The sequence below is a fragment of the Limanda limanda genome, chromosome 2, assembly GCF_963576545.1.
Source record: "Limanda limanda chromosome 2, fLimLim1.1, whole genome shotgun sequence".
Lineage (NCBI taxonomy): Eukaryota > Metazoa > Chordata > Actinopteri > Pleuronectiformes > Pleuronectidae > Limanda > Limanda limanda.
This window is the reverse complement of record NC_083637.1, coordinates 8,716,440-8,959,870: the sequence shown is the minus strand read 5'-3', so window position 1 is coordinate 8,959,870 and position 243,431 is coordinate 8,716,440. Positions and strand designations below refer to the sequence as shown.

The 243,431-nt window shown below is 42.7% G+C and overlaps 3 protein-coding genes across 3 annotated transcripts; all 3 read right to left on the bottom strand.

The window, feature by feature from the left end:
- Positions 1–26,009: 26,009 nt before the first annotated feature.
- LOC133027690 (tripartite motif-containing protein 16-like) lies at positions 26,010–27,680 on the bottom strand. Its single transcript, XM_061094767.1, has one exon. The coding sequence runs from the start codon at positions 27,678–27,680 to the stop codon at positions 26,010–26,012; it is 1,671 nt and encodes a 556-aa protein (XP_060950750.1).
- Positions 27,681–77,577: 49,897 nt separating this feature from the next.
- Positions 77,578–108,791, bottom strand: mtnr1aa (melatonin receptor 1A a). The gene is made up of 2 exons (XM_061090129.1): positions 108,480–108,791; positions 77,578–79,081 (listed from the first exon to the last, which is right to left on the bottom strand). The coding sequence occupies exons 1-2, from the start codon at positions 108,652–108,654 to the stop codon at positions 78,213–78,215; spliced, it is 1,044 nt and encodes a 347-aa protein (XP_060946112.1). The 5' UTR covers positions 108,655–108,791; the 3' UTR covers positions 77,578–78,212.
- A 10,876-nt stretch (positions 108,792–119,667) lies between these two features.
- fat1a (FAT atypical cadherin 1a) lies at positions 119,668–195,173 on the bottom strand. Its single transcript, XM_061094540.1, has 28 exons — positions 195,057–195,173; positions 190,212–193,501; positions 178,005–178,319; positions 166,737–166,798; positions 161,519–161,848; positions 160,268–160,484; positions 158,504–158,643; positions 151,015–151,290; positions 150,547–150,757; positions 145,913–149,983; positions 145,074–145,270; positions 144,783–144,936; positions 143,239–143,472; positions 139,170–139,556; positions 138,087–138,301; positions 136,746–136,883; positions 136,391–136,534; positions 134,637–134,834; positions 133,380–133,982; positions 131,442–131,664; positions 131,222–131,353; positions 130,958–131,115; positions 128,676–129,144; positions 127,834–127,987; positions 126,608–126,718; positions 125,860–126,500; positions 125,054–125,191; positions 119,668–121,245 (listed from the first exon to the last, which is right to left on the bottom strand). Exons 2-28 carry the CDS (start codon positions 193,495–193,497, stop codon positions 120,572–120,574), a joined length of 13,878 nt encoding a protein of 4,625 aa, XP_060950523.1. The 5' UTR covers positions 193,498–193,501; positions 195,057–195,173; the 3' UTR covers positions 119,668–120,571.
- Between the last annotated feature and the right edge of the window lie 48,258 nt (positions 195,174–243,431).

Genomic DNA, 243,431 nt, shown 5'->3' with positions numbered 1-243,431 from the left:
GAAATGCCCATATTTGTCCACAAAAGTTTTATGTTGTGTTTCTGTGAAATTTGCCTTTCACTCAACTCTCGTCCATTTTCCACACATAGTGCAGACCAAAAAAAATGGGCTTTGATTTAGCCTCATTTCCCCAAGTCACACATTTAAATTCCTCTCATTCAAGTCGGTGCACAACAGTGTGATTTGCATCTTTTCCACAGGAAATACTCTGTGTAAACTGTCAGCCCTCCTCGGCTGTTATAACACCACAGAGGTTCAGGTTCAGCACTTTAAGTTTCTGCATGACAACACAGAGAGGATCTGCAAACAACCTCATTTGGCAATATATTTAAAAACATGTCCCATCCCATGTGGGTGACTTGCTCTCATGCACAGATTTTTGTCGGGTTCATAGTTTATTGAAATTAAACTTGATTCGCTGCTGGGAAAAAGCCTCTCCCCTTCACCCACTGCATCTGGCACGGCCTCCTTTCTCCACATTAGTCAGCACTTTAATTAGTAAGAGCTGAAGGGCAGATAATTGGATACTGCATTTTGTATACAAAGGAGCAGTTACTTTTATCAATGCAAATTAAGTGATAGTAGTGACTGAGTGATTTGGTTTAAACTGGCCGAGACCTATAATGAAAGAAAGATTGGCAGTGATTATTATCTAACACATTATAAAAGAGGTGAGGTGTGTGTCTGTGTGATTTAGATTTGTGTTGTGGGGACCTACATTCATTTGAACATAGTATAGGGACTTGTTTTCTTTATGGGGACAAACAGCAAGTCCCCTGAACCTCAATCATTGAAGTTTAGGTTATAGACCGACTTTAAAGTAAGGGTAAGGTTAAGTTAAGCAGTTAGCAATGGTGGTTAAGGATAGAGTAAGTTGTTTGTGTGTGTGTGTGTGTGTGTTGTCTTTGTATTGCTAATGTTTGGAGAACCTTAAATTTAAGTCACATTTAGGGACTGGTATAACGTATGGGGTCTACGGAACAACTAAATTCATGATGCAAGTTTTAAATCACAAAAAAACACTGAAGTTACAAATGGAGAAAGAGACTGTCAACAGTTTTGATTTAGAAAGTTCATGGAGTTGGCTGACGCAGCGATAGAACTTGATTTAATCTGTGAATTGACATCTTTACTGTACCTTCTGCACACAGAGGTGTGTGGATGTAAATTATATTCTGGTGCAGTACATAAAAGCATGTCTGGGCAGGTCATATCTGAGAGGGGGAACAGAACACAGCAGAGACCACAGTAATTGCAGCATAGCAGCAGACTGCATGGGCGAGGTAGAGACCCAGCACGTGCACGGTGAGATTGTGTGATTGGCAGATTGCAGTCAATTACATTATGTTGCTCATTAGTGTATTTACTACATTACTTTCACAGTCACACGCTGATTAATCTGTAATTACAGTTTTCCACTTGCAACAAGATTATTTAGTTTGTTGAAGCAGGAAAACACAATTATCCTCATAACCATATCTAATATTAGAACCCAGCAGATAAAGCAATGAAAATGTGCTCTCGTGAACATCTGTGTTTATATTCACATCACACAAATATTAACGCTACCGCTGAATGTCAGAGAGGAAATAATGTGTTGTGAGTCTTTTACAAAACTGTACAATCGTGGAAATTATGTTTACATGACAATAAATAGAAACTGACATGCTCAGGAAAAAACCTCTCTAAATAAAAAAGGCATGAGAGGTGAGAAAAAGAAAAAAAAGGAAAATATGAAAGGATAAGCAGCCTCCAATGTGTTTAACAAACCATAGAATAACAACAGAAGCTGTTGGTGTGACTGTGCTTTGGCACGTGATCGCCAAATAAAAATACATGTGGTGTTCTGCCACAAGACCAACGAATCCACTCCGTCAAACACAAGGCTGCTGGAACCGGATCAACAACCTGTTTGAATGTTCAATGCCAATTACTTTGAATTGTTATTTTCCATATATTAAGACATGCCACTGTGGTTAAAGTAACAGATCAACATTTTAGATGGTTATTTAGTTGGTCCTCTTTATCCATTAGGCGTAAATGAGCTACTTCCACCTGGGCCTGTGCCGGGCTACGTGTCAGACCCATCTGTCCCAGCTTGGCCATCACATTTTGCTGCCATGTTTTTTTGGGCTGACTTCTCTGTGTTTTCCAGGTGGCATCCATTTTATGCTTAGGCTGACCACTTGCAATCTGGCGCTTAGTCTTCTTTTAAAGTTCTTGATTTCAGATTTCAGGGGACGTATGAGGAATTGCTCTTATTTGCAGGTGGCACGGTGATGCAGGGGTTAGCAGTGTTGACTCACAACAAGAAGTTTCTGGGTTCGTCCCCAACAGGCCTTTCTGTGTGAAGTTTACATGTTCTTCATGTGCTCGGGGTTCTTCCAAAAGCCCAAAGACATTGTGAATGATAATCAGGCTGTGTTATGTTATAAACTTGATACATGGTATGTGTCTTTAATCCGGGAAACTGAATGTCTGTCAGATTTGGGTCGAGCTTGGTTAGTTTTTTTCTGAGATGGATGGGTACGGACAGGTAATTGCACCCTGAGCCGCATTCCAGCTTAGATTAGCTGGAGACTCTAAATTGCCGAATGCGAGTCTGAATAGTTTTTTTTCTCTTTTGCATGTCAGCCCTCCCGTAGTGCTGGCAGGTTGTCCAGGGTGTACCCCTCCTCCAGCCCGGTTTCAGCTGCAGTTTGTTCAGCTCCTGCAGCCATCGAAGGACAAGCAGTTTACTTAATGGTTGAATAGAAACTTGCTCGTTTTAGAGATGGATGAGAAGATTGACACTTGGCAAATAAACGCACTCAGTTCATTTATCTTTGCACAAAGCCTGGAAATGGCTTGTCAGTCCAGACAGTTGAATATTCCACCTGCCAGTTTCCCTGAGGCTCTCTACTTCACACGTTATATATTGTTTGTCGAATTCATTGCAAAAAGCAAAAGGTGCTAAAACAAAAGCACATTAGTCTTATTGCCAGGAAAAGTTGTCAGGTAACCAATGAGACATTACTGATCCTGGCCAAGAAATAGTCAGACTAAAACTGTAAATCAAATGAAATGACAATTACGATCAAGCCAACCTGGCACATCCTTTTTCCAGGCTTCATTCTCAAGCTTAAATATCTGGCAGCCTTGTAGCACCTTCAAACTCTCAGCAGCAAAAGAAATTAACACATTTTCCACAATACCAGGCTATTCATTTAAGGTTATGGAGCTAAAAGGGTAAAACAAATAAAAAGTATTAAATATGTAATTGTATGTATAACCAGATTGAAACACTCTCAAATTGTGTGTGAAGGCGCCACCAATCTGAATTCCTGGGAAATTGGTGAAGATGTTAAAAAATCGGATTTGTTCATTTGTACAGTAGGTTATGCATAATTTTAATTTTGTTGAAAAACCATCAAACATACAATCAACTTGCACCTGCTTGGTGAAGGCCATGTTAAACATGATGTATTTGTATCCGCAGCCACTTGGGAAGTCCCAGTTAAAGCACACAGTGGCAGAACAGCAATATAAAGAAGAAATACAAATTCACACTCATAGATCCGTCTCAACACTCACACACTCGTATCGCTAAAGGTCTCAAGTGTTGGTTTGTGATTGGATACAATTTCCATCGACTGGCGCCACAGTTGGACGCTCAACTCTTTGACAGTTGGACGTTCTACTCCTTCTTCCCGCACCCGGTTCTCTACACCATCACTTTCCGCCCCGCTGCATGAAGGTGCTTCCTGCACTGGCACTGACTGCTGGCACTGGACAAAAATTGTGTGTTGCTGAATCATCCAATGTGAACGTATAATTCCTGGGGATACCTGGCTCGCTTCACTGTCTGCGTCACACAACACTATCATCCTCTATTTGTCCAGTTTGCATCCATGGACAAACACCCAGGTTATTTTAGGCGGTGCAGAGTGTTGAAAAAACAAATTTGTTCATGTTGACGTGTGTTTGTGTGGGTAAATTCATCCTCTGTTGACGTCAGTGGATCCTGTTATTTTATTCTTTCGGCAGGATGAAGGGACGAGGAGTAGTTCCACTTTCCGTTTCAATTTCAACGCAATCAACTGACCATGTTTCCAAGTGTCCTGTCCTGAAGTATAACAGCTGCAGCAGTTACTTTAAACTTCCAATTTGTATGGCTGATGACTCGAGGAAGTGCAGAGTCGACTGTGAAGTTTTTACAAAAGTTGTTTTCAGAAAAGACCCGTGGGTAAAATCCGGAGAATTGGCTGCAGAGTTTACCCAGAGTTCGCTTTTCACACATGCACAACAGAGGTGTTCTTCACAGGCACGTTCACAACAAGTCAGGGGCATAAAGGTACGTATTAACTCAGCTGCGTAGATTTAATTAGCAACAGCCAGACACCAGCATTAACTTTTATAAACACAATCTCTTTAACACCATTTTAAGTGTCTTCTTCTTCTATGGCGCTGCTTTTTTCACTAGTAAATATTTGTTTAGAAGCGCGTCCAACCGCTTCAAGTTTGTGTAGAAAATTTTGTCATTTGCTGTCGATTCACCTGGTTTTGTTAGAAATTGGCCAGACTAGCCGCTAGGTGTGCATTATGCAAACGTGTGGCTTCGTTACATCACAATTTTGCTTTAGAACCGGCCAGACCACTGAGTTCACACACCTCAGGAATCAGGAGCTCCCTTTACAACGAACTTTGCAGATCTTTTACATTACAAGAAACTCATACAACACGCTACAGGCAAAGAAAAAGCTTTATGTGTCTCCTTTAACTAAAATATCCAGTAAACAGAATGTATTTTTCCATTGAAAGATGACTTATACATTTCACACCGAAACCAGCAGCTCTAATCTTTAAGATGCAGTGCGCTTATGAACGCCTTCTCATCCAAAACGCAACCTTGATGGTGCCAGTCACCTCCTCCATCATTTTCAGTTCATCCTTTGTCGAGCTGTAGCCACTGTGACATCTCTCCTGCCTATTTATGGGCGTTAAAAGTGAATGTCAACTTACTGCTGTACTTTTAGTGTTACATATGTCAAAGAAGACTTTATGTTCAAGGCTTTTTATTCCGATGCTGTAACCAAGTTACACAAATGTGTGTGTGTGTGTGTGTGTGTGTTAGGATTGAAAAATGTAACAATTTCAACACCACAACATTAAATCGATGATATGCCCCACAGGCATATCATTAGGCAGGTGTCGGACGAAATTGGAAAATCTAACTGGGAGTTCTCAGCCTGAGTAAATGATTAATGACTAAAATTCTGAGGTGATGCCTCGTCGTAATTCCTGCATGACGCTGCCCCAGTCCGGTTGATGGGTGGATTTTAAGAGGACTTGCCTCATGCCACATCACTTCTGCAGCTTCCCAGAAGGGACCACGCAGACATGAACCTGCACTGGCCTGAGAAATCACCTGTGCTGTTAAATCGCCCTCTCGACAGCTCGGACCGCAATCATTTCACACCTGGGTGTAAAAGTCTCAGAAGTATTAATCATATTAGAGCTGAGGCTGAAGATTCCTGAAAGTAAGATGGTGGCTTTTTACAATTTGAGCTGACTGCCTCTCATCATGATCGCATTTAGAGATGGTTATAGCCCTTTTATGAGAATGATTTGGCATTTTCCATCATTGGTGTTCTGTTTGCTTCAGTTATCCTCTTTCCACCAAAGAGTTTATGTTTTCACCCTGTCCATTTATTTGTTCGTGATTTCAAAGAGAATAATGCATAGATCTTGATAAAACTTGTTATGGGGACTGATATCTATGAGTGTGTGCAATTTAGTGTGGTTCCATAAGGGACTTAGCATAGGTGTGTACTCTGCTGTGTTCAGTTGTACTTTGTTGGTCTGCTTTCGAAAAACTACCGAGTGTATTTCCTCAACACTTGGTGGAAGGAAGGCATAATGGGCCAAGAGAGAAGCCATTAAAGTTTGACACAGGCAGATCCAGGCATTCTTTGACATTATCAGCTATTCCCCAGGGAATAATTCATGGATCATGATGAAAAAGAATCAGGGATATTAAGGGGAACTGGTATTGCTGCAGCTTGATTGAATTTAACGGGAAGGTTGGACCTTGGCAGAGGTTCATAGAGTTTGTCGATTTATGTGAGCATACGTATGAGCCGGTGGGGATTAGAATATGCTGCAGGATTTGAACTACCAGCTTTTTATCAGCTGCTTTCCTAGCTTACAGGACTAAAGGGCTTCATTTCGAATACTGAAGTTTTCTTTTGATGGCTACGTTTCATGCATCTGGAACAAGTTTACTCTTCCCTATCATCCAGCAGCCTTTAGTCACGCACAAAATAAAGATAACAACTCGACTTCATTCGATTAATATCATTACTTAATATTTTCCTTTTATTCTTCACACATTCGTTATACTGTGCCACGTACGATTGCACATGATGATATTGTCTTACCTCCGAGTGTGGAGACAGCTCGGCTGAAAATGAACGCTGGCAGTGTTTTTTATGTTTCCATTAGTGTGCATATCAGCTCCTCCTTTGCTGTGAAGCACTTTGTGAAGTATTATAAGGACACTTGCGATTCTACTGTCGGAAATGCATATAGGCCTATAAATAAACAGCCTTGCTTAATAGTTTCTGGTAATGAAATGCACTTTGGCCACTTTATTGAGAACCTCACCACTTTGGTAAAATTGGCAAATTGCACATCTACATGGCTTTTTTTATGGCATTTAATTAGCCTTTGGGTCCAATAACATTAAAACATGCAGTTGATGAATTGAACAATAGAATTAAGTTGTTCAGCTTAAGATGCAATTATTTTTCCTACAATAAATATACAAAAAAAAATGCTTCATTTAGGATGGTTTTCAAACCTTAGTCCAAACCATATTAAGAGCAGTGAAAGGGGCCTCAGACCAAACTTCAACCAAAAGATGCATCAGTCTCATTTCGGGTCAATGAATGAATAATGGGAGAAATACAACTGTGTTTCTCTGCACGCTACCCAAAAATGTTGGTGAATACAATCAACAAATCGACAACCTGATGCACGTCCGTCTATCCAATATCAAGAAGAGGTAGAAGCAGCCAACAGAAGTGATGACGACTGGACCTATGCATGTCGTACAATAGTCTTTAGTATAAGCTCCATAAATTGCAAAGTAAGAACCAAAACTAGCCAATCATATGTGACAAAGACATAAACCTTGGTTGGAACTTTCAGGAAAAAGGATTTTAACGAGATTTCAATTTTATTGTACTTTTAGTTGGTCAAACACCTATTGCCTTTCAAGTAAGGACAACTTCTCCACATTAGTCTTCGGTGTAAAAGCCACATGAGATTTTGCAACAGTCATCCAATAAATGTTGAAAACTAGATGGTATTTCTTTACAAGTGTCCCTGGCAGCTTGGAAAACTATAGCTCGATCACGCTTTGATCTACTGAGATAAAAGCTCTTGGAAGACCTTGGAGTCCAGCACACCAGGGCACAAAACTGAAGCCAAGTTTCTTTCTGTCCTGGGCTTCACTCTGGCCCGCTGTATGCACATGCATGCCCACACACACACACACATTCACACACACTCCAACACAAGGGCATCCCGTCAGAAGTAGATCCATACCGAGTCCCGTGCCAGATCCCTGGAGCAATGAGATATCTTGTGCCCAGAATTTGTTTGAATATATTAGCAAGTTTATTTGGCTCAGCTGAATGTGAAACACAGCTCTGACACAATTGCAAATTATTCATTAATGTGATAAATCGTGTGGCTCTATCTTCAACAGAAACAATAAATGATGGAAACAATGCCCAATTCTGCAGAGAGAGATGAGCTCAACATATTGTCCTGTTGGTGAATTCATTGGAACTGCAGGTATTCTTCTTATACACTGATATGACCCTGTTGTATGTGAGATTTATGCACTGTGCGACAAACGCAGCAAATTTGAGACCTGTGAGTTTCATTGATAATGATGTCACGCTATGCCGACAGCACGGTCGCATATATAAAGGATGCAAAACGCTCATTGTCAGCATTGGCCAAACACGGACTTGCACACGTGACCACTATTGACATGCTTACCTTACAGTTTCCTGCCCCTGCAGGTGCCCTTGTATAGATCCTCATGCTTAAATAACAGCTAGCATGCTCTGGTCGCGTACAATATTTCCCTGACAGAGTCATCGCTCTGCTAATTCATAGCATCCCTGACTTTGGGAAGGAGAAGAGGTTGTTACGACTGTGACAGCGTGAAGTGAAATATGGACCGGGGGGGTGGGTAGATAATTCAGGGGCTACATTACATGTAAAGTACAGATGTTGCTGACTGTGATGGACAGGACGGGTGAGCAGCTGCAATGCGATCATGAGTTGACCTTGTCTTACAGAAGGTATGACATGTCAGAGCGCGTAGCCGTCTCGTTTCCTCGGCTCAGCGAACAGGGGCCAAAGCCAAGGCTCCATTCTTTTGGGCCTTAAATTGTACAGTTCAGTTAGACAGACTGAAACACCCTTCAACGGGCAATAGGAGTGGAGACAGTACTACATCTATATTGCTCCAAATCACACGTGGAAGTGCCCTTGAGGAACCTCCTGTGGTGATGATGGAAAGAGTGTTTGACTAGTGGGGCACTTTCCTATATGTGCAGGTATGAGTATGAGGTGTATTTACTCTCAAGGTGGAGCTGAGAGAGTGAAACTGTAACTGAACAGAACAACTTGATTGACTCCGCCACGGAGGTCGTTTTCAACTCTGTCCGTTGGTTTGTTCTTCACAGAATAACGCAAAAACTACTGGAAGGATTCCCATGAAACTTTGTGGTCAGATGTGACTTGTCAAGACAAAACCCCCATTAAATTTGAACTGGATTTGGTCTTTTATTCTTTATCCTATCTTATTATGCGATAGGGCAATTTTAATGATATTTTCACGGATTCTCCGGGAAATAATTCACAGATCTTGATGAATAAATCATGCAGATGACCATGAGTCTATGAGTGTGTGAAATAAGGTTGAATTTCAGGGGATTATTGGGCCTTAGAGGATGTGTGAGCTCTGTTGAGTGCCATTCTAAGGTTTTACTGTATTTTACCATTCTGAGACAATTAGCTTTGGGGTGACTGTGGCTCAGGAGGAAACCGGACCAGAAAGTTGATAGTTTGATCCCCATCTCCCAAATACCGCATGCCAAAGTGTCCTTAGGAAATATACTGAACTCCAAATTGCCCCTGACAGCTTTGCCGGAGGTGTATAAGTGGTCTCTGATGGAGAAAGACATAGATGCACTGTATGAATGGGTAAATGGCTTTGAGTTGTCATAAAGAAAAGCTGCCATATAAATACAGAGCCTTTCAATTTTTCGGTTGAACACTGACTGACAGCGAATGCAGGGTAGAATACAGATTTTTATAATTTAAAGATATCAATACACTGTAAGGGTTACAGCGACGATTTTACCAGTAAAATGTGTGTAAAATGAACAGTAACATTTGTATCAATCAAAGCAAACTCATAATTTGGAGTCTTACTCAAATGCCTACATTGCACATACCAACATAAATTCAATTTTACTCATCAAGCACCAGAGGACTAACGGTATGCCTCTGCCGTTCAGTGCTCCTGCAGTGAAGTTAGAGAATGACCTCTCTGTCAGAATTAAACTATTTCATTCCTTAAGTGACGTTACTGCACATAATTGCCCAAGCAACATTTCAACATTTCACAGTTTATGAGCTCATTATATTTTTGTCTTTTATCTTCATCTACGGGAGCCGGCTGCTGGTGCACACCGAGCAGGCAACTGCTGAAGGTAACACATCACTGCCTGGGTGCACCACAGCCTGAGAGAATAAATAAGTAGATAAACAAATCATTCAAAAACTGAACATGAATAAAATTACAAAGTTTCTTGGGACTGCAAAACTTTAATTTGTACTTGTCTGTACAGAATCAAAAAAGGTAATTATTTATGTTCAGGTATTTTACTTATTTATGTTTCTTTGAAGCCAATTGTTACATAGCAACTGCAAAAGGAATGGACGTGCACGATCCTCCAGATCATTAAAAAGCATAATTGGGACAAAATACACAGGAAAATATTATATATCTTACAAAGTAAATGCAACTAGTTAATTGTTGTGTTAATTACAGTTGCTACATTCTTTCAATTATTTTTGTGAACTATTATTTAACCCCAATCAGTCTGTGACTGAACGGTGACTTTTTGTTCCAAAACCCTCTGATACGCCCACCTGCCCTGTCTCTGGTATCAGTTAAAGTGCCATTGTGTGAATGTGACTCTGAACGCTGCTCTACACCTATCACTCTTAATTCAAACAGAGAAATTCATACTTTTTATGAAGCAGTTCTCATCATGACACAGAGACCATCAAGTTACTATTTTAACTTGCCAATTAATGAACCTGTCAAACGCACATTGACGGCAAACCCCCCGGGAGGTGAGGGAGATGAGGGCATGCTCCTAATTTTGAATATTAACAATTGTGATTCACGTGGATCCAAAGCTGAGCAATGTGAAAGTACACGGGGGCTTTCTGCTGCTGGGAGCATCAGCAAAAGTTTCTTACGACTTTGACAAGTTGCATTATGAGATCTTGTGTGTCGTGTCTCGCACAGAATGGAGAGAAGACATGGGAGGTTTGATGAAAGAGGTGTGGAACCTAACAGGTTTTGCAGAAGCACCACCGAAGGGTCTTCAGTGAGCAGACAGCTGCGAGCTTCAAAGACAGTTTTTGCATCCACCACCTCACGGCTGAGGAAGCACTTTGCTTCAGCAGACTTGTGAAACTAGTGTTGAGGAGTACTCATTAAACGTTTGCATAATTTGACTCCACATGGAGGCACCGCAGTCGTCTCCTTTTTGTGGTTAATAAAGTGGTTTAATGACTAAGTACTGCTCTTTCAGTTTCCACTCAACCTCCTGTCAAATGCAGCAGACCAGATTTTTTTACATTTGTAATTATTTGACGATCGGCCCCAATCTGCATTCTGTGAAGGAATGTTTCCCTCTGCAGGTAGTTGAGCTGAAGAGTTTCCACATGTCACACAAACCCTAAAGGTGTTAGTTCACCATCTGTATGTTAGATGGACAGTTTTAAAAACATTGATGTGCTCAAGCTGGCCCGGTACCCAAGTGCTGTTGCCATAGCAACCAAGGTTGTAAGAATATGATAACTGAGCCCCCGGTCGAGGGAGCGAACAAGCATAATGCTGGTGCCCTTCAGGGTGCGGAGGTTTACACAAACTTCCATTAGGTATAGCATACATTTTTAAATGTGACTTAGGTGAATGGTACGGTATTTGACACCAATGTATGGATAGGTGTTGTTGTCTAATGAATAATAAGGGTAAGGTGTTTATATATTTTTTAAGGAAACTCACCCTGCAACATTTTCAGACAGGCCATCGGCACCAGTCGCTCTGTGTGCTGCTTGGGGGTCCTCTTCTCTTCTTGCTTGAGGGTCCCACGGATTCATCGTCAGCCGCCTCGATAGTGAACCAGCTCACAATACAACGTACAGTGACTCAGGGCCTCTCACTCTGGGCTGATGTCATGCGAAAGCGAAACGGGATTGTGGCGGCGTTGCTTAACTTTTCTTCAGGAGAAAACCCCACAGAACCAGTGTTATCTTGTACTGCTCATCTCTTTTCTCCTCCATGCATCAAACTTCATCAAACTGCATCAAATCCTTCTGTGCAAGACATCTGGTCTCCTGAAACTTTGTCCATTTCAAGTAAACCAGATTTCCATCACACACACATCTGAGCACAAAGGCCTCAGAGTTGTTGTCAGGGCCCTTGAGGTGCCACCACACATTATTTCAGCCGCACTGGAGTTAAAAAGTTGGCTGCTCGTATCACTGGGCTCTGGGCTCGAACATGGCACAGCAGGCGCAGCCTTCATCAGAAGCCGATGGCTGATAGCTTGTGTTTGGCCTCTGTTCTGTTTGAGCAGCGACTCAGGTGTGTGTGTGAGCCCGGAGCTGTTGTTTCAAACCAGAGGGAGGGAAAATCTCAAATCTGTAGAGAGGATAACTTGAAATTGGATATCCTGCATTTGGTTTCGGCTTTAGCATGATTATTTTGTGTGTTACGCTTCATCTTTGCTGATGTTAAGTTGGCAAGCTTGAAAAGTTATATAGTTAAAAGTGCATATTTGTCTATTTAAACTTTAGTCAATAAAGTGAGTGTCTCTTTTAATTTCTCAACCTCTGTTGAAGTGAAATGTTTAACTTCTAACAAAATGAAATCGCATATTGGGCCAAATATTGATGTAAATGTTGTCCAGTCCATGCATCCATCCTACACAGCAGCCAGATGCCCTTTTCCTATTGCTTTGATCTCGAGCTCCTCCTGGGGGACCCTCCCTGAGACGTCCCCCGATCAGATGGGGTGTATGATCCCTCCATTGTGCTCTGCCTCTGTCCTGGATTCTCCTCCCAGTTGGACGTGCTTGGAATACCCTGCCTCGAGGATATGTCGGGACAATCCTAATCACACACTGAAACTGCCTAAACTTCTTTCAGCACAGAGCTCTAGCTCCTTTCATAAATCCAAACTTCAAATTTAATTCAGGATCAGAGCTCATGGCCATATGCGAGGGCTGGAATTGAAATCTACTAGTAATTTGTTCACACAAAGGTTTGGGTTAATATTCAGGAGGTCCGCGTCTCTCCCTGCCATTATCTAACTCCCTCTAATCGAGGCAATCATCACACGTATCCTCTTAGTCGATGCAAATTGATGTGAGTTCGTTGCACAGAGATTCGCTCCAGACGATCTGCAGCTGCTCTGGATCGACTTTGTGTCATCTCCAGCCAATGGGAAATACAAATGACTGAGCTGACAGTGGAAACAGCCCAGTTGGGAGAGTTTGAACCCCAAACGACACAATCCTCCAAATTTGGAGAATCTGTTCTAAACAAATTATCAGTGAATCAGTAAAGATTACCAACTTGAATAATTCGTTCATAAAGATGTCATGAGTGATGTAAGAGTTTATTTTTAAGTAAATCGTTTACTTTATTTTTTGGATCAGTGTACTTTAAACAGTTTAGTTTTATACTAACTTCTAAATGACCTATGACATAACTTCATACTATATATTTATTTATGTAAGTGTCATCAAACAAAATCACGAGGTAGGTTTTAAATAAATGAGATTCATTATAGAGCCTGTGTCTCTGGAAAATATTTATATTCCATTTAGTTGTAGCTTAGTTACATATCAAGTCAAATTGGAGAAAGTGTTTTTCTCAGTTTTCTGGGGGCGTGTTATTCTTTGCACCTGTTTCCAAACTGTCTTCATTCCCTTTAAACTTCACTCTACGTGGAGCCCAGGTTACAGTGACAGTGCTGACTCAGGTTATTATGCATCATATGCAATGATGACTCTGCACCTGATTGTTTAATAAGCATTTTCTGAGTTCAGACAGCACTTTGCTAATTAGTTTTTTTTTTGTTTTTATCACAATGGCAATTAGTGACACTACTCCATTACCTCTGAGGAGTTTGCATATAAAGATAATGATGAGTCGCACTTTTTACATAGATCTTATGTCTCCCATTGGCTGACATGCAAACTTTTATTAGGCTTTCTCATTTAGTCTCGCATTCTGTAAATCTGGGTTTCTCCATAAAAGCCAATGAGCGGGAGACGCTGCGCCCACACGGAGGCGTTCAGCCGCCGCTCGCTGACAGCAAAACAGATTGATTTGATGTGAATTCTTCTCAGATCACGATGAAACAGATGTGTTTTTTGATCTCAGCATGATGTCGTGAAAACAGCGTTTCTGTAACGCGACATATTTGGTCGACATCAGCGCCACATGAGTGTAGAACAATTCGTCTCTTGTCAAAGTCGTGAAAAATTACATCTGGTGTATGGATCATGTCATGAATATTCCCATCCGGTTTTCTGCTGCCACATCTCCGGGGCCGTCACCTTTTCATTTTCCTCTCTTTAATGACAGATATGTCAGGGTGGTAAACCTACCGCTTCCCTGCAGCTGCACATTGCTTAACCAGGAGAAAATGGAGTTCTGCCTATGGTAATTCTTCAATTAAATTGCATAACAGTAATACCGGTTGCATCCGTGCGGCAGCAGCTTCCAGTAAAGTCAGTCTGACTTTTAATTAAAAAACTGCCTGCAACTATTACCTGATACCTGTACAGTATGTAGTCATTTGCCCCTGTGCCATTACAATTATGGCTTCCTAATGGAAACCCTATTTAATAACATACACAAGTAACCTCCCAGACTCCATTTAGTGCTTTTTTTTAATAGCATGCTGAACTCCCAGAGGAGCCGAGGAACCGCGGCAGGAATAGAATTCGAGAATGTAATCTATGGCATCCGTGGTTGTGAGAACGCTCAGTTGTAAGAGCACATCTTACAAAAAACAAATGGCAAGGAGAGATTTAAGTCAGTTTGAGGTTTTGAAGAATAAGAAGCTTCCTCTTCTTCCTAAAGCGCCCCCCCCCCTTTGAAATGCTGCTTGGGTCAGTCGGCAGCGTGGCCGCGTTGTTTTGCTGACACAGGTCCTCATTAGAACCAGCTGCTGATTGAAAACAAGCCCGTCTCACCTCGCCCTCCTCTTCCCCTCCCTCGCTCCCTGTCTTTTCTTCCTCGCTCTGTCCTTCCCTGTGCTGTCGGCTCAACATCAAAGGGCCCAATTTGCATAGAGCGAGAAGGGCGTAGCGAGTGCCAACCCTGTTTAGCTCGTCGGTGTTCTGGTCGTGCCTAATGGCTGCTGACAGATGAAGGGGAAACCGTTCCAACACCCAAACCTCTTCTTTTCAAACTGGCATGAAAAGAGATAATTCTCTGAGTGAGAGTGAACATCTTCACAACAAATCTACAAGTATGCACATAATAATCATGCGTCGAATGGGAACAATAACACTTCACTCGCAGTTTAGGATTCGGGACGAGCTCCCTTCCGTATAATTTACACATGTATTATTACCGCTTTCATTATCTCGCCGTTGCTATTATGTAAAATCTTCCACTTGGATCAGGAGCGCGATGACTCAGCACGGATCCTTGTGATGATAACAAGTTAATATTAACTGACATCACGAGGACCTGACTGTGTTCATGTGTTTGTGTCTACATGTCTGAGCCTGTATCCCAGCATGTGTTTACAAGGTTGATGTATGCATGTTTGTTATGCATCATTGCTGTAGCTCACCTGTAATGAGATTACAGGATCCATTTCCACGGCAGCGCCAAGACTGGCAGCGGCGGTGACCTTGAAACGTCAGGTGTCGTTAGGTTATTCCGTTCAGCGCGCAGGGTGCAAAGACGAGAGGGAAGATGTGCAAACGGACGGGTGTTACATTTAAAAGAACTTACGTGTTAAATACAGAATACGTGGTTTGTTCGTGAGGAGGCTTTGAATATCTTTAACTGCAGCTAAGAAGGAGTTTTTTGACACTCTGCTAACCTGGAGGCTCGGTGGTTCAATCCCCATTTCCTCTACGGCGAGCCCCTGTGTGCCAAATAGTAAATTTGAGAAAGTATGAATGACAGAGAGATGCTGTATTGATTTGGCTCATAATCTTAAATGTCTGGAGCGTCCACCGGTTACCTGCCGCCTCATATAAGAAAAAAAAATACGCCCAGGGTCCCAAGGTCACAGTCTCCTCTGATGCATTTATCCTAAGACCTTCTGCTCCTATGGATCGACTGTTAATGGTATTTGCAGCATCTCAATAAGTGAGTTCATCAATGATGTTGTTTTAGATCCATCTCGGCTATCTGAAAGATCAAAATGTAATTTATAAACAGCAAGTTGTGCATCTAACGTTTTCCTTTTTCCTGCTGTAGGCTTCAGCTTCTGTCAGGCTGAACCTTGGACCTTTTTTTTTTTTTTCTATTACAGAAAAACCCATTTACCGCCTGTAAATGAAATGGTTGTGAAACACATTCTGTCATCATCTGCCGGCCTGACCCACAAAAGCGACCATGTCCCGACACGGTGTTTCCTCGTGTGATGATGAAACCCGCTGCCTACCAAGGACTGACCAGGTTGAGCCGCCAAGCTGCTTTTACCGGCTGCTCTTCCCCGTGAGTTCTGACCGTACGGTTCCACTTTACCGTCTCCGCCGTGTGACCTCCATCACTATCCAGCTCACCCTAATAGAGAATCACATCACCTCGCAGGGGCCGGTTGTCAGGCCACAGTGAACGTTATTTAACAGGAAGAGGGGAGCCGTGCTGGAGCGGCCACACAGGATTCAGTATTTCAAGAGCATTGCGGCCGGTGACAGTTAACAATCGTGTTAATCTGTCCTGAGAGATTACAGGCAGTGATATCCTCGACCAGGGACCCCCTCATGGGAACTGCCCTTTAACAGTTAAGGCAGCCAGGGAGCAGCTAGGGCGTGAAATGGTGATGAAATGGACATTAAAGGTGTGTGTGTGTGTGTGTGTGTGTGTGTGTGTGTGTGTGTGCTTGTGTCTTTCTTTGTGTGTGTGTACCTCAACAGATGACCTACCGCGTGGCACTATTGGTTCTGCTCGCAGCCGAGATTGATTTCCATTTCTTAAATCCTCTCATCTGATGGATACATCTAATATAATCTCCGACAAGGCAATGAATGTAAATGCCGTCCCCGGTTTCACTTCTATTCAACGAGCTAACATTGACTTTCCTCTTTATTCTTTAAACTACTTTTACAGTTTATTCAGTTAAACTTTCGAGAAACTTCATTCACAAAATCGACTGTTTGCTCAGCGGAGACACATTCAGGACGAACCTTACAGGCGCGAACTGACAGATTTATTCACAACAGCAGCAAGTGTTGGAAGATGATTGAACTCTGGGTTTTTCTGCTCTCACAGAAGCTGCAAATATTAGGATGTGTGTTTGTTAATTACCCTCTAGACGACCTCATCCTCCAGTTTCATTATCATCCTTCAAACACATTTGTGTTTCCTCATCCTTAAACTTCCTCAAGTGTCCATTGGAACTTTGTAGTAGAAACAGAGAGGCCAAAAACGGCCTAAATACAACAGATTTACTTTCTTTATGGAGCTGATTCCTGCTCAGTGCTGGGATCTGTTTAAGCCACATGCACTTAAGAAAGTAGATATTAACAATCTACCTCCAGCCTATATAAAACTGTGCCTTGTGACAGTCATTTACGAGGTGCAATCAGGGTAAACAGCCATGTCTGATACAGGGTAACAAAAATGGGTCACTGCTCCTTCCAATCCCATAATAACGTCTGGTTTAAATGGACTTTCAGTTTCCAGGAGGAACCTGAGACACTGTTAGTAATCTGCAGACTTCAGAATGAGACATCACCATGGACGTTTTTATATTTATGGTACAACTAAAGCCTTTATTCTTTATCATCTCATATGATCATCTCAAATGCTAATGCATTTATTCATGAATACGACCTTGTCTGCTCTTGATGAGGGAAAATACCTTTTAAAGTGATTTAAAGTCTAAAAAAGTAAAGTATGGTTTTGTTTAGCACCATAGAACTCTGCCTCTTTGGTTTTGGTCGAGGTGACGTGTCAGTGACCCTGGCTGCATCTCAAATAAATGTCTGTTTTCCCCCCAAATCTAAAGAATAAACTTGTTATCATCATCATCACAGAGCTGACATAACGACTGCTGATGAGAAAAAAAAGAGCGAGTGGGGTAAAAGGCCAGTCATGCATTTAATCACAACCACATGACGCAGGCTGGAAGAGGACCGGTGCGTTCAAGAACACCGTGGTTGGTACGCCAGCGAGCGGCTCGTTATCAGAATTCCCCATAATCCCTTGAGAGAAATTACTGTAGATGTGAACTGAACCCCTTTGATTTTGGTTTGCTCTGTTGATTTCACTTCTCTTTGTTTTCTTTGTGGCCTTCAGTTTCCCTCCAGCGGGACTGTAGTGCCTTTGATTTGGATTTAACTTGCTTCTTGTAGTATTTAGTACTTTCCCTGAGAGGCAAAAAACAACATCTAGGTCTCGGTCCAAACCTCTTTCACCTTCTTGTCACAGGCCGGTGAAATGATAGAACTTGACCTTTCACCTTATCAGTTCAGTACATCATTATATAGCCGTTTCCTGCTGATAGATTTATTCTTTATCTCTCATGGTTTTAGGTTTGTATACTTGGTGTGCATGGGAATGATGTTGAACTTCTTATTTAACTTGAGCGCAAATAAGTGTTTCCCCCAAAATGCTTCACAATTCATTATATTTCTAAATTGTCCTTGTTAATACCTGCATGAAAAGGACACACTGATACCAGCATAGCCGTTTCTTCCTTTTCCTGCTGCTGTGTTTTCTGGTCTGTGGCTTCAGTCTTGAGCTGGTGAGACAGACGCCCACTTGAGGTCAGATGATGGACTTGACCAGTCAAGAGCTGTTTGGCCTCTAAATGCCCTCAACCTTAAAGTATCCTAAAATACCCTCACAGGATCTGACCCATCTGTTCACCCGCTCGGCTTGGCCTCTGTAGTAGCTCACAGGATGTTTCAGAAAATGGCTTCTTCTCTGTCGCCTGCTGCCTGACAATCGAAGCTCTCGATGGCTTCTGGCCGAGCTCGGACCAGACAATGGTTGGATTTCTTCCACAAAGAAGCAAGACAGAGAAATCTAATCTGGACAAATCTAAAGCAGCAGAGTGATTGTGCGTCTGAAGTCATTGTGAATTCTCTGCTCCTTCTTCCATTAGAGTACGACAAGATTTTTTAATTTTGTCAGGATATATATTACTTTTTGAGGAGTACGCTTGTTTTCTGTGACTTTTTCTGGCGATGTGGAAATATTTCTTAAATCTAGTTCTTAACCACAATTATCTTGAAAGCGATTATCTGGGTTAATTTATGTATTTTAAGAAATTCCTGTTTCAAGCAAATTGATGATACTGCCAAACAAGAGTTGTCTGCTTATTTATTTGCTTGTTTTTCATGAAACTTGGTGGAAGGATGGGACCTCTAAGTGTCATTCTAGTTCAATCTAAGTAGTTGAAAGATTTTAAAGATAAAATAGCTTAAGTAACCTGGTTATTGTTGGTTTCATGTCTCATATTATTTTCTTGCTGCACCGCACTTAAGGTGATCATCTAGTGGATTATTCATCCATCCATCCTCTGTACAATCTGTCCTCTAATACAATCTAATACAAGCATTAAATGCATTAAAATATTTAAATTGGATTCATTATAAAACAAATTATTATGAAATACTGATGCTGGAAGTCCATTTACGGTAAATCACGGTTTAAATTTGCTGCGGAAATTGATAGGAAATACATAACTATAATTTCAACTATCAAAGGTGCAAAAATAAATATTGATCAAAGAAACCAAGACAGAAGAGAAAGAGAAAAACCTAATAAGTAAGAAATAAACTAAAACTGAATGCAGGTAGTCATTTGATTTGCTGTTTTATGATCACAGAAATATAAAGCTAGTACGACATTCACTCAGCGCATTATTTAATATTTTAGTCACACCCTCAGCTGTTATTTCTTTGGGGTTGTTGGATGAGGAAATTAACTTCCATACAAGGTGCGTTCTAATTTTCCTTCCAGTATTGTAATCACATTGCTGTCAAATAACCCCATAAGCTGTTGGAGAATGTAATTGCAAAACCTTGAATAAACCTGGTTACTGTTGACTTTCCTTCTCATATTATTCCTTGTTTTTACTCATCGTCTAACGAGACAGAATTGATACCACCACACCTGGTTATTGTAACATGGCACCATATATTGTTTTACAATGTTGTCCAATACATTTGTAATTTTCTGATAAGTCAGTTTTTCGGCAGTGTGTTTATTTGTCCTTTAGTTTAGTTTTTTTGTTGGATTCACTGAAAAATCTCATAAAACATATAGCAGGTTGCTTCTTTAATCCAAGAGTAGCTTGACCATTGTCTGTGTTTTCATTCTGTTGGACGTCACCAAACGCCGCATGTTTTTCTTGAACCTGTTTCAGTCTGGGGAGATCTGCGTTCTCATCTGTGTCCCTGCGAACAAAGCCGGGTCGAGCTAGTGCACCAGTAGCACAAATGACTCCTATCAGACATGAACTGTTTTTTGGTCGTCGTCTTTTGAAGCTATACTACCAAAATCTGATGGAAAAGTTTGTCTTTACTTTTTGTCTGATTGTGATAAAAGTAAATCTTCTTTATAGGACAGGAGTTACAAAGTGGTCTCCAGCCGTCCTTGAAATTAAATTTCACCCAAAAACATTATTGATAATAGACGCAGAAGACCGCCGACCTGAGCCAAGGCCACTTGATTCCATCAAGTTGCACCAAATTTTCATAGAAATCAGTCCCCCAAACATGCCTGATTTCTTCCATCTAGATCTGTGGATTATTCCTTGGTTAAAAAGTGAAAATGTTGATAAACACCTCACATCCCACATTGTTTTCCCTGATCCACCCAGTCAACCTGGTTTTCGCACCTCTACAAAATTAAATAGAAATCTAAAAGCAGCAGTGCATAAGTGCAAAGCAAAGCCAGTGCCAGTAAATATATAGATATTAAATAGTAGAGTGAAGAGATGTTTTTAGCTCTTTTTAAAAAATCTTAAAAAAGCAAGCTGTCCATATAAATCTATACGTAGTGTGTTGGCATAATTGACGAAAGATTTTCTTTCAGCTGCAAAACGTCCGATAAAATGGCGACAGATTATCTCGAAGGGAAATATTGATCAAGGGAGTTCGTAAGGTAGCGTTGTGCGAATCTGTGAAGGGCTTTGCACAAATTGTAAATGTTACAGGGAGACAGCACAGATCAGAATAATGTGTGATCACTTATATATAAAATTAATATATTAATATAAATTTATAAAAAATTCCAAGGCAAGCTCTTTGGTTAATGGATAAACGGATATATGGATAACTCAATAATGATTTTCAGTAAACCTGACGTTTACCCAGTGTTAAACATCCCAGGCCCTTAATCATTTAGTTCACTTATAAAACCATCTTCACATGCAGTGAATTTTAACTCCAATTTTGTATAATTTTCGCCTCCTGATTTTTGTGGGTCATTGCCATTTATTTAAGTAAACTTTGAATACTTCTCAGGAGGCTTATCAGACACGCAACATCAAACAACTGGGGCACATAAATCATAAAAACACTAATTTGCTCTCCAATATAAGATGATCAGCCAGTAGGTCTAGAATCACATTTCCTCCATCGTGCATCCCTGCACTTCATCTCATTATCAGGCACTAATGAGTTGGAGGAGGAGAGAAAAAAAATGGAACATTGAATAATAGATTGTGGCGCTTGGACAAAAAGGGTCAGAACCCAAGGTTGTTATTTTTGCTTTTAACAGAGAGAGGATTAACCTGAGTAGTGTGGCTCTAAGTGAACAGAATGCTAATGAGCGTATTAACACCCTAAGAGTCTCATGGGTGTCTCCCACTGCTGCAAATGACCCGGAAATTCAATTGTAACTCATACTTAAATGGGAAACAGTCACAGACCAGAAGAATAAGCATGACCAATATTGAAGTTTATCTTTTTTAAATCACATGAATTAGTCAACGATAGATCACAGGTAATTAGGTTAGAAGTTATCACCTCGAAAAATCAGCAGATCATTGGTTTTTAATACGGCCTGGGAGTCAGAGAATCCTCCTTTCGATGCTGTGCTAATGTCTTAACCCGACAGCCTGAAGGTTCACTCAATCCCAATAAAACAGCAAATCAAATGACTACCTGCATCCAGCAGATACTGGATTGCACAGCCTGCAACATTAAGCAGGGCACGAATGCACCGTGCAAAATCATCTGTGATGTAAATCCAAAGCTCACAATTTGGATGCTCACACTGTGTCATTATAAATAAAGAGGTGGTATATCCGTGGTAAATGTCCAGTTTATGCCATGTCCTTGTTTCACTTTGTTTAACGGTATCGTGCAGGCGCAGTGAGAAAAAAATTAGGATGTCGATGCAGGAACTCGTGTGATGAGGCAAAGTACGCAGAGTAATTTCAGTTATAAGAGTTTGATCACTAAATGATTGCTTAGTTTAGTTGTCTAAGATAATTAGCTGCAGAATCGGGTGTTGATTCTAAGTGGGCTTGGTTGAATTAGCTCTGCGTTCGCTGGGTCACTTAGTGTTTACATCAAAAATATCACAGAGTAAAATGTTATTTTTAAAACTTTATTCAAACAATCATGGTTAAATGTCATCATCCTCTAATGCTAGTGGATGACTGTTATAATACACAGAGACAACAACCAGTCAGTGATATCTGGCTAAAATGTGATGAAGCTCTTAGTTTGTAATATTTAAACTCTTGAGCAGCAAACATCTCAAATCTTTTTTCTAGAATGACATACTGGAAACAGTGAGTATCTGAGATGACAGACAGCCAAGATCAGGAAATGCAAGTTAAAGCTGTTCTCTGGCTGTGTTCATTGATTGGCTGAGTTCTTGCTGAGTGATATCAATTTCTCCATGCCATGTATTGGTGAGAGATGTGATGCTATTTGAGTTTACAGAACTCAGCTGTGTCTCCATCCTTACAAACCCTAACTCCAGCATAGAGAGGCTGAGTGAATGTGGTCTGGACTCTGTGGAGGAGAGTCATGGTGTCAGAGACGCTGTAGAAGGACAGAACACCTGCACTGTGATCCAGGTACACTCCGACTCTGGAGGACTCAGGACAATACACTGGAGTGCCGATGCTGTTGTGATAAAAGTCATAACTGTTTCCATTACAATTTAACATCCAAGATTTATCATTGAATCCAAATACACATTCAAGTGAGTTTCCTGCTCTGCTGATATTCTTGTATGCAACGGCTACACTAACTCCTCCTCTCAACCCCAACTGCATCTCCCAGTAACAACGTCCAGTCAGACTCTCTCTACTCAGGACCTGAAAACAACCAGTGAATGTGTCTGGGTGATTAGTAGAATAAGACTGTTCTCTCATTACTGTTACTTTTCTGTTTCCCTCGGATAATAACAGACGTCCGTTTGCTGTGTTTTGATCCAGTTTGATATCCTGTGAATACTTTAAAAGTCAGCTCTGGTTTTGGGCTCTGGTTGTGGCAGTAAAACATCCACTTGAGACACAATCTGTAAAATCTTTGTCTTTGTATCACTCAGAATGTACTGTAGTCGACCTCTGACCTGTGACACAGCTGCTATCACGTCCTCAAAGTGCCTCAGAGGACGGATCCTGATGCTGGATGAGTGTGTAGATCCACTGAGTGGTGACAGTGAGGGGTAGTTGTGAAAAAACTGGTTGTGATCCTCTGTGTCTGAGAGCTGCTTCAGTGCATGGTCTTTTCTCTTCAGCTCAGTGATCTCCTGCTCCAGTCTCTCCTGAAGCTCTCTGACTCGACTCACTGCTGTTTGCTGCTGGGATCTGATCTGCTGCTTCACATCAGAGCTTCTTTTCTTCAGCAGACGGATCAGCTCAGTGAAGATCTTCTCACTGCCGTTCACTGCTTTATCAGCAGAGCTATTGACGGCCTTCTCCTCCTGTTGAAGCAGCTTCACATCTTTCTCTGTGTCCTGGACTCTCTGCTGGATTGTTTGTCTCCTCAGCCCGAGCTCTCTCTGCCTCTCAGTCCTTTCTGCTGCAGCTGACACTGTGTCGTGGTCTTTATGTTCCTCCACAGAGCAGAGATAACAGATACACTGCTGATCAGTGCGGCAGAACATCTTCATCACCTCATTGTGACGAGAGCAGATGTTCTCCTGGAGCTTGTCCAAGGGCTCCACCAGCTGGTGCTTCTTAAATGGAGGTGACTGAAGATGAGGCTGGAGGTGTTTTTCACAATAAGAGACCAAACAAACCAAACAGGACTTGAGAGCTTTCAGTTTTCTCCCCGTGCAGAAATCACAGGCCACATCTCCAGGTCCAGCATAGCAGTGATCAGCAGGAGCAGCTTGGAGTCCAGTCTTCTTCAGCTCCTCCACTAAATCAGCTAACATGGTGTTTTTCAGCAGGACAGGCCTCGGTGTAAAGGTCTGTCTACACTGAGGGCAGTTGTAGCTTCCTCTCTCATCCCCATTGTCCCAGTGGGTGTTAATACAGCTCAGACAGTAGCTGTGTCCACAGCCAGTAGTCACCGGATCCTTCAGTGGATCGAGACAGATCGGACAGCAGAATCTTTCTCTGTTCAGTTGATTTTCTTGCTGCGCCATTTCAGCTGGTGCCAGTGACTATAGAATAGATTCACATCCTAAGAACAGAAACAGATCTCTGCTCCTCCCTCTCTCGTTCACTACCTGCAGTGACTCATCTCCCACAGTCCACACCTTGTTGTTCATTGGTTCTTACTGTGACACACCTGTGAAAGGAGGAGATACAGACAAAGCCTGACTGGGAGGAGCTGGTTGTGTTTGAGGAAGAAATTTTTGGTTTTTCAGGACTTACTGCATTTCACAGCGGCTTGTTCTCACCTGGTGTTTAGAGGAGATTCAGTGAGAGGGAAAGTGTGTTATCCTCATTCACAACATACAGTAACAATTAAAGTCAGATCAAATAGATGCATTTAATAATAATAAATCACATCATTATTTATAAAGCACAACTCAAAACTAATAAAGATAAACTCGTAAAAATAACAAATACAGACTCACTCATAGAATAAAAAATTTAAAAAGTAGAATAAAGGTTAAGTTAAGGTTAAGGTCCTATTTACTGTCCGCGAGGGGACATTTGGGGTTTCTGGGGGATGCACTGGAAGGACTCATGTTCCCATTGACTCGTGACTGCTTCAACTGTGCCATCGACAGCCAAAACTTTCTGACACATCAGAAATTCCTTTGATCGCTCCTCCCCACCACCGGTTCACTGCTCGACAAACGTCTGATGAAGGTGAAATTCGGTCAGTGTATGGTTTCTGTCAAATGATAATGTCGATGCAGGAATTAGTGAGATGTGGCTTTTAAATGTAGCAAAGTACGAAGAGTAACTTCAGGTTAAAAGAGTTCGATCACTAAATGATTGCTTGTGTTTTTAATGTAACTGTTAATTCCCTCCAATTTTACATTAGTGGTTTAGTTGTCTAAGATAATTAGCTGCAGAATCGGGTGTTGATTCTCAATGGGCTTGGTTGAATTAGCTCTGCGTTAGCTGGGTCACTTAGTGTTTACATCAAAAATATCACAGAGTAAAATGTTCTTTTTAAAGCTTTATTCAAACAATCATGGTTAAATGTCATCATCCTCTAATGCTAGTGGATGACTGGTATTATATACACAGACAACTACCATTCATTGATTTCAGGCTGAAATGTGATGAAGCTCTTAGTTTTATAACATTTAAACTCTTGAGTAGCAAACAGCTCAGATGTAGTTTTTTTCCAGAATAACATACTGGAAACAGTGAGAGTATGAGATGACAGACAGAAAAGATCAGGAAATTCACAGTAATGTCAGGGGTGAGGTGGAGCAGTAGGACCCAGACGCAGAGTATAATCAAGGATTGAATTAATTAACAAAGTCTTTAAGGGACAAAACAAAACACTAAATGGAGAAACTGGATAAACACTAATGGGGAAAACTGGAGAAACAAATTCACAAGGAAGAAAACACAGGAAGCTTACACATGGGATGCAGAGGTGCAGAGGCTCAGGATACCGAGACACGGGAGATCAGGACAAGACATCACCATGGTACAACAAACGATTTGACGAGACAAAGAGAAGCACAGAGGCTTATATACACACACAGGGAAGGCAGTGGCAATCAAACACAGGTGTAACACATGAGGACTGGTGCAGACAATCACAGACAGGAAGTGAAGACAAAAAAACACTCAAGGAATAGAGACTACAAAATAAAACAAGAAACAGAAACACCAAGTGTGAAATCATGAAAGCAACTCGAACATACACAACAGAGATTTACTAAATAAACAGAAAACACTTTTACAATTAGGCTGAAAAATATATACTAAGATGCCAGACTGTGACAGGTAAAGCTGATCTCTGGCTGTGCTCATTGATTGTCTGAGTTCTTGCTGAGTGATATCCATTTCTCCTTGCCGTGTATTAGTGAGAGATGTGACGCTATTTGAGTTTACAGAACTCAGCTGTGGCTCCATTATAAACCCCAACTCCAGCATAGAGAGGCTGAGTGAATGTGGTCTTGACTCTGTGGAGGAGAGTCATGGTGTCAGAGACGCTGTAGAAGGACAGAACACCTGCAGTGTGATCCAGGTACACTCCTACTCTGGAGGGCAGAGGACCTGACACTTGAGTGTCGATGCTGTTGTAACAAAAGCTATAACTGTTTCCATCATAATAAACCATCCAAGATTTATCATTGTTTCCAAATACACATATACGTGAGTCTCCTGCTCTGCTGATATTCTTGTATGAAACTGCTACACTAACTCCTCCTATCAACCCCACCTCCACCTCCCAGTAACAACGTCCAGTCAGACTCTCTCTACTCAGGACCTGAGGCCAACCAGTGAATCTGTTTGGGTGATCAGAATAAGATTGTACTTTACTCATACATCTTACTTTTCTGTTTCCCTTAGGTGATAACAGATGTTTGTTTAGTGTGTTTGGATCCAGTGTGATATCCTGTGAATATTTTAAGAAGTCAGCTCTGGTCTCTGGCTCTGGTTGTCGCAGTAAAACATCCACTTGAGACACAATCTGTAAAATCTCTGTCTCTGTTTCACTCAGAATGTCCTGTAGTCGACCTCTGACCTGTAACACAGCTGCTGTCACGTCCTCAAAGTACCTCAGAGGACGAATCCTGATGCTGGAGTGTGTAGATTCACTTTGTGGTGGCAGTGAGGTGTAGTTGTGTAGAAACTGGTTGTGATCCTGTGTGTCTGAGAGCTGCTTCAGTTTATGGTCTTTCCTCTTCAGCTCAGTGATCTCCTGCTCCACTCTCTTCTGAAGCTCTCTGACTCGACTCACTTCAGTTTCCTGCTGGGATCTGATCTGCTGCTTCACATCAGAGCTTCTTTTCCTCAGCAGACGGATCAGCTTACGGAAGATCTTCTCACTTTCCTTCACTGCTTTATCAGCAGAGCCATTGACGGCCTTCTCCTCCTGTTGAAGAAGCTTCACATCCTTCTCTCTGTCCTGGAGTCTCTGCTGGATTGTGTGTCTCCTCGGCCCGAGCTCTCTCTGCCTCTCAGTCCTTTCTGCTGCAGCTGTAACTGTGTCGTGGTCTTTATGTTCATCCACAGAGCAGAGATAACAGATACACTGCTGATCAGTGCGGCAGAACATCTTCATCACCTCGTCGTGACGAGAGCAGATGTTCTCCTGGAGCTTCTCCGAGGGCTCCACCAGCTTGTGCTTCTTAAATGGAGGTGACTGAAAATGAGGCTGGAGGTGTTTTTCACAATAAGAGACCAAACAAACCAAACAGGACTTGAGAGCTTTCCGTTTTCTCCCAGTGCAGAAATCACAGGCCACATCTTCAGGTCCAGCATAGCAGTGACCAGCAGGAGCAGCTTGGAGTCCAGTCTTCTTCAGCTCTTCCACTAAATCAGTTAACATGGTGTTTTTCAACAGCACAGGCCTCTGTGTGAAGGTCTGTCTACACTGTGGGCAGCTGTAGCTTCCTCTCTCCTCCCCATTGTCCCAGTGGGTGTTAATACAGCTCAAACAGTAGCTGTGTCCACAGCCAGTAGTCACCGGATCCTTTAGCAGTTCCAGACAGATCGAACAGCAGAATCTTTCTCTGTCCAGTTGATTTTTTTGCTGCGCCATTTCAGCTGGTGCCAGTGACTGTAGAATAGATTCACATCCTACGAACAGGAACAGATCTCTGCTCGTCCCTCTCTCGTTCACTCCCTGCAGTGACTCATGTCCCACGGTCCACACCTTGCTGTTCACTGGTTCTTACACATACATACCTGTGAAAGGAGGAGACACAGACAAAGCCTGACTGGCAGGAGCTGTTTGTGTTTGAGGAAGACATTGATGGTTTTTCAGGACTTACTGCATTTCACAGCGGCCTGTTCACACTTGTTAAGAGGAGCTTTCAGCGAGAGGCTGAGTGTGTTAACCTACATTCACAACATACAGTAACAATTAAAGTCAAATCTAATAGATGCATTTAATAATAATAAATCACAACTTTATTAATACATCTCAAAACTAATGAAGAAAAACTCATAAAAACAAATACAATCTCACTCATAGAATGAAAAATTAAAAAAGTTGAATAAATGTAAAGTTAAGGTTAAGGTCCTCTTTACTGTCCCCGAGGGGACATTTGGGGTTTCTGGGGGATGAACTGGCAGGACTCATGTTCCCATTGACTCGTGACTACGCTTCAACTGTGCCATTGACAGCCAAATTTTCTGACATAACAGAAATTCATCTGATCACTCCCCCCCACCACCGGTTCACTGCTCGACAAACGTGTGATGAAGGTGAAATTCGGTCAGTGCATGATTTCTGTCAAATGATAATGTCGATGCAGGAATTAGTGTGATGTGGCTTTTAAATGTAGCAAAGTACGAAGAGTAACTTCAGGTTAAAAGAGTTTGATCACTAAATGATTGCTTGTGTTTTTAATGTAACTGTTATTTCCCTCCAACTTTACATTAGTGGTTTAGTTGTCTAAGATAATTAGCTGCAGAATCAGGTGTTGATTCTCAGTGGACTTGGTTAAATTAGCACTGCATTCGCTGGGTCACTTAGTGTTTATATCAAAAATATCACAGATGTGAAAGAAAATGTTATGTCTGTAGAATAGATTCACTTCTTAAGAACAGAAACAGATCTCTGCTCCTCCCCCTCTCCTTCACTCCCTGCAGTGACTCATGTCCCAAAGTCCACACCTTGTTGTTCACTGGTTCTTACACTGACACACCTGTGAAAGGACACAGACATATCCTGACTGGGAGGAGCTGGTTGTGTTTGAGGAAGAAGTTCTGTTCACTCTTGTTAAGAGGAGATTCAGGGAGAGTGTGTTAACCTACATGCACAACATACAGTAACAATTAAAGTCAAATCAAATAGATGCATTTAACAATAATAAATCAAATCTTTATTTATAAAGCACTAACTTGTAAAAATAACAAATACAAACTCACTCATAGAAGAATGAAAAACTAAAGGAAGTAGAATAAAAGTTAGGTTAAGGGTAAGGTTGTCTTTACTGTCCCCGAGGGGCCATCAGGGGTTACTGGGGGATGCACTTGCAGAGCCAGAAACAACCCTCCTTACTTTGATTAGCCAGAGAGCGTTTGTCTAGTGAATGTTGTACAGTCCAGTGCCTAATGACATCCAGCAGCACCAAAGAGCCTCCTAGAGTTCTGTGTGGGAATAAGGTGGAGCCCATAAGCACCTTGAACATCCAAAGAGACTCTATGTGCTCTGAGATCAACATGTTTAGTTCAACTAACTTGGTGCCACCTGACAGGAACAACAAAGAGCTGTGCTGATCTGATGTGAGTCCTCTTCATGGTATAAACTTAAAGTGGATTTGACAAAGTCGATTAATATATAAAGTAATCCAGAGATGGACATCCGTAAATATTCATACTTCACATACTCTATCAGATATATTTGATCAGATAGAGAAACAGACAGACAGATAGAGAAACAGACAGACAGACAGACAGACAGACAGACAGACAGACAGACAGACAGACAGACAGACAGACAGACAGACAGACAGACAGACAGACAGACAGACAGACAGACAGACAGACAGACAGACAGACAGACAGACAGACAGACAGACAGACAGACAGACAGACAGACAGACAGACAGACAGACAGACAGACAGACAGACAGACAGACAGACAGACAGACAGACAGACAGACAGACAGACAGATAGACAGATAGACAGATAGACAGATAGATAGATAGATAGATAGATAGATAGATAGATAGATAGATAGATAGATAGATAGATAGATAGATAGATAGATTATGAGCAGAACCAGAATGTAAAACACATCAGCTTCCATTTTCTGCTCATGCAATCCCATCATTCCCATCATTCCCAAGACCTAATTTCATCTCATGGGCATCAGCCTCACCGTGACACAGACTTTCCATTAGATCTGCACTAACACTCAGGATTTTACATTGCTACTTAGCTGCCGGTGGCAAACATGTCCTGGCACACTCACGGTCGGTCACAGGGCACAGACAACAACTTGTCTTTCCTCTGCAGCCTTCACTTCCGACTGCTCTGAAGCTATAACTCAGGGGAAATGAGATGAGGGAAATGTTTTACTGGACAGGAACAGAATTCACTTGAAGTGATCTTATCACCACCGTTATTTATGTGAACTACTGATTAATGATATATGATGTGCTGCATCATGTGTCCTGTATAGAGCATTTGTCTTTCTTTTAGTATGAACACACATATTTAATGTAACATTTTGACTTGATATGAAAAACTAGATTGCATAAATTTGTATCTTCAGAAATCCTCATGTTGGTTTTTAGTGCAAATGGTTTTGTATTGTTATGTCGTAGATCAGTGACAAGAGAAAGGAATGAAGTGACCTTGAATAGGAGTCACAACGTTCTTCTTCTTCATTGTTGGTTTCCCTTTTTTCTGACAAGAAGAGCAATGGTTTATTTATCATTGGGTGTTAAAGCTTTAGCATCGCAGACTGTAAACATTTTAGCTCCCCAAAAGTGCAGCCAAAGTATATTGATATACTTACTTATATATTGTTTGAGCTTGAGAGAAAAATCAGCTGACCCGCACCCGACAAGTGTTCTGGTTTTTGGGTTGGAACCAGACCCGAGCCTGACGTTTTTAAGTACTACAGGCACCTGCAGAGTAAAAACTGAAGTAGGTAGCCGAGAAAACATGAAAGAACCCAACCAAGACCCGGCCCGTTAGGTCCCCACAGACACAGGCAGGGTATAGTTGGAGATAGAGACAGTTTTATAATAGGGGTAAACCCTAAATTCTAGTTGAGTCATGTACTTTCTCACATGAACAGTATATTCCGAGAGTAATCAGTTGAGTGCAGCTCTTTCCTTATTGGACTCATGCATTCAAGGGGATCATACAAACACAGAGAAGATACGGCAGGAAGATGGGAAGACAGGAAGTTTGGCTGAGTGTGCACTCAGCTCATTTGCCGGATTTATTCAGGTTCATGCAATTTATCAGGGTCAGTTTTGCATGGGGGGAAAAAAATACGTAGGTCTGAAAAGTGGCTGCCAATTAGCATATATATATTAAAGAATGGTTGTGGTGGGAAAGAGAAAATTTAATTAACTGCCTCAATAGAAATCACCATGACAGCAGAAAAAAACGTATGACAAAAGAAATTATGCTGGTGATATCCCTGTAAAAAAATATTAAATATCTTCCAAGGCAGGAGATATGAGCAGCAGTAATAACTCAGGACCAAAAAGTGATTTTTTCACAGCACCAAACAAGGAGCGTGTTGGGAACAGAGGTCCTTCGGTCTTTAAGTTTGAGCTTAACGTTCACTGAGCTGCTGGTAATGTGCTGTGGTCACTGCGCTTTAGTGGCTCTGGATTTCCTTTTAAATACGCAACCCATTGTACGTCTTTATATTTCTTTTTCATTTCTTTACATGTTAATTTTCATGACTGCATTGGTTTAACAAACCTTTTTATATATACAGACATCCCCACTTAAGTGAAGAAGTCATTGAGAAGTATGGATGACAGATGTTAAGTATTTCTCAGTTTGCTACAGTGAGAAATAACCACAAGGACAATACTTGACAATTTTGTACTGGGCAACGTTATTATATATTCTATCTTCTAAGTATCTTCTACTTTTATATATGATATCCTGAAATATTGGTTTCCAGATACTGTCAAACCAAGGCAACCCTGCATAGTGAGTTTTTCGCTTTACTGATGTTTTTCTGACACATGTTAATTAGATTTGTCTTAAAAATGTTCTCTCTCAATTCAGGAAGTTCTCCTCACTCTGTTTGAAAAGTTCTGTTTTAATTAGTTATTTGACATGATTGACACCTGAGACTGACTCTTGATAGGACTTTGATCCAGCGGCAACATCCCCTTAATGCACCTGCGCAGACTCTGGCCCCAAATGTTCAAGATGGCAGTATTCATATCTGGGACATTTTAGCTTTATCTCTTGATAGAGAGGTTGTTTATATCCTTGGTCTTTGCTTGAATCCAAGTCCTTTGAAGACCCAACTACCATCACAACCATGTAACTGACATCCATGTGGAACATAAAGAATATGTTTTGACTGAGTAAAATTTAGGTGGAAATTGTGTTTCCTTCAAAGCAAGTTCAAATATTTTTACTTTAACTTGAGTCTTCCTGCTTTAATCTCACAATCAAACCTCTGATGTATTTTAGCCAAAGGGGAAACTGCTCGATTTGTGAATCTGGGACGTAAATAGCAATTAACAAATGGTGAATTGAATAGATTTGATTTATGTCCATGTGTATGTGTGGTATCTGGCTGCAAGAGAGTGGATGGTGCATGTGAGGAGCGGAGAGAGGGAGGGAGGGTTAGAGACTGAGGGAAATAATTCTGGAACGTGCCTGGGAAACACCTCTATTTATAGCCCATCTCCCCTGAGAGCAGAGCAGAAGCATGAGCTGAATGATTTTGGGCGGAGAGAGTGGGAGTGCAGGCAGGGGGGGGGGGGTGGGGGGGGAATATAAAAATAAATAAAAGTGCTGTTATTTTTAGCCGCGCCGCATTCATTCATTTATGAAGGTATGAATTGAATGAACTGAATTGTGCCGTTTATTGCCTTCAGCATAATCCCGCTCCTTGCTCTGCTTGGCTGGTTTGCAAATGGTAAACAAGACATCTCGGTGTGGTAAACCATATCAGCTGGGGCAGGTTAAGATTCGTATGTAAATTTAAAGAAAAGACGAATCAGGATTGTGTGTGTGTGTGTGGGTGTTTGGGTGTCTGTGTTTTTGTGTGTTTTTGTGCCGGCATGTTGCGCCCATGTCTCTGAGAGTGACAGAGTTGGTGTGTTGCTTTGCTGTAGAATATCCTGGCATGACTTGCCTTTCGGGGGTTTGTGGAAGTATGAAGCAAAACGTGACTGAGTAGTCAGTGCTTCACGACTGAATGGAGAGGAGGAGGGGGAGAGGAGGACAGATGAGAAGAGATATGGAATGATATGAATGAGGGAGCAGGTAGAGGAAGAACGGAGAGAGAGGGAGAGAAAATTAGATATAACGTCGGGGAGGGAGAAAGAGGGAAAAAAACAAAACACCAACTCTTCAACAAGACGGCGGGAGACAGAGCGAAGAGCGATGCTCGCGTGGGAGAGGAGGGAGAGAACTGTGGAGGCTGGGTCTGTCACGTGTGGCGCTTTTCAATTTGTCAAATCCCGTGGCACCATTGTGGCTTAAAATAAACCAGCCTATAAATAGAGACTAGTGTGTTTTTACCGTCTGAAGGACAAAACATTGCCGGTGTTGTTTAATCTCATATCTATTTCTTATCCCGTAAAATAATCTGCCTCAATCAAAATGATTCAAAAATACCTGTCCGCATGAGGAGATCTCTGGCTTTCACTCTGTATTTTTTCGTTTGGGCTCCTGCCACCCACATCACCGACACCGGGTATCTGAAGATGTGTTACCCAAGGGTGAAAGATATTATGTTGACAGTTTAAAATTGCTTTTCCATTTTGACATTTGACTTCAACTTCCCAAGTTTCACTCTGTGCAGGAGCAGCAGCACAGCCCAGGGTACTAAATTCAAAACTAAATATATTGTATTTGTATATATGCAAAATTCAGCAGAGCAAATACAGAGGAGGTTGTTATTTGTCTTTGATGTTCAAAGCCTGAAAGACCCTAAATTGTTCTAGGAATTTCAAGACGCATTATTTGTTTAATTTTCTATTTACTTTACCGACAAACAAAGAAGCCATCACTGTGAAATATGGCATGAAAACTGCAGATTTCAGATTTCCTCTGCATCCTGATCCATCTGTCCGGTGCCCGTTCACTTCCTCCATCTGTTCCTAGGAATAAAATTAAAATTGGGTGTGAAGATATGATATTTTGATTAAGAATAGCTTGTTTTTATAAGGAAGTTATGCGAACCATATCTTAACGTAGCTTCAACGAACACAACAGAGCTCCACTACGTCTCACAGATGGTCTATGACACATGAAACTAATTGCCCAGAGTCCCCCCCAAGCTTAACAAAAATAGGTTGGAGTTGTTGTGGTCGTGCAAATGGACGGCAGCTGATACCACAGGTGTTGTTCTTATTATACTTCTTTCCAGTCTGCCTGAAGAAGCTCATGTGCATTAGTTGCCCTTGCGGACACAACAGGCTGGAGGGAAATGGATATCCGAACATTACCCTGAACATAGTGGACCCTCAGATACTCAACACTGAATAGAGTCCATGCTGGACATTGATAAGAGCTCATCATAAATGACAGTTATATTTCAGATTGGTGTTTCATACAATTTATATTCAAATCCCACGGGGGTTTAAATGAGGAGTTCAATTTCTACTGGATTATATTAGCTGATAATCACAGTTTTTAGAGGTAATTTAAAAAAAAGTGGTATATTCTATTTGTTGTGGTTTTCTCTAAACATTAACAGGTGGAGATTGGAGTGTAGACAACTGAGAAATTACCTTAAAAAATGAAGATTGACAGAACACAGAATTAGTTGATTTTGCCATTTTTGCGGCGTGGCTTTGTACTGTTGAAAGTAGCTCAGTCTTGCCAGGAGAAAGCGACATCTCTTAAAATTACTTCAACAGCAGTTTGGTCTTTAGCAACCAATACGCCGGCGGTAACAGGTAAACAACCATATCACACCGATTCATCATCTCAGAATATTCATCACTTTGGCATTGTGTGTTTGACAAGGGGATAGAAAACTTAATTACAGCTTCTGCAGACATGTTTCTTCAATTTACATATGAAGAGGCAACATATAACAGAATTCTCAAGCTTTTTATATCAGATGTTTAGTCATTACTTTGGGGTGAAGAATTTCATTGTGCAAGATCTGCTGCAAATTGACAGATTCAGCCCCCCCCACCTCCTCGTAAGGCCGACCTCTCCCCCTCTTCCCACTGCATCACGTGACTTCCTTCTTTATTCATGTCATAATTATAACGGTTGCTCAACAATAAAACATAACTGTGGGTCGTAATAAACTGCAGCACAGACCCATTCGCTAGTTTAATTCCAAGACGTGTCTCCATTAAAGATGTGACAACAGGAAGTGGATTCCAATTCAACCCATCCCTGATCAACTTTAATCTTAAAGAGCAAACGGTTTAATGGTAAGAGCTAAATTTAGATACGTGTACAGTCTCAGAGGACGTCTGAGATGCTTGGTTTGAAATGCAAAGACCTGAAATCTTGGCTGCAAAGACCCATCCTGTGCAAAGTGAAAATCGTGACTTTATGGTGATGCACGAGTAGCAAAGGGGAACATAAAACCTTAGATAAATACTGCATGTTACTTTTTGTGGAATTATGTTTTTAGTTGCTAAGAAACTATGTCTTATTAAAAATAACAACCTGTCCACAACCAAACAACCAGATCTGGGAAAAAGTTACCAACTCAGAAATATAAAAGAAAAGGCAGTCAAATGTAAGTATATCTTATTCAAACATGAGTGATATTAAAAAGTGATCTAACACTGATGTTATTTCCCTCCAGATATATCTTTGAATTGTCGAGACTGTACTACTGCTTAATTTCCAGACATTTCCCTCTAAGAGCCGTGAGAGGTATTAATGTATTATTACAGGAATGCAAAAAAAGACAAGATTATCAATCCCATTCTGGTTCACATTTTGTGGATTATTTGCCTTACGGCGGATTTGGGGGCTTATTTAACAGATGAGCGCTGAACCCTTTAATGTGAAAAAAATATCTTGTCTGTCCAAAATAAGTGGTGCACTTCTCCTTGTATGGAATTCCCAAAGCAATACTGCAGCTGTTCAGCCAGTTTCTGGAATCATACGTCCACTAAAGTTTGTACAGCTCGAACAGATTTCTTCCTCAATGACTTCTTATCAGTTTGGATTTTGAGGGTTTTTCATAGCAGCATTTTTAAAACATATATAACACTATGTTTATGCAATATTTAGATAATTTGACCCTGGTAGAAGCAGAATCAATAAAATGAATCATATTTAATTGAATATAATCACCTCCTAGCATATGTCACAGTTTTAATGAGCCAAAAACTTATAGCCATCGATTTGTTCTTCCAAAATAGGAAAATAAATGTGCAAAAGTGTTATCGGCTCCGTTATCTTATTTAATTATACCATCTGGCATGACCTGCTTTTTGTGTGCGACACTGCAGGCACTAATTTCATGAGTCAAGGTGCAGGGTGTGAAGCTCTGTGGAACGCAGTGCGCTCAGAGGGAGCAGAGGTGCTTTTGGTGTTTTTATGGCTAGAGGCACCGGAGGGGGTGCAGATGATTCCCAGGTCTGCCCTTATGTGGAATTTGCGACCTGTGTGTTATGGTTTATGTATTTCCTCCATGCAAGGAGTACGTACAGTGATGCATTATGACATAAGTGGAATATAGAATAACAAATGTGCCTTGATTTGCCTTAATGTGTTTCCAGATTCAGATTCAAAAAAATCCAGGCTCTGATCATTTCTACAACAAAGAAAGAAAGAAAATGCATGCACGTATTTGCGCATTTCTTTGTGTGCATGCTTCATTGAAGGGAGGGAAACTGTTAAAAAAGAACTTAAGTTTATATGAGTAATAATAACAATTTCACGCCCGGGGCAGACTGAGCCTGAGACACACAACTCCGAACCCCACTGTGCAGCCTACTGTGGAACAGAAGCAATCATCTCCCCGGTGACTGTGTGCCTGTGGACGTGAGCACCATTATGAATGAATATGAACATGGCACGGCAGAGACATGCAAGAGTGTGTGCACTGAGGCAAAGTACGAACCGGAGCCACAATGAATTAAGCTTTGAAGTGCTTCATGAGGCTTGTGCATGCTCGTTTGTATCCTGTTTCATTTCATACAATGTGACCGATGGATTTGTTAAGGATAGTAATTGTCCAAAACACACATAAAAGAGAGGGATGTTCCTTAAGTTTAAAGGAATAGTTCAAAAAAATTTGAAATATGCACATAGAGTGTAAACAAGGATGCTACATTTCCATTTCGTACCATTCGAACACGAATATTGCAATCTTGCGCTTTTGACGTCATTCTAGCAGTGACTGTTGTGTATCAAGGTTCCGCCGATACACAACCAATCACAACACAATCCCAGTCCTCAATCATAGCATCTATTGAATAGACATAAGTGTATTAAGAGCTATTGAAACTGACAGAAACCATCTTTACGAATTATTTTGACGTGTTCTGTTTTGACCATGTCCCATCCACTAACATTGAGTTGGAAGGGTTAATGTTCTGTACTGCAATGAGCCACCAGGGGTCGATCAGATTGATTTGGTTTCACATTTGGGAAGCTGTCCTGTCATCCGTCCTTATCTACAGTCTATGATCATATCCACAGTCAGACAGGAGGCTGCATTCAAGTGTCTGTTTAATCTAAAGCTAGCCAGTAGCATTTAGTAACTATGGCTCATGGCTCTCTCTTAAAGTAAAGCCCCTCCTCCTGCCAGCCCCGGAATTAACACGTAACAACTAAATTGTTTAGATTCAAAAAGAGAAGAAGACGATTTTAAGCTTTAACTTCTTACTTCCGCGCAGCCAGCACTAAGTGGATCGGCTCATATGCAGCGGGGGGACAGAGATGAATAGTTTCCCAAATGTGTATTCAATTTTGTAACACATTGTATTTTCATGCTCAAATGAAGTTTTTGGAAAGAACGCACTCGTCTGATACTTTCCTAATTTAAAATCAAACGCAATCGCGCACACACACACACTCTGATAAATTCCAAACAAAAGTCAACTTCTTTATTGAATCAGTATTCTATAATAACAGTGCAAACTCAACCTTCCAATGTGTCCTTATAAAACAGTTTAGAGCTTAATAAGAACCAAATGTAATGTGTTGCAATGCAGCTGGGATCTAGACTGAGCAAAATGAGTAGGTCAGTAAAAATGTCCTGTTTGAGCTCTGAGGAATTTGATGTTTGGAACCATGTGATGTCACCGCATCCGCTTCCTATCCCCGGGCCCTATGGCCAGGTCTGCTGTTCAATGCTGGTCATTCCCTCCCCCCGGGCTTACCCCCGAGCCTGTGGCATATGAAATGGTTTGGAGGTGTGCCCTTGTCTTTCTTGGTTTACACTGGGACACATGCATTTTTCACAAGTGCAGCCAGGTGTTTGCTGGCTTGATTCCCTCGTTTTGTGCTGACAGTAATGGCTCGGAGTGCGACTGTCTGTGACCCACAAGGAACAAGTCATCCCGGAAATACCATGGGAACGGCAGGCAGTGACTCTATTGGCTGTGTGGAGTCCATTAGTGGCCATGCTGCTAGTGTGAAACAGAAAGGTTACACAGTATAACCCTAACACATAGAGTGCAGTACTGCAGATTGATGCAGAGCCAATATTGAAAAGTAACACGTACAAATCTACTGCACTCTGTGCGTAAGTTCCACAGTTGAGGCTGATGACAAACGAGTTTTGCTTTGGACCAGATTCCCTTAAACCCGCAATGACAGATTTTTGAATTCTTATGGAAACAATAAAGGACAAGGCCAAAATATTATCCCTTTTAAAACTAATACGGAAAACCTGTTGGCAAATTGTTGCATGAAACAATGAGCAGAAAGAAACAACAGGCCCCTGTAGTTGAAGGCTGATTTTAGTGATCATTTCTCAGTTTTCATAGGAAATAGTCACCATTTTCACCTTTGTCACCACATGACCATCTTCAAACCAACACAGCAGCCACAAAAGTGAATTGTTTTCTTCATATATCTGAGAAGTTCTCTAGGTTTCTTGGATTTTGAGCATCAGTACTATCACTGATGGCTGTCACTGTCTGTTGGCATGACCTAGGCCTCTTGTCCTAGGCAGTCTGCCACATTACTCTCATCAGGAACAGCCTCCAGTGGATCAGCATAATTTATTGGATGTGGTTGTTTGTGTGGATTTAGTCCAATACTTGAAGTATCCTCTGTCTGAGGTGACCTGCTGTTGTCCTGCTTGTCTTCTCTTCATCCCATTTTAATAAAAGCGATTCTCCTCAAGTTGTAGAGGAGGGAACTCTTGCAGAACATATCTCCAGATCTGTGTGTGTTCATTTGTGCCTGATGTGAGTCAGCTAAGACAATTAATTAATCTTTGTTTTATTAATGAAAAAATGTGATGACACCTATGTAGTTTATTGTAGGAGATACAATATCAGTCACTGGAAAAGAACATGACAGCAGCAAATCAGGTTGATACTTGGACCCAATTCAAATTTACATGTGCCAAGAGAAAAAGTGACTATGAAGCATTTTAGGCAAAAAATCTGGTAGATAAAATATTTCTGGGATGGAATTCTGACAAGACACCTTGAGGCACATCACAGAAAATGAAGTAACCGAAATTTTAACCTGTCAAATAACATTATTACATTATTTGTAAAGACAAATGAGGCCAACTACTAAAATAAGTAGTGAAATAACATATGTAACCATTTAACAACAACCATACATCCATCATCTTTACTGCCTATCCTTTAAGGGTCATTGGGTCACTGAGGCCTTTCCCAGCTGACATAGAGCAAGAGGTGAGGTCCACCTTGGGCAAGTCACCAGTGTATTGCAGGTCTCACAAATGTAGGAAGCCTTAGCAGCTGTAACAAATGTTATACACCTGAGCTATTAGCTAAGTTACCTGAGCAGTTATAGCTTGTTATTGTCACTCTTTTAACATCCCGTGTTTTCACTGCATTCAACAAGGCTCAACAAATCACAACTAGTAGATCGTGTCCAGATCTGGCTCTGACAGTCGATTAATAATTTACTGTTGAATAATTAAGTTAACATGTTCTCATAGAGCATATTACTGTTTAACCAGGGATGTTTCATGTCTTGAGAGGGTTCAGCATGTGTCTCATCACGAAACATGAGAACAGAAGCTCTGTGCCTCGCAAGCTACAGAGGAAGCAGCAGAGTACAAATTGGCTGCTGACAAGTGAAAAGGAAACAGTGGTGTGTCATCGTCACTGTCAAAACCACACACTGTGCTTTACCCTTTTCCTTTGAGTCTCAATGGACCAGAGGAAATGTTTAGAATCTGTAAACAACACAAAGCACTCGTAGGCGTCAAAAGGAACTTTACCCGTTCCCATCTGCTTCTTTCCTTTGAAGCAGGCTTTTCTTTTTTGAGTGTTTACTTTATTATTGTAGGTGGGAAGTGGAGGATGAGAAGGTGCTCGGCTGGTTTGGTCGTTTTGTCACGTAGGATAATAAGAGATACGGTAATGCACGTTGATGCTGGTTGCCACCCTCAGATAAACCGATCTTAAATAATAAGATTATAGGTGCAGCTGAGTCTGTTAACTGTCTGCACACCTGTCCATGGGGCTACGGGGGTGGAGGTGTGATGTTGAAGCATCTTGGTTTTAGCTTGGCGAATCTGTCAATGACCCTCCTCATGGTCTACCTCATCCAATATCTCCCTCTCAAGTCACATAATAGCAGAATTACTTGACCCATTTTTATCCTCAGCCATGCATGCAGTCGGTGCAGGACACTGAAAGATCCTTCAGAACTGCGATGGTCAAAGAAGGACAAGGAAGCTTGAAAGATGGATTAAGAGAGGGGAAAATATCATTCTCCAAAAGGGAAAAGAGACTTTGAATGCTGGAACCTTCTCCTTCATTCTTCTGCCAAGGAAATGTTTTGCAACGCTAATCTCTTTGGGCTGTAATATTCAGCAAGATGTTCCAGTGGGGCTTCATTCAGGAACTGCTCTGAGGCCGGATGACATGCCTGCTTGTCCATCAACATTCTTTCCACAACTCCAGAAAAAACCTGTTGCCAAGCTCTTCCAGCATTCTATCGTAAACCGGAAAAAATACTTGCCTTCGCATGTGATCCCTAGTACTGATGCCTCAACAACAAAGGTCCACGTTTTTCCTCTTCCTCTGTGTCTAAGCTTCACGAATAATCAAGACCTTCACACATGGTCTTAGTTTTCTCGTAGACTTCATCTGCTTCTCATCCTGACAATAATTTTTGAGAGTATCCTGAACTGCAGTTTTATATTCTATTGCCTTCACCGAATCGGCTGTTTCTTTCTGCAGGTATTTGTGCAGGTCCTGAGGTGCTGAGAGCAGTGTCTGGAACATGACAAGCATTTAGATGGTGCTGAATCTACACAGTGCACTTTCCAGTCCCTTAACCAGAGGTGTTGAAATACTCCCTTAGGTCTGGATCAAAGCAGGTTTTTTTTGTGAATAGTACTCACAGACTCGATCTGGCATGCCCAGTGAGTCTTACAGAGCTGGACAAGTTCTTTGTCCCCTACTCCAAGTTTCCTTTTAAAGGCTTGTTATTTGTGATGGTTGTCGAGAGATGTGGAAAAAAAAAGAATGGAGACATCAAAGAAGTCACTGGGATGGTTTTGCAAGTGGAGCAAAGGACGAGATTGAGTTCTTGGGCACAGCAATGGACCTATAGTGCCTCTGGATGATTTTCTCTTAATTGAACTTGTGCACCTCTCACTGCTCCACTCATAACTGAAGCACCATCATCGGACCGAGCGACACATGTAAGACGTCTTAGTCCGTGTTTTTCAAGTTGCTTCTCATAAGTAGGGAAAATCCAAGGTATCTCTCTTTCAAAGAGCCAAGTGTGGAAATAATTTAGTGAACATACCTGAAAGCTGCTCCCAGACAAGCAATATAATAAAGAGGTTGTGTAGTGTCTGTCAGTAGCAGTACCTCATATTGATACTCAGCCCATCTTCCTACAAACCATCTTGAAACCATCCGTCGCTGGTACCTAACACACTGAGCCACAGATTATAGTAACTTGCATTAGACCTGGTTTGTTAAAGCATGCATGTTGGCTTTTAAATATGTTGTCGAATTATTCATTGTTTTCAGACATGGTGCTATGTTTAAAAAGTATGTCAAAGTTTAGTTGTGTGCAACTCCAGTGGTTCAATAATTTACTGTTTATGCAAAGTATATTTCATCTTTCCTCCACAGACAGACAAACGGTACGATGTCACACAACTCATTCAAGGATCACAAAGTTCCCCCTTTTGGCTTTGAAGGTTGTGTTTTATAAACCTTTGCTCTTTTCTGTGCTCCCAGTAGCAAATAGATGAACAGATAAGCAGCCAGTCACAAAACAACATCTGCATGTCAAGATTATTATACCCGATTTAGTGTTTGTGCAATACTTTAACAGTTAAGATACAAAATGACCTTCCTACTCCACGATATACAAGATGACACAGTGTAAAAAAACATTATGCCAAAAGCATTTGGCATCTAGCGCTGTCTGAAGCACTGCTGTGGAACATGTCACTCATGGGATCTGCCATGTTTTGTTGACGGACAGCTCTGAGACATCAAAAAGAAGAGATGACATGATCGTCCACTTGTGTGCGTGCACGACCAAGAATGAACAACTCCGTCTCGTGCTCATAGATCATTCGGTGTTAACGCTCAGGTAGTCTTCATGGCAACGGGCAAACAGAGACAGGCAACTGTCAATAGAGCGACTGGAGCAGTGACAGGGGTGTAATTTAATTCAGGCAATAATCCACAGGCCAGAAGGGGGCCGTGTCTGCACTGCTGCTCAGAGCAATGTCACGTTCACTGAAAGCAGGAGTGGAAATGAACGCTACATCCGTGACTGCATGGACTGAATATGTCAGCGCTAATTAACTTTACACAGCACGAGCTGTTACGAGTGTCGGTGTTGTGGGCGAACAGGTAAGAATAAAGTACTGTGGAAACACGTGCCACTTAAACAGGAGCTCAGCTCTAGATATTGTATATGGGGGGGGAGGGGTGGAGTGGGATCAATATGACCTCCATGGGTTGAAATATTCAAGTTATATACTTTGATAATAAGATTAACATTGGCTGTGTAGCAGTTACGTGACCCAGTTCCAGGGCAATGTTGTGCAATGTGGCTCGCTAGTACAATTAAATAGTGAGGAATCATTAAGTCACAACGACTCTCACCTTGTGAGCCAAGTTTAATGTAGACAAAGATTCCTGGATTTATTAGTCAGACAAATTCTGGATAATTTTGTAATTTTTATGTTTGTATTGGTTCAAAGCTATTTAGTCTTTTTATTCACCATCCAATGAATCTCCAGTTTATATAAAATATCTATGAAGGAATTTATTGAGCGCTGGAGTGTGATTATCCTTCCTCTGGGTTTTACAAAGTGCAGCCACTTCATTTTAAAACTGCTTCACAATTCACCTTGAAGGAATTCTTTACATTACGCTTCTGAATTATTGGCCACTGCGAGTTGACATTTAACTTGTGAAGCATGTGTTCTGAAGAACAGGCTGTTCGGAGACATTTTATGCTCATTTTATGCCCTTTAGAGATAATAAAAAAACAAGTGGCGAGTCACTTCAGTTCTTCTGAGGCCCTCGTTTTAAAAGCTTAGTCAAGGCAAGATTATTTGAATTGCATATTTTCAAAGCAAGGCAGTTCAAATTGTTGTAAACTTGATATAGAAAGGCACTGAGGACAAAACATCCCATTCTGCTGCTGGACATTAAATCTCTGTTTGGTTACAGTGCTGAGAAACAACACACACATTTTATCCACATTCCCCAGCAGCCAGCCCCTGACAGACAGTTAACTGTACGTCTCAGCCTCTTCCAGGACATGTCATCACCCAGAGGTGTGAGATGAATTCATTTTCACCAGATATGTCCAGCAGGCTCTTTGCTATACATTCAGGTTTCAGGTTTCCCCCTGAGATCTGCTCCAGCTTGCCGCCAGATGTCTTTGTCTCCATGATAGTGTCAAGACTCATAACAACCGCAAGTCAATCAAACTACATTGTACCCGATGCTGTCTTCTTGCTATTGACCCATTAGAGCCTCCTTACAGTGGAATAGTATTTGTAATAGAAAGTGTGGTTGACATATAGCTGCAATAAAGATGTACACTTTCTTAGTCAGCCTTCAGAGTCTTTCAGTCTGACTTTCAAGAGAGAAAATAAATGAAATTCAAAGAGATTGTCTGTAATTGTCCTCCAGGACAACACATAAACGTTCTGTGATGTGAGGCCTCTATCTGCAGGATGATATCAATGGTCAGGGTCTTAGAAAACTCTCAATCAATCATGATCCGACTCCTCTAGGATGGAGGTTTGATTAGGGAGTGACTGCGGTCATCGTTAAACGTCTGTGATCTGACGTGTTGTTCACCCGTCCATCCACTCCCACCTCCTTTATAGATTTTGTCCATGGACAGGATACAAAGATGGACGACATGTCTGCTCCACAAAAGGGAAGCCAGTTGCCACCTAGTGACACACCTCCTCCATGTTAGTGGATGAGACATGAGACCAAACTAAAAAGTCAAAGTACATGTTAAAAAAAAAAAATGTCATTCTAGGTAGTTCTCATCACACCGATGTATATCTAGGTGTTTATTCTGGTTTTAACTATTCATTTGATATCATCCTTACAAAAAGGGTTGTCATGATTGACAGCTTAGACTTTTAGTGTTTTGATGGCATGTTTGCTAAGTTTGATTTTAATTAGTTATTCGATGCTGTAAAAAATGTAGGGGAATGTTATGATTGAGAGCTGAGACTGACTCATGATTGGTCAAGCATGTGTATCAACGAGACCTTGATACTATTTACTCCCTTCCCATAATCACCATTGTGCAGACTCAAAACGTTTTATTTTAGCAGGTCAAAACCGATTTTGTACCTCAAATCAAGTCAGAAGTCAGTACTGTCAAGTTCAAGTCAAAGCTCTGATCTAAAAGTTTATGAGTTAATGTGTAGTCGAGTCTCGAGTCCACAGCTCTGGTGCTTCAGTGACCCTCTCCTGCAGCCCTGGGATTCAGGAGCGAACCCTCTCACATGTGAGCTCTCTCATGAATAGTGGAAACAGGGTCAGTCAACCAGTTTGGTGCCGAGCATTTTAATACTGTCCGACCTTCCTCACCTGTCAGGGCGCCGTCCCCTGGAGAATACTGTGTTTGACCTGCTTCACGGCCTCAGATCCGCCGTTTCCCTTTGACCTGAAAGACAATAACAAGAAAGACAGAATCTATCCCTCAATTAGATTTACCATTAATTGGTCATCATATGTTAAATATAACATCATGATGCATTCTAGTGATATTAAAAGTTAGCATTGCTTGATTGGGGTCCAAATCACACACTAGATGTTTCAACACTTCAAGGTTTTTCATTTATTGGTGAGTTTGTTCTCAACCTGCATCTCAGCTTTGTTTTGAGAGCTCTCTCAATGATTGCTGCTCAACCCCCTCAAGAAAAACACATGCAGGCACAAAAACAACTTGATTAATGTGAGAAAAAAGGTCAAAAAAGCGTGGTCGTGGTTAAAGGAATCCAACATTGATTGTTATAAGGAAATGAGGAACAAACAAATCCCCTGTGTCCAAGTCCAATTCACCCTGATGTGCTCTCCCACGTGTCCTCACAAGACTTTTCATTAAACATCACGCTTCTTCCACTTTGCTCCAACAAGAGATCCTGTCAACATAGGTTGTGTCGGGCAGAGGAATCAACAACCCATTGGACAATGGTCCACCAAGATTTCATTGCAGCTGAAACTATGTGGTCTGACCGTCAGCGTGTACGGTAACAACTTATGGATGATAGCACAAGTCTTGAGATTATTTCATGATGAACAGTTAGCAAACAGACGAGATTGAGAAATCTGTAAACAAAGAAATGTTCAGAGAGAAGAAATCTCAGATGATAAAATACATAGGAGCGGTGAAATACAGCAGCAAACAGATTTACACATACACACTGTTTGTAGTTTCCCCTTTGTAGCTTTGTTGTTTGGGATAATGACCTGGGCTCAGAGCTCGGATCCAAATCCTTAATTAATCTTTACCTGTCTCTCTCTCTCTCTCTCTCTCTCTCTCTCTCTCTCTCTCTCTCTCTCTCTCTCTCTCTCTCTCTCTCTCTCTCTCTCTCTCTCTCTCTCTCTCTCGCGCTCTCTCTCCCACTCCTCTTTTTCATCTTCCTGTCACAAACCCAGATACTTTAACATTCAGCTTCACAAACAACTGCCTACATTTCCTCCCAGCTACCAGGAAACACATAAAGTGAAGGGTGTATTTGAGAAGTTGTTTTAATGCATATATTCCTACCCTGTTGTTTTTGTTCATGCTAATCATTTTAACACACTGAAAGTAGATTAGAAGTTGATATGACAGAAGCTTGAAACTGTTTAATGGTAAAACATTTTGCGCAACTTTTAAAGCTGCAATAATGGATTTTTTTGGACCATTTGGTGGCAGCACAGTCAATTACAATTGATATCCACATCCACATCGAGCTAACGTTCCCAGGCACCATGCAAGATAGTTCTTTCGATATAAAAAGCTTCCTGCTGTGGCTGGAAACGAGTCTAATAGAAGAGGAGAGTGAACCGAAACAATAAAACTCAACTCAATAGGTTATAAAAAGCCAGACCTACAGGGGGCTGCAGAGGCAGGTGATGATTCTCAGTGGATTCATCACTTCCAGCGACACATTTCACTTCTCACAGCAATTACTTCAATCTTTGTATATGAAAATTGTGATTATAGAAGCTTTATTGATATTGGTTCAGTTCCTTGAGAGGTGATAAGACAGGAGTGGATTGAACTTCTCGCTTTTTATTGCCAGAATTAACTAATGCATGGCACAGCAGATACTGGTTTAATTGATAAGTCTCATTTCAATTTTGTCACTACTGCAATATTTTTGAACCTCCATTCCCAAAAACTGTTTTGAATCCACTACACATTAGTTCTTCAGTCCAGCACACTTAAAACTTTATCTGAGTCTTGATTGAATACTGAGACTGGCCCGTTATTAGTCGAGCTGGTGTATCGATGAGACATTGATACCACAGCTATGTCCCCTAATGGCAATGGTAATAAAAAACTTTATTAATTCACTTGAGATTCAAATAAATGTGAGGGGTCAGAGTTGAGCGGTTTTCTGAGCCTCGTCATTAACATGAATTGCATGTGAAGGAGATTAGTTGAATGTCATTGACATTTACCACACATAAATTAACAATTTAAACAAACAGTGCTGAAAGTGAAAACTATCTATCTTTAACAACTCAGAAAAGGACCTTGAAATAAAAGTTTAGTTTTCTATCCGATATGCATAGTTTTATATATTCAGAGAAGCGTAGGTGCTCGTAAGAAAATTTAACAAAAGAAACAAAAAGATGAGTGACAATCTTGCATCTTCCATCATGTATTTGTATATAATACATATCAATTATAGAGTAACTATATAATTATTCTTCTGATACATTCTGCTTCCTCTGTTTTTCAAGACCATCTTCTGAGCGCACAGTTATTAATCTGATAGAAACTGACAATACATGAATAAATAAATCTTTTGTTTCCACTTTGAAAAGAAAGAAGGTAAATGCAGGACAAGCTAAAGTAATTTTTGTCGGAGCTGCCGGCTTCTCAAAGAATAAAAACCTGTCTTTGTCCCTAATAGACAGACTGCAGCCCTCCGAGCCACAGCAGAAGATTATGGGATTTTTTTGTGCTAATTGCTCGTCTCTTTTCACGAGACATCTCCTGCTGTTGGGGCTGCTGGTGTGCAGCCGACTGATCTTTATCCAGTCGCCGTGTTCTAATGGTGTAACGATACTCAAAGTGCTGCTGCTTTTTTTAAAGGGTGCGAAACACCTCAAGTGTCCCTCAAGTGACACATGCATCTATGCTGCTCTTTGTCCTGTCACGTCAATGTCACATACTATATCTGGCATTACCGTGTAGGTCACAACATGCTGCTGCACCGAGTCTCTGACATGTTCAGTCCAGTGCAGCGCTCCACCTGACTGCCTCCAAACTCCTCTGGCTGACACACAGACTTGAATTGACTCTTCCTGCAGTTTCCTATATTCTGATTGATTATTTCCTTTCGTAGACTTACAACTTGTACATCTGCAACCGTCTCATCAACACGCATATTCATGAAGACAGCTTGTGTTTGTGGCTAACTCCTAGCTAGAAGTAGGCAAAATCCAGTTTTACAATCCGACTTACGCTACTAAGATGGTGATTGGTCGGCGAAGGTAACAAGGCTTTGCTGTTGACATATTTTTAATGGTCTAATCTACTTCCTTGGATAAATGTAGGAATGCTTTGCTTTGTGTTACATGTGGGAAAACATACTCAGCGTGAAAGTGTAACTGAGGAAAGTTTCTGCCAAATTAGTGGCTCGATCTGCCTTCATTCGGACCAATGTTAGTCAGGAACACGCGGGAGAGAAACCACATTGGGCTTTTATCTCACCGCTGCCCAGTGGGGAAGCTGAGAGATGGAGCCATAGGCAGATGTAGCTGAACAGCTGGATCTCAGTCGCTGCTTCCAGACCCCGACAGTCACGGCCTTGTCCGAGAGAAGATGCCTGACACTAGCTTATGGTGAAGAGACATTTAAACATTTACAGCGATAATACGTATAATCGTGATAGTTTTGGTGAAGAGAGTTTTGCTCTCTACACCAAAACTGTAGAGAGCGTGGACAATCCTCAGTGTCACTGAGCAACATTAAGGATAGTACAATTCAGGACATTTTCAAAGATAAGAGAATCCAGAGTGATTGAAATGCTGAAATCCCGAAATCCCCCCCAAAAAACAGGATAGAAGAGACCCAGGGCCACATAAACCCTTCAACACATACAGATAGTGTCTCCTTTGGACCAGCGTTGCTCAAGAGGCACTCACTCAGTTGGGAGAGCAGTGTCTCATGCTGTCCCGTGTGATGTCTGTGTCACCTCGCAGACGGAACACGGAGCTATTGCTGACTCGGCTGTTTGTGTCCCACCGGGGGGGTTGCCCGAATGCACTCTGGGCAAAAACACATTCCCGGCGCATGTGTTATGTGGGAGTAATCAAACCTCTTTTGTTTTATCGCATGTCCTTCAAACTACCGACTGACAGGGACATTGTGTTTCTTTGACAGCGGTGCGTACGCCGGTCCTCAGTGGCCTACATTAGCGAGTGAGGCAGCGAGAAGCGATGGCTGGATTTAGGGTTCTATTCAGGATCAGATTAGCCGCTAAAACCCAATGTGAGTGACAGTGTAATAAGCTGCAACGTTTTTTTTAAATTATTGTCATCACTATATCCTTTCATTTGCCATTTTAAACATTCAATCTATCCAATATAGTTTTTTCAGCTCCTACTTATATTCGTGAATTTGATATTTCCCCCCTCTAACAAGCCTTTCCCCCCCCCCCCCTCCTGAGCTTCCCATCCCCCCCCCCTCCATCCCTTCCTCTTTTCCTCTGTCAGTCTTATCGCCGTGCCCTTGGCTTTCATTTCTCCGGGGTTCTGATGGGTGCCGCGATGGCCCCATGATTGACGGGGCTGAGCTGATTTCCAAACACTAATCATGACATCAGCGCCCAGTCGATTTCACATCACATCACATCGTATCACATCATAGTTTGACTGATTGGAAGGAGAAAAAGTCCAAAAGACAGTTTCCTCCATATCTCTCTGGGGAAGAATGTACAGTGTCAGTATCGTTTACAGCAGAAACGATCTGCTCAGACTCGCGTGTAGTGGAGATTACTGGAAAGAAAAGAAAGACACAAACCTTAACCAAGCACTTGTTCACTCTTTCATTTTTAGATTGTCTTATGCATGGTCATTTAAGTGTCTAAAAAGGATTTACATGAAAAGTAATGAACAAATATCCAATGAATATAGTGACAGGATGCAGTATTGTTCAGGAAAGAACCGATAAGATTTTGGTGCAGATCCAGGAATTTCTTTCACCGGTAAAATTGCGACTTTGGAGTCGGACATACCCAAAGAGAGAGAGTGAGTGTCACTCTTATTGTTTTATATTTTGCTGCATGGACTTTAAATGGCGTAATTCCAGAATCAGTTGAATGGAGCTACGTTTACAGATGAGCAGTTTAGTAAAAAAATTCCCATTTGTGCCTTCAGGGATGTTGCAACACTTGATGTGTCAGAGATATCGACAAAACTGAAATTAATGATTAAATGCAAGAACGCCTCACATCATTTACGCATGCCAATTTCTGAAATGCTTCCCGTCTTTGGCTTTTGGCTAAACAAGTTAAAATGTGCGTCAGAAACTACGTCATCTGTATGTGACACAAAGAAGATGGATGAAGTTTCAAGTCTCTTCTGCATCTGGAGTTGCACAGTGCACTGAAAATGACCCGAATCGAGGGGCTGCCTCGAAGGTAGGAAATCAATTAGTGAAAGCATGCAGTGAAGGATGGTCAGCACAAATGCTGAGCGCAGTTTGTAGTTAAAGGGCTAACACATAAACAGAGAGAGAGGGAGAGAGAGAAATACAGTCATAACTACATATCATACAAACGGGTACATGGGATTTCAGTACTGTAATGTCCTCAAACAAACCATCACTAGAGAAAGTCGTGGGACAAAACGGAGATTTTCCCACAACATCTCTGTTGTGGTCAGTCTTCCTACTCCTCTTCTTCAAACGGGCCTCACTGGGACAATAAAAAACCCTCACTTGCATGAGAATCCAATGATTAGAAGGAGAATAAAAGGTTATTAGAATCCCACTGGGTCAGTTAAATGCTGATTCCCGTCCCGTTCAGTGCTCTACAGATGCCGAAGGTCAAACCCAACCAGTGGTGATGAGTAGATAACTGTATTAACCCTTGTGAGGTTTTAATCACTCTACACTTCTATCTCAATTAAAAGTAGATAAACAGGATATATGGTTCATATCTGCTACAAATTTGTCAATACATACAGTGTTTTATAGAAATGATATGAGCCTATTGAACACATATTTATGCCAGTGTACACATGAAGTTGTATTTTATGTGTTCTTGCACAGGTAGTGGAAGTAGTACTGATAGTAGTAGTAGTAGTAGTAGTAATAGTAATAGTAATAGAAGGTGGACCAGTGCACCTGAACACCACATATGTAATACGTGTAGAGGCGTGCATGGGGTGCACTCAAAGAAAAACGATTTTTTTACATGATCTGCACAGAAAATGAACCAAGGTCAATGAGTCCCAGGTTGAATTAAATCAGGTCCCACAGGCTCAGACCACTAATAGCCTGTTAGGGGGTTTTACCCTGTTAGTAAGGGCAAAAAAGTGCTGCAGTACAACAAACCAAAATTGTCCAGTGTCTTGAAGAATGGAGACATTTTTAACTACATTTTTCTTTCGAAGCCTCCGGCCTTTCCAACGAATTCAACAGACATCTGTTAAAGCAGCATTCATTTTTAGGCCACTTGGGGGGAAACGAACAAGCTGTAAACATAACAGCCATTATTAAACTCAACACAACCCTGTGCAGTGTTTGAATTTGAAGTGTTCAATGATTCAAACTGTGCCATCTAACAATAATTACATTGTATTTAAGCTGAATAGAAGTATGATTAGTAGTGGGGCCTGGCTCCAAAAAATAGGCTAAATAACAATATCCATTATTTTAATAAATTGAATTACATATATTGCTTATGCATCGTGTTAGCACAGTAAGAATATAACACATGACTGATCTGCACCTGATTAGCAAAATCTGTTTATCAAGTGTTTGTCATTCTCTGCTGATAAATAATTTAAAACCAGAACCTTCACTATAGAGCAAAAACTGTCTTTCAATTGAAAAGAAATACTAATGTGATATTTATCTTGATAATTATTGGAATCGGCTGATGTTAAAGATTCATCATTTTTGGGCGTATCACCCAGGCATATGAGAAACTGCAGGTTTCAAGTATTAGTATTAGTATTAGAATATATTCTAATGACTCTAATGCGGTGCTCACACCAAACACAAAGTGTATTTTCACGAGAGAAGCCAGATTAAATGTGTAGGTCCACAGGATCCTGCAGAGGTGCACACAGCTCTGGGAATTTCACCTCCACAGCCAGAGCTCTTCTTAACCTGAGGCTGAGGCTGACCTGTGGTTAGTTTGATGACCTGCTCGCTCAGATCTCTACCTTGACCTGTCTCCGGTGAGTTTCATTCCCAAAGCTGATTGGCTTTCTTGTCGTTGCATCACGCAAACTTTTCACCAAAGTTCAGGTTTTTAAAGCCGAGTGGGTGCAGCCTTTTCCAGTCATTTACGCCGGTGTGAATAATGCGTAATTGGTGTCGACTGTCATCTTTATATCTACTTTTTGCATCACCTTTTAAAAGAGCACAATGTTTTTTCTTCTTTCTGTGTGGAGTTTGCATGTCCTCCCGGTGTCTGTGTGGGTTTTCTCTGGGTACCGCAGCTTCCTCCCACTCACCAAAGACATCCAGGTCAGGTTAACTGGAGACTCTAAATTGCCTGTAGGTGTGAACGGTTGTTTGTCTCTGCTCGTCGGCCCTGCAGTGGACTGGCGACCTGTCCAGGATGTACCCCCCCACCTGCCAAATCAGCTCCAGCCCCCACTGCAACCCTCAAAGGACAAATGGTGTAGATAATGGATGGGTGTTTTCATCTCCCTCTCTCCAAAACTACATTACATTTGGCGGATGCACTCAGCCACTCATCACTCTCTCTACACATGACCACACTAATAATAGTGGCTGCATTCCCCAGAATCATCTCTCACTGGGGGGGGGGGGGGGGGGGGGGGGGGCATTCAACCTAAACAACCGTGCCTTTCCCTGACAGGCAAAAGGCCAATGTTTCACCTCTGAGCCTGACGCTAATCATGGTGACAACATTTAGAGAAAAAAAAGAAAAAAGAAAAGCCACACAGATACTCACAGCAGCACTGTCATCTCTGACATTTGCCATTTTTTCCCATCTTGTTATCTACAGCTTTCTGTTGACGTTCCCGCAGCCTCACGTGCGGAGCCAGGAACCGTCGAAGGAGGAATCTAAAAATAGCCGCGGCACGCAGCTCAGTGTGCCCAATACGAGTGAGCACGTTTTTTAATATCTCCTCATTAAATATGCATGAGATTAAGTACTCCAGACTCCACTGTTTGTTGAGTGACGAGCATTGTTTTGAAATGCTTCAACTCCCTCCGCCCGACCCACTTAATCTGTTCTGTTCCCGACACAGATGAATGACGTTGACTGGGCAAACAGATATGTCAGAGAGCACAGACTATACGTGCCACGTGAGTCAATATTACAGTTATCTTTAACAGTCTCTCTCTAAATTTCCTGTTTGCTCAATAGATACAGAGACGTTTCCTGCTTTTTCTCGGAAATTCCGGTTATGCAATTACTCAATGGCACGATTTAGTCGGGAGTAGTCTGCTTCACCGGATGCACAGTGTGGGTATAAGCCTGCCACTCGGCCCCTGTTACATCTCTCTTCGCTATGGGAATAAATGTCCGAGCGGCAACCTACACTCTGCTTTATACAAACCATCGTCCAAAATGTATTTTCTGCTATTTATGCCTATTTGCACTTGAATGTCAATGGCAGGGATCCACTCCCCAGATTTCTCACTAAAATCCTGGGCTTAGTGGTTCCCCTAGATGATTGTGATTGGTAAAAAGACAAACAAAGAAGCCGAAGCACGGGAGCTGTTTCTGGATTTGCAAAGACTCACTCGATCACTTCATCCCGGTAAACGCAGGAAAGGAGTTAGAACTTCTCTCCGGTCGTCTGACGTGGACTGTTAAATGTTTTAATCATGGCGTCATCATCATTTGAAAGTCAAAAAGGTCAACCGGAGCATAAACACACAACATTACGGACATCTGTATGTCACACGGCTCTCTGGAGGATCTCAGTGGGAGATGCTGCTCTTCTGCTTCATCTCAGGAAATTGGCGTCGCACACCTTTGATGATCCGTGCAGGTGCCACTAATTCAAATGTGGGTCAACACTTGTGACCCCCACAGGCTGGTCAGCATATGCCACAGTGGAAGCTGAGGAATCTGGCCAAACTTTATACGTTTATCTCACAACCGCCAAAAGTCGGGAGCAGACTTTCTTCAATTTTCAGCTGATGATTTCTCCAATAAGATGCCATATATCCGTGGGTAAAATAGGGAGCAAATGTTACCAGCCAGCTAAAATCCCTCTGCTGAATTGGCTCCAGTGACAGCCTCTGTAATCCGGAGGGACAGGTGTTGCCATGACAACAGCTTGCCCCGAGCTGAGCTGGCGAAGCTTTCAAACAAATGATTACATGAGTGAAAAGAAGAAGAAGAAAAAAAAAACCTATGTCTGTGCCAAATATGTGCATACAAGGCATTCCGCCTCCTCTGCTGCTCTGGAGGACGGAAAAAAAAACCTGCATCCCAGATCTCGCAGAGTGCTTCAAAGGAGAGCTGGAGACACAAGGTGGATACGACACCGTGGGCAGGAAGTGACCTTGGATCTATAAAGGAACGACTTAGTACAGAAGTTGTGGACAGACAGTGCAATGGCGGTCTCATCGCTCTGCCGGTTGAAGATAAAGCTAATAATAGAGCTACTGTATCTTTCAGGACTGCCCAGAGGCACCGACCTAACATCCAGTAAAGTCAGAAAAACACCACAAAGTTCATCCAGTAAAGTTAATCCATGATAACACATAAATATATATATAAATGTGTGACAGCCTCTTTTTTTTCCAGCAAACTTTTTTTGGTGTTCTAAGTGCTTGTCGTTTAAAATGTTTTTTTTTAAAAAGGTGCTGGTGTCATCACTGCAGCTCATTTTCCAGCTTCCAAACAGATGGGACAGGAATAATCACCTTGGTAAAAGAAAAAGGAAATAGAGTTCTGGTCATATCCGTCTATCCCGAGCAGTAGGATGTGTCAGACTGAAAACATCAAGCCCATTTGTGGAAGCACATCAGCCGCATAATGAGTATTGTGTTGAGCTTTTATCGTCGTATGCTTTGCGAGCTTGTTGGATGTGTACTCAACCCAAACCAACACCACAATTACTTCCTTTATAGCCGTCAGATGGAGCAGTGATGGTTTAGTGTCTGTAAATATGCCTGTTTGGAATGGGCTGTTTATTCGGCCTGTGGTGATGCTGGTTGCATTTGTTCTTTGTGAAAGTGTAAAAGTGACCTGCATTAATTAAGCTGCAGCTAGTAAAGACCAGTTGCTGGATTCTACTTATTCAAAGTTTGGTGAAGCTCGACACAGAAACCCAATGTGGAGAATCAGCTGCTGTTGCCGTTGTCTTGAATGAACCATTGGAATCAGCAACATCACTTATGTCCCAGCCAATGTATCTTCGCTGGTCATCTAGTTTTCCCAAATTGTATAATAATGGAATGTATCGCATTTTCCAAATCGCACCAAAATCTGAATGCACTTCTTCGGACCCTCAACAAAACACATACCGAGTGGGAAGGGAATAACATTAATGGTTCTGGAGATATGCAAACAACATACAGACAGTCAGACCGAGATTTCTGGAATTATTAGACAGATGAGATCCAGCTTCCTCTCATTCACAAAAACAAGGTCAGGAAAAATACCCATGCACAGCACTTTTCTGATGACAGCCCTCCCCCACCTCTTGCCAGAGACAAACGTGATACTGACATACAACCTGTCTGTGCTGCTGACGACCAACAGGTTCTTCAGAATCTCATCATTCATTACCAGACCAATGTGGTGGCTCTGACAGTAGCAGTGTGTGTAGAACCAGCTCCAATTGAGCTTTAAGGTCAAAGACTTCCAGCTTTTACAGATTAAGCTTAACTGGAAATTCCCTGCTGAGATATTTGCTCCTTAGTCGTAATCAACTCCAACTCTTATTGGAGCTAATCCGAAAAACAACTGGATGACAACCAATGCTGGGTTGCAGTGTTTCAGAAAATGAGTTTACCTGAGTTGTTAAAGTACATCAGAGAGAAGAAGTTCAGCATTTTAATACCATTTACTCACTTTCTTTCTGAGTGTTAGATAAGATTTAACTGTTCATGTGCTAAAAACATGAAGGTAGCAAAAAGACAGCCAGCCTGACTCTGTCCTACGATACCAAAATCCACCTACCACCACCTCTGAACCCACAAACTAACACATTACACCTTGTTTCATAAATTAATAGAGAAACCAAGAGAATAAGATATACAAAAAGTTTGTTATAGACTCTTAAGCCGGACTATATGGAAGCTCCAAGAAGTGAAGTCAAATCCCCTCGATTGCCCCCTGACAGCTGATTTTTCATTTCCATGTTACGTTGTGTTTATAACTGCCGTGTCTTTCAAGCAGTAGAGTCTTGTTGAAATTGTTGTTGAAATGAGGACACCGTGGACCCAGAACTTACAGTTTATTATAAGAAGTACACAGGTCAGGACGAGCTCTAGAAACTCTGAGATATCACACCATCGAATAAGTGAAAATCCGTCTAGCCTCTGTGAGACAAGGAGTCTTATAGGGCAGGTGTGACCCCAAAACTAGAGATAGCATGACATCACACAACAGGGCCTTCAGCCTAAATAAGGACATGTATAGTATCTTGTAGTGTAAGGCGTCTTCATTGTACAGGTCAAAGAGTATTCTCTGGGGGGGAGAGTTAACGCATACATTCCATACCATATGGGATAGTAATTAACGAGTCTGAGAATTTGAGAATCAACACACCTAAGATGGTAACATGTCATCATGGTTTGTAACCATGTTAGAAAGATCCATTAGCTGAATATAGGACATCACGCTGCGTTTTTTTCAAGTATTCATGTTTCTGATGTATTTGGTTTCAATACACTTTTTGAAGCTATAAAAAGACTGACTCCTGTTTTGTCAAGCCTGTTTTTTGACGAGACCTAGATATCGTGGCTTCTCCTCACGATCACTGCTGTTTGGAATCTAGCACTACATGAGGTCAGAAGTGGAAGATGGCAGCCCACATGTCCAGGATGTTTTAGGAGAAGAGAAGACGTTTGCATGTTATCTAATGTCTAATGTAATCTTGCATCTCATTCCCTGCATTGTCACTGTATTCATGGATAGAAATAAGACCATATTGTTTCCTGTGAGGAGGAATGCAATATTTTTGATCAAGATTTTGCAAATAGGACATAAAAATAATGAAGAAGATTTGTGGTATTCTAACAAACACACAAACCTTTAAACCTGATACTATACATCAGCTTTATTTCCTCAAAATCTGGAAACAATTCTTACTTTTGTCATTTCATTTAATATGACTTTGGTCATGCAATGGAAATAAATTATGTCTACAACTAGATTAACATGATAGAAACTACTACACCTTCTACAATCAAAACAATAATTTAGAGAATACACAATATTGTAATAAGGCCATGGGATGCAATACACCAGGTGTAATGTTTATACTAATTATGTTCTATTGAGCTATGTTATAATTTGCAAGCTGTATTGCATTACAAACACATTTTATGTTTTCTTTTATATTACAGGCTTAACTTTGTATTTTTCTCTTTTTACGTTGGTTTGTACTCTACATTTTATTTAGAACATTACTATAGTCTTACTCTCATCATTACTATTAAAGACTCATCAGGAAACAGTGGCCTGAAAGTGCACCATCTGCAGCAGGGTTTCTGTTTAGCTGACTCAGCACCTGGACAAGGACAAAAAGGTGAATTTTCGTCACCACATGAGTTTTGTTCTCAGTTACATTGACTGGCCGCACTCCAAACAGCCGTGTGGTAATTTCACGTAGGTCTTTGCACCATAAATGAGATGTAATTATTTGAGAAAGTAGACCGGAACTGTGTGTTGTGGACATACAAAAACATTGTTGGAATTTTACTCTCATTGACGGTGATGTTATAAAGGGAATAAAGTTCAATTTCTTTGTGTGTTTTGCTTGGTTATTTGCATTAAAGCAAAGGTCAGAATAAAAAAGAGATTTAATGATTTAAAGGTTAACTTGAGCAGAAAATTCCTACAGGATTAACGACTGGGTTAATACCAGTTAGGTTGTAACCTCTGAACTACAACCCAGAGTTCATTGCTAAGGCTAGAAGACAGTTCAGTTCATGAGTTCTCTGAATGCCTGAGGTAAAAACACTTTGCTGAGACTAAACACTCTAAATTTGGCATGTAAAAACCTGCTTCATTTGTACTGCGGAACTTGTTTATTTGGCTTCCTGCTACAGAGTGCACATGCATTAAACATTTACAGTCAAAGCTTTGTAAAACTATTTTTGGGACCCACAACCCACAAACGCTATCTTTCCCTGGGTAGCACAGGCAGCCAGGGCAATTTAGCTTTTCTAAAACCAGATCTCACGTTGATGCTAGCGATGGAAGTGCATTAAAGCATGGAGGCATTATAAGTCCTTCTCTGTGGACTCTGGCTTGTATTCTCACAGAGCTGTCTCATCTAGGAACACTTCAAATTAGCATCTCTGCCCACAGGGCACAGTCTGTAACGTGGGAGCCAGGAGCTGGCTGACAAAGCCCAGGGGGCCGCAGCATCCCTCACTGCCTTTGGTTGGAGGTATTAGAGCACGAGCGGGAGAGGCAGAACGAGTAGGTGGACAGGAGACATAATTCTGGAGTGTGGCAGTAACAATTAAAGATGAGCAGACTTAAGTTGATTACGTAATGGGAAAAAAGCTCAAGTTCCCTGATAGCCTTTAAAACACACACACACACTCGCTTCCAGGCACCTGAGTACACTCACAGTTGATTTGAGACCCCATGAGAAAGTTTGTACCAAAGAAAATCCCATCCAGTGAACACACAAGAGGTCAATTATTCAACAATGAAGGCTGTCTAATTATGCATATGCACACAAGCAACATGAATTATTCACAAAAGTGTCTGAATCTTGATGCAATAATAACATACAATCTGGGGCTGGAGTGAGCCAAAAAGATCTGGAACAGAATCCCTCCCTCTCACATTAGGAAGTAAATCTTAAATCTGATTGGATGTTCCATGGTAATGAGACCTGATGGACCATTATAAAACCCATAAATGTTTTACAGACCCTATGTGTGTCATTAAGTGGTGTGCATGAGTGTGTGGTGGGACCGAGCCAACCCGAAGAACCAATAACTCCTGTCGCTCAGGAGGCAGAGAGGGCCGTCCACTAACCAGAAGGTCGGCGGTTCGACTTCACCGGCTCCTCCAGTCTGTAATCTAAAGTCGACGAGATGCTGAGCTTCAAATTGTCCAACAGCCGTGCCGACAGTGTGTGAATAGCATGTGATAGAAAAGCCCTGCGTACAGAAGCTGTGCTAATATTTGCATGAATGCACATTTTAGTTTCCCACCAGCCAGAGTATGAAGTACACACAGTCTTTCATGGATGCACATAAGCAGCCACAGATCAATTCCACTTTTCAGAACTCCTGTATGGTGATTGATACCTGGAACAAATTTGGAGTCGAAGTTTGTGCAGTAGAAATTGGGGATGGAGTCGGGGTGGCGAGGTCTTGCCGGTACATGTGCTCAACAAGTAAGTTTCAGCTGTCAATCATGACCTTCTGCTTCACTAATTAAAACCAAAATTATCGGGGAAAAAATTGGGGAGTTATTACCCATAGTGCAGCAAGCCACCAGTAGGCGATCGAGGCAATTTGGCTTCCCTTTTGAGGCCTGCCCATATACTCTTGCCCATATTTTGCATTAACTTTGCTTCACAAATTCAAAAGCAACTTAATTACGAAGTCTAAACATCTTCCGCTATCCGTAAGGCATCTTCATAATTCCGCCTTCTTCCTTTCCAACCGAGAAGCCTTTCTATTTTCGTCTCCCGTTTCTATTTTTGGATCGACGCTGTGTGGTCCAGCATAGCCTCGCCTTCCAGAGGCTTGTTACTTAGAGCTGGTGGGATCTGGGCACATGTGTCCCTGTTTGTTTCCGATGTATTTTCAGAGAGGTTAATGCGTGCTGACATCACATAAATGTCCTCTCATCCAACTGAGAATATGCCAACCATGCAGCCGGCAAGCCAACTGCACACACGCACACTATCAGTCTGTCCTTACCTCCCGTCTCAGTTGATCTTTTTTTCTGTCGATACACTGTAATCCCACGACTCACCTTGTTTTCCTGCATCTGTAAATAACCAGACTTTTCTGCTTGATTACTCCGACAACTTCACCTGATCAGTGTGTCTGTCTCTTATTCCTGAAAAGAGTTTCCAGGTCATCACACTCCAGAGAGAGTCTTTTAAATTCCCTCTCCCCGATATGAATTATTCAAAAAGAAAAAAACATTAAAAGTATTTTAAAACACATGAAAATGTGCGCTAAATTTCCAGCTCAGTTGTTTTCAGATCAATGACAGAAAAAGGCTCAAAAGATGGATAATAAAAGTTTAATATAGCTTCTGCTGTTTTCAGGCAGGATGTCTGTTTATCTGATGTACGAAAAGAATTCAGTTTGAGGGTAAATATGTATTCCTATGACATACTATACATAGCCAACTTGAAAGACAAGCAAATAACAAAACAGTTCTTTATGTTGACGACGACTCACCAGCCCGGGGTGCGGCGGAAACCAGCCGGCAGCAAAGAGACAGAAGGAAAGACGACAGTCCGACTTTCCCCTGACAGCAGAAAATATTTTGATGTGTTGTGTTTCTCTGAATTCTGTCGCGATGTGTTGACAGTTTAAAGAATCGCTGACGTATGTGGGAAGCATAGCCCAAGGACAACATCACCTTTCAGAATAACAGGAGAGGCCCAATGAACAAAGTTTTCTATGCGGTGGTTCCAAAGGCTGTGAGAGTGTTTACGTTGCGTGTCATAGAACGAACACAGTGCACAGGAAATACAGTCTGGTACCTGACCAGAATCTTACACCCATTAGATGTAATGGGAGAGAACTGGGATGTCCCTAACCCTAACCCTCTGCATATTCTCCAGGGGAGGTTTACACGTGAACACAAATGTCCGAGTGACAGCCTGAGGACTTTCTGCCTGGTCCCCTAGAAGTCCACAGAGGGTCAGCAAAATCGATGCGACAACACAGCAGGAAATCCACACCATGATTTTGACACGAAGATGTTTCAAAATCACGTGATCTCCGTGGTGTAGTGGAGATAATATCACGTTACTTCCTGCCTCTGCCTGCTGCTCCCCCTCTCGCCCGAATCCTGCCGAGGATTTGTTGCTGTTGTGAACGCGTCTGTGCAGAGAAGCTCCCGCTGCGTTGTGCGTGAGCAAAAGGCCAACTTCAATATATCCATCCATCTAAAAATATTTGACACAGTAGTTAAAGTTACAAATCAAAGCTTGGGCCGTACACACAGACACACACACATACAGACAGATGAACACACAAAAGAACAACACACTGACCTTCTGAGTGTCACGATTCACAGCGGGGGGGTTTTAACAGGCCGGTATCATGGTGGAAATAACCACCTGGACAAAAAGAGAGGAGTGTCTCTTCCACACAAGGAGGAGACATATGTCCTGTATACCACAGTTCATTAACCCCGTATGTCGCCCTCAGCACAACACGGCAAGAACCAGCAGTGAACAGCACAGCAGAAGAGAGAAGTCGGTCCGGTGCCAAGTTCATAAGGCGACTGAACGTGGCTCACATTCAATGGGAAGCAGAGCCGGACACAAACTGATCCTTTTCACTGATACTGTCACGTGAAACAAAATTAATACATGTTTTTCTTACACAGTCAGGCTTTTACCCCCCAAGTCATCATATCTAGGAAACTGTGATTTTTATAAGAGAGGAAACATGATGAAAATCTGATCATTGGATACAGCCTCATGTTACAAATTCCTTTCAATGTAATGGTTCATGATAATAGCCGGAGTTCCAAAGTAAATAGTGAAACAATAAAGATGTATTACCAACTGTCAATATGGCATAGTTTATGATAAAATAAATATGTGTCTTGCCAGGGATACATTAATAAACGTATCAGTCTTTGATTAATTATAAAATTATTTTTTTAGTATTATTCTTCAGTATTTGCTTGATAATGTATTAATTTCTCCTCTTGTCACTCCTCCTCAAAGGTTATTGAGCTGAAGAAAGGCAATGTCGACTTTAAAGAATCACTTAATCCTTGGTCTCTCGGCAATATTAATACGTGCCTGTTGTGTATGACCGTCTTTGTTATGCTGATCTGCTTGAAGATGGAAGAGGAAAAGAGAAGCTGTTTTGTGTTTTATTCCTAAACGTTTAGCTGCAATGTAAACGTCTGACTGAGGCACCTGATTCACTGCCTGCGTGGGTTTCAGTCACAGATTTGCAGATTCTTAAGGTGGCCCTTCTCACAGGTCATTTACAGGCAGGCTCTGGAGCTCATTGTCTCCAGGACAGCTGTGAAGACACAGATGGAGTCAAGCTGGCCTGGTCCCCAGTGGCCATTGTCATAACAACCAAGGTCGTGAAGATATCATGGGCCGAGCCTCCAGTCTCGTCACAGCACTTACTCGGAAAAAAGTATTTTGCCGTGCAGCTGAACAGTAACTGAACCGTCGCCACGAGTCTTCAGTGTCTAAAGGCGCAGGCACATAATAAACATAAAAATAAACATTCTGAACACATGACCCTCGGTTCCCTTCGGCATTTTCCTGAGCAAAGAAAGAACAATGTATAAGAAAGTAGACCTGAGTACATTTACCAGAAAATACAGGGATTTAAATGGTCATTATTCAAGCCGAGGTTGAATATAACACATATAAGGTTATATAACATATATAAGGTTAAGCTAATGGTGTCACCTCAGTGTGCTCACCCCCTATTAGTGAAGGCTAAAGAGTAAAGATGGACAACGTGACCGTGAAGCCAAAGCATCTCAATTACCTGGTGGCAGGCAGCAGTATAGGTCATAAACCATGTTAGTAGATGGGACATGGACTGAAATAAAGAGTCAAAGTAAGTTATGTCATTTTAGAAAGTACTTTTTCTAGTTTTTTTGTTTTTATTTACTTATTTCATGCTATAAAAATGGGGAGAAACATTATTCACAGCTGAGACTGACATGTTATTGGTGGAACCCTTATATAAACGGGACCCTTATAAAGCGGCTCCATCCCCAGACACTTTACAGACTGGCTGTAAATCTGCAAGATGGCATCTATCCAAAGAGACGTGTCATCCATCTTTATTTACAGTCTATGACGAAATCCATCAACCTCAAAAGCTATGGCTTCTTTTATATGGGCTGTTTACCCGTCTCAAACAACCCTTAGTGATAATTTCCTTTTTGTGTCCAAGCACGTCCCATCAATGTGATAATCTAGAGAAGTCATCACAGATCACACACACAGTATAACATTGTGCAAAGCAGCCCAAAATATATTCAGTGTTTTTTTATCTTTGTGCCAGTTTGAGAGAAAACATTTTTCTTGTGAGAGCATCCAGGTTCTACGCATCCGTCTAGCTGAAATGACAAGAAACTGATCCCCTATTAAATCCAGGGATTCCGTAGCCTGACTGTTTATTAAAAAGGGATTCGGTGCATTATCATTCACAGGATTTACAAGACAAAGTTTTGCAGATTCTGACAAGTGAAGGAAAGGTGAACTGTCATCACGATTAACGCGGGATGAAGAGCAAACGCTACGGAGACGTTCGACTCGGTCAGCTCTGACACCGACTCACAGAGCGTCAGGCAGGATCTTTAAGGTTTACTATTTCCAGTCAGGTCAGTGTCAGCTGACAGAGAGACCAGGAGGAAGCGGATACGGTGGCGTGAGCTAGATAGGGAGACCGAAAAAAAAAAGAAAGAGACGAGGAATAATTTTCTCCCTGAGCATGACTGATGGGCGACAATTTGAGCAGCGGATGTGGCAGCACCGACGCGTTGCTCAAGGTATTTGAGGAAGATTTGTCAAAAAAAAACACATCTGATCCAGCCGAGTTGGGGATAAGGTGACTTTGGATTTGGCAGTTACATAAGCTCTTCCACCCTCGTATGTGAGCGTGTGCAGTGTGGGGGCCTGGCAGCGGTGCAACACACTTTGTTTTCTTGACATCTTTTCTGAACAGATGTGCGAACATTTGTCTTTGCTTATCTCCGTTGCCTAAACCGTCCTGTAATTGATTTAAGATGCTAATGTGCCACGTGGTCCCCAGGGCGACAGGCTGGAGGTTACACAACTCTCAGAATCCATTCATTTCAGGTGCTTCACTTAGTTTTTTGTGTATGATGCTACTATCGCAACCCTTTTAAAACACATTATAGAATATATTTCTCAAAGTTTTGGCACAAAAAGTTGAGTTCTCTTTTTTTAATTAAATTGTAAACTATAAATGTACAGAAGTCAAGAATTTTCTATATGAGATTAAAAAGTATAATTGCCTGTGTTTGTTGCCCCCGAACAGTTAATTACCAATTTATATCTATATTTGTCCTGTGTCGTCTTGTGTAATATACGTGGTATTTGTTTTAATTTGAGATATAAAAATAAAATAACTTGAATTGACTTTGTTCAGCTTTGTTATTCCTGCTTGGTTATTATGGAACTATATATTAAGTGTGTAAGCTCATTAACAGAAACAAAAAATGGATGTAAAGGGTCATGACCTCATCAAGACTTATGGCCAACCACATGTTTTGTGAGGTCGCAGTGACGTTGACCTTTGACCATTAAAATCAAGTCATTCCTGTAATATAAGAATCACAAGGGAGGGATGAACGGAAAGATAACGTGGAATGCAAAACCTCCACCGTGGCTGTTGCTGGCACAGAGGTATATGAAATCTTTATTGGACTTACTTTATGCGAATATGTCTAAACTCTAGGCCTCTGTTTAGTCATTTCCCAAAGCACATTGATACAAAACAGTTTCTTTCTGCCTTTTTCAGTAAGTCAACAATAACCATAAAAATTTGCAAAGATTAATTTGTGCTTAAAAATTTGCAAAGTGTAAAAACAAGCTAGGTTAACCGGTTTCCAATATACATTCAGGTCATAGCCAATGTAAAGACTAATCACAACAAGGAAAAAACAACAAATTGATGAGGGAATAATCAAATGAGTGGAGTATTGTTCTGTTGTTGTTTTTTTCTTCAGCTCCCAAAAGAGTTCTTGAATTGGACATGTACCATGGCCAAGAAAATAATTATTCTACCTTTAGATTACTACTGTGAGAATTCTTCTTATTGCAACCCTCATCTGTATGTTTTTACAAAACACTCTTCTCCGACATGTTTTGCAGGAAATCTAATTGCAGGGAAGATGATGTTGACTGAAAATGCTAATTCTTCCCACATAGCGTGGGTTGTGTGGGTAGCATGAAAATCCCAGGTCTTTGGCATAAGAGTATTATGGCCATATTGAAAAATCTAGTTCTGACGAGAATAATGTCAAAGTATTATGACAATAAAGTTTTAATATGACAGAAATGAAGTTGGAATTTAATTAAGTACAAAAGCAATAATATCAAGAGAGTAAAGAATAAGCTGCAATGAGAACCCCTGTGGATCGTAGTTCCATTTCACTCCTTCTGGATTCAAAATCTTGAACCAATCGCATTGATCCTTGAGAAATTACGAAACCCTTTTTAAATTTTTTAATCTCCTTGTCGACACGATATGCAATTTCCTCTGTGTCTGTACAGTTCTTTCTTGGTAATATGATGTAATTAGCTTCTTACATAATCAACAGACTGATCTTTTCATATCCTTCTATTATACGACACACGGCTTTAAATTATGATACGTGTCGTTTTAAATAATTATTAGGAAATTATATATTTTTCTCTAAAAAAATTACGACTTATTCTTGAAATTTTCCTTAACCATTAAGCATGAAACTTCAGTCTGATTTACACTTGGTGGCTCCCACTTAAATTAACAGCTACGTTATGACAGAGGACAACTTAATGACTGACAATGGAGACGTACTGACCTTAAGTATCTGTAATTACACTCAGCGGCTGTAGTTAACAGATAATAATTCCACATCCAGTGACAGAGTCTGTTCATCCAAGGTGAAGACATGACCACACATCACCACAAGTTTATACTTCAGATTTTTCATAAAAGGAACTGACTGAAAAAATGGTGGTTGCTGTAAACACTTTGAAGAAAGACACGCTGGTCATAGGGGATGTTTTTCTCCTCCGGCAAACCCAGTCAACACTATTTACGGCTGGGCAGCTTGTCCAAGATCTGTCCGACTCCCTCATTAGGAGAAAGTGTCACTTGCTGGAACTTTGCTCGACGGGACCCCTGCTGTGAGGTGAACAGAGAGCCGACCTACCGTCTCCTCCTGGGGCCGCCCTTGAGCTTCTCCTGCTCTCTCCACTCCTTTTCTTTCTTTCTTTCTTTCTTTCTTTCTTTCTTTCTTTCTTTCTTTGTCTCTGAACCCCATCCATCATCGCTTCTCCCGTTTTATCCAGGACCCGAGGAGGACGTCTTAATTAGTGCAGTCATTAAAAGTAAAAAAAATCCCCAAAAGACGCTGTGGAGGCACGCGCTAATTCCACTCTGAGACGCCATTATCCCTCCATCGAAGGGATAGATTGGTTGGTCTGAATATGCCACTGTATAATGAAAAGGGCTAAAAATAGCTCTTCTCTCATTTTTAATGCAGTGATTTATCCATTTGAAAAGGTCCTTTAATTCTCTTTGAGTTGTCAATGCACTCTTCAATGCGAGTTCCGCACACACACGGACAGAGATGTGGGGAAAAGGTGCCGTCAGCGTTTGATAAAATAGACTCATACATATATTTATTTTAGCCTAAACTATGTTTGATTTGGATTTACTTTACTTTTGGGAAAATAGTTTAACATTTTTCTTTCCATGAATCTAATTTATTCTCCTGTCATGTTGCCGCGGTGCAGCCTGGATTCCATTATCTTAGCTCAGCTGCTTATTTTGGTTAGCCTAGTTTAGCTTAGCGTAAAACTGGCAGCACAGCTACCCCGGCTTTCGGGAGTGCAGTTGTACCAACTTGTTCAGTTTCAGTCTACATACGAGTTCTTAGACTCATATGACCTCATCGTGACCTTTGTCCTTTGACCGTTGAGATCTAATCAGAAATTCCCAAAAAAGAAACTTGAGATATCATGTTCAAGAGGCCAAAAACTTATTTTGTGAGGCCAATGTGACTTTGACCTCTAATCTTTGACCAACCATTTCTTTTTCGGGTCCGAGTCAACATTTGAGCCATATTTGAAGAAATTCCCTCAAGGTGTTCCTGAGATTTTGACCTTTAACCACCATATTCTAATGAGATAATCCACAAGTCTTCAGTGGCAGCACCGAACTTCTGTGTCCTTTCAGTTTTTATCTTCATATCGAGGCATATTCTGTTTAAAATCCAAAGAGATTCATTTTTAATGCTTCATTTGTTTATTTGCTTCCACTCGCTTCTATCTAAATGGCAAATTTTCTTTCTGGCTAGATGCCTCTCTCATCATCTAATAGCAGTAATTGTCTTTTTGGCTCCACTGTGATGGTGACCTTTGCTGTTCTGTTGGCTTTCAGTGCCTATACTGGCACTATGGTTCTGTAATTTTGATATTATGAAACCCCACTGTTACATGAGTCTGGGAGAGAAAAAAATAACAAATGGCCAATTTCAGTTGCTGAAGCATAAATGGAGCAACTGTCAGGGTCCCTGTTTGTGCCGACAAAGCAAAGCAGCTTGTTATGTGCATGTGTTGGTTTTACTTGTGAAAAACAAAGCTTGATAATCACGATGTCTGAAACTCAGGGGATTATATTTCATTGTATCACATTTCAGTGATGGAGCATTATTATCTGAAGCACAATTTTCAGCCCTCCTCTACCTTTGTTTGTTTGTTTGTCAGCAGGATTATGCAAAAACAACTGAATGGATTTCCAGGAAATTTGCTGGAAGGACGGAACACGGGTCAAGACCTCAATAAATGTTAGTGTGGATCCGGACAAAGGGGCGAAGGCAGGACTTTTATTTTTTTTTCGTTTTCAAATCCTGTTGTATTCTCGTCTTTGTTAAGAGTCCAGACTGTGAGGACATTATTTACTTTTACTCATTGCAGTTCATGAATAATGTTGCTTTATTCATGGATTTATGGGTGTTTTAGTATGGATGTTGAAAATCATTTGTATGCTGTTAGTTACATTTGTTCTGCTTTTGAGAGGAGCTGCTCCTCGATACCTAACCAGTGAACATAGAGGGCTGCACATTCCCCTGAAACCAACCATCCCATTAAGCGTATTTAAGTTTATTTTTCTACATCGGAACCATAGCAAATGTCTTCAAAGTGATGGAAAACAACAGATGAGAAGTTTCATTTGAGTCACTGAGCCGATGATCCCTGACCTGTTTAATCAGAGCAACTGTACTATCTCATTCATTCATCGACTTGCACTGTGGTGCGACCGTGTCAGCTCCAACCGACCGTCACATAAACATACTCCTGGGTGCATCCAACCAACAGAACCCATCCAGGCAGAAGGGCCGACTCCCCCCCCCCCTGCACTCAGCTGAACTCACACTTCAGCCACACTCAATACCAACAGTCTCTCAAAGACTCTTGGATAAAACCTGCATCCACAACGGTTTCCATCTGAACTCATGATGAGAAAATGGCAAACTTCTCACAGCTCTCTCCATCATTTACCACCAGGAATGTCTGTTTCAACCGTCACAATGCAAATATCTGCTATACAATAAGGGGAAATTATATATTTTGATATTATACCACCTGAATCTTCCATTGTGAGCAATGTATTATGGTAGTGTTTCCCAAAGACGGGGCCGGGACCCCTCAACAGATCATCAGATAATTTACAGAAATCAACTAAAACTCAGAAATAGCACATTTTAGCAATTCAAAAATAAGTCGAATTTATAATTATATGTCATCAGCTTTATTTCATTGACTGCATATAACATTGTTATGTATTCTCAATGTTTTCTGCAAACTAGCTCAAATCAAAACCCTCTTTCCTTTAGCCACCTCCAAAGTCTCTGGCAAGGTCTCTTCGAGGGGTCAGGGAACCCCCGGACTACGAGACACTGACTGCTGAAGAGGAAACCCATTTATGATCATTTCTGAACCTTTGCTGTCTTTGGAGGAGCCTTGCCAACCTGTGATGTATTCGGTCCAGGACCAGGGACTCAAGGGGATTCAGCCTTTGAATTGGGACACTATGGAAAAGAAAGGGTACTCCTGACTCTGCAGTTTCACAGGAGCCTGCTGGTCTTGACGTGATTGAATGTATTGTGTGGCCTTGAGGGCGATGCACATTAATTGATATCAGCAAAATTATTTGGCACCGACAGTGTCACGAGTACTTAAGTGATTTAAAAGATACTTTTTCTTTTTCCTTGTAACTGCAGAGTCGAGAATGTTATGCTTATCTTTCTTGAACTGAGGCCAAATCTTAGGACATCATGAGTTTTCAGGGTTTTTTTTGTACTTTTGTGCTAACGTCTGTATATTGTTCACTGTTGAAACTGTGTATATCTTCATTCCATGTTGTGCTGTGTTTGTCGTTCTCTGCTCATAAAGAACAGATCAAAACAACAACCTTCACTCTGTTAAACTTGATAGAAATCTTACAAGACATTTATCATGATAATTATTCACATCAAGTGATATGATAATTTTTGTCTTGGTATACATTTGAGCCATATCTAATATACAATAAATAGAGAACGGAAAAACCAACATGTGGTGTCCAGAGCAGTTTCAAGTACCCGTGGCAAAGATTATATTCGTACACGTCGGTCTAAAATCTCCCAAAGGTGCTTAATTGAATTGAAATCAGCCGACTGCAAAGCATCATATCTTATTAATTATATCATCTTCAGCCCTCACACCCTGGCACTCTGCTTATTTTCCTTTAACATGTCACCAGCCGAGTAAATTTTATGTAAATGAAATAAAAGGAAAAACATAAATGGAAACATAACAAGAGTAATTTAAAAAGTGTAGAGTGTTAATAAATATCATCAGAATCTGTAAAAGAGGTACTGTGAATATTTACGTGTCGTGAGTCCTCGGTCCACTTCTCCTTCTCTGGTCGTGGGTGTTGATTGGCACCGAGGTCGCTCTGATTTAACGCTGGAACGCTCTGCCTCCAGCATCCCAGAGGATCATGGGATAGATTCTCAGCACACACTGAAGAAGACAAACATCATAAAACGTAATAAAATCACCAGTCAGTGTTTACTCAGGTTTACTCAAGCCCCCAATGACAACAACGTCACAGCAGGAAAAAATAAAGTTGTTAAGTATAAAACCATTAACCGTTGGTTCTGGTATTGTTCGTGCCGGCTCGGCTCTCACTCTGCAGAGAGTGTGGGTCAGCGTTTTCTCGTTACAGATAATGAAACCGCACTGCAAATTGATTTTTAAATAAACTCTAATTATCTCGCAAAGTAAAAGTAGTATCACACTAATTAGGGCGCTGACATCTCACCTCGCTCTATAAGGGTATCGGCATCACACTCTTCTACCATGCTGTTCGTCGGGAACGCTTAAAGGGGACATATTATGAAAATTCCACTTTTGTAGTGCTTCTACACGTTAATTTGGGTATCTAGCATGTCTACTGTCCCAAAAAACTCTAGAAAAAAACAACTCCCGCGATTAGTTGTGGTTCCCTAATGTCAGAAACGATATGCTAGATGGCGTCGAATGGGATTAAGACCAGATCACATGTCATAGTCTCGCTACACGGGCCGGTGGAGCCCTGGCTCCCCGGCTAGCGTTAGCCGGGGAACAGGTCAATCTGAGGACGGCTGCTTTAGATAGGGTAAAAAGGCTGCTGTTTTAAATGATCCTTGTGGTATTTTGACCAAAATATGTTTTAGACATTTCATTAAGACCCCAATGAACCATATCAACTGCGGTAAAATGGGCACAATATGTCTCCTTTAAATGGTCGCCGCACGGCTCACGCGTGTCGTACGGCATGTTGAAAATATCATAGTGATAAAAAGACCGATCAGGCTTTAGGAAAGATGTCAGTATTGTCTGAGAGCCGACTGAAATTAAGTCCCTAAAATATATGAGTCACCGTCTTTCTCGGCAGCTTCTTCAGACTCAGTTACGCGCTCATACGAATAGAAATGATTAAGCTTACTTACTCACTTACTAACTTCTCTCACGCTAATAGAGTTTTAATTTGATACTTATCCTGTCACCAAAAGTAATTTCTCATTCCTAATCTCCGTCCCCGCCTCTGTGAAGACCCACCACAGCGTATTATCATGTTGAACTGGTGAAATGTCAGCGTGTCTCGTCTCACAGAGGACAAAGAGATCTGTCAGGTGATCCGCCGTCACCCACTGGGAGACCTGATAAGAGAATGGCATTAAAATGTCCCTGTGTGAACGCGGCACATACAGGACGGCTTTGTTTTTCAAATATTGACTTTGCTTGATGGAATTTGCTCGTAAAACGTAACGACTAACATGTTGCGTAAACGTAGGTCCCATGAAGATCATTGTTTGTTCAGTAATAAACGTGACTGATTGATTAGATTACATGACATGAGCCAAGAGAGTTCAAGGGAGAAATAGACAAGAGGAAATATTTCAGTGTATAATAACAGTGGAACTTTTGCTATGATTAAATGATTTATTGTTTTATCCCCACGCCTCTAGCCTCTAGGCCTATAGTCTATCGTCTGTGGTCGAACATCCCATAATTCACAATTAATGTTAAGAATCTGCATTACATTTGAACTCCAGTATTAGGTTAGACAGGAAGCAGTTGTATTTGTGCTGAGATATAAACAACGTGCTTCCATTAACAGGTCAGAAAACAACTGAACAGAGGACAACATGTGCTAATAAGGAACATTAAATCAAACCACTTCACTTTGCCATGTACAGTGTTGTGACTGTTTATCTCTGAACATGTAACTGACTGAAGTGTGTACACGTGTCCGTGGCATCAACCTAAATTGAATTAACTTGTTTATATTTAAAAAGCTTTCATATAATGGCTTTAATGTTATTTACGCTGCTGACACATAAATCACACCTGCTGGGGAACATAATCAAACCGTTGTCATTTCTCTCACGTCCAGACGCTGCAGTGTCGTCTCTGTGGGCTTTAACTGGATCTCTCTTCTTTACACATCATCAGTAACATCGACACGTTTCTGTTACATGACAACATATTCTAATCTCCTTCAACCTCAAGTTTTTATATGCCGTCTAAAATAGGAATCCACATCCACGTTTCAATATAAGCATTTTAACAGGTTTGAAAGGCAGAACAGACTGAACACAATTGTTCTCACATTTAAAAAATCTGATGTAAAAATGTCTTCTTAACCCTTTTGTATTATTAGTTTTTTTTTTTTTAAAGGAAATGTGCCAAACCTTCAGAAGCGTGAATAAACATCCAAATAAAATCTGAGTCGGGGACAAAACCGTAGACTTCAACCACATTTGTCCAATTAGCAATTTCTTCTTGTTGTAATTTCAACCATGCTCATTTGTTAAACCAGAATATCACCTCAATCTGTGTTAAACAGGTGACCATGAACCTTTCCTGGTTAAATAAACATCGAAAAAAGTTTTATTTAAGTCCGACTATAGCTGTTTTATATAATTTTGTCGTTTCCTTAAATCATGTTATTTCTTCATTGTTACTCACCACACTCAATCTGCTGCTCCAGGTGTTTAGGGGGCGGCAACCAAACACTTCCTGCTTTTACACTGCTTTTGATGGCAGGTTTTATGTTACAAGGATAAGAATTCTGATTCATGACTGTAGAAATTGTCTTTCCTAATTTGTGATGAGATGAGTGTACTTGCAGAATACTGAGTGTATTAAGCAGTACAAGTAAAAGTGTCATTTACTTATCTGTGGTTACAGAAACTATGACAACCCTGCAAGAAATATGGGTCGCTCTACACTGATTCCTCAGTAGATTTGAAGCGTTTGTCAATCAATGATTAAAGATTTTCCATTTCGCTGTATGTGCGAACAGCTTTATGATCTGATCTGATCTGATTTAAGTCCATAGAATCCCTCACTTATGTAATTTTAGTTCAGTCAGTGATTTAGGTGTATTTGTTTTCCTCACACGTTTGCATTTACTTGGGTTAAACAAATAAAACCTGTGGTAAGACCTCTTCACATTATCTTTATTGGCTACCTTATAACAAACAATTTTACATGTGAACTAAGGAATAAAACCGAATCCAACAAATTTCTACGCAAAGAATTTGTCAATTAACAAATGCAGATAACCAATACTAATTTATTCCGTTGAAGTTTTTTAATACTGTGATAAGATGGAACTGTGATATAAAAGCTATTAATTTTTTATCCTACCATCCCAGGTCGGAAAGGTGAGAAGAATATAATTATATAAGAAGCACATAAATTAAGAGTTTGGTACCATATGGCTGTGTCAAAGTTGGCAGCACAGACAAATTGGGAAGTCACAATAAAAGTTTTCCCTGGGTAGATACAAAAACTCCATATTGGTCCCGTGTTTCTATTTTCTTTTTGATGTGTTTTTCACAGCCAATGGGATTGCTTACAGCGATTTAACAGCTGCACCGGTGTGAAATGAAACTTGTGTCCACGGCCTCAGGATGGACTGACCCCGGACCAGAAATCACTATACAAGGAACAAAATTGTGTACTGAAGGAACAATCCACTGCTGAGACACATTCAACTGTGTCTCATTCCCATTACAAGCATCCTGAGATTTGGTAGTGTGTGTGTGTGTGTGTGTGTGTGTGTGTGTGTGTGTGTGTGTGTGTGTGTGTGTGTGTGTGTGTGTGTGTGTGTGTGTGTGTGTGTGTGTGTGTGTGTGTGTGTGTGTGTGTGTGTGTGTTTGAAATGGCTATAAAAATTGAAATGGCTGTAAAAGTCACTTGTGGTCCACTTGAATTTATAGCAGTTGCAACACATTCAGAAAGGTGGCACATTTTAAAGCAATTTAAAAGTATTGAAATGTCTTAAACAATGATGCAGCAGCATTTACTTGCCATTTATGATTTTAACATCCACATTAGTCAGCCTACACTCTAAACTATAAAGATTGGGCTGAATACAAAATGCTACAGGGGACTGCTGAAGAACAGTGAAAAGTGGAGTGAGCCATTATGGGCTGAGTGAAGACTATAAGAGTCGCTTCAGAGCAGAGGTGTCAAAAGTTTTGCCTGCAACTCTGCCAGAAGGATCTGAGGTGACCAGGGGAGGCCTGATCTTTCTGGTTTTACTCAATGTGAACTGACATACAATGAATGGCAGGGGTTGGCACCCAAGCATTAATGTTGATTAAGACACAGATAAGAAAGAGATAGAAGAAGCTTGAGTGGTTTATATTGAGAAGAGAAGAAAATAGAAATTAGGTACCACTTGGACACACCACAAACCACAAATACCCTCATTCTGTTTACTTTTGCTGTTGGTACTTTTGTCATAAAAACTCAGGGGAACAAAAGGAACAGAGCGGCCTCTAGTTTATTTTCATAGTTCCTATCAACAGTGTTCCCATGACATAAAAAACATGATCAAGATTCTTGATTTGAGCTCCGTATTCACCGGGGATCTGTTGGATTTCCGCTCCATGATGGTGTCATTGTTTTTCAAGTCATTGTAATAACAAAGCTGTGTAGGGTGTGATTGTTAAAGTGACATGTGAGGCAAGGAACCCAAAACCTCAGTAGGCCACATTCTGAGATACTGACAAGGGGGGGTGGGGGGGGGAGTCCCCAAAGAACACATCACATCAGGTCATTTATTGCGACTCAGACATCGTGTTATGAAGAGATAACATAATGCTGCTACTTCACTGGGCACATTGGGGTTTGAGGGAAGCAAAAGTAACAGTATGAAAAAACTGAAACCCATTTTCACTGTTGTTTTTTAAACAGACATGTGCTACTATTCCAGGTCCAGTTACAGAGTGGAAAAGAATATGTGTCTGCATAACGCTCAACGTATATATAGTGTTCACAATGAATTCTATTTTATGGTTTAAAGACAGTGAAAAAAGGTTTTGTCACTATATGTTCAGATTTTTTTTTTTTGTGATTCAAAATAAGATTATCCGCCCTGTGCATTGTTTCTCCCTTTTTCGTTTCTACCTGTGTATTTCTCTCAATTCACCTCCTTTTCTCCCACTGTGCCTCTAAGAGGTCCGTATCATTCCTGTGTGGTCAGGCAGAAACCAGAGCAGACAAGCTCCGCTGGGAAATGTGCTCAAAGGTAAGTGGAAACAACTTCCTTTTTTGGAGGAAAGTTGGAGAAAGCAACACAAAACCAGCGAGAGGAAAAAGACTGAATGAGGCGAAGCTGTTGCTCTCGGTGGAAAGAATGAAATAAATCTACAGAGGTGAAAATTGTGTCTTCTATTGGCTCATTGTCAAGCTGCTGAACATCTTGAAAATCACTCAGGTAATTTAGCACTGAGGTAGAGGACTAATGCATTTGAGGAAGTACAGTATTTTGTAGAACTGTTGTACTTTTGTATGCCGTCCTTTGTCGTGTAATTTTGTCTAACTCGGCTGCTGGTGAGATCATAAGGATTTCCTCTGTCTCTGTGGGACTGAGAACTCTTCTCTCTCTGTACAGGCTTCGGCAGCTCCGGGGAGTTTTCGGGGGCCCAGGTGGCAGCAGTGATTCATCTTTGGATTATGTCTCTGCGAGAGAGCGACGGGAGGACAGAGCTGTATTATCCAGAATTTTAGCTATTCAAGTCATCTTTCAGTGAGGCTCAGAACCAACCAAAACAAACACTGATGACACAGTGGCACCTTCCAGGCGAGAGGAGATAGATGGCCTCTTCACAGAATATCGATTACATTGCTGTACAGAGCTGTGTGACAATGCTAACCAGTAAATATGATATTTTCAGTTTTTACTGGTGACCTGTGGACAAGACTTTTAACCAGGCATCACAGTAAAGCTAATGTTGTTTTTACCAAGTGAGTCTTTGTGTCATCATATCCCGGAGATAAATACTGTGGCAAGAACCACCACAATAGTGTCAACAGAGAGGATGAGAAACAGTTATAAACCACTGGAATAACCACTGGGTACTCATATAATATTGTAGTACTGCCTCCTAAGTACTCATGTAATAATGTAGTAATGAACACTGAATACTCATTTAATCAGTCAGTACTCCTGAGTGCTCATGTAAAAATGTACCCATTAATTATGCAATAATGACTACTGATCACTCATTTAATAATGCAGTAATCATTACTAAGTAGTCATGTAATAGTGCAGTAGAGATGAGTACTTAGTACCCATGCTATAAAGTAGAAATTGTCTCTCAGGTCTCATCTAATAATGTGGGAGTGATTACTGGTTACTTTTGCAATAACTAAGTATTTAACTTGATAAAGCAGCCTTTGGTGAGAAGGTCATTTGTTTTTAAATCACTTCAAGGTTACAAATTGACTTGAGTCCAGTGAACAGATGTTGTTAAGACGTGTTCGGTGAATATTTTTCCACAACATTTCTTAAGAAACAGATCTTTTGGGTCAGCGTAGACGTTGGCTGCCGTTGCCTTTCATGTGTTTTTCATGTGTCCTTCTCTGCTGGAGCTTTGATCCGTCACAGTGAAGGATAAATTCTCCTTTCTTTTCTCTGTATTGAATCAGTACGGGTACACAGGCCTAAATCAGAGCCATTGGTCACGTATCACCTGACTTCTCTCTCCCATTTAGTTGTACATCCTGAGCTCTAAAAATCTTTGGGCCACAGATTACAGTAGAACTCTGTTGGCAGTGTAAATCCCTGGGATTTCTACATTTGCCCATCCCCAACCCGTTCAGTTGTTTCCTACGACACAGAGCTCTTGGGATTAAACGGACAGGGTGGTGGTGGGGGGGGGTCTGCTGGGAGCCGGCACTTTCAGCTCTTCCTTTGAGGACGATGGTCAGCAGCTATTATATAAGCCTAGTGAATTTCAGATGCGTCGTTCTCCTCTGTGACGCATGATGCCTTTGTCTGTGTCCCACATACAGGGGTAGGCCAGGCACGCCATGCAACACGCATGCAAACGCCGATGTACACTGGGCTCTACGCTCCCTGCTTCCCATGATGCACTGCACTGAAACACCCTTTTTTATGTGCTCACCTTGAAATTTGTTTGCAGACTGGAAACCTGGAATCTCAGTGTCAAACGGCCACATGTGCATTAGTCCGATGACGCAGAAACAAAAAGCTTCACGTTAGAAAAAGAAAAAAAGAAAAATGAATTTCATTGGCTGTGCTCCACTTTAGATAAAAATACTTCACTCAGGGCGGATTTGAGGCAGAGCGGTCGTGGTTGATCCTTTGCAGAATTATGAATAGAGGACAAGCCGAAGAACACAACACAGGGGGCACTCACCTGAGACGAGTTAGGAGAAAAAGAATAAGGGCCTATAAGAATAAGAAATTTAAATAATATAAACATTAAATGTATTAGTTACCCTGACCTTATAACGCTTGTTGATTTGCTGCTTGAGCTTGTAGCAGCACATACTACCACACCTTATACCTTTGTATGAATGAGTGTAGACTGAATATTAGAAGCAGCAGCACAGAGCTGCGAAAAAGCTGCATTAATTGAACTTTGTTCACCTAATAAAATAAGTTTCTGAGGTAGCCGATCACATTTTATGAAAACACACCACATGGATTTAATCTAATTCCAGGCTCAATACAGTTTTTCAAAAAGTGAAATTAGGACTGAAACACATCCTCCCATCAATATCAGATTTTTATTTTGCATATGAACAATTCCTGATATTCATGCATACATTATAATGAGCTCACAAAGTGGCAAGAGAGAGAGAGAGATATCTTTCTTACCAAAATATATATTCCACCGGATGAAAGGGACGGTAGTGCAGGATATAATAAGACAGCAGCAACCCACATTGCTTGCACTTAATTAGTCTTACAGAGTCACAAATGAGGTTATTAAAATCGACTAACTTCATTTATAAACTTCTCCTTCTATTTTCAAAATGTTGAGTAGAATATATTTTTTTTAACACAGTGGCCTTTCTTCATGTAACCGTAACCTGATATATCTCACCATATACCTACGTGACATTTCATACAAAATAAATACTTAATATAATGCATGATACATTTATATCATCACTGTTAACATGAAAACAAAACCAACGTCATATATTTTACGGCACTACAGATACTGCAGAGTCAAACAAAAGTGCTTGATAAAAGACAAAGATAAGATGCACCCCTGTTTTTACTGTGATTGTTCAGAGGTCAGATAGCACCGTACAGCGTGACAGTCTGTGAACAGCCCAGAGGATAGACACTGTTTTAAATGTATATTTGGTATTTTTCCCACTCATGTATTTTTTTTTGAATATGTTTGTGTTCGTGTCCTCTCAGTTCTCCTCAGACCGACTCCACCTTGACCTGGTTATTGTTGGTCATGAGTGGGGACGGTTTACTTTTGAGCCTCTCCCCTGCGTCGTTGGAGCTTTCCTGGAGGAAGATGCGAGCCGTGCACACTGAGACGACAATGCGCTTGTACTCGCGCCGGAAGTTCTGGTTCAGCACGCCGTACACAATGGCGTTAAGGCAGCTGTTGAAGTAGGCCATGAAGTAGCTGGCCACGAACAACCACTCGGGGATGAGGGGAATCACTACCTGCGGCTTGATTGCTACGGCCAGGCCGATGAAGTTGAGCGGCGCCCAGCAAACGGCGAAGAGCACAAACACCACGAACATGGTGACAAAGTTCCTGACGTCATGCTGCGTCAGCTTGGGCCGGTTATCGGGTTTGACCCGTCTCCTCACCTGTATGACCAGAATCCAGATGCGCAGGTAGCAGTAGGTGACAATCATGATGGGTAGAATAAAGTGAAAGAAAACCACTGCGATGGTGTACGCCGAGCTGGCCGACTGTTCGAAGGTGCAGGAGTAAACCCGCGGGTCGTACTGGAGCGAGCCCACAAACAGGTTGGGCACGATGGCCACCACAGTCAGAGCCCAGATCAGCAGCACATAGCACACAGAGTTTTTGTCACTGTACAGTTTATCGTATTTGAGGCTGTGGCAGATGTAGCAGTAGCGGTTGATGGCGATGCCGGTGATGTTGAAGATGGAGCCGATGACGCTGATGCCCATGAGGAAGCCGCTGATCTGGCAGTGCATGTAACCCAGGTTCCAGCCATTGTTGAAGATGGAGGTGAGGACCAGAGGGTACGGGTAGATGGCCACCACAAGGTCTGCCACTGCCAGGCTCACCACGAAGATGTTCCCTGCAGACGGAAAACACAGACACACACAGAGAGAGAGAGAGAGAGAGGGAGGACGTGAGTCACTGACAGCAAATTGCTCATCCAAATGAATGCGATAAAGAGAGCGTGAGGGATTGTGCAGAGAGAACGCCAAATTGTTCATTTTGGAGTTATCTGTCGGATAAAAGGACTGAACCGCTGCTCTGCTCCGATTCATCAAATTTACTTTCAGCCATTTGTAACAGTGTGGAGAAAGTTATGGAACAAGGATTGACTCACAGAGGACAAAACATCAACAACATGGACAAAAAATACATAAAAAACAAGATTTCAAGCAAATTATAGTAATTGAAGGAACTGCAGAGTGCTCTGTGTTGTATATCTACTAATTCCTGAAATCTGTAATGCATATTTGAGAACCATGCATCTGTAAGCATGGCCCAATGAAGTGCAGTGTTTGGACACGCCAGTGATACGCAGCTCGGTGGGTAGGGTCTGAAGAATTGCATTTCTGATTAATAGCATGAAATAGGCCAATTGGACAAATCATTGGAGGACAGTTTGCTTTCTTTCTGGGAGAAACAAGGCCGCTCATTCCCAAGGCTGCGGAATCTTGCGAAAAGAATCTTGTGCATTCCTGCAACAGGAACTTCCAGTGAGCGCTAATTCAGCGCAGCCAGGCGCTTCATTGAGGCCTAAATACTGGAACAGCAGATGCTATTCTGTTTTTAGAATGTCCATGTGGGTGCAGGTGTCTAAATTGGAGAAGATAATTCCTGCAGGAGGCTGATGGGATGATGAGTCGGACATAAGTGTGGATTAAGATGATGCCAGAGCCGATCTGTGCAGTATGTTCAATATTGAATAAACAGGGGAACAGTTCTGAGTCCAGCATCTGGTCTTTATTTGTTACGGCTCAATTACTGCAGGTCACTTTTACAGATTCGGGAAGACAAAGCTGAAACCAGCATCACCACAGGTCAAACAAACATCCAATTCCAAACAGGCAGGTTTAGAACGGACTCTGCACTAGGAACTAAATCGAGTTTCAAGGGTCGTCATGTTCTCACCGCACTGACATTGTAAAATAACGCAAAAATCCGAATCCACAAAAGACTACGGTATGTTTTTGGAAAATGTTTGGCGGTAAGTCAAGTGCACATGAATTGTAAATGTGCTGAAACATGCAAAAACACCAGCGAGGCCTTTTAGAGAGCATCCATTTGTTTTTGTTTCTACTTTGTTACATAAGCCAGAATAAAGAGCCTGGAGGCTGTTGAGAGGGAATTCATCTGCACATTTCTCTGCCTGTGTGAATAAGTACAAATATTCGGTAGATTCCCCCTCGGTGATTTCATGTGTGTACGAATGTGTGCGTGTGTGAACCAATTATCACCTTCTGATGTCGCTGAATAATGAAAGGGAGGGAACCCCCCGCCCTTCTGATTGCCTGCGAGGATTCCACACTGTGCCTGAACAGGATCTACAGTCGGGTCAGTGCAGTGAAGGTTACACATGAACACCCTGTTGCACACGGAGAAGTGACGGACAGCGACTGGCAGCTTCAGCCGCTCTCCAGTGAAATACATGACGTGTGCTTCAAATATCTCATTATGCTCTTTGCGCCACTTTTTAGACACAGCTCCGCATTTCAGCAATTACATACCGTTGAATGCCCTTTCATTAGAATATTGAAGGATGTTAAATTGCAGCAACACGTCATTTGCACAGCTGTCACTTAAACATCAGTGAGATGTCAGGCATGAATTATAGCGAGCGACATATAACAAGGTCTAATGACGAGCCTGTATTCGGTTTTACCTATGTGACAACATCCTGTCACAGATGATTTGATGCATTACCTGCATGTCAGAAGGGAACTACGTGCATCTCATATCTCTACAATCTCCTCAGAGCAAGACGCAGATTAATTTCTGCTGCCGCACGCTTTTTTGAAAACAATGGGGGAAATATCTGGTCTGAAAATATCTGCAGTACCTTCATGGCTTGGGTATTGATAAAGTTTGGGGTTCGGGATGTAGTGTTTGTGGTTGAGGTTACAGAGTAAAGGGTCAAGAGTTGCTGTGAGTCAATGTGACAGAAACAAGTGGGAGATTCGTGTGACGTCCGGCTGCAGCTGCCGAAGCCAAATGAAATGTTCTTCACCCGGTTACAGGATGTGAAACTCAAATCTCTCCGTTTAAGCAGCTTCGACCTTGACAAGGTCACGGTGAGAGAGGCCTTGCAGGCAGCTGGTCCTTTTAGCTGCCGGACTCCTATTCTCTGTCTCCCGTCACTGTGACTAGTCCTGTGATTGACGCATCACCCTGAGTTTTCATTTGGCTCGAGGAGAGATAAGGCCTGGTGCTGTGTCCCTTCCGTTTCTGCAACCTCACACTTTCAACCAATTTCTGTCAGGATTTAGGTACAAGCAGCATTTCGCTCCTGTAGTTCCCGACGACTTTCGACACAGACGGGCGAACTACTTAAAACTGAACACAGCCACACTGACCACATTTTATAGTGCTGCAACATAATCTGAAAATGGAGATTACTTTTTTGGGGGCGATAGAGACAAAACATTTTCCTTTGGAATTGTTTTTCTGATGTACAGGAAATGAAATATTGGCATCCGTCTATATACAATACTTAAAATGTATATTTTGCAGAGATAGTCTCCATCAGCCTGAAAGATAAGAATTGTTTCACGAGCTGAAAGTGAAGCGTCTGTCCACAGATGTTCTAAAGGGATTTAAGGCCTGGCTTTTACTGGGTCACACGAGGACAGTCTCTTTCTTGTCCTGGAGCCATTGAGGTGACACAGGGGGGGGCTGTGATTTGATATGGAGCTTGGCCCAAGTGCAGTTATTATTTACTTGTTTTGGTCTTCAATCTCTTGTTCATGGGCTCCACCTCTTGGCTCTTTTCCATTCACAAACTCTTCTTTTAAATCCAATCAGGTAAAAAGAGGCGACTCCTTCTTGCTTCATATCGTCCTATGAAATGAGATTAAATCATTCCATTTGCTATCATCACTCGCTGATCGGGGTGGATTTTATTTACTCGTCAGCTCCTCCTGCAGCGCTGACCTTCCCCAGAGATATCACAGGAACGCCGGCTGAGCCAGAGGATGCATCAATTATACGCTTCTTTCCTGCAATTGGGCATTAGCCCAAATTAAGCTGAAGCCAAGAACTGATCTACATTTAATCAGTGGGATCCTGAATTCATCAACACATTTTCTTCCTCCTGTGGGAACACAAACTGTCCACAACATAAGGCTTCACATTCGGCTGCATTCTGTTCTTCCCCGTCCTGTCAGAGCTGTGAAGAGCTGCTTCCTGCAGACTGCACAGCCAGCCGTCTCTCGGAGTCACGCTGGTTTTCAGAGCCGTGCCGTCCCTCAGTGTTTTTGACATGTTGCCCGGCGAGTGCTGCTCGGAGTGCTGTCATTCAAAATGTGCCAGCTCAGCAAAACTTTAATACGCTGTCACCTCTTTGACCGACGCTCATATTGGCCGGACGTTCAGTTTGCTGTGACATTAAACTGTGTTATCCTTGCCTGGATTTATACCACCTCAAAAGTCTCTCAGGTCCTATACACAGCGTATATACCACACTATTATCAGTTCTAGGTAATATGTATGCAAATCAAAAAGTGGTATTTTGGTCCTATAAACTTCCCAGTTCAGGAGCTGTGATGAAAATTGATTTAATCTTCAAACTGTATGTTTATATTTGAGCTTTGCCTTAACAAAACAAGTTTGAAACTAGAATAACACTCAGTTAAGTAAAGACCTCAAAACCCATTTAATCCCCTAGGTATGAATTTCTATTTGGATCTGCACCAAACTGGAAAAACTCTTATGTTAGATCTTTTTTCATCAAAATCCAAATGTCAAAACAACCCCTTTAATGTTAATGGGAAAAAAAATCTATCTTGATCCGCCCCAAAGTTCAACGGTTGGTTTCTCCACCAAAGTTTTGCGGAAATCAGTTTCCGTGGGAGTTGTTGTGTTATCCTACTGACAAACAAACTTTGTGGCGATGAAAAAAATAAAAAAAAGCTCAGAACTTGATCTTTTCAACCCACTAATTAATAGTTGGATCATTTTTAGCAAGATTTCTTGAAAGACGTCAACCTACAGTCGGTCTGTGCAGACACCTGTACACCAGCTGTTAGGCAGGTGATTTCTTAACATGCTTAAAACAGTTGGGATAATATCTGAGCGGCAGAGAACGTGGGCGTCGAGTTCAACTTCAAGCAGTAGGCAGCCTCTCTGGTGGAGAACAGTCTCAGGCGCCATGTGCTGAAGGTTAGCAGCTGGCAGAGACGTCTCTGACTCGGTGGCCTTTTGTCCCGGCTGCACTAATGAACCAAGCATTTCATTACCCGCGGTCAGAAGTCAAATCCGACTGCATACCTCGTCAGGGGAAGTTCCCGGGGTCAGGATGAATGTGCAGGAAAAAGCATGTCAGTTCTGTTTAGTGTGGCAACACACTGCAGAACGCTCATTTTAATGGATGTTAATGTGTGAGAAACCACCCCAGCAATATGAATACAGCTCTATTTCCACAGCAGCTGTTTTCCTGACCTTGAAATGTATTTTGTTGCGTTGGTATTTTCACGCCCGGTGTTGTGCAAAACGTGGAAGACGAGACGAGGTGTTTTTGTGCAACCTCAGTTAATTTGTTGAATTCCCTCGTGGCAGCAAACTAAATACCGGACAGAAAAACACACAGCAATTACAAAGCGGCGAGGAAAAGTCCCACTAAACACTTTCCGTCGCATACTCTAATTGAAGGACACCTTTCGAGCCGCAATGCAATGACTGCAATATCCTTCAGGCGATGTGAAAGTCTTTCCCCGGAGCTGATCAAATCTCCTCAACCATTACACGGCAACGGACGAGCGGCGTTTCTCTCGGTGACCTCTAATTTGGAAAGTGCCGCGGCGGCCAAATCTAAATGCGCAAATTTGCTCGGATTTAAAAAATAAATGGATCCAAAGATGAGAGAAAGGGGGAAAAAGTAGATTAGGACCATCTCCGGAAAACTGAATGGAACTACCAAACTTTGTCAAACACTTGGGGAATCTTATTTGTGACTGAGAGGAAACGAATCACCACACCCAGCTGACTTTAGTTGATTGATACATATTCAGTGACCTTGCCAGCGCGACCTTGTGTCTCGAGTCGTTCTTTGTTGTTGCGACTTAAAAACAGAGCCGGCCGCTTTCTTTTGTTCACCTCTCTGCACTTTTTGCTTTGCTTCAAAGACAAGAAATTCTTCCCGCGGATTTCCTTTCATCATTAATGCGGAGCGAGGGCCCGTACATGACTCAGCGATCACTAACCGTGCCGAAGATGAGCCCGTGATGAAAGGACTCATCTGATGTGTTTTTTGTGTTTCTGACTGTTTTGCGGCAAGAGTCTCCTGGGATTCGCTCGAAATATCTCTCAGCTACGACAGAGAGGGAGAGAGAGTACAAACAAACAAACAACAACAAAAAAAAACCCAAATCGGATTATCTTGGCAATCCATCCGGCAGAAATAGGATGGCGGCTCAGGAGATGTGACAAAATGCACACAAAACAAACAGAGGTGACGAAGGAACTCGGCTTGAACTGTATTACTAATAATCCAAAGAGGAAGAGAAGCGGAGCGGGAAAGGGAGGTGAAGAAAAAGGCAAATGAGTAACAACGGAGAGATAGGGAGAGGGAGGGAGTTGGAGGCAGCCTGATGAAGAAGCAGACTGATTATATCCCTGGGTCACTATCGGATTTGCGGATATTGTGTTTATGAATGAAGCCAGTGACAGGCTCGGGGGATGAGACTCTCGGCAGCTTTAATCTCCCCAGCTCTCTCATGGAACCAAGTCGAGAGCAGAAACACACAAAACGTAAAGCACATTAATAACAAAAACGTGGAAAGGACAAAACCCATCGATAACCTTCCTCATGACTGACGGAGCGTCTGTAGCGCCTCTGACGTGGATTCAGGCGCCAGTGGTTTGCTTCCACCCCTGGTGTGAGGAAGGAGAGGAAAAGGGGATTTATAAAAACTGACCTCAAGTGCCCTCCCCCCCCCCCTCTGCAAAGGGATGTACGAAGCCAAACAGCGGAGTGGAAAGCGGCAGAATGCACCGTCAGCCTGATTTTAGTTCACAGCGAGCACGAGGGGCTGCGCTCGGCGAGCAGATGGCCCCGAGTAGCCTGCAGAATATTTAAATGTCAGAATCAAGTGTTAATCACCACAGTTAACGCTCGTACACAGAGGAGTGGGAGTCGGGACAAGAATCCTCCGAACAGCCGTGACAGCACAATATTCCTGTTTTTTTATTTCTGTTGTTTTTTCCGACCTCATGACATCAGAGAATATTTATCCCGACCATGTGCAATTATTTTATTGGACACAGAAAGTTTTCCAATCGGACAGGACGTTCCTTTAAAGACACACACCGTCCTTTATCCTGTTTTAAACAGAAGTGCATTTCACATCTCAAGTTTGTTGCTCTGATTACGGGAAATAAACAAGCTTCTGTTGTTCTTGATGATGTTTGGATGTCCTGTGGGTTTCGGCAGCGGATTTAATATCGATCGAAAAGGACCAATCTCGTCAAAAGACGCAAGTTCTCTCAATCTCTACTTCACTGGGCTCTGTTCCTACAGCCGCCGCTGCAATTTTGAGGATCATGTGTTGTGAAAATACCTGTCCGCCACGCTTACTTTCTCTGGTCAGGGAGCAGAGATGACAAAACACCACGGGTGGTGTCACACTGGATGTCAGCCAGCCCCCCACAGCTGGTGGCCTGACACAGCCTGACAGGACCAGTCACGTCTTCCAGATAAAGCCCCCGAGACAAGTTGTCCAATGTCATGTTGTCAATCTGATTACACACTCGTCATGTGTCAGGCACTAGTGGTAATAAAAGGAGAGAATTAACCTGTGAGAGCAGGCGTGAAATGTAACAGCATCTGCATCTCCTCCGTCTCTGTTAAACACCAGCGCTGTCATCTCTGGTCCCGGATCATTCTGTCGTCTTTCCATCACACTGAGCGGGCGGACACGGGGTCATCGTGTGGGGGGTCCGGTGCCGTCGACCCCCTCGGGGGGGGTGTGGGTCGGCTGAACAATGTGGCCACGGCTCTCCTGCTGCTCAGACTTACAGTTCTCCAGCTGCTCCCCGAAACATCAATGCGATCCATACACTTGTGTGCACTGCAGCGCCTTCCTCCTTTTATCATCCGCGAGCAAACTAAAGGACGTTGAGTAGCAGGGACAAAGCAGAAACACTTATCTCCAGCTAAGTGCTTTGTGAATGAAGGTATTTGATGAATAAGAGAAGTGCAGGTTGTTTTGCTGATGCTGGAATGCAGAGTGCTTTCAACTCCTTTCACAAACACATCAATTGGTTTCAGGCACACTTCAGGCTTTGTGACATTATTAACTCCTTTTGCAAGCAACAGAGCCCAATGATATGGATTTTAATGCCGATACAACATGGAATACAAACAATTCTGAAACCAAGATATGAGCCAATATATGTTTTTAAAAATGGGCTATGATTCCTAAGATGATAAAGAATTGTAACCGAGGCTTGATATTTTACAGTTTAACCACAACCAAATACAGCAAAATATATAATATTTGAATTAAGAATATGTTTTTACTATATGAAAACATATACTTACTAATTAACATATTTTCTGTATTGTTAACGGCTTTTTAAAGATTGAATTGAATTTGTAAACATCTTAATAAATAACAAAAAAACATCAACTTACTAAGGGCCTGCGATCACTTGCCGGCACCATCACAAGGTTTGTTTATTCTTTACACCTACACTGATTCTAACTTAAATTAGAGGGGAACAGATCTTTCAGTTAATCCCTTTGCTCTTCAGTAATTGTTTGGATATAAATGTCAAATCATCCAACAAGATTTGCAGATTTCTTAGTATTAAGTAAAAACACCTGCAGGGTATTAAATGTGTGTCAGAGAAAACCAGACAATGTCACACATTACTTCTGCACAACGAACACATTCTGCTGTGTCTCTACTCTGTGTTTTGTGAAGCTTAGTGTAGCGCCAAAAGATTCTTTCCCTCACAGTTCTCAAAGCGAACCCACTTTCAAAAGCCAAACTCTCACAGCCAATTTGAACAGGACCGTACAAACATTCACACAACATTACAACCATAAGAATAAGGGCAACAAGTTCGGCATGAATAACTTAATTTCCTGTGTGAAAGTCCTTTCAATCACAGGACGAGCAGAATGGAAGGGCAACACGATCAAACTCAATTCAGACAAATTATCTGCTGAAAACAGAATTGTGATGTGGTTCTTATCCCACCTGTCCGCACAAGAAAAGCCTCTTCCCTCGCGCCTCGCTCTTCCACAGGTGGTTCCAGTCTGAGTGGAGGAGTGTCTGAAAGGCAGAACGTGGCAGGGGGCTGATGGGTTGACCCAGATCGGGGGAGACAGACTTAAAGTTCAACCATGAAACATGGGATAGGTTTGAATACAGTGTTATGACGACAACTGCGTCCCACACCCACACAGAAACTCCAAACCACTGATTGTGCTCCACCTTGTGTCCTATAAAAACCTCCATTCTGTCACAATTCAAATCGCAGTTCATACAACAACAACAACAACTCTGAATTTTTGCCTCATTGTCATGTTGAACCAGTCCAAGCTTCAGCAGATCTTCAACTCAAACGAGGACAGGAAACCAAAGCACATATTGCTTCATTTCCCTTAAGACAAAGTAAATATTCATGAAAAATTGAAGGACAACAAAAAGTCATAGCAGTTTCATAAGAGACATTGAGCACTGCAGACAAGAGGGCTATTGTATAGATGAACAGAGCCACTGTCTTCAGATGGTCACATGAAGTTTGAACCTCCAACCCTGCTCCTGGTTGTGCTGAAGCTCCAGCAGGTCTGTGGATGACAAAGAGCCTCGAGGTTTTGGTACTTTCCCTCGATAGCTGAAATGATAAGCGGAAGTCTGACGATGCATAATATCTGATCTAGTGATCTAGTGTTTGTGCCCAAGGGACCTGAAATCAGTGACCTCAGATAACTGTCAGAAAGAAACAGCAAAATCCTAAAAGAGACCAGAACTGCCACCACATCCCCTTAAAGTCAAATCATCAAATCAAGACCTAATCTGTATTGCAGAAGTTGGAAGCACATTTAAATCCGCTAGATCTGGACAAATCAACCAATCACTCAACCAACCAACCAATTAGCCAATTTTTACAGGGGTGAAAAAAGAACCTCCTTGACAGAGGTACATAGAAAAATACAGTTGTACCTAAGATTGGGACACAAATAGAGCCAGTTCCTCTAGTATTCAGTCAAATAAGAATAGTGTGTTGCCATGGGGACAGTTCACAACAAATGTGGTGAGCGCCGTAAGGCTTAAAATCCAATATTCCACTGCTGGAATATTGTAGTTGTGAATCAGCCACAATATATCATAACTTATTTTTATTCGCTTGCAAGTTGAGCATCTTTTAATTTTAATAAAAGAGTTTGAGCCGACTCTCTATTTCCCTAAAGGTCAACGTTAGGATGGTTTACTGTCTTTGCACACACACACACACCGCTCACATGCATACACACACACACACACACATAGAGCAACCAATTACAGGGTGCTTGGATTCCCATTTGCAATTACCGAGCAGCTTGATCCCGTCAGTAGATTGAATTGATCCCATTTATGTCATTAAGGTCCCTGGGAAGCGAGTCTTTAATGAGGAGTTACTGCCACTCATTATGAAATGAGCACACTCATCATGCTTCAAGGTCATAAGGTTTACTGTACAATAGAAACTGTAAACTCCGGGATATTCATGTTCCAAATTACAAATCTGAGAACATTAATTATGCATTTAATATGCACAATAAATGGTTTAATTTAAATGATGAACATGTCTTTGACTTTATTGGTCATAGAGATTATAAACAAACCTTCAGAAGTAGGTTTTGGGCCAAACTGATACAACGTCCTCCCTGAGAAACGGTCAAATGCGTTTAGTCCTTTTATGAAAAGCCAATTTTAACATTGCATAAAAAAGATATAAATGTCCTCACTTCCTGTGTGCCTTCACATAAATTGGCTTTGAAGAAGGCGACCAGTCTTATTTAATGTCTCACATTTTCAAAGCGGCCACATAAAAGTAAATGAGAGGAGACATTATGGTTCATTTGAAATAAAATGAAACTATAAAGAGCCGGGGAGCCTCGCTGAGTTGTTTACAACAAGTCAGCACCTTCACATTTTAGGCTTCAGTCGGTCGTCAACCAGAAAATGCCGGGCGGCTCTTTTCGGGCTGGGACAGAGACAACGAAGTTAAGTCGTTGAAGTATCTCGAAGTCTTCTTCACGATGGAGGGTAGAAATGAGCAGGAGTATGACAGGCAGATATGGATTGGCTGAGGAGGATGCTGTGGTGGAAGGAGACCTCTCGATTCACCCGTGGATCTTAGCTTCAACTCCCATCTACAGCCACAAGCTTTGGGTAGTGACTGGAAGACTGAGATTGCAGCTACAAGCAGATGAAAAGAGCTACCTCCACTGAGCAGAAGGGCTCAGCGTTAGAGATATATACAGTGTCTGCTGTGATATCCGCAGGGAGCTGTGAGTGGAGTCGCTGCTCCTTTGCATCGAAAGGAGACAGTTGAAGTGATATCTGATTAGGATGCCTCCGGGCCACCTCCCATCGGAGGTATTCAGGCCACGTCCAATTGTGAGGAGGCCCCGGGGCAGACCCAAAACATGCTGGAGAGATTATTTATCTGGCCTGGGAAAGCCTCAGGTTTCCCCCCGGAGGAGCTGGGAACTGTTGCTGAGGAGGACATCTGGACTGTTTAGCCAGACCTGCTGCCACTGGGATCTGATCCTTCAGGAGATACAGAAAATGGATGGATTGACGGTGGTCAAAATTAAATTAACTACGAATTAGAGAAAGGAAATGTACCCTTGCACTAATACCTTTGTGAAATATGGTTTATCCCCACCTATAATTTCCCCTCATAATTTAAATAAAATGTAATTTAAATACAGTGGAGACTCCGCAATAGTATATTTTTATGCCAGGAGCAGAAGTTATTTCTGATTAACTATTAATATTCTCTACAGTGGTTGTGGAGGCAGTTTTATACATGGTGGGAGTTAGGAGCTTATCACACTGCACAGCTGATGCTGTGTGTGTATCTGTGAATGTGTGTGTGTGTGTGTGTGTGTGTGTGTGTGTGTGTGTGTGCTGTTTGCTCCACTTTCTCATGACAGCAGCTGTACAACTTCAGGATCTTATTTTGGGTGAATTATTTGTAGCGTGGAAACCATGAATCCAGTGTTTTCATCACTACCTCAAAGCCATCCGTCTCCGCAGCTTAGATAAAAAACATTTCTCCACGTTCAACAGATAACGTGAGTGATGACCATCCGCTTCGGCTTTTTGCACTTTGAGGTCGCACTCATCAATATTTTCGAAAGGTGTCATGCAAACAAATCCACAGAGAACGACAACCTGACTCTAAGTCCCTTCAGCTCCTGTGACATCCCATTTACAGAGATCCAGGTCCATATACATGCAAAGCCATTGGGGACGGATGTGAACTGTAGACTGTGAAGATGGACGACACTTCTCCACTAACACGTAGCACACATCTGAACCAACTTCTGGAAGAGGCACATAGCAAGGGACAGTTAAAAACCGGTAGAAGTGCAGTGTCATGTCGATCAACCACTTTTTAAAGCGTCAATTAACTAATTAAAAGTACAGTCGTCTTTTAAGTATATTCGTTACACCTGGATAAAACTGAAATGGTCTTTTCCAAGGAATCACCTCTGCCGCCAGAACAGCAGTTGCCATGGTATTGGGTCATCTCTAATCGAAAACAAACGTAAAAAAAACTAAAAATGTAATGGGTACTTTTATTTTTAGCATATGCTAACAGGGGAGACGGGACTCATGAGCTATACTGCAGCCAGCCACAAGGGGTCGATCAAGATTATCTGACTTCACTTTTCGGGAGTTGGACCAACCCACGTCTGGAGCTGTTCTCATTGACCACACATGTAAATGCAGTTGCAATGTCAGTCCACATGGGGTAAGATCTTCTGACCAATCAGTGACGTGACCCGGTTGACAGCTCTACTTGTTAGCAGTCAGCTGTGCAACTGTTAATACCCACGGAACATATCTTAACCGATGTTCTGCTTATCCGATAAAGGGTGTGACAGTTTTCCGTGACGAATGAGTCGTGTAATGAGTTTTCTGAAACGATCCTAAAACAAGCGAAACCTTTGTGTATTTTGACGTATCATTGCAGGTCCCGTGGAAAATTGAGGTCAGACTTAGAGCTTTAACATCTGTTGAGCTTCATTATATATGATTAGTTTGTGCAGCAGTTATTTCCGTCATCCTATCTGACCCCAATTGATCTGAGAGAGCTCAATGTAATCTCCTTTTACCGTAGCTGGGATTCTTTCCGCATTTTTTGTTCACGTCATCTTCATAAATTTGAGGACTTTGAGCAGATGAGCAGTATTTTATTGCTGTCGTTAGGCTTATCTGACCATTTTATTATGAGTGTCACTAAGCATAAGCTTTGGACACGGCTTCCAATTTCCTTTTACTGAATGTTACAGCTCTGTTTCAAAGTCATAGCAGCCATAATGTCACACTCTCACTAATCCTTATATCAAAAACCCAATATCGTCATTTGCAACGCCAGCATTCTCCACATTCATGTGTCTCTCAGCTTCACATCACTTCCTGTGCGGCCTTTTCCCATCATTATGATGATGAGATCAAAAGTTCATTTAAACAGAGTGTGTGTGTGTTTGTGTGTGGAAAGGAAGAAAGAAAGCGTCATGAACTGACAGTAAATACAAAGGAAGATAAGCATCATGCCTAAACAGCAGTTCGGAGACAGACATCAATCAGCCGCCCACATGCAACCTCTCTCTATTGCAGTCTGTGTCTCACACCCTCACAGACACAATAATCTGCAACAATGACACCAACAAGCTGCTGGAATAAATGAGGACCCACACACAACCACTACTATGATGAGACATTGCTGCGTCTACAGTGTTTGATTAGATTTTTACAGGGCTGGAACAAATGGACCCTGATGTATCTGTGTTTAGCTTGTGTTTGTTGTCGTTTTTAGGCCGAGTTAAACCTAAAGGATTTGTGGGAATATGAAAACAAACCAAATTCAATCTTGCAAGCAGCACTAGAGCTGCAGCGGATAAATATTTTCCAATATAATATCTGACAATATTTTTTTAATAAAACAAGAACTTGTTTGGTCCATACAACTTTCACAAAGCAGAGAAAAATTCCCTTCTGTTTCCCTTCAATTCATTTTGAATTACTTGTTTTGTCAACAGTCCAGTTATTCAAACGTAATCCAATAAAAAAACTTATATTCGAGTACCTGTAAATATAAGATATTCAGCATTTAAGATTACACCATAGACTGTTAATAAAGTTGGACAACATGTCTGTACTTCCTCCAGTATTCAGAAATCAAAACACAATATCCCAGCTATGAACGCTGCCATGTTGCAGATGAGGTCATCTTGAGTTTGCGATGTAGTTATGTTGGTGCGGTGCCATTGTATCAAGGTTCCGCCCATACATGTGTTCAGCCAATCACGATTCAGTCTAACCTGTCAATCATGACATGTCAACCTCATGATAAGAGCTAAGTAAAATAAAAGAAACCATCTTTGAGAAGAATGCATTAAACGTGTACATTTGGTTCAAGTGACATCCACTAACACGGAGGAGACTTGGTTAATGACCTGTACTGCAGCCAGTCACCAGGGGGCGGTCAAGATGCTTTGAGGAGCTTTCATGTCGTCCACTCTGTGTTGCACTCATCAATATTTCTACATTAATAATTGATCGAGTGGTTGTATGTGATGTTGAACAGGCTTTCAGATCAAATCCACAGAGAATCCTCCCAAGGCTGCAGTTTCCCCTCAACTCTACAAAGTGTCTCAGCATCTTTAAAGTTTTCATTTTGGTTTCAGGACTCGCAGCTTCATTGATGCTGGTTCCAATCTCATCAGCCTCATTTCCAGACGCAGCTCGCAGCCGTTTACAAAATACAATGAACTATCTGTAAGTTTCCTGCCTGAAGTCAAACACTGACCAAGTTGGCAGATAGATGGTGAACACAAGAGGATGATAATCAAATAAAAGCACAGTTAGTCCATTTTTCATTTTGAAGGTGGAACGGTCTTCTTACGTCTTAATCGTGTTTGTTATGTTTCTAGCTTTTTGTAAGTAGCAATACCAATAGAATGCAGGTTAAGCAATAGAAATATTGTAATAGAAACAAAAGTATTATCTCGGATTACAGGAATGTGCAGTATAAAATATCAAGTAGATGGCACAGCCCATGTGACCGAACCTGACCCACACCCAGATATCATTTCAAAATGAAGTCCGAACCTGGTCTGACCATAATATGCAGAGAAACATACCAGCACAGGACCCTGACAGCATTCATTCCTTAGCCCCTGCAGTTGAACCCTTAAAAAACTAAATTCTACCTTAGAACCCGAGAAATACTCAACATTGAACTTTATTCCATTTCCCACACTCGTTTTATTAACTGTGAAGAAGTGAGGATTTCTTTGTGAAATAAAGGGACACACTTCCACACCCACACAGTGACCTGGTCTGAAATTACAGCACGGGGCAGTAATTTGGACCCTTGACAGGTTGATTTATGTGGAATTAATGGACACGGATGATGAATAAATGATCAGTAACTGGTTTTGGATCTTTAAAGCCTCTGCACAGAGAGTCAGTGACAGCGTCTGCCGCTCCCTTTCAGACGCCTCTCACTCTGGACTCTGGAGTTTCACTGCAATTTGATGAACAGGCCTGGAAACATTTTCACCCTCAGCAGGAAAGCTGCTAGCAAACCGCCGGCAACTTTGTCCCCCTAACCCCTCGCGGGCGTCTCACCAGCCATGAGGCGTGTCTCCACACCAGTTCATGTAAAACTGTCGGCCACAATGTGCTGTGATGTAAGAATTGTGTAACTGAAGACTCCACTTTTTAACACAACCCTGTCCACAAAAATGGGGATAATTTTCTGTTGTGACAACACCAACTTAACAGTTTGTCTCACACTCCTCTGTCCGCTCCAGTTCTCATCTCCATGATCTCATTGTTTCCAGTTTGGACTGACGGGCTTTAAGCATCATCTTTTACAGATTAACATTTCTAAACATTCACATGTTTTAGCTTCCAAATTGAGGCTTTGCGGAAAAACAAATAATCTGAATATATCAGACTGTGCTCTGGAAAACAGTGATAACTGTGGAACACAAACAGTCATTAAAGAAATGATTGGTAGATCAACTGCTAATGAAAACTAGAAGGTCCCTTTGAAAGCCAGGTCACAGCAGTGATTCCCATTAATTATCTACACTGTGGCCAGCCGCCATATTCTAATCTGTCCTGCCACAGTTTCAAAATAAACCCCAAAAATGACAACATAAGAGATCTTTGATCTGGTTTTTACTCTGCTGCTGTATTGAATAACTATCATCCATAACACCATCCATAAAGTTGTTACCGTCAATGCAGACAGTCAGATCTCATAGTTCTGAGCCGACCCATCCCGTCATCCGTCCTCTCAGTTCTGTGGTGATCTGTCCAGTAGCGTTTGCATCTGGTCCATTAGACAAAACAACACAACTAACCTCTTTAGTGGAGGTAAAAACAATTGTCTTCCTCCCTTTCGTATTGAATCTTTGTGTCTATCTAAAGAAAAAGGTATGACCGGGTCATCCTAAATCAAATTATATGATAATACTAATGTTACACTACATTTTCACTCCATATATTCACTTGTATCACTCCTCTTTGTCTTCACATCCTCCTCTCTACAATGGCAGGGATCACCCAGTACCTCCAACATCTCATTTCATCATTAGCTATAATAAGCACTCATCTCTTTAAATGGCATGCATGGCTGCCAAATGTCAAAGCAGAGCAGCGGTCTTGCGGCCAATCAAACTGCCAGTATAGGAAACCTTTTTCTTTTGCTGTCCACTCAATTAAAATGCATCCGAAGGCTTGAATATCTTTTTCTTTCCTGCTGCGGCTAAAGTCCTGGTTCTTGACATTAAAGCTCCATTTAGAGATTTCTGATATAAACAATGAATCAAACAACTTCTTTGTAATGTGTATAAGGTTAGTATAAAAACCCACAATAAATCAACACAGCTTTACGTCACACTTATCTCATCGCTTTGTTTATTGAGGCCGTGTGGCTGCACTCCAGTGGTTCTCATTATCGAGGGTAAACAATAGACAGTGAAAGTGAGTGTTGATGTAAAGAGAAACCACCAACAAGACAGTTTGATTAAATGTTACAGATGCTATCTCTCTGTTGGATCTTTAAATAAGCAGCTGTTTGCCAGCAATATCATTTCAGAATCTTTGTTATTATGTTATCTTTGTGTTGTTAACTCCACCAAGAAGTTTGTGTTTCCGCCTGTTTGTTGTTTTTTTTTGTTTTGTCGGCAGGATTTTGACAGATTTTCACAAAACTGAGAAACACTGTGAGATCCAACATTTTTCCACCTTTTTTTTACCAAATCTCCCAGGGAATAATTCATGTTTCAACATTTTTTATTGTTTTTTTTACAAAGTTAGGGAAAGCAATGTCTACGTGAAGCTCAATGCTGCTTTAAACATAAAATATTATTAATCAAACAGTGGTATCGGATCTGTCCTTTGTGTCAGGACGGGAAATTCAGATTGTAGCATTCTCTGGTCTAACAATGATCCACAGTACCTGAACATAACTTCACGTTTTTAATAGAAATGCTGGGACCATCATTACCTTGCTATTATTGGGCAACACTATTGTCAAAAACAGCACTGGTGCTCAGAGCAGATATAAAGGGTGTTCCTGAGATGATAAAAGGTGACAGCCTGCATAGAAGGAAATATGAGCATCGCCATAAGAGAAACAACCATTGAGTCCCTCATTCACTTTTTTTATGACCCATGAAATTCTTCCAAAACTTTAACTTCACAAAGCGAAGAGCAGCCACAGCGAAAAACAATCTTCTCGATAAAACTAGGAAATGATAAGATATTGGGTCCACGCTGCAGCAGAGTCAGCAAAGAGGATTTGTCCCAAAGCCGCACAGATATCACACGTATCCTCCCACATCTCCCATCTTATCACAGTTCAATATTTCCCATGGAATATATATTTATTTTTTAATAATACGAACATGCCACGTGAGTTTATTCTCATATCCCCAGAGAAACCGGGGCTCAGCCGAGGTCACTGAGAAGCGAGCGCCACGAACATCGAACTTCCTCCCGCATTATTCTCTATTGCTTTTGGACGGCACCCAGGGAACGCTGGAGTGAACCCAGCTGATGTGTGAAAGTGTGTGAAAGTGTGACTAAATACACTCATTTAGACAATAATCACCAAGGGGGAGGGGCATGTTTATGGGTCATTAAAGCAAAGCATACTGTGATAAGGAAAATCTCAAGCACTAAGCTCCTGCTCATTAGAGACGGCGCGTAGGTCTCAACTGATTACTTTGCAAAACGTGACAGGCCACGAGGAATGTGTGATAATCTTCCTCTGGAGAACGACGGTACTGTACCTCCGCACCGTGACCGTGACTCATCTCGGCAGGAAAAGGCTCCAGTGTCAGAATCCCTGTTTTTTCTCACAACTCTGCAGGTAAAACAAAGTGCAGGAGTCACCAACACTCCAACACTCCAGTGCACAGGAAGAGCCCTTAACGACAGCCCGTGGTCGTGATAGAGATCTATTAATGGATGTAAAGCATCTGAGGAGCTATGAATACCCTGCACTCACTCCCTCTACTGTATATACTCCAATCAGGCTGAGAGGACTTTTTCATAACGTGATTATGACGTCATTTGTACCACATGATGACAAATGATTGGTTAATCCAAGGAAGCTGTACATTGTGCCTGTGATCTTATCGGTTGCAAAGGATCATGCATTGATAGAATAGATGGCCTTGTCATCCTAGTGGAATTATAATGATGATCATTCCTAACATATGCTGATATTATTTTTCAATCTATTTAGGTTATAGGTTGTCTATAGGGATACTTTAAAAGGTCATTGATTAAGTATGAATCGTGTCATTTTCTGATCATGTCTTTGTGAAATAACTTGACATCATATGATGGGGAATCATTTTCTGATCAATATCAGCTTCACACTGCCTCTTACATTTGTGGAGATATATTGGAAAATGTGTTTTTCCTGATCATATTTCCGTTGACCTTGACTATGACCTTTGACCTATCAGCTCCAGAGTTTAATTATCTGAAGATACCTTCCAAATTAACATTCACACCAAGTTTGAAGATAATCTGTACATGTGTTGTGTAGTTATTTTTTTCACAAACACTGTTTATTGTTATTTACCTGCTGCTGAAAACAAAGCTGTGGGCAGTGAGACTGAAAACAGTGAAACTTTGAATCATAAAATCATAAACTTGTCTGTTACATAACACTGTCATTTTAATTCACTTTAATAACCTTATTAATGAGATCAGTATAAATATCATAATTTAATAAGATGTCATAATTGAATCTGCAGTATCAGTCGTGCTGCAGGCTCTTCACTTGACTTCATTCCAATCTTTTGGAAATTAAATATTGTTAAAAAAAAACAATAGAGAAAATGTTAACAGTGCTACTAATTATCTGAATGTCAAAGTGAGGAGACTTATTAAAATGACTTCTCTGGGATTTTACAGAACACAAACACGACTGTATTTCTTACTTTTCCGTGGGACTGATTAAAAAATGCCCCTTCTCATAAATATGAGCAGTGATTCAGGCTGTTCCACAACAAATCCAGCAGAGAACATTTCTAGCTACTGGCTATTACATAAAGCCGAAGTTTACAGAGGGTTTCTGAGGAGACGGGGGATGAATGTGGTTCTTGTGCAGACTGAAGGAACAAATGTGTGTCTCTGTGAATGTCTCAGGAAATACAGATTTTACGGTGATGCTTTTCTCTTTCCTGCGCCTGTGAACAACAAAACCTTTTCTCGCTGTTTGTTGTCTCCTGAGAAATATGCTTCCTGTTTTTAGTTGATCAGACAGAGGGGACACGTGCTTCCTGGATTCTGACACCTCTGCTCCCAACGCAGTCGGGATCATCAAACAAAACACCTATTTTAGAGCTGGCGCTGTTTGAACCACGTTGCTAATTTCGCGCAGACAACAGGCACCGCTCTAACCTCTGGATTATATTTAGTCTGACGTGCCCCCCCCACCACTCTGTAGTTAGTGAAACGGTTATTTTTGTAATGGTGCAGTCATCTGGAGTGAGCGTGCAGGACAGTGCTGTGACCGAGTGATAAACTCCCTCCTGCTGAGCCCAGACACTGGTCTGATACGGCTGAATGGGACACAGAGCCACACCAAGTGGCATTCATGTGTCTGCCAAAATAATCCTCACTACATGCCATTCAACTGAAGGAACCTGCCGGCTCATGGAGAGTGACAAGGCTTTGTGACTGAGCCGCTTGCTCGTCCGCCCGCTGGGACACGTTAATTATAAAGTAAGGACAGAAATAAAGGAGGAGATATTTAAAAGATGACGAGGTCGGCCCGTCTGTTTCTCCTTCTTTTTAAAAAAGCTTAATCCGAGAGGGGCTGAGTGAGCCTGCATATTTTTCCGTTGTGTGTCCTTCTGTAACAGTCATCTAATCTGACGCATTCACAGCTGGAAGCTGCTGAGTCCAACTGCAGTCTTCCACTGCTGGACACTAAGTAGAAATGGTGGACTAAGTGCTTCAGTCAAAGGCACCTTGAACGCTGAGGCGAGCGCTCCATGCCTCCATGTTGGGATTTTTTCCCGAACTGGGATTCAAACCGACACCCTCTCTCGACACCAGCCAGCTTCTCTAACATCTGAGCTTCATGCATGTGTGTGCAGGGAAATAGTTGCAGCTCTACAGTAAGCTCTACAGTATGTGTTATGCAAAGTTCCCCTTGGATGAGCATTAGGTTTTACTTGGTCTCACTGCCCTGGGCTTTCCATGTGCGTCATCCCGAGATCCTATCAAGCAGAAAGAAGTTTCACTGTATAATATTGTAAATGATTAAAAATAGAAAGGGGGGGGGCAGGGTATTAGTGAGGGAGGGAGGGAGGGCAGCCGGAGTGAGGGGATGGAATCTCAAATGGCTGCAAATACACTCTTGTATGTACAAGTATTTAAAGATGTTGAGTCTTTCCTTTGGAAGTTAAAACACAGTCGGCTCTTTAAAGTGTGTGAGAGTGAGAGGTGGACGCAGACAGAATGAGAGCAGGAGAAAGGAAGAAAGGAAGCATGGGCGGGGGGGGTCGTGACAGAGCAGACCAGATGCCAGTCGCCTGCTCCTGTTTAATCCGACCCTGTCAGACTGGTCATTGTTTAACACTTAATAATCTTTTTTGCCCACTTGGCCATTATATAATCCTGAATCCACCGGGTCTGTGTGATAAGCGTCTGGCCGCCCGACCGGCCTGATGCAGAGCGCTATTGGCAGAATTCTTCTCCAGGTATGCAGCCTGACAGCATAACGTCCTCAGAGAGCGGTGGGGGGGGGGTGTTGGATCAGAGCGATACAAACAGACAGGGTGTCATGGAATATGAAGCTTGGAAGGTCAAATTTAAGTGAAAAGAGGGAGAAAAAGAAACGAGTGTGCGTGTGCCAGGGTGAGTAAAGTAAAGGATGAGGAGGAGGAGGAGGAGGAGGAGGAGGAGGAGGAGGAGGAGGAGGAGTACAAAGAAGGTGGAAGACTGCGATGAGGCACAAAACTTGGTGAGAGGAACGGCCGTGCGCCACTCAGAATGTAAACCAGATAAAAGCGAAGAGGTGTTTACTCAGACGAGGAAACAAAACCACACACACACACAGACACACACACACACACACACACAAGCAGCCTGTATTCTTATCATACAGCTGATGCAAATCGTGTTTACACAATGGATTACTGCAGAAATTAATGGAGCAGCTGCGGCACCTTGTAAAGAGTCGACTGAGTCACATGAGCTCTGGCCGGGTCAGCGACTCTTCCTCCGCTGACCCTGGAGAGAAGCTTGAACCCAGCAGGACAACGTGACACCTGCCAGGCCTGAAATAGTCGGGTCAAACGGAGGAAAACAAGAGATTTTGGCAGAGCAGTTTTTCCCATCGTTGTCGCTATTGATGTCACGGAAAGATAAAAACCCTGACAGGCCTGAAATGGTGATTCAGCCTCTGTCTCTTTCGCTGCACGTCTCCTTTGTGCGACCGACAATCTGCTGCCTCCTCCTCCTCGTCTTCCTCTCCTCCCTCGTCGCCTCAGAGAGTGAAAGGGCTGCAGCAAACAAGTCGGACAAAGTTGGCGACGATAACATCGTGCGCTCAACCCCGGCAGCGCAACGGCGGCCGCTCATACTTCTGCCATCCAATTAGACTCGTGTGTGATCTGATGTTTGACTCTTAATCCTTTACGAGAGCCGGAAAAGATAGGGAATCGGTAAAAACCAAGAAAGTTGATTCGCAAGTCGATGCGTAATTAATGAAAATGTACAAAGACTTTGACGTCTTTTCATGTGTCAGGACACAGAGAAGCAGGGGAAGGAGGAGGTGATGCTGACTGGAACCAAGCAGCCTCGGTGGGGGGGGGGGGGGGTGCTCGGAGCCGCTCCTTCTTTCCTCGTGTCCTGGCTGACAGCACGGCCATTAACTAATCTATAGCTGGGAGTTAAGTGGCACATGAGGAAAAGATGGAGATTTCCTTATCCTCTCCCACTCAATGTTCATTTATTCAGCTCGGGCAAACTACGAATTAATTGCAAAGTCATGACCTGCTGGCTGTTGTGGCTCCCCAATTAGTCTGCTTTTCACCCACCGAGCCCTCTCTCTCTCTCTCCCTCCTCCCACCACGGAGCACTCCACCACACTGTGCTGCTCCGACGCCTGTCACAGCGAGCGCCGCGGGAAAAAAAAAAAATGACAAACTCCCCGAGCAGCCGTGACTTCTGCGCCTCCTCCTATCCGCTGGAATCACACTGGGAAATGTGGGTTAGATTAAATGAAGTTAGCTCGACCCCGTGTTTGTGTTACGGTTGCTTTTCTTTTAATCCTTATGATCCGGGGAGGGGGGGTAAATATCCAGGAAGGTATCGAGTTCAAAACTAATATTTCAAAAGGATGTGGAACGGCACAAATATGCGACTGTGCTGACGTGGTGTTTATTTTATCAGGCTTTTAATCTGATAATGTCTGGATAGTGGATCCAGCGCAGCACCTCTTGTGTCAACCTCAGCAAACACACGTGCTCTCTAACCTGTGGCCCCTTCAGTTATTAAAGGCCCCTTTAGAAACCGGAGCTTTGAGGCCCACTTGAACCCGAACTAAACACATTTCAACTTTATAGAAAAGAGAGAAATTCTTTCATCCATCCGTTATTTACACCGCTCATCGTATAGGATTCACAGCAGAGTGAGTTACACCATGGAGAGGTCGCCAGCGTATGGCAAGGCCACCATGCAGAGACGGATTATCAACGTTGGCCATCAAATTCACAATAACTATCAAATTAGATTCAAAATAACCCCAATCTGCATGTTCTTGTCTCCTCTCAGTTAAATGACTTTAATTACATGAAAACCTACAATGCAGAACGGTGAAGAGGATGAATTTAATTTCTGTGTCTGAGGGGTAGAGTGGTCGTCCTCCAACCTCAAGGTCGGCGGTTCGATCCCCAGTCTGAACCATCTGCATGCCGAAGTGTCCTTGGGCAAGATGCTGAACCCTCAATAGCGCCCCATAGAATAACAAAGTGCTGCAAGTAGATGCACCGTATGAATGTGTGTGTGAATGGGTGAATGTGAAACTGTACTGTAAAGCGCTTTGAGTGGTCTTCATCAGACTAGAAAAGCGCTATATAAATACAAATCCATTTACCAAATCCATTTACCATATTGGACAGATGGAGAAAGAGGGAGAACCCAGGCAGCCTGCACACAGAAAGGCTCCTGGCCGAACTTGGATTCGAACCACAAACCACCTTGATGTGAGGCAACACCTCTGGTTCATGCATCATTTAAATACTCCATAATTTGTCTCTGACGTGGTTTTTCCGTAAAAAGATTCAATTATTTGTCCACTGGAGGTTCCAACACTTAAAGGGACTCTTATCTTTGTTGCATTTGAGAATTACAGCACATTCGAATCATCCCGCCTTCCTCCAATGCCCCACCCCCTCGTTCCCATCCGCGGTGTTTTTTCTTTTGTTTTTCCCCCTGGGAGCGGCGGTTTCAGTACGCCGTGGACCACTTTGGTCTGCCATCGTCAGTCGCTACGGTCGCTACTCGCTACTGTCTGCCGTGGAATCAAAACAAACCCTCTAGTTGAGGACGCGCCTTGATGACGCGGGCCCGAATGCGCCACAAGAAGCAGACGGAAAACCTGCATGTCCATGCAGCAAACAGACAGGTCTGTCGGCCAATAAGGTCCTTCGGTCCGAAGAATTTTATTGGTTGAAGTTTTCACTAAATATTACGAGAGTGAAATAATTGTTTGCTTTAACTCCTGGTGGGTCTGTCTTGCATTTTAGAGTGTCATTACCTTATTAATACCAATTTAACCTTATCCACAAAAAGTGTAAAAATGCAACAAAGGTAAGAGTCCCTTTAAAGTCACAGCTTTCAAGGTAGATGTGAGGTATATACTTCCTATATATTCACTTACTGTCTCTCTAGAGGAGATTTTATCCTCCCATGCTGGATTCACAAGACGCTGCCAAACCCACACAGTCATCGTTCAAACTAAATGGCCCAAAACATGTTTTCCCTTTTACATGTGTTATTTCAGTGCTTGTGTATTTGGGCTTTTAGCTGCAGTGACAACAACTCGCTCCTGTGCCTAAACGCCTCCCGCGAGGACCCACAGGAGGCGCTGAGGCTGCTCCGCTAACACGCCGCTAACACGCCGCTCCCGCTGCGCCTCCTGTGCAGACACGGATTCAGCCCCCCCCCCCCCCCCCCCTGTTTATCGCTCCCTCTCTTTGCACAGTGGTACCGGAGCTGTAATAAGTCACCTCTAAAGCAAAGTGATCATCCTGCTGCCACAGCTTCGCACGACAGGTTGGTTGAATTAATTCATTCGTGTCATTATCTGATCAGACAATCATGTGGCAGCAGAGTAATTCATAAATTCATGCAGCTACCGATCCGGAGCTTCAGTCACATTGAATATCTGAATGGGGTAAAATTGCAGTGACCGTGGCCTGATGTTTGCTACTAGACAGAGATGGTTGGAGTTTTCTGAAACCTCTAATCTGAGATTGTCACACACGACAGACTCTGGAGTGGTTTCTCAGAATGGAGTGAAAAACAAAAAGTCTCCGCTGAGCTGCAGCTCTGAGAACAGAAACGCTTTATTGATTAGCTACGGCTCGACTTTTTCGGCGTCGACAGAACTCAGCGACTCAGATAACCGCTCTGGGAACTGGGAATCATCTCAGAGTGACAAACATATCCAACCGGGAGGAAGATGAGCGACAACAGGAGAAAACCGTGGGGGGTCCACTCCTGTCGGCCAAGAACAGAAGTCTGAGGCTTCAGTCGCCACCAAAACCGAGGCAGATAAAGTCAGCTGATTGTGTGGTTAGGGTTACCCTAACCCAGTGTCACGTTACGCTGCCTGAGACATTTCCAAAGACACATGTCCTCTCAGTTTCAGTAAGCTCCACATCTACGTCTTTACAAAGTTTTCTAAATTGGTGCGAAGCCACGTTGGGAACACACAGTGTTAGAGCAGCCATTCAAAAGGGAAAATGACAAAATGATGGTGTTTAAGAGCCACAAAGCGGATGCCTGATTTGTTTAAGAAGAAAAGGAAAATCCAGGTATTTCAAAGGTGAAACACTGAAGTGCATAAAAAAAAATAAGGACCTCTCACCTTCTTTCTATAAAAGTGAGAACAAAACTTGAAATAACTTTTGCATTTGAATAGAAACCAGTTTTCTTCTCCACAGAGAGGATACATGAGAACATTCTTTAATTTAGCTTTGTACCCAGAGCAACTTGTTTCTTCAGTTTAACCTTAGTTGTGCAATCTTGATATCAGATTTGGGAACATCTGATGAAGCCCGAGCTGAAGGATTTACAATTCCTCGAAGAATATTTCTCTAAAATGGCTTCTAAATAAAACAGGATGCAGCGAAATCAACATCCACTGTATAACATCTACAGAAAGCGGATTTGTTTTCCTTTCATAGTCGTCTCTTTATTAAGATTAAGATATTAACATTTCTGAGCTCATTTCCGTTAAGAATCTCACCCGACAAAGCCGATGGATATTATTATGAGGACTAAAACGCTCATTTTAATTGCAATCACATGCAAATGCCACTTAATTCTGCATTAGCGGCTGGAAATATTCATTATGCTGAGAGCGATATTGACGCTGCAGACACAAGAGGTGTAATGAACGATGGGAAATGACATTCTGCCGACACGCAACGCTGGGAAAGGATAAACCCGGTGTCACACACACACACACACGCAGACGGCGCCCGCTCCGGCAGCTCTTTGGTTTGTTTTGCAGCAGAAGGTAGCAGCACCTTAAAAGCTCGTCTTCGTCTGTCATCTCACACTGTGAACGGTACAGTAGGTAAGTCACTGTTTAAACTTCCTGTGCTCCTGGAGCCGTGAAAGTTTTCTGCTTTGAGGACGATCAGTGCAAAAAGGAAACACGGACGCTGTGACACGGAGAAGACTTTTCACACATTCTGCCGACGCCCGACTCTCCTTTTACTTCTCGTTCACTGACTCAAGCTGAGAGAGAGAAAGCAGGATCCTATGGTTTGCCAGTGGAGATTGCTGAGTCGCTACTGGGGCAGGACAATATCATCCATCCATTCATCCATTCTCTCTGTCGCTTATGAGGGTCACGGGGGGTGCACACTGGACAGGTTGCCAGGGTATCACAGCGCAAACACACAAAGACAAACAACCCCTCACACACAGCTGCAAATCAACCATTAACTCCAATCTGCATGTCTTTGGACTGTGGGAGGAATCCAGAGTATCCGCAAAGAACCAACATGAACTCCACACAGCAAGAACCTGGCTGAGCCAAATATCTGTCAATATCCAGGATAAATGTCAAATTATTGTTTCTTTCAAGGTTAAAGACATTAAACCCAGTTATGTGTTTTACCTCCACAATGCATATTTATCCAATGACCCTGGAAAGAGGCTTGAACCCAGCGAGACAATGTGTCACCTGCCAGGCCTGAAATAGTCGGGTCAAACAGAGAATAAACAAGAGTTTTTGGCAGAGTGCTTTTCCCATCGTTGTCGCTATAAATGTCACAAAAAGATCAAAACCCTGACAGGCCTGAAATGGTGATTCAGCCTCTGTCTCTTTAAACCCAGTTACGTGTTTTAATTCCTCGCCATGCGTACACAATGCATATTTATCCATATATTTATATAGAACTATTGTCATATTGCTACTAATCAACATTTGTGGCTACACTGGCCAACAATAACTTCTCAGATTGTCCACTTAAAAATCCAAACATCAATCCTTTGACCAACATGTGAAGCTCCTCCTCTTCTACCACAACCTATGCTCACAAGCACACAGGGTTTCCAGATATTCTCCTCTCTTGTCATCGATAAAAAGCTTCATAAAACCCCCTCACGCATGAACTCATGTTGCACTGCAGCCAAACAGATGGTCAGAAGTTACAACTACAATAACTCCTCGCTGGAATCTGAACTTTTTCCTTCTCCAGCGTAGAACTCGAAATGACTTTATCTGCAACAAAACAGGAGCGAGTGAAGTTGACTTATTGGCGCCGAGCTGAGTTCACAGCACCGATTCCGGATCCAGCCGAGCAGCTCAAACCGCTCGCCATGTGTTGCTGGCTTCACGCTCATTCGATCACTGGCCATTTTGTGCGCTGACGGGGGGGTTCGGGGGGGTTCGGCCGGGCAGAGACAGCCGTGCTGCTGCTGCCCGCAATATGCCGCCCAGCGCCTGCCAGCTTTTCCACTGAGTTGATTTCATTACTCATTATTTAGTTTACCCGCGTGCTGTTGGACTGTTGGGCAATCTCTACCAGCGTTTACTTTGTGTGTGCCCCCCCCCCTTTGGTTTTACCGTAGGTGGGATTGGGGGCAGAAAATGTGGCGTTTAGAACCCCACTCCTGAAATCGTAGACTGCTGGGTCAATCTGCGGCTGCGACTGAAATAATCCTCCTTGGCATCGAGTTCCCACAGATAAGTCCGCCCCCACCCCCCCCCCCTTTCAAAACATTCCAACAGTGATGAAAGTATGAATGGAATCGTTTTCATACCAATCAATACGTCTGCCAATTTGCGCACAATTTGCCGATGGCTGTTTGAACAGAAAATTGCGAGAGCCTTAAGTTAGACATGCTCGTCTTCGGAGCTTGAATGAAACCTCGGATCTGAGGAAGCACGTCACCAGCTGACGTCGGCCTCATTAGGATTCATGGACGACCACGGACACAATTAAGCTTTGTCTCTTTCCCTCCTCACTTCCTTTTGATCATCGGCTACTGGACTTATCTTCAACCCGTTGGGTCGGAATTCGGCTTTTCGAAAGAAAATTGAATTGCCCAAAATGAAGTGAATAACTACAGGGGGTCCCGGCCTGTAAATTCTCAGCCATATGCAACATTAAAGTGGAGATAGTGTAAGTAAACTCCATGCTTGATTAAAGTCCTGCTGCCGCTGCATTATGTCCTCCTTACAAGTAATTATAGCCGTAATTATTGGAACAACTTCAAAAGACTCGGTTCCCTACATTTATCGTTCCTCTTGTCTCGTTCTTCGTTCCACAATTCATCACGCAAACGCTACGACTTACGAAATCATCGCGGATATATCAGAGATAAGTGCTGTGGTTACTGCTGACAACTGTTAAAAACACTCAAATCCAGGGCTACTACAGATTTGTGAAACGCCGATCATCACAAAACAATAGCAGCTTGTAGGAATCTGAGTGAGAGGAGATCATATCCTTGTACATCCTGAATGCTCCTCACAGGGGGGGGTGGGGGGGGTCTCTCCGCTCTCAATCCACATGACGGAAATCTATTCTGACCCCTAGCATTTCTGCGGTGAGTGAAATGGTAATGGCAGGTGTGTATTTAGCAAATCAGCCCAGTGCAGCCTGCCGACGATGACAGCTGGGATAAGTGTAGCTGCCAGTTTGGGTTGTGCCGACCCGAGCATGACAGAAGCCTCTTGGGTTCTTCACAGCAGCAGCTCCGTCCGCTGACTATTAAAATCATGTGCGTTTCTACCACCTTCCCCGAGCGAGACACAACACTGCTTTGTCAATCTGGTCCAAATGCAGAGCGCGGGATTTAATCCACAGCCCACAATCCTGATCTAATTCACAGTCAAGGGTAAGAAGAAGATAAAAAAAACAAAACACATTCACGGCATTAGTTCCATCACGGACCTGGTGATGATTTCAAATATTCAGTTGTCGTTGTCATTATTAGATCAAATCTCTTACAGTGGAAAAGCCCTTGGAAGCATGAGTGTGTGAGGCACAGCTGGGATGCAAGCAGGGCTTTCCCTGTGGCTTCACACAGTGTCAATAATCACTTTAGTGTTTCTCTCAGCTCCGCTCGCCTCTGAACCTCGGCTCGGCTGCTGGAGGTCAGTGGAATCAGATGCGCTTCAGAAGTCGGCTTTGGCTAGTCGAGCTCCATTTGGACTGTCCGTTACTGTTACTGTAATCCTCTACGATTGGCGGGGTTCAGGAGAATATGTTTATGTTGTATTAAAATTACATAAGAGAAGGGAAAAACAAACAACAACATGAAAAAATGAAGTGGGAGACGAGTTCCTGTTCAAGGTTGAATCGGATGAAAGCAGGGATTTGTTGATACTCGTTAAAAATGAGAAGACACAAAAATAAAAAGCCTCTACGATGAAGTTATCCAATAACCTTGGGAGGTGATTAAGAAGAATATGTAAATGTTCTATTTAAATTATAGAAGACAAAGAAAAACAAACACCACAAAACATGAAGTGAGCATAATGAAAGACGAGTTATGGCTTGAAGGTTGAATCTGATTGCGAGAGCGTACAAAAAGACACGGATTCTTTGAGACTTGTTAAAAAATGAGAACACACAACAACAAAGGCACGAATCAAACACCTAGGCATCGGAATGTGTCACCATGGAGACCGGAGGAGACTGTATCACAGAAAAGAGCAACAACCCCTACATGGGTTTGTCATCATTAGAGACTTTGGGTTTTCTTTCATTTCTTTACTTTTTACTTACGACTCACCTGCGTTCCTGAGCTTCTTGTTGCGGTACACGGAGAAGATGACCAGCAGGTTCCCCAGGATGTCCACCACGATGGTGAAGATGAGGAAGCAGCCCAGGGTGGTGGTGACCCAGGGCGGGCGGCTGAGCAGCGCGTCTGGCAAGGAGCTGTTCAGGTGGGACCCATTTATAACCATTGTAGTCGGTCACTGAACTTTTGGGGGTTTTTGCCCCCAAGTCCACTCGCCTCGGCTCCTCAGCCCTGCGCGCCGTGCGTCCTCTCCTCCTAGCGCCTGGATGCCGGAGCCGGTGGTGGTGGTGGTGGTGGTGTTGGTGCCATACTACCACAGCCTCCTGCTGCTTTCATCTTCATCCTCCCCCTCCTCCTCCTTCCTCCTCCTCCTCCTCCTCCTCCTCCTCCTCTTCTTCTTGGTCCTCCTCTGGTCCTCGGTTCAGCTCCGGTAGTCTCCCCGGCTCTGGTGCCACTCCTGCGCCCGTGTGCCATCCACTTTGTCTTTACGCGTGTGTGACATGGAGCCGCAACTTTCATGTGACCAAAACAGACCGGAGGAGGGAGCTGTGTAGGAGTGGGGGGGGTGAAACACTGGCGCCTGGTGGCCGACAGGAGGAAGAGCAGCTGGAGAGAAAGAGAGAGAGGGGGGGAGGGGGAGGGAGAGAGAGAGAGAGACGCGTCCCACTTTCCCTCTTTTATACCAGATGCGGGTTCATTCATTCGAGCTTTGCTTTATTTCAGCCCATTCATTATTAGGTTTGAGGAATCATTCATGGTTTGTCCCGTTCAGCCTCCGTACTTCTCTCCCCCATTAAGAAACTCTTATATTGTGTCAGTATGGAGAATCAAACATGCCGATAATTAAAGGGGATTCACTCCCATTCACTACACATATTGTTCTTGTTTTTACACTGTATATATTAGTGTTATGTTTTTGATATTCCTTACATTAAAGTATTGCATCTCATTATTTTTATCAATAACTGATTTATGACTATTTCTGACTCCTGCTGCTTCTATAAAATTCTAATTTCCCCATTGTAGGACTAATAAAGGTTTATCTTATCTTATCTTATCTTATCTTATCTTATCTTATCTTATCTTATCTTATCTTATCTTATCTTATCTTATCTTATCTTATCTTATCTTATCAGCCTGAGATCCTCCAGTGGAACCTGCTGGCTGTTCCAAGGTTGAGGTTGGACCTTAAAGGTGACCGTGGTTTTGCCATTAGCCCCCCCACCTCTCTCCACAAACACACACACACACGCACACACACACACACACACACACACACACACACACACACAAACACACACACACACACACACACACACACACACACACACACACACACACACACACACACACAAACAACGCTCATGCAGCCTATTCCCGAGCTGTCTCTCAAAATGACAGATTGTCATAATACAAAGTGAAACCTCGCATTTAAGATTTGATTTTCCTCTGCAAATTTAAAGATACTTGAAAAAGTAAAAGTATAATCACATATTCTGGAGCGATGACAGGTTGTCAGTCAGTCAGAGCTCCAGCCCACCAACAGTTATTACAGGATTTATTTTATAATGATGGACAACAGATTTTAAGCAATAAATAGATTAAATACTGTTTTTGTTCAGATTATTGTTTCAGTAATTCTCCAATCAAAGATCCCAAGTTGAGAAATATTGAGACTATTGAGAAAATAATTAAAATGGTTACTTCCAGTCCTTATTAACAGCAGGTTCCCAACTCTTTTGGCTTGTGACTGTGAGAAATAAATCAGTGGTAAGAATAGATAGTCTTTGCACAGGATTGTGAATTATTACAAAGGCCAAAAAGTGAGTTTGTTTTAGGGAATAAAAAAAAATATATATTGTATCATAACTCGAGCTTGACTGATTTGTATTTGGTGGCCAATGCGATACCGATATTAGGGATTAAGATAAATGTTCCATACTGATATACCAGCCAATATATATATTCATTTATATATAATTTGACTATTAAGGACTTAAAGGAAAAAGAAAACACAAATTAAGTTGTATATATAGAATGTGTTAATGACACAGCCAATAAACATGTATGAAAATTTGATACAGATCATGGATGGAGAAGTTTTCTCATATGCTAACATCAGCGAATATAAAAAGGGATACTGATATTTATGTGAAAAGCTTGTGTCGTCTGAATCTTATCAACCAACGGATAAATCGCTCGGGTTCTAATCACAACAAGGACACGTATGTAGTTTTAACAAGTGCGACTTTGGAATAGAAATATAGAAAAACTCTGAAGTCAGAGTTCTCTTCTTCAACACATGTTCATGTTTCACTGATTCCTGCGAGCTAAGTAAAATCCACAGATCAATCCCGTCAATGTGCTTTTATTCTGAAGAGCTTCTTGTCTTTCTCGTCCCTTCACGACATCATTCCACGACTCAACAATGTCCCAGAGTTAAGAGTCGTAATGATCTGCCTGTGGATCTTCTTCCTTTATCCTCCATCTCAACACACTTTGCTTTATCGTTCCCAAACACAAGAGGCTGCTTATTATAATATATCTGTGAGCTGATCACACGATCGTTATCTCTTCACATTCATCTGTGCTAGATTTTAGGTTTGTCTAGTTCTCTGCGATCGCACACTGATCTAAACCGGAGGGAGGACGACGAAGAAGAAGAAGAAGAAGCAGCAGAGGAGCGATTTAAAATAATTATACCAACTAGTGAGGCAGTGCAGCAGGGGAGAAACCGATGTGGACTGAGAGTGGGAGGAAATGAAAGTGTGAATCTTTCTGTCGTTTGCTGATGTTCCTTCGTTTCTGGTTTTCGCTCGCGGATAAAAAAAAAGAAGAAGCTGCAGCAGCAGAACGAGTGACACGATATGAACGTCTTCAGCTGCAGGGCTGATTGTTATAAACTGCCTGATATTCAACAGCGACTTTTGTGGCAAAATCATTTGAAACACTTGGCAATGAAAGAACATTTTTTTAAGAGAAGGTCAATCTGAGTGAACCCTTAATGGCGACTAGTCCCTCACAGCTTCTATCACTACGACCCCACACACAACAACACATGCACCGCAACAATAATAATAATTATGATGATAATTATTAGTATTATTATAATTATAATGATTAAACAAAGGCCTGTCTTCAAAACCCACTCCTCACAGCAGGGTGCAGGTGCAGAGCAGGAACACTAGAGCAAACAAACAGACAAATCACCGACCAAAACAACAGCATTTCAAGACTTTTATTTTCTTTATTGTTTGAGTCTGATCAGAACTACGATGTTTTTTCTCCGGCTGAACTTTAAGTATCTATTTTAATACTTAAAATGTCTGTGAATAACTATTTATAGACATTGATAACTTCAAGTATTGCCAGTAAACAAATATCATCATCTGAGTGGATTCTTCTAACATTATAATGGACTTTATTCATTTTGTTACAAAGATTGAGATCTTTAAAGATATTTTTTTAAATCAAATGAGACAGTTAATCAAATAACACTTTTATAATAATGTTTAAATATTCTCCACCAATGGACAGGTATAATGGTCCCTATATGTGTGTAGGTAGGTGTGTGTGTGCTCCAGGTATTACTCATGTTGATGGGACCCTGAAGTTCTGTCCTACTTATGGGGACAAAAAGCAAGACCCCATAATATGAATCATCAGATTTTAAGTTGAAGACATGTTTTAAGGTTTTAGGTTGAGGTTAGTGTTAGGGTTAGGGTTAGGGTTAGGGTTAGGGTAAGGGTTAGGAAAGTAGAAGCTGTGGTTAAGATTAGAGTAAGTAAATCAATCTAATGTCCTCTGAAGTCATTGAGACTCTACTGCATGTGTGTGTAACTGTGTTTGTGTGTGTGTGTGTGTGTGTGTGTGTGTGTGTGTCACCTTGTAAAATACTGATTCATCAGCAACAATAATTCAGCTTGAGTCAGTCACATCTAAATATTTCCTCCTGCACATCAGCACCCGACACTTCCTGTGCTCCTCGTCCTGCAGCTCAGGCTTCACTGTTTCACCTCCTGCTCCTTTGTAATCATCGCAGGCAGAGAGACTTTCGTCTGAAGGATAACTGAGGCGCTTTATGAGTCAGTCATTTCCATGGCAAAGAGGCAAAAGCAAAGAGGATGTAAACCAAGTAATAACACAGGCATGTGAAAGAGAGAGAGAGAGAGAGACATATCTGCAGGGGATAGTGCCTTGTGTTTTGACTCCCGTGCTTTTAAGAAAAGCTCACTGTCGCTACAGGGGTTCACTTTTATTAAAATGGTCCTAAAGAGGAGGCCGGATAATGCTCCAGCACAGGGAGCAAGTCTTCAGGGGAACTTCAGTGGCAGGGAGAGACGACAGACGTACATTTTGTGGCAGCGTTAAATTTAAAGTGAAACGAAATGACGGAGGGGCGAGAGGGAGAGAGAAACGGAGAGAGGGATCTTGTCATCTGCTTAGAAACGTCCTCAAAAGAAGCGTTGTTCACTTTTATTTTGCCAAAGCGGGAAGAAAAGGGGGATGAAAGGACAAGGAGACGGAGAGATGGAGAGATGGAGGGGAGATGTACAGTGAGGTGTCATCACGCCGAACAGAGAAACAGGTTATGAGTTTTGTGGGGGATGATAAAAGGGGGGAAGGGTGAAAGGGGTGGAAACGTGGGGGAGGAGTGATGTGTGCGTGGGGGAGGGAAAGGGTTGGTGCACCCGTGTTGTGGGCAGGAGGGTGCCAAGAGGACGCCCCCCCCATCAGACACACACACACACACACACACGCTCATTTGAGGGAGCTGTCAGCAGAATGAAGGAGACAGAAGTAATGTAATGAGTGTCTCTGCCGCTTCACTGGTCCTCACTCCGTCCCACAGAGAAACAAGAGTGTTTGCTTTTATCTGCTGTTGTAAACCCCCCCCCCCCCCCCCAACACCACCACCAACTCCCCCACAGCCCCCCCATCACTCCTCCTCCTCCTCCTCTTCCACCCTCCTCCCTCCTCCACCGGGCCGGTTGCCGTGACAACAGCGGAGCTCCACCCAGGAAAGAGATGCTGGGAGAAAGAGGATTATTGGGGTCAGTGGTCTCTGCATGCGTGTGGGTGTGTGTTTATGTGTGTGTGTGTGTGTGTGTCTGTGTCTCACAGCTTGTGATTAAGCACAAACACATTCCAATACAGTAACTGATAATATGATGTGAACAGGGCGCAGACAAATGGCTTTTTTTTTATGTTGTTGTTGTTGCTTATTGAATTAATCAACCCCCCCCTGCAAGGCCTTAATTTGTCGCTGACCCCTATAGCAGCACAGTGTGTGTGTGTCTGTGTGTGTGTGTTGGTTTTACACATTCAATGTCTCAGCCCTCAAACTAAATTAATTTGGTTCCGTCTTCATTATTTATATGCCTGTGCTGGAATGTGTCACCTGACTGAACTCGCCACCTCAGACGCTGGTATGTGCAAACAGCAGAATCTCAGCTGGAGGTACGACTGAGGAAAAACTAATCTTCCCGTCTAAAGCTCTGGATTTACAGACTGTTCCCAACTCTCTCTTCCTCATGCATGATAAGCACACATTTATTGAACAGTTCTTTTTCTTGCTCTTTGTCATGAAGCGTTAACGGGAGGCTGTGGTAACTGGAGGGCAGAGCCGTGTTGGGGGAAATCATGCAGAGTTTGTGTAATCTCTGTGTCTGATGTGTCTGATTTGTGTTACTTCATCCAGCCAGAAGGATCCACTGAGTTTAATCATTTGATGAAAGTGCTCGTCTCTCTCTGGGTCGTTTCGCTCGCCCTCGGATTCCATCAGCTGCCGTCTGCAGCCCCCTTGTGGTCTTCACGTTGTATAAGTCAAATATGGATGTGAATGGTTTGACACTGACTTGGATCTGTGCCTCTGAGCGTTGATAAGATGGTGTGTATTTTATAGAATTATTCATTTAAAAGATTGAAAACGCACAAAATGTCAAAATAAGCGTAACAGATTGTTACTTACTGATAATGTTCATACTCTTGTACATGTATCTCTTATCAAATGAGACAGAAAACTGTATTTAATGACTAAGTTATTTAATTTAATGAACATAGATCATTTACAGGAGGAACGTTATGTTCTCCTAAAAAAAGCTGTGAGATTGGTCACACGGTTTTAGGCGTTTCAAAAGTTACCAAACTTTCCAAAGAACTGCTCAAGTAACCGAAGGCATTCCCAAACTGATTATAATAAACTTACTGATGTGGGCTATAAACAGAACGTGTATGAAATAGGATCGAGTTCCTCATCACACTAAATCACCCTCTGTTTTCCTGTTATGTAGCTTTGTATCAGTGAGATAAAATCTTTATTGTCCTCGGCTGCAAATCAGAGCTCATGGTTTGATTAAACAGCTAAAATAAGAACGAAAGCACACGACAAAGATAGTTCATACACACAGGCACATAAATACATACATGAGATTCCTTTTATGATGAGAATAGATGAGATAAAAACAGAACAGCCAGTAGAAGTCGACACTGAAGGCCATGAATAGTAACAGCATATGAATTTTTAACCTATGCCCAGGAGGTTGTGCTGGTGCTCCTATTTGTTAGTTTGTTTGTTTGATGACACAAAAACAACAGAGCGTATGAAACTTAGCGAAAAGATGGGACAAGGGACAAGTGAGAAATTCTGAGACAGATTTGGACAAAATGGCAGATTTTTTAAATAATTTTCTTTAACATGAACATTTCACCTTAAAGCTGTGTGATTTCCTTTTGGAAACCGGTGAAAATGGCAAAAAATAAATTAAAAAAAAGCCAAATCTCACTATGTTAAACAAACGTTTTGTTTTATTTCTGGATCCGTATCAAATTGTACACGGTTCTTTCTTGGTCCATGTCCCATCCTTCCTCCAAGTTCAACAGAAATCTGTCCTTTACTTTTCGTGTAACCCTGCTGAAGAACAGACAGCGTGAGCTCCTTGGTGGAGGTGACAAATATTCCAGGAACGCTCGTTGGTTTCCTGACATTTCTCCAAACTGAAACACGGGGTCATGTCTTCTGATGCATGTCGGATTAGCATCCTGGTGGATTTCTACACCCTCTGGTTCTGTAGTGACCTCAAGTGTCTCTGTGTTGCTGCAGCCGCTCAGTGTTTCTGTCTGTTCTGTCTGTGGAGGACGAGTCGAGGGCAGACGGCTGAAGGTGGGTCGATGATAATCAACGACTCTGAGACAGTGGACGAGACGTTTCTGGGTCTGAGCGGCTGACGGCTCCTGACACGCTTTCTCATGAATGACTCGGCTGAGTCTCAGACCCGCGAGGTCGTTTTTCAGCTGTAGACATTCAGTCGAGTGGAGTAGACGTAGTTAAACAACACGTTAGTCTTCTTCTCTTTGCATCGCTCTCAGACACTCCTGTTTGACTTGACTCCATGTTTGAGCTATTTCATATTTGCACATTGTCACAGGAAACCGAGGCTTGAATTCCTAAACGTTTTTTTTGTGCAAACAGCAAATCACAGCTTGAGTCCTGTTTGTGAGAAAAACTAATCTCACTGACGAGCTCTGGATGAAAGCGACTGTTTCAGACTCTTTGTGTCAACTGTTGTTCCACGATTTGCATATGTGTACGATATATGGAGCTTTGCGAAGTTTACGACTAACACGCCAGCCACCCAGCAGGGGGCGATCAGGGTGCTTTGGTTTCACTTTTGGCAAACTGTCATATGGTTCGTCTTTGTCGAGAGTCCAAGATTACAACTGGCAGGCAGAAGTGTGTGTGTGTGTGTGTGTGTGTGTGTGTGTGTGTGCGTGTGTGTGTGTGTGTGTGTGTGTGTGTGTGTGTGTGTGTGTGTGTGTGAAGGACCTTTTCCAGTATAAACAAAGACCGTGTCAGGGCCAGTAGACCTCATAGGGACCTAATGGCTCTTATATACTTCTACGTATCCGTTTCTCGGAGAGGTCTCAGCGGGAGACAAGTGTCTTTTTGATTTTTACTTCTCCGACGACTATCCGTCTAAAAACAATTCCCCGCCAAACCCATAGGTGGCGCAACGGAAGACGAGCTCAGAGAAGCCTACCCCATTTGGGAAGAAGAAGTCCACTTGTCTCTGTTGACATGTTAGCTTGCGTCCCACACACTGAACCATGGCAACTAACAGAACTAAATAAAGTGACACCCAGCGGGTCAAGATGCTGATGTAATCGTTTCTTAGCGCAGCGGTTCCCCGGTCTTGTTTCCGAACTGTGTTGCTGATTCCACAGCTTGAATCTGCTTGAGGCTACATGTAGCTAGAAGCTACCCGGAGCTAGCTCCCCCCCAGCTTCCACACACAGTCAGCAGGGACTCCCGGCACTAACAACTACTATCCAGTGTTTGCTTCTAACCTGACGGTATTATAGAAACAGTGTCATGATAGAAGTGGAATTAAAGTCGTGACGGCGGGTTCTTGCACTGTTACCACCGCAGTTAGCATGGTGGCTAGCCTAGCCCGCTAGCCTAGCCTGCTAGCGCCGTTTTGAAAGCTCGTTATAACCGTATGTGACCGTGCACACATGCCCTCAGTGCTCTAACGAGCCACCGTCAGCCGGACAACTCCGCTGGCTTAACACACACGTCACATTAATCGTAGAATCATAGTTGTGTTCGTGTTTGTTGCTACAAGTAAACAGAAAGTTTGAGGTCCGGAAATACGGAAATGACGTCATACGGAAATGATGTCGTTCGCGGACCAATCACAGCCAAGAGTGGTCCGTCGGGTCTCCAAAATGAAGACGGATAGTTAGAAAAATCAGACGTGTACGAAAAGCTGTCGGAGGCGCTCGGAGAGGACGTTTCACGACGGATAGGGCGGTCTTATCTGTCCGTAATAGAAATAACGGAGAGGCATAAATTGGCCTTTAGTCTTATGGTCCTAATGAGGGACAACATAATTTCTAAACTCTAGTAAAGGTTATGCTGTGATCGGTGGTTAGGTTAAGGTTATGGTTAGTCATGAATTGGTTATGGTTAAGGTTAATGCAAATTCCTAACAAGTAAAGCCGCACAAACCAGTGTGTGTTAGTGTGACCTCTTACGACTATACCTTCAATAAAAAAAATCTTAAAAAAATTACTAACAATTTTTGAAACTAACAATTTAGTAGCAGTTAAATGGCACCTACTTATAGCATTTTGTAGTTTTGCTTTATTTATTTTACTTTATTGATTCTTGTTGTTCTTGGTTTGTACCCTCGGGGTTGAATGCACTTATCGTAAGTCGCTTTGGATAAAAGCGTCAGCTAAATGAAATGTAATGTAATGTAATGTGACCTCACTTCTCCCTCTCCTCTTTCCTCTGTTTTCATCCTCCTCTTGCTCCGCACTCATCAGCTGCAACATGCTGCCATCTTGTGGCCGATATCTTGTCCTACACCCTGGAAGCTAACCACCACTGGGCCCTCGAAGCAAAACAGGCTCCTCTCCCACACAACTGCGTCCCCGATTCCATCCAAAGAATAATTCATTAATAGGTAAGAGAGTCTTCATTTATTTAATGGGAAAAAAACACCTGGAGCCATTTCCACAGTTGATTGGATTTGTGGAGCATGAAGCAGCAGGCGAGTGGCTGGAGTCAGAGCTGCTTCCATCAGCCTCCACTGCTGCAGCCTGGAACACCTCCTTCCACATTGTGACCCCAACACAGAGCAGCTGTTTGAACCCGGAGCTCTGTGTCTGGAAAGGTTTCTTTCTCCTCTGAGGGAGAATCATCCATCCCACTCGGAGACTAATGGGTTTTTACAAGAGGGTGAAACCCGTGTAGAGGTGGAGGAGGAAGGTGGAGGCTGGGGTTTGAAAACCAAGGAACCTTTTCATTTGCACTTTGGGATGAGGACGTGAGGAAGAGGAATTCTGGTGTCAGCAGCAGGTCAGGTGAGAAGATGACCTTTCTATTAGCCCAGTGCCGTGAACTGGGATTTGTGAATATGGGCTCTACTAATAAAATTTAGATTTAAACGTTAATATGGAACAGAAATGTTTTTACAAACTGAGAAATCTACTTATAAAGGGAGTTAAGTTTCTCACTCCTTGGAGGGATGTTGGGGGGGCTGGAGCCGATCCCAGCAGACATTAGGGGGAGGCGTGTTATAACCTGGACAAATCAAACCAGTCAAACCAACAAGGAATGAACGAGTCTTCAATTAACCTGCACGTGTTTGGACTGTGGGAGGAAGCTGGAGAAAATGGTCTCCCATCACCACCCAGACACCAGGTTCACTGCTCCCATACAACTACTTACTCAGACTCAATAAATCAAACAGAAATCCCTTGTGCACCACCCGGCTTCCCTTTTAAACAGGAAGTGACATCACTTGGTGACCCTGGTGCGTGTTCAGGTTCAAACCCAGCATCCCCTCTGGCTGTGAGGAGACGGTACAAACCACTGCACCACCGTGCCGGCCTTTAAACATCACTAGAAACTAAGGAATCAGTGACCTATAATTAACAACTCTTATAATTGCAGAGCGACATTTATTTGAAGACTAATACAGAGCTAAAAGAATGAAAAGTTATCAGCCCTGCAGTCGAGATTATGTTTTTTTTATGTTAAGTATGAAGCTCTTATCTTATTTATGTAACTACTGTATGGGTAGTTATAAACTAATATCCTACAGTTTATGAAATCTGGTGCAGCTTGATTGAATGTAAGGGAACTGCTGTAGAGTTTGTGCTCTATTTACTTCCCTGTCAGTTTGAACTTGTATTTTAAATGATACACACTTTACTGTTGTCACCTGTTCCTCCGACATATTGAAGCTTTGTGATTGTAGCTCTTCCTCTATGCTGCCTCCTAGTGGCTACATCCGCTCTTACATGTTTTAAGCTTTTTTGCTCCGCAGAAATAATCAGTAATAATCTGTCAGATTATCTGTGTCAGTTTCTCTCTTAAACCTTAACAAAACATTGTATTCATTGCTGTATATATTCAATGTTAATAAATACTCATCACAATTAGCATATTGTCAAAATGTTTACTTACAATTACACAAGTCGGACTCAAAGATCAAAGTTGATTGAAACAAAAAAAAGTAAACTTTCAAAAAGTTTGTAATAAAATCTCTCTGACTTTCATTGTTAAGATTTAATGTTTTTCTGCACAAGTAACACCAGGATATTACATTTAATACATCACCGTGTTTCTATTCATGAGCACGCTCCGGAAATAAGAAGACGGCAGAAATATTTTTTAGGAATAATTTATTGCCAGTAGGAAAGCGTGAGCTTGTGGCAGTATTCAATAAAAACCTTAACAAGACCATAGCATTGCTCACACACACATGGACACCTGAAAAAGTCACGTGTCCACGGATAACTCTGCACTATAAATATATTGGGTCCCATTTTCTTGGTGGAAAAATAAAGAGGTTCCAAAGTCAAAATTTACAAACAGACATTTAAAAAAGAAAAAACCAACAACACGAGAATATGCAGTCGTTCACTGAGGACCCTTTTTGAAATGAGCAGGAGACGATAAACTTTACGAGTACACGGTGTGCGGGAAAGCCACGCTCTTCTCTCTCTTTTTTTTTAATGTTTCTTTTCTTTTTTTTTTCATCTCTAGTGAATGTAAGCACAGTAAGGCTGATAATGTCACACCATTTAACTCATCTTCTTTTTTTTTGAAAATAAAAGCATAGAATATCTACAAAACCTAGTAAACTTTGAAATCAAAACTGTACATTTAAATTTACATTGAAAATGAGGACTTGTATAAAAACAGTTTGCTTGGTTTTATTTATAGAAACACGGATGTTGTGGTAAATCATTATTATTTTTTTATCTCCACCTTGTTTTTATCCTGTCGTGCGTTGAATCGTTGATTTTTCCGACAATCTACTTCCTGTGTGAGATGACAGTCACTTAAAGTAACAGCACCGCCAAAACTCAAAGGGGATGGTGGGGGTGGGGGGGGGTCTCACAACCAGTCTCAACAACCCCTGTGTGTGACTCAATTCAATGTGTACTTGTATGTGTGTGTGTGTGGTGTTGTGTTCACAGACTGTGCGTGGGTCAGTGTGGGTGTTGTGTGACGGGCTGACGTAAGGTGTAGCTGTGGGTTCAGGCACTTTTGTTTGGATCCAGTGTCAGACTTCAGTGTGCTGCTGGGAGTCCAGCGCCGGGATGGACAGCCGCTCAAAGTGGCCGTCGTCGCCACTCTCGTAGTCGCTAATCATCGCCTCGGACTCCTCGCAGCACGCCGACATGTCCGAGCAGGAGGCTGTGGACGTGTACAGAGACAAGGACATGTTGTCCAGAGCGGAGGAGTCAAAGTCCAGACTACAACCTAACGGGTAGCCCCCTCTGTAGCCGCTGTTGCCCAGGGTAGAAGCAGGGGTGGTGTTGGCGGAGCTGGCCCCTTGGCCCTCAGTGTCCCCCCCGTCGCTTGGGTAGGAGTGCTGCGGTAGGTACTGGTTAAGGCTGTAGAGATGAGGCATGGCCGGGCGTTGGCGGACCCCGCCCGAGCCGCCGGTGCCCCCCCCAGACGGGTCCAGGTCTCTGCCCTGGGGCCGCAGTGTGTCGCAGCGGTCGGCGAACTCTGGCAGAGGCGGCGGCGGCAGGTCGTCATTGGCAGGGAAATCCTCAGGCGGCGGGGGGAAATCGCTCTCAATGTCGAAGCCGCCGGGGTAGTAGTCGGTGTCGATGGCACTCGGGTCAGTGTACAGAGGGGCGGGCGACTCCACAACCTCATACTGTGGAAACTCCTGGATTCCAGGAAGTTGAACACTTGGCATCCAATCAGATGTGTCCCAGTGATATCCTGTGGTCGGAAGGAAAAGAGAAAACGTTAATGTTCTGAGCCTCGGCGTCACATCGGGTTACTGAGATCATGTTAATGTTAAAAAACCCACACCATGCAACATTAACACAACACAACGTCACACCAACACAACGGGTTGTTCATTAATACACAACGATGTCACAACACTTTGGGAGAACAGCTGCACAGACTTAGAAATGAGGACAGTGAAATAAAAAAATTACATTTTCTGAGATATAATTGAATCTCTGTTTTATGATTTAAAATATTAACTCTGGGTTGTGTCCGATCAAATATAATATGGGGCGATATTATTATGGGCTAATCCCCCAAGAGTGATATCTCACCTCTGTTATGTGAGTGGATATCAGTTGAGAATTTTAAAAAAAATCAAAGAAATCATAATATTACGAGAATGAAGTAATCATTTTGGACTCCATGTCATCTTACAGGGGAAAATATCAGATGATCAACCTGTCAAGTTAAAATGTGGAATGTGGAGAATCTTAAGTTTTAAGTTTCTTTAGTATAAGTTTAAAAGATACCTGAATAATTAATCTTTTGGCTCGTTATAAGTATGAGGACTTTGAAAAGTCTATTGTGAAGAAAGTTCATCACTCGTTAGATACGTCAGGGTGAGATTTTCAAAGGGGTTTCAAAAAGGAAATAATTTGAGTAGTTAAAGATTTTGGATCAAGAAACCTTGCTGGTTATTTTTTCCTCTTTATTCTCATAATATTACCACATTATTCTTGAAATCTCATAATTTTGTTTTCAACATGACCATTATAATCTGCTTTATGATCCGACAACACTGGTATAAAGGATGTAGGTTTTTCTCTTAAACGTTAGATCATTAGTTAGATCTAATATGTTTGTTTCACTGTCTTCCCTCCACCACTTCACCAAATTCATATTTATTAAAAACCTAAGAGAAGTAATACATTTTCAGGGGCTTTTAAAATAGTTACACAAACACATGTACAAACACAAACGACTGAGGATATTTCCTGTTAGTTGCTGAGCGAAAACCTTTTTAATCACAGAACAGTCAGATTAACACTTTCCCTCACAGCGTCACCACATCCGAGCCATGCACGGGAGCGTGGGGGGGGAAATAATCTCACAGAAATAAGTCGTTACACCACCGGTGCAGAAAGTCCGGTTGAGGAGGTTTAACCCGCTGCTCATTACGCTCCGGGGGTTAATGGTTAAGAGTTAGAGAGGGTGGGATCGGGGGGGTGGGGGGGGTTATACTGGTGAACAGCAGGCAAACACAGACGGAAACAAAACAAGAAAAAAACAAAGTCACCTCTTGGGTTCTTGAGATCATGAGCCAAGAAAGACTCTTTACACGAGGCAAGAAGGAGAAGAAAGAGAACAAGTCACGTTAGAGGAGCTGAGAGGAAGGAACAACCGGCTGAGAGCACAAATGAAATGAGGAGACAATGAAAGACAAACCGATGATGAAGAGGAGGAGGGCGACGGATTCACTAATAGAACCACGGGTTGTGTTTTGCCATTTTCTTAAACAGACGTCCCGAGTTGTGTAATCAAAGTGTGAGGCTGAGACCGGGGGGGCAACACTTCTGTGCCGGTTTAATTTGGTGTTTAATTGGATTTGGCTTTGCTGCGTTTTTTAATTAGCAGCTCAGGATGAGAAGCCGCACGTCTGGGGCTGTACTGGGGGGAGAGGGGGGGGGGGTGGGGGGGTTGTCAGTGTAAGATAATGGCAGCGGCGCTACGACCCGACAACACAAACACAACGGCTGATGGAAGCAATAAAAGAGATACCTGCTCCTCCCACCGTGTCAACAACAGAGCGAACAAGGTGGATTACTGTCACTATGGAGGCTTGTGGGGGGGGGGGGGGGGGGAGGGGGCGGGTGGGAGAGATGCTAGCATTAACACAAACGCTTTAAAATATATATTTATATAAAACACATAAGGAGTGAATGGTGATTGGACACAAGAGACACTTCCCACTAATTCTTCTGTTCTCGTTGCCAGACACACTCACTGAATGTCTGGGGGGGGGGGGGGGGCGGGTGGGAGAGATGCTAGCATTAACACAAACGCTTTAAAATAAATATATATATATATATAATATATATATACAAAGACATATGGAGTGAATGGTGGTGGGACACAAGAGACACTTCCCACAAATTCTACTGTTCTCGTTGCCAGACACACTTAAGTTTCACTGAGGATGTCTGATAAGGGGGGGGTCATAACTGGGCACAAGACGATGGTGCAAGGCAACACAGTGGGTGTGTGTGTGTGTGTGTGTGGGGGGGTTCTTTATGCAATATAACACACAACAACATAATGAATGCTACGGGACGCCATTGACAGTACAGATGGAAGAATCTGTGAAATTCCCTGGAGATACAAACGCATTTCCAAAAAAACTTGTGTGTGTGTGTGTGTGTGTGTGTGTGTTACAACTTAGGAAACAAATTAGGAAGAATATTGGGGCCAGGCATAAAAAGAAAGAGAAGAGGACGATTTTGGATATCAAGGATAAAAATCGAACTAAATCAGAGAATTACATTTTTACTTTATTTGTGAAATTAAACAAATCTTCCTCTGATGTTTATAAACTTTATTCACCTCTTTAGGGATTTAATCTCAACATTTCTAGTACATTTTGGACTTACTAATTTGTAATACTAATAAGGATCTTATTCTGATTTATATTGAATTTATTAAATTAGTTTTTTACTTTATTTAAGAAATGCCAACTTTATATTAAATTCAGATTAAGTTAAATTTCATTTCCGACTGTATTCACATAATGCAACAAATAATGATCCGGGTAAGTTTCAATATTTAATATTAATTGTTAACAATGCTACTTTATTCTCGAAAGTTTTACTTTTCTATTGGCATCACAGCTTCACATAGATTTCTCTATCTTTTTTCTAAAGCTTGACCCTTATACTCTTCCACATATTTGTTTATGGTTTTGTATTTGTTCACAGATTTGTTTCGTTTGTATTTGAAAGGGTGCGGGTGCATGTTTGATGACTCATGAGCAGCACGATCCCATCATGTTGGTGATGATGACTATGAGATGAAGAGCAGCAGGGAGAACAGAACGGGAGCGTGTGAACCCCGGTGACATGTACCTTGATGTTTGCTTTAAACATCCGTTTGTGGCTACGCTTTTTGAAGAAAAAGAACAAAGACAAAAAGGAAGAGAAAAAACATGCTTGTAAATAAAAAAAATTAAGAATGAAAATGCAGGCGTGCGTCAAATCAATGACCTTGCGAGTGACGTTTTCCAACAGAACATAACAGCTGAACGAGTGAGTCGTCAAACTCCCGTGGGCGGAGTCGAGCGCAGGTGAAATGAAAGCAGGCGAATGCAGTTCTTTTAACACATGTGATCCCAGTGGAATGACACAGAACAAGTTGTTGTGATTGCTTCCGTCTGTACCGGCAGTGAATGAGGACTTACAGGCTGGACCCCGTATTTAAAACCTTGTTCTGGATCTGTGGACTGATTTGATCCATATGGGAGCTGAAGCCCAGCAGCAAAAAGAGAGAGAAGAGAAGATGTGACCCCCAGAGAAACCACTGGGGTCGTCCATTCTGAGCATGCAAAGAAACACTGCTAGCATTTCACTCAGCAATGCAAAGAAATGTCAGGTTAAAGGAAAAACAACAATAATTCATCACAAGTGCAAATAAAAACAACATTTCCTACATGTATCAAGTGCTTTTTAAAACTATTTGATCTTGTTAGTTTTTATTCATTCACTAGGAAGGAAAAGGTTGAACGTGTTGAGTGTCATCGTACCGTTGTCGTCGCAGGACTCCGACTGGAAGGAGCTGAGGGACTGGACCTCAGACATGCTCCCCCTGGTGTTGTAGGGGTGACATGCGCTGTCCTCCACAGGCTTCTTGGTCAGGCACGGATCCAGGTCCACCACTTTAGCTGGTGAAAAAAGCACATTGTAATGTAAAAACTACAAGTATGAGATATAAAAAGGTCAACTCAACAGAATTCAACAAAAAAAATGAAATCAGGTGTTTGTGTGTTGCTGCTTTTCTATTTGTACATTTAAAGTTGTTTAAAATCCACAGAGGAACAGGTGGGAAACCGCATTCATTCTCTTTACTTTGGAATTAACTTGGGCAGCACTTTATTTTTAGGGTTCATTATGTCCTAACGATTTTTTGGGGAGTTTCCTGGAAGCAAAGGCTGAGTAATTTGGAGCAAATTAGAGAAAATGGATACAAAGCTCTGTTATTTAAAAAGTACTTAAGTGAGTGGTGTTGCATTTCTAAGCAGTTGTTGACTTCCTAAGAAATTTACCCTCAAAGAACTTCCCCATTTAAATCTAGGTATATATATATTCACTCATTATTTATTAATAGAAACCTTAATGTCTATACAGTGTATGAATGCTGAAGTGTTTGTTTGCCTGTAGAAACATTTATACATTAAACTACCACATGTAGCAATTGAAGTCACATTTTTTTCTATAAATGCACCAAACAACCTTTTAGGGAATTTTCTAATTCATCATCTATTCATCCACGTAAAATAAGTATTTGCACCTACATTAAAAGCCCAACCCGACTCAAACCAAACAAACTTACAATCATAGTCATAGTCCCAGTTCGGCTTCTGGATGGAGTCGCTGTCCGACACGGAGTTGGAGGGCGGGGGGGGAGGGAGGTTGGGCGCCACGCTGCACACGGCCACGGTCTTGCGGTGGCCGTGCACCGAGTCCGGGTTGAAGGTGCTGAACTCCGGGTGCTCCGGGATGGCCGAGCCCTCGAACGAGTTCCTGTCCAGGTTGTTCCGCGAGTCGCTGGGGATGCTGGGCGTGTAGGAGATGGGCCGCACGGGCACCTGGGGCGGGATGTCCGAGTAGAAGTTCTTGTGCTTGGTGTCAAAGTACGGCCGCTGCAGGAAGGAGTGCGGCACGTTGGAGCCGCCGCCGTGCTTGTCGTCGTGGCCGGACTTGGACTTCCTGCGGCAGGCCCTCTTGCGGATGATGATGAAGAGGAGGACCATGATGAAGATGCTGGCCACGAACACCACGATGCCGATCACCTCCTCCAGGCCGATGTTCCAGGAGGTGGAGACGAAGTCGTTGCGGACCTCGGCGCGCAGCTCGCACATGGGCCCGCTGAAGCCCAGCGAGCAGTTGCACTTGTAGGAGCCGTAGCTGTTCTGGCACTGGCCTCCGTTCACGCACGGGTTCTTGATGCACTCGTCCACGTCACTCAGGCACCTGGACCGGACACGGGAATCAAGTGATGAGGGTGGGAATGTGAAATTCTGTTTATCACAGAGATCAGACTTGTGAGTTGAAGCATTTTAAGTTTCAAATGAACGAACCTGTCTCCCTGGAATCCGGCCTCACACTCGCACACGGGTCCGTCCAGGCTGTCGATGCACTTCCCACTGTTCTTACAGGGGTTGTCTCTGCAGTACGGCCCCAGCTGGCACCTGGGGTCAAAAAGGAAGTTTCACGTCAGCAACTTCGAGAAACTGCTGTGAAGCTTTTTATGTTTGCAGGATAAACTGCCATGAAAACTAATGAAGAGGACATAATGATAGAAAATGAAAAAACTACTGGTCTGCATGTGCCTCAGATTTGGCCACTGCTGCTCAGGGTTAGACCACAAGTATAATCGCTACTCTTCAACATTAACTATTACTATTCAGCATCAATTTCTGTATTAAAACTACTGATTCTCCCAGTAAAAAGCATGTTTCCCATATATACAGAAATCTGTTACTGGAGACATCAGACAACACTTTTTATATTAAAAACAAATGGGAGCTGGAGTTAAATATTATAATTGAGGATGGGGAGTGGGAAACAATGTGCATGGAAGATGAAGACTAGGTTCTTTAAGACGCCCTCCGTGCGGTCTCTAAATTTGCAGATAATCCAGCGGCAATATACTGCTGGAGACGATGTGGAATGGTTGGCGACCACTCACACATATTTTGGGATTGCCCAATGATGCTTCCTTTCTGGAAGGGGATAAAGAGCGAGATAGATAAAGTTTTGTGAATTAATATATACTATTCAGCCCAAGTCAGTTTCTTTTCGATCTAACTGCTGAAGGCATGTACACAAGAGACCAAGAGCACTTGTTACATATTCTCTTGATGACTGCTAGGAAAATGGTGACAATAAAATGGTTGAATCTACAGCCACCTACAGTGGCACAGTGGAAACAGAAGCTGAGGGAGGTGTATGGAATTACAATTAAGGTCTGATGTTTTTGTGAGGAGGTGGCTACCTATTGCAGGATACCTCTCTAACTGAGGGGAATCCTGTGGTACGATGGAATGTCTTAACTGTCCATTTATTTATTTATTCATTTATTATTTTTCACTATTTAGTCTGTCATATATAATTTGTGATGTTGTCAAGGAATGTTTGTGTTTCTCCTCAATAAAGTTCTAAAAAAAAAAAAAAAAAAACTACTGATTCTTATAGAACTCCATTCATCATTTGGACCAACATCTCTCGACCAGTGTTGCACCAATGCTGCATGTTTGTAGATAACCTCCGTTTATTCTATCAACAGGAGAAAGCTGTGTGGTACCTCTGTCCTGAGTACTGTCCTCTGCACTGGCAGTAGAAGTCGTCTGCCCGGGGGACACAGGTTCCTCCGTACAGACACGGGTTGGAGGCGCACGGGCTGATGCCGATCTGACAGTGGGTTCCCATGAAGGAGGCTGGACACTTACAGAAGTAGCCTGTGGTGTGAGGAGGGAAACAGAAGTGGAGACGGTAAGAATGTGTCTGTGTCTGAAGTCAGTTTGGAAACAAGACAGATGATAAACCAGGTAAAAGGCCCTTTGTAAATTCGGCTTAATTTACATTTTATTATTATAAAGTTCATATGTCCTCATCCTATTTTAGTTTTGACTTTTGTAATTAAGTTAACATCTTTCTCTGAATTTCTATCTGTCTGTATGTGGCTCACATATCAAGAAACATTCATCTTCTCAGCTTCACACTAGGCTTGTGTATTTTTAGGAGCATGAAAAAGTGCAGCGTCCACACGTGATACTTTCAATATTAATAAACTTTGAAAAAACATGCAGCCAGCAGGAGAAACAGCAAACACACTGGAATAAAACACGGAACAGGAACACGTTAGAAAAAGAGCTGCTTCACAACTTCAAATGGATAAATGTGAGAATTTATGCTGCTCTTGGTTTAAACTAATGGAAAAGAAGCTACGACTGATTTGCAGTTTAAGGCAGCGAGACACGCATCGAGATTTCAGTACTGAAAAACTCCTGATCTCCTCCAGACCGGTGAAAAGGTACGTAGGTGCTCCAGTGGTACAGAACACAAAAGGCAAAGTGGAAAATGTAAATGGAACAGCTTCGGTGTAAATGGGAGCGAGTGCAATGAGCCGAGCAGGACGTGGTGTACCTCCATTAGGCAGCGAGGTGCAGCTCCCGCCGTTGGTGCAGGGGTTGCTGGAGCAAGTCCCGGCAGGTGCGTGCGCGCAGCCCGGGGCCACGCCCACGATGTCCTCCAGCACGGCGTGCGCCCGGACGGCTTTGGTGTTGAGGGGCAGCTCCAGGCCGTTCAGGGTGAGGGCCTCCATGCAGCCGCGGAAGCCGTTGGTGACGGGCAGGCTGCGTCCGTGGCGAGTGGAGATGAGCGGGCGCACGTGGCCGCCGAAGTAAATGCTGTTGTCGAGGTTGAGGGTGCGCAGGGTGCCCGGCGCTGTGCCCGAGGCGGCGTGCACGCGGTCCAGCACCAGCTTGGCGTAGTTGCCGTCCACCTCCAGCGAGACGGTGTGCCACTCGCCGTCGTTGACCTGAGCGCTGTGGACCGACACCAGGCCCGGCCCGCTGCCGCAGTCGAACTTGTACTGCAGGCGTCCGTTCACAATCTGTTTCAGAAGAATAAAATGAAGAGATAGAACAGAGTTTATCAAAACTCTACAAGATTGAAAACCTGAGTGGAGAAATAATAATCAAATCTTCAAGTAACAGTTAGAAATCAATGTGTGATACGATCATAAATCACTCGCTAACACAGGGCAGACGATTGTTTTATTTTATAGGAAGAAGGTCTGGATCTCAAGCTTGACAGGTTTGTCGATTTATTTAAAATAATGTTAATGAAGTTAAGGGCAAAACGTTAATTAATTAAAATGAAAGAAAATGTTTGACGGCTTCAGAGGATGAGAAGTTTTTGGAAACGAAAATTAATGAAAAGGACATAATCGTAGAAAATTAAAACTACTGGTCTGCAAGTGGCAACTGCTGCTCAGGCCACAAATATAATCGTTAATCTTCAATATTAACCACCGCTATTAAGCATTATTTTAGTATTTAAACTACTAGACTGATTCTTATAGAACTCCATTTATCATTTGGACCAACATCTCTCTACCAGTGTTGCACCAATGCTGCATGTTTGAAGATAACCTCCATTTATTCTAATAAAATGAAGAGATAGAACAGAGTTTATCAAAACTCTACAAGATTAAAAACCTGAGTGGAGAAATAATAATCAAATCTTCGAGTAACAGTGAGAAATCAATGTGTGACACTATCATAAATCACTCGCTAACACAGGGCAGCCGATTTTTTTTATTTTATAGCAAAAGCAAAGTTTACAAGAAAACAAGAACTTCCTACATCAATATAACTTCCGTTCACTCGTCTCAAACAAACATCCAAACTGTAGATATTAAAAACCAAACATGGCAGCATGATGAACAATAGCCCTCTTGCCCACCAGCCAGGTTCCAGTCGTACGTCTGGTGTGCAGACGGCTGTGCCAGACAGACTCTGAAAGGAATGTGTGGAAAACTGCTCTCTGCTTCCCTCCCAGTACTAAAATAGCTCTCGTGTGTGATTTTGTCAACCCACCACCACATTCCCATAGTCCCTCATGTGAGAGGAGTTTTTAAAATGGCTTTGTGAACCCTTCAGCACAGTCGGCTGGGTGCTCTCAGGGGAGGAGGGCAGCTCGGCCGTGTGTTTACTGAACCGTCCTGATATGGAAATGCTGGGTGGTCACTCAGAGATGGGGCGAGTCAAGACGTAGTTTTGATTCGCAGGGTCAGTTTTAACCCATTAATACTGGATGTAACATATGGTTTTATATATTGTTAATACCAGGGGTGACATTTGAAGGCTTCTACCTTTAGAGGCGGATGAGACGTGTCCACGATGTTGTAGTTTTTTAAGACTTGTGACTGACTACAAACATCGTGATTCCCTGAAATACTCGCGGGAATGTCAAATACGTTTTGGAAGGTTTAGTTTAATTGTTTGTTAGCGATCCCAGCTTGGAAATAAGATTTTAAAGTAGCATTTCAGACAATGAAAGCAACAGGAGCGATATTAAGGCAGATTACAGCCGTGGTTTATTGATAAAACATTGGTTAAAAGAACTATGAAAGAGATTCAGACCCAGACTGTTCCTCTTGATGACTGAGACTAAATCGATAAAAGATGTATTCTCGGAGGTGGAGGAAGAAGAAGGTCTGGATCTCAAGCTTGACAGGTTTGTCGATTTATTTAAAATAATGTTAATGAAGTTAAGGGCAAAACGTTAATTAATTAAAATGAAAGAAAATGTTTAACGGCTTCAGAGGATGAGAAGTTTTTGGAAAAGAGCATTTATATCTTAATGGGTTAAAGAGACTGAAGTGACAGATGTATGATCACAGCTGGTTCCCACACACTCACCTCCAGGATGCTGTAGTCCGTCCCTTTAGCGTACATGACGGTGGCGTGGCTGGAGAAGGTCCGCAGCCTCACGGACAGTTTCATCAGCTCCTTGTTCTCGTTCTCCATCAGGTGATACTTCACGTAGCTCTCGCCGCTGAACGTCAGCGAGTGGCCATCTGACGTGAAGAGACAGAGGTGTGTTAATACAGAAAAGCAAAGATAAAGACGTCTGGAGACACAGATAAAGAGGTGGGGGTGGGGGTGGAGGTGGGGGGGTCTTACCTGAGCATTTGCCCTTGTTGCCCTCTGGACACACACAGCTGTACATGGTGGCTCTGGGATCGGCCACACACTCCATCCCCTCGGGACAGGGGTTGTTATCACACAGGTTGTTCACCACGGGACATTTGCCACCTAGGTCACAGAGAACATTCATCAGACTGGAAGGTCGCGGCAGACAATCAAACAAAGAGTGTCTGTGTTTTGTCTGAGGTGTAATCACCATCACACTGGCAGGTGGCCGTCCTCTGGTGCCGCGGCGTGACGAAGCTGAGGCGGGCCGTGCTGTACGTGGACATGGAGGTTTTATCCAGGGAGACGACCTCGTCACAGAAGCGCAGCGGGCAGTCCAGCCCGGCGCACAGCTTCTGCACCGCCCGCACGATGCGCACCCCCGTCATCTCCTCGATGATGGCAGCAGAGGAGTTCAGCTTACGGAAAACCACCTGAGGAAACAGGGAACAAACACAAATTAACTCAAAGAAGAACCGTGCTGAGATTAGTTCTAAATGAATCCATTTGCCAATCAACAAAAACATCATGAAACAATTGTTTGATTTACCAGAAGACAGAGAGAAGATTAATCAGAGTATATTTTTCTATTTTTTTACTGGTCATGCTTTTACAGTCGTGTGTACACTGCTTCTTACTCACACATGAATATTCAGCGCTTATAATGACACAACATAAGTGTGAACTTCCATTTAAGACCCGAAGCAACATCCAGGGTTCCTACAGGTTTTAACAAGATATATTTAAGACTTTTTAAGACCACTTTGAATAGAGTTTAAGACCTATTTCACGACCATACTGGCAAAAAGTATGAAGGAAAATTACTATGAAAGAAGAAATAAGTCACAGAATTACTAACAAAGTAAATTTATACCCATTCAACATAAGAACAATAACAATACACAAGTCAAACAAGCTTTAAACATGCATTAAACATGCTGAAATAAATTGAAATAAAAGGATGTTCCATAAAACATGTCCAGAGAAGGAAATTAAACATCCCATCGAACACTACAAAACCTCTAACTTCTCAGCTCTGGCCGAATCAAATTTAAGACCTTTTTAAGACTTTTTAAGACCCCGCGGGAACCCTGAACATCTGTTCTCTCTACCTTTGCAACCGGAGCAGATGTTGTCGCTCTTCGTGTTATTTTGTGACAGATTGTGTATCTGAACTCTCGCTGCTTCGCTACTCATCAACCCACAAACACCAGCTACCTCCAGCCCGTCCACGGCCGTTCCTCTCGACCGTTCACCCCTACTCGGCCGCTCCTGCAATTCATCACCGCCCTCGTGTCGCCCTCCGCAGCCGAGCCGCCTTCTTCTTCATTCCAGCTCCTGCTCCCTGCTACGCTTTCAATAGATCTTCCTCATTCATCTTACCTCAGAGTGTGGGTTCTGATTTGAGACCACACAGCAAAGCTTACCAGGCCTGAAGGTGATTACATGCTTGAAGCTGAAACAACTTTCTATCCTATTATTAAATCTAGTCTATTAATCAATAATATAAAATTATACGACTATTCTGATAAAACTCTTTTACCTATTTCTTCTACAGCTTCTTGCAAACTTAACTAGCTAGTTAGTCCAGAACATGTGGACATGCTGACATTGTTACATTACAACACACATGTCTAACTGACGTTTGAGTCAGATTTTGTGCTGGACACCATTGTTTCTTATACTTTAAACATGTCGCACTTTGTTTAATATGCAGACCTAACTTTTTTATTTTGATAAGGGGTTAAATAGAAACTTTGATATCTTTTTGAGTTGCACTGCTGACTCAACTTATAAGCCCTCTTTTTGATTTATTTTGATCACGTTGGAGTTGCGAGTTTAAACCTACAGTTTTGCACTTTAATATTTGAGCCTTTCTTTACATTTTGTTTTGTGCTGCATTATACGGTGACATACAGTTTGTTGTTGTCAAAAAAAATTAACTGAAATGAATGGTCAATTTGATTTTTTTTGGAGGAAAATTAATCCTTTAGATTAATCGACTAATCGATAAAATAGTCGACCGATTAATCGATAGAAAAATAGTCGTTAGTGGCAGCCCTAACAAAGATTGTCGGAAATTGTGACATTTCACCATTTGAATAAACTGAAACATTTATATAAGGAGTTAAACTCAGGTTGTTCTTACCTCCTGCGACTGATAGGGGCTCCCTGACCTCTCCAGGGTCAGCAGCACGTCCAGGTCTTGCAGCTCGGACGGCTGCAGGCTCACCAGCTGCACCTCGCTCCTCCTCACCCCGGCGATGTTCCTCAGCGCTCGCTGGAAGTTGCGCCAGTAGTCCCCGATAAACTCCTCCGGGGCGATGTTCGCAAAGCGCACGGCGATGGAGTTGTTGAGGGCCTGACCGCCCACTTGCCGGACGTGCACGTTGACGTCGGCGGCCGCGGTGAAGCGCCCGTCGGTCACCGTCACGTTGAGCGAGTAGTGACCCACGTCCAGCGACTTCAGGGCGATCACTTTGCCGTCGGAGGCGGAAACTGAAAAGGAGGCGCCGCTCTCCTCGGCGGAGGAAGAGGAGGACGATGAAGGGGCGAGGCTGTAGGTGAGGGTGTCGTAGACGTCCTGGTCCGTGGCGTGGATCTTGCCCAGGACGCCTCCTGCGTACTCGTCGCCGGCGGTGGAGATGAAGATGTCCAGAGGGAGGATGGCAGGAGGGTAGACGCTCTCCTCGATGATGCGGACGCTGATGAAGGCGGTGGAGAAGAGCGGAGGTTTGCCGCTGTCTGACACCTGACGTGAGAGAGAGGAAACAGATGCGTCCATGAGCAAATAATCTGAGATTTATGTTTCCAACAGCAGAGGGCAATCAAGCTCCTCCACTGCCGACATCCTGCAGCTGACAGCCTCTCCGTTCTGTGCATATATCAAAATTAAAAAAACATCTACAGTTCTTGCACTTGCACATTCACACTGTCACGCGGACGGTCGTCGGTTCTGCAAGTAAGAAAAAAACCAACTCGAGTCTGAGTGTGCAGCTCGCGTGTAAGAAGACATCACACTTCCATCTCCTCTCCCATCTGCCCACTGGTTTTATCTTCTGTTTCTTCCCTCCAAGATGACACATCCACACCCAGCAACACTCAGACTCGTGCCAACTCGGAGCAAATGGGTTTTCATCCCGGCTTCTCCTGTGAGATGTACACCGATGCTGCGGCTTTACTGTCCAAGTAATTGGATTTCAAATATATTTAGAGGGGGAATTCAGGGATGGATGCGCCGAGCGGTTTGAGAGGAAGAAGAGTAAGAGGCGGCGAGTTAGCGAGGATGACAGAGAAGGTACCGAGAGGGAGAGAAGGAAGACAAATAGATCAGGCCGCTGTGGCTCGGCAGTTCAATCAATACAACCTCTCAACTCCGGTTTCTCCTCGGCGCTGTGTGACTCACCTGGGCTTGAAGTAGGTAGTGCTCATTGCTTTTCCTATCCAGCGCCCCCACAGCTACTAGAGCGCCCTGCTGATTGATGTGGAACGCGGCGCCCTCGTCCCCGTCCACGATGGCGAAGGTGAAAGGCGGACCGTTGTGGGAAGCGTCCCGGTCGGTTACTGTGAGCTGGAGGACACTTGTGCCTTTTGGTCGATTCTCCTGCGGGATACCAGAGAGGGGAGAGTTTAGCGTTTGCAGTGAGAGGAGCTGGCTGATGATTATATTCACATACGGTGCTGAAAATAGAACTGAATACTAGGGATGGGGGGGGAAATCGATTCAGTTACAAATCGCGATTTTTTTTTTTTAAAAACATATTTATTGGTTTATACCGGGGGGGATATATGGGGGGAGCAACATCACCCCAGAGCATGTTGACCAGCTCTTGTTTTTGCACAAGAATCTAAACATACCCAAGCACTAGCTTTGCATTGCCTACATGCAAACAACAATAGCCTACTTTTTGTTTATTTCAAAGTTTATATTTTAAGTAAACTTTTATTCGTTCTATTTAATTTACCTTTTATTTATTGTTTAAAAGTAGCCTAAGTGGCATACATTTCTTAATCTGTCAGTTTGTGTGCAGTTGACAGGGGCTATACAATAATAGGACACATTTTTATTTATTTTCTCTATTGGCTGCCCGGCAGTCATTAAGTTAATGTTAATATTTGAAATAAAACTGGTAAAGCTCTAAGTGAATTTGACTGTGTTGTATTTGAAGGTATGATTTAACATTTTTCCATGGTCCAGTATTTAAAAAAAAAAAATAACCAAAAGAAATCCCAGGAAATCGTAATACATATCGTATCGCCAACTAAGTATCGTGATAGTATCGTATCGGGAGGTCCCTGCCGATTCCCGTCCCTACTGAATACCTTACATTTTTTTGCCATGGATTTTATAAAGCACTAGTTGTTATTGTTATATTGTTTTGATAGTTTTCTCTGTGCACGAATGGGCTTCAGATCGGTCACGTCTGTGGACTCATTCAAATCGTGACTCTCCAGATATTCCTGGTGGTGTGTACAGTATGTGAAGACCCTGAGTGTGTGTCTGTGTGTGTGTGTCCATGTGTGTGTGTTCTTGTTGTTCTTCACCTTGATCAAGGTTCTAAACTGAGTCAAATAAAGCCAGTCAGGACTTTCTCAGGGGCAAAGCAATGTTTCATTCTGAAGTGTTTGAGCTCTTTGCAACATGGACCGTGCCCCCTCACGGTATCTCTGAAATTACTTTTTCACTTTTCTAAACAGACTGAACAAAATTGGAAATGAATCACCCTCCCTCGAAGCTCTGCAGTCATTTTTTTTTTTTCTTTTTCTTGGATGTCCCGAAGAAGGATGAAGGTGCTCCTCCGTTCACTTCTCTCATCCTGACACATTCCCCCTTTACTGCAGTCATGCATCCATTATCAGCATCACATTTTCAGATAAATCCTTTATCTGCATCCTTATACTTAAGATGCAGCCTCTGCCTTTACAATCCCCTCGCCCTCCTCCTTCCTCCCGTCTCCTCTCTTCTATCCTCCCACTTGCTTTTTGACATTCTAGTCGCGGAGTCTCCCATTATTCGTCCGTCTTAATCCCTCTTCTCCGTGTCCACTGCAATCCCCTCCCCCTGCACCTCTCCCCTTCTCTTGCTTTCTTTTGCATCCAGCTCATTCTCCATCCTCCCCTCACAGACACCCCCCCCCCCCCCCCTCTAGCCTCTCTCACCTGGATAATGAGGCTGTAGTTGGCCTGGGAGAAAAGGGGCGGGTTGTCGTTGACGTCGGAGATGTCGATGTTGATCATGGCGGTGCTGGAGAGGGGGGGCACCCCGTTGTCCGAAGCCACCACCGTCAGCGTGTACCCTGACGTCTGGGGGGGGGGGGGGAGGAGAGAGAGAGAATTACTATACATGGGCAAAGCTGCTTTTGTGAGCAATAATGCAGCACAGATCGGTAAACAAGCTTTGCTATTAGGCCTGACGTGACTCTGATTGGATTCTGCATAGAGTGCAATTAGTCCCTCTGTGGATTTAAGCCGATGTTGTACAGTCAGCATTGTTGTCTGCTGCTGCTGCTCTTACCCGCTCTCTGTCCAGCTGGCGAGCGACTTTAAGCTCTCCTCGGACCGGGTCCATGGTGAAGGGGCTGCCTTGGTTCCCCTCCACGATGGAGAAGCGCACGTGATCGAACGACGGGCCGTCCAGATCCTCCGCCACCACCTGGGAAACAATCAATAAAGACAGTAATCAATTGGACGCCACTGATGAGGGATTAACATGACAACCCCATGCTTTGGCTTCCCCATCGTATGTTAAATGATATATTAAAAGGCCTAAATCCTATTTTCTAAATCAGCCTCTTGCTTAGAGCGACAGGTTCCTTAATGAATGAATAATTATCTGCCACATAAGAAACAAATCTGGTTATTTCACAGCAAAGATTTACCTAATCAGGATTGTTTTTAGAAGAACATTAGAAAAATGTGATGAACGTGAAAGAGAAAATAATCAACAAACGAATCTGTCACTCTCTACAACGTTAGACACATGTACGTCTTTAATACGTCGTCAAACCGCTGATAGCATGATGCTAAATCTAGATAAACCCTGATATGGAAAGTTCCACCCTGAAACCTGACAGGATTGGTTTCTTAGTTTTATCACGTATGAAATACCGACTCTCTGAATTTGTCTTTTTGTTTTTTAAGACAATCACTTCCAGGGTGTTGACAATTTATTACTTTTGCGAGGGAGGTATTGTTTTGTTGAGGGGGTTTGTGGAGGGGTGTGGCCTGACCCAACAGAGAACCCATTTAAATTTGGAGTGGATACGAATAAAAAGGCAAATATACACTTCATAATATGTCTAGTATGGTGTAAAATACAATATATGCACATTTCAACAAGGTTAAAAACCCACCACCCGCCTCATACAGAGAGGAATCCTTTGGGAAATCAGTGAATATTCGTATATATGAGACAATACAGGCCTCACATTTATATTCAGGTACATCACACAACAGATATAAGACAAAGGAGAAGAGGTGGAAAGGGATGGATGGAGTAGAAATGTAACATGGAAAAAGGGTCTTATTTTGCATCAGGGGCTTAATGAGTCGAATGCCTCTTAATTAAACAGTCTGAGCATGTGTGGCGGATAACACACGAGAGCGGGGGTGCACAGAGCATGAAGAGCATTGGTCTTAATTTAGCGGTGCCACCAGATGGTGATTTGCCACAGGTGCAGATATGCGATAGAGGTTTTGGTAAACGAACGACGTGAGTGAGAAGGTGAACAAACAGACAAGTGGAGCTCGGGGAAAGTTTGAAACAGAGAGATGCACTTTTAGAGTAGTTATGTGTTATCTCCCCCAAACAAGCTCAAACTGTATGTAAGCTTGTAGGTAGCGTGCATGTTCTCACCGCCATCACGGTCTTTCCCAGCTCCGTGTCCTCGCTGACCACGGCCGTGTACGTCTCCTGGCTGAAGACGGGTCTGTTGTCGTTGACGTCCGTCAGGTTGATGTTCACCGTGGCCATGTCGCTGAGCGGGGGGGAGCCACCGTCTGTGGCCTCGATGGTGATGTAGTACTCGTGGGAGACCTCGAAGTCCAGCGGCTCGATCACAAAGATGTCACCTGGGGACAGAGAGACAGGAAGTGCTGGTGTCACCTTACAGGAATTCTTTGAGTTTGTCACAATGATAAAACAACTACACAAATAACTAATATGTTTAGAGCAATGTCATATAGTGGTGACCTGTCTTGCCCTTTATTTTGCTCCTGCCATAACTTTGAGGTTTTTAAACTTTCTGCAAACCGCATCGGTCAATTCGTCCTCCGTCACAGATGAAACACAAAAGTTATGCTTGGTTCAGCTGCTTTAACTTGCGTTACTGCTTGCAGCTACACAACAGAACGGTATCCTGCTCTTTTTCTTTGTGCTTTGCGTTACAGCGATGCAGTAAGATAATCCCGGTGCCGTCTGAAACGAAACAGGGTTTTCGCTTTGTGACACTCAGGTAAAACGCAGTGAGGGCTGAACGTGTGAGTTTTATGTGCCGTTGTTGTGTTGTTTGCAGATGTCGACACTCCGGGGATAGCACTTATCCCTGTTGGCTTTTTACCTTGATGTGACGATCTGTGCTGAGACAGGAATGCAGACGGTGTAGACTCAACAACAAGGTAATGGTTTGATGTTTTGACTCTAGACATTCTACTACATATTTAAACCCTGTCCACAGTGAAGCACAGTAACAATAAAAACTAAGACTTTTACAAACGCCTTCCAAAGTGCCGGTTTTCATGCTCACAGCTGCTCTACTAGGTCTAAGTTTGTGGCAAAATTGGGCTTTACTGCATCACAGCAGCAGCATATTTACTTCCTTACTCAGGAATAATTAATTTTTTTAAATCAGGCACATTCAGGAGAGTGAAATTTGGTGCAAATTGATTGGATTTCAGGGCCCTGTTGGGTAAAAGTAGTTAACTCAATGCTACCACGTACCAGTATGAGACTCCACGCTGAACATGCCGTGCTCATTGCCGCTGATGATGCTGTAGGTGATCTCTCCGGTGGCCTCCGTGTCCCGGCTGGCGGCCTGCACCCGGAGCAGCTGCGTGCCGGCGGCCACGTCCTCCGACACCGTGGCTGTGTACTCCCGGTGCTCGAACACCGGCGGATTGTCGTTGATGTCCAGGACGGATATCACCACCTGGCACACCGAGGAGAGGCGTGGCGAACCCTGGTCGGTGGCGCGGGCTTTCAGCTCGTACACCGACTGCACCTCGCGGTCCAGGGGGCGCTCCAGGCTCATCACGCCGGTGTTCTCGTCGATCGAGAAATACCCATCGAGGGAATCGACCAACGAGTACAGGATGTCGCTGTTAAGACCTGGAAAAAAGGAAAGAAAAAAGGAAATTTAATGTTTATATTGCATTTTGGCATGTTCATTTTAGTGATAATGTGACCTTTCTTTTTATTTAACCTACCATTCATGTCTGAGCAACTAAGCTGGTGAATAATCTCTTCGCATCACCAATAAGAGCGATGGGCACATTAACAGAAATACTCCTTTAAGTACGGGGCGTAAACAAGCATATTGATTATTATATTGATGTATTGATTCTAGACTCCCATCCTTCTATTCTCATTCCAAAGCATCCATCTTTCACACAGCCTCATATAAATAAAGGAGCTGTAAAAAAGAAAAGTCTAATCCGCTCTGTCCTCATAACTCACGTCCTCCCACTGGCAAGACACTCGCAGCAACAAGACAGAGACGGATCACAATAATAATCACAATGCCTTCCTGCAGGTGGCCCCCATTTGAAATACGCTATAATATTCCCATTTGTCAGGTAAGCCCCACCCCCCCCCATGGTTCTCATTATGGTGCTGGAGAGTCGACGGAGGGGAGCCCTGCTTAGATGGTCTCAACTTAATCTGCTTTGATCGTCCTTTAAGAGACTTGAGTTAAATCATGATTGGCTATATCCCCTCGTTCCGATACATTTATAATTCTTTGCTTTGTCTACGTCCCAAGGAACATTTAATATTAAAGTGGAGCTGGTCTGATTATTTGATTGACAAAATGTAAGATAAGGTGAAGTAGTCTTTTGGAGAAACACCTTCGAAGAGACAGTATTTATAGTCTCTCTCATATTTGTATCTTGGAGAAGGACCAGCGTAAACGTATTCAAGACGTAGTATATATGTGATATTTCTGCATATTTAAGACTCTTTAAGGCTGCAAATTGAGATTATTGAATATTAAACCATCTTCAGATGCTGCGGAAACCCTGCTTTTAAAGCTTTTCTCAATAATTTATTGGAAAGATTCTCAAGATCTTGTTCGAATCTGGCAAAGCACTAACGTAGACACAGCAGAAATTGATTGAATCCCTCTACAGTGGAGCGACGGGAAAGATTGAACGAGGACAACAACAACAGCAGCAAGGCGGCGCAGAGGGCAAAGAGGAGACACTCGGATGCAGGAGGAGTGATAAGGGTCAAAGCACAATCAAAGGAGGAATGTGCACTCGCATAACTTTAGTTTATCACAGATCAGGGGCACCGGCCTGAGTCTGTTTTTCTGTCTGGTTCATAACTATTCCACACTGATAAGCCGCTCCGGCACTGTGGCAGCAGACGGCTGAGCGGAGGAGCAGCGATGTGGCTAAGTATCAAACGTCTTCCAGCCAAAGTGGCACACAGCCACTGGTGCCAAGAGTGAGTGCACGCAGAGATGTGCAGAGTCAAATATCAATGGAAGATAAAGCAAACTATTTCTCTCTTAGGAGGAGGGATACATTAGGCTTTGCATTCTGATGGCTGGCGGAGAGACAGTTGAGCGGAGCCTGAGTGAACTGGGTCAAAGCTACAGCGCAGAGTTTCTTCTCGTACATGTCTGTCTGGGACTTGCCAACAGATTCCAGCTTGAGCCTAAATCAAAAAAATGTGAGACCGACGCACACAGAAGAGAAGCTTCAATGTGTGCGAGAGAAATACTAATCAAATCCCCTCTGCTTTCACTCAGTGTAGCTCGAAGTAATTACTGCTCCTGGCGAAACTGCAGGGAGCACCTTTTTTCCCTCCACCCTTCCTTCGGGTATCCTTATCCTTGATATTCAAAATGCAAAACATTTTGTGCCAGCAGAGCCTCTGGGAAGAAATGTCTTAATACCGGCTCTTTCCTTTTTTTATTTACCATTTAACGTTTCTCTCTGAGGGGACCTAATTCTGGCATCCCGTTCACTCTGTCGAGCTGTCAGTCCAGCCAAAACGAAGGACCGGGGAAAGAGAAGAAGTGGGAAATAGAAAGCGAGTGCGTTTAATTCTCTGACAGCGAACATGCGGGAATGGCTTCTCAAGCTAGGAAACCCTGCTCCGCTAAACTGAAGGTGTAATCTGGAGCGGCAGGTTCAATAGTTCCCAGGACCAAGTCCCGAGGAGTTAAAGCGACTGTTAAAACTGCGTGGTTTTGAGTTCTCAGTCTTATCCACGTGTGAACCTCTCGGTGGCTGGCGCTGCTCGCCGAGAGGTGAAGACGCCGAAGACACATGTGAGGCCCGGCGGCTTTGCACCAGGCGAACGGAAAATTACAATCATCCCTTTTGAGGATTCAGCTCGGAGAGAGAAGAATTTCATTAGAGTGTAATGGAGCTTTTAATTTGAGGGGTTTATCATTCATGAAATTCCACATTTGTTATCCCTCCCTCGTGCCATTTAGTATAATGCATAATGGAAAGATAATAACCTGTGTATTGTTAGTCAGCACTGAACCCAGATACATATGGAGGGAGAGCGCCGTGATGCTAAAAGCCTGTTTAAAGTATTCTTGAATTATAATGCTATATTATACACTGACTTTGAGCAATGCAACGCCGCTAATTGCATTTTAAGCATAATGTAATGGCATTGGTGAGTTTATTGACTCATAATTAACTTTCTCTGGCCTCAGCAGGATCTACAGCTGAATGGGAGCTGATTTACCTGAGAGCCTCCAGCGACTGTAAAGTTTGTCTAAAGCAAAGTTCAGACACTTTATTATTCAAACAGTGCACTGGGGCAGTAAAGTGACATTTAAAAATCTAAATTCTAAAAAAAACACTCCAAACAGGAAAAATTACATAAATATTTGAGGAATGATAACATACCGATTAGTAATTGACTTGCTGTAGTTAGGAGGAAATTATTTTCAGAGCCGTAAGTGAGTTTTATATTTAGATAATGAGCAGTAAACATTCCTTTTTTAAATTTACATTTTAAATCATTGCTCCCTTCTTCTCTGTTCGGACATTGTCTTATTTAAAGGATACAACTCTCCATATATATGTTAGATACAGTCTTTTCTCATGAATGACATTCAATTGTATTTAGAAAATATTCCCTTATATACAGAATACGGACTGTGCTGTTTTTTTTGTATGGACAAAGTCACGATAGCTGATGATGACATTTCCCTGTGAGACACTTACGCATATTTACAACTGTTTAAACTGAGTAAGATCTCGAAAACAAGTCAGATGCAAACTGTAAAAATTTGCTGAAAGCAGTGAAAGACGCAGATCTAAATTCGGCTGAAGGACGTAGTTACAGCTGATAACATCTGGTGGTGGCAAATTGAGCTAGAAATACAGGGAGTCGTCTTTTTCTACCACTCTCTGAAATCAAACTCATGCACACATGCACAAATGCTTTGAAAGAACACAGCACAGCAACAGAGATGGCGGCTGGCAAGCCACCAATAAGTGTCTTCACATGTTGTCTTCAAACTTGAGCCGCTCCGCTCAGCTCTGTTCCAATCTATGGATAATACAAGCTCATACACATATTCAGCTGAAAGAAAAAGCAAAGACCAGAGCAGCTTTCTTGAGTCTTTAAAGCTTTGATAATCCTGAGTAATTTATTTTTTAACATCAATATTTCAAAATGTGTAAACTTAATCTATTAGGTAGTGGATTCACGGGCGCTGCTACACAATACATGTCTTTAAATAATAGACTGATTTTGTTTCCTGTGGAAACACAAGGTTGTGGAAATACTGTGCATTGTGAATTAAAGATTTCCTCACCAGTGTCACCATCATTCGCCTGCAGTTTCGCCATATACGTGCCCGTCTCCGTGTTCTCGAAGACCGTGATGCTGTAGGGGTCGGATGAGAACTGCGGCGGGTTGTCGTTGACGTCCCCCACAGTGATGTGGATGTCGGCCTCGCAGTACCGCCCGCCTCCGTCCACTGCCCGCACTCTGAACCTGTGCACGTCCTGCTCCTCTCGGTCCAGGGCCTGCGAGGTCTTCAGTTCCCCTGGAGGTAGAGACAGTACTCGTTGGTACAAAACACACAGAGACATGCGCTCTTCTGGGAGCAGAGGGACGTCGTTTGACATAAGAAATAAAAGCATCAAAGCTGTTTCCCTCACAGACAAAAATAAAATCTGTGTATGCTGTGTAATTAATCTCGAGACAGAGATTAAAAGAGCACATCGTGTGTACTCTACAGCACTGTAGCCTCCTTGTCTTCTTTTTACTAAACAAGTGAAAAGCATCTACCAGCTAATGGCTTTCTAGAGAGAGGAGAGAGGGGAATAAATAAGTAATTGACTCACAAGAGGAGAGAGAGAGAAAGCCAAAGACAGAAGGGTTCTGGCAGCTGAAATCACCTTGGAAGTGAAGCACTAAACATTCTGGAAAACTCCAGAGCGTCTTGGCTGTCCTCATCTGCAATAATCCCACTACACTGCACTGGGAAAATATATAAAACCCTCAACGTAACAGTAGCCCTGCTGCTAGAAACCCAGAATGGAGGTTTGCCAAAATAAAGCTGGACGGCATTATTGGCCTTATTATCTGCCTTGGTGTCAATTTTTGCCTTTACTAAGGGATTTTATACAGCCGCAGATGTGGTGTATAGCCATTTAAATCCACTGGCCTAGTTTGTTTTGCCCTTTAAGGATTTTTCTTTGCATTTATTTTGGAAAACAAGTCCGCTGTGATTAACTGGTATTGTTTTTCTTTCCCCTTCTTCCTCCTTTTTGTTTTCCCAGAGGCCGGCTGGAGTGTCTGATTTAGAAGGTCCCTCAGAAGAAATCATTTGAAGGCCAGAAGTATAGCAGACATAAATTCAATTTAAGTGTAACTCTGTAATAATATCACTGGTGCCACTATGGGTCTTTCAGTTGCCCTTCAGGGGGAATGTTCTGGCCTTTTTTAGAAATGAATAAGTAAATAACAACTGGGCAAAAGAAAAACTCATTGCCTCCTTCATGGCTGATAATGATTTGCACATACAGAGACACAACTTTAAAAGCCTAACAGCTTGCAGGGACATCACAAGCCCCGGTTCTTAAAAGTGTTAGAACGTGAGACTGCTGCTGAGCTGCAGAAAAAGCCATGTGTGTGTTCGATGAAAGCCTTTAACACGAGTGTCCCACATACAGCTTCCTCAAAATCAAAATAACCTGCAGCACAGCTGGAATGAAATCTGACACAACAAGAGGACACAGATGGCTTCAGCAGGAAAGAAAAGCCAAGTGAATCAAATGGAACATATAACGAAAGTATTCCAGATCACGATTTCACATTGGCCATAAAACATTACACGTTACTCCTACAAACCTGTATCGGAGTCAATGACGAACAATTCTGATCCAACTCCCTGGAGCTCGAAGAAGATTTGGGCGTTTGAGCGAATGTCCGCGTCTGTGGCAGAAACCTGCAGGATGAGCCTGCCGGCGGGGGAGTCCTCTGGGACGCTCTCACTGTATAGAGACTGGGGGACGGATGGAGCAAGAGGAGAATGCAAAAGGGATAAGAAATTAAAGGGAATGCTAGGATGAAGAGGGCACAAGACCTGAAATGAACTACTTCAAATTGCACACACTCGACTCGGGGAAAGGAAATTACTACCTTTTCGCATACGGGGCTGTTGTCGTTGGCATCCAGCACCTTGACCTCCACGGTGGCTTTGGCAGTGAAGATGCCATCACTGGCGGTAATGTTGAGGAGATAATTGTCCCTCTCTTCACGGTCCAAGGGCTTCCTGACAGAGACCTTCCACTCGTTCTGAATGTGCTCGATGGCAAATTGGCCAAATAGGTCTCCTCCTGTTTGGCGTTGAAAAGAGAGAGAGCACCACTTTAGATCATCAACTTAGAGGCAAGACCCAGCCTGACTCATTAAATACACACAAGGATAAGGACAAGGATATGTGCTCAATTCAAAACTCAATCCCACTAAATATCAATTTAAATTCACTGGAATTATCATCTAGGTGTTCAGCTCTACTTTAAAAAAACGAAAATCCTTGCTTCTTAATGTTTGGTGCACAAACAATCCTTCCAACAGGATGTTGAACAATGCAAACGAACAAATAACAGTGCTGGTTCCCGAGTCCTCTTTATATTTCCCCACTTGGCATATTTATTCCAACTTGCTAATTAGCACCAGAGGAAGTATTTTCCCCCTGCCTATTTCAAAGCATTATTCAGATAATTATACATTTCTGTATTATGATGACCTAAATATTTGCCTTGGGCTCGGGCAAATCAGGCAATAACTCACGACTGCTAACAGATAATAGGACTGTGTAATGTTTCAAAGATGAGATATTATCATCGTATTAAGTAGCATAAATGGATAATCCCCCCGCCAGCTCTGTTTATGTAAAAACAGTTGCACAAATGAGTCGGGAGCAAACTCTGTGCGCTCGCTTATCATCTATTTTCTGCAGAATAATAAACACCCACCTGTGATGAAGTAGTTCACTTGTTTGTTGACGTCCTCAGAGTCGTCATCCGTGGTGCTGAGGATGGCGATCACGCCGCCGGGGGGGTCGTCCTCACTCACGGTGCCTTTGTAGATCCCTGCGGTGAAGCGAGGCGCGTTGTCGTTCACATCGGCGACGGTTACCTCCACCGTGGTGCCGGTGGTGTGCTGGACCTTGTCCCCCTGGTCGGTGGCCAGGACGGCAACTGTGTATTTGTTTGTCTGTTCGCGGTCGAGCTCTTTCAACGTGGTCAGCCATCCGGTTTCACTGTTAACGGCAAACAGCTCCGAGATGTCCTGCGAGTTCTGCTTGGGGTCGAGGCTGTAGATGACATGGCCGTTGGTTCCGGAGTCGCGGTCGGTGGCTTTGACCTGGATCACTTGAGTCCCGCTTGGAAGGTTCTCCACGACCACAGCCTCGTAAGGGTCCGACTCAAAGGCGGGCTTGTTATCATTCAGGTCTTTCACTTGGATGTTGATGATTACCGATGCGACTATCTCGTAACTCTCGTGTTTGGTCTGGGCGAGCAAAGCTAGTTGGTACCATTTGGTCGTCTCGTGGTCGAGGCTCTTCTGAAGTTTCAAGGCTCCACTGTCTCTGTCGACAACAAACACTTCGTCTTCGTTGCTCTCGGGAGTGTTTCCCTTCACGAGGCTGTAGACGACCTGTTGCTCGCTCTCTGCCTGAATCACATCGATCTCCGAGCCGATGGGAAGGTCTTCAGCGATCGTGTAGCGGTAATGGGGTTCAGCAAATTTGGGAATTGGGGTCTCTGGTGTGACAATCTTGATGTAAACCTGCACAAGTGAATGTTTGGAGGGACTCCCTGTGTCCTTTGCCCTCACAAAGAATGCGTAGAGTTCATTTTCGAGCCCGATGAGACTCTCTTTGGTTACGATGACTCCAGAGGTCAGGTGGATTTCAAAATTCTCCTCCACGTTCTCAACATCTGCCTCGATTGAATACTGAATGTCAGCATTGTTTCCCTCATCCATGTCTGAGGCAGCAATTTTTATCACCGAGGTTCCCCTCGGCACATCTGATGCAATGGTGGCTTTGTACTCGGCTGCTCTGAACTGTGGGGCATTGTCATTGACATCTGTGAGAATGACATTGACAACACAAAAGCCAACTTTTCCACCGCCGTCTTTAGCCACGAGAGAAATAGGAATAACTTTCTCAATGGCAGTCTCACGGTCAAGGCTCTCCAGAGTGAAAATCTCTCCATTGTCATTGATGGCAAACTTGTCTTTGGCAAAATCGTTGACAATCTGGTACGTTATTTGCCCGTAAATGCCGTCATCGTCATCTGTTGCCTTCGCCTCTGCTACCAAGGTGCCAGCGGGGGAGTTTTCAACAAGCTCTACTACGTAGTCAGCCTGCAAGAAGGTGGGGTTGTGGAAGTTGGCACCGATGACCGTGACCACGACGAGGCACGAGCTTCTGAACACGCCGTCAGACACTGATATGTTGAGGTTGTAAAGAGGCTGCATGTGAGGCCTCCGGTGGTTGGAAATGACGATGGCGCCTGTGCGCTTGTCTATGGCAAAGTTCTGCTCTTCATTCCCGGATAAGATTGAGAATTCCAAATTATTGGAGTCTGAGCTGTCTGCATCAGACGCTTGGACTTGGGTGATGAAGTGTCCACGTGGGGCCAATTCGCTGATGGTAGTTTTGTAAGTGGGTTCTGTGAATGTGGGAGCATTGTCATTAAGGTCCATGACGTCTATCGTCACGACGACATCACTGGAGAGCGCTGGAACACCTCCGTCCACCACGCGGACTCGCAACTTGTGCTGCGGGATTTCCTCACAATCAAGCATTTGAGCTATCGTGATTGTTCCTGTGTCACGATCGATGGTGAAATAATCAGAGCTTTTCCCTTTTTCCTCAATCAACTGAAAGAACACTTCTTGGTTATGGCCAGTGTCTGAATCTTTGGCGTCAACTTGCAAAACTGAGGTCCCAATGACGGAGGCCTCAGAAACATTGCCGTAATAGGACTTTGACAGGAACACAGGGGCGTTATCATTCACGTCTTCCAGGATGATATCAACAAACACCTCTGACTGTGCTCCAGTCAGAGAGTCTGTGGCTCTTACATTTAACTTATAAGCAGGATGTGTCTCAAAGTCCAGTGGCTGAATCACGTGAATAACACCTGTGTTGAAGTCGATGGAGAACTGTTTGAATGGATCTCCTTCAGCGATGGTGTACACGATACGAGGACTCTCGGAATCGTTGGCCTGTACGTGAAGCACCGGTGTGTGCAGCTGGATGTTTTCAGGGATTTCGATGCTATAAAAAGGCTTCTCGAATATAGGCATTGCTTTGTTCACCACGGTTATTGGAACGTCTACTTCAGCCGAGAGCACCGTCTCTCCATTGTCTTTTGCCGAGACAACAATGACAAAGTCTTTGTTGAGTGACTCTTGGTCAAATTTGCTTTTGAGGGAAATTTCACCAGAGGGGCTAATTTGAAAGTGCTCCTGATGCTCCTTGAGGAAATAACTGACTTCTGCATTTGAACCCGTGTCCTTGTCCACTGCTGTGACCTGTCTGATGACCTGGCCGACCTCCGCGTCCATCTGGACAAGGGCATGATAAGGAAGGTTCACAAACATGGGCTTGTTGTCATTGACATCCTCCACTGTCACGGTTACGACAACATGAGCCCCATCTTCAGATTGGTCTTCTCTGGTGACTTCAACGATGATGATAAACGTGTCCTGGGCCTCGCGGTCGAATGGAATTCCAGTGGTTGAGATTACTCCAGATGTGCGGCTGATTACAAATCTGCTGTCTGGGTTCAGAATTTTAAAGAACAGGGGCTCGTTCACCTGGTTCCCCACAAGGGCAATGACCGCGAGAGTTTTCTTCTCACGTGAGTTTTCCGGAACAAAGGCGTTGTAGGACTCCCTGGTGAACGTCAGCTTGCTCTCCTTGTTTTCTTTCACATTTATCTTTACCGTTGCAACAGTGGCAAATCTACCATCTGACACTCTGACCTTTAATTCATACCGGCTCCTCAAATGTGTGACATTCTGAATAGAGATGATGCTTGTGACTGGGTCAATCCTAAATTTATCCCCGATGTTACCCTCAGAGATGGAGAAGAGAAGTTTAGAGTTGGGCCCGGAGTCTGAGTCTGTCGCGTTGACTTGAATGACTTCCACCCCTTTGTATGTTGGCACTATGACAGTGGTCTCATACACCTCCTGGCTGAAAACTGGTGGGCAGTCGTTAACATCGATGACTTCAATGGTCACATTGGCCGCCGTCTCTGCAAACAGGCGTGGCATTCCCAGATCGTGGACCTGGACTGTGAAGTGGAAAACGCTCCTCTGTTCATAATCCAGAGCTGTTGTGCTCCTGATGGCTCCGGTGCTCGAGTCGATGGCAAAATAGTTGTGAGCAAATGGTTCGACGATTTGATAGATGAGCATGGCGTTCTGGTCACAGTCGGCATCGGAGGCGCGGATGACGAAAGGCGTGTTTTCGTGGGTGAGGACAACACTGTTGACGGGAGCCGACTCGCTGATCACTCCTCTGAATTCCCTCTGGCGGAAGATTGGAGCATTGTCATTCTCGTCCTTTAGATGAATCTGAAGTGTTGTGTTGCTGCCGATTCCGGCCATGTTGGTGCCCTGTATGATGAGACTGTACTGAGAGATGGTCTCGTAATCTAAAGCCCCCTGGGTCACAACCACTCCAGAGTTGGGGTTTATGTTGAAGACGTTGTTGATGTTGCCGGCTTTTATCTGATAGAAGATGGACGACTGGCTGACAGCTGAGACCAAGCTCACAAAACGTCCTGGATGAGCGGATTCACTGATCTCTGCAGAGAACTCCTTCTCCGTGAATCTGGGAGCTGCATTATCAGAAACTGTGACCTGAATATGTACAGTGGCTGTAGCTGACAGGGCAGGTATTCCATTATCAGACCCCTTAACAGTCAGTTCAAATTGGGTGTGGCTGCGGCGATCAAGCTCTTTGGCGACTGTGATGGTTCCAAGAACAGGGTCGATGGCCAAGGAATTTGCAACATTTCCTGTGAGACATAGAGAAGACAAAAGAATAATGTGTTTAAGAAAAAGAGAAATCATTGCACACTGAGATGGAGATATTGTTGACAAGAAGCAGACGGACAGACAACCTCAAAACCTGAAGCCGCTGGCTGACAAACAAACAACTTTATTTTCTGAGTTGTACCAGGAAGTTGTTTTTGATGAGCAAGCTACTGTTCAATTAGAATAAGTCACCTAACCCATATCAAGTATGCATGCATTCAAAACAAAATTGTCTTGTTCTCATATAACTGCTTACTGTAGCAGAATAGCATTGTGGGAAATTCTGAGGAGGGGGGTGGGGAAAGTGCTCATCTCCCACGCATTTGAAGAACCTCTACACAAAGTCTTCAATATTCTCCTCGTCTTTGTAAAATATTCCATTCATGATGGAGATGGCGTGGGCAGCAGGACTCAACATGACTCATGCATTTTTTACGAGCTGATTTCATTTGCATTATTTTTACAATGAAAGCTTTCTGCTGTGGGAGAAAAGTGGGGAAACAGTGGCTCGACGGAGCGGAACAGCGACTTCGTGTTTATGTACCTGATTCGATGCTGTAGACGATCTCGGCGTTATGGCCCTTGTCTTTGTCCAGAGCCGAGACCTGGAGCACGGCCGAGCCGACGGCAGCGGACTCGAACACACGGCCGGAGTAAGGCGCGCCTATAAACCAGGGTGCATTGTCATTGGAGTCCTCCACGTTGACGATCACACGCACGAGGTTCCTCTTTACTGGGATGTCCTGGTCCCGAACCTAGAGAAAATAATATTTAGAAAGAGAGAGGCAGAGGAGGAAGAAAAAACAGAAGGAGTGTGAGAGCCCTCAATGGATAATTATATTCTGAACGTCATAAAGCAACAAATTATTCATATTTGAGAACGCTTCGAAAGAAAACCAAATTAATTTCATGGATGTTTCATTATCAAATGAAGCAAACATTTGCAAAACCCCATTAAACCACACGGAGGAACTAACCAGACTATTGTGACACAGTTCTCATTGATTCCTACCATGACAGTAAGGATGTGATGATGCATGGTCTCGTGGTCCAGGGGCTCAGCGGTGTACAGAGTCCCTGTTCCCGGGTCGAGTCTGAACTTCCTCAGGCTGAACGGATCGGTGCTGCTCAGGAGCGTAAAGGTTAGTTTATTCTTCTCGTCTCTGTCGGTGGCGCTGATCTGCATGACCTCGCTCCCCGTGGGTTTGTCTTCAGGGACGTTCACGAAGTACGTCTCCTGCGAGAACTGGGGCCGGTGGTTGTTGGTGTCGATGACACGGATGAGCACCTATAGGAGAATGACACCATACATTTTGTTAGAATACTATTTAGGAGTATTATCCGAGTCATTAAATCCTTAAAATCCTTCATCATTAAAAGCATAGAGAGGGTAATTGCACAGCAGTGATACCCAAACTGGGTTAAGTTCCTGTAAGGTTTAGGGTTAATTTTACATGAATTACATACTCTAACCCAATAATTACCAGAATCATAGTGTGTGAGTTTAGATCTACTGGAGAAATGTTCCAGTAAATGAAAAATAGAAACCAAAACACTAAAAAACATGTTACTGCACGTTTCATCTTGTTTCCGTATCTCATTCCCTTTTGTCTTCATGCAGAAATTATAATTTTTCCAGGCTCTTCTTGTACGCAATTGTATTCAAGTTCAATGTATATGATGTCAAGTACAATATTTTAACTGAATGACAATGCATCTAGGTACAGGCGATTCAATTTAGAGTTAATGTGTGATCCATAAAATAAGTGTAAACTGTGGAACCAGAAATATAACATGTCTAAAAGTAACTTTTAAGGATGAGACATGTTTCAGTGACATGTTTTGCAGATGAAATAATCCAACAACTCTTCCGACTCAAATCTACAATAGAAAGTTCTGCTTCTTGCTTGGAGCAGCACAAAGTGAGCCGCTCTTCTTCCCATGCACACAACAAAGAATTGAACATCCCCAAACTGTAAAATTCCACTGGGAGCATGTTTTATCAACACCAGCCATTCGTCTACTGGACTTCCGACAGAGGATTATGGAGAGCTGCTGGAATGCCATCTCGGCTTCCCAGACCAGCGAGGGGCTTCTACCGTTGCCAAACATGGGGAACAAAGGGATCAGCCCAGATTAGACACCTGCATACCAGACACCAGGGGGTGATGTCCCACAAGGAAACGGCCAAAGCCGAGCTGTTTGGTGCAGGAAGAGTGAAGGGGACTGTAGTCACATAAGCTCTGACCAGTTAACAGCTCGGTGGCGGACCAGGATTTGTCAGATCTCTGGTCAACACAGCAACCCGCTGTTGGTTTTTGTCATAATACTGTTCATTGAGCACCGTGAGCCTATATCAGAGACAAATATAGACTCAACCTGACAGGACTGATAACATTTACAATCTGCCGTGTGCTGTGATGTTGGCAATGCTGCTGAGGCTCACAGATGTCTTCTTGCAGGGGGAGCTGCATGCCTCTGTCAAACTGGCTGTTGGCCACACAAGTCATGTGTCATGAGAGACCCGTGTCACGCTGCTAATCAGGACGTGTAATGTAAAATAAATACGCTTTTCTAATGAGACATTAACCCTGAGTCGGGCCTCTGGTTCCCGTTGCACCCTCAGAAATCCTGACAATCCATCTTATCCCATGCATGTCCTCTTGTGTCACTCTAGACATCATATAACACCAGATCCCCGCCGTATCACAATCCCCATTTTACACACGCAGATGCACATGCATGCACCCAAACACACAGGCTCAGAAAATATGCTCTACCCCACATGCACTCACACAAAGAAAGCCGTCCAGTGTGTCTCAATCTGCCCAGTGTCAGATAACACGTCTCGTGAATAGCGGCTAAGGTGGCAGGGGCTGATAGTGCTGTCCAGAAGCAGAGAGAAATGGAACCTGGTCAGAGTTTCCATTTTTACTCCAAACTGTAGTATTTCTGAGAGTTTTGAAAGCACACACACAAGGCTATTCAGCCCCCATCCCCCACGTGCACAGAAACTTGCCTTTCCTTTTGCTAGGAAGCTCTAAAACACTTCAAAAGAACTTTGCCCCCCGAACATCACAAAGCAGCATGATACAGCTCGACTAGCAGAAAAGCTGGTGGAGAGGAAGACTCTGTCGTCTTTGTATAAGGCTTCCTCTGGGAACGCTGAGGAGGGAACAAGATTGGGACCGAGACACAGACGTGACAGATGGAGGTACTGAAGAAGAAAAAAAAAACTGACTAAGAAAGAAAAGTGACAGTGAGACCAAAGGAAGCAAAGGGAGACGGTCAGATTTAGCAGACACAGGTTTTAACACACACACTCAAACACATGTGTGGCTGAGAAATAAAATGCACATGAAAGGAATCCAGGAGGTCCAGGAGAAATAAAATACAACAGACAGCTTTGATACTGACGGCGAGAAAACGTGTGAGTGACTGAGGTGAACGTTCGACTCAGACATAAAGAGAGTCTTTGTAATGTGGGCTGAGATAACATGAGAAACAGGAGAGTGGGAACAGATTGTGAGCTGAACAGCTTGAAGTACTTCTGAACGGCCAAGGGAGGATGTCATATAGGTGGAGATGGAGGAGGAGGAGGAGGAGGAGGAGGGTGGGAGGGAGTCTGGGCTGCATGATGAAGCTGCCTTGCTGGCACAGCTCCTAGCTATGAGGTGCCCGGGCTGGAATGCGGCACCCCTCGTCTGCATCAGCTGATCCTTCAGAGACGCCTTCGTAGGAGTTTCAACGGCCAAATGGAAAGCACACAACAGAATGGCCGACTGTTTTCCACGGACCTCCCACAGAACAGGGTCTCTCAGACTGATGTCGCCACTGCAGTCACAGGAAAGCAGGACTTAAAGGACCAGCCTGCAGGATGTAAGGGGCTCTATTCTTTCAAGTTTATGTTTTCATTAGTGCAAAACTGTTGCGTTTTCTTTAGGAGGGCTTCCTCTTTCATGGGGCCCGCCATAGTGCAGTAGCCCGGAACATGCGTTTGCTCTACAGAGTGCTTACACATTTTCTACGTTATCTGGCCACCATATGTTTAACTCCACGCTTGGTACAGGGCAGGGTTCTTTAGTTGGTTGCAATCTGCTAACCCACCTCTAGATGTCACTACACAGACACAATTAAAATAATTTAAATATTTCAACTTAAGAGTTTTTCACTGTCATTTGAAATAAATGATGTTTATGTTCAAAAAAGAACAGTGGTGGCTGGAGAGAGGCCGACCGATATATCTGTTGGCTTCTAATACTGACCGTTCACAAATATCAATATCATTTTGAGCTGTCATTGGCCGATATTTAATTTTTAATTTTTCAGTATACAATCTATTTTCTTAACTCAAGCTCTATATATTTGCTTATATTTGTCTTTTCTGTTGGTGGTTGAGTTGTACAATCTCAAGCCCCACTTACATTTCTGTATTATAAGGGTTTGATAATGATATGTTAGCAATCACTGCAACTTAATCTTAAATATATACATCGGCTAATATATAAGTATCTAAAAAGGTTCACTCCCCAATATCAGAATCAGCATCTGCCTCCATATCAGTGAGGCTCTACTTCTGAATAACGAAAAAAGCGTTTGTGTGGTATCGCGGACACGCCACACGGGAGCTCTCATTGTCCTCATTGTCCTCCTGTGTCGTGCGTAGGACAGGAAGCCTCCCTGCCAGGTGGCAGATTCTGGGCAAAGGCAGGGCACTGGCACCGGACACCCGACCGTGTTCCCAAAACAGGATTAACACAGCCCAGTACCCACAGAGGTCCAGTGCTCTTGTTTGCGCTTTATTCTACCCAAACATAATAATCATCATCCCTGCATGCCTGGCCAATAAATGAGGAGACTTTTGAGAACCAGAGAGGGAGAAATCAGAAAGAAAGACAAAGACAGATAAACAAATGAAGAAGAAATCCACACTCTAAGGAGGGAGAAAAATAGGCCAGCCGGCATCAAAAGAACAGACGAGTCCAACGCTGAGCTGTCCCGAGGTGCGCTGCATGCGTGTGATCAGGGAGATCTCATCTGCAGTGCAGCTCCGGAGGACTTGTCTTAAATGGTAAATAACACACTGTCCACAAAGAAAAAGAAATCCAAACTGAATAACAATCAATAACGTGCTCTGGTTTCCAATTAAATTCTCTTTTCGCTTTTTTGAGGAAAGGTGATTACTCAACATAATCAATTCTCTCACATATTACTCCACAGATAATATTTCAAATTCAAAATGACTTACTCTCGTTTTATAGCTTTTCCTACCTAATCAATACACAAGATTTTCAAAACCTTATCGGCGACATGCCACCAGAACACATGTGCTCTTCCCAGCAAGTGGCGTGTTTACAGTTTGTTAAACCCCCCGCTAACAGAGCAAATGCTGACAATGCCCAACAATGTTATCGCATAAACAACTTGGTAGCCAAAACAATCAGACGGGCTTTCCTGAAACAAGTCGCAGCGCACTGTATTCTGAGCACTCGGGACAGTTAAGGTTTTCCTAAACACACGTGCAGGCCAACAGAACTGGCGCTGTGTCAGATAAACCAAGTAGGAAGGTTAAAGGAAGGCTGCAGACGATACACGACAAATGAAAAACCACTGAGGCCAACACGAGTTAATGGTTTTTCACCATTCTCTTTTCACGGAAGATAATTTGTGATAACAATAACCGCTCGGGGACGTATTTATGACGAGCCAACCAAATTTGGGGTAATTGCTCTAAACTCTGCTAGTGCTCTGTGCTTCTTTTCAGTCACCTATTGGACTCTCGGCGTATCCCAGCCAGCTGGCCTACATCACTAAATGTGGTTTATGGAGCATACAAATTCAGTAAATCCCTTCCCTCGACAGAAAGCAGCTGACCCACGGTGGTCAGCTGGGTATATAATATCTCACACTCAAGCACTCATCTGCAAGAGAGCCTATCAGTCACAGCACTAATAATAACTAGCAAAAAATATGCACATTCAAGGTCTGCAGGCGGCGAGAAAGACTTGAGTGTTGCCGGCGATAAGCTATGAATTCTTTGACCCACTTCTTGTGTGAAGTCAAGGTTCAACCGAGCAGTGATGGCCTGTAGACAGGGAGTTCATGAAGCTGATCATAGAGGAGTTCGAGGAGTTGTCGGTAGACTTTTCTTTCAGAATCCGACAGATGGAAATAATGTAAGGGTCTGAATATCCACTCCAGAGAATCACCATTTACTTTAAGGTTCGGGAGGTTGACCATTTAAAACATCACAGTATCACAGGTGGATGAACGGCTACTTCTCTGTCTAAGATTTCTGTAAAATTAAAATGTCATGTCATCAGTGCATTGGATAACTATTTTAAAAGTTTGTCCATGAAGCAGAATGAAAATAACACAGTCATGCAGAAAGAATGAAAGTAAACAAACCTAAATTAAGGTGATTCAGTATTTATTTATATGAAAGACTGAATAAAACCATTGCCTGTAATGTGAAAGGCTTGCTAGTACAGCCGGTCCCACTGAGAACCGAGCCCCAGCGAGAATTAACCTTTGAATGTGATTAATTTGACTTAAAATGTCACTGCATGCAGCATTGCTGAGGGGCTTTCAAATTGTCTGTTGCCGGGGGGCTGCAGAGGAGAGAGAGAGCGGTAGAAACTCGTGTTTGCTGTTTTTAAGGTTCTGCACTAAAGTAAAGGACTCGCTGCTGCTGCCGCCGCCGCGGTTGAGCTGCGAAATGCCAGCGAAGGCGCCGCTTCATGCAAGGCTCAGTGGAGCACAGCAGCCAGATGATGAAAGGCTTTATTCATACGGAGTGACAACAAATAGATTCCTCTCCAGCTACAGTTCTCTGAAGCTCCCCTTTGAGGACAAAGGACAAAACATTTTGAATGCTGTCATCTGATATGACCCAAACTACCATGTAAAAGTGTTCAAAATCGCATGGACAGGGCATGAACGTGTGAACAAAGCCCGGAGACGATCTGTGTGCGTGAAAGCTTTTTTAATGGCACTTCAGCTTCGGCATCAGCTGGGGAGCGAGATGCACATGCAAGTAGGATTCCATTTTTTTAATATAAATATATTTAAATTAAGTTGTGAGTGTACCATACATTCCATTGGTAGGTTTCTATTTAGTTTATAAACGGTGTGGAACATGAACATCCTGAATAACGGCCTTGTTCAGGTCGTTTGGATCCATAATCTCTCTGCATTAGTTTTTTTTTTGATTTTTGGATGTCATTTTTAATCTTCCTCAAAATGGCTCACAGAGGATCACATGGTTCACGGCACTCAAAGCTTTTCATTCTCTTCTGCACTAAGGTTACAGTCGTTCTGCCGTTCAGCTGATCTTAGTTCCTGCACTGTGCCGTTTGCCATCGGTGTAATGTCTTCAGTTATTCAGGGTCCATTCAGAAACGACAGAGACAATCTGTTCCTCTCAGAGAAAAGTAGGTTCACAGGTTCAGCGAGACACACAGCGGAGGGGCGGGGGGGGGCTCAAGAATGCACACTTTGAATAAAAGAAAAAAAAGGAAAACGGCCAGACGGCACCATCATCAAAGCAGGCTTCTGCATCAGGAATGAGACAATGGAAGATTCCTGGAGCTCAACATGCTGGACTGAGATGGGAGAGAAAAGACCGGGTGGAACTACCTAATGCTAACATGGGGTTGAAAAAACTGAAATTTGACATTTGTTTCTGCTTTATTTCTTCAAGGGTATGTGCTCACTTTCTTTCTTATGAACCCACTTTCCTGTCTGTATGAATCTACAGTCAGGATATGACAGGGTAAGTTCAGCATGAAGACTTTATCCTGGATAAAAAAGCAGCCTAACTGCCACTCTACAGTATTTTGGAACTTGATGTGGTGATCAGGTTACCAGGCAACTGCCGACCCAGAAGCCATTGCACCAGGCTGAAAATAATCCTGCACTTAACCCGAAAGTAAAATCACTACTTGTCATTTTAGCACTTTGGTTTTTGTACAGATTTAACAACAAAATATAATTTGTTTATAAGTGATCTGATGCGGATTATACTACATCGGAACAGAGCATTTTTATTCAATAGAATCTCACAACGAAAGCAAATAAGCATAGTTCCCCAAAATGTGGGGATTTGATTCTCAAAATCAAATCATCTCTCTCTTTTTCTGATAATCTTATAAGCCAAAATAAAACCTACAAAGTTGTGTTAAAATACAACTGAGTCCCACCCAACAGACAGCACCGGACAAAACAAGAAAAGTATAACCATGTCATGTCCGTGCCCTTTCTCTCACGGCAGCATTATACAATTAGCAGTCAGGTCATGAAGATCTCGACCATCTTTCCAGACCAGCCGAGAGTAACGACAGCTTCGATTCACAAAACGTAGACAAACAACCGGGAGAGTTTGGACGCCGCTTCACTCGTTACCCGTCCATTTCCCCCTGTTATGTCTCACACAGAGGAAAAAACAGAACAATGACGACTGCCTCATCAGCTTCCAACCATTTCATTAGTGTTTCAATTACCTGGGTGCTGACAGTTCGTGTCCCATCTGTGGCTTCCACCGTCAGGTTGTAATTTGATTTCTGCTCGGCGTCCAGGGTCCGTGCTACGATCAAGGTTCCACTGGCCTTGCCCACGTCAAAGCGGCTGTCATAATTACCACCTGTGGAATAGGTTGTTTTTTTTGTATAACAAACAAGGAAGGACAAAAGATTATTGACAAATCATGGCTGAGTTGTGCTCATGTACAAAGACGACTGAATACGAATGACTGGGATGGACACAGACACTCATTTGCTTCTGTGCTAACGAACAGATATTACAAAAAGCTATTTATACAGCCCTGACAGCAGATGAATGAACATGCATGAATGCAAAGTGGGGAATGTGGGACGGCACAATATGAACTGAATGAAGCTATTCTAAAATCTCAAGGATAAACCGTACGGGAGTGGATATAAACTGGAGCTCTAATTCACATGAGGTTAAGGAGCGGAGGTTTTTTCCTGGCACTCGCGAATCAGGTTAATCTGCATCGGGTCACAGGTTTTAAAGGGGAACAATGTGGCACAACAATGTGGTACGACATCAATGTGGTGACACAACACAATTCAACCACAGCCAACAGACAATGTAGGTTGATCTCATAACGCAGCACAGCCTATTAGGAGATCCCAGCAGCTACCTTCTGCTGTACAGTTGTGGTCGCAAGCCATCTGAAGGATGTAAAACATCTCAGAGTCCTCTATGCCGTCTTGCAAAAATCCAACCAAACAGAACATTCCAGAGAAAAGAGGAAAAAGGCGGTAGCAACGCAAGGAGAGAGAGAAGAAGAGAAGAGAAAAAAAAGAGACGTGTCAGTCAGACATTGATTAGAGGGACGACAGGAGGGAATGGAGGAAGAAGAAAGGAGTCAGTTTAAGTTTTCTCATGCACATAGAAACTAAAAGAGCTAAAAGAAATACAGTCAAGAGAGGACAAATTAAGTTTGAACACTTTTTAAGAAAATATGTTGTCTCGAAATGACCTCGCACCTGATAGTTGTGATAACATGCATAGTTTTTGACCTATGGATTTGTGGTACAGTTGTGTAAACAGTAAAACTGGCAAAAACTATTTAATGTATCTGTTTTGTTTGGATTTAGGCGAATTAAGAACTTGCAATTGCAATTAAACCTAAAAGCATGCTATATATTTAACCATGTGATTTGAAGGTATCCCAACCAAATGGAAATCTGGTTCCAAAAGGGAGAAGCTAATTACTGCTCCTCTGCTAATGTAGTTGGGTTCCCCTTATACTCCATTACAATTGGATTGAGCCTAAGTCTAGTTCATTCAACAGAATGGCTTCTTCTCAATTACAGATTACAGCTGGGGAAAAACAGTAAGTCAATTTAATTATAGCTTTAGTTATCGTTATATTTCCTTCTTATCTGTGGCAACTTTATGGGAAGTTTTCACACATACATACATTTCTAGTACATTGTTATTTTGTGGTAAAACAATTTCTCACTCAAATATCAATTTACTGCACTTTGTCTTCTTCAGGCAGGAAACATGATGACTCATCGATGCCACGAAAAACGATTTTAAAATGCATAGAAATATATTTGTGTTTTGAAGAGTTTTTTACCTGACATATTGCGCAGCCATTTCACACACAAACACTATGTTAGTTCTTAAGTGCACTTTAACGTTTCTCTATCTAAAGAGTAATTTTCTACGACAGAGCGCTTATACAGTGCACATGCGTACACACACGGTGATGTGAGCGAGGGAGGCAGTACCTGTGATCTCAAACCACACGGGAACATCAGAGGATTCCGTGGCGACGACGCCAACCATGTGCGCCACGGGGTCGCTCTCCATCACAGAGAAAGTGAAGGGGGACTCCTCAAAGACCAGGGGGGCTGCGTCGGCCGACACCACTGGTTTCGGGATCCACTCGATGTGCAGGCGACAAGTGGAGGATTTCTGAGGGCGGCCATTGTCGACAGCTTTAATCTGAGAGAGAGAGAGAGAGAGAGAGAGGCAGAGAATGAAAGTGTTACACAGGATTACGCAACTTTTTTTCTTGTTCGGTTGCAAATGAGTTCCTGCACAGCTCGCTAGCCGATCCTCTGCCTGGATCTTCTCAGAAGTAAATACACTGGAAAGTTTAGTTGTGCGGGTTGATGGTTAATGCTGTGCAAGTACAATGCAACAATAGACCATATTAAAGCTAAAGCCCACTGGAGGCATAAATAGAGGCACTGATTAGTGGCACAAATCCACAGAACGGGCTGTGTTTAAATCGTAAAAGCATTTCCGTTCCCTGAGCCGTCCACATGGCAAGAAAACCTTGTATTCAGGAGAACAAAACACCTTTTGTAATGCAGTTCTTTTGTGAGTCCACCTTTTGTCAGGACTTCAATTACAGTAAACTGTGGAGAGAGAGAGAGTGAGCCGTGTCTTCGAGCAGCACTAGACACAACTTGTAGAAGCTTATATCTGGATAAAATCACTTCAGGTATCACTGCGGTTTTCACAGCCAACTGAAATAACTAAACTCGGAGTAACATCCTCGTGGAAGTTTGACAGAACATCGATTTTCACACATATAACACAAGTGTAATCCAAAGATTCTCCTCAAACTAGAATTACTGAATCAAGGATGTTTACCACCATCAACCGGTGGTGTTGAAGTTTCCATTCATGTCTATGTAGACACTGTAGTTAAGCTGCTTTCAGACATGCACTGGAAAGTTTCCTCAAAGTTTCCGGAGAGGCTGTTTGTTAGAACGTAAATGTTTTGGCTTGTGCCCCAAAATTTTAAGTTGATGCTTTTGCAAACAACTTTCTACACCAATTAGCTTTTTGTCTCTGATACACAGATTTTTTACAACTGTATTTCAAGCATAAACGCACAAAACAAAGGGAGCTAGAAAGGATGGGAGGGTGGGGGAGTGTAATAAACAAGCATCTGTTGTTAAGTTTTACTGCTCAGTGAGAGACTACCAGGCCGACGACAGGATTCAGGATGGGGCTGGGGTACTCACGGTAAGGATGTCGTATTCTCCGGCAGAAGAGAACTTCTTGGAAGACACCAGGCCGGTCTTGGGCTCAATAAAGAACTTCCCGTGTTCGTCTCCTTCCTCGATGCTGTAGGAGATTTCAGCGTTCGGCCCCTCGTCGCGGTCCGAAGCGATGACCCGATACACCGGGTCTCTCTTCGTGTTTCTCTCCCTCTCCGGCCTCTCCCGCTCAGGAAGCTGGATCTTGTAGATCTTCTCCAGGAACAGTGGCCGGTTGTCGTTCTCGTCAAGGACTCGGACGATGACACGGACCGTGGTGGACTTAGCGGGAACGCCCTGGTCGGTGATGGTGACCTGGGACGAGAGATTAAAAGTTTCAGGACGGAGATATATATAACCCTCAGGCGCTTGGGACTGAAAACAACTTGAGCAGTTTATTCAAAATGCATATTGATATCAGAAATATTAATGAATATTACTTCTAATTTCCCTGCCTAAAGATACAAATACAGTAAAAACTCCCCTGAATAGTTATGATGTTTGAGTTATGGAATAGGAGGCCGTGAATAAAGCCAGAAAGATCACTAAACATTCAACATTATATAAAACTACCCTGGGAATTGTACAGATCAAGACACCCAGTTAGAAATTCACATTCCAAAGCCTGAAATTAATCAAAGAAAAGAGGCAAAAGGGGGGAAGCGCGTTTTTTTCGCCTTCATCATCCTTTCATTCCTCTTCTTTCTCAGCAAGTTAACTTGGGCACTTCCCTTTGAGAGTTGCTGTCAGGGGGTCTTCTCAAATACACACACTACTTAACAAAACAAACACACACCACTAACAGGCGGATATACAGCACTGCTGCCGGAGACAAGTTGTTGTCTTTACATTTTTTAGCCTAATAATCTGAAGTCTGAGGGTTGATGTTCTCATATAGTCAAACATTTAATCATAAAGTGCTCAAACAGGAGAGTTCACACATAAAAATGCATTGAAGTCGTAAAGAAGGGACTTCAGAACTACAAATCCCTGAGTTTTATCAGGCAAATTCTCCAGCATTAAAAAAACAAAAAACAAGATTAATCCGATTTAAGAACAGAATTTTCAGCTAAAGAGAAAGAGGGATCATGCAGGACTTTAATAACAGAGATTTGAGTCCCTTCCTTGTGGGATTGTTCAGTTCAAACCGCTTCTGACTGGTTGGATGTGAGCTTTCAATCTCCCTGGTCACGGTTTTATTAGGCCACATGATAATAATAACTTCATAAAGCAATTTTATGCATAAATGTGCCTTTAACTGCAAACAGTGTCAACTACATTTAACACAACTATACAAATGTAAACAAAGTGGAAAAGTCAAAAACTGAACAAAAACCTAACCTATTTAAAACAGTTTCAGTTCTTTCATGTGAAATACCGTTTAGCTTTAGCATTATGTTGATGTGCACTGAAGTTTAATGTAGCTACTAGATTGAGGTGTAATGTTAACTAGGCAAATGCTGCAATGTTTATGTTACATGTAAGCAGGGAAACTATTTCAGTTCAAAGTCACTGTATGAAGGAATCGTAATCCTCGCTGCGATTTGGCTCAGAAGGTCCCGTAGGTCCTGTCCATGTCTGATTTGGTACCCAACCCTACTTATCCAAGAGATGAGAGTAAATGTTAAATATTATTTCTGTAACTGCAGCAAATGAAGACCCTCCGTTGCCCCAGAGGAGTAACAGCCTGTAGTCGGCGTCTTCAGATTAACAAGATTTGTTTCACTTGAAAACATTCCTCATCTGAGATATGTTTTCCTGTGATCACGATAACAGTACGTTATATATTGTATATATAATTATATATGGCTGATACATGAACAACCCACCAGAGATAATTATTTTTAATTAGCTGCACGACTTCATCCAGCTCTCGCCAGCTGCACTGACTCTGCCGCAGTCTGACACACCAGCAAAAGAAATGACTTTGCCCTGCTAATAAACATCAAGACTTTCTGCCCTCGACGATACACCAGGGAGCCGGTATGAAAAGACAGTGTCGCACAACTGCATCATTCATGAAGCCTTAATTTAAGTTTCCGACATCAAAAGTTACTGGCGGCGGGGGCTGAGGCTTTGAGATCCGCGCCTCGACTCAACCCTCCGCTGTGTCTTCGGACATTTCACTGCACAGTCTGAGGAGTTTAATCAAAAGCAAAGAGCCACACGCTGACCCACACAAACACAATGCTCGTTGTGTCCTGGAGAAGGTTGTGTGTCTTGCGCAGCGCCGCAGTCATTTAAAACCATCTGCTAAGTGCTTCACCAGGAGCAGTCAGCAGTCCGGGGCCAGGCACACAGCATTTGGTGCCATCGTCTCAATTACTAAAATAATGTGTTTTTGTGTTTCTCGCAGTGTCTGCAGCTGTCCGTGCGATTCACATGAGCAGAATTAATTAAACGGGGATGACAAGGAGCCTGAATGTGTCTCTCAGGGAGGATTTGTTGGTTCCCATCCTGAGCTTTGTAATGAGGATTTTCTGCTTTGTAATGAACATTTTCACAGTTTGTTTTTAAAGCCAAATATACAGTATTTAGGGCGAGCGAGTGTGCACTATATCTCCCGAGCTATCCATCACTATATGCCTCTCTTTGGAACACATTTCACCAGGAGCCTTTGTTTGATAATTAGGGAAACTGCACAAAAGGCAGACAAGTTGCACCGGGGGGGGGGGGGGGGGGGGTTGTCTCTTTGCATGAGGACAGAACGGCTGTGGAGCTGCAAACTGAGACAGAACACAGCTCCTCAATATCACGCTTTTAGCTTCATCTGATTCAACCAGATGTAAGTAACATGGTTTTAATGCATTCAGTTATAAGTCAAATGAACTGGGAAGCAGGATAAAATGTTTATGATTTCAGTGGAAATGACGCGTTTATTGAAATGACGCGTTTATTGTTTTGCAGTAATAAACTGTGGTGCAACTTTTAAAGTCTTTATTGGAAAAATGGATTCCACGTAAGTTTTTGTATTGCAGCCGTGAGGTGATTCGTGCCAATAAATCAATCGCCCCCGGGCTCTGAAACTCGCGATGCAGATTTGTACTTGTTTTTTCCCGTTCGCTGATCAATCTGTGAAAGAGGACAGGGTGGGATCTCATAACTTCGTCAGACACAGGCCCGGGCGAGCGACCTGTCTGGGGTGTCTCCTTGCTTCTTGCCAACTGTATTTTACAACAGGCTCCAGACAACAGATGTGAACGGCACCATTCACCTCTGCGTCTCCATGATAATGTGTTCTCCACAGTCCCAGGCTTGCAAGCATGTCTCGGCATGTCCCACTTTTGCTATTTACCCACCCCCTCCTCCTCCTTCCTGGGTCGGAGGCCTCTCATCCTGCCGCTAGAGCCCACACAGACCACCAGGAGCAGCTTTGCCTTTTTCTCGAATTCCCCCGCTGCCTTTCTGCCTTTAGCTCTCTCTCCATTTCACACACAGGCACACGACGGACGACCAACCCCCACCCGTCCCGTCATAAAAGCCTGAAAACCCCCCCCCTGCGCTCCCTCCACCTCCTCTTGGCATTTGGTGCAAACAATGCTGACACAGCCCCCACTCTAATTGCTCCACATGTTCCACATGGCCCCACATGTTTCGTTTCTTCTTCTACAACAAGCCAGCACAAAAACTTTCGACGCCAGCTCGGACCTCGATTTGATTTGCTCAGCCAGCCCCCGGTCGACTCACAGAAGGCATGGGCACGCACACGTTTTCTTCTGAGTCATGATTATCCTTTAATTTGCTGCAGTGAGAATACGCTGAGGTGTGGGGAGCTCTAAACTCGTCAGGTTAGGGGTCTGTCCTGCTTTATGAACGTGCAGCCCAATAAAGCACTTCCTCCTGGATTCCGTTGAACCAGTGACCAACTTCTCAAGTTGCCATAGCTACACGTGCCTCTTCAGGCTGAGTTCCCCCAGTTACTTTCCCTCTATTCCACAGAAATGCTATTAACTCTAAATTATCCTCCAACTCATATTTTAAATTAGGCACAAATGTGCAAGTGAAACTTTTAATTTGTTACTTTCCCTGTAAAATTGCATTTCTTCGTGAATTACAGTATCTGATTAATCGTTGTGGGCTCTAGTAGGAAACACTACAAAGGAAAGAAAGTGTATTAGCGTGAAAAGAATAGGGGTGTTGAATGTGGCGTGACATTAAAGTGTAACAGAGTTTGAGCCGAGCGTCTAATGTGGTTATTTTAATGTCTGTCTGGAGGCTTTTTGTCAAATGAGACAAATGAACAACATTCATGAAGCGAGCTGAGGTGGGAGTGTTTCTTCTCTTTCTCAGGACACCACGACTTTGCATCAGACACTAATTCCAACCCAGTAATTCAACAGCTTTCAGCCACATGTTGGAAGTAGCAATTCTACGTCTGCAGCAAAACCGCTGGATGGGGGAGCTCTGTCGTTTGCATGGGAACCTTTTCCTGACCCTGTCATCCAACAGTCTTCACCAAGTCAACAGGCAGAGGAACAAAGAATCAACTGTAGATTCTTTCCTCGGAGATTTGTTTCTCAATTTTAATTCATCAGCTAAATATTTCCCTCCAAGAATCCAGTCTTATTTGTCCCTATCATTTACTCAGTCCTGTAATTAAATGAGATCAGTCCCGGGTATGAAATCCAACACTACTCCAGCACCATATGCACCAGCGTTTAGCGTCACCCGGTGATCACTGAATTGTGTAACTTCTAACAGTAATTAAAAGGCGTCCAATCTGCTCCCTGTCAGCCCCGGAAACACGATTAAAACACCTTGTTATGAGTCTCGAGTTCTGCGGTGAGAGGGAGGGAGGCATCGGGAGAGAACAGAGCAATTAAAACCCACAAGTTTAGACGTTGACCTGTTGGTTTCCTGTCCCAGCTTGCTCCATCCAAGAGACGGAACAGTGGGACAGAACAAAGGAACAGTCACCGGGCTCTGCCGCGCGCCTCCCACCTCTCCCACCTCTCCCCCTCCTCCCCCGGCCGGAAATCAGTACAAGGAGAAATTATCCACGAAAAGGACACTTGCACAAGAAGACTCGTCTCTGTTGGCAACGTGTGGAACTCAGCCAACGCCAACTTAGATCAAAACACTGAGAAGTTGACCTTGTCGGTTTCTGATCGACAAGATACTAATTAATTTCCACACATGTTCAGTTTTACAATTACGTTTTTTCTCCTGTAGACGTGACACTCGGCCAAAACATGTAACTCACCTCGAGAATGTGCTCGTCTTGTTGTTCCCTGTCCAGTTTCCTTGACGTGGTTGAAACCAGACCTGTTGGCGACAGACGATGAGAATAATTAACAAGACAGTCGTAAAATTGAAATGATATAAAGCAACAGCCGAGTGATATCACGTTCATATCGCTTTGTTTTATAGGAGCGATCATAAAAGCTCAATCAAAACTATAAATGATGCATCAATTCATTGAAGCCAAACCAAATTACACACACACACCCAAAGATATCGTTCACCTGAATATGACAGATTTTTATCTGTATTATTTATGACATTCACAATAAGCATCAAATATTTCCCTTGATCTGCCGCCTGATTCGGATCCACACCAACATTTTACGGGTTTGTCCCCGACCCAGACCACATCCTTCCACCAAGTTTTCCTGGTGATCCATCCAGTAGTTTTTACATAGCTTAAAGTAATAAGTAATAAAAAAACTAAAACAGTTTAAACTATAACCACTTTGATGCTATAACTGGGGCCATTGTAGTTCAAATAAAACAGGCAGCAAAAACAAATGTTCTCTTCCTTTCAAGAACAAAAACCAAAGAGACATTTTCAGCAAACACTGACTTCACTTTAAAAAGGGAGGAGAACCAACATGTCATTAATAAAAAACCCTTTCGAAAAGAAATCCCCCCACTCACTGTTGGGTGACATAAACTGAGCCCTGCTGGTTATCTCATCAGTCACCCATGAGTTAAGACTCTGCAGCTGGGGGGGGAGGGGCCGTCCCCATGGGGCCTTCCCTGTTTTCAGTCAATCCCGTTGCCAGACAGACCCACCACACTGCCTGACATATGTGAAATATCACAAAGGTCTGCAAATAGTGCCCAAACAGCAGCACGGCCCTGACACCCTGCTTTTAGTTCTTCCACAAGCTGACTAAACAGACGAGCCGGTCAGAAACCGCCCCGCAGTCCGCAGAGCCCTTTTTTACACCAGAGGAAAGGAAACCAAAGGAAAGATCCCGCCGCTAGCTGAAGTGTTTCAAGGGTCTTTTTTGAGCTCTATCATTCATTTCAACGAAAAAAGGGACTGACTGATGTTGGGTTAAATCAGTCGAACGGAGTTTACTTTGATAAGCCAGGCTGCAAAAAATAAAGAAAAATAAAGAAAGAAAAAACACTAAAAATAAAACAAGCTGAAGTTCTTGGCTAATTTGAATCAAAGTCACAAACAAGGGGAAGAGAAGATGTTGCGACAGAGCTACATTATACCCAGCGTTCTGTTCTCACTCCCAGAGTAATTGCAACTTTGCAGAGACACCGAGTGTAGACATGCCAGCTTCCACCGCATCGGAGCCGACGGCCTGCCACACTGCGCCTGATTAGCATAAAGCAAAGGATTTCCGAAACCCAAACCAATCAATGGCACATATGCTCGCATCAAGAATAGCAGGCCACAACTTACATGTACTGAAATAGGCGTCCCTCAGCACTGCAATTGTGGCGCATAAGTGCAGCGCTGTTGCTCCGCTGTTTTTTTTATCGCATCCTACTGAGGCTTTATTTAATCTTCGCAGTGAGCTGCAAAGACCTACTAATATCTGAAATCGAGAAATAAAAGAGCACAAAGCATTTCCTGTGACCCGTGTTTTTTGCTCTGCTTGCCTAACATGCCCGGTCTATTGATGAGCAACAAATGAAATGTTAATTCAGATTTGTCCCTCAGTGGGAGCTGTTTTATGACCGTGTAGAGTTAACACAAAGAAAAAACCTGCCTCCAGCCCATTTCCCAGTACTGTTGCATGCACCTCATCACTTAGACCTCCAACAACAAATTAAATTCATACTAGCTGCAGGAATTCCTCTTTGCATGTTACATGACGTCCGCTAAAAAGTTAGCAGGGGAATCAGCATGGGTGACATGAGCGAGCGGGCTGTTGATTATCCCCATCAAAGCTAATAGTTCTGCTGTGTCACATCATAATAGACCACGCTGACTAATTATTCATGTGCTTAAGCCGGGCAGGAGCTGATGGACGATAATGTTTGCCAGCTCCCCTGTGCGTTAGGTAACTCTCCTCACGGCACATGTATTATAGAGCAGAATACAGACGACGGCATTAACCATAGTGGGTGTCTGATTTATAATTCCTCTGCAATTCAGCTGCCTAATCAAAGCTCGGCTGGGTTTAATAACATATACACCGCTCGCAATGTAAACAGCACCGTCTCCGTGCAGCAGAGGAATCGCATGGCAAAACTGATCAAAATCACCAAACAGCTGGCCTTAATCCCAATCCCACTCTGGAGAATAGAGATGTGGACTAAGCTCTGCCTCGTATGGAAAGGCGTCTTTTGCAAACATCATTTGCACATTGATATTTGTCTGAGTATGCACGAGCATGTTCAATGCAGCTCGGCTCAGGTGTCATCTTTCTCTGTTTCTAGGTTCAAGAGCTTAGTCGTCGGAATTCGTCAAACTTCGTCCTCAGATCAAATTATGCCATTTATAAAGATTAAAAAAAGGAAATATACAAGTATAATAATAAGCAACTATATAGCCAAATGTAAATATAAGCAAAGAAGTGTAACAGTTCTTCAATAACGTGGATGCACCTTTTTTTTATTGATTTCTCAACCTCCAATCTTAAAAAGGGAAGTGTAGTTTCCATTTCTTATATTAAAAAACAAGCTAAACTGAAAACTTTTGTGGTTAACTTGTTGAACTGTGAAAAAGGCCAAACAGTTCCTAGCAACCCTCCGGTGGAGAACAGGCTCCGATTTCATGAACTGTTTCCTGCTGCAATTTCAGTGACCAGTGTTGATACAATCGGAAAGATGAGCGGTAAAGACTCCTTCCAGACACTGTTGTGCCTTTGGCGGGGTGCTGACCTTCTCACACCAGGGTGGCGCTGAATCCTGCCAACATGTGTTCTGAATACACATCTCTAATGCAGCAGGCAATCCTGTCATATAACGAGTAACCTGATTTTAATCCTTCAGTCTCTCTCAGGTTCCTGTTTCCAGTCCAGTGTTTCACAATAGATGAACTGAATAGTGCCAGGATGTTAACTAATCAGTTATTTCATGGTCCATTAATTATCTCTACAAAAGGATCTTGTGTTTTCCACCAACTGTTGGTTCATCAAAAACCACTGCACTGATTTCCATGGAACTTGGAGGGAGGATGGGACATGGGCCAAAGAATAACCCATTTTTCACTTTCTTTAATATTGTGGGTTTGTGGACTCTGTGACATTCTCACCAATTTCCCAGGGAATAATTCATGGTTTCTTGAGGGAGAAAAATCACACATGTTAAGGGGACTGATATTGAGGAGTGTGTGCAATTTTGTGCAGAACCAAGAATAAATCCGGATCTGGCAGATTTAACTGTGGTTTCATAAGGGGACTGTCGGGCTTTGGCAGTGGTGTGCGCTCTACTTTAACTTCCCTCCTTATTTCCCTCGCATTTCCCTCTAATAAAACTACCTTAGACACTCAAAGTAGTTGCTGATTAAACTGCTCAATTCAACCATGAGGTTATTTAAATTCTGCAACAGTCAGCTAAATAGTTTGGGTCATGGCCACGCTGTGTTTTTGTCTAAACCACAAGCTCAGTTTTAGTTCTCTCTCTGGTTCTCTCCCTCTCTTCTCCATCTTTAACATTTAAGTATTTTAGAGTTTGTTCTATGGAGCATGAAACAAGCATCTGCCTCAAGATGTAAACACGTCTGAGAAGGAAACATCTGAAACACAAAAATAAGTTGCACTGACTGTCGGTGAGTTTTAGTTATTTTTGATCCACGAGACATGTTGTGGATTAAACTGCTTTTGTTTGCCTCTGTTCCATTTCTGTCCGAGGCGCTGCCGGCTCACTGCCAGATCTCGGACCACAGGACTTGCCTCCCTCTCTAATATCCTGGCACTGGAGTTACTCTCAGAGAAGTGACTTGTTTTCAAAAAAATAAATAACTTAAACTTGCAAAGAACTAAAAATCTAATTTAAACTCATCCTGCTCGGCTGCTTGCTCACCAGGAACAGTCTTCGCTGGCATTAGCGTTCAGGACGATAAATGGCGCATACCTCTCTATCTCTACCCTAAACGCTAACTATGTGTAAAATGATTGGTTGGTGAGCCAGAGCTCGCCAGTGAAGTCTGCACTTCCAACCCACAGCTCTTGTCACAACACACACACACACACATACACACACATAGAGAAGCCATGCTTAGGCGTGGGCCGCGCTGGGCCGACAGTAATTATAGCCATGCTGTTTTGAGAGGGGGAGAAAAACAACAGCAAAGCAGCAGTGGCACTCTCGAGCATGTCCTTGAGCTCTACAACCACTGCTCCAAAATGGAGGCCTGGGGGGAGTTAAGAAGTCTAGGACATTGTTGGGGCTTATTCATACCCGGGCTTTTGCTGCTGTGATTAGCCGTCTAGAGAGTGGTACACAAATTTATGTGACACACATTTAGCTGTGACTCCAGACTATCGGGAATGTGCTGGGTGTCCGCAGCGGTTGGAGCAGTTCTGAAGACCTTGAGGGATGACAGCAGGCCATGAAAATTCATTATTCAAAACTTGGCATTTCTCTGGAGTGACGAGAATGTGGAACATGGGCCGCAACATTTCTTATTCCAAAAAATCCCATGTTCAAGCCCTGACAACTACAGCAATATTCTCAGCTTCATTATGATTTCAGTGTTTGTTGCTTTGGCCTAAGACAAAACTGTGAACAGAGGTTGTTTTCACTGCTCGTGGTGCCATCGACACTGTCATATGTAAACTGTGGTCCTCCAAAATCAAAAGGACTCTGGGAGTTTTTTAGGGACTAGCACTTCAAAGTTGCTTTCTTTATAACAGCCGCCAAACTCCAGCTCTGCACAAGCTACTGGTCGATCCCATTTACTAATATTCCAATGAACATCAGGTTCTGTCGCCTCAAACACACAGAATTTGACAGATGCAACAAAGAGAGGCCGTATAAGCCAACGCAAACACTCTCGCACAATCTGAAGTTCTTTGTAAAAAATGAGTAAAAAGGCACTGGGGGGGGGAGCGTTGTTTACACTGGGATTGAGATGTCTCACCGCCGCACAGCTGCAAGGATTATTTGTAATCTGAAAAGACAACGACGTCATGGAAGGATCGGGGCTACAGGGGAGTCGGGTTCCCGAGTGCTGGTGAAAGTAAATGTTATGTGGTGTTGTGTGAATGGATGGGCTGTTTGGAAGCTGGTGGTAGGTTTGATTAATATGTTTATGAAGTGTATGTTATGTACACATACAATCCTGGAGTTGTGCAAGATTGACATGACAGATATATCAAAAATTTTTAGAGTGTGGCTGGACTGTTTGCTTCTAGAGCATTTGACTTGAACTTTCTCTTCTCCTTCACAGAATTGGGGGATTTCTAAGTATTAAATTTGGTATCTGTCAAATTCACAGATATGTAAAACTATCTCAGTCCCATTGTTGTTTTCTCTTTTGACTTAATTTGCAGGTTAGACTCCTCCCCCTCTGACAATCAAACACTCACTAATGAGTGTAAACGTTTTTAAGAGATTAATTACCGAGCTCTGGAACAGGCAGCCAATTAATACAAAATCTACCCGTAGAACTCACATATGCACAAGCTGAATTTTTGTGTGGTGATGAAGTCCTTTGGTAAATGTTTATACGGCACACCTTCTTCTGTTTAAAGGCCTGAATGGAAACTCCGTTTTGCAGCTCGTCTGTAGCTCAATAAAACAATGTACAACCCAAAGAATACAATGCTAGCAAGGGGGGTTAATGGAAGAGAAAACAGAGAAGATCGGACTTGTGTTATGACATCACTAAGTCACTAAGCTTCTAGAATTCAATATTTCAGAACGACAACCTCCTGATAAGACCAGACTTGTACATGGTATTTGTCCAGACGCATGGGGCTATTGCCAACAACCTACTTAGGACAACATTGAAGGATTGTGCCCTTTAATTTTGCACGACCAGCAGTTTACAGTGCATACATACAATAGACCTTCCACATCTAAAGTGGTTGCTTGTATGCTTCACTTGAGTGGAAGAGATCATCCTAATGGCAATTTGTCATGCACCAACCGGATTGCCTTGGTCCATTTAACAGAGGGGGTCCTAAGAGGACTTCCCCGCCGACTCTTGGGATGAACGTTTTAAGTGATAAGACGTACAAATTAAAACACCGAACATTGTAACTGCGCTGTGTGGTGATAGCTTAACGTTTGGAAACATGTTTAATCTGCTCAGCTGTCTGGGCTGCATGTCAGCTACAGTTTTAACTCACTCCCCCCCGTGACAGTGAGACTATGCATCTCTGTTCTGAGGGATCTGTCAATACGCGGCCTTGTCCAGGGTTTCTGTAAACACTGCCATTCAAATACGGCCCGGAAAATGATCCAGTCAAAATGCTAATTAAAAGGTGTCCCTTGATCTGTGTTGTTATGATTATCATCTTTCATTTTCCACAGAATGAACATAACTTACTAGGTCAAGACTTCTCATTATTCTTGCTTTGAGGCAATGAGGTTGGTCAGTTAATGGTTTGGCTTTCACACATTAATCTGTCAAGTTTCCCTTTGCACCGAATGAATCCGTTCTACTGTGAAGTGTCGGGTAAATATTTACTTAAGTTTCCTTCCGCGTTTTGGGAATATCAGGAAAATCAAGATGATCAAAATCAGTCCTGATTCAATAGAAACGTATAATAAAGAGAATGAATGCCCTGTGTTGAAAAAGATATAATGCCCCAAAGGTCCCAGGTCGAATTTCTTCTACAGAATCACGGGTTGAGCTGAATCTCTGCCAACTAAGCCACCATGACCGCTCTTTGTAGTTCTAAAAGGGGTAAAGGCCATTTTTCATTTCCACATTTTCTTCTCACAATCTCTTTTCAGAGCTGCGACAATTGCTCAGACCCCAAATCACCGGAAACATCAAGTAGTTGTTGGAAGTATCCATTTCCTATCTCACTTCCCCCGATAGTCGTTGGGGCATCCGTAAACCGCTGATAACACCGGTGTGTGTGTGTAAGTGTTTTCTCTCTTTAAAAAGGAAAGGATAGTTGATATGAGCACCTCGAAAAGTGGATGATTCGCAGCTGCAAATCCCAGCGGCTGTTTTTTCCCTTACCTTTTCATTCCAGCTCGGGATGACAAATGCACGAAGGTATCAAACCTCGCCAAAGCATTACCCATGGCATTCCTTTTCAATTGGTGACAGTGAGCTGCTGGCTTCAGGTGGAGAAAAAAGGATGGGGCTCGAATTGTTCTGTACGCCGTCAAAGTTCAGCTGGGTGTATCTTTCTCAATTTGAGTTTAACCACTGGAATGAAAGCTGCCATTTAAAGGCAAACACAATCAGGCAAAGACAGCCATGTCCTATTAAAGGCAGACTCTTGTCAGGTATGACCAGACGACTGTCTGGTGACGAACACAGATAGGCGCCGTTATTATAGGGTGGAGGTTTCAACAGGCTTTAAGTGCTCTGAGCAGAAATCTCCGGTGTCAGGTCAACATACACTGATGATAATGTTTTGTAACATGTCAACAGATAACACTGGGGCGATTATGTGAAATACTACTTGTGGAAAGCAGCATAGGTTTAGCAGGAGGTAGGTTAATGCAGCGAGATAAGCGAAACGGCTCGTGATTGTAGCGTGATCTTTGTCCCAGTTCTCTCTCTCTCTCTCTCGCTCTCACTTGGCAAAGGTAGAAAAACTTCCTGTGTGTGTGTGTGTGTGTGTGTGTGTGTGTGTGTGTGCGTTGGTCTTCTGACGACATGTTCTGCTTGGTTTCCCGGTCCACACGCGCGTGCCGTAAGAGTGCCGTTCAAAGTCCACTAAGTCATAGCACAGCATTTCTGAGAGGAGAGAGAGAGAGAGAGTGATTCACTGGGTAATGAACACAGCTCTCCCTCTCTCTCTCTCTCTCTCTCTCCCATAGAAAAGGTTGGTAACTCATGTCAACAATCCCAGACGAACCAGCTCAGAGGGCTGACAACTCCTTTATAAAACAGAAAATAAAACTAGACAGCCAGTGGGCCGTCTGTCTCAGGAGAAAATCCAGCTTTGCTGAATTTACACCTCAGCAATAGACAACCTTTGATTACTCTACAATACAACCAAAGGACATTTAACAAAGCACGGCAAAGTATCCGTCTCGTATCCTGCCGTGACCTGTTAACACCAAGCGTGTGGGTCTTTATCCAGAAAATGTAATTCACTTGAGCTGCCAAATGAAGGCGCCTGAAGGAGGCTGGAACAACGGCGGCCGTGTCTGTGGGTGGGATGAGATATGTGCCGCCAGACAACGGAGCATTGGATTTTATCTTTTAGAATTACAGACCTGAACAGCATTTCTCATCTCCACCGATCCTTTGCTGATTTAGAAAACATCACTCATGCGCAGCTGACTGGCACAATTTTCACCGCATATCCCTCTTCCATTCCCTTCAGAAAGCAGGGACTGGAAGTCTGCTGGACGTCTCCGATAGAGAAGAGCTGGTCTTGCACTTTTAATGACAAACCTAAGTCAGGACAGCCAAAACAGCAGGACGTGTTTACTTGGCAGAAATACACTATGTCTGAGCCTTTCATGCTGGGCTCTGCTAAGCCACCGAGCGTCTGTGTGGGGAAAAGGGTAACCAACGCCACCCAAGGCGTAAAAGCAAAACCTTCAAATGTGTTTCAGCCTTGACGGGACACTTGGACGGCAGCACAAGGCCATAGCCCATGATGGAGGGCTAGTTAGTTAGCTTGGAACACATGCCCTACGAAGTCCCAGAACCCGCACACAAAACACAGGCCTTAACGTATTTTCCTTCTTCCCAACCCTGTGCAGAGCTTTGTAGATATGCCAAGACAGGGCCCAGTCTTCCAAATGCAATTTTAGAACATGTAATTACGGGGCTTGCATGTTGTAAATTTAAACATTTTCAAAAACCTGTAATATGCGGGTGAAAGTCATATTGAGTTGATAATGTGCAGAGATATTGGGCTCGTTTTGCTCTAGTTTAATGCCACAGATTTGCAGAAATATAGAATAGTTCATATAAATTCTTAATTCTTTGGAATAAAATGTCCAGTTCTGAATGCTGCTGCCTTTTTATCTGTCTCTGGGCATAAATCACTGTTTCCTCTTGTTCTCCTCGCTTTCTCCCCCCCACCTACTTCTCTACGTCCACCCGCGGCCACAATCTTCAAAAACAAAGAAGAAGAAGAAGAAAAAAAAACAAAGCATCAGAGCAGTGATTTAATGAAGCTTTCCTTGCTCAAACCCCTCTGTTGAACCTGACACAAGGGGCTCTGGTGTCCCACTGATAAAAGTTTTAACATGCTTTGATATGCATGAATGAGTCTTATCCTCGTGCTTCAGTGTCCTCTGTACTGCCAGCCTCTTCGTTTTTCTCCAGGCAGCTCTTCTGACATGTTTTAAAAGGGAACCATGTAAAGATACTGTACAGAGCTCGTGCCCACAGTGGACTTGACCATAAGCTTCATAAATACTCAGTAATCCCGGTAGAAGGAAATATTTCCTCCAGATATGTTAGCTGAGAAGACTTCCTTCAACTACTGAATAAGTGATGCGGTGTAAACTTATCATGGGCATTTATGGTGGTATAATTTATGAAGAATTCATCAACATAGAATGCCGTCCTTTTGAGGGAGAAGGGATAAACACGCAGTCTTGCAGCAAAATGAAAAACCAGCATACAACACCATTTAGTTTGAAAGTATTAAACGTTTCTTTTCCAGCTCTGGTTCTGTATTATCACAGGTTACTCCTCCACACAAGGGCAATACATATATTTATATATTTATATCTAGGAGACACAAATAATTGCAAAGATATTTTCTCCTCAGCTCAGGGTCTGCCTGTGGAACAGCGTTATACATGACTGCTTTGCAAGAAGATAAATATTAAATCTCCCAGCACTCTCCTTTTTTTCATTTCCAGCATCCCACACTTGTTATCAGCATATGTAAGTTGAGCTTGTCGTGCCTGCAGACAAAACAACAACCTAAGGTTCCCCCTTTTTCTCCGTCATTTGTTTTTCTTTCTCTTTCTTTCTTTCTTTCTTTCTTTCCCTGCACATTGGGAAGAGCCCAAATTTACTCCGGGGCTTGTTTGGGAGGCGTGCTGCATGATGAATCCTTATTTGGTCAGAAAATTTCACATTGCAACTTCCAACAAAAATAACTCCGGTTTGTTGATGTGACTACCTCGGGAAACAGGACCACACACGTCAGGGAGGACAAATTGGAGCAACTGCTTCACTACCCATTCCTCATTTCAGTTTAATGAGCACTTGCATTTAAAGCAATAAGAGACCGGTGTGTAAGCTAGGTAGGAAAGAAAAACAATTTCAAGAGCTAGATGCAGAGTTTAAAGAGCTCATATTACTCCTGTAGTCGATGTAAGTAAAAAATGATAAGCAACTTAAATTCCCACTTAAAAAAATGTATTTTATATTTTCATATTAGTTCTTCAGTGAAGTAAATTTAACTGCCAAACAAGAATAAATCTGTACATTTACAAAGTAGCTCTATCTCTACACGGAGCTTCACTTTGCACCTATTAAGTTTTTTCTTCCTGCTATTCACCTAAACATAGCCTGCTCCAGCAACTTTAAAGAGCCCAATGAAATATTAATCATCACACCATCTCCAGAGAACGCATATGAGAACACACTTTAGAGTGTTAGAGTGGAAAAAAACCCTGTAGGCTCAACCCACTCCTGTCCTGGGTTAAAATATGATGTTCACACTGCTCTTCCTCTTCACAGGAAAGGAAACAGGAACCTCGGAAGAAGCCCACCACTTTGTCAGCAGCACACTATAGTATATATCTCAAAACCTCGCCCTGAGTCACAGAGGATAATTTAATTTGTAGGACAATCTTTTTCCCACATGTATGACCTTCAAAGCAGTCGGCGTCTTTAGATAAGGCTGGAACGTGTTTATCATTTAGATTCATCAATCAGTAAGACTGATCCCTACTTTAATGGATGAGAGATGTGACAAGAGCGATAAAAGACTATTTTCACTTATGGAGAGATAAACTGTGCGCTGGAAAGAGGCCACCTTTCCAATCTAAGCCATGTGAGGTGATTTCTTTGTCGTACTTTCAAGTTTGTTCTCAGGCTAGCAGCCACCTTCAAGGTTAACATTTAACAAATGAAAGAGAATACAAGTCTGTGACTCAGAGCAAGGAAGTAAGAAGCAATATACAGGGGAAAAGAACTGAGCAGAACAAGTAACAGCAATCTCACCTGTCTTGAGGTTGATGGCAAAGAATCCCTGGGGGTTGCCACTCGTGATCCTGTAGGTGAGTTTATCACTGGCCTTGTCGTCCGGATCCACCGCGTTTATCTTGATGATTGACACGTCCTTCGGCGAGCTCTCCATGACAGACGGGTAGTAGACGGGCTCTGATGTCTGCGGTGCATTGTCGTTGACGTCCTGCACTTGGATGTACACCTCCACGAAGGCGGAGTGCGGCACCACGCCCCGGTCCATGGCGTAGACCGTGAGCCAGTAGTGAGACTTGGTTTCATGATCGAGCAGCTCTTGAGTGCGGATAACACCTGAAAGACATAAACAAACTCTTAAGTCTGCATCCTTTCGGAGGGGAAACATTTTTATGTGCAACACATCCCCTGAGTGTCACATTACTACTTGTACAACCACTGATCTCTGAAATCAGGAGGAAAAAACACAAGCTCAGAAACCAGCTGTCTCCAAACAGGCAGATGTGGGGTTTGATTGAAAGCACCTCGGCTGAAGCGTGTCAAAGAAGTATATTGACAACAGCCATTTCTGTTTACACTCGCTGGCAGGGACGTTTTTTTTTTTTAACTGCCATTTGGGGGCTGTAGCCTTCAGCTGAGAAAACAAAGCACTTGCAGACACATGGGAACCCTAAAAGTTGACAATGGCTAAATACAAGAGTGGAGGACGGGTAGATTCTGCAACTTGGACGGAAACTAAAAAGGGCACATATGGAATTATAGAGGATCCTTTATGCTCATCATAGATACGTGTGCGGAACTGGGCGAAGCCTTCTGTTCGTAATCTGCGTTCATTTCAAGTGGATTTGAAAGCTAAAGCAAAAACAGACCAAACTCAGCAGTACCACTGGAAATCATGGCGGGCCGTGTAGCCAATAAGTTAGACCATCATAATAAACGATGAAGACATATGATTTTTACTTTGCCCAGTCACAAGGGCCTTTTTCTGAAGATTTACATTATCACAGCCTGCTCCACAGTCGCCATGTTTGTTGTCAGAAACTCGATTCGGCTCACGTGGATGTATTGCTTAGCAACCACACCAATGTAAAAGAGGCATTGGAGGTATTACATCAGTTGAAACAGACTAATCTCTTGTCTGAGGCGATGAAAGGAGTTGATGAAAAGCCCCCCTGCACCGTTCTGACACTGATAGCTCAGGTGTGAAGTTTTGTATCAATATGGCGCAGAAATACAAAGTGATTGGTTTTAACAGCGATGCAGTTCGAGTTGACATTTTAATCCCCTGATCAATGACATGCTCGACTGAAGTTTTACAGCAATTGTAACGTCTGTCAACCACGACTTAAGATATTTACGGGGCTGAAACTGACGAGCGGTTTGAATGCCCTCACTGATCCTCCCGAGGAAAAGCCAACAGCAAAGTTCACAGGAGGGAATTTGCTTTAGTGCTATTCATCTCCAACCGACCCCACTTACGAGCACTCACCAGGTGCTCAGTAGAGAAACAGGATGTATGCGCATCCCTATGTCTTACTTAAGGTGTTAACAGTCCCACAAACTACTACGTGAGAATCAGACTGTGGCTATATCCTTACATTTGACCAGATTCCTTGATTCTGTTATGACTATAACCCGGCTGATAGATCTAAAGGGGCCAACGTGTCTTCAATTATTGTTTCAACTCTGAAACCATTGACTCCCTTCTCTCCGTTTTTCCGTCTATGCAGGAAACATATGACAACATGAAAGTGATCGAGAGCCAAGCGGCTATAAACAAACGCTTGTTTTTCTCTGACAGTTGTGAGACGACAGCGAAAAGGCTCTTCTAACACAACTAATGAATGAGAACATTCACATTAGTCTCCTTCGTTTCTCATCATCAGCTTTCTCCATTTTTCTTGTCTTGCGTTGTTAAACTTCTGAAGCCTCACGCACACACACATCTTTCCATACGACTAGTTTCTGCTGTTCAAACAAACACATTAAGTGCGGAAATCAATTGACTCAGAGGGATGTGAAAGATATAATATAACAGTTACCCCGATTGGTTATTCTCTCCAAAAAAGTGAATATAAACACACACATCAATATTCATTACTTTTGTTTGAAAGGGTTTTCAGAGTCAAGTATTGCCCCCCCAAAAATGAGGAGGGAGCTGCTGATAATGCAGCAACAGTTTAGTATTTGGATAACTTGCATGTGTGAGGTCCCGTTATTTCAACAAGCACAAAGTTGAAGGCTGCGGAGGGGAAACATAAACACGCCGATATCTTCCAGACAATGGAAACACGGACAACCTTCAGGTCAGCCGTTCTCACAGAACACATGTTGCAATAAGAAGAGCACAAGGGTAAGTAATAAAAATGAAGATTGGGACAAATATAATAGGGCCATTGTTAGATTTGATCAGAAACCTGGACTTTGACTTGTCTGAAGACGTTTAAAAAAACATTAATAAGTGTCTTCCTGTGAAACCTGAATCACTTTGATAACGGCAATATAACTTACGGCTACATTTGATTGCAAAACTTAAGTTAATAATGGTACGAGCACACCCCTATCATTACCAGGTATGGGTGTTGTCCATTTTCAGCAATGACTTTGACTCTATGACACATTTGTACTTAGTGCTGGCCCGGAATAATAGGTTTGAAGACTTTACACAGACACGTCTCTTCGCTGCTGCCTTTGTTCACACACCGTAACGTGAGGAGCTGTGATTGAGAGTAAGTGAGAGCAGCCGAACCTCTTGCCTGCGGTAATGAAAGATTTCTTAGCAAAAGAGATAACACGCCAAATGACTTGTCACAAAAATCTCAAATTTAACACAGTAGGGGACTTTGGGGCTACGGCTGATTTATTCTCTCGCCCTGCTTTACTTTAGCATCCCTGCCTTTTTTCGGCCTGGGATTCTCTCTTGTCATTAGTCATCATTACGGCGCTCTCAACGTGGCTTGAAGCACGTAATAAGAAGGGAAGCCGGGGAAAGGGAGGAGAGGTAGTTCCCCCTGTGATTCCTGAAGCCGGGAGTCCAACGGCAAAACCAATACGAGTTTATATGTCAAGAATGCAAATTAGACGAATCTGCAGACTAATATCATAAAAACTGACAATGCAGCGAGAGGAACACAACCAAACATTTGGAGACCTCTTAAATGAGACTAACAGACCTACCAGGATAATTTGATTGAAATAATTTAAAAATTAAATAACACGTTGATGACTAATTTATGAACACACTGCATCCGACAACTTGCAGCGGATAATAAAGATCGCTGCCGGAGGAAAACGTGCAGGAAATTGCAAAAATGTTAAGACCTAGATAAGGAATGCAAATGATTGTGTGAGGCATCCTGAGTAGAAACACTAAAAGATAAGGGAATTAATGTTGTGGCCACCCACAGAGAGGAAATTAGTGGGGAAGGGGGACATTAAGTAGAGATCGGTTTATATGAATGAGGAGGTGAACATGGTTAGAGAGGTTTGTTTAAGCAGTTGGAGTAAAACTGAGATACTCGTATTTTTGCAGGAGCTATTAAGACAAAGTACAAGAAAGAACTCGCCGTCTATTGTGTGATTTCCAAGTGAAAGCATGAGAGCCCAAGTGTTAGACTGGCAGACCTCAGTGTAGCAGAGCAAGGCCACTTTCACCAGGGTCATGCTTTTTCTCACTCAGTTCTTTGCCTGGTATTTACCAACATTGAGAAGATAGCTTCATTTTAAACTGTTGCAACAATGAATTCTTGCCTTTTCAAAACGCAAACTCACACTCTTAAGAGTTTCACTGATCATATTTATCCAAGAAAGCACCAACAAACCCACAGATTTGACCTTAAAAGGACTTTAAATGAAGACATGTCTGCCCTGGCCTTTGGGTGAGCAGCTCCTAACAAAGCCCATGAAAGATGAATCTGAAGAATTTACTTGCCACACCCATCCCATATACCTAGCCTACCCAGTAAGGCAGGAGCAAAACCTGCCCTCGGGCCACAAGAAAGAAAAAAAAAAACAGACGGCGCAACGGCCTCTGCCAGATTTGCTTTCCGCTTTTTTTTTTCTTTCTTTCTCCCTCCTGCTCTTTTCTCTTCCCTCTGGCTTTGTTCTTCAAAGTTACCCGGGCACAGTGGCAGTGAGGTGGAATCTTCACACAGCCGCTGGATCTCGGAGCCATCGAGTGCAGCAGGTATTTTACATATACGTATACTTGAGTCAACGTCCTGCACAGACTCACAACGAGAGGATTCTGTGGAAAAAAGAGGGGGAAATTTGCTTTGGAGAAGCTGCTTGAAAATCCTCCACGCATGTCACAACATGCCCAGGGAAACAAAGTAGACGGCTAAATATAGAATTTGCTGTCAATGCAAAAATTAACCCTGTCATTTTTCGAGGTTGCATTTGACGTTCAACCGTTGACCTACAAAAGTTGCGATTCTCCCGACTCCCTTATGCTTAAGCTGCAACGTCGAAGGGGCTTGCTTTGAACTACCTTTGTTAATTCCGCTCACCCCTTCCCCACATTCCTCAGCCCTCTCAGGCCTCCAGCTCACATGCTTACATAAACTTTCTCAGTGCCCCCCACCCCCCCCACCTTTCTCTTTCCACAGCCCTGGCAAAATGCTTTGAATTCCACCACCATGCTGTAGGGCCTGGTGTAATGCAAAAAGTCCTAAACTAAGCTTTCTGTTACCCAGCAACTTAATGTCACATCTTCTCCGTAGTTCCCAGACATCTGCGTCCCAGATCCACGTTTCAAAGACATAAGGCCACATGGTATAAATATCTGAAACCTTTGAAAAACTTAAAGAGTTAAAGGTGTAGTCCAAGGCAAATAAAAACGTTATGTTGTTGTATGTCAAGAGCGTTGCCTAAAGCCATCGATGTCATCATATCAGTGCACAACGATGGAGTGATTCAATGGCTATAGCTGTTCCCAGGCATGCACTGAAGTTTGGGCATTTCCCTGAAATTCTCTGGAATGAAATGTCTGTACAATTGCAAAGCAAACTCAAATATTGTCGGCAAATTACCCAGAACCATGTCTGAAAACAGCTTCTGTGTTTATCTTCTTCGCATTAGTGTAATATTACAGTTATCTTCCCTTATGTAATATGCTTTTCTAATAGCGGGTGACTTCATGTTTGCGTTCATTGATATGCTGCAAACACCGCCGCCTTTGTGCGGACGCACTTGGGAAAAACTCACTGGGTTGATAACCACTGTTGCGTGACAGCTCAGCCTGATTATGGTTGTTAGACTTAGTGAGGCCAGATAACAAAAAAAGATACCGTGGGTATGTTGAGCATGCTTCGGCGTACAGGCCTCTGTGGTTTTCGATATTTATTAACGCATAAAATCCTGTGCATCTACTGCTATGACAACAGCTATATGTTGTACCTACTCCCTGAGTCTCATGAGATCCTGTTTGAAGGACGCACAGGGGTCATAATACCTTAGTGCAGGTCTTAGAGATAATCATAAAGATGATACAGTATCGCACACAAAAAAAAGCGTGTCCAGGCTCGTCTCCTTCAATATCCTGGACAAACAATTACAGTCTATTGGGCCAGTGAGCCATTTCCACTTCATGCATCAGCGTGCACGCCACATACAGTCATTACTGGCAGAAGAAATGGCTGTCAACTGCTGGGTTAGGGGAGAGCGGTGCTTAAGGCAAGCGCCATCATTTCACCAGCCTAACAATGGAAAACCCGATGCTCTGTATATCAATGGAATCCTATTGTTTTTTTGTTTGTTTGTTTGTTTAACGGTGGGATATCAAACAGTTTCCCAGCCAGCTCTGATAATATATTCAACAGTGTTTTTTAGTTATAATGGAAGAACTCGCATCCAAAGGAAAAACGAGAAAATCATTTATTTGTGAGCACTGAACAGAAACTCTTTTGATGCCGTTGTTACACGTCTGTGATGCATGACGGAATGGGGGTTTTCTTTCCACTTTTTATAACAAAAAAAAATTGCCTATTAATTCCAGTTGAGATAGCTTTCGGGACTTGACGCTGAGGATACAAAGCTTCCATTGTTACTGGGAGCAGTGTTATTTCAGAGGCCTTTGAACAGGCCTCCAAACAATTCTCCTTCATTCAATATCACAATATTATTTAGACGCAGTTAATAAACCCCCTCGTCCTGAAGTGCTCACTGCCTGCGTCTCTGATAACAATGAGGACAACACAGGAGCCGTTTTTATTACTTTCTGTATACCAACAGAATAGCTATACATTAACATCTATGTCCGTGTTATTATCTATATGATAGCATTGTATCCTGTTGTATAGAATAACCTCTTGTGGCCCTAAAGATGGAGACTTTCCACTGACACCACACAATTTCATCAGGGCAGCATAATGTGAGAGGGAAAAACACAAACACACACACACACACACACAATCTGTCCCGGATATCCATCCAGCAAGCATGGTGCCCTGCTGGCTTCCCACCTGTGAGGCCAATCATGGTGCATTACTTCAGATCAATTCAATCTTTAATGGCCATAACAGAACAAAAACAAAACATTCACTTCAGAATGGAGGTATTGACAAAAATGTAATGTTGTTGTTGTTGGAAAATGCATCATCTGGTTTTAATGCCAAGAGCTTGAGAAAACTGATATGTGCCTAAATATGAAGCCTCAACCAGCAGCAAATTAACATAAGACTGGAAAGAGGGAAACCCCGTTTGTCTACCACCTTTTCCGGTCTGCAGTATATGCTAAGCTAGGCTAACACACGTCTCAATAGGGAAGAATATACAGCACAACACCCGCAAATGTTTACCCATTAAGACTATTCATATACATCCAGACAAATTTCTAAAGTGGTTAGCCACAGTAGCTTTAAGTAAGTATTTAACACTGGCTGCTAATTATGAGACAGTTTGGAGCATTGTATTTTACTAAATAAATCTAATTTAATAAATTTAAATCTAAGTAAGTAGTGCCATCCACAGACAATCAGCAAGACTGGAAAAAGTATTAATCTAATTCATGAGAGCATGACATGAATTAACACACAATGAAGCACGTCTTCTGCACAAGGTCGCCTCAAGTTTCTTTAAAAAGATTTAATGGACTGAGAGACCAACATACTTTTAACGAGGGAAAGTGTGTTTTTCATTTAGCAACCTACAATCAACTTTGTCCCGCTGCACATTCCTGGACCCGTCTCCACAGTAACAGCGCTCAAGCAAAGACAATTTGGAATCATGTGCCACTTTGCAGTTCCACTTTTATCTGTGACATATAGACTGAATGGAAATTAGGGACAGAAGGCGGCCGGGTTCCTCGGCTATCACAAATCACAGATAACAAAAGAACGACTAAACTAGAATTCATCTCTACGTTTCTTTAAAGAGTCTTATTAAAGTGTTTACTTTAATAAGAGATGAGAGGAGAAGTGAAGGAGTGACAGGCACAATTGCTGTGGAAATCTTAAAAAACAAGCTAATAGGACTTTGTCATTTTGCATCAAACTGTTTAATTTGCTTTCACACAGAAAGCTTTTGCAGTGCTGGCAGCAAACGGCTTCAACTGAAAGGGCAATGCATACCATTACCCAGCAAGAAAGGGCAGCGCATACATTATACAATCAGCATCTGTGTCTCATCTCGACAGAATACACTCGGCTCTGGTCACCTTGTGTACTGGATGACTTTATTTCAAACTGAGGATCAACTTGCCTTCAACAATTGTGTATAGAGGTGTGTGTGTGTCTAGCTCCATATCATCTGCATGAATCAATGCACTGCGCGCTGTTCTAATAAGATTTTACCCGTTTGCAATGGTCAAAAATAGAAAAATCAATACGTGGCGGTCAATTGGGAGATTGTGTTGAGCCGCCACAAGTAAATTAATGTGTGGGAAACACAGGTTATTGTTTCCTTCCACGTAAAGAAGAGCCTATTAATTCTCCTGTGACCTATATTGGTTGATATTCACTCATTGATTGATGTCCTAACATTTCTATCACTGAAGAATGTACATGGAAGTGTATCAGGAAATAGGCCAGTATAATACAATTGCCTTTACTCTAAGTGTGTCTTCAATCAAGCAGAACCCATCATCCTTCCCATGATCCTTGAACTATTTAACAAACTCAGATTCACGTTTGGACCAATGGACAAAACTACAGAGTCTGAATTCCTTCAGTTTAAACTTGGGACCTTTTTCATGTAAACCACTGGTCCAGCTTCCTGGTTTACACAATCTGTCTTAGTCACCCCAGACAGAAGACGGTTACTCATTGGTATTGAAACACAAAAAACTGTTGATGTTCCTTCCTGAGGTAATTGGTGTCAGGCTTGATGTCATCCAGACGTAGCTGTATCATGATAAGCGTTGTTTTGTTGCTAGTCTGTTGTGACTTGCAGTGGAATCTGATCTCCATGTGTTTTTTTCACATGAATACCACAATAAGTGCTCTTTATAATCCTCACAGCTTTCTCCTCTACTGACCTACATATTCTCAGCATTGCTCTTTTGGAATTACACCAGAGCCATTCTGTCAGTTTACCAACGAGTACCAGCATCTTTTCACAGAGTTCTCAATAGTAGTTTTATATCACAGGCTACAAAGCTCTTCCTACAAGGGTAATGGGTGATAAAAATAAAACATGTCACTCTGTTTGCTATTTGATACCTCTTCACAATTAGCATAAGCCTTGAAAACCCATATCAGTTGACCTCCATTACCTCAACGTGTAAAACACCGGTAGCGAGCCACTTATGGCATACAAGTCCTCACAAGTGAAGCTATGCTCCCTCCCAAGGACAAAATGGTGGTGCATTCTGCAGGAAGTCTTCTAGGTAACTGCGTGATGTGAATACATTCCTGAAAAGTTAGTTAAAAAGGGCTCAACGCTAATGCTGGGATTGCTTTAGAAAGCAACCTGCTTGGTTTCTGCTGAAATGCACTTAGAAACTTTCTACTCTATCAAGGCTCGGTTAAATTGCTCAGAGTTATCTTTCAGAAATCGTACGACTTTTTAAAAATTATCAGATTGCAGTGAGGAATGATAAATTTGGTCCACAGCACTGGGGCAGGGGCCCAGCAAAGAGTCTCGATAAGAGCGAGTTTAAATTGAGATGGCAATGAGCCAGTGAGCAAAGAGCTTTTAATAACAAAGAGAATGTCTGGGCAAACAGTTGCCATGGACCCACTGAGCCGTCTGAAAAGAGAACGCAGCCATATCTAGAGAAAAAGAGGACGTGGCTTGCATTTAAACATTTCCTTGACTTAGATTCAGGTAAATTAAAAAACGACACCAACAGCGATCGTGCACACCATTTTAAAATATGATCGCAAACAAAAAACAAATACTGGCTTGTTGTGTGCGAGGTTTGGCAGTTAAGTGGGTAGCGAGTATGGCAAGCTCTGAAATGCATTTGCTAGATACACCTACTCTATGAAAATCAGTCTCTGTCTTCTTGCATCAGCAACCACAGAGTGCAACGCTCTCCACATCAACACTTTGTTTCCCACAAAGTAGCATTGTTGTTTCTGTGTTATTCTGAACGCCACTATAAGAGGAATGGCTGAAAGGATAGGGATTTATATTGCGGTAATAGAAGAAACAAGACACTACAGCACAGATTAGGGCTGTGCGAGCGACTGGTGTATTCTTAACAAACACATGTGCGAGGGTTTTGAATTACAAGCGTCGAGTAAAACAGGAAAAGGTTCCAGTCCTTCCCAGTTCCCACTGTGAAAAGCAAATTCCTTAACTGAAGGTGCGTGGCTCCTGGCATTTTTCCTTACTCCACTTTTTCATGCGTTTTCTAATTTTAAACCATATTAAAACATTCTGGTTAAGATTCACAACATGCAGCTGCAGCATCGAGTACACAGCGGGTTGTGCACCCATGCTTATATTTTCCCTTTAGGAGCATAATATTCTAAATGCATTCGGTAGGCGAACAAACCACACCCTGCATCTAGTGAAATCATAGGAGGCGCATTACCACCTTGGCTGTATTTAGTTGTCTACTGACCTCAGATGTAATCCATAATAACAGGACCCAACCCAGGACAATCCTATCATTGCACCTCTGATAATCACTTAATGTAGGCCTCTAGGATTAAGTAGAAGATCAAACCCGAGGCCCTGACTCTGTAACCTACACAGGATTTGGAGTAAGACAGTCGCTGGCACGCTTGTAACACAGCAGAACAGCAGTCCATCATAAATCTGCACTATACATTGCAACATTTTACTTTGAGTACATTTTAAGGGTGCTCACAAGCAGCAGATGTTTGTGTTCCGCAATATCACTAGACTCCCTTTAAAAACTTTTCTTTTTGTTGAGTAAAGAGATACTTTATAAACTTTGTGAAACGCTGTCTACAAGGTATTCGTAATTATTTGAGCCTTCTCTTAAATTCAGAAAACGTTATACATGTTATTTATTTTTTTTTTGTCAAAAGCACATTTCATCTTTGCAAACAGGGTAATGAACGTGTTTGTTTGCAAATAGATTCTATCACGAGTGGTCGTTCTGATCGGGATGTATAAACTCCTCTACTCTGTGTGACCCCCTGGTGAGAGAGCCTGTCACAGCCCAGCACGACAGATGCTGTGTGGTGCGACGAGCAGGATGCACATTTCTCATTTCTATGCTTTTAACGGCTTTCTAAATCATCTATCTGTGATGTGAAAACGTCAAAATTCCACTCAGTCAGAGAAGGTTTAAGTGTATCCTGCTCATATAGTTCAGTTATAAAAATCAGCTGCTGACAGCGCAGGTGAAAGACCCAGGCTGATACAGGAGCTTAATGTGGCGCTGAATTGAAAAAAAGGAACAATTTGACAGTAAAAATTGACATTTACTGATAGTTGTTAGTAGGATTCAGCCCTTTAGTGTTTGTTGGCATATATAGCACAGAAGAGAAATCAGATCATAAGTGGTCCCTTGGATCACCTAAGACAGAAGCCCTGTGATCAATATCGGCCAATATTTCTTTAAACCATCAGTGCTCGGCCCCAAAAATCCTGATCAGAACACCCGTTGACATCCAATTCAGGATATTGAGATGAAAAACAGTGCACGACAGAAAGTCTTGTATGAAGCCATCAGAGTCAATAGTTGAAGCTTTTGATAGCCCAGCATCTCATTTTATTGATATCAGAAGTACAAACTCTATGCCATATAAACACCTCACAGCTGACACACAGCCACAGAGGACGTACCCTTCATAAAGGCTCCTCTCCTCACGCTAAATTTAACATGCAAAAGAAAGTAGGCTATTTCCCAACAGGTTCGCTGAGGTGATTTCCTGTCAACTTACTAAATAATTCAGATTCTTCTTTAGGAAAACACTCAACTAAAAACTACATACACCAATTTAACAACTGCAAAAGTAAGCAGCAGACTAAGAATCTGCAATTCCAACTTTTGCTGCAGATGAGAACCTTGGAGATTACATGTGCCAGGAGAAATCAATGAATTATGCATTACAATGCAAAGCCTCATTTAGACATTAAACATGTATAATGCAGAGGGGAAATTTGATTTGAAAAAGAAAGAAAAAATCACATTAAGCCGTCTGAGAATGTGGTTACTAAGTTAGAAAAGGAGGGGGGGGGGGGGGGGGGGGGCACGTCCAAAACATCCAAATCAGGTGATTGTTGGGTTTTTGGGTTGAAATTCCAGACTGATTATTTTGAACTAATTTGAGTCAGCTGTTAGAACCATTGAGGGCAGCTGAGCAATTATTAACATACTTTCAGCTGCATAAATAAGGAGCTCACAAGCAAGTTCTTACCGTCAGTGCAATATTCTGTTATAAAAGCCATTAGAATATTATATTCTTAGGTGTAACAGATTTACCCGTTTTATACATTTAAACTGTTTTCAGAGGGAGTGTGTGTATTTGCACAGGAAGGGCTTGACTGGGGAAAGGAGGGTGAGCTCCCTCCCACCATCTCCTTAGGACCACAACAGTAACTCAGGAATGTCCACACAGGTCTGAGAGACAGCTGTTCCATCTGTTCCTGCCGTCAATTCTCCCAAAGAAGAAATATGACTGGAATCAGGAACCTAACCCGTCTCCTGGAAGACTGCTCATTGTTCCACAGCGTGATATGACTACGTAAACCCTGGCTGCATTAAACTTTCCTTATGCAAATCACTCCAATGCTGATGCAACCTTATTTCAGAAATTAACACAAGCTCACAGAGCTCTGCGGTGACACAGAGAAAAAGAGACTCACCGGTTTCCTCATCGATGGTAAATATCCCCAGGCCGGATCCATCTCGTATGGAGTATCGGATCTCTCCATCTCGTCCCCCGTCTTCGTCCTCAGCTGTCACAGTCATCACCGAAGTCCCAACAAGAGCATCCTCTTTTATAAATCCCTTCTCCACAAATGACCGGAACAAAGGTCTGTTCAGATTCTCATTCACGTCCACCACATCCACCTCGATGAAGCAGGTGGATGACAAGGATATGGGCTTCCCTTTGTCTTTAGCCTTTGCCGTCAGGTTGTACACCTGTTTTGTTTCGTAATCGAGGTTTTGGACAATCCGCACAGCACCACTGAGTTTGTCGACTTCGAAATGCCCGTCTACGTTGTCAATGAGGCTGTATCGTACCTGACTGGAAGGTCCAATATCTGGGTCGTGAGCCTCCAGCCACATGACTATGGTTCCGATGGGAAGGTCTTCCCTCACCTTCACGCGGTAATTAGGGGGGATAAATTTAGGCGGATTATCATTCACATCTTCTAAAGTTATTTTAAGAGCCACAGTGGACACTAGCTGTGGCTCATTCACTGCCTGGTCATGAGCTGTAATCTTCAGGACATAAACCGGATGGAGCTCTCGATCCAGCGGCTTCATCACAGTCACCACACCAGTGGCTTTATTGATCGCAAAATCCTCTGTGCCTCCAAAAATCGAATATTCGACAACTCCATTATCTCCCTGATCCTTGTCTGTCGAGTCCACCTGGATAATTTCTGTCCCAACGGGTGTGCTCTCGCTTATTTCAACAGAGTAGGAATCTTGCAAAAATTGGGGGCTATTATCGTTGGCGTCGAGAATCTTAACATCCAGAAGCCGTGAGGAGGATTTCTGTGGAATGCCGAGATCGTACACTGTAATGTTGAGGGTGTAATGGTCTGTCGTTTCCCTGTCGAGAGGAGAATAAACCAAAAGCCAACCAGTTTCCATATCTACTATGAAACGGCTCTCAGTGTCTCCGCCTGAGATAACGTACACTAGTTTCCCATTGAAGCCACTGTCTGAGTCTGTGGCACTCAGATGGACGATCCGAGCCCCGACAGGGAGGTCCTCCTTAACGTCGATTACACTGGGGAAGGATTCTGCAAACTGAGGAGTGTACCTGTTGACTGAGTGAACATCCATGAAGTTGTCCTCCGGCTCAGGTTGAGTGTGGATTTTGCTGCCCGAAAGTAGCTTTTCAGCCAACATGGTGGCTACGCCAGTTTCGACACACTTCAACTGGACGGGCTTGCGAGCCGTGATAACAGTTATGTTCATGAGCATCGGCTGAGTCTCGTGTTCTCCGTCGGTCGCGATGATTTGTAAACTATGAAAGGACACTTTAGCTGCCTCTCCCTCGCTCAGCGTGTGCTTCAGTGACAGCATGCCGGAGCTCGGGTTCAGTTCGAACAGATCGAGATCATTCCCACCTTTCATTTTGTACCGTACAAGCTGCAGCTCGTCAGCATCTATGGCCGACACTGTTGTTATCTGCTCTCCGACGCCGTGGTCTCTCGGCACAGTAACTTCACAGTCTACATTTTCAAACAGGGGCTTGTTGTCATTCAGGTTGTTTAATGTGATTTTGACTGATGCCTCCACCTCTCTGCGGAAAGGGGATCCCCAATCCGATGCCCTGACTCGGAGATTGTAAATCCTGGGCATGAGCTCATAATTCAGGACTTCTGAGGTACTGATGACACCAGAGAAGTAGTCGATGACAAATGGCTGAGGGCTGACGTTGGTAATGCTGTAGGTCACATAGCCATTCTCACCTCTGTCTACATCAGTAGCTTTAACAGTTACCACACTGGTCCCTATGGGTACGTTCTCATCCACGATGGCATCGTAAGACGTCTGCTGGAACTCAGGTGCATTGTTGTTCACGTCAATCACTTCAACGATGACTTTTGCTGCAGCTTTTGAGTCACTTGTGATCACATCCAGTTCAAATCGGGGGGACACGTCAGCATTGATCGGTCCAGCTGTGCTGATTAAGCCGGTATCTGGATTGATAGTAAATCGGTTCTTGTCAGATTTGTGTCTAAAAGCATATTTTATCTGTGGGTACTTTGGCACTGCTGTTACCATAGTGACAGGTGTATGAAGTGGGGCAAATTCACTCAGATTGACTCTGTAAACTGACATTTCAAATATAGGAGGACCCACTTTGAATTGTGCAGACGTGACATGCACCAGCTTAGCAGATGAGAATTGAGGGGGGCTGCCTTTGTCCTTTGCCTGTAAAGTGAGGTTGTATCCAAAAGGCTGGCTGTCCCAGTCCACGTCTTTGACTGCTTTGATTTTGTACTCTTTGCTCCCGGGGCTGCTTCTCACAGCCTTAAACTGCTGAAGAGGGTCGCCAGCAACAATACTCAAAGATGCAATCTCTCCATTTGGTCCCTGGTCATTGTCCTCCACTGTAACAATAGCATAGGTCGGGTCGTGGTCTGTATCAGAGGGGGCTAGGGTGACTGCAGTGATGACAGGGGCGTGCTCATTGGCCTGCTCCACCCTCACTGTGAGCTTCGCCATGCTGCTGAAGCCGCTGCTGCCGTAGAGCTTCATCCCTCTGTCCACCGCCAGGATCTCCAGATCGAACAGCTTCGTCTCAGAGTAGTCCAGCTTGCCAGTCAGTGTCACCACGCCGCTGGTAGGATGAACTGCAAACATGTCCGTCCACTCTCGGAAACTATAGTAGTACTCTCCATTCGTACCGATGTCGGCATCAGTCGCCGTGACCTTGGCCACACTCGTGCGTATGGACGTGTTCTCCGGCAGAGAGATGCTGTAGGATGTTGGTGAGAAGAGAGGCCTCAGATCATTGGTGTCCAGTACCTGCACCAAAACTTTGGTGCGACACTCTATATTGGTGTTCCTGTCTGAAGCTTTGACGGTCAGAATGTAGTGGTCTTTAACCTCCCGGTTCAGAATGCTGGTGCTGCCTCCTTTGGTCCTTATTCGCAAAAAACTGTAGTCTCCCAACAGGTAGTCCTCAGCCTTGAATAAGTTCTCATTGTCTCCAGAGATGATTTTGTACCGTACCTCCCAGGCTGGGTCAGTGATGTAGATCCCCATCTTGACATGACTCTCCAGATAAGTCTTAGCAGCAGAGTTCTCGTATATGGTGGCGTTGTAAACTGAGTGGGTGAATTGCATGGAGGCCTCCCTCACCATCCTCTGGTTCCCTGCGCAGCCACAGAGCAGCTGCAGGAGCAGCGCCAGCAGTGAAACCAAGTGCTTCCCCATTATCGTACCGTGATCTGCACACATCCACCTGGAAAGACACAAAAATATAATTGTAAATGTCATGATCATACAAAGAATTATAATTAACTTCAACATTCTGCCATTTTTTGCTCCCTGTGTCAGCAGCCTGGTCAGATTTAATGCAGCATACCTTACTCCTTTATTACATTGTGCACCACCCCACGTTTTAAATGTCATGACATGCGATGGCTGGTGCTGATAAATGGCTAAATAGTCTCCATGTGGACAGGATGAGGCCGAGGAGTCGGTCAGGTGACAAGAAGCAAGTCTGGCTGCTCCCCATGTCTGCACAATGCCATATGGCAACGATGTGCATTTCATAGCATCAGTGCCTCATTTATCCAATCATCAGCTTAATAAGCTCAGAGGAAGAGGTGGCCTTATGAAAACACATAAATCTTTAATTTCACTGTTGATAAAAAAGTCGTTTTAACCTAAGAGCGCACATTTATTGGCTGCTTCCCCTTTTCTCTTCCATGGAAATGCAATAAAATTTAGTTTCCTTATCGCCCGCAATGGGTTCAAAAATGAAATGTGCACATTTAGCAGCAACTTTTTGAATTCCAACAACTTGTAACCGCATTGGACTTTTTCCTGCAGCAGAAGATTAATCAGCCGTGTGTTTAAAAATCAAAACACTGGGGGATCTTTGCAATCTCATGGAGCAACCATCACCGGAGAGATGACTCAGAAAACGGCTTTAAAAACTGCACGTTCATTCTTTTACAGCAGCTTTTATAACATCGCAGGGCTCAGTGTGTGCGTGGGGGGGCAGGGAGTGGGGGGGGCGAAGGGGTAGGGAATCCATACAAAGGCAAATAAAAGCAGGACGTTGCCATGTCTGGAGCTGTGTGTGTGTGTATGTATACTAAAAAAGCCACATTATTTACTCTTGGCGTGTCCGAGCAGGGTCTGGTTATCAGTGTGGTTAATGAGTGACAGAGAGGAGCTCGGTTCACCTTAAAACGCTAAAGTGTCGCCTGCAGGTACAAAGCACCATCTGCTCGAGCACCACCATTGTAAAAAAGAGAAAAGAAGAATTCAAACTCCAAAAGTAAAAACTTGTATCTAATTTTTACCACTTGAAACAACAGAGATACTTTCAACTCGCTACTTTAATGTTCTCCCTGTGCCGGTGGAATTCCTTTTGATGAAACACAAAGTATCATTTTTTGTAAAGAAGTTAGCTTTGCTTTCAGAAGCGTTTCACTCCGCACCCCCTCCCCCAACTGGAGCCGTTCACTTCACGAGCCGAAGGAGCCGTTTGCTCCAGAAAAGAAAAGAATTCAACCTTTCAAACCACAAAACCAGCTTCAAACCGGCTCCCGGAGCGAGAAGGACACGTTTAGACTCAATAAGAAACCAAACCCGACATTAAAGCTGTATACTCGCTTGAGCTAAACTTCTGTTAGAGCCTCAGAATGAAGCTTCAGCAGCAGCGGCTCGTTTCTTCCACAAAACGGAGCCGAACTAACCTCCTCCAACTTTTCCTCTCACAGATGCCGAAGCTTTCTTTACGCAGAGAAAACGACGCACAAACACACAGCGAGTAATTCACGTACCTCTACTGTCGCCGGGCTCAAAGGCTTGGAGGTTTCTCATGTAGTTCATAAAGTCCAAATCTCGGCATGGTAATACATGGAGCTGCGTCTCTCCTCTCCGTTACTCCAGCAGCTACAACCACCTCCTCCGCCGGGCAGCCTCTGTTTCTCCCTCCCTCTCCCTCTCTCTCTCTCTCTCTCTCTCTCTCTATCCCTCCCTCCCTCTCCCTCTCTCCACCGCTTCCCTTTCTCTCCCACACTGGAGCTGTATCTCTCCGCGCTGCGTACGTCCGGATCTACTTACCGGCTCCAGGCAGCAGGAGACACCCGGTGATTTGATTACATGATCTAAATTGGGGCTAATACCGACAACTATCGCGATAAATGTCACGTTAATTTTCCTTTTTGAGTTTAATGGCAGAGTTTTGCTCCTGAGTGAAGGTTGTGATTTTAAACTTTTTCAAATCAGAGGTTGATCAATAACGTGATACTTACATAAGTATATCGATAGGCTATATATCGGAATTTTGTTATAATGGTGTTAATGCAAATGACATCACGATAGTTATTGATTTTGTTTTGTAGCCCAGCACTGATTTATTGATGTCAAATGGTTCCTGAAATGGCATTTTTGATTTATACGAACTAAATTGGCCGATAAACCGATTCTGATAATGATAGTCATAAATGAGACGTTATTCTTCCTTTCGAGTTCAAAGACAGATTTTTGCTCCCAAGTGAAGGTTTTGATTTTAAACTTATCTTTATCAGCAGAGAATGACAAACAGCTACTTACATACTTATGTCGATAGGCTATGTATCAGAATTGTGTTATAATGCTATTAATTAGAATAATATCATGATAACTACTGATATTGTTTTGTCACAATATTCTTAAAATGGAATTTTTGATTAAACTTAATTGTCGTGATAATTACCGGTATAGTTTTATTGCCGCTATATTTGCTCTACAAAATACAGACTGTAGACCTATGAATTGTAACTCAATTTCATGTGTCTAAATCGTCTTCGCTTCTCGCTATAATAACCCAAATTTAAAGAGCTTACATCAAATTCCTCCTCAGGCTCGGCCACGTGAGATATAACTGCAAAGAGCAAAACCTTGTCCTGCTCAAATGGGACTAACCTTAATCCAATATCCACCTCTCCAGCTGCAGCACAAACAACCCACATGCTATTTGTGAGAAAAAAAGGGAGGAGGGGGGGGTTGTTTAGTTTCCTATGACCTCTACCTGATGGTTAGCAAAGAGACACTATTAACATATTGTCAATTAGGCAATAATTAAAGCTCGCTGTGTAGAGAAAAAACCAATGACCTGTGAATTCACATCAAAATGTTGTTGTCATCCTTGGTGAAAAGGTGGATTAACTCTGTTTTGCAAATTAAATCCCAGTTCAGGGCACCTGCGCCCCCCCGATGATGATAAATAGGCTATAATAATACTTCCTCACTGGCTTGTTTTTGTAAATTATGTCTTTAAGTAGCAATTCTGTGGGATTATCCTCTTCTCATTATTCTAACTAATGATATTGTGTGTGGCTTTTTTTTTAGGAGCCTGGGGTTTGGCTGGAAATGTAGCACCCAGTGGATCTGTGTTTGTTGGCATTGGCACAGGGTGACTGATGATGGAGGAGGTACAGTCGCCATGAAGGCGCTGATCCCATCACACACACACACACACACACACACACACACACACACACACACACACACACACACACACAGACACACACACAGACACACACACAGACACACACACCCATCAAAGCTCTGCACTACCTCCCCTCCACAGGCGCTGAGGAGTGAGGCTGCTATGCGATTGATGGCGCTGTCTCACTGCTCTTTCCCGGACTGACTGCAGTGATCCAGCTGGTGTGCGCCTGCAGAAAATAAGCCTGCGCTGCATGCAGCTTTAAAAACTTGTCAACTTGCACCTAAACAGCTCCTGTGTTCTGCAAGCTTGTGGCTGCGCCAAGCGTGCGTAATTGCGCATTTGGCACAAGTCACACAGAAAGAAACGCGCATTTGTCTTTGCGTGAACGCCCTGTAAAAGACACGCAAAGTTTTCTAGAGTCCTTCCGACCTCATGTAGAAGACAAATCCACGAGTCCACGTTTTTCTAATTTTACTCACCAGACCAGCTGGACAATCGCCGGCTTCACATAGATCTTGGCGTTGGTGGGTACATGCGGTTTGCGCGCATCTCCAAGATCCGTGTGGCTTCTGCTTGAGTCAATGTGTGACTTTACTCCTCTTCAACAGTCTCACAGTCTCCCAGCGTTTTGCTCTGCGATCATCCGGCCGAGAGGCATCACGCTTGGGGTCTGCGGTTCGCCTGGCTCCTCTCCTCCACCTCCCGGAGGCTCAGGTGGAGGTGCATGCTGCCGCTGCCTTCAGGTGATGTCGGGAAATATCGCAAACCCCGTCCTCACGGGAGCGCACACCATGAAGTTAAAAATACTGGAAGAAGAAGAAGCTCCTAAGTCGTGATTTGCCAGGCTACAGCACCGCCGTTCCGGAGAAGTGCTACTGAGGGGGCGGAGTGAGAGGAAGTCACATCCACATCTGATGGAGAAAGTGATTCAGCTTGTAGCCTTGATGTTTGGTTTATGGATTTCTGCGTTGACAATTATCTGAACCTCGCAAAATCTAAAGCATCAATTCAAACTAGAATTTTAACCACAGAGTTTCCTCAAGGCCTAGTTTAATTCATGTCAATTTTAAATGAGCAACAGCCATTCAAACGTTTAATTACATGGTCATTTTTTTATTATTATTATCTACATCAATAAGCACATGAAATCCTTCCCCCCAAAAAGCCATAAAGCTTGAAAGTAGGAGCTTGAGAGATGTCCTTGAAGACACACACACACACACACACACACACACACACACACACACACACACACACACACACACACACACACCGGATCTGACACCTCCAGTCTGAGAGGGGGCTCTGACGCCATGGATTCTTCCCTCATTCCCTGCATGCTCAGCTCAGTGTGTTTCCGGCAGTGTGGCTGTGTTGGTTCTGCCCTAAATACAACCAACACACAACCTCTTTTCTCCTATAATCTCCTCAACTCATGAGGATATGACCAATCCCTTTTTTAATAGTGATCATTTTGTGCTAAATATCCTTGAAAACCAGAGAAGGAAGTGTCTTCATTCAGCTCTATACGAACATGTGGTTAACAACTAAACTTGACACCGCGCTGTGAAGTGTTTGCCAAAAAATGCCACAGCGGAGAGGGCTGCCGGAGCCAGGAGTCCGGCGTGAGAATCTCTGCCTAATGTCCATTCAGCACCGGCTCATTAAAGTCACATTTGCCCACAGGCTGAGTAAACGAATGAGACCTATGGGCTTGATGTGTGTGTGTGCGTGTATGTGTGTGTGTGTGTGTGTATGTGTGTGTGTGCGTGTGCGTGTGCGTGTGTGTGTGTGTGTGTGTGTATGTGTGTGTGTGTGTGTGTGTGTGCAGAACGGAAGGAGGGAGGGTGAGAAAGATTGAGCTTGTGTGTCAGAGAGCAAGTGTGTAGTGTTTCATCTCTCTGTCCTCTCCCGGTCTCTCCTCTGTCTCGCTCTCAGTTTTGTCTTAGACAGTGTTCGGTAACTGGAACAGCTTCTTTCTTCTCGTGCTCTCTCGTAGCTTCTCCTCTGATCTGCCTGTAAAGCTTTAATTGAATTCAGGTCAGGTGATGCCCAGGGCTGGTTCCACCGCTTTGATCTCACCAAGTGTTTGCAGTCCTGGCTGCTGGGGGTCAGGTCCTTGTGTGCAATAGACCTGATGGATGTGTGTAGTGTTTGCATTGGCGAGCCCCTCCAGCCCCTTAATAACAAGTTAAATCATCTCTGTAGAAGTAATTAAATACAAACTTGAAACCAGGGGGCTTGAAAGTGCAGTGTTGGGCAGCAAATCACTGCTGGAATTTGAATTAAATACATCTTTATTGCACGTAAACATTTGTGAACCATGGACTTGCACCACTATCCAGAAATGAAGGTAAAATAACCCATATACGGATGCTGCCATCTTGCATTGTGAGACAATTATGACTATATAAGTAGTTAGAACCAAACGTACGGAGAGAATAGTGAATGAAACCAAAATTATAAAAACCACGTTTGAGAAAAATGTGTATTGTACTTTCACTTTGTAGTTTGACCCATGGCCCATCTGCTAACATGGAGGAGACAGGACTTCTGACCTATACTGCACTCGTTCATCTTCATAGTATGGTTGATATCAGTTTGGTCTCTTTGCTTTCAGGTGTCAGACCCGAACGATTAGCCAACGCTAAGCTAACATCCATGAATGTGCTTCGGGTACAAGTTATTAGTTTAGCTGCATAATTACCCAACTTTTTCAATGGATGAACATGTAATGTTGGTGGCAACATAGTGCAGTTGTCAGCACATAGCATGAAGTCTCTCTGTTAACCCGCTATGGCCTTTCTGTGTAGAGTTTGCCCCCCCGTGCCTGTGTGGGTTATGTGCAGGTAGGCAACCTCGTTCCACAGTCCGAAGACATGCAGGTCAGGTTAACACGAGACTCTAAATTGCCTGTAGGTGTTAATATTCAGCTATACAGCTGCTTTCAGACATGCACTGAACTCCAGAGAACCTCCAGACATTCTCAGGAGGCTTCAGTGCGAGTGAGTGGGTGTGTTGATGATGTGACAGATGCAAAACTGAAAAAAAAGAAGAGTGAAAACATCTAAGGATAAAAGGGCAGTACAGCACACGTACAAAATCTGAGCTTAGAATCTCCCGGTGCTTTATAGGCTGCGGAGAGAGTCCAGGTCCAGTTCTGCGGACATCCTCCAGAGGTCAGGATGTTACGTTGGCCCTGAGATACCCAAAGTGTACCCAGCTGCCCGGTGTCAGCTTGGATTGGCTCCAGCCTCCTCAAAGGAGCTATAGCTAATGTAATGTAACATGTAATGATTAATTGATTACATCTTTCAAGTAAGTTGCCGAACTCTGCTGAGGAGGGAAATATTTTTCACGCAGGAGACCTGTGGTTGGAGACGGATTTTATTTTTTCATGTCACTGACTTCATGCAGTGTGAACGCTTGATGACTGACCCATCAGCCTCTGCATCATGTGCCACACTGGTGTGTAATAGAGCCAGAAAATTCAGTGTTCAAGTCGAGATGCCTCCTTTTGATAGAGTGCCACATATTTTCTCCCATGTCCCACACTGCAGGCTCAATTTCCTCTTAAAAACCATACTAATCCGCCAAAGATTGTCCTCCTGTTGTTGAGAGATGTTCGTAACAGGCGTGGACCGGCATGCTGAGTGAGTTACTTCCCTTTTTTCCTCCCATGACTAATGTCTTAAGCTGTATGTTCCCCCTGCAACCTGAAACTGGAGAGAGATCCGGAGAAGATACAGATGATTTGTGGTGCGCCTCCAGCAAGAGAGCACCCAGGTATCTGTTTCTCCCATGCACCGCCCAATCAGTGTAGAATCTGATTCCCAAGGCAGAGCTTAACTGTAAAGGAGATTAGAATAATTCAATATCTACCCCGCTGAAGTGTCCTCAAGTAAAGACACTGACCCTCTCTGAGCTGGAGTCATGGGATGTGCCTTTGTGCAAAGAAGAGAATACATTATCGCCGAATAACACGCGACACAAAAACTAAGAGTTTGGGGCTTTCTTCTTTTTGTCGACAATGTAACTGACACTGTTTTGGCAGGGGGGGGGGATTTATTTTTTTAGAAAATAACATAAGAAATCTACGGGAAATAATAATAAACAATTGACATTTCCCCTGCAGCGGGAGACAAACTGCTGCGCTCTGAAAATAAAGTCTTCTGCTGCCTCAAGCAAAGCAGGAGATTATCTTAGCAAAGCCCCTTGGTTGTAGAAGCTTCCGTAATTACCCGCCCCCCCCCGCAAAGAAATGAAACAAGCAGAGACTGTGTTACCTCTGGAGCAACCTGTTTGGAGAGTTAACATTACTGCATTATTTATCTGTGTTTCTCTCCGCGTTCCAAGCGATTATGAAAACTTGCCGTATCCTCGGGGGGATCACTAGCCCCTCCTTTCCCGGCTCATAAACTCTATATTTGACTCTGACTGCGTTGCATTACCGAAGCCCCCTGTGTTATGCACTGGTTCATAAGCCAAATAAGACGGCTGTCCCTGAAGACGTCCCCCAGGTGGATCACAGAAGTGGATTCATCACGTGTTGTAAACAAGCGGTTTGCCTCGGTTGCCCCGAGAACAAAGTCCATCCGTAGTCACCGGAGAAGAAGAAAGAGCGGCGATGACGGAGATTATTAAGGATCCAAAACACTAAATCCCACCCAGACTATAGTCTCTGCTCTATTAGCTCCTGTGACTCAATGCAACATGTATTTGATCTGTGTGTGTTGAGAAAAAAACTAAGAACGCTGCTGTGGATTTCTCTCAATATTCTTCAACAAATTGCCAACCACTGCAGCGCTGCATCTGAGAAGCTGAGACCTTTTGATATTTTAAGAAAGCTGAATGAACTATTTATTTTTAGCATCTGAGAAACTACAGAATGCCGTGAACTCAAATTACATGCACCGCCGCCTGGATCTTTATGTCATGCTCACTTGAGTTCCTCCACATTCACACATCTCAACAGTTTGTGTTTATTAGTCAGCTTTAAAGTTGCTAATGAGCAGATTTTGTTACCTTTTGTAAGACTGCGTTATGGCTCATAAACTCTGCCTCTTCCTTGTTAGCAGATGGGGCATGGATAAACTAAAAACTGAAAATAAAAGTCAAATAAATTGGTTTTGGGTGATTTTAGGTAGTTTCTTATCTAAGTGATTCTGATACGTTTGTGTGTATCTCAAATGACGTCATCGACACAAGATGGCACCATTCTATATTTCTGGATTGTGGCAGGAGGCAGAGATTCATCCTCCATCTTTATATTCAAGCTGTGTCTCAATTCAGGAGCTGCATCTTTCGGAGGAACCGGTCTACGCAGCCAACGTCAGTCAAACCGAAGTGAGACGGTCGGGTGACGTTGAGTACTCGCTTGTGGAGCCTTGGAATTGTGACATGATCTGTCTTCAAACGCAGCCTCCACAGGAAGCGGCCCCCGAATTGAGACACAGTTCACATCTCTGGTTTCCGGTCTCTATGCTCAGCTAAGATAAGCTACATCTTCAAGAAAAAGACAGATTTCAACGTGCAGAGACCGGATGTACAGTGAATGAGCGTAAAATCAGGCTATTCCATTAAACTTATCTCCGAACACACTGTCGTTGGTCTCTTTCTATCCTGCTGCTCAGATGCATTGAAGCTGATATCTTTTTTTCTCTGAGAGTCGAATCACTTCGGCTCCTCTCCTTCACAGTCTGGACTCTGAAGTGTTGATTGATTGGTCGGTGGAGTAGGTGGCTTCAGGGAGATAATATCTTTGAAGTGTTCCAAACATATCACGACTGCTCACCCGCATGCAGCGCAGCCCGAGTGGTGTCAGTGCAAACACAGAGCTGCAGATCCAAGTGGAACACATTGTTGTGACATAGGATGAGGCCATTTAATCTACTTGTACATACGGACTCACTCTGTGGTGCTGCACAATATCTGTTTTTTAGTTGCCCATGAGCAGATATCCAGTTTGGTTCAAATAGACCTCATTTGGCTTGTGAGTGGCCAGCTCTTTGATGTGATGTAATATATAAAGGCGCCGGGGGATAAGCAACAATCTGAATATAACACTGACTGATATTTTTGATGTACTGTATTCCAGTCATTTTTTTTCCTTCCCTTGCTAAATCCTAATCCCACAGAAATTGTGTCGGGATTATACACAAAAGGCGCATTTTGGACATGGATTTGCATGGATGGATTAGTAAAGCCTTGTAATGGAGGCTCGTGCTTGCGGAGAGACCTCCATCTTTTTGTTGTTGTACATTAACATGATGCGGTGCTCCACTTCATGTGAACACACATTACTCATCTCCCACCCCAGGAGCCCAGATAATTTCTCATTGCCATATAGAAAGTTGTGAATTTGTATGTATCAGCAAGACACAGGCGCCTCGGTAAAAAATATTTTTACATGTCAACAATCCACTCAGAACAACAGTCACCCTGTGCTGCATGTTCATTTGCAGCTCAGGGCTCTAAGACAGTGTGATACAGAGGATTGGGAGAGCTTTGAACCCCTGAGGATGATGTCGCCTTTCACTGTCACCCAGCCCACATCCTCCCTTGAACAAGCTGATGCTTTGAAAAATAGAAAATTGCAAATAAAACGAAACCATTAAGAAATACGCAGCTTTATTCATCCAGGCTCCGCAAGACACTGCCTCCGTCCGCTTCGCACAAAAGCAAGCCAATCATCATCCTTTCAGCATTCAAGCATGTATTTACAGACACATTTGCTTATCTAATAGGAGCCATATCGCGCCTCAGATTTCGACAGTGAAGGGAAGGCCCTGAGGGCGTCAAGCTGCTCCCTAATCCTCAGATCTGGGGGATGTCTTATCACTCCAGGGAGGGAATAAAAGAACCTAAAAGGACCGAAGTTTCCCTCGTTCTCTTTCTTCCCGTCGTGTGTACAAAACATGGGAACATTTGTGTGACTAAGTGCTAAAGCTGTGTGTGTACATCCTTGGCACAGTCACCGCAGAGAATGGGTACTCGGTCCTCGCCTGCAGACGATATTTTGTGTAATCACATCTGCGGCAAACAGACGAGCGGCCGCGTTTGAAACCCGATCCTGTTTCACAAGAGGGACAAATTAGACGCTTGTAATTATTGGTGTCCTGTTCCAGAAGTCTGCGAATCCCCAGTTCGTCGTCACGGGTAAACCAAAACTATGGATCCCCTCTTTCATGGTAAATCAACCACTCGCTAATCATCTCCCCCTGAACAGCACTTATCCAGTCAAAGCTGAGGACCTGGAAGTTGGCGCGTTGAGCTTTGGATTGCTTCACATTCTTCGGGAGCATGCATGATTGTGCATGAGGCTCAGAAGGAGAGATACTCAGGCTGCAATGCCGGATGTTTTCTTCCGGAAGGGGGGGTCATGTGATGGGAGCCTGAGGAATCAGCTGCATTGTCACCCAAAAGAACCCAATCAGCATCTACGTCATCTTTCGAAACATCTTCCTTTTGGTTCCAGGATAAAACGCTGTGCTGGAGTTTTCAAACAAGGCCAACATTGTTTCCAAACTTCTCCGTTTTAGTGGCTCAAAAACACCGGAGTACTATCCGTAGCAAGCGGTAATATAGTATGGATATAGCCTCAGCATTTAAATATGTTTGAGGTGTATATTTTAGTTCAGAATTGTATGTTAAATAGTGTCTTTCTACTCTGAGGTAAGCAGCATTAGCAGCTAACCCCGCTTACCTACACCTCACCCAGCATTTCCACGGCCAAGATGTGTCCTCACGGTGCATTATGTGCATGAAGCTGACACTGTGAGCTCTCTCCACACAGACCCTCAGCGGGAAAATAGCAAAGTGCTTCGGTGGCAAATAATCTGCCCTCAGGACACGCTGGGAGTGGGCTGCACTGGTGGCCCTGATAACGTTATAATATGGCAATGTGTTCCCTCTCTCTCTCTCTCTCTGTGTGTGCCTGTGTGTGATGCTCTTGCGCTTTAAAACATGTAAAACTTTATAGAAATGAGCTGGCTGGAAGATGTCATTTTTAATTGACGTGCATTTGCGTTTTCTAAGTCCCCTCTGCGAGACTCGGGGCTGCAAATCAGCGCCAGGACACAGATGCAAATCAGCGGAGCAGCAGGTGGAGGGGCATTCATCAATGTTTGATGGGGTTCTTTCTTTCTAAGTGCCAATCTGGGGAGCTCACAACAGCATGGAGGGATGAGCGAGAGGCAAACACACACACACACACACACACACGCACACACAAACTCACACACACACACACACGCTGAAAAAGCAGCACAGAGGGTCATTATCATGTCACATCTTATCTGAATCAATATTCCATATGTAAACATAAAAAAAAGAATAATAGACTGAGAAACAAAACATTTTCAAGAGTGAAAGCTGTTTCTCTTATCTGTCAGTCACTTAAATTTTAATGGGCTGAAATGTGTCGGCTTGCTGTGCTTTCAGTTTCAACCCTCAGAGAATGATGTCACACTAAAAAACATGAAGACACTTTTTGTACAAAATATGGGATGATGCAAGAAAATATGATCAAAAATACTAAACCATATATTGCTCTGAATTTTACATAATACAGTATTTTTAAACACAAAACTGGATGTTGCCTACTCCATTCTTAATTCTTGATCTTACACTGGAAACATTGATTCAAGCCCTTTGCCCTTTGGCCTCAGCGTCATCTCTACGAAAATTCAGATGTTACGCTAACGTTTTCAGTTGTTGACAATAGAGTTGGACATATAAGACAGAGAGGGGATCATTCGACGTCGTCCAAATTACACAAGAAAGTAAAAAACAACAACAGGCTATAGCACTGATGATTGCGTGCAGAATAACATGCGCTGTCCATTAAGAACGCTTGCCTTAATGAATACGCAATGTTGGGCAAGTACGCAGATTATTGGGAGGAGTAGATGAAAATACTTTAATTGTGATTTTACAAAGCCTGAAAATAATTGCGGTGGTTTGTGACTGTGTCTATATTTAGTAGATTTGATAGGTAGGTGCTAATCGCTGCAGGGTTACGCACAGATGGCTCTGCAGTTATTGTGGTGAGAAGGAGACGGTAGAGAGAACGTTTCATTTTTCTCGTGTTAGGATGTTTGGATTGACAGAAGCTAAAATGATCCCTCTATTGCCAGGGGACTGATGGCCATCGTCACACCACAAACAGCACTGACCCGCTGCCTGGTGTGCGCAATATTGGTCAGAGGCTTCTCTTTGCCGAGGTTTTATTATGAGCTATTTTTTCATTTGTTCTTCTTCTTATGTCCTTCCATCTTCTCTTAATTTCATCGGTTGTTCTTATTGTTTTAACCACAGCATTTACTTTCTTGCACATACTCTCCCATATCGTGTTTGTTTGAGTTATATACATTTTTCTTTGCGGTAGCTCAACAGGCTTGCCTCTTCCAGTAATACCGTAAATTACATGGCATTAAATTTCACTTTGCACTTGCAGTCACTCTGCTCTCTGCTCCATGGTGGAAACCAGTAACGCATGCAAAAACACTTATTCAAACACTGCTGCCTCTACCATGTTTGTACCTTTTATCATTTGCGCAATTATTTTCAGTAGATCACCCGCAAAACACCCACAATCCAAACGTGCAATGTGTTTTAAAGCACACACATTTTAGCACCCTTTATTTGGGATCTTAGTAGATCAGGCCCCAAATGTATACAAACCTTAGGTATATGAGCGATTCCCCTCTTTTAGGTTAACAGCCCTTCATAATGTCTGTGCACGTCCCCGACAGGGACAGCTGTTAACATCTGGCTTCAATGTGTTTCATGTTATACAAATTGGAAAAGTAGGGATAGCGCATCTGCGATGTCACATGAAACTTGATGAATAAATGGTTTGAAGTCTGGAGTTTGATTCGCTTGCTGTCATCTCGGCGGTTGTTCAAGCATGAAAATTCAAATTCGGAAAAAAACGGGTACAAGCATCAACACGCACCGCAGCCGTCACTGAGCCGGAGCCAGCTCTCACCCAACGTCTCCTCAATGAAATGATAATTGTCACGAGCAAAGTGTTTGAGTTAAAATCACACTGACACTTGCTCAGTTATTGAATATAACGGAGGCTGAGAGGTGTCCTCTGCAGACACAACAACACATCAGAGCAGAAGGCACCTCTACATGCCCAATGAACAATTTGCTAACCATGATTACCCGTTTCCTTTATCTTTTATTGTGAAGCACTTTGTGGCGTGTGTTCTAAAGAGGTGTTTTCCAAGTTTAAAATCTTATTTCCAGGCAAGAAATGACCCAGAGAAACGTTGGACAGGGAGAAAGGTGGATGATGGATTGTTTTTCTGTTACTACCCGACTAACGTTGAACTTCCAAACTCCTGATTAAATTAACGATGCGAGCTTGACCTGATCAATAAGAGCAGCTTATGGACTTAGAAACCATCACATTAAGGCTGCTGAAAGTACATCCATCGCTTTCTGGCAGCGTTCCCTCAGACTGCAGTTATTAGCTATTTAGCAGACATTAGACCTGCCCTTGTTAGCTAATGACCTGCCACACACAATCTACTGCTGATTCAGCACAGACGCCCGGCCACAGCCGAGCTGGTACTGATCATGATGACACCGCAATGTGCAAGAGAATGAAAATAAAACCTCCAACGCTGGGAAAAGAAAGCTAAAACAATTAAATGCCATTGTCTGCTGGCAAAACTGAAAAGTTCACTGTCTGTTTTTTTGCTTATCTAATAACAATCACCTCTCAAGTGCATGACCTTTTTCTGGGAACAGGGATCAATACGGCTTGCCATGATGCTGCAAACAAACCACTGTTTACTTTACCTTAGCGTATCCTTCACTCATTTAAAAAGGTCAACAGACTTTGTTACACTGATAGGGGCGAGAACCCTGCCCTTTCTTCTTTGGATTGATCCACAGGCGGCTGCAAAAAGGATTGTACTCGCCGCTGCTATCCATCTTTTCCCCGTGTGTCATTTTCGCTATGCATGCCCGTGTGAGTTTGTGTGGGTGAATGAGAAAGTCCGTGCAAGTGCATGCGTGCTCGGGTTTCTGCACAGTTGTACTCGTAACACTCTTCAAAGAGACGGGTGAAAAACAGCGCTTTATCAACGGGCAGGTTTTTTTCCCGACTTCCCTTTGAAGGTCTAACGAATGTCTCTCGCAGCCCGGGCCCACTTTGGATTTGTGTGCAAAACATTGCAGGGGCAGTTGTTGCGGGGGAAGTGGCAACAGCGGCGGCTATTGAAGCTCGGGAGGACTGAAGGCTGAGGATTAGGGTGTTCAAACACCGCTGTCCTGTGCGAGCCTTGATATGACTGCACCTGGGAACAGGCTGTTCTGCGCGGTGCCAGATTCCCAGAGTCCACGAGCAGAACTGTCACTGCAACAAGACACACTGAAAAAGAGAGTTTCGGGAAGTGAACACAAAACCTGAGACACATATGACCCAAACTTTCCACAGAATCCTGCTCGTGTGCCCATATCATGCCGTAGATGCTATGTTCATCTTAACTGTAAGATAGATTAAGATACATTTATTTGTCCCAAACACATGCACAGACATGCACAAGCACACTCATGCAAGGAGGGAAATGTAACCTCTGCTTTTAAACCATCTGGTGCAGGACACACAGAGCAGTGAGCAGCCATGTACGGCGCCCGGGGAGCAGATGTTGGGGGAGTAAGGTGCCTTGCTCAGGGGCACTAGACAGGGTAGGGAGAATCCTCTTGGATTCTTGGACAAATCAATCCAGGTTCGTCTTTTTGTTGTTTCTCCGTGGAGTCGAACCAGAGACCTTTTCTGCCCATAGTCCAAGTTTCTGCCACTCTTCCATTCTTAGCTTGCGTGCTAAATGTACGTTGTCTGTCCCGGTGCATGTGGTTTCTTGCCAGAAGCGGCTGGTGCTGATGGTCACTTGCCAAAGGATCAGCGGTTGTTGCGTTTGAAAGACAAGAGATTACAACACGCTACCCTGAGCAGACTGCACACTACAGTGACTCGTTATCAAGAAGGGCCAACCGGGTCGTGGCTAGCTGCTAACTGCACTTAACACAAAGGAGTGATATAGCAATAGAATTTTTTTTTTTTAAAGCAAAAGAGTTCACATTGTTGTTGCTTTCCTCAGCAGACGAAGGAATGCATTTTGATGGTGAACTCATTTCTGATTATTTAAAGCTAACGGTGGCTGTGTAGCGATAGGAAATAAACCATCAAGCAACTTTGTAAGCAACTTTTTAAAAGCCATTGGTTTTGTGACAAATTCTGTGAGAATGCAGGCAGGAATCGAGCATCCGTCACCTTGACCTCTGCAGCTTTACTCCCCGCCGCTGTGTTTCAGTGTCAAATTGCCTTTTTCGAGGCGCATTGTCCATGTGTAATCCTGTTGGGACTGGAAAATGCAATTCTCTCATTTTTTCCTTCCTGCACAGGGGAGGTTAGCATTTGTTCATTTCGCGAAAGTGCTGTGGGACCAGGCTGCTGTTTGTGATGTCAATAGGTAGATGTGCAAAGACGTGACATCACAGAGGATTCAGCAGGTTACAATGGGATTTGTTGCATGTACTATAGATGTACTATATTCGGTAAAAATGTAAATTTAATACAAGGTGTTTTTTAAAACATTAAAGTTCTGTAATTGTGCAATTTGTCCAATTTCCTTGTATTTGGATCAAACGTTGCCCCCTTCTCTTCTGCTGCATTTATTTGTTGTAGTTTACAAAAGACTTACTTTTATATTGAATACCAATAAATACAAATATAATTACATAATATACAAAGTTGAAACTACCTTTGTTTTCTGACAAATGATGTCCTTGAATTCCTCGTCTACTCACTGGGGTATCTACACGTATTCCTTTGTATATATTCATGACACAGACTAATTACTTGTGCAGCTTCTCCTTTAATCACACAGCTAAATATGCACTGCTTTGTCAGTCATTTATAGTTTTCACATATTTCTTTGACATAAAATCCCCAGTCACATGGGTCGGTGTGAATTAATTAACAAAATAAACTTTTTCGTCTTGAAGTTCCTGCTCAAACTTCACGTAGAAAGTGAGGAGCAATTTTTCACTCCCTCATACAAATCACATCCGACTTGAAGCACACCTGAGAGGAAAATAGAAAATGAGAAAAGGGAGAATAGCAATATCAATTTTTTGTCTTAGAGCTACGTATTGTAAATGAAATTTTGCCCTCAGAGACAGCGGAATACAATATTTTCATAAGGGATCAGATATTCATACATTATAATCACAGAGAATTCCAACTGAGAGGGAAAATGACTAACATAAGTACAATTGACAGACTGCTGTGACTAATCTCGAGGAAAGCTTTCATCTGCGATTTCAAGCTTGCAGCAGGTTTCAGGTGAAGAAATGCAAGCAGGGAAAGCAGTTTTTCATGGTTTCTGTAAAGCTTCTTTTACAGCAACAAAAAGGCACCAGTCCGTCCTTTTTCAACCCAAACATGTTCACTTTGCCCTGATCATGATCCTGCTTTATACAATAAAACACAAACAGCCCACAACGGTTTAGATACACAAACAGACAAGCTAACTGGAGTAACTGAATATGTAGTCTGAGAATAATTGATGAATCGCTGTTTTGTGGATGTAGCAGTTTGGTGCTCTTTGACGCTACCTGCATCAAAATGCTGTAACAGTCAACTCCCTGCAGAGAATGGCTCCTTTGGTTTTCTACACCCCCCCCCCCCCCTCTACCTTTCCTGCTGGCTGGCAATAACAAGGCTGAATACTCCCTCACGTGTCTTATTTTCTGGATATATCCCCGGCCTCTTCACAGACAGGAAAATGTCAATAGGAGAATATTGAACCAGATAACAGACTGTGACAGTGTTTCTTTAGTGAGGTGTCAGTGACATTACAGAGGATTGCTCCTGAAAGTGGAAAATCCAATCAGGCTGTGACTCTCCCCGGAGCCAAGGGCCCACAGACTACAGAATGATTCATTCAAATTCTTTGATCAGACCGAGTTATCTCCCAACTCCCGTGGGACTGAAGACAAACTGAGGAGATCCGCACCTCGGAGGAGGGAGACAATAAGTCGCCTTTATACTCATGTAATGAAAAGAGAATGTTGTGCAGCACCGAGTCGTCGCAGTGAAATTGTCAGAATTAACAAATGGGTTTTATTTCCCCCTCATTAGTGCACAATAAAGTCACGTCTTTGTTAAAGAAATACTATCATTAAAATGAATGTTTGCATCGTTTTAATGTCAAGTGTGAAAAATAATCGGCACGGCAAAGTTAAAATATTGATGCAGAATAATATGACTATAATTTCATACGCAGTAAAGAAATCATGAACATTTCAGAGCCTGTGCGGAGTTAGTGAAATCGAAGTGAATATTTCATTTTGTCATCTCATCACAGAAACGACATTATGCAGCAAACCGGGGCGCGAGTGACCGGAGCGCCTTTGGACACGGCTGCTACTGGAGAATCAGAAAATACTTCACTGGGCCCAAAAACATATTTCACATATCCACAGGGGTGACCTGGGATGTTATTATCATCATCATTCATTTAGTTCCAGCCTGAAAAATTGCCCTTGGCTGATGAGACGTGCAGTCCACTCTGCAACCTTTTTTAAAAATCTCTGGCATGTTTATACTCGGAGTGTTTTTTTCATAGTGCGAAACGGGCCGGGACTCGGGCTTCAAGGCGTGTGACCCGGGCTCACAGGTTCATGGTGAGACTCACACAAAAAGAAATTGCGTATGGATTTATACATGTATTCATTTCCCAGATGCTGATGTTGTTACCTACAAGTCAAGGGGAGGGCAGCACTTCTGCAGGGACATCTGGGCATTATGCTCGGCCATATGTTATTATGTTCCTTTATTGTAAATCCTTGCAAAAATAAAACATTTAGACGCCACGCACATGTTGCAGCCGGGAATATCGTGATGGGTATTTAATGAAAGGTATTTTTCCACGATTACTGCTCTTAATGGAAAAAGCCATTTAATACAGTTCCATAACTGCTATGGCTTTATTCATCCATCCATTAGCTGTACCGCTCTCTATCTATTTAAGCGTCGCAGGGGAGGCACAAGAGTGAAAATTAACAGCGAGCTTGACGTCACTTAGACAAAGCCGCCAACATTAACAATTCATTACATGCATGAATCATCTCCTTTATGTTGACGCGTGTAGGTAATTTGAATCCGGCTTGGCCTCCTCTCTAACAATAAGAGCTACTGACAGATTCTGTCCTGCAGTTTCCATATGTTTTCATGATGCCTTCTGTCCTTTCCTGTTTATGGTTCTGTCCACATATCGTCTGTGTTCATGTGAGTGTATGTGGCCGGTTGGACGTGGCCTCAGGATTCATGCTCTCCTGCCAATTTACCTGAGCACCTCACCCAAATCACAAAATTTGGTAAAAATTGTCCATATTAATACAGAGCTCTTCTAGTCTTGCAGACTTTATTCCCCCATTCACATTCATACAGTGCATCTGTTTGTCTGTGGCAATTTGGACTTCAGTATCTTACCCAAGGACACTTCAGCTCACAGAATGGGGGAGACTGGGATGGAACTGTCAACTCAGGTTGGTGGACAAACCATTTTACCCTCTGAACCACAGCTACAACTTAACAAACCTGATGCAGCTAACAGGACCAGGTCAACCCACAATAGAATGGGGATTCTGACCTGGTTGATATTCGGTTTCAGGTCGGGACATGTCTGTGATCTTTGGAAGGGGTTTGGACATAAATAACTGAATTCCTTTCTGGTTTCGGGTCGTGCTCGGTAAGTTAATCTTGGACTTGAGTCCCAGTCCGCACTCTAACCCAGAAGACTCTAACAGATCATCGTACTATCTCATTGGTAGATACGCTGTGCGTTGAAGCAGTTTTTCTGGCGTTGTTCTTTACGTCTCTGTGCTCTTTCACAGAGTTCTGCCATTCGCCATCAATCGTAATAGAAATATACTGAGTGGCCATCACTGAAAAAATACAAACCAGAAAACAAAATCAAAAACAGATGAAATCTTGAAATTAAATAATAAAAAAGAAATGATCAAATCAATCTTTGTCTTCAACAACCTCTGGGAAAGCTTCTGTCTAGTTTAATTTATGTGGAACGACTGTAACGTGTTTTTTTACACAAGCTGTTTATCTCTAAAACGGGATTTCCTTGTCAAGATTTATCAAGATGGGCTAAACGGTTTCTGAGCTTTATCTTCTCTGTAAAAAACCTCCAATTCAACTGTATCGATGATAACAATCTGAAATTACAACATTCAATTTCCACAAGACATTTCCACGACACAAGAACAATCAGTGCCTTTCGCCTGTAGAACAAAACTGCCACAATGCAATTACATTGTCACCTACGACTTATATATATCCTATGTATTGACTGCATCTGTGAACAAAGGGACACGCTCCAATTTCCTCCTCCGACTCATTTATTCTACAGATGGTCCTTCCACCCTAAATCTTTGTCAGGCTTTTATTTTTTCTATTGATTTGCTAAGGCGCTAAGTAGAATTTTGGTCCTGGGACCAATTTAGAAGTGGATGGAGACAAATTAACGGAATTGATTTCATGATTTATTATTAGGCGTTCATCTTTGGCGGCCATTGTTCAATATCAGCAGATTTCAGTGTCTTCTTTTGTTTTAACCTTGGTGGTCTTACCTTAAGTTTTCTACAATAACTCACAGAGCAGAAAAGCGTTTTTATTTGTATATTCTACCTAAGGCCAATGTTTTAAGTTGCTCAGAAAGCTGCTGCTTAAGTGAGGTAAAGTCAGACTGGAACCAAAAAAAAAAATGATATATAAGTTTAAAGAGTAAGAAAAAGCTTCAGAAAGTGAGTTGACCGAGTCATTTGACTTGGTGTTTATCTGATATGTTATAATATATAAATTCTTTGAGCATTTACTCTGAGAAAGGAGAGCAGGATGTGTTTAACTTGTTGATTTGGGTTCCCAGGTGGTTGCTGTTCTCTCAATCTGCTAACTAATGTCTCAGCAGCTATTTTGAATGATGTAAGAAATGAAGGAATTGCTCTTCCTGCGGCTGCATTTAGTTCATTCCGCTCCCACTCCAGCTAAATGGAAGTGCCCTTCAGTCGAGGCAGCGGACCACCCAATCTGGCCCCTGGTGAATTTATGACGGCTTCCTCCTCCCCCCCAACTTCCGAGCAGTTGTACCCTGAGGTGACAGGCATGTCACCATTATTTACCCTCATGCCACCACCCGCAGAATCAGCAACTGGCTCAAAGGTCAGCAGACCATGTCTGTCTGCGCCGCAGCCACCAGACGCTCTCTCTCTTCTCAGTCCGCCCGCGCCTCACCGACACGCCGGGGAAATCTGATACTCCCACAGCTGCAGCTCCCAGAATCAACAAGTCCGGAGTCTGTGCAGCCCCACAGCACATTTGTGGCAATGACAAATAAACTAATTATCAATTCACTCTAATGGGATCTCTGCTCCATGGATCCATAGATCAGCTGCTTCCATCTGTCCTTTGGAGAATACATTGGTATCAACACACTTAATAGTTCACATCAACAACTGAACCACAAGAAAACATTCCAACAGTGTATGACAAGCACTACTTCTAAACACTGTATACTAGACTATCTCCGTAAAATAGTAATAAATTGGTATTACGGATGAAAACATCATTTATATTAATTGGCCTATTTACCAATATAGTTGAAAAAACAACATCAAATGTATCTTGTTTCCTTGATACAGATTTAATGATTTAAACTCTTCACCTTATTAAGTATTGTGCGATCATAGCTTGGCGACCGTTAGTTTGCCAACAGGCTAAAGTGAAATAAGCTATATAAGCAATATTCAAACACGATGTCTGAATCCAAAAGCTGTTAATTGTAGCATGTTTAGCTAATTAGCTTAGCCTACCCTGGGGCATCATGACGTGGGGTTATAGTTTACACTGGGAAAATCTCCCCTCAGGACAGTGACATTGAATGTTCAGGATTTGGTTCTTGCCGTGAGCTACCACACAAAACAAGAACACTGCTGCTCCCTTTCTGCCCAAAGTCTTCTTGATACATCGATCGTCAACTCGTAAGGATTTGGAAAATATCCTTGTATTTAGCCATTATGTGGATATTTAAGACCCTTACTTGGTTCTAGCTTTAAAACAAGTCAAAAAATACTAACAGTTTTTGAAACTAACAATTTAGTAGCAGTTAAATGGCACTTACTTATAGCACTTTGTAGTTTTGCTTTATTTTTGAAGCAATTGTACTTTCTTGATTCTTGTTGTTCTTGGTTTGTACCCTCAGGGTTGAATGCACTTATTGTAAGTCGCTTTGGATAAAAGTGTAAGCTAAATGAAATGTAATGTAATGTAAAGTCATTGGAGAACAACTTTACCCACCAATACATGGAGGTAACATTAATTAACAATCTAGATAGAACAAAATGTCTTAAGATGGTCATTTTAGTTGGTAAAAAAATATGGAAAGACGTGTGTGAGTTCAGGGGCTGTATTCTTAGGAGGGAAAGATGAACTGAGATTGTCTGTTCTATAGAGGACACAGACCCTCAGGTTCGGCCTGTATCATTGATAACAAGGCCAAAACACTTGATGACGCTGAGGAGCACAACTGAGGTTATGTCCCCAACATCAATTGGTAATTGGAAACTTAAATTATTCAGAATACCTTTAACTGACAAGGGATATTCACCTTATTGTCCTATATTCTAAAATGTGCTATGTAAGACTGCAATGCTTGAATGTTAGGGATTGAAAAACATATATATAGATAAATATTTATATATTTAGTCTGTATCTGTAAAGACATTTGACTCAGTTAAAGTCATGCCAACATCAGGAGAATCTCTTCAAACAGAATAAACATGCAAAATTCACTGTCACTCATTTTACATTACAACCTGTGATCTCTCGTGTCGACCTCTTTGTGCACGAGTTATAAAATGTCTAATTAACACATTTCCCCCTGAACAGGGTTTGGGATGAGGTTTTAATTCAACCCTCCTTGGTTATGGAAATGAGAACTCATGTGTAATTGAGGTTGAGAGATACAAGGACAGGGGAGCCGCTCAGAACAGATAAACTAAGGATCGTGTTGAGCTTCTCACACAAACTGTGTCACATCACACATATTTTGTAGCCTCACTTCTGAGTGACACCGACATCTCATTTACAAATATTAATAGATTTGAGTTTAGATGTAGAAAATCTCAGTTCAGTGTTACTTGCTTTCTAAATAAGGTCAAATTCTGCTCGCATCCATCATCAGAGAGTCCGGAGGGAAGCTGTAAAACAGATGTTCAGTGTTTATGTGTGATGTCTGTATTTGTGTGTGTGGACCAGTCAAGGGCCGGTCATGTGTCTGTGCTGCTCAAAGCCGTAGGAAGGAAAACATGGCATCGGCCGTTGGTAACTCCCACATAAAAAGTGTATTACACCGTGGTTCCGAGAGGGCAGGGATGTTACAGCCCATTGCACTTGATTACAGCTGTTACTGCACTGCTCATTGCAACTTACATGTGCACGTGATCACTGCTTTACTGCCGATGCCGGGACTGTAACCTTCTTGTCTAAACCCAGACCTGGACACTGCTTTGGGACGTCGTTCTACAAATGGCCACCGGCAATGTTTTTATGAGCGTTTTGAAGTATCACATTAGAAAAAGGGTGATGAGATGGGTAAAATTAGAATTTATCAGTATGCATGAAGAGGCCGTGTCTGACTAATGGTTTAGGGAATTCATACTCGCAACCAAATTGGCCAGATTTGCTTGTTTTTCATTGTTTATAATATGCAAACACAGACAGACGTGGGACACATCGCATCCCTCTGCCAAGGCTGCACAAACCTCATTACTTCAATAAACAAAAACAAAAGTATCTGGTTGCATTTTTCATGCAGAAATGTTGACAAACTGTCTGTATGTTGATTGGTTAAGCAGGATTACATTACATTACATTTCATTTAGCTGACACTTTTATCCAAAGCGACTTACAATAAGTGCATTCAACCCCCAGGGTACAAACCAAGAACAACAAGAATCAAGAAAGTACAATTTCTTCAAAAATAAAGCAAAACTACAAAATGCTATCAGTAAGTGCCATATAAGTGCATAATAATATAAGTATTTTTTTTTTTTATTTAAATTTAAATTTATTTTTTATTCAAGGTATAGTCAGAAGAGGTGTGTTTTTACATACATTTAAATGACTTAAACCAAACTTGGTGGAGGGGTCGGTCCTCGGAAGAACCCACAACCTTCTGGGGCGGATGCAGATTAAAGGACAGATCCAGGGTCTCTTCTCACTGTCTTTATCTATGTTTTATGACAAATACATAATTTAGGTCATCTGATTTCTTTTCTTCTCAATTTCCATAATAGGAAATAGACAATCATGTGTAGGATCAGCCTCGTTGGAGTATGTGATGGACTGAGTGCTACTCAAGTTGAAAATACTATTATCATTTTTTGACACCGTGTCTATGACCATCAGCCCAAAGCCCATTAGCTGCCAGTGGGCTTTAGGCCAATGTGTACTCTTTATATAAAATGTGCTGCCAGTGAGTAAATTATGAAACATTGCCAACTGGGTCAAAGACATGGGGACAAATCTTGGCAATAAAATCTGAATATTTGCTCTGTGATTTTAGTTATTTTTACAGGAAACTCCAACAACACCACGGTCCCATTCCAATGCAGCTTCCTGCCAAAATCTTCATAATCTTAGAGAAGGGGGGGGGTTCATGATTGGTTTATTGTGGGACCCCCATTTTCCCTTGTGCCTGGGACCCCCCCCCCCCCAAGGGCCTTTCAAATGCCCCTGGACATTTAACATATTTGTAGAAGCAAATTTAGAAAACAAATACTTAAGCCAAAGGCAAAGTTATTGTTGTTGACGTTGTTTAAACACCTGATTTTGCTAACAATGCTCAAGACACACACACACACGCACAAATACACAAACACACACTTAAAATGACTCTTTCGGATATATACTGTAAATCTGTAAATTGAATAATGTTGAAATGCTAAAATCTTTTGATGCGGTTATTTGTCTTTCATGTATAACACAGACACAGCACAAAAACACAACGGTGGCAGATCGCAGCTGGCGTGGCTCGTTGGCATGTGTGCGCAGCGATGACGTGCGGGAAAACAATCGGAGGTCATTGCCGGTGACCTCCCTGCATCTGCACCTCCACTGGACCGATGAAGACACAGCATCCAGGCTGCACTAGTAAGCGTGATGCGTCGGACAAAAAACACACAGACGCACAACTCGCATTCACCAAAACAACATCAAAGCCTTTGCTTGGAAAAGTTGAACTACTGTCACATGAATCCTGGAAATATTCGCCTAAGATGCAGTCAGACATTTTTTAAATATGTGTAACGTAAACATAAATACTGTTTGCTTGAGTAGGTATCAGTATGGGCGCGTTGGCACAAAAATGTGTCGGCGTATCCTTTTCAAAATAACACGATCAGAGAAATGTGTGCGTCCTCCCTGAGCCGGCTGGATGTTTCACTGCACAGAAAAGGCTTCTCGTATTTACGTGGCGTGTTTGGGCTGCAGCCACAAAGCTTTGCTCTCTGTGGTGAGACGCACATCCTCAGAGACTCTTCTTCATCCTGCCTGGAAGCTTAGTTAGCTGCATAATCACTTGTTTGCCTCTGAAGAAGAGACAGGAGGAGGTTTGTTAAGATACAATGGCTCTCCGGGGAATGGCAGCCACACACATACCAGTGGCACTGCTGCAGCCTCATTGTTTCCAACATGACTCTGTTTCATTAAGTCGCTGTAATTGATGCCCATCTCTCACCGAGACAAAGATGATTACAGCAGCAATTCATCCGTCCATCTGCACTTCTGTCTAATCATTAATCATTCATCCAATTATGCATCCAGCCTTTCGTGCACCTGCCTGTGCATCCATCCATCCATCCATCCATTCACCGATAAATCCATCCATCCGTCCAGCCCTAATCTATCAGCCCATTCACCAATACATCCATCCATCCAGACATCCCCTGCTTATTCGTTCGATGAATCCATCCATCAATTCACCCCCACACCTTTACCTATACAGCCACCCACTCATCCATTCACCAATCCATCCATCTATTTATCCATCGATCTATCCGTCAATTCAGCCCTCACTCGTTCATTCACAGGTCCATCCATCCATTCATCCATCCATCAGTCCAGTAAAACATCCTTTTAGTTCCTACAGTTTGACGTCACAAAGCAGAAAAATGCACATTTCTCTCCTTCCATCACCACCACTGATACCACACTGTCGTATAGACATTATCTATAAATGTCACATCTGTATTCCAGCCTGTATCACAGAGGTTTACATCTACCTGCTCTATGATTCATGATTCACTTCGGGTTTGTTTTGGTCTGGAAGGGACCATTTCCCCCGAGACCTGTGGGCTTCTGTCACAACCTTCATTCTTTGATTGACATGCGGCGCCACACACCGCATGCAACTACATTTACATCTGTTTGACACAGCTACAGGGCAGTTGCCTTTGTTTTGTTTTGTTTTATTTGGTACTATTTGTATGACTAGACCAATGTGACATGTGGTGTTCCCTAAAGCTCACTCCTGGGGCCTTTTATATTCTACATAGATATGGTTTCATTGTGCTATATTATTCAAAACTTTGTCACCATGCAGTTTTGTCACTGTGGTTACTTTTCTGCAGGGGAAATAAACAAAACTAAAGTTTGCATGAACCAAAATTTCCTGCTAAAGACAAAACTGTGTCTGGTTCCAAGTTTTCATCTTTATTCTGTCTTTAGAAACAAATACACAACAACAACAGGTTTTCTTTCCACCATGCAGTGAAGGAAGAAGCAGATGTTTCATATCCAGGTTGAACTTTTTTGGACTTTTATCTCCAGTAATCTTTTTTTCAGCTCTTCCCGAAGAAATTCAGACATCTTTATCACATTCAGAAAGCTGCTACTGGGAAAGACAAAGGAAATGAAAAATATCACACCAACTAAAGTCTCTATCGCGCACTCAGTGGTTTTGACCAAATCACATCACTGAAGGTTTCGTACATCTCAGGTCTGCAAGGCTAACTTTTATGTTCTTCTCTGCCTTCGCCTGAACCTTGACGACTCATTATTTATCCACCTCCTGTTTACATCCTGAAGGACCTTAAATAAATGTAAGGTCTTTTAAATTGGTCCGTATTACCTGAATACCATGTTTAATGTTTTGAATTACCCCTTTGCAGGAGATGTGCTGTGTGAATAAACCTGCCTCACCTTGCCTTGTCATGCCTAGATGCATGTGAGTGATTGCATATATGCTGAGATTGGGATAACATTATTCAGTTGTTTATTTTCTTCACCTGCTCATTCCTGCGCGGGGTCACGGAGGCGGCTGGAACAAATTCACACCAATATACTGTATATTGATATACAGTGAGGTGATGAACACCAAGTATCTGGTTCTTTCTTTCTTCTTGAGTTTCGGTTTCCTGATCTCACCCCCACCACATGTTATATTTTATAACATCTTCAAATGCTTTCAAGTGAATGTGGAAGCAGTTTAATCTTTTACATAATATTTTTTATAACAGAGAATCCACGGTAAACATCATCTTTCCCTGATAATTCAATCTGTATAACACTTGAAACCCGGTATCTCAAACATGTTCTCATGTCTCTTTAAATGTTATTGCAAGTATCTTCTGTATACAATGACTAGATCATATATTTATATTTGTGTTTGGCTGTGCAATAGAATATGTATGCTTGTAATAAAATATGGGCCCTGTGGTTGCAGGCGTGCAGCCACAAGCGCTGTGAATCCCAGAGAGCAGGAAGGGGGAAGAATCCATTTCTTTGCCGTTTCTTGCTTGTAGGGACAGATTTGTGGTTAACAACATCTGAGCAGAATCCCAGAGCAGCGTGCTGTTCTACCTGCCAAGGGACCATGAGCCATACACTGCAGAGCTGCAGATAGACAAGAGCAACGGGGAAAAAACTCACACACACACACACACACACACATTCAAACAGTGTGTGCAGCTTTTCTTTAAAATAAACAATACAAGCGAGCAGACGATGTTTCGAAAGTGCCCACCACATATTCTGTTCCACCAAAAAGGGTGAAAAACAATACTATGAAATAATGATTCACGGCCCTTCTGATCACAACTGTACGATACAATAGACTGTCACAAAGGGCAGATCACACATAGCACACATTGGGTTCTCGGTCTGCTGTAAATAGACTGCCAGCCATCCACTGGTTGTGCTTGTGCTCGAAACAAAGGCTTGTTTCTCCTGCAATAATGAAGTCTCCATCTGCATGGAAGGTGTGTGTGTGTGTGTGTGTGTGTGTGTGTGTGTGTGTGTGTGTGTTATGTAGCCCAGCTGCTGTCTTACGTAAGGGGGGGTTTAGTGTAAACACACTTCCACGGTCAGAAAGGTGTCAGTCTCTCTCTTTCTTTTGCCTCACCTTCACAGCTCATTTACTGCTTCCTCAGGAATCGAATAACAGCACCAATCACCCGAGAAGAACCGCGTCAGAGCTTCCTCTCTCCTCTGATAAGAATCGTGGCCTCACCTTCTGGGCAGGAACGTTTGGAGAAGGTGGGACGATTACTCACTGAGCCTTTTATCAGCCTCACAATGGATTGATGATTAAGTTACACGAAGAACATCCATGCGGCCAAATCAATTCCCTCATCTCCAAGAAAAACATTTCGGTTTGCGTGTCAAATTATATCCATACAAGGTCTAATCGCCGGGCCATAAAAGTTACTCAGCAACTCAACAGGAAGTGTGAACGATATGCTGTACTGTGCTTTGCTTGATTAATGATTGGGAGTGAACTACGTGTTTGGTTTGTCGAGCAGTCATCACAGCTGTTTCTTCACCAAGGGAAGGGCTGAAGCTTTTACAAGGCAATTTACCGATGTACAAATACACAATCTGCACGACACTAAACAACTAAATGAATATTGAGTTGTTGTGAGATCCAGGATGATTAAAATATGATTCTCTTTTTATTATTATTCACATTTTCTCACTGCTGAGTTAATATTTGTTCCTTGGGAGGTGTTAATGCCCAACAAGAGAAATAAGCACAAATGGTAAACGTGCTAAAGTGATAGTTCCAAAGTTCGGATAATATTATACTTTGTGTTTGTTTAACATCGAATTCAATTATGTTTTTTAAGTGAGGAACATTCCTTGGTGATGATGGCACATGTGTCTAAATATAATTTGAGTTTATTGTCTGATTATCAAATATCTTTTAGTTTGTGGATGAATATTGGAAGGTTACAAAGCCACAGTTAGTTAATGCAAAATATTTCTATAATTCCATAATTTTCAGACTTTAACCATCATTAAGTCAAATAATTTCAATGGTTTATTCAAAAGTACAAGTTAAAGGTGCCCTGTGGAGTTGCACTCACATTAGATAGTACTCATCTAAATACATTTTGTAGATTCTTGACCTCTAACAAATGCTAAGAATTCATTTATTTTACTCATAAAACATTCAGGAAGTATTCAAAATCCAGTTATTCTACGTCCATGTGAACTTCTACCGCCACCTGTAGGTCAGTAAAAATAGCGGGACTCCATCGTGGAAATGATTGCGTCATCTGCGAATGTGAATCCCACTCAAAAAGAAATAGTTCCATAGCAACAAGCGGCAACAAAACTTTACAGGGGAACTTTGAACATGTTGTAAAAGCCAGTGCAAATAAAACTGGCCACACCCATATATGACTTGTCTTCTGCTACAGTTGCACATCTTATATATATTCCACACTGGCAGCATTTATCATTCATCAGAATTGTAGGCGCTGTTTCTAGGACACAACATCTTAAAATAGTAAAACTAAATTAAGAACCTTTTTTTTTTACAACAGTATATATTTTATGTAAATATGTTTGGTACAGTATCCAGTGGGAGGATGAAATAAAAAAATATGTCAGCAAACTGCAACAGTACTTCTCTTAGCGATGTGGTTATTCGAAAGAATCAATAGCAAGTGAGTACTTCACACAGCTGGACTGCACGATTGTCATGAGGTGCTTTACAAATAACATGTTTTTTTAAGTACAAATGCTCAGTGAATAAGTCCAACACAAGTGTTTCAAATTGCACACTTCAGTCACACAATTTTTGTCGGCTAGGTCAGTGTAATATGAAAATCATTTAGAGCCTCTCAGTTAATAAAAGCCTCTATTTGGCACAACAACCCTTGAGCACTTCAATTGATCTATTAACCGCGCAATGTGCAGTGTTATCCTTGTAATAGAATCACTGAGAGAAGTTTGTGCTTCTAATCGAACACAAACACGCGTTACTCATCATTATGATATCATTGCTTTGCGTGTTGTAGAGGCAGTGCACTTAGGGATGATTGTTATTTATGCACTTGAGCAATAAAACAACCCAGCGCCAAAGGTTGGGATTGCAAGTCATCCGGTGGCACACGTCTGAGGCCGACTCCACGGAGATCCATCTCCATCCATTCTGCACACAGCCCCCCCCTCAGTCCGTCACACCGTGCCCATAGATTTATCTCTGACAAATAAATTGGGAACTGTAATGATGGACTCGGACTTAGTGGTGACTTGTGGCCCGCCCTCCCCACTCATCGGCCACCGATTGGTCTCACTGTCAGTCAAGCGGGCCAATGATTTTTCATGTGCCTCAGATTATCTATCGTTCATCATCTCGGGCTCATCCAACCCCTGCAGCTGTCCATCATTTCACATAATCATCTCTCTTGCTCCCCCAGGAACTTCGCCCGTTTCTTCTCCAACTCCCTCTTGGACTATCTCCCCCCCCCCCCCCCCCCCCGTCATAAGTAAACTACAAAGTCTTCCCCTCTCTCCTCTTTCGCTTTCACTTCCCCCCGTCTCCCTTCCCTCACTCACACCCTGTCCTGGATTTAAACCTAATGAGTCCTTTAGATTTCCCGTCTGCCTCCAATAACATTCAGGACTGTTCCAGCTCCTTAATGGCAAATCAAATAGGCAATTTAAGAACTGCCTCCGCAGGAAGCTATTGGCCTCACAACAGAGCTCCATATGTCCTAACAGAGGACAAATTCAAAATGGGGAAAAAGTGCCAAGCCATGCAGATTCAAAACCAGGGTTAACCGGATGTCACTTGCACAAAACTCAGCCTTAATTGCCACAGACTATAGTATAAAAATTGGCAAACAAAACAAATCAATATGAACTCCGCTGTTCTCCCAGCTGTGTTTACACTCCCAGACTATTCTCGAGAGTGACAGTTTCTTTTTCAACCGAGTCCTTGACCTGTGTCAGACATGATCAACCATTAATGGAATAGTGTTGATGCGTGTCCGCCCCCCCCCCGTGTGGATGATCCACCTTGAGATCCCGGTCCCAGCAGAGTGTGTAATGCAGGTCACCGGATGAAAATAGGGGTCGTTGTGGAATCGGTGATTAAATGGCTGATTTACGCCGCCCGTGTACTTGCTAATGATTAAGGTGAGAGTCTTAGGAGACTGACCAGAAATACTTTTGGGTGAAAACACTTCTTATCATTAGTTATGACTCTAATCTCCGGTGTTCACCATTCATCATAGTTGACCTGTGCGCGTGTGCACATCACGGCTGGAAGTGGGGTAGGACCTATGGGAGTCACTCCGACTAATCTTCAAAAAAAATGGTGCTTTAATCTCCTCTGTGACCCGCGTGCACTGTGTTTGTGATGTGGTTCGGTTCGCTGTGTGCACGAGACATTAATCAAAATGTGTGATGCGGCGTGTGCTACTAAAGTTTACCCCCGCAGCCTTGTTAAAGTCGACTCCTCACACTTGGGTTTCATTACTGAGCCAGAAATGTGGGCTGCAGCAGATTTAGTTCAGAAAACCAAACAAAATTCAAGATTCCAAGAATATGGGTATTAGTCATTTTCTAAAACATCAAACTAAGGATGTAATAAATCCGAAAAAAAAAGAAAAAGCACAAACAGTTTGCAGCACTGACCATATAGTGTATTCCAAAACTAATTTGATCTCAGCATCTTTGTTTAATTAAAAGTGTTAAACTAGAATTTATTGTCATCACTGCTGCGCCAAACTCCCCCGAAATGATGGTGTAATAAAAAGTGGACTAATTTCCATGGTCCATTGTGTCGGATCAGATTTCCACCAAGAGCTGACGTCTGCTACCTCAAACAACAGAGGTTTGATTGTAAAAGCATTGCTGGCACATTATTTGCAGGATTAACAGTTGCTAACACAGGAATTGTAAATGGCGAGCTGTAATAACCTGCATAAAAAAATAGGGCTAATTAAAAATAATGAGCTGTGTGTGTGGCCTCCGTTTTAGCCTTGTAAAGCTATCGTCACACCCAAGAAACTATAATAGAATAAAAAAACACCACTCTAATTAGTATTTTTATATTAACAATTGATCAGCGACAGGGCCGAGCAGCAACTCAACTGCCCTCATCAGCAGGGAAACCCTACAACTAACAGCATGCTAACGGCTAGCGGCTAGAAAATGAACATTAGCATTTATTAATTTGGAATTGAATACTCATTCGATTGCATGAAACATGACTTTAAATGAATTAGAAAGTCTGCTGGATGTGAAACTTTATATGTTATCGCTGGTTGTTTTGCTTTCTAAGCGCTCACAAAACAATCTGACTAAACTAACCTGAGCTATTAACTTTGCCACGAAGATCCGTCTCTATTCAAGTATAATTTACAAGAATCACGTACGTCTGCGCAATTATTATGATACGTTAGATACAGAAATGGATGGAGACTTTATCCGTACTCTGCGTTCATTTTGTCCGTATTTGTGGACGTCTTCTGAGAGCTTACGGATGTGGACGAAACAGAGGGACATGGAGCAGTACCATCGGAAATCATGGGGGTGCAGTGTAGTCAATATTCACGTGAGACGTGGAAGAGATTTCATCAATGGTGGAAACTTTTAGGAGAGACTTCGCAATTTGGAAATAAACTACAGGTACTATCTATATGATGTTATTTCACCGAAAGGGACAAACAGGCCTTTTTCTTCACCTCTTCCATTGTCAGCACGTTTGTTGTTGTCAGAAACTCTGGACTCAGTGCTGCCCTCTAGTTTATGCAACGTTTAACATTGAAGAATGTGACCAGTGCCGGTTTGAAACAGACGCATCTCTCAGGCAGCACAAGAGCCAAAGCAAGCTTATGTTTTAAATTTTATCCTGAGAAGAAAATGTTATCTACTGTGTTCCCGGTCTCTCTCCACCTCTCCTCTCCTCCCTGGCCTGTCAGGAGTAATGATTGTGTGACCTAATGGGCTGCCGTGGTAGAAACTTGAAAACTGAACCACCGCCGAGCGTCTCGGAGAAAATGTCCTCGCTGCCAGCCATGGACTACTTGAATCAAGGGGCGACAGAGCAGGCTGATATTAGGGATGAGGGGGCGACAGAGCCTCTTGTATGTGATCTCTATATCTCATCACTGATGGAAAGGAAAGTGGAGTGTGTGGGTGTGAGCACATGCAAATGGGTTCGGGGAGGGGCTGAGAGCGGGATGAACAGAATTGAATTGTGAAAGACTCCTGAAGACGAGGATGAGAAGAGGCAGCGGGGAATGAAAATCCAATTGGAACAAAATCTAAATTTAGAAAAAGTTTCACACGCAGTCGGTTCTTTGTTACGGTGTCAACATACAAAGCACATGCATGTTTGACAGAGTGGTTGTCACCTCAAAGAATATTCAGCGACAGCCTCGGCTCCTCCAGATGAACATCGGTGACTTGACGCTCCCTGATCTCAAGACAGTTTACAAAGAGACTCAAACTTAGCTCGTCTTTATTTTGTGTTTCTCTCCCTCCAATTTCTGTAATAATGCAGAAGAACAGCTGGGGAGAAGATGGGGCCGCTCATTCATTTGAACTGAAGGAGCTGTGATTACTGTAGTTGATAAATAATGACTCTTCAGTAAAGTGGGATGGTCATTACTCCCGACTCATTTAACACTCATTACAGTTGGATAAATCGTGCGAAGAACATTGTGACTGTGATCCTCTCGTTCATTCTCGCTTCCCCGAGACTCACTTGACTTTTTGACTCGGAGTCGGTGAAATCTTCTGCGGGAGTATTGAGTTCGGAATCGTTCGGCAACTCTTCCCGTTTCATCAGAAGTTATTACAGCAGCAAAGTCAATAATTAATTATAAAGGGATTGTTGGGATCAGCAGGTTTGATGTCGGCAGTGAATTAAATCCACACACTGACGACATTGTGTGAGACGATATTAATTTGTTCATCGGAGAAAACAGTGACTCTGTCGGCAGTGTCGCGCGTCTGCAGGAAAAACCCACCGGGCAAAATCAACACCGATTTATGTTCACTGCCATTGTTGTGATACCACCACTGCAGGAAGAACTGTGTGTGTGTGTGTGTGTGTGTGTGTGCCGTGGACAACTTGCATCCAATCCTAGATCTGCATTTACCACTTTACTTTGTGTTTCCCTAACTTGATACAGCTGCTGCCATCTTGTGCTTCAGACATAATTTTGAGTTTGTGAAGTAGTAAACGTGGTGAGTAGATGCAGTATCCGATATATTTGTCCGGATATATATCACTGGGCCAATTGCGATAATAGCTGTCAATCATAATATTTTACCACATTTTTTCAACATCAAACAACTTATTAAAATCAAACGTACCGCTTGAACATAGATCAGTGTGATAAGAGCGACCGAAAATGACAGAAACCAGCATTTATTAAATGTAAACTTTTTAGTGTTGCCCATGTCCCTTTTGCTTGCATCGAGGCTTATTAGCTATACTGCTGCCAGCCACCAGGGGGCGATCAAAATGATTTGGCTTCAACTTTGTCGTCCATCTTTAAGGTTTAACTGTTTAATTGTTTTCATTCAGTAAACACAATCTTTCTCACTTCAACGATACCATCGTCGCCATGTGCTGATTTTTTAACCATTGCCTTTTGTCGGCATTTGCATTTTTATAGGCTGGTTAATATCAAGGTTCTTAACGACTTTATCGTGAATTTAAAAATGTTGTTTTATTTCTGTCTGACTACAAAACAAGAACAGAAATAAAAGTATGAAGTTTGTCTACAGTTACAGTTTTCAGCATCATCTCTCACTTGGATGAAGATCTTCATTTTGTTCTCCCAGTTTCTCCTCTGACTACAGAAGTACTCACACTGGTGAAATGTTAATGTCAGGATCCGTAATAAATAGAGGTGTTGTGCTCATCAGTAGATCTAATGCTCAGTTCAAATCTGAATCTGCAGCTCAGTGGATAGTAACTGCGGTGGAGTGAAACTCAGATGCTTATGGACCTCGGATCAATAAAAATCAATTTCAATTTCATTGCCCAGCAAAAACTGCAAGGTCAGTTTTACGAATGTGTATGTAAATAAAAGAGAAAAAAAGATGGAAGGGGAATAATAAAGTTTCATGGGTAAGACTTTCAATGAGGATTATTTGCAGTGTCAGACTCTGTGGTGCAAGGATCCTTGACTGCTGTAAGATGAGAGGTCATCTGGCTCTTCTCTTCGCTGTTACTCCCCCTGTTCATCCGTTTCATTCAGTCCGGTGACGCGCTGGTATTTTCTACTCCCCCCTTCCGACTCTGCTGCTCACTCCAGCGTCCAGCTGATAAAAATCAGGCTGTACCCTGTTAGAAAGCAGAAAGTGTCCCGACTCCTCCACTGATGCTGCTCGTTTGTTGCCTGAACTTTACCTTGAGTTTTCCTGTTGGCTACATGTCAACAAAATCATATTTTAATGAAAAAGTACACAATTAAGGAACTTTTTATTTATATAAACATTCACATAAAAGCAAATCCAAAAGCCTTTTTTTCTGCAATGCTACAAAAGTTCAAGCTCGAAGTTAATTTTTTAAATGTTAAGTCCTCATCACAATAAGTTGAAAAAGGTAGGATGCTCTCAAAAAATGTAATTTCATAATGATTGAAATGTCAGTTATGACCATAATAGTCCTGAAAAGATAATATAATAATAAATACAAACTCAAGGTAACTACCAGCAATTTGTAAAGTTGCCCTATGGGTATTTTTTGGTAAAAGGAACAACACATTGTGTGCATCATGAAGTTCTAACAAACATGTCGAATGCATCTCATTTATAACACTTTTCCATTTTTTATATTTAAAATTATGCATTGTTTAAATCAGTATTTTCTTCTCCTAGCCCTGGGTGAGAATGATAATGACTGAAAAACACTGTGCATTTAATTACTTTAACCTCTCAATGAAAGCACACACTGCCTGACGGTAAAAGAAATACGATAACACGAGCGTAATTAAATCCACATTTATGACTTGAATGAATGTGATGATTGATAGATACACGTTACTGCGAACCATAAGTGAGTGACAGACGGACTCAAGGATTCCTCCATTTTAAAAGAGTTCGGTAATTTCATTGAGATCCATTCATAAATTAAACTTGACTAACAAACAGAAATCCGAGTGTTTTGAAACTCTCTTTCTATCTTTGTAGGAATGGAAAAATTGTACATTCCATTGTGATTCAAATACATTTAAATTGAAATACAAAAGGGGAGAGATAATATTATTCCACCACTATCTGTTATCGCTGGCGAACAGCCCACATCTTTGAATATGGATACAATAAGCACTGAATCACAGGCTTATTTTCTTTAGAACAACCGATTGGTTCCGGTGGATTTGTCATTGTGTGTAGACTCGAGATGTTTTCAAAAAAAGAAAAAAAGAAAAGAGGAATTTAATTAAGCATTTTACAGTATTCTGCACCTGTGTAACTGTATCATCGGTCATAGCTATAAAAACCAATAGAGTAATTTTCTAATTTGGTATTTAGAAAATGAAACTGCGGACAAACTTAGGTAAATACACTGTCGCTGAGGGTTTGGTCCACCTACTGACTGTGGGAACTCTGAAGCAGCTGCCTAAATATTACTCTGTGAGCAGGGTCACTGTTCCTGGTCAGTGCTCATTGGCATCGACTGTTTTCACAGATTTGTTTTCCCTCTGGCTGTGGTGAGTGCCGGCAGTCCAGAGCCTGAGAGGCAGTTTTTGGCCGTGTGGTGTGAATACAAAGAGTCGACAAATCATGGGATGCCAACCCGCATCCCATAAAATCATCATCTACATGAGATCTGTTTTTAAGGACAAATTACTGTTGTACTGAGTCCAATTTGGGGTTGGAGGGATATGGATCTTGAATGTCTAGAAACACCTACAACATGCTAACCTCTAATTTGTAGATCTATTCATTGCACTTATCCAATGGTAACCAAATGTAGTACAGTAATAGCTAGCTGGAATCGTATTAGACCTAAGGAATCAGAGCTAATGTTAGCAAGTTATGCTACATAGCTCCTAAAAGGTCCCAATTTCGGGGCCTCATCCTTTTGGAGGACTTGTTCTACGGAGGCCATTCCTCTGTAAATCAAGTTAGCGATGGAGACCAAGCCAAAATCGACGGTCTACAGAGGATTTCTTATTGGCAGCACCAGCTTGTCCCGCCATTACCGTCGCCTCGATAGCTACTTTTAGCAGCCGCACTTACTGCAGCGTAACCAACAGCATGGCTAGCTTAGAAGCTTCATCACTAACTTTAAATCCTGTGATAGGTTGGCTGCAAAAAAAAGTGAGGATAAATTTCAGCTCAAGCTAAAAGAAAAAAGAACAGGAAGCGATTACACGCTTTCTAAAACAGTTGGACGTTTCCTCCTCTACTCTTCAGCTGTAACAAGAAACAGTCTTTCTGAGGTGTGCAGTCGCCGGGCGGGACTGGCGGCTTCCTTCTACTCTGTGTACTCTGAGTCCTTATCAGCCCCCTGCTCAGTGCTGACCTTCAGACAGTATCTCTCTCCACTCGCTCTCTCCCTCTCTCATCAAAGCAGAGGAGATAAGAACTGACTTGTGTAGTGATAGAAACCTTCCACTGCTAATCATCCTCTTCATGTGCTCCTCCCTCGCAGCCCTGCAGACTGGTCGGCTCGGTAATGGGGACTCCCCCAGTCAGAGATTTACTGCATTGGCGGTCATCGTGGCAGTATGGGGGTGGACGGGGGGGTCGTTCGCCGCACCACATCAAAAATGAGATGTGACCTTGAGGTCAAAGCCACAAGGAGACAGACAGGGTTCAGTGGTTTGTAGTATTAGGTGATACTGAGTTAAATGTAATAAAACAAGTTAAATGTTTCAGCGGTTATTTTCTGAGAAGTAATGATATAAGTGCGGATGCGATACGACATTCACTGCGGCTGTGATTGCTTTTGTCTGAGGTCTTATCTCAGTCGTCCTCTTGGCGCGAGGTCAAGCAAAAAAAAAAATTCTCTTGAACCAAAGAGAGCGATAAATAATTATGACCAAGGGCGTTCTTGCGATTTGGTGCGAGGCCACGGCTGTGAGATGGCGTCCACACGCCCATCTGGTTGCAGCACCTGGCGTTGGTATGTTCTGTTGGAGTGGGATGCAATTAATGTAACCTACAAAGGCAGGATTTGTCTGTGCTCATTGGTTGGCCCACCTGCAGCTGCTTTTGGCAGAAGATGATATTCTGAGAGTGGCAGTCAGGAGAGATGGCTCCTTCTCCATGTGTTAATTAACAAGGAGGTGACTGTACAAAGAGGCTGTTTCTGGCTTCGCTCTGCTGCTGTGGAAGGGAGGCAGGCGGGGGGGATGGTGGTTACCAGAATCCACCTGCTACAGAGTAAGATTCTCTCAAACAACAGACAAGACACAAAAATGGAAAATACTGAGAATAAAAACTTTTACTAAGCATTTACTAAAAGTGTTTGTTAATTAACTCCGACCAAGCAGGTCAAGTTCTCGTCTGAGTTTGTTTGTGCATTCGTTAATAATGATTACGTAAAAACTACCGGAGCAATTTGCATAAAATCAAAGGCAGAACACGATACATTTTCTTCCCTTTCTTTAACATGGCGATCACACATCTCTATTTGTTTTTTTTTTAAAAGGGATTACACAAAACCCAGGTAACTGATTTCCACCAAACTTGGTCCAGGGAATGGGGCCTGGGAAGAACCATTTAGATTGGTGTGGAGGGGAATCAAGGATTTATTTTCTGTTTCTTTACAAATAAATCATTGAGTTTATCCGATCACTTTGTTTTTTGTCTTACGTTACGTTTCGTCTATAAGAAGCAAACAATCATGTGCAGTATTGTTCAGCCTTAGCAGAGGTTTGCGCGCCACTACCAGTCTAGTCTAACAAGGAGTTGAGAAGACAGCCTTGTATTAACTGAACAAAGTTCCGTGTGCCAATTAAAAACTTATTTTAGATTTACATGTTAACCATTGATGCCAACCTAATCATCTGAATTCATCAACAGCTTGGCATCTTTTAAAGAAGCTCATTAATTACTATGTGTATTGGAAGAGATAATAAACACAGAGATAACTGGAGCTGCGGTGCCCAAATTGGGGATCAAATTTCACCCTAAACATCTAAAGTTTTAAAAGCCAGTGGAAGAATTTGAAAGATTGTAAACAATTTGTTTTGTTTCTATTCTTTCATTCTTGACCTTGAAAATATTAGTTTGACAAAATAATGGGAGGTCAAGGTCAACCCACAAGGTCATCAGGGTTATGTTTCATATGACAGATCACATTGTTGCTTGTTTCTACTGCAGGAGGAGAAGCAGAAGTTGGTTCTATAGCAACGTAGATGACAGTAAAAAGTAATTACTCCAAATACTTTTTATTTGGAGTTGTATACTTTTCAAAAATAGCAAAAGATGCCATGAATGAGTGATGCTTTTCACTTTCTACTCATGTGACAAGCTTCATACTTCACAATCCTCTTCCATACACACACAAACAATATCTCCCCTTTTCCCCATTGCCCGTCAATGCCTGGGCTTCCCATCATTTTGTTTTAATTCCCAGCATCCACCTGCTCCAGCATCAATATGTACTCAACACCTTCTCAGGGGAGGGATGACGTCCGAGCCAAACTCCAACCATGTGTTCTGCTGCTTCTTCCCCTGTCACTATATTACTGTGCCAAGAATAGTTGTTTTTGTTTCGATGCACCCCAAATCGACAAAATAAGAACGCTGGATCTCGTGAGCTGAAATAAACGCCACAGAGTAAATAGTAGAATTCAAAATGTCTGAGTCCGCCAAATGCTCATTTGCGTTTAAATCTATTCCCATTATCCAGAATGTTGAAAATGTCCACACATACTGGAGATTACAAGCTTCACCGTCTAAGTATTAGCACAGTTCTGTTGAATAACTCGCAATGAAGTGCAGCGGGTAATTTCCCGCCAAGAGCCGCCGGCCATGATCCCTGCAGCGCAGCCACGCCGAGCGGGAGCAGGTAGCAGGCTGGCACCGAGCGACCGTCCCACTGATTGATACCCTGGTGGGTCGTGTTCTGAGGAATTCGTACTGCACTTAACGCAGATGACTCACATCCACTCCAGTGTGTTTTAATGCCGGATACCAAGGGAGCCCTTTGTAGCTGCGCTGAAACAAAAGCACAGACGTGTCAGGTTTATTACAGTATCAACAAATCTAATGTGGCCTCCGGGTGGAGAGGTGACACAGTGAAAAATCAGCGTGAAGTTTGAAACTTCTCCGCAGCTTCAGCTACTTCACACCGGCCTCGTTTGGACTTTACAGTTTTGTATGTTTGGTTGGAAATGTGCCTCAGACCGCGGCCCGCACCAACAAACCAAAATTCAGTCCGACCAAAGGAAGTGGTCTCGGTCGGCTCACATAGAACCATCATAAAGACCATGTTGTCTCTATGCATTTTATTCAAAAAAAAGTTAGCTAATACAACACGCTGATGTCAGACACACGCCCGTCTATGAACCAATCAAAGTCAAGTACAGGGAGACGCAGCCCACGTAGGTGATGACAGGCTTTACGTATGTAAAACTAAATTCTTATGTCCCTGCTCTAAATCTAAATTTTAAAACAAAACAAATCATAAAAAATGCAAAGGATTGAACAAAGACACAAACCTTGGTTCGGACCATTGCCTGGACTCCTACACCAAATTAAAAGCTAATTTCTTATACTGTTATTTGTTTGTTGGTTTCCTTTTGTTGAGTTTTACAAGTTTTCTTCATCGAGCTTCAACCTTCATTGGAGTCAATTATTTCTAAGGTTGATGAAATAGATTTTCACTGGGGGAGAAAAAAGTCACCACTGTTTGACTGTTTAACATTTCCCTCCAGGAGTGAACTTCAGAAAAAAGGACAACAATAAAAACCAAAGACAATTATTCATTATTACTTATCAGCTGCAGCAACATTTCTGCAGCATCAGCCAGTGAAATACAAATGAACCTTGGCTTTGAGTAGGAGACTCGGAATTCTGCATTAACGCCCAGCAAATAGAGACAGTATAAGCACTGTGCGAAGTGAGATAATTATTAATGCATTAGTGATGGGATTCTCCATGCTCTGAATACCTTAAATGGGCATTGGATGTCACAGGTTTAAGGAGACGTATTAGTTGTTGTGCTGGAACAATTACCCCCTAAAATAAAGGGTCTCACCAACCAAACCATGCAATATTCATCACCTTCCTCTCGCTGGCGGCCCTTTGAGATTGTTTGTTTTGTGTTTGTGCACGGGGATACTACAAATTATGAAGCAAGGACATCATTATTGGAAACAGTGGCATGTCTGGACTTATTTAGGCCCTGGAAGAATCCATAAAGTGGCAGTGCCCTCAGTGATTTCAGCGTGCAATAACTCATTTGCACTTGCTCCTCTGAAAGAAAGGATGAATAGCACAGGAAACCCGGTGTGTTTGTGTGAGTGTGTGATAAATGGAAGTTACCGAAAAAGCAACTTAGCGTAATGTTGACTAATCCAGTGCTTTTCACAGCAGGTTTCCTCAGAGCTCCCGTGTCTTTCAAGTGGATGAGTTAAACAATTGGGCCTGTTCACATACATTTTTGCTTTTCTGAATCGCACACACTTGAGCATACTTGAGGATGAGGCGAGATATAGATCGAGTAATCACCACCCAAGGGGAACACAAAACATCTAGATTCCCCCGTCTCCCGCTTCCCGTGCTCATTATCTGCATGTTTACTGTTGTGTGTCATCAAATAACCACTAGAGGTCTTTTCTGGCGGGTGAAGGGCGGCGAAGGAATTCATAAAACTACTCATTTAGAATAAGTGAAAGCACCCGTGTGGCTCTGGGAGGGGTTCAAGTACACACTAAGTGGCAATACCTCGGAGTATAAACACTGAATTAATATCTCTGGATCTATATCCACGTATAGTAAGATTGTAAATAAACTTGAATGGCACTCAATAGTGTGCCTACATCTCCCAAGGCCCAACAGTCTCCTTAGGTTAAATCATGCAGCAACAAATGCAGTGTAAACACTCGTAGATATCAGTCTGTGAAGTAAGACTTTATTTTTCATGAAATCCCAAACTTATCAGTTAATGTCTTATCTCGCAATATAATAAAAAGGGATCATGCGTCTTTTCTTGGCCCGTCCTTCCACCAAGTATCAATGAAATCTGTTCTGTTGTATTTACGTTATCTTGCTGCCAATGAAACAAACAGGGGGTTGAACAATTGCACACATGATTGTCCATTTATTACTACATAGGCCCTACTAGAAATTTAAAAGAAAAAAGTGGTGATATATTCAACCATTAACCTGTCTGGATCTGCTTCAAAATGTAATTCGCTCTTAATGGGATCATGTCCCACCCCTCTGCAAAATTTCATGCAAACCCATTCTGTACTTTTTATGTACTCTGCTAACTAACAAACATCGATGGAAACTAAACCTCCTTTTCAAACATTCTATTTAACTCAGAATAACTGAGTTTCGAGGCACTTCAGAGGTCACAGAAACTAAGACATATTCCCACCTTTGGAAGTCGAAATGGCAAAGACATTAGCAAACAGTTGCCGATTCCCACAAATGTCAGCTTTCGTGTGTGACCGTGTTTCCTCTATATCATTTGATTTATTTTGATCCTGGAAATGTCTGTAATTGTGTCCGATACAATCCTAAAAGGTCAGTGTGTTTCCAGAAGTAGCACGGTGTCGGAGGAAATTAAATCAGTAAGTGAATCACATCGAGTGAAGTGTTTTCTGTTTGGCAGATGGATGCGTTTAATGAAGAGAAATTCAGAATTCAGAAAAGAAGTTCCTCTTTGCATCGATAACAAACGGCTCCAAGCGTTCTACGTCAATATCTCCATTTTCTGGACCATATATTAGTGGTAGCCATGATTCTCAGCAGACGGTGACTATGTAATAAATTAAAATATGATTTCATCCGCAGAACAGACGAATGCATGGGAGTCAGACCATTATGGATTGCAGGAGACCAGTTTGGCGGTGATGAATGACGATAGCGAGAACATCTCCCCAGCATCTCTCATGTCAGCTGAATGTAGATAGTCCTGCAGGACCACTTGACAGATAATCAGGAAGATGTTTTCAGGTCCCAGATCACCCACAAGGTCCTGCAGCCCCCCCACCCCCACCCCCCCCCCCCCCCACTCGACCCGCAGGCCATTAGATCCCTATCATGGATCACTGCTTAAAGAACTGTCACCCTATGCAGGACCCACCATATCCTTTTGAGGGCCCTGTGCAGGACAAAGCTTTTTCTTTTCTTTTGGTGGCTGTAGTGCAATGAATAGGTCTATATCATTTTATTATTACATGTTGCATTTGCAGAGTAAGTGCACACACAGATAATTTGTGTGCTCGCATTCTTGGCTAAAAGGAACCCGGTCTGATGAGATCCACTCAGTAGTTTGCCCTGCAGTCATGGAACTGTGGATGTGAAGATTATGTTTTTCCATTTAAGGTTTTCTTATCCATTTTTATCAAAGGCAGAGGCTTTAAAGATATTCTTCACATTGGAAAACAGTTAGAGCAAACACTTTGGGTCATCACAAATACTCATAAGATAAATAGTTCATGTTGGAGTCAAACACAGAATCTGATTCAGCAGCAGGGATCACACTAGAAAACAAGGAAAGCCGATTAAAAGGTCCGAAGTATAAGCAAGTGTCAAAACACAAAGATTAAGTATCATCATACTCCAAAAACAAGCAGAGGTCATAGAGACGGATTAGAAAACACAAACAAGGGAGTCATGGAAGAACAAAGACAATCTGGAAAACAGGAAGTGAGACAGTATTTCTGATTGGATGATTGGAAACCGGTGAGCAGAAAAAAAACAGGTGGAAAACTGAAGATTAACAGGAAGTAGAAGTAATTGAAATGCATGAGGGGAAGACTTAACAAAATAAAACAGGAAATTAAGTCTAGTATGGTCCATAGCATCATGTGAGATGTGGCTAATCTGGCCTTCAATTTTCCAGTAAATTTGGTTTTAATCTGTTTTTTAAGCCTACCATCTATAAGTCTTTAATTTAAACTAGAGGAACTTATAATGATTCTTATGATGATACTCGACAGCTCCCCTGCCAATTATCGTACACAGCAATATAACATCGTTTTGTTATATCAAAGTAATGCACTTATCCGATAAAAATGCAGTTATGTTTTTGCCTCTGTTTATGTAAAGGCATCTGTGTTCGAAAGCTTCTTTTCAAATTAATGTTTTCTCTGTAATGGTGGCGTTGCCGTATTTTTAATTTCCTTTTCTTATTCACGCCTCAGCTCAGACGTCTGAATAACTGTCGTCTTGGCTGCATAAGAATAAAAAGAAGCTCATTCATGTTTGTCAAATTACTGAACAGGTGAACGGTTGCAGAAATCCATCTGGAAGGTTTAGTTTATTAAAAAAAGTAGATAGAGAAAAGCAAACACGCTTTTCCCCCCAGAAAAAACTCTTTCTTGTATTTTTCCTGATTCAAGCTCTCAACCAGAGCAGAGTGTGAAGAGAAAAGCCCAGCATCCAGCCTTGGAAGGGACCCAGCGCTTCACACTGGGGGAGGCAAGAGTGAACAACAATGCTTCCTTTCTCTCTCCAAAGCACCAGAGACAATTTGGCTCTATGTCCACTTGGCTCCTGCTCTGGCCATCCATCCATTCCTGAGTACAGAGCCCTCATCTAAGAAGTGCATTATGGTCGACATAATGGCTAAAATATTCTGCCACTTAAGCATGAATTAAGCATTCTGGTTCTTTCCAGGGGGCCGTCGACCCACCAGGTGTGGTGTGGCGGTGAATGACAAAAATTACATTTTGGGAAATACACATAAAGCAAACACACTCGCAGGTGTTGGTCAGAAGATATGAAAACCAGAAGACAGAAGACAATAAACGTACTGGTGCACAAAGTTTTTATAAAAGTGGGAGACTCATTACATTTCTCATCTCCTATCCCGACGAGTCAAACTTTTAATGTATCTGCATGGAAATATAGGCAGTTAAGTCAAATTCCATTGAATGAAGAATTACAAATGTCTGAACATCGTTTTTACATATAAAATACAGCCCGTTAAAACTCCTGATCTTGATATGTAGCAGGATAATATTTTCAGACTGTAGTTAATCAGCCTGGAGTCATTTCTCCATTTACACACAATAAATCCCGCAGAAAACAACTGTCGACCCAAAAACATTTAAGCCTTGATGGAACTGGGCCATGATGTATTAATAACAGGACAAATACATTAACTCTGAAGTTTAAACGAGGATTAAACAAGACTGCTGTACTCCTGTAAATAAATGAATTCATAAGTTGCTCGTGCCAGAAGCTCAGCGCAGCCCATTGTGGTGTTTTATTGTTATGCAACCTCTCTACAATGCTGTCATGGAGCAAATTAGGAAGTTACATGACGTAGTTCTTCGAGCGAGCGAGGCCAAGTCCTGGGGCAGTGGAGGAGAATGGACGGGCCAACAAAAAGCAGGAAAGTGATGTTTGTCTGCCACTGGGAACCAATAGACGTCACTGTGGACTGTAATGTTCCACAACCTGAACTACCAGTTGATTAGCTCATGTAATTATTTTAGCTCAAATAAGATCTCTTCCTGATATCAGGTTAGTTTTGTATCTAAACCTAAACAAGGTGTGACAATTCCTTTTGCTTAAATGTGTTTTTGCTATTTTTAACATGATGCCAAAGGTCTGGAACGAGGACAGGAACACAAAGACCTGTATGGTTGTTCAAGGCCGAGTATTTTATTTTCTCATAAGGTTTCAAGCAACACATTCATAAATAACGTTTTTTAATAATTTCACATCACTAGATTCTATATTGAGGGGAACTTGAAGTTGAATTGCTCGACGATGAATGGAAGCAGCAGCAGAAAGGTCTGAGATCAATTCAACCATCTTTCTGCTTCTCATCCGGTTAAAATAACGTTATTTGACACAAAAGCAAAAGTTTTCAACTTGTTTTTTTATCCTCGGGTCAGATACTGATCCACTCAGCAGCGCAGTGGAATGAATACAGCTCGAGTGAACTCGTCTAAAGGGTGAAAATGGAAACGGGAGCCAACTAACACTTCAGACTTCAGTCACACTTCAACTGTTAGGATGAAGTTCAGCTAACAGAGACCTAATCAGAGGACACAGCAACACCTATCTGTGTCGTCGGGAAATGGGCTCGGTGATGTGGTGAACAAACCGCTAATAAACCGCTAACAAGCTGGGGACAAGCTTCTGCAATTCAAAGCTTGTAAGTGTGAATTTTTGTAACTAGATAGCAAGAGACTGTCTGTGAACCAAGTCTCCACGTGGAGAAGGTTCCACCAGATAAAAGTAGATTGTGATGGAACATAATTGTAATTTGCCAACTGTAAATTGACAAATCCGTATATTTAAATAATTTATTAGCTGTATAGAAATGTAATTTGCAGGAGGCAGGTTTGTCGTCAGAGACATTGTTTGCCAAAGTTAATCATAAATTCCATGTTTGTTCAGATTTACTTCAGCCTCTGCAGGTGAATCCAAGGATTTTACCATGAAATTTCCATTTTATGAGCAGATGTGAAATTCCTAAAAGACGAAGGCTGCTGCCGTCACAACTTTAAATCATAACACTTGTATTAAATCACATCATCACCAAATATCAAAGAATCTGTTGATAACATTTTAAATCATTGAAGAGAAATGTGATACGGCGACATGGCTGCTTTCAAAAAGCTTTTATGATTTCATGATTTGTGCATTTATCTCCTGAATGTCACTGCTTTTATTAAAGCAGGGAGGGGGGGGTTCTTAAGTTTGTGATATCCACTTGACTGAATTTGGAGCTATTTCATGTTCTCCGATAAAGACCTTATCATCCTTTGGGGAGACATGTTGGAAGTCGAGGTTGTTTATGGTGCAATAAAACCTGTGAGTGTCATCATCACCTTGCATTATGGCGGCCGTAAAGCCCGACGGGATCCGAGGAGACTGCTCCGTGACGTCAAGGTCAGAGAGACACACAGGTGGCTTTCTGCTGGAGGGACGGACCGTCGGACAGGATATACCGTCCTCGCTGCAGATTTAAAGACAAGACAACACAAAAGACAACGCAATCAAACATGTCTCTAAAAGTACCTTCCAGTATTTGTCTGAGGAGAAATCGTAGAATGAAGTAACGAGTAGCAAAGCATACATGAGCAAGATTTAATCCCATTCTCACTATGCTAACATGGCAGTGGAGATTTTATTACCTCCACAAATTGACTGCGGCACAATGTACATGTAGGAACTCAGCCTGCAGCGATGAAAAACAACTCTGAGCAGCAACTCATCAAATGTCCTGGACAACCCGACAACCCGGGCCCTCATGGGTGGTAGTTACATTGTGAGGGGAAGAGAAAGAAATGTCACCGAAGAGCTCGCTGCACATCCCCAGGTGTATTAGCACTGACTCATTTCTGTCTTCCTCCTCCTTTTGTTTGACCTGGTTTATGTTCTGTCTGCAGGCGCATACCAGAGCCCATCAGCAGCCGGAGATCTGAGAAGGTAACAGGAACAAAAACGGCTTTTGTGCATAAATGTGTGAGGTAACCACGAGTAGATCTCATTATTGTGAATATAAAAAAAATCCTTCTATTTAGAATTTAAAAAGGGAGAAAATCAGATTGTGAAAAACATTATTTGAAGCTCACACATTTGTGTGTTGGGTCTTTTTTTCAAATATAACTTTGGTTCACAATTTGCATCTAATTCCAACCAATTTTCTTTCTCTATTTTTTATTACTCGAATAATTTTCCAAACGGTGCTGCTTCTAAAGGACAGATTGTTTCTTAAAACCCTCATTGGTGCATGCAACAAAAGAAATTTTGCTGCATAGAACCAGATGGACACTTAAACAGGACTAAGACTATGGAATAGTGGCTTTTTCTTTTTAACTATACTCATTTTCAAATCAACAAACAACAGATCAGGTTTATTACAACCATATTGCAGAATAAATCGTAAGAACTTAATAACAAAATTCATCTTTAACTGATATTTTGTTTACAATGTTCGCCATTAATGCTCCGTTTTTTAGCCTGAAAACATCGACAATTAGCACAAAATGCAAACATAACGATAGTTTTGCAGGTATTTGGTCTTAAAAAGAAACTCATTGATGGCACCCGGATGAAAAGAGAAGGGATCAAAGTCATTACAGTTCAGCCTCTGGGGAACATGAACCAAAGAAAATGTCTGCTAAAGTATTTTACTCTTGGATTTCAGTTTCAATAAACTCTTGTATCTTTGATTTTATGGTTATGATTATCATCAAAACATAAATATACTGCCTCTCTGACCTCGAGCGTTGGCCTCCAAAATGAAACCAAGTTCAATTAAATGTTCAATCCCTGACTCCAAGTGAATGTTTGTGCCAAAAGTGAAAGGATTCCTTCACAAGCCAAGAACTGTGATTTGTGAGGCCACCCTGACCTTTGACCTTTGACATTTGACCATCACAATCTAATCAGCTCATCCTTGAGTCCATGTGAATATTTTTTACAGAATTCTGTCAAGGCATTCTTGAGATATAACGTTCACAGGAATGAAACAGATGGGCGGACAGACAATACACCACAATACATTACTTTATACATCTGGTGTTGGAGCATTGCATCTTGTTCATTTGTATGACTGCAGGCTGTGTCACCATATTTTCTTTCATGAAAAGAATGGAGAGTTTTTTCTTTCTTTTTCCTCGCTGTGAAATCAACAAATCAGATTTTACTACAACCATATTGTGGCATAAATCTAAATAACATATCCATTTCTCCCAGTATAAATCTTTAAGACGGCCTCAAACATGCACAGCTTTGTCACTTAAGTGCCTGCCGGTGGAAGTAAATATTTTCAAAGTCAAACACATCCATAATTAATTTTTTCTCCTCAGACATATACAGATTGCTTTTTATGTCCAACTACTGGGTTCAGGGAAAACGCTGGCAGCGATTCTCCAGAGACCCACAAACATTACTTCAGAGGAAGGATGGCTCGTAACTTCAGGGAATCCCTGTCCTTGAGTGTGTTGACATCTGAAGGATTTATTCAGCGCAGATGAATATGCTGCTCAACGACATCCATCTCTTAAGGTAAGTGTAACTCTCCAGGGGAGGGGCAGCGACGACTGAATGGTCTTAATAAAGGTCAGCGTTTGGCTCGAGCTCCGGAGGTGACAGAGCAGTTCACTGCACAGCGGGCGGTAACGACACGCAACATTTAACATGCAGGGAACACCCGTGTTCAGATTTAGCCCCGAGTGTCCGAGAAGACCTCCCCTGCTCAGGCCAGTCGTCGAGTCAGTGTTTTTAATAATTAACCACCAGGATCTTTTCTGGACCATTACAAAGTCACAGATCTCCACCTCGTCCATAACTGTGAGAACCAGAAGGAAACAATCAATGTGTTTCCATTCCAATACTTCCATTAATACTTATACAAATATACATTGCATACACATTGTACTTATGGGTGTACTGCGTGTACTCCGACAGGGCAGTTCTGTCTCAAATCAAACACGGCCATTTTCTCATTACATGGTTTGCAAACAAGGCTCTGTAGTGCCCGGCTATTGTTCATTTACTGTAAATGACCGTAGCAACGTTTGACCAAATCAGCTACGGAGCTGCTGATCCGCAAGCTGCCCTAACAGCACCTGGTGAGACAAGACCGACCTGCGCTTCCAGAGCTCTGCTGTCATGGCTCTGCAGGAGGCCAGCGAGGCACGCCGGGTTCACAACGGACGCTGAAGCGCCGGGCAGCGCTAATAATATCACCCGTTGACCCAGAAGTATAAAAGCATATAGTCACTTGTTGCTCCAACATTAACTGCAACAGCGTCCCAATTTAATGTCATCTATCTTCAAGAACTTCTCCGCTGTTTGCTCCGTTCAATGTCGGGTGTCGAGGGTAAATTACGTATTCTCCGCCCCCCCCTCTCTTTTTATCTTTATGACTGCTTGTGTGTCTGTAGTGGATGGGCAGAGGGGGGCATTTAATAATGTGATCGGTAAAATTGGTAAAATTAAAACTCCAGGACAACAGAAGGGGAATACAAACTATGGGATGCATACTTTATCATTTATATCATATAAAATGTCATCAATATCGTTTAAAATCATTTTTCAGTGTGTTTCCTGGAGCGATACTCTCGCGTCAAGCGCAAAAAAAAATAGACTCGACGCCGAAACGATCGCTGCACGGCGGCGAGGCAGCCTTGGCGCAGGGGGGGGGGTCAGCCTCCGGTAGGACCCGCACAGAGGAGTGGATGGGAGCCGGACATCCAGCTGGCC

Excerpts from the sequence above, each read along its gene's own strand:
- LOC133027690 (XM_061094767.1), bottom strand. The coding sequence starts at position 27,680 with ATGGCGCAGCAAAAAAATCAACTGGACAGAGAAAGATTCTGCTGTTCG.
- mtnr1aa (XM_061090129.1), bottom strand. The coding sequence starts at position 108,654 with ATGGTTATAAATGGGTCCCACCTGAACAGCTCCTTGCCAGACGCGCTG. Across the intron at positions 79,082-108,479 it reads CAAGAAGCTCAGGAACGCAG|GGAACATCTTCGTGGTGAGC; the intron begins GTGAGTCGTAAG and ends TTCCGTCTGCAG.
- fat1a (XM_061094540.1), bottom strand. The coding sequence starts at position 193,497 with ATGTGTGCAGATCACGGTACGATAATGGGGAAGCACTTGGTTTCACTG. Across the intron at positions 143,473-144,782 it reads CGTCATTGACTCCGATACAG|GGGAACTGAAGACCTCGCAG; the intron begins GTTTGTAGGAGT and ends CTCTACCTCCAG. Across the intron at positions 121,246-125,053 it reads GGAGTCCTGCGACGACAACG|GATATCACTGGGACACATCT; the intron begins GTACGATGACAC and ends TTCCGACCACAG.